General features: G+C 36.8%; 3 protein-coding genes and 1 long non-coding RNA gene across 5 annotated transcripts; 3 read left to right on the forward strand and 1 right to left on the reverse strand.

Annotated features, from left to right (window-relative positions):
- Positions 1-42,992: 42,992 nt before the first annotated feature.
- On the forward strand, positions 42,993-128,208 carry LOC129260686 (uncharacterized). The gene is made up of 14 exons (XM_064114295.1): positions 42,993-43,677; positions 104,244-104,336; positions 114,083-114,199; positions 115,042-115,161; positions 116,358-116,492; positions 117,632-117,769; positions 118,627-118,794; positions 119,192-119,845; positions 120,269-120,400; positions 120,951-121,070; positions 121,652-121,831; positions 123,824-124,010; positions 124,933-125,177; positions 125,616-128,208. Exons 1-14 carry the CDS (start codon positions 43,224-43,226, stop codon positions 125,930-125,932), a joined length of 3,060 nt encoding a protein of 1,019 aa, XP_063970365.1. The 5' UTR covers positions 42,993-43,223; the 3' UTR covers positions 125,933-128,208.
- Positions 128,209-131,578: 3,370 nt separating this feature from the next.
- On the forward strand, positions 131,579-147,117 carry LOC129260685 (uncharacterized). The gene is made up of 12 exons (XM_054898638.2): positions 131,579-132,249; positions 132,640-132,771; positions 133,338-133,457; positions 133,879-134,058; positions 135,234-135,420; positions 136,108-136,352; positions 136,999-137,514; positions 138,030-138,161; positions 140,109-140,228; positions 145,558-145,737; positions 146,419-146,605; positions 146,841-147,117. Exons 1-12 carry the CDS (start codon positions 131,880-131,882, stop codon positions 147,115-147,117), a joined length of 2,646 nt encoding a protein of 881 aa, XP_054754613.2. The 5' UTR covers positions 131,579-131,879.
- Positions 147,118-155,367: 8,250 nt separating this feature from the next.
- LOC135157700 (uncharacterized) lies at positions 155,368-157,605 on the forward strand. Its single transcript, XR_010296668.1, has 2 exons — positions 155,368-156,659; positions 157,216-157,605. It is a non-coding gene; the product is annotated as an uncharacterized LOC135157700 (long non-coding RNA).
- Positions 157,606-165,496: 7,891 nt separating this feature from the next.
- Positions 165,497-173,548, reverse strand: LOC129260684 (carbohydrate sulfotransferase 14-like). 2 transcript variants are annotated; one of them, XM_064114507.1, is made up of 2 exons: positions 172,525-173,548; positions 165,497-170,747 (listed from the first exon to the last, which is right to left on the reverse strand). In XM_064114507.1, exons 1-2 carry the CDS (start codon positions 172,549-172,551, stop codon positions 169,917-169,919), a joined length of 858 nt encoding a protein of 285 aa, XP_063970577.1. In that variant the 5' UTR covers positions 172,552-173,548; the 3' UTR covers positions 165,497-169,916. The 2 variants fall into 2 exon arrangements, with proteins under 2 accessions (XP_063970577.1, XP_063970576.1); XM_064114506.1 differs by having other exon boundaries at positions 173,265-173,406.
- Positions 173,549-215,425: the final 41,877 nt, after the last annotated feature.

The raw sequence follows: 215,425 nt of genomic DNA on the forward strand, positions 1-215,425 counted from the left end.
AAACCATGTTGGTGTTTTAGCTGCCAACTGTGATTGGAAACCAGACAAACTCAAACTATATAATATATTTTTTGTACTTTTATCATGATTCAATTAAATTCCTTAAAAAAAAATCATGCAAAAGGATTTGTTTTATTATATTTAAACCATGCAGACAAATGAAAATCGTGCAGGCCTAAGTGTTTTTTTTTTTGGGAGGGGGAGTGGCCGATATTCGAAATTGAAAACATTCAGATCACTTTGAAACTTGAAATATTCATTTGCGACATCTAAAGTGGTGTTTGAGATCTCAGAGCAAATACATGCTTATTTGACTCTGTAAAGAGTGCATAATTACCAGGCCCGACACAAAAAATAACATTGATTAGATTCGTCTGCGACAATTTCTTTTTCTTTCCTAGGATATGCAAAGTATACCTTGAGAACGAATCGCTCCTGGGAACTAGTTTGGTCTCCCAAGGCATAGGCCTAACACATTAGGTCCATGCCTAAAACCTTTGGAAAGATAATAGAAAAGCGTTCGATTTTTACGTCTTTCTTTCTTGTCTCCATCTGCCTGTCTCCTCAATAATGACAGTCAGCTTTAGCCATGTGTTCAGCCACTCAACAAGCCCTGCTTTTTAGTGGATCCCTACAATTACTCAACTTGTATTTTATTGAAAAATAGAGTGATAAAGGTAGCCTTGCAAATTGTTTTATCGAGAATGTTATACATTTTGTTCTATTTCCATTGTATATATTGTTATTGGTTAATATGGTTATCACGTTATTTAGTGTTTACCATAAACATTTATTTACTTTTCTATTGCTTGTAATGTATATTCATTTGTATTTATTTGTATGGTAATCATTATATATCTGTGTAATTATTTCTTATGTTGTATCATTGAGTTGAGAAATGAAATAAACTTGAACTGAACTGTGTTTTACGAGACGATTCCAATAACACATAAAAACACAATGAGACCGAGGATCATATTGTTTTATGTTAGTATTAGGTCACTGTGTAATTTTTGCTTTGTATATCACTTAAAGGGATTGTTTCACTTTGTGAGCAATTGAAAAAATTATCATATTGCTTTTTGAAAATGGTATGAACATTTGACTAACAGCTCAAAAATACCCATGTGAAAGTTTGGGATCATAACATGTTCGGGAAGTGTTTTTAAAAACTGAAAATCTGAGGCAATGTTTGAAGAGAAAAATGCACTTCTCGACGGTTGATTCATGATTCTGTTTCCAATTTAAATCGATATTATATAGCGCCACCTTGTGATGTATGCAAGAAAGTAGGCGGAGCTTACCACGGGGAATTTCGCTTCTTGCGTGATCTGTGGGCGAAGTTAGTTTGTTTTGGGTTTTTTCTGTGTCTCCGCTCGGTGTGTGCGATAAGCGATCGATGCATGTGCGTTGCTTATTGCCTGTGTGAAAGGGTGTAGCTGTGTGTGTCACTTGTGCATAACATTGGGGGAATATCATAGGTCCATGATCATACTGTCAAACTGTGTCGAACTCGTGAATGTCCATTCCGTCTGTGGTCTGTACATTTGAATATGCTACATGTATGCCTCATAATGAACTTTGTAGACTTACAGACCATGGGATTTTGATGAATTTATATTTTGGCAACGTAAATTAGTAGCAAATAAAACGACAACAACAGAAAAGAACGCGACAAACCGGGGCTACAAATACAATCTCGGATCTACAGTGTAGAGTAATAGTAGTTTTTTTTGTGGATCATGGGGGCCGGGGATGGAGCGTGATTTTCCAGAAGCTATATTGTGCCCCCCCCAAAAAAAAAATTCCCTCTGTTCTTTTCTTTAGTTTACCTTTGCATGCACTACAAGATATATCCTTGTGGTTGTTGATAATTCTCTTTTACCTGGTCACGATATAGCAAACGTCCGTCGACTGATTCGAGAAGAGAATGCAATATAGCTCCATGTAATGCAATATCATGGAGCTGTAATATGTATCCGAACTCCACTCTGGTCATGTTACGTCCACGTAGTCACAGGCCTTCGTGTGTCATGTACATGTTTACATACACGGGGCATAGCTGGGTAGGAACTCGGAATAAAGGCAGTGACCTCTCCTTCTCCCCCCCCCCCCCCTGGCATGGAAACATCCACCATCGTGGTTTTTTTTTTGTGTGTGTGTGTGTGTTTTTACGTTCTCCACGAGCTCCCCCAACAAAGATATTCCCATCCCGGATTTCCCATCGATCCCATCAAAATCTTCGGTAGGCCTATCTTCACGTAAGATGCTTATGAGAAACTCCCGGGGAGAAACTATATGATCAACATGATCAACGTATTGCCCCCCCCCCCTCCGATCGATCGGGGCCTATCCGTTTTGGACTTTATTTTGGAACGTGGTAGATAGGGTAGTTGCAAACCCAAAACATCTCAACTCCTAGACCCCGGACTATAATGACTATTAGACCTACAAATTATTATCCATAAACTTTGTTGGTTTTTTATTTTTTTTATTTGATTGGTTTTTTTGTAAGGGGTAGGAATCGTATTTAATTTTATCCATGATTGGGGTCAATAATTCTTTCAGTTTCTCCGCCATATAATCCGCTCATGACATCTTTCAAATCATATCACTTTTCTTTTACATTTTCCATTTCTTTCGGCCGCTCTTTTCTTTTCTTCTGCATGCTTCCCCTCTCTCGATCCTCCTTCCGTAAATTCTTTACAGTAAAAAAGAAGTCTGATTTTTTTTACACATCCCTGATTATTATATGAACCTTACGTGAAAATTGTGTTTTGTGTTCTTTTCTAGCTCGTTTACCTGAAAACCTGTAAATTGGTTATTGATTTTCTTCATACAATTTATATGAAACCTCAGCGTATATGAAGCATCCTTTACCTTCGATCTGGTATTGTTTATATTGGTTGGTTATATTCACGATTAAAAAAATGCATAAATATAAACAAAATAACATTACATAATCAAATAATAAAAAAAAAACAATATAACAGTAATGAAGCTTACAATGCATGTAATACAGAATCGTAGGGATAGACCCGTTTCAGATTGGCTATTGATAGCCAACCTGTTCTTCCCCGGGGTCCCTAAAAATAAATAAATTAAATTAGCATTACCATATGAAAATTTCTAATAAATACGAGTATAACAAATCAATATAAAACAAATGTAAAATAATATATCCTCATGATATCATTCATTTGGGGAAAATAATGAAAAATGAAATAGTGTAATTAGTCACACGTTATCAATCACGAAAGTTCCCTTTTCTGCTCGATCCAATCACTGAAACATTCAAATTCCATGGAACAATTAGTCATACATCATCACCACAACTATCACATAACAATACACTTAAATTCGTGTATTTTAAAACAAATTCTTGTGAATGAGCATAATTGTATTTCCGTCGATATTGAAAGGCCGTCTCTAACAGGGTATGACCCCCCCCCCCTTCCCATGTCGGGGTAAGGGGGAGAGGGGGAAAATAGAAGTGAGGATGGGGAAGAAGAGAAAGAAGAAAGTTGAAGAAGGAAAGAAAAAAAATGAAAAGAAAAGAGGCTGTCGGACTGACGCCTACCGGAAAAATGATATAACTGTTGGGTCACGAAGGAATGTTCCATTACTCCGTGTATATATATGCTATACCGACAGTGATTAGAATATACTGTCACACAGGGCGGTTCTAATTAATTGCTTCATGTTCCGAGAGAGATTTGAATGTATATAGGTTTTAGGTCTAAATCGCCTTACAATCAAGCCCATTCTTTTTTACGTACAGTGATTAAAATTGCCCGGCCATATGTCCCAGTCGCCAAAATTGTTAGCTCGCGCTTCGCGCTCGCATCATTCAGACTGTTCCATTATCATCTTCACAAGTTTCTTACGTGTTGGGCAGCGCTTTTAAGATATTCACTTTTATGTCAGTAAATTTAGTTCGCGCTACAAACAGCTTGTCCTTTATTGTTTTACAACGTCCAGTCATGATCAATTATATATAAAAAAAATATATATTGTTGAGCATGATATACCCTTCGTATTCATTATTACAAGAAGTGCAAAAGGAATGTCTAGTTTTTATGTCTACATGTAAAAAATAGCTTATTGTGCTTCGCGCTTGCAATTATTGTTTACTGAGGTACATATAATTTGATATTTACATTAAAAAAACCTGCTTAGAATGTCCAGTTGTCGGGCCATAATAATATTCAGCTCGCCCTATTCGCTCACATTGTTTAATTTAATGTCCACCATGTCCACAGTGGCGTATCTAGATCAAACGAGGCCCGCGGGCAAGTGCTAAAATCGCACCCCTTTCAAAATATAGGTCTATTGTGTATATACTCTGCACTCGACCAGTCAAAATAAAACATAATATTCTAGTTCGGGGTTTTTTTATCATGAAAATGATGCGTATCTAACGAAAACAACGTATGCGAGCGCTAAGCACGTGCCTATCATTTTCAGTATTAAGATCTTAAAAAGGAATATTCTAAGCACTTTTTGTAATAATTAACATGATGCATATCCAGACAATGAACGCATTCGCGAAGCGCGAGCCGAAAATTATTGATATTGAGACCTACAATCGGGACATATCGATGCTTGTCTAATTAAGCATTTCATGCAAGCACGAGGGGCGAGCTGAAAAATTAATATTGAGGGGAAATCTTAATAATAATGATGATAATGATAATAATTATAATAATAATAATGACAATAATAATAATAATATTGGTGGCTTCTTATATAGCGCACGCGTCCACCTTTCGGTGCTCACGGCGCTTGTAGAAAAATAAACACAACACCCAACAACAATAGAAAACGAAAAAGAATTTGAATTCTCCTGAATGTTAATGGGAGATCAAAATTTAGTTTTCACTGGGACTTGAATGTTTCTGTTGATGAAAATTTGGCGTAATTGGATAGGCAATCGATTCCATAGCTTTGGTCCTATAACAGAGAATGCATCCCCCCATTTGTGTTTGGTTCTGGGTGTCTGGAGCAATAGAGCATCAGAATGATGAGCGGAGACTGCGTGAAGGCTGATATTTTGAGATAGAGCTGCGGAGATATGTGGGGGAAGAGAGAATAAATTGAATAATAGTAAAATAATTTTGAAGGAGATTCTTTTATCAACAGGCAGCCAATGTAAGGACTGGAGGATTGGCGAGATGGAGTCATACTTTTTAGTGTATGTTAGGAGACGGGCAGCAGAGTTTTGTAGACGTTGAAGTTTTGTCCAATCTTTTTGTGGGAGGTTAAAGAACAATGAGTTTGAAAAATCTAATCGGGAGGAAATCAAAGCATGGATAATTTTAGGGGCTTTTTGTAGGAATTCATGAAAAGGATACGTATCTCATCGGGGTAGGCCCTAATGTGAGCGCGAAGCGCGAGATGATATTTTGTATATCCTCACCTAAAAATGTCTAATGGAGAGTTTTTATCTCCCTCATCAAAATCAGAGCGTGGTGAGAAGCTTTCACAAACCAGAAAATTATATTTCTGAACTGTTTGCAAGAATTAATGAAAAGAAAGGTATAAAAATAATGCAAACTCGTAGCTATAGATGAAAAGTTATGACATTTGAGTTTGAAAAACTATTTTTTTTTATAAGGAGTGTTTGTTGGAATTCATGGAGAGAATATAAGTATATCACTAATTAAAAGTTGCACGAATATTCATCCCTGGGTAAAGACATGCAATATTATTTTTTTACGTTGAAAAGTGCATTAATGGTACAGAGAACGGGGGTATTACCGTCAGCGGTATTCTTTTTTCAGCGTCTTAATTCCTTTGCTTTTTCTATTCATTTTTTCCCTTTCTTTCTTTGCATCTATCTCCCGTTTTTGCACCACTGAAAGTAGCACCCGGGGCACGTGCCTCCATTGCCGCCCCGGCTAGATACGCCATGTAATAAAGTCCACTTTTCATGTCGGAAGAAATATCAGCTTGCGCTCCGCGCTCTAATCGATTGTTGAGTTATATATATATATATATATATATAGCCATTCTGTTCATGGTTCCATTGCTTTTTATGTCTTGTTTTAGGTCTAAATCTAGGGGGAAAATCACCTCGCGTCTAATTCTCTAATATGACGTTTCTTCTTTAAATAAAAAACGGACTTGAACTTTCCAGTTTTTAGATCTGAATTAAAAAAAATAATAATCAGATCGCGCTTCGCGCTCGCATTAATTGTTTGATTACATACTCATCCTGGTTATGATTTCAAAACGTGGTTAACATGTTCAGTTCTCAATAATACTCATATTGTACATGACAGAAAAAGTGCTTAGATTGTCCGAGTTTCGGGCGGAAAATTAGAATTTCTGTTCGCGCTTCATGCACGCTCGCATCATAAAGTTATGCTTATATATCCATCCAATTTATGGTTGAAAATGTGATTCGAATATACACTTTTAGTCCCAGATATTGAAAATGTACAACTCGCTCTCGCATTTTATTGATCGGTGAGATTTGTATTACATGTACATTCATGAGTCACTGCAAAACGAATACTTTTGTAGGTGAGTATATTAAAAATTACTTCTGTGTTTCGCGCTCGCACGAATCTTTTCGTTAGATACGCATCTTCTTCATGATTACAATAACTGCCCAGAATATTCAATTCTCAGTTCTAAATAAAAATATACAATAAATTTAGCTTGCATGTGATATATTTAGACCTCATGAGATAAGGTAAGATAAGACTGTATTAGAACTTCGATCTTTAGTTAGGTCAAGCCCTCTAATATATAAATGAATAAATAAATAAATAATAACGTGAATAATGCCCCCCCCCCCAAAAAAAAAAAAAAAAAAAAAAATGATTTTGGCGGCCTATCGGGAAAGTGTGAATGATAATTCCCACCCCTACCTTTAACTGATGAAAGCCTGTACTGCCCTGGGTATGGTGGAAGAAAATGTGACTGAGGAGAGTGTTGAACACTTCCAAGACTCATGGTCGTATAGCTGACGTCGGTACACGTTACCGATATACATTTGTAGAATCAAGGGCTATACCGACAAACATTTTGAACATTTACGATGGAGTGTAGCTCGTGAGCAAAAAATAAAATAATATAATCACTTTTGAAAATGAACACCACTTCTCCCCCCCCCCCCCCTCTCCCTTGCATAGTTGTGGAAGTTCGTAGTGTTTTTCGTTTGCGCGGGGGAGGGGCTCAAATAAAGGATTATAGGTATTTTCGTTTTGATCACACGAATCAAGCAGTGATAATAATACATGGGCACCTTGAGCACCTAACAAGATGGACACGTGTGCTATATAAATATTATATTATTTTATTACTATTATTATCATTACTTAGAACTTATACGCTACTCGCCCCTTCCACTTCCCTCGTCTCCATTTTTTTTTTGAGGGGGCCGCAGGTATATAGGCATAATCTATAGCGTTCCCGCTCCCCCTTTCAATAATTTTATTTTTTTTTCATCGTCCATTCTGGAGATATATGATTTCATCTCTCCGATCCGCCTCGTCAGTGTGTAAATGCGCCAGCGTGAAGGGAGGGGGTCGCTTGCAACCAACCTCCAACCTTGGACAACACAAGAAATAGGAGAAAAAATAAAGGACATTTTAATATTAGAAACGAAAATGTCTGCTATGTTCTTGTTTGTCTTTTCCCCTGTTTATATTCCATAATGATGTAATGATTTTCATTTCAAGATTTCAAAATCACATGTTCAGACCCCCCCATTCCTCCATGTCCAGGGTTGCACTTTGTGAATAAGAGAATTCAACCTGGTCACACGTCGTTTTCAGATCCTTTCATTTTACTTCTCTCTCCCAATTTTCTTTCTTTAGTCATGTTCGTTGTGTTGTAGAACAATAGAGTGGACACTTTGACGTCGAAATAAGGTTACCAGACTAACGAAGGGAATGGGAAAGGTAGCGATAAATGGAAGCGAGGGGAAGGGGCACGCCCTCCTAAATTTTAGATAAGTGGGGTAGTTACCCCCTTAAAAGGAAGAGGGAAAGAAAGAAAGAAAGAAAAAAGAAAAGAAAGGAAAAATGTGAAAATAAAAATAAGAAAAAGATGAATATCACATGTTTACTAAAACCAATAATACCAAAATAGCAGTTTTGACAAAGGAAAATACTTAAAATTTAAAGCAAAATAATCATACAATCAAAAATAAAAAGTTTGTTTTCCGCACCAAAATGAAGGTGTTTGGATCAAACCTGTACATCACCCCCATATAAATCTTGGAGGTGATTTAGCACCCCCGCTTACAAAGGCCATGTGCATCGGTGTTTCCACAGATCCAAAACAAACTTCTCGAATTTATAGACATTTCCTAGAATTTTTAGTTTGATTTTAACAAAAATTGTACAAAAATGTAGCCAGCCGAAACTTTCAGCAAACAATTTTTAAAATATAACATGAATGTTGACAGTTGCTATGTTTAATTATTGTTTACTTGTAATAAGGCTTTGGATTTCCCGAAATTTCCTGCATGGATTTGTTTCATTCGGAACCTTTCCTGGAAAAGGTAAAATTTCCCGAAATTTCGGGAGGAGTGGAAACACTGATGTGCATCACGGGAATATCTATATATAACCCTTCATAATGCAATGTTATAAGGGGTTATAAGTAATATCACGAACATGCTATTGAAATAAAAATGTAGGATTTTAATATAAAATCGAAAAACTTTTCAAATTCAACTCTTTGCGTTTACTCGCATTTCTCTATTTTATTACTAAACTTTATATGCCCTGTCGCCGAACCCTGCATGTGTCTTTCCACATTTTTTAAAATCGGATTAAAGTGACATTTTTAGATTGGTGACTTCATTTTTTTGTACAAAATACCATCTGGACGTCTCAGGATTCTGGAGTTTCTTGGGGCTTTGCTATCTATGCCTAGAGAAAGCGGAAATAGAGAGGAACGATAAGAAAGGATATAAGAAGAAGAAAAGTGAATGAAATAAGAAAAGAGGAACGATTTGAAAACAGAAAAAGTAGAAATCATTATACAAAAAAAATCAATCGCGAATATACTTTTTAAAAAATCAGCTTGCGTTTTACATGCGCTCTTATCATTATTCAGGAAAATATGCAGCAATATTCCAAAACAGTTTATACAATGTTTCGTATTAAGATCTTAATTTCAACAAATATCAGCTCGCTTGGCGTATAAACTTTATACTTACCATAAGACCGTATTTGATTAGAATGACCCGATTCAGCTCTTCATGTCAAAATATTAATAATTTTCAACTCGTTCTTCGTGCTCCGCGCTCGCACCATTCTGTTGTATAATCAATGCAATTTAATAAGTTTGAATCTCGGGTTTTCAGTTATTTTTTTCCAAGCAATGTGCTTATAATGACAATCCTCGATCCTGCTAATTGTTAATATCATAATATGTTGGGTGTGGATCATTTGGTGTGTGTGGGTTGAATCATATTTTTAATAAGTACACTCTATTATTCATGCCAAAATTTTAAACGATATTATGTTTCTTTTGTTATGAAAATGCTAATACGCATTTACGAGAACAATAAATCAAATCGAATTGTTTAAGATGAACATACCCTGCGTGATTACCAAAAGTGAGTAGAATGACCCGTTTAAGATGTTCATGTTCATAAAAAAGTTCGCGCTCCTATATTTATTTTCAAGGCGAAATATAAAAATAAACATTACCTTGCGCGCTTCGCGCTCGCATCATTAATTTAGGCCATAGTAGGTCCATGATTGTAAGAATAAAGCTACGATGTACTTAAAAATTCAGACTTTAGTTGAATGATAATAATTAAGCATTTATCAGCCGATGTGGAAGAAATGTGGATGGAAATATTTCTTACCCCCCCCCCCCCCCGAAGTACGTAAAAATATACATTCTGGCACTGGTGGCGGAAGATCATGCTTCAACACCGCCGGAACACCGCCAATCCAGAATCTAATATTTTTATGCTTTCGCCGCCGGCCACAGAATAATGCAATTATTTTTATGTCCTTTTTATCCCCAGCATATACCTTTATATTTTATATATTTTATGCTGCACCAAATCTTTTTATATAATTATTATAAAAATGTTCGTTATACATTGGTTGTTGGGCTGTGCAGTTATGTGTTGGAGGGGGGGGGCAGCTTTACGTTGTGCAGGGGTGGATCCAGGTTTTACTAAAGGGAGGAGGCACAATTCATGAGAAAATTTTGAAAAGAAAAAAAAAAGAAAAAAAAAAGGTTTTCATCTAAAAATTTACAATCTAAAGGTATTTCGCCAAAAATTTGTCAAGCAAAAGAAGAAGAAGAAAGGACCTCGCGTTCAAAGGAAGGGAGTGCATATTTGAGTAAAATATGGCAGATTTACTACACAAGTTTTGATTACTGCTCTCAAAAAGGTGCTCGGCCCATTAGAGAAACAGTCTTGAATAAATGAAATGTTATAATCATGTGACTGCACAATTAAAAATGAATGACCTGTATTATGTTCATTTTTCGAGCGATATGGGAAGAGTCTTACGTAATACCAAGTAATTTGCATACCCACATAAACAACGAAACGTTCACGCATGGGATAAAGCCATCCTTCCCTCAGCTATATTAGCCATGGTCCATGCCTCAGCTCACGACACACGCAGAGCTCGAGAGACCACATGTTCTTATTCTATTCTCAAGTACATGTATGATGTTCTGGATCGCACATATTTTATTCTGGTGCTACACTTTCGCTTTATCTTCATGTAATATTAAAGTACATCGCCCCAAATTTGCCACGTTACTACCATCCCGGCGAGGAGTCAGTAAGTCTGCATTTTTCTTATCTTAGATGGTCTGTACATATCTTTCGTTGCGCTATCAGAATCTGTTTTTCTTCTTTCATACTACTTTCTCTGCTTCGACTAGAACCGTCAAGGCACTATAGAAAAGAGCCAGCAGAGAACATGCGCTGCATGTAATGTTTACAATTCTCAGCTCAGTGCATGCCGGCCGGAGCGGCCTTGCCCCCATTCACTGTTGGTTGATTGACAGTTCTCGCTTGCGTGTCCGTTACGATCTCAACGCAGAGGGAGGCATACAATTTTATTTTCAAATCGGGATGTCACAGTAATTTGGGAAATCGTCTAGTAGACGAGTTCTAATATAATCACATTTTCCTACCTACTAACAACTTTTCATTCAAAATAAAGATGATTTCTAGGGTTTCTTAGAACAAGTACATAAACTCATAAACATAATTCATCTTAATTTGAGAATTTTTTAAATCAGCTTCTCACAATGTTAAACGATCCCTTTAATGCCATTATTTTCGTAATTATTTATTATATGTTATATATTGTTCTTTGTATACCAACAGCCGGAATATGATTTTTATGCCAATGTAATTTCTTTTTATTTTGAGCATGACAATAAATTTTGAATATCTGAATCTGAGACTCCGCGGAAGCATGGCGGTTAAGTTGCGGCTGCGTTGCGGCGACGATGCGGTGCCTGCGGGGTTGATCTTGCTGTGACCTCAAGGACATGACGTCACCTGGGAGAGCGCATGGGCGCGCAGGACTCCCAAATTACTTGGCATTGATCTGCATCAGCTGATCAATGGAAACAGTCACAACGAAACTGACTCCAAACCAGAACTTAATAGATTCGGTTGGTTTTGGAGTGGTTTATTCGGTGTGTGTGAATGTCTCATCAATCTGAAAAAATAAAGAAATAAAAACAAAACAATCAATTTAGATCACTATCACTAAACCATCAACAGCCCGCAAAATGATGACTTGCTGAGTGAATTCCTGCTTAACTATATCAATTTCATATCAGAGGCAATATTTGGTCTCCTGCACTATATACCACTCACATCAAAATATTGTTTACTACATTGTCAATTGGAAGTACATTCAAGTAATTGATGGGGTTCAGGTGCAACGACCGAACACACGCAAGTTCTTTTCTCCTTTACCCCACAAAATATTCCAACCTCATATTACTAGATTTCCTTCATCTCTCGCCCATGCAATCTCTTTGTGATTCGAACAATCACTAAGGATTCTCAATTGGCTAGGTATTGGTTGGACCTTGTTGGTTTCCCCCTTTAAAAACCGCATTTAAATTTTGAAAACGTTTTCAGAAAATGTTGTTCCAATGTTAGCACCCTACGTGTTGGGCCATGAACATGTCTTTCGACAAATTAATTATGATTCAGTAAAGTGTTTGAGGACAAGTAAAATGCGGTTTTTCGATCGACGCTTGATGTGCGATGCGACGGGGGGAACGGCCGAGCCAGGAAACGATCGAAAGCAGAAGTACCTCTTATCTGAAAGTTTGCTGAAGATGCATCTCTTTTGTAGAGGATGTATTCATGATGTATCATCAGCATACTCAATAAACCGTTTTATTGACGATTTGGGAAATTAAGACGGGAAAGGAATTAGTTTAATATCGTAGGGAAGACATCAGTCTGATATTCAATTAACTCTTTCTTGTTCCACTGTTTGATAATTTCCATGTGTTTCTAACAACCTAACGCAAGACAGACCGTGGGTAGGCGAAGTTGGGAGGAGGGGCTATCACCCCGTAAAAAAAAAAAAACATTTGTATTTTTTATGAAATCTTTGTGCATCTTCGGCATGTTAATATTCATTCAATTCAATTTGATAACTGGTCGATAAGATTTTTTTACACGCTTAATTCATACAAAATAATCAGTTATTCATTACCTGCGTTTTTTTCTCGGCTTCCTCGCGGCGCTCGTTCGCACATCTTTCAAAATAGTGCACCATATAAAAAACAAACCTTGTCAAATCTATTGTCTCATGGCTGGCATCACCGCAGAGAGATGACAACGAAAGATAGGTGAATGCATGGGTGGTCGCGGTACTGTGGTAGGCAAATTGCATCACTTCGTTAGAAACTTCTTTATGATCACGACCATGATATCATTTTGTCTTTATCTCTGTGAATATTAAGAACTCAATAATGAAGGCGATGATTACCTTACGAGGATTGCAATTCAGTTGGCGTATCTCATTCCCTTAAACGCGGACATGTATTTATAAAATCATTAAATGCTCCACATATCACTACCGTTCCAACTTTATTTACCCCGGTCATTCTCATTATTCTACTTGTACAGATGCCCCTGCGCGAAGATGAAATTGAAATCATGTCGAACATGTCGAATGTAATGACAAAACCTCGGGCAATGTTTGATTCCGTTGCAATACCTTGGCCTCAAGGGACCAATTTATCTCTGAAACCCTTTCATTTTTAAGGACTATTATCAAGGAGGTCAAGTTCAATTGACTCCCAAAGTACCTATAGAACATCAAACATCTGACTGAGCAGATGTTTTCAAGATTCGAGACATTTTTTATTCCATTTCAATTTATATTTATTACAGTAAATCTGAGTAGAGTCTATATAGAATCACGCAAGATTTGTATGCAAATGAGATGTTCCACGAACAGCAAATACATGAACATGCAGCTTTTAATACATGATTAATAAAATTATTAAGGGGAATCGTCAACTTATTGTCTGTTTTTGTAATGTGGAAAAAGTAATTCCTTTAAATAATCATTAAACTTATCTTAATGTTGATTCCCTTGGATTTTATGGAAATAACCCGGCTATGGTCCTGTGGGAGATCTGCCTGGCATTGTCTGGAACTGCCTTCTTCCTTGAGTATGATCGTCTATCTGTAATTTACTGCCACCTCCCACAGTCTTGGAACAATAACGTTATGTCATTAAGAATACAAACCCGCCAAAATGCACAAAAATTAGTATGGTCAGGATCCCGACGGAAGAATTGAGATATGTGTATATCTTTATTTTTTAAATTTAATTATTATTTTTTACAAAATCGGGATGGGCTGTTCGTAGCTTTCTAATATGTAAATTTCGTTCTCATTATCATTAGGTAGGAATATTCACTCAACTATCTTGGTCCCGGGGGGGGGGGGTACTCCTGTGCAGAAATTAAGCCCCCCCCCCTTCACGCCTTGCCAGCAGTTCCCAATTATAACATATTTGTCATTGACCGATCCGTTTCCCCCATTCCTAAGCCCCTTATTTCAGGCGTCAGTTCTTGAAAAAAAAAACCTCGTTTCATGTTAAATTCCAGTTCCCAGGTATCCCCATTTGCAGAGGAATATCTCGTTCTTATGCATTGACCTGGAAAGCATGGGGTCCTGGGGTGCTTGAAGCGCCCCCAAATGCTGCGTGTATTATAATTCGCCATAGGCAGCCCCCAGGTATACAGGAAAAAAAATGAAAAATTGAAAAATGACCTTCCTGTTGAAGTGAACCCTCTTCTTTTTTTAATATCTATTTTTCAGTTTGTTTGCTTTTCAATTTTCTTGGGGATGATTTGACTTCGACTTCTCGGGACCAATTTTACTTACTTTTTGTAGTGAAAACACCTATTTTTTTGTCATTTACATCAGCAGCCTCACTTAAAGGGGAATCCAACCCAAATAAAAACTTGTTTTTATAAGAAAGAGAAAAATCAGACAAGTTGATAGGTGAAAGTTTGAACGATATTGGACAAACAACAAGAAAGTTATGAATTTTTAAAAGTTGTAAATATTGATAATCACTATACCCATGGAGACTTCAAATTGGTCGCATATGGGATGTCATAGTGATGTAAGGCAAGGACTACTCTTCCATGTACTCCAATACATATTATTGCTAAAATGTCATTTTTTCAAAAGGTTTTATTTCAAGTTATATTTTTCTTACATGAGGACATAAAACAATATACTACCTGGATTATATTTAGATTACTGCCCCAGGGGAATGGGTACTTAGGAGAAAACCACAAATCCCTGATAATAAAGTACATGGCCTATGGGAAAGTTGTCCTTGCCCCTTGTCATAATTTACTTACCCAGTTGCCAATTTGAAATCTACATACTATTAGTGATCTCAATTTTAAAGCAGCTATAACTTTCTTATTGCTTCTCCGATTTCTTTCAAACTTTCACCATTCTGTTTAAATTATTTTTCTCCTTCCCAACACAATATTTTATGGCCAAGGCTGGATTCCCCTTTAAGAAAATCGTTCCAAGGGCCCTGTTCTTATGCCCCTCATTTCATAGTTCATAGTATGGTTTCCAAATTTGGGGGCAGAACACCCCTACGCTTTCCAAAATCTGAGTGTATCTCTCTCACATACCATGTCTCGCTCTGTTCTACTTACATCATGCCAAATCAGGGGCAGCACTGGGATACAATGATTGGGCAAAGACTCGTACTTCAGGCTAAGGGCCTTGTACTTGCAGGTTCTTCCCCTTCCTTTCTAACCAGTAAGTTTAGTTAAGGGTGGCTCAAAAGGAATTTAGCAAGGTCGTCATGATGACCCGGTTTCAAACTTCGTGCATGTGATCTGAGAACCAGTTTTACTCTTCTTTTACCCCTTTTTCATTTAACCATTTTTGGGGGTCATTAATAACCATTTTGGTATAAAAGAGGAAAGTTTTGGTGTCATATTTTTGAACATTTGGATCAGCCCCTGTGATGCATTTCATGAAACAAAGCAATGGTTTACAGGATGGGGGGAGCTTAGGGGCGCTTGCCCCCCACAAAAAAAGATCACGACCAACAAAAAAGGAAAAATGGAAAGAGAGAAGTGTGAAATATGTTATATTCTGCATATTCTGTCACAAAATTTGATTTTTTAAATTAAGAATGTCGAAATTTTTGCTCGCACGCTCGCATTTTTAAAATAATATTTTACCAATGCGCCGTATCTGACCCCCACAATTTTCGGCCCATTACGCAAACTGAAACAAATAGTTGGTGATTTCGTTGATAACGGTTTTAAACTACTGAAATCCTTGCATCTGATTGGCTCAGAACAAGTTAGTCAATGAAAAACATTGAAAAGATGCTTCATGAATCACTCCCTTGGTGTCTTGTATCCATGTCTTTTTCAGGTGGAAAGAAACTCACTTTTCTCACTAAAGCATTTTAGGACGGCGGAAAGGAGAGTGAAATTTGTTTCTATTTTTTGATCTGAGAATTAGCAGGCAATTGACCGTGCTGTCCGGTAAGATATTATATTTCCCGCCTTTCAGCACGCTCATCATGCATTTGGTTTTCCGCTGTTGGGCGCATATACAGAGGTCGACCTTTTTATATAATTTTTTTTCATTGCGAATTATTGCCAGCATATAGCGTATAATAGGTTCAGCATGAATTATTTCTCGATATATATATTATGGTTGAAATTGTGGTTGAAAAAGTTTCCGTAAAAAAAACCCCGGAGAGATACGAGGCCCGGAATATACACGCCAGATCTACCGATATTGGAGGGGTGGGTTGCTGACACCTCGAAACTAGAAACGATTTATTTATGTTTGAAAATTCAATTTCTTCAACTACATCAAAATTCTTCTAATTTCATATAATATCTGGAAATCTGACCTCATTAAATAAATGTATAAAATAAGTAAAAGATTGATTGTAATGAATATTCATTGGGCAAATATCTTTCCATCAAAATATGATGATGATCATGATGAAAATAGATTACAATAGTTTAAGAAAACGTCCCACTTTTGTGAATTCTTTGTGGAAAACAGATCCCCATATCCCACTCCTTCCTGGTGTCGGGGTACGTAAATGAGCTGAAGGACCCCCCCCCCCCCTGTTGAAAAAAATATGATTCGATGATTACATTCTATATAAACCCAAATATACCAATATTAAATCAACATTAAACCTTAATAAACTATGAAATGGGTCAAATATTAATATAATAGGTGATATGTGTTCTCGAAATAAGTGGTCCGATTGGCTAGTTATCGCTATCACTGGTGCGATAATTTTGTCGATCTTGGAAATATATTAGGGAATACTAGTGGATCATTGCGAAAATGACATTACAAGCTCTAAAGTATGGCATAACAAGGTACATGATTATATACCATCTAGAATAGTGAAAAGAAGGAATAAAACAAATTTACCATCTCCCTATTCTCGATCTATCCTATTCCAATGAATGTACATGTATATGAACTTTGCATTATTTCATTATTTTTTTATTTCAACAGTTGATAGCTCCATTCTTTAACCAGCCTCTTTTTTATGGGGGGGGGGGGATTTACCCAGATGTATATTAAAGGTAGTAAATATTATTCTATAATTGTTGTTAATTATTGTTGGTTTTTCGTTTCCATAGTTTCTGTTGGATTGATACTAGCTGTATCATTGACATGTTATGTGGATAATTTGCTTTTTTTTTTAAAGATTCACAGCTGTCTGTCCCGTCAACCATTCCTACTCTCTCTTTAATGTCAGCAGAATAAAGTATTCGATATACATGTATCGGTAAGTCATAAAGAAGGATAGTGCGCGAAATAATGCCATTAGTTGCGTCACATGATGCATTCCTCCCGAGAATAAACAGGTATTCCTGTTTGAGAAGTGACGAGTTTCACTATACCTGCATGCTATGCCCGAACTTTCATGATTTCATACTTTCCCAACATATTGGAGTGCAGTTAGAAATGCCCTTGTCTATGACTGTGACGGGGTAAATGACAACCAATGTGAGAATAATAATAATGATAATAATGCGCATTTATATGGCGCCATCTATCTAGAAATATTATATTCCGAGGCGCACGTGAACAGAAAAGAATCAGCGAGTTTGGGTGAGTGTCAAATTGCCAAGAACTAATACTGGTCTTTAGTTCTATCAAGAAAGCTAAACATAGAGACTCTTGCATAATTTTTTTTAATCTACTGGCCTATTAACCTTTTAAGTAGTTAACAATTGTAAGAATGAAATAAAATACAAGAGAAATACATTAAGACAACTTTTAAAGATATTAATTCGATTTGATTTTTGTATTATGTTTTATTTATTTTACTGTTGATGCCAAGATTTTCCATTACACTGATATCAACCAGAAATATGTGGACATAGGATGACGGTGAGCAATACATATTTACTTAGATACAATCACAAACAACCAGAGTATATCATCATTCACCATGTTCACAAGGTCATTAGAAATTATAGAAATGGTGAAGAAAACCGCCGTTATATGCACAAGCATTAATGACGGGTTTGAGGGGGGGTCAAATATTGCGTATAGGGAAAAACATCGCGAGTAAGCGAGGCGAGCGTACGAAAATTGTGTTACTTTTTAAGATAAAATTAAAATTTTGTGATATATTTTGACAATTTTGATATTCAAATAGATATCAGATTTTACCTTGTTTCTTTCTTCTTTTATTTCATTTTTTTTTTCATGGTTTTGGAACATTTGGGTCTCCAAGCCTTCGCCCATCTATACTCCAGTGATTATGCAGGTTCATTTATATATTTTTTAATTGATCGAGACTACATTTTTTCCGATAATGTTTTACCAAGGACATGACGTGGGCTTCAAGTTTTTACCTCCTTCCCCTGACCGTGTTGAACTCCGCACTGTTTAGCCCCAAGACGCGGAAGACATCTCAAAATGATTTCTTCCAAATCCGATCTTAATCTGCCGACGTGACCATAATTCACACCCGCCAATAAGAAGGAAAATGAAAATACGCCGTTTGGATACACACCACAGCGACAATGCATCGAGGTGAATTTCCCTGGAGGTACAACATTCACTTCTTTAAATAAACACCATCAGATTAAGTATATTTGACGCACCTGTATAATCTGTTGTGCTTTCTATTCATGGAATATGACTAATGATCTTTTAAAGGTGAAAAGCAGGAGGAAAAAAAATCCCCTCAATAAAAAAGACGAAAAATAATAAGAGCACATGACATGAATACAATTGACATGTTTGGTTTCAAAATATTTTCAAATTCGTGATATCGTTTCTAAAACGAACGAAATATTTCTTTGAAAGATATTGTTTGTGTTTTAGATTATTGTGTGTGTGCGGTTGTATGGGTGGGTGTGTGGTGGTGTGCGTGTGTAGGGGTGAGGGTGTGTGGGGTGTGTATGTTAGGATATATGAGTGTGTTTAAGATTGTGAGGGTGGGAGACACAGAGGAAGAGTGGGAGGGGGTACAATACAGTGTAAAATAACGTTAGTTTAAGATCATCAATTATAGTTTTTTATTAAGTAGCCCTGAAGATCATTTCGTGATTGACACTCCTTAAATTAGTAAAACCATAAAATTCCCGATTTCTTTAAATAATAAAAAAATGAAGCAAAGTTTGACCTCCTTCCTTCGCACGCCTCGTGATGCTTTCACCCTTCTTGCAGATGAGTCACAAAAACCCCAAAATATCTTCAATATTTCCATGGAGGTTTGAAATATTTCCTCTTCTTAAATACCCCTGTTGCCCCTGGAGACCGATAGTTTAATTTAGTGAGGTTGGCGTAAATTGGTTTCTCCATCAATATACATTTGATGAATTAGGGCTTTTTTGACCGAATATTTGATGTGAAATGAAATAAGGACCCGTGTCAATCCGCACAACCTGCAGTATATATTTTTTTCAATTTCCATCTTTTAAAGAGAATATCAAATAAACACAATAATTGGTATTCTAATCTGGTTTATTAATATTTTCTTTGAAATTCCATGCTGGTAGACATATGTTCATGTCTTGAACTTAATTTTGACTGTCAGAGATGAAGAGGAAGATAGAGAAAGAAAGAGGGAGAGATAGAGAGCGAGATGGAGAAACATCACGAAGAAGGTGCAATATTTTAGCTGTTAAGATATCGCCATGTTCATGATTTTTCGCTGTTCGCAGGTACACGGATTTTTTTCGGGGGGGGGGGGGGTTATGTACAATATTTTAGAAAATGTATTTATTTATTATCTATTTATTTATTATGCCTTTTAAAATTAATATTGAAAAATTTGGTAACAGTTTGATAACATTTGTGCACTTGAGGTGTATTTTTAATGATACAGGAGGATTCCTTGACCAGGGCAGGCTGACCCTCCCCTCTATGTACACCCCTTTTTTAAAATATAAAAATCGTTTTAAATCATTAGTCATAGCTACACTGTAAAAAATGAAGTGCTAATTTAGCACTTTCGGTGCTTGTAGAGTGACTGCACTACAAGTGCTGATTTTCTAGTTCAAATTTAAACTAGAAAATCAGCACTCGTAGTGCAGTTACTATACAAGCACTGTAAGTGCTAAATTAGCACTTCATTTTTTACAGTGTACATGTATAACAAAAAAAGGTCACATCGGTGTACCTACGGAAATATATATATATATATATATATATATATATATATATATGTATAACAGGTCATCAATATCTCGAAAGTGTCAGTTGCTTGACAAATTAGTCTGTCGTCTGTTACCTGAATATTTTGGTTTAGAAAATGTGATTCACGTAAGTTGAAGGACATTTGTGATTCTGGGGAAATACTTGTTTCATTTTCATGTTAACAGGAGAGTACGAAAAAGAGTAGTCATGCAAGACATTCCATATCTGTTTGGAAATAGACTCCGTATAGATGAAATTATGAGAGGGGTGACATAGAAAGAAGGGCGATAGAGAGAGAGAGAGAGAGAGAGAGAAAGGGAGGGAGGGAGAGGGGAGTCAAGCCAGATGGCAGGTAAACTAAGGCATTTTTTTTACATTAAAATATTGAGCGTCATCAATCATGCACTATTTCCCCGATTTGTCATCTATTATCAATTTGACAACAGCCCAATGAACTATTCCATAACTTTGAATAAAATTACAAGGTCAGAACTAAATATTTGTCCTTTAATAACTTAACTCGGTTAGCCGTGCTACCCCTAAAAGTTTCGGTACATATACGATAGTAGATTATTGCGATGACATGAGAGGTCATACGCTTAAACAGGAATATTCAAGCTCTGATGCTGAAATTTGAATAATTTCTTGAAGTATTTAATACTACACAATAATGCCCCCTTTGTTTTGTTTAAAATGGCAGTACCATGTTGTCGAAAAAAATATCAATTTTAATTTTTAAATCAAGGCACAACGATTTATTTAAGGTATGCATACGTACGTGATAAGATCAAAGTGATATTAAAAGCATCATAAACAACAGAGTCTCTCATATCTTGATTTTTAATATACATGTATATATTTTAAACATCCGGTTAGCAATTCAATCAAAGCAGAGTAACCAAATTTCGGTGAGGGTGCCAAGACTGCGCCAGTGGGCATTAAATTTCTTAGTAAGATATAACTCTTGTTTTCGTGTAAGTTATGTGAAATTCAATATTAATTTGCCCTCGAGAATTGACCAATGGCCAGAGAGTTCAGAGGTTTTATTGCCCTACGTCACAATGACGTAATTGTTGACTTGACCGTGGTTCTGGCCGAAGTATGGAGGTCAGAGTTGACGATCTTGACCGTTCGTCTCGAAGTACTGCTCTATTTCCTTCGCTTGGCTGAAGTTGTTGATTAGCGCTGACCGCTTTCATTAATACAATGCATATTTGAAATAATGATTGATGTCCGCAGGATAAAGTATGATGCTGCCGTGACGTATTACCCCTTAAAACTTTTATATCGTTATGAATTTTCTTCGATTGTTCAAAAAGTCAAATGGACAGAAGAGAAAAGAAAGAAAGCAAGTATGGGAAACTCGCGAAACCCAGCGCTATTTCTTTTGACATAAAATTATGTCATTATTCATAAATAAGAGTGAAACAAGGTTGATGATTCTACAAGAAGATGAAAGAGCGGAGATTGATTGCAGAAAATCGGATATAGAGAGAGGACAGAAGGAGAGAGAAGGGGAGGGGTGGGATAAAGAAATAGATATAAACAGAGGATACCCGTTGATATGGTAATATATTAAAAAAAAGATTTATTTTGAGGAAAAACGAAAGTGCGTAATTCTCGAATTAAACCACTGTACTTTTCCTTTGGGGATGTTTGTGAGGGTTAATGAGTTCTTATTTTACATTTTTGTCTCTCTTTTCTAACTTAAATTTCAGATGATGAGGTTATGACTAACCTTAATTAACCTTGCGTGTGAACAGTTCAGACTATGCATTCGTGCTGCATGCAGATGAATTCCAATATAATAAAGAACTTCTAGGTTCATATTTGGAAAATTAAGTCATATTTAAGTCTTTAAATAGCCATTGCCCCTTAGTAATGTCAGCATAACATCCATTGACATTGGGCTGCTCCGATGTGTGTCATTTTCAATATCTTAAAGCATCGAGGATGATATCTTTGGTCAGTAGCAGATCAAAGGGTGGGGGGAGGGAACATTAATCCAAGGGGAAATGTGAAATAATTGAAAACTAAAATGTCAAATGCCAGTAAAAAAAAAAAAAGGGGGGGGGGGCAATTAGACGGACACATTTACATTGTTTACCTTCAAAGGATGCTTTGTAATCAAATTAAAGATTATATTGACTTGTCATAATTTAAAATATATATATATATCATGAACAAATCCATCGTATCGTATCCATGAGTTCCTCGGAATAGAACTGTATTCCCCCAGTCATGGATAGGGTAAAATATGGTATTTTAATGGAACAGTGTGTAATTTACTTAGTGATCAAATTGGTTATTTGATTTGCAAATTATCCATGACTTACAAATGACATTTAATGTACATGATGTAGGCACAGGGAATATATAATTCATCTTACAGTAGGCCTCCTTAAACCCACAGTAAACACTCTCGATCAAGGGGTAATTAAAATTATAATGACTATTATAACCAAACTTGTAAATCTTTCAGATATGTGATGCCTGTTTTTTGTCTAAAGGCATGATTATCATAGCACTGTATTATTAAGTGCATATCTTCGTCTGGATCTCAAACCCTTGTTGTTGAACTCATAAACGTTGATTCTGCGGCTAGCCATTCGTTAACCTCGATCAAGAAAATTATTTACATCATCTCTTTTCTCCTGTCATATTTTGTTGAAGCCAAATGGCCTTTTCTTCCCATCAGTGCTTCGTTGTAACGTCTTTTTGACTCTAAGTGCAGAGATTTATTATCCGCAAGATGCTCAACCCCGACGGTGTATCTGCCTTATTGCTAGGTGACAAGGATAATGGTCACACCATTAAGTGAAGGATCCTTAGGTGCACGTCATGCTATCGGAAATATCCAACATTGCAGCTGTCCATACGAAGCGATGAGTGTATAGATAAATATGAACTTGACTGAAAGACAATCGTCACTGATTATAAGCATTACCATGTAAGACTTCAGAATCAAGAAAGTAGATGCAAAGTTATATGGAAAAAAGAATAATACATATTATAGAAAATATGATGAAAATATTTGATCTATTCATAAGCAGTTCGTATTCGAGGGAAATTCACCACGTTCACAAGGAAGTTGGATGCGAAAGATAGTAAAATGGACGAGTATCCGATTGAATCTGTCTCATAATCATGCACTGGAATCTGAAATCCATCTCCAACAAAATAATCTTGGATCACGTTGACCAGAAACCGGGTCTGTTAGTGCATCATTCCGTCCTGGGTCAAAGTGATCCATAATTAAGTCTGATATGACTACTTGTGGGTCAGTGTGACCCTTCCGGTGGACTATTTGACCATTAATAGTCTGGGTCATTTGTTTTTAATCCCAAGCAGAGTGTGGCACTAACGAACCCGGTTTGGGGTCGACTACAGTAAACCGGATTTATGTGTGGGCCTGACATATACATGTGCATAGGGTTTATCAAGATGTCGACCGAAGCCCTTGAAATGTAATTCTTGACTTGAAGAAAGCCATATATAAACCCAGAGCTTCCATGAAAGGATAATGTTGAAGCAACACCCTACGAATGGCTTGCAGAAAAGTGAAGACACAATACATGCGTCCAGGATTCGAAAACGTCATGACTATTATATCCAATGACGCTTAACATTCCCTTGTATCGTCTTTCCGCTTCTCATTTCCTTTGACGAATACTTGATCCCTGAATACATACTGGCCATTAACTATAATACTACAACTTCATTAACCTTTGCTACGATACTCCATAACAAAAACAGGTCCATCAATCCGAGATTTCAACCAAGAAATCCCTTATTTTTAATCCAGGTCATTCTCTAATTAAATTTCCAAAACGCCGCAGAAGAGACATGGGTAAATGATGTTTTTCTGTGTTCTTAGTTACGACCTAGCTCGGAAAGAAGGGGGAGAGTTACAACTTCTGGTAATTAATAAATGGGGGTAGGATGAGAAGGAGGAAAGGGGTTGACAGAGAGGAGAGCGGCAGACAATATTGTTCATATAACGTTTGCCCATTCCACTCTTTCCTGTACCAGTTGTTTCCGGTGGATAAATGGCGCGATGAGAGAAAGAATGAAAAAGGGAATGGAGGGGTGACGGGGTCATAGTCTGATTATCAAAATCATAGTGATAATATCTGATGTTCTATAATAAAAACAATCTTTTTTAATGTTTTACATCAACGTGAAGAGGGCGAAAATGATAGACAATATAGACTGATCCCGTGTCATAACTGTTAACTGCCCTTAGAAAAACGGGTGAGGGGAGGGGGGGGGGGGTAAAGAGAGAAGAGACTTTAGTGGTGGGTAACAATGCCTCAGTTTCTAGGAGACCTAAAATATCTCTATTTGCAACTCCATACAAGAAAATGATATCATTTTACATTTTCAAGTACAGAAACCCCAGATATTAATGATGTTGGATTGTGATAACGAAAACCAACTGACTTAGAAAAAAAAATGAAACAGGATGATCATGGATGATTAATTGGAATATTAAAATGCTCCACAGAGAGTGGAGAAAGGGCATACATTATGTATGGACAAAACCAGTGTATCCGATGACCGCCGAAATGATAATTTGTAAAATCGCAGAGACGTCGCGTCGTTCCAACGTATTAAGCGCTATAAAGTGGCATACAGTGATCATAATTATTATTTTTTAATCAAATGCAATAGAAAGTAGAAAAAATATAGGTATGAGATGAAAAGAAATAACAAATTTTCTGACAGATAAAAGAAAAAGGATGTAGTCATCAAACGAATCTCCTAGCATACCAAAACTTGTTACAAAGATATTGCCTGACTATCTTAAATTATGTCCACGCTGGATGTTTCGTTACATCGTGGAAGTGGTAAATACTTGATATCATAACCTCCCCCGCCATTACCAAGTATGACCATGATAACGTTGCCAAAAAGTTATAAAACATAAGTTTGAAGTGCAACCTTATTGATTTAGCTGTCTGACTCCATTACTGGGAAGATCAGGTGTATTCGATTGGTAAACTGATTCTCTTCTGCCAGAAAATACAGTCAGAGAAACGAATAGTTGTACAAGGTTTACCAATATTTGAAGTCGACTTTGATCCGCATTTTCCACCAACATCTCCCGATGTCTGTCTGCCCATCTTCGCCTGTTGTCTACCTGGTTGTGTATTAACCGCTATATGTTCTTGTCTGTCTGTCTGTCTGTATGTCTCTTTTGTTGTTTTGGCCATCTACAGTGATACGACCCCACACCCCCTGTCCGCAACGATGCAACTTTGGAAGATCTGATGGGTCAGAGTTTGATCGCGGTTTTCATGTTTTTCATGAGATTGTATTAAGCTGATTTCATCTTTTTAGGGTTTACCATCTTTCTATTTCCACGGAAATCCTTCTCTTAACATGAATCGTAATGACGGGTCAGTCACAAAGAACTTATGTTCCATGGATTACAACACAGATCTATCGAAGATGACAACAAATGAAAAAAAAATTATGTAGGTTTGTGTTCATATATGACATGTATGAGGTTTGGAATATTTTAACCCTTTGCCTGCTTGATTAATTCATGGATATAATTTTCTTTGGGTTTAGATTTTTTTTTAGATTACATCATTGTCACTAACGTTTATTCTATCAAAATACTATAGACTTTTATTGACTTCTTTATTATGAAAATGATTAAATTAAAGGGGAAAACTGATTATTTCGATTTTTTTTCAATTTAATTGTACGGATGAGCAAGATTGCAACATTATCTTGTCAAAGTGGGATATATTATGATTCCGGTGTAGGGACAATGTCATGCCATGGTTAAGCATCGTTTTCTGGAAGTGAATGAATTAAACCCTTTACGAACACCACTTCTACTAACAATAGCAGTCGCAGATCAAAGATATTGTGACATCAATATTTATGTGTTCGCACATGTCATTTTGATGATTTACAACAAATAATCATTTTTCCTTGACGCTGACATTTTTATACACATATTTTAAGCAATTTTAACAGGTGATTGTTTCCCTGGTTTTTTTTTTTCTAAGAATATCGGTGATAATAGATTTCTAAATCTAGGGCGTACTCCTTTTCGAATAAACAGATATTTTCTTGCTAAGGCGTTAGATCACCTTAATCATGGTAATAGAATTTGCCATTTTGTGTATAATTTCTTCAAAGTCATGCCGATTTCTTAAAATGACCACAGACCTTTGTTGACGTTTATAGTGCCCTGTGGAATTCTGAAGGCCTTAGGGACATGCGGTATTTTGTGTGCTTTAGAATACCAATGTCATTCATTACAGTTAATAGTTTCGCACAGCTTTTTACCATATTAACCAAACACAAATATTATTCTTGAGGTATACTGTATTCTGCATTTTCTAATGACATTGTTAAAACGCTTTATAATTTTTTTTTATATTTGAATAATTTTTCCTTATCATTTATAACTATTACCGCCTGCGGTATTCAGTATTTAGACACCTTCAACACAATAGGGTTACCGTTTTCTAGATTCGAACGCGCGAACTAATTAATTTCATGAACTCTTCAATCATGTTTAAAGGTCAAGTCTACCCCAGGAAAATGTTGATTTGAGTTAATTGAGAAAAATCAAACTAGCATAACGCTGAAAATTTCATCAAAATCGGATATGAAATAAGAAAGTTATGACATTTTAAAATTTCACTTATTTTTCACAAAACAGTGATATGCTCAACTCAGTGACATGCAAATGAGACAGTCGATGATGTCACTCACTCACTATTTATTTTGTTTTTTATTGTTTGAATTATACAATATTTCATTTTTTACAGATTTGACAATAATGACCAACTTGACTGAACCATATACTATCGAACAATGCTAATTCCACATGTTCAAAGGGAATTAATTGTTGTCTTACTTGACATTGAGAAGAAAATCAGAATATTTCACATTTCATATAATAAAATACAAAATAAATAGTGAGTGGATGACATCATCAGTCTCCTCATTTGCATACCGACCAGGATGTGCAAATAACTGTTTTGTGAAATAAAGCGAAACTTTGAAATGTCATAATTTTCTTGTTTTACATCTGATTTTGATGAAATTTTCAGCGTTATGCTTGTTAGATTTTTCTCTTTTTATTCAAATCAACTCTTTGTTGGACTGGACTTGTCCTTTAACAAATTGCAAGGTCAAATCATGATTGTTTTACTCTACTAACTGACACAGTTGTACTTCTACAACCTATATAAGTAACTATTAATATTCGCGCGTATATTGCACTGCGGTTAAAACGACCTTAATACTAATATTGAACTTCGTACCCTTTGCATATTTTCACAAACTAGTGTAAAACGTCTGGTAACCCCTCTGAGAAAAGCATGCCCATTGGTGTTGAACCTTTTACACTAATTTCTTTACGTCTCTACCCATCCTGAAAATTACTTTTCACAACAAACCCTCACAGATCGTCTATACCTCTGGCATCGTTTTCATTATCAATGGGGGGGGGGGAATAAATGGATATAAAGACGAATAATGATACAGTCATACCAACGAAACCGACTCCAAAACGATCGATGGTATGCCATTGATAATGACGTTATATATTTGATCGGTCTGGAGTCGGTTGTGAAAGTGTGACTGCGTCATGTATGGTGTGCAAGATTGTTGCTTCTTCAGAGGTGGCGGTCGTTGTTTGGGCCGTGTTTGTTTGTGGTTGACAATGGTTTGGGGGCTTTGTCTGACCCGACACACTCCGAGGTACCTGGGATATATGCCTCCCGTATCGCAAATGAAGGGGCGTCAAGGAATTGTTTTAATTTTAGATGCAATAAATCTGAAAACAGACGGGACAGAAAACTGTTGTTTTTTTGTGGGCAAGTTGAACTATTCCCATTTGTGATAGTACTCTTGAGAATTTGGCTGAATTACTTTATCTCTAGAACGTGTAAAAACCACTGATACTTCCAGGAATGGCCAATAAACCATTCAAACACCACTGTTCTTTAATCACTGTTTTTCTCCATGCTATAATGATGATAATAATGATGATTACTGTCAGTATCATTATTATTATTATTATTACTTTTATCATTATCATCATCAATAGTTTTATTATTTTTATCATTTATAATCACTATTAGCATTATAACTATTAATGATAATAATAATAATATTATCATTATTACTATTATTATACAAAATATAAAAATATGAAAATATTATCCAATATATTACGAAGGCCACGAAGGCTGTAAGTATATCCCTTTTCTATGGTATACTTTTGCATATATTGTCTAATAAAAAATGATGAGCACGTATCTGCATTATTTACATCGAAAGCCCGTCGGTATCATGAAGTTTTCACAGCCAATGCCTTGATTGGCTGATTGTCTTATGACGTAGTAACTCTTGTACTCTCGACTCGTCGTCAATCGCACGGCCGCGACGCACGCACAAACTTTTGTAGTTATCATCTCGTGCTCCATAAGTTCTCCCAGCGTCGTCTGGAGTTCGATAAGAGTGAACACCGTCTCTCAGATGTGTGAGTACATGCATCTATTTTCATCACCGCTTCGAAATTATTATCATTGGCTGGACATTGGACATTCACATCCTACAAATGCTTGCACAAGATACCGGGAATAGATATTGTTTTTGAATAAACATTGTTGGCCTTGACTCAGAATAGACTCCAAACTCCAAGGCTAAGAAAATGTTTGTATTTATTCATGCCGTGTTTCATTCAGCATGTGCGTAGTTTTGTTGGAATAATTTTCTGCTTCGATCAATACTCCCCTGGATTCTAATATTTTGTGTAAAAAATCATGAAGTGAACCAGCTCATATTGTGGACATATTATTGGAATATTCATTTAGCGCTCCTGATATATTTTGTTTTTGAGGAAGATTCTAATCATATGTATGTTGATACTTCGGCACCCTCTAATGGTCGTCTGTACAAATACCACTGTCAGTTAATTTCAGAGACGAAATATCTTAATTTCTTCGAGACACCTCGATAAAAAAATCTTAACGATGCCTCGCCGAGACGTTGAAATCGGTGACCAACATTAGAACCAACATTCTACTCACTTACAGCATTGTATCTGCTGCAGTTGCTCGCATTATTATTTCGAATCAGGATTTGGATAGAACATCATAGAATAAGTCCATTTACTGGATGAAGTAAGGATCATCACCTTGTGTGCCAAGTTACGAAATATTGCCTAAAGTTATCCGACATACCAGTCAGTGAAGTTCGGTTTCCCTGATATTTTTGATCTATTTTGTGCAGGAGATATTTTGACTCAAAATGGAATTATCAATTTTCCTGCGGACATTGTGTAATATTTGCTGGATAGCTTTTGTGGCTGGAAGGTAAGCATCGCCTTGGTGACCGTCCCTTCATTAATACCACCACTACTTCAATTTTAGTTCTACTGTAGTTCAGTTCGGTGCTTCCTCTCTTTTTTTAATAAGTACACACCTAGTTACCAAGAATGCGTATAGCATTTTCATTTATTTGAATACAGGATAAAAGAGCATCGATACCGATTAAATGCCTTGCTCACGAGCGTAGGCGCCGAGGCCAAGGACCGAACCCCGGACTTTCCATGTACAGTCAGGCGCCTTAGACCACTCGGCCACTGCACCTCCTTCGTTCAACGCCACTCGATTACAATTAAAAGACACCCCAAAAAGGTGGTCACGATGGTGTTTGGTTTCATGTGTATTACAGTTTATTACAATCAGAATGTATCTGATTGTTATTGGAATGGACCCCGTTACTTGAAAGTTCTTAAACTCGAACTTTCTGTATTGGGGGTAATAATAATAAAATGATGATAATAATAATAATAATGAAACGTTTTTGTATAGCGCAAAATACATAAGCAAAGTTGCATGTCTCTAAGCGCTTTTTACAGAAGGAGTGGAGATGGAGGGGAGATCACTGGGTTCTTACATTAATTGTTTACAAAATGGTGAATAAATTTGTTTTCAAGCTATTTCTAAACTTTTCGTATGGTTGTATATTTCTAAGATATTCTGGCAGATTATTTCATAAAATAGCAGCTGCATGTGAAAATGATCTTTCCCCATATGACTTTGTCACAGTATGTGGGACCTGTACTAATGACTTTTTCCTTGAACGTAGCATTCTGCCAGGTTTATATGGTGTTAATGGGGTACTCATCAAACGATTTTTATGATCTTCCATGTGAATTGAAATAATATACAATAGTAAACACCTGAGTCATTTTAACCACGTCTGCATGTAAAAGTTAACTATGCACCTTCGGAGCACGGTTTAGACAAACGCAAGGTTTACAGGCTAAGGATATAATAATATCGTGGTAGACAAACCTACTCCTCGGCCTCGTGAAAAGACACCACTGTGTTAAATAGACGTGCACTTACCCATGTTTTCTACTCAAGGTGGTTATCAAACAACTCTGCCCGATATTGCAGCATGAATACCTTTTATATAGCTAATAATCTACTATTAATAACCAAATATGCAATAGGAAAAATAACGAATTTTCAGTTAGGTTATTCATGATTGAGGGAGGAAGATACATCAATGAACTGGCCGGACCATCTCTCGACACTTCTCGTGTAAATGAATGTTGACTTGGTCTTTTGTGTAACAATAGCGATGAACATTTCAGTTGACTCAGGATTGATTAAATACCATCCTTATTTGCTATGCGTCAATTGACCTTGAAGGTTTTCTGATAAGATGACAAAATAAATGACAATTTTATTAATTAGTGACGCATCACTGCTGTCAATGCTTTATGAATTATCCCAGGGAGTAGGCAAAAGTTAGCTGCGTTGGTGAAAAACCTGGCCATGTACGTGGGAAGACATTTGGAATACCGTCTCAAATTACACCGTTGTTGCAAAATTGTTTTAAAAATGTATCCTTTCATTTCCATTTCGAGTGTTGATGATGCTCGATTGTCATAGGTTTTTGTCATTATAACTTACGCTACCTTACTCTTCACTCTTAACCCTATATCACACCTCTTCATCTTCTTGTCCTCCGCCAATTTCGATCCCTTCCTTTCCTCCTTCATCAATTTCATCCATTCTCTTCCACTTCTCCTCTCAAATAACAAACGCCCTCTTTGTTCGTCTTTTTATCTCCCCACTCTCCAACACCATTTTCCTTTGCTCACGTATCAGCAGTCTCAAAAGTTGGTGGGGGGGGGGGGGGGGGCAGAAAAAGGGTACATCCCAACATAGGGTCGAAGGGGGGGTAGGGTTTATTGGCTATCTTAATTTGAAGGATTTTTTTCAGACATGATGAAAACTAGGAATGAAATTTTGTTCTAGGATGTGCTCGGGTAAGGGTGTCTTATTTTTCTTTCTTCCATTTTCTCTATCTTACTTTCTTAATATCTTTCTTTCCGGAAAAGAAACGGTAGGAAATGATTATGTAATATTCATTGTGGTGGTTTGACATGTCCAAAACTGTAAATATTGATGTCTTTTGGAAAAACGAATAAATATTATTTTAAAACAAAGAAAATGCCGTGCTGCCCCCTGTAAACTGCCAAATGTACAGACACTGATGTACTGTATACACTGTTGCCAATGTTACATATTAATTTGCATTCGAAGATTTGATTGAATGTCTCGGTGAGGCATTTTATGTTTCAATTATCTCTTTTAGTTTGCTGTTTGTTAAACACCCTGGCGCCACCTCATTATCTAAAACTTAATTGTCGATTATAGCTCCATCGTCTCCAGGCAAGAAAATTGTGGTAAAGATGTAGAATTTCTACATATTTCGGGTATTATCTTTGCACCCCGAATCTATGTTAAACTCGATTCCCAATTAACGTAGTTTACTTTACCCCAATAAACTAAGATTATAATCTATACACTGATTTAGTATCAGTATAACATCATTTGATCCATTAATCTCCGACGACCGATCCACCAGTAGTGTAATAAAGACTATTAAAAAAATATGACCAATACCAAAATTAATAAGGGCAGGCATGGCGTATGCGGCATTATTTTTACACAGTTACAATAGAGCGAAGCGAGCAAACGAAGTGGTGATATTTTTAATACAAAAATCGAATTTTGGAATAGATTTTGGCATGTCTTAATATATATATATATATACATGTATATCATATTTCAACTCTTTTTCTTTTCTTTTTCTTCTCCTTTTGTCTTGATCGAAAAACTTTTGAGGCCTTGGCCCCCAAGATCCGCCCCCATCTACATGTATACGTCAGTGAAATTCACTGACATAATATAGGCCAACAGACAGGACCAACGGAGTAATTAAAGAACCACAGGTATTGTAGTTTAAGCATGGGGCAATAAACATGGAGTAGGTGTATCTGTATAAGGCTAAAAATGATTTCCTGCCACCTCTAATAAAACTTAATTTATTTCGTTCTTTTGACGAATATTACTAGACATGCTAGATTCATTTCTTGGCTTTGAGCCGACCAATCTTTACCTCGGTGAATTCCTGTCTTCCTCTCCGAGATGGCCTCTACATTTCTCAAATCACGCGATGATACGCCTTATGGTCGGCGATAATGAGAATTTGTGATACAACTGATATCATGTACACGCAGAAGCAGTATATACTGAAACCAAAAAACACTTAAAATTGTATATATTTGATAAGAAATCGGAACTAGGGATCAGCTAGCTCATTGCATGAATATGAGATGGATACAACTGTTTACCAAAATAAAGCGAACATATTAAATTGGATATACGATTTGATGAATTATCAGTTTTTCATTTTAGTAATATTACTCTTTTTAAATAAACTTATATAAACACATTATTTTCATTCTGATGTTCCCATTCAACACAATCGTGTAAACAGTGATTTGAAAACAAATAGGTGATTGCACCAATAAATTAACGAAGAAACAACTATACGCATTGTTATACTGTACACTTAGCAGAGTTCGGGAAACACGATCAGTTTCTAAGAAATATTAATAGCATCAACATGATCAAATGGAATGAGATTTGTTTAGTCTACAGGAAATTGCTAGATGGAGCTTTGTGAAGAAAAATCCCTGCTCCGCATATTCATGATACATGTCAAATACCGTCGTGTGTGCCCTAAAATCATGAAAATGTACTCGGGATCAAAAGGTCCACCTCGTCAAATATAACCATACCCGTTTTCATGGTCTTTGCCAGGGATTTCCATGTTTTTTTCTGTGTTTATATAATCTAGACTGGATAAAACAATCCTTAGATCGTTCGTGATTGATGTGAGCTCGCCGATATCCACGTCCATACCGTTGCTATGTGCATTCCCTTATTCTACCTCCCCCTTCATACTGACGTTATCTTTAAAAAAAAATTATTTGTACAAGTCCTAATTGATATGATTGTTCCATTTTCTTAATTGACTGACATTTCGCATGGACGAATTTAATCTACCAAACATTTGCATTTGCCTTACCCATCCAACCTCCCATTTATCAAATTTTTGGTTTCTTGTGGCAGCTTTCATCATTTTGTGCACTCAGGGATATGCTTGATACGGTTGTCCTAAATCCTGCCTTCACTTTCTATTCTCCCTACATTTTTATTTGGGCTAATAAAAAGTTTAAACCTGAGCCAACGAAGTACGAAATTATGATTTATATATATGCCCATCGTTTTGCGTTGCAGTGCTGTAATAAACAAATACTTTTAAAATGTGTACTCTGCATGTAATTTAGGTTTTGATTTTATCTAACGGACACGATATAAACATGTCCAAGGTCAGGAAATATGCAGGATTTATCAAAGCCTTTTTCTGACGACCTTGGTTTCTTTGATATACTAGTATATATATTTTTCAATATTTTAAAGATATGTAAGCTTGAATAAAGGTAACTGTAAACAAAATGTTTCCCCAAACTTACAATATTAAAACTTTAAATTCGATGTCTGTTGGCTTGCGAGGTGATCTTCAAAATTGTTAACAACTACCAGCTGAAACACAGGAGGAGGATTCAATGTGAATCATGAAGTGATTTTAAACCATTCTGCATGATGCTTTCCCTTTAGAATGCTTCCTCATGAAAAAAGGGGAAATACTTCTGAATTGTCGTTTTGGCTTTTATCTCATGAAAGATCACATAACTTGGTACCTATAATATTCTACATTCAACAAACTCCTGCTAATCCTCCTCAACATCACATCAATTGATTGAGCTGTCACCCATACTGATACAGATCAACATTCACACCAAAATGAGAACCCGTGAGATGGCGATCCCAGATAGCATTGATTGTAATATAATTTTCTGATTTGATTCAAACCACACGATCTATCTCGATCCGTCAGGTTCGAACCAATCTTTTTATCAAATTGTTGATTGATGAATTTCCATGCTGGGTGATGCTGCCCGAAGGCTCTTCGCTCCGCCAAAGTTGTTCAGGTTCTACTTCCCTAACTCGTCCATAGAATAGTGTCAGGAGTGTCCTGTGATTATAATACCCATTGAAAATTATCATGGCACTTAGGCGTTTCAAAGTGGGATATATTCCCGGCATGTGTAGCTTTATAATCATTAAAAAATGCACTTTGGCAGGATAATATTTTAAGAATTTCTTTAATTTTGGAGAGTATTTGCGAACTTTGCTCGAGATATAACTTTTTTTTTTCATCGGGTCGTCTCAAGGGTTTGTTGTTGTTGAATATTTACAAATATTGAGTCGTGCGTTCAAGACCCTGTCCCCTAGTCCCATTTTATCTCTCCGTTGGGCCTACAGAAAAATGAATGACGAATGTACGTCTGTACTTTCTACTTCGAATGTCCTCTCGTCATTCGCGAATCAATGGCGCACACCCTGTGATACTGAGTGATGCAGAAGGATTGAGCCTTGCGTTTAATTACAAATGACCCCAATTCTCAGGCATATTTACCCATATTCAAGTTTGGTGGACAACATAATGGATTGCGCATATCACGGCGTTAGTTACATGATGCGTCAAATATCTGACGAATAACGGCAATAGCGACGTGATGCGTCAAATATCTGACGAGTAACGACGTTAATGACATGTTGCGTCAAATATCTGACGAATAACGGCGTTAGTGACATGTTGCGTCAAATATATGACGAATTGCGTGTCAATGACCTGATGCGTCACATATCTGTCGACGAATAACGGTGTCAGTGACATGATACGTTAAATGTATTTGACGCGTGCAATTGTTGTCACCTATAATAATGCCTGTATCATCTTGTCAGAGTAGTGCAGATAAATGATTTGCTCAAGGTGCCATGGCCGTGGATCGGAACCCAGACGGCCATGTGCCTAGTCAAGGGCCTAATACCATTCGGTTACGACACCCTCACCTCTTACAGAATACGGAATGATAATCATGATTATCATGACATCAACTCCCTGTTTTCAGAAAGAATTGCAGAGTGATCCATTGCGTCTTTGATTGACGCAGATAACCACCCGTCACGTAGCTTACAAACACCATACGGCTTGTGTGTCATTCATCAGGCACTTCCTTATCTGGTGAACGAGAAAAAAAAAACGTTGACGACGGCGACAGGTGTTTGTCGACGCGTCACCTCCCCAGGTCGAAACGTTTCGTCCATATCGAGAGGGATATGACGTCATAGTCAACACTGCGTTTGCGTACTTGGGTGGACGGTGAAAATCGGGGTGATTGCGTTCTCACGTACGGTGGTGCCTGGGAGTCGACAAAGGCGGTACGTAAACAAAATGACGTCATACCTCGGTGACGCTGGTGTCAGCGAGCAAATCGAACAGTCCACACATCTCTTGGATGCCTCGGCGGTTGATGAAGAGTACCCGGATGGTGTTCTCGGACGATTGTCAGCATGGCGCCAAGACCATGTCCTTTGAAGACATTCTTCTACCCATGGTTCTCCTTGAAATGAGGGATGTGAGGGTGTTACGTCCACTCTTACTCACATTCCTCACTTTGAAAGAACGTGGACAGCTGCACAATTTTGGGGTGGATGCATTCTGCAGTCATGACTTTCAGATTATTGGCTACTCGACCATTATATAAGCAAAAGAAAATCATTTTCAATGAAAATCACTTTCAATATTATTTTACCCAATCATAATATTTATTTCTGTTTTTGTTTTGAAACAACCCGGTTCAACTTCTAAACACATCATTTGGCATTCGATTGATATTGGCAGGAATGATTTGAGTTTGTTTTACTTTAATCCTCGGAGGAGTGTTTTGAGATGATATCACCTATTTCAGTATATTGTTTCAAAGAGGATTTATCTTCAAACCCTTCTCTCTCGTGGATTTATTTTTTTAACAGTAGGCCTACACATTAAACTTGTGTGCTTCTCGCGAAGTATCCATACTGGAAATAACCAAGTGTCCCACAGTGTGTTCACAGTGTGGAAAACGGTAAAGAAATATCTTCAAACTGTTAAATTTGAGCATTTCAGGAGTAGATCACAATTTTACATAATCCACAGTCACGACTATCTGAACACACTGCTGTGCAGTGGGGACAGTCACAATCGCGTCTTCTCAATGTGTGAACACCCAAAGTGATTGGTGTCCGCCGTGTGAAATTGTCATTACACTGCTTAATGCGACTGTTTATACAGTGTCAGTGTGCATCACGTATTCCTTATTGACCCCAGTCGGAACTCACTGTGGAGTGGACACAGTTATAATCGTCTTCACGTAGTCCACACGTGTAACACCACTGTGGACACTCACATGGATTAGATGCGTCAACCGTGTGAAATTGTCATTACACTGTTAAACTGTGTCAGCGTGCATCAAGCATCCATTATATACCCCAATGTGAACACACTGTGGAAGCTTCCCGTAGTCCACTTTGTGTGACGCCACTGCATGTGGACACCCACACGGTGCAGATGCGTCAACCGTGTGAAATTATCATTACACTATTCAATAGGACTATTTCAACAGTGTCATTGACGCACTTGAATCACGTCTTCATATCGACCAATATGTAAACACACTGTGGAGTGGACAACGTCATAATCACGACTTCACAGAGTCCAATGTGTGACGCCACAGTGATTCACTGTGTGAATACCCACATGGTCAATTGTGGGGAATTTATCATTGTACTGTTCAATGTGACCATTCGAACAGTGTCAGCGCGAATCGCGTCTTCCACTATGTGAACACCTTGTAACGCTTTTTTTTACTAGCATAATGATTACCCACTGAATGACGACAACATGGAGATACCAGCACGGATCCATGACCACACCGACCCCGCTTGCAAGTTGTACTTATCAAACCGACACCATTCATTGAGTACTTCCCCAAATCATCAATCTTTATTATGTGGCCATTACTCCGGCCCGAATAGCCCTTCCGGTGCAATGGTAACTCCTGTCACTTTTCGTCATCTTTATTATCCGGTTATCTACCGTCACAAAACGTTATACCATGGAGCTATTAAGAGCTATATGGTTATACTGTCAACCCGCCCTACATAGCGTGTCTACTCTGATCTGTTGTCAAACAATGTTCGGAGAATACCGATTGAAAGATTGATCACCTGCTTTGGCATGGTTTATCGCTTCCCAAGTTTGTGTGCACAGTAAAAACGCTGTTTATTTTTGTTAATAACGCTGTGTATTATACATTAGGAGTTTAAACAGTTTAAACAAGTATATAAAATCTTAAACAATAAATTTTAATTTTTAATACTTAATTCCCAATGAATTGAGCATGATTGTTTAAACTGCTTTAACAGCGTTGTTTAAAATTAAACACGTTTTACTGTGCGTCTTTAAATCGTGGAGTCTATCTGAAATCGATTATTATCAATATCAGCATATTGCCGACATATTAAAGAAAAAAAAACTATAGTTGTGGGAAAGACGAAAAAAGTTATCATTAACAATTGAATTTGTTTCATGATATTTTGAAATTTGGAAGAACATCATGAATAGTTAGTTATCCATTGCAAGCATCTGGTTCATAAATGGACCATAATAGTGCTGTTACACCAAGTCAGTATTAGACGAAATGGGTCAGCCTAACAAGAAATTAGACAAGACGGTAAATGGGCTACTGTATGATGGCATTATGACCAAATGTTAAGTAGACGAACTGGTTGTGGACGAACCGGGATTAATCCCCCCGACCATGTAGAATGGCGCCATTCGAAAGTAGACCAAGTGGGTGTGGACCAAGTGGTAATTTATTCACCTTGCTTGATTTTGATTTTGGAAGCTAGCCATTACATGCTACCATGTTAACATTCCAACCTCTTTACGACCTCCTGGCCAGACAGAAATGCATTTCGCGATAAATGGTATCGATCTGTGTTTGTTTACAGAGCCAACATAAAACGTGTCAACTTATTTCAAATCTCAGTCATTCTTTGGAGCCGCAGGCATAGAATTATGCGGTTAAACCTGCACGTCGACGACACACAGTCCCACGCACCCAAACAGGTGGGAGTAATTACAGGCAGGTATCACGGTCAAGTTCATAGACTAATGTTTGCGGAAAGATCGGGCTTTGTGGTGTGTCATACATCTGAGCTTGTAGGTGGATATCCGTTGGATAACGTTCGATGGTTCTTTTCCTTCTTATCATTTCCATTTAATGGCATTCGCTAGACGACTGACGGTAGCAACGCAAACATGATTATTAGAATTTAAGATAAAAGAAAAAATACATATATCACCATGCTTGAATATTTACTCAAACCTGTGATTAAGCGTTATGAAAACATCATGAAAAATGAGTTTCCCTTTCCAGGGCGAACGAAATGAGAGTTCTGTGAACCAGAGGCGTCGATCCTGGGGGAGGGAGGGCGATCGCCCCACCAATTAAAATATTGGGCGGGGGGGCAAACATATCGTTTTGCCCCCAAATAATGTGCAAAAATAAAATAAGATTGTAATGTTACACAGAAATCAGCAAGCGAGGTTGAGATACACAACTAATTCTTTATTTAAAATCGTGCTCAAAATATCCGCTTTTCAGATTGGAATATAAAAATATTCAGCTCGCGCTTCGTGCTCGCATCATTTCTGTAGCAAAAACCCATACTTTTAAATAGGTGAATACAATGTCCCGTTTTCAGTTCTAAACCTCAAAAGAACTCCCGCTTCAATTTGCAATAATGATTTATTGGATATATATCTTGTTCTTTATTAAAAGTGACTAAATACTTAGAGGTTTGGAGACAGAAAACAATAAAATTTATGAAAAATGGACCTAACCCCTTTTGACAAATGAGTTCTTCAGAAGAGTTAAGTTGCAAAGTTTAGTTTCCACTCCAAGAAAATCATTTTTTTTTATTTTCCCATATTGCACTATTAATATGCGAAACTGAATTTTCATGATACCCTACCATGAGAACATACAATTGGGTATAAAAGAAATTTACCTGTCTTCATATTTTTAAAGATATTCTTTTCCAAAAAAATTATGTGTGAACCTAACCCCTTTTGCAACTAAACTGAAATGGACCTAACCCCTTTTGAAAATAAAGTGATTTTTCTTTGCCATTTTAGTTCACTTTTTAATAGGAATTTCATTTTTTATTTAGTATCATCTTATAGAGCTACTAAAAAAACATACATTGAGACATAAAAATCAAATTTGATGAAAAATGGACCTAACCCCTTTTGCAAGTGAGCTCTTCATATATATATATATATATATATATATATATATATATATATATATATATATATATATGTATATTTATTTATATAATATAGGCATGTGTGTGAGGGTGATTGTGTGTGTGTGTGTGGGGCAGTTTGTTTGTTTTGTGTGATCGAGCGCCTTTGGAAGGTTGATTCATGACTTTGCCCCCCCCCCCCCATCTGAAAAATGGATCGGCGCCCCTGCTGTGAACTACTAGATTATTTTGGTATTTCACCCTTTTGTTCAATACTATTGAATGATGAACGAGGTAATATTCAAAATGCATGTTAATCGCTGCACAAATTGAAGGCAATGCCTCTCAATGAAATTATCCATTATGAAGAAAAAGTGAGAGAGTTTGAGATGGCTTGCACAAAAGTGCAAGAGCATGTAAAGTGGAAGAGCAAGTAAGCAATGGGATAATACCCCAATTCTATCAAGGTTTTCTTTCAGATAGGATCAGAAATCGAGATGACCTTCCATTACTTCGTATAGGTTCATTATAATACAGACAAGGATTGTTAGTGACATTATATAAGCATAGGAACATTGTGTAATCATAGCTAAAAAGACTCGATCCATCATATATCAGTGTAGATTATGCCAGGTAAACTGCCCTACCCTAATAAGGATATACATGTATTTGGGTACATTTTGTTCAGAAATTAAGCAAAGGCCATCCTGGATTAAACATTCATAATACGGTTGGGTAGTTGATGACTTAATAATGATCACTTTCACCACTTTATTCTTGTATTACATCCGATTTTGAATTTTGTAATGTTATGCTCGTGATTGATTTGAATATTAATCTTTAAATCAACTTATTGTTAAGGAACATTAGACATTTCAACAAACAAGGGTGGGTGAGTGAGCATGATGGTCATGATGGTGGAAGGGTCTTGGCATACCATATCTAACCCACTCTCTATTTCCAATCCTCCTTTTCCTCGTCCTCATTCATCCCCTCCCCATCGGTCTACCTCTTTCTAATACTTTCTCTATTGTGTCCGTTGTCCAGCTCCCCCGCTCCCCCCGGCCCTCCCTCCCTCCCTCCCTCCCTCCCTCCCTCCCTCCCTCCCTCCCTCCCTCCCTCCCTCCCTCCCTCCCTCCCTCCCTCCCTCCCTCCCTCCCTCCCTCCCTCCCTCCCTCCCTCCCTCCCTCCCTCCCTCAATTTCAGACTCTGATCTGAATGATGTCACCTTTCTTGTTATTTCTCTCGAAATCTCACACATTCGTGCCAAACACCTGCAAAGTATCGGCATAGAATATACAGAGGAATGAACATTGTTCTTTTTACATGTGTAGAAAGCTACCTTACTTCATGTACTTTGTGGTAAATGAATGGCAGTAATCAGAATTACAATGTTGATAAAGGCCTTGAATTGAAATGTTGAAAAATTCCAACAAATTATTTGGCTCAATGATCCTTTGAGGGAAAAAATAACATCGTATAAAAAAGGGCATTTTCGACAATCATGATAGTTCTCCATAGACGCATGCTATGAAGTTCACATTTTATCAGGTTTGTGCCAAAACCTATCAGAGAGTTCTCCAGAAAATGAGGCCAACGATACATTTTATTTCAAAAGGAAAATCAGATCAACAAACAACCATCATGAAAAATTTTGCTTAACAAAATTGCAAAATGGGCTTTCTGTCTGTCATAATCTTACGATCAGTGTTATTTTTCTATTCTGACAATTCCAAGGATTCACTAAATTATTATTACGTGGTTACGAAAATATGTACACCAAAGAAGAGATGGAAAAAAAAACTACTGATTAAATGAGTACCTGTGCTTTTTCATATTCTTGAGTCTAATATGTGTGAAATGTAGACCTAACTTTAGAATCGATAATATTTTATTAATTATTTGTCCTTTTAAATTTCATATCCATTTCCAAGGTCTGACAGTCCTGGAATTATTCAGAAATGTCTGTGCTTAACCACGTTTATCATGGAATCTATCATTCTGATGCATTGAGTAAAAACTGCATAATATAGATCCCACAACTTATCCCAGCACCCCCCCCCCCCCCGTGTCGTGTTCTTTTCAAACTCAACGTGATAGAATGATGATCATGGGCTAATCTTGACCAGACTGACCAGGTCAAGATATCCTGTTAGTCTGTCAGTGGTATTCTGTCTGTCCAGTTTTAGCCAGAATAATAGAATAGAAACCGATTTTGAGGGGCAGCATTTGGTTGAATAAAATCAATGACTGGCCAAGCTGTACGGAAAGTGACAGGAAGGGACGGGGAGTGAGAGAGACTGGGGAATCGCACAAAATTGGAAAGAGCAAGCAAAGTTTCAACCGGCGTCGTAGATCTGAAACTCAAAATAAAATGGATGGTTCGCCTGTGGCCGACATTCTATTTATAAATCTTGATAGCTTTAATGAATGAAGTCCCAATTATCCCATATTCAGAGAAGAATCTTTTCATTCTGTGCAAGTTTTAGGTAAGAAGGGGTGTGGCTAAGTGAATTCTGTGTGGGATGGAGACGGGAGTGTTTGGGTTGCACATTTTAAAACTTACCCAGAATGAAATTAAACTCTGTTTTTAGATTGAGGTTGGAAGGGCCCTTTGGGAAGCTTTTTAATTTTCTGCCATAAGTTTTTTTCATGTTGTCTACTTACGCCATGCTAAGCTTTTTAGATTAAAAGAACTAGCATGATGTCTGAAAAATATCCAACATCTGCTAAAGGAAACCTTTTAGTTTAGTTTGTTTCAAGACTTCCTCATCTGCCTCTGTAGCATATATGCCAAAACCATCGTTATGACAAACCACTGACAAAATGAACATTATGAACAACATGTCTTTGGCTGTCAACAACGAGGCAAATAATAACATAATAATGAAACAAGTGGGTAAAGTCATACAGTGCTAGAAGTGGATGGGTGTTAATGATGCAGAGATATTATTAATAATACCATGGACCTATTACCTATACCACCGACTGTCTTTTCAAAGATTTCCCTTCCGCCAGGAGAAAGAAAATATTTGAAAAAAGTGTTTATTTATCTGAGTTTATACAACCATTTATATTATTTTGCAATGGGATTTTTGGCTACTTGAAATTATCATCCAAACAAACGTACACATCATGTGCATTTTTTGTGTATCATTTCAATCATTTAATTTTATCGATTTCTTAACAGGGGAACTAAAATATACGTGCCATTGGACAACAAGATAGGACAAGGTACAGACGGAACAGTTCAAAGAGTACAGCCCGGTGGCTCCTTAAGACCTCCTTCAATCGCCCCTGGGTCTAGGACGCACTATTTTCCAACGGGACAGAGACCTATTGTTGGACAACAACGGCCAAGAGTGGTACCAAGGCCTGTGGTCCGAAGACCTGTATTAACAAGACCCCAGGTCACTACGCATAGGATGCCAACAAACCCTGTAAGGACTAGACCTAGTGCAAGTATTCCAAGTAGAACACAAACACAAGTGCATGTTCCTGGACGGGGCACGATTCACTCGAGGACGCCCGCCGGGACTTCACCCATCGGGAGGTTTCCTTCTAGGACACAAGCAAACGCACGACCGACGATTCCCCGGAGGACACCGGTTCAAACCCCAGTCAGGACTCCTTCAAGAACACCTTCCAGAGAGCCATCCAGGAACCCTTACATCTCTAGGACACAGTTGTATAGTCAGTCAAGGACCCACACTACCCAGCAAGTATTGACCTCAAGACACCTCCACGTGCAGCATGGAGCCCTTCCAAAAACCCGCACCAATGGAGTTTGCAGGTACCATGGATATTATCCCATCGCTTGTTGCACAGGTTGGAAAAGAGTAGTGAACCCTAGTAAACCTTGGACCTATTCCTGCAAACGTAAGTACAAGCTCTGCCATTATTCTCCTTTTTTAATATATATTCTAATACGGTGTCGTTCTTTGTAAATCTTATAAGTAATCTAACAGTAATGATTGTCTTGTCATCTTTCGTCAAGTTCACCCGTAGGTGCAACGGGAGAAACGCGCCGCGTACGCAGCGTCTTCGCATGGACCTACTAGTCATGCTAGAAGGTCCATGGTCTTCGTTGCCCGCTTTCTGTTGCATCTGTCACCACTTTGCATCTCATCCGAGTTTATTTTGTAAGGCTCTGCCCCCTTTTAGCTGGCCGATTCTCCACTGATTGACCTCCCAGACCCAGTGTCTAAATACGGTCTCAGGAATGAACTTGACACAATTATCCTGTCTTTGATTATATAGGTCTTATACGTTCACGCCCCTCTTAATCTTATGCGTTTCCCGGGTGGCAAGGGAAAGCTGTATGTGATATCCCAGTCTTGCTCTTCAAGACATCTTCCTTTTCAGGCATGATAAGTATATGTGGATTCAGGGGGCGGGTGACCAACATATGCAGCAAATCCATTTGAATATTTTTTGTTAGATTTTATTTCCATGAATGCAATGATAGCAATCATGGTAATGGCACAGACCGGCGGTACATTGACAAAAGATCAATGATCAATACAAAATATAAGTACGATCTAACAGGAGATAAAGAGAATACAGCCCCTGCCCCACAAAAAAAAATAAAGAAATAAAATAAAAAAGGGAGAGGGATGAAGAACACCGGTAATTGCATGTGGGTTTTCAAAGGAAAAAACATTTCTGCTTAGTGACTCTTTCTTTTGCTGGTGATAAAAAGATACAATTAAAATTCAGACTTAAACATTACATATTGGAAACTATGATGCCCGAAAAAAATGTACAATGAAAGTCAAAGAGCTCGGACATTAATTATTTTGAGAGATGCATTGCAGATAACCAAACTGTGAGAACAGTTGAGATATTACCGAACTTTTTTAAGTGGTGATGTTGTGGGGTGTCAGGGAATCCCTCCTCAAACAACTTTAAGATGACCAGATAACCAAACTGTAAGAACAGTTTGGATATTACCGAACCTTTTTAAGTGGTGAGGTTGTGGGGTGTCAGGGAATCCCTCCTCAAACAACTTTACTGTCAAGCATCTTCTATGATTGATTTGGGATAGATGACTCTACCGATGACAAGATGAATGCCTGTGTCATTGATATACCGCCGTCATTGGTTAGTAATTAGGAAACATCTCTTTAAAACAGCTCTGTCATTTTATTGAATACTTGACGATGGCGAAACTTTAATAAGGCAATCCTTATGAACTGACATTGAGCCAGAGATGACAAAATAATGCAGTAGGACATTAAATATGTGCTGTGCGATTCGTTCGTTGGTCGGTGGGTTTTTTTTCTTCCATTATAGTTAAGTAGTTTTTAAAATGTACCAACAACAATTATCTTTCTCAGGATTTATTTGGAAGACTAAAAAAAGGTTGAAATTGATTATTTGAGATCAGCCTTTAGTAGAATACATTCAATTCATTATACAAAATTGAATTGATATTAGTTTGCATTAATCTATTAATTTTTTTTAATTCATTCCCTTATTTACTTATTAATTTATTCATTATAATCAATTCATTTCGTCATTCATTGATTTTGTTTATTTATTCATTTATATATTTATCATTAAAATATTGTGTATTGTTCAGTTATTTCATGGAATGGACTTAAACGTGTTAAACAGATTATTTGCATGGACAGTATTGAATAGCATATCACCGATCGATGTTGGTCATATGAACGTTCAAGGATAGATTTACGATCACAGTGGGATTACATATCAATTGATTAGTGTTTCATCTATTCATAGACCAACCTGAATAAATTGGAAGTGGAATCCAGGTCACAGTATCGGTCACCATAATTAACTTTGTTGGGGTATGGTTTAAATACAATTATAAGAGAGTGAGGGAGATCGAAGAGAAAGAGAGAGAGTTGGGGGGGGGGGTGGGCAATTGGGGGTGTAGGCCTGCAGGGATTGGGTGACATACATTATCATGGGTTTAGTTTTTCAGTTTTTCAACATGTTCAATAAAGATTCTCGTCTCCAGAATTCGCCTCGGACTTCGTTCAATACCTTAATAAACGATTATTCGGGGGAGGAGGGATGGGGTCGTTCTGCTAAGCATACAATAAATTAAGAAACCAGGATTACAGATTCTATAATGTTTCAGACAAAGACCTTTTTAGTTTTGTAAGGTCTCACGAAAAAGGTAATGTTTTGGGTAACATTAATATGATACGGACGAATTAGAGGAGCCAAAGATGTCATATTTTTTGGAATGTGATTTGTTCAAATTGTATGACATCCAGGGAGAGAACAATAGAGAAGAAACAATGCACATTACGAAAACTTGAATTCAACCCAACGGATAAATTGCGTGATAAATACAATAACCTAATGTCATTGTTTCATCAAATCATTTCATTCCTACCAACATCAATAAATCATTTTTATTACATTCATTCAAAAAGGTACGTAAGTTTTTCATTTCATTTCAGCTTAAATGGTATATGTTGTTTCAATTGCTGTATAAAATATTCGGATTATACTTTCACCGGGATTACTGATTGCGAATTAGAAAAAAAAATAGAACCAAATATTAAAGAAAAGTGCCGAAAAGAGAGGGAAAAAGCAATATGCGGATAAACTGGTGAGACGTGAATTGAAAATGGATAAGAGAGAGAGAAAAAGATTTGTATAAAGCAAGGGACAGCTAGTACAATACAACAGAAGCAACCAAAAGGAGACCCAAACATTTTTTTAAAGGAAACGAACAATACATGAGTAGCACCAGCTGCAACAAATACGGACACCATCACATAAAATAAAAAAGTGAGTCAATTTGTCCGTATAAATGAAACACTTTGGCTCAAAATGTGTCACTTTACCCAGGGAACTCCCCGCTTTAACTCATTATTTGGACCAAGTGTTTCACTGTTCAGACAAGTGATTCATTTTTTTTTAGTGACGCCGAGGAGTGAAATAGCGAAAACATGGAAGAAACATGATTGAATGTTTTCTTGTCGTATACCCTTTTGTTGAGGTTTGTAAAGAGAGGGCAAATAGATTACCACGCTAGACAGTGACCACCATTGAACACACATGATCTCGAAAGAAATTTAAATCGGAGTGTAACAAGAGTGTTACAAGCTATGAATGGACGAGTGTGCTAAGTGATCAATTTGTAAACCTTCATGTGTCCTTGGTGCTATTCTTCACCATTACATTTAGGTTCAACAGCCTTTACTTGAAGATTGTATAATAGTGAAAAATAGATTTCAGGAGGGCAAGTAAACAGGTCGGTAAACATCTCCCCCAGTTAGACTGTGGGTTCAAATCTAACCAATGATGGTGATGTACTGTATAATAAAGTTACTCCTCAGATAATTTGGTTCAAAATCGTCCTCGGATCCCTTGCTATAGCTGGGTCCATGTTCTGTGTCATTAAGACCCTATTGAAATATTTGAAGACGTTGAAGACTCAAAAGGAGACGAATCTATAAGGTTAGACCATGAACGTTCTTCTCAATTTCCCATATCAGATGACTAAGCCCCAGCTACACTTCTATTTACTTGCCATTTTCCTGTGCGTTTTTATGAGCTTGTTTATCAAATTATACTGGCCCATGATTATCAATTTATTTCGGATTTGATCAATTGACTGTAATATAAAAACAATGATCTATCCATTGTGGCTTTTCTATTTTGAGTGTTTTCAAAAAGGATCTCTTCCTTGCCCGTTCCATTGGAAGGGAGGTTGGTTTTCAGATTTTAATTCGTTATTTCTGAAGATTCATCCATTGTTTCCGTAATGGCGGATGAGTAACAATCATACTTCTTGATCTGGGTAGGAAACATCTGATAAATAATCATTGTGCTTGGCAGACAATCTGGTCAAATACCGACGCCATGTTGGACCCAATTGGTCACCGTGGGAGGATGTGGCTGGAAGAGAGCGAAAGCCGTAAGACTGATTCGAAGATGGAAATAGAAAGTTGTAACCGGAAGTAAAGAAGACGATTGATCAATGGCGATTGATGTAAGGATGTAAAATTTCAACGTTTATTTAGATAGAGAATGTGGGTGGAGAGACGGGTAGCAGGATAAAGGAAGATGAATGAATGAAGAACGATGAAGGGGCGCGGCCAGGAATAAAGGATGTAGTACTATGTCGTTTCTTAAACAAAATTTTGATCTTGAGCAAAATGATGCAAAATGAAGATAAATCTCATAAATCTCATGAACACTTAAGAAATCTTATTTGCACAATTGATTAATCTGTGTGGATAGATCATGTCATTCTGTCTATGCCCCAGTCTGTGACATTCTGTCGGTGTTTTATGCTATCCGCTCTCTTTTCTATCATTGGTAATTTTTATCGGCGCTCTATTCTATCCGAGCTACAGTACATTCTATCCAAGGTCTACTCTGTCCTTAGATAAACCGATTTCAATAGAACTTTTATTTTACAGGTTTTAAGTCGTACATGTAAGTTGAGAACACTTTAAGGTTCACTCAAAGTTAGCCATTTTATCAGTACAAAATTTGAAACATCAGGTTTGTCCCGATAGGATCAATTTAACCATACTTTCTTCTGATGTTCGTGTAAACAAATCATGTTTCAGACCCGACCTGTTTTACCCTTGGGACTGACCAAAATGGGGGGGGGGGGGGGTGGGGGTTCAAAGTGGACGCTCACCATACTCATGACTTCAAATCCTACATGTATTTAAGGTCTAAATTTCAGAAAACATAACCGCCATATCCATATTTCTGAGTTGACTAATGCACACCACATGAACGTAAATGTCAAGACCAGAACGAAGGCAAATCCCTGAAGTACTCTCTGAGGCATGCGAAGACATAGCTAGGCTTTAGTTTATTTGTGTATCTTTCGATATAGACTTAACGAAAAGTTTTGGTTCCGACAGACGTTCTTGGCTGGCGGCATAGGCTCTGCTGAGTGAAGGATTCCTAAAGTAAAAAGAGCGCGGATTTTTTTTTCCATTCCGGTATTCAATTTTTTTTCTGAAGATATCACCTTCTTCATTTATTGTACTTTTTTTAATGGAGACACCGATTTTTTTAATGTTGGGACAGGTAGTGGCGTATCTAGGGGGCGATGGGCCACGTATTCCAGGGGGGCATAAATATAATTTAAAAAAAAATCAATACCTGTCATGACTAAGATGAACAATCAAGTGAATAAAATGACTTCAGAAAAAAGGAGGTGTGGGGTTTCAGCCCTCAGAGTTGTGGAAGGGGCGCAAGTTCAATGCTGCCTGGGTGCCGTTTTTTCAAGATATACGCCACAGGAGCAGAGGTGTGCTGGAATACCGTAACGCTGGGTCAAGGGTTCATATATGTGCTTCATTTTTTTCTCTTTCGGGGATCTGGAAACAGCACTGACTAAATTTGACGGGTCATAAATAACAATATATATATATATATATATGTATATGGTGTAATCGATCCAGCTGCTAATAAATGATTTACGATGATCCTTTTAATAGCGCAATCAGATAGTATCCCCTTTCCTATTTTCCCTTTTTCTGACAATATTCTAAGCAATCAAATGATCAAGGTTGAAACCTAAAACTGTGGGACTTCGCATAAAAGGTAAAAGGATTGGGGTTCGGTTAACATTAGATATTATAAAAACGAAAAAAATGTCGCTGCGATACAGCTAAAATCTATTCATTTCAGTTTGTTAATTAAAAATCACCCCTCGCAACTTATGTGCAATATTGACTTCAACTATTAACTTTTCTGAAGTGCTCAAAGTGTAGAATGAAGTTGACACTGCTTTCTTTTCATTCATATGTTATTTCATATCTAGAATGAATTGCACTCTTGACAACCTCATCCGTCTGCTAGTGTCTGACCTGGGTGCCGTGTAACAGGACAATAGTGTAAAATTAATCCAATTATTCAACCTAATTTTTAATAAATAACCCCCTTTTCAATCATTCGTTCTCCATTTTGATTTGATTATTTGTCAACAACTGTCCTTGACCCTTAAGCCATTGTCATGATTTTTCACGAATTTATGTTTCCCCGAGAGTCAAGATTTGTTTTTGATAAAAACGAGGGTGACGAGATTACGCGTCAAGGGAAGGCCTTTACTTTTTATGAGCCTTGTTAAAATCTATGGCAACGATGGTAAAGGATAATACTTCTACTTATTATTTGCGATAGGTTCCTAAAAGACTTCCCTAAAAGACTTCCCGGTAGTATAAGTTTCAATGTTTTATATGAACGGAAGATACGTTTAACCCTATGGTTTACGCAAGACGAATTTGTTTCCCCAGCAGGTGTCGGGATTTTTAACATTCTTTGCAGGTGGAGGAAAAACACCTGAAACATATAATTATGTTTAATCGGATGAAGATTACTGATTGTGTTTGGATATTTACCCTTTGAAATACAATGTATGTTCTATTTGTAATATCTGCAACACGATATAGGCAGACTGTGGCTAGTGGCACATCGAGGAGAGACGCCAACCAGGGCAAGCCCTGATATAGTTTCCTCGGGTTTCCCTTGCCCGTTTTAAAAACTTAAACAACTCAAGTGGTATTTAGTTTTACTGACTCCCTTAAAGTTTTCAAATTTACCCGTCCCTTTAATTTATCGTTCTGTGCAGATGGGCAAAACCAACTCAGAATGTCTCTTATTGTCGGACATGTTCTGGAAGATCAATAGGTAAAGTGGGCTAGGTAAATAAAGAGAGTACATTTGCGGGTCGACGAGAATACTAAGCCTATGCTGAAACTGATGCATGAAACCCTATCTACAATTCTCTCACTGCTAGTGCTTGGGTCTATTCATCAGAACTAGAGAAAAAACAATTTCACACCTTTTTTTCTTTTTTTTTAAATCCGCTACTATGCATGCACCGGGAAGTTTTCCCTTTTCTTGAGGAGATGTATATAGGGCACACATGCGTAATTCAGATTCCCGTTCAATCACGTGTTAAATCACAGCTCATCGAAAACCATAGGAAAATAATCCGTCTATGGATTCGTTTTTATCCACACCATCTTCAGTACAAAAAAGATAGATGCCTCAAGAGACTACTTTCTCAGCTTGAAAAATAATTATCAGGCATGAAACAAGACTTAACATAAATCATTTTATTCTACGCAGGGTTTTAGAGCGAGAAAAAAAAATTGGTTGATAAAGACTAATGATTAAAACAACATTAAAAATGCATCCTTAAGCTCGAATACAGTTTTGTTCTGTCGTTTTTTAGTTTGATATACGAGCGTTTTGCACTCTAATAATATAGGATTTGTATCCACCTTGCTAGGTGCTCAAGGCGCTCCTATATTACCCCGGCTATAAGCTGGTCTACCGATTCCGGGGCGCACAGCTTTTTTGAGGAATTACTTCCTGCCGGTACCCATTCACCTCACCTGGGTTGAGTGCAGCACAATGTGGGTAAATTTCTTGCTGAAGGAAAACTTTGCACCATCAATTACAAGTTTAGCCCATTGCCTTTATAATGATCTCAGTTGTTCATTAAGTCGTCCGTAACATTACACAAATACTGAAACAAATTCTGAAACAGCAGTGTCTATTCCAATTGGAACACCCTCTCAATATATGTTATTTCTTCAGATTGCATTATTCATGACAATGAGAAAAAAAGCTTAGAATGCTCAAAATGCTACACCGAGGACGTTTTATTGCGTTTTATTTCATTTTAATTTTCTTTGGCACTGGGGAGTCTGACAGAGTTACCTCTGCAAACTATTCATGGTCAATACGGCATCATAGTTCTATACCTATTCAATGGTCCTTGAATGTGCGACATGATATATAATTTTTCTCATTTAGAAATACATTATTCTATGTTGATTCTGGTTTGCCTATAGTATATGTGCTAAAGTGTAACTTTATTTATTTGCTGATAAATATCATAGCCAACCAATTTTTGATACGTTTCGCTGCAGTCATGAGATGGCAGATTGAAGTTGGTTTGATCATGGACCTAGGAATATGTATTCGTTTGAATGCAGTTTGGCTGCACAAGTAAAGCCTTACATGCCTCGACCTAGGTGTGGGAGGAGGGGGGGGGGGGGGGGTCTTTCCCTAGACCCATCGTTTTTCTGTCTGTTTTTGCTTGTCAAAATATTTCATACGGGAAAATTTTCCCCGTGGCGGGCAAGATTGGAAAGTATTGGAAATGCTATCGTAGGGGCGCCAATTTTATTAAATGAAAGGTTTTTTTTATTCCAAATTCATTCAGGACATGCAGGAAGAAGTGTGCAATCGAACGTTGTTACTTTTTTTCAGGGAGAGGGAGGGGGTCGTAGGCACCTCGTACCCCCTTTCAGATAGTTTGTCCTCGACGAGTTGCACAAAACTCTGAATTCGAGAGCTACTCGTGTGCGTGTCTCCGAACAGATGCGTGGGTGAAATTCTACACGCCAAAAAGCGCACCTGTCCGACCATCGAAATTACCCGTGGAAAATCAAACTTTTAGTAGTTCAATGGCACTTCCCATACCCTCTCCATCATCCCAAGGTTCAAAGGTGACAACTATTGGCAAATATGACAGACCATTGAAAGAATATAAACCATGGGAGTGATTCCAGCCGGGAGCCAAATAGTAAATGGCATTTTATTTTGCTGCTCGTGTCGCTTTCAAGAGGAACAAGATTCTTCGGAGAATCAAGAAAGGAAATGGATCTACTCCGAGAGGGAACCGAAGATAGCGTGACCCATGAATATTATATTGCCAGTCAAAATATTTCCTTTTCAAAACTACTTTTATTAGACTTGGCTTTGGATATCATTTCACGGTTGACCATAACTTGTCTTCTCGTATGATATACCCCCTCTATGAATAAATATCTCCCCCATGGGCAACCAAATCAAAATAATTCACAAGCATTGCTTTCGAAATTGAGGGATCTATTGATGTATAGTCATCACCTGTAGAAGTAGAGGTGGTGGGGTAGTAATAGTTGTAATTGTAATGGTAGTAGTAGTAGTATAGTAGTAGTAGTAGTAGAAGTAGTAGTAGTAGTAGTAGTAGTAGTAGTAGTAGTAGTAGTAGTAGAAGTAGTAGTAGTAGTAGTAGTAGTAGTAGTAGTAGTAGTAGTAGTAGTAGTTGTTGTAGTCGTAGTAGTAGTAGTTGTAGTCGTAGAAGTAGTAGTAGTAGTAGTAGTAGTAGTAGTAGTAGTAGTAGTAGTAGTAGTAGTAGTAGGAGTAGTAAGAGTAGTAGTAGTAGTAGTAGTAGTAGTAGTAGTAGTAGTAGTAGTAGTAGTAGTAGTAGTAGGAGTAGTAAGAGTAGTAGTAGTAGTAGTAGTAGTAGTAGTAGTAGTAGTAGTAGTAGTAGTAGTAGTAGTAGTAGTAGTAGTAGTCGTCGTCGTCGTCGTCGTCGTATAGAATAAGCAGAAGAAGAAGAAGAAGAAGAGGAGGAGGAAGAAGAAGAAGAAGAAGAAGAGGAACAAGAAGAAGAAGAAGAAGGAGGAGAAGAAGAAGAAGAAGAAGCAGCAGCAGAAGAAAAACAAGAAGAAGTAGCACCAGTAACAGCAGCAACAGCATAAGCAGTTGTAGTAGTTGTTGTTGTTGCTGTATTATAAATATAAACATAGTAGAAGTAGAAGTAGTGTTTTAGAGTCTATCTGTCAACATGTGGGCACTACAGTGAACTTTAACTTTAAATAAGACCATCTACATTATCCGCACATGTATCTCAAAATGAGAGATACACATCGAAGAAAACCAGTCGTATATAAACATGTGACATGATCTTTAAAGTGTTTATGCGTGTTCCCATTCCAAAGGTATTTGGTTAACTTAAGGAGGACTTAAACCCAAGTGCAAAACAAGAACTGATACGAAACACGTTCAAATGGCAGAGTCCGTATTTGGCGTGATACGGGTGCGTAAACATAAATCCTGAGATGAAAAAACAAAAACAAATCTAATACACCATAGCTCTATAGGTATGACTAAATGATATAAATAATGAAGTGTTTTACTATTAAAATAAAATGAATGCAATTGACTCTCCTCTCTTTCACTCTCGCTCTTTTGGGGTTGGTACTCGAATTCAAGGGGTCCACACCCTCCCCCCCCCCCCGTTTGGATCCGCCCCTGTGATCATAAAACCACCCAGAATGACATATACACATCGATTATGCTGACTGAGAGTACATGCCAATATTCAGGAGAAGGAACCCAATATTCGATAGTTTATTTCAAGATCAAAAGTTCATCAACTTGCTTCATCGAATTTCTTGTATTTTTCTTTGATACTAAAACGAAGTTAGAACTCCGTCTGGTTTTGTATGTCTTGAAAACATAATGCTTTCGCATACCCCCACGTAGTACTAACGACAATTAATAGTTTCTAACCCCACATTACTTCCAAGGTGATATCATCTTGATAAACTACCACCTTTCACTTGATGGTATCGAAACTGAGAGAATGAATTACGAGTTTATTTGATCGACCCCTGTCACGACTTTGTATCAGTTTAATTTTAGACCTTCAATTTCTGAATAATTTTTATCACACAAAATCGAGTTTTATTACAAATTGAAATATAATGTGAATTGAAGCGATGACTCATCATTTTCATAAGTGAAGAGTACATTTTCCTGCTTTTTTGTATAACAATTTGCAAACCTTTATCCGACACCCAAACTTCGCAGTATGAGGCTATAAGGTGAGAGAGAACCCACCTCGGCACCTCTCCGTGTACAAACAGCACAGCCACACTAATGAAACGGACTACATCGAGTCGATGTGACTGGGCATCACATTATTATTATTATTATTTTTAAAACTACACACCTAGTAACCAATAATGCCTAAAGCATTTCCATTTATTTGAATGCAGGATAAAAGCATAGGTGTCGTGGCCGATGATCGAACCTCGGACTTTCCATGTATAGCCAGGCGCCTTAAACCACTCGGCCACGGCACCTCTGCTGCAGTCATATCAATGAAAGCGACACCAAACGGACCTATGGTTTGTAATAACGTACGTTTTTTTTTCCGTCTGGAGTCAGTTTGGTCCCATGACATTTGCTCCGGTGACAATTGCTCCGATGGAAAATCTGCACGTCAAGGCAAACCTAAGACCTAACATCCCGAACTATACGAACCCTATTCCTTATATTTACATTATTCTGAATCAAAAATGTATATTACAATCCTAGCTCTAACCCTACGCCATCTGAGATAATAAGACCGGAGCAATTGTCGTCGGAGCAAATGACGTGTCGCCGTCGGGGTTTCGCCCGTGTGACAGTAAAATCACCATTCACCATTGCACTTCCAAGGTGGGTTTGAAACACCATGATTTCCCCCCTGCAAGGTGCATTTAAGGGCACATGAGAGTAATTCAACCGCGCGCAAAGCATGTCGGACAGGCGTAAGTAAAGATCACATGACTTTATTGATTAAAATAATTCATTAAAAATGGACAAAATGTTTGTATATCAAAATATAAATGATAGAAACAATGTCATGTTCATACTCTTTCATAATTAAGGCCTTTGGGGAGGCTAGACTGCATTTTTGTATTTCATTTTAATTATTATTACCCACAATGCAGTTCGGGTTTTTCTTGCGATGAACTGGCCGAAATTATGGTTAGTCTTATTTCAGGCCACTTAACTTTTGATTGAGCCGGGCAAGTACCCGATTAACATATCAGGTCTTAATGTACAGTTAATTGTGACTAATGTCAGAGAATTAAAGCAAAATCTATCGAGGGATTGATTTTTGATGATTTTTTGATGAGCTATGATTTAACACGTGAGTCAATGGGGGTCTGTAATACTCATGTGTGCCCTGTACCGCGACTACACTTCTACACAGTCGTTGCTAAGGCTGAGCGTCGTCTGCTAGAAATCAGTGATGGAATGCTTTAAACAGTTTTATACTATGAAATAGGTTATGTTTGACAACAGTTGATCGGTATATAACTCGGCATTTAGTGCATTTATCGCTTACTATGATGAAATGACGCTTTCAAATGCATATTCAATGCTTATTATCATTTATCATGCAGAAATGCGGGTTTCTACTGTCAACAGGAGATCAGATCTGGTTGGTTTGAGAGTGTGAAATGAAATAAGTAGGATTTAAAAATGATGAATAACTACTAATTATCATCAAGGATTCCCAATTTTAGTGTTTAGAGCACGCCGAGAAAGAAAGATGAACAAAACATTAAAATTCATAAACTTGTCTCAGTCAGATGTGGATTGCGCACTTGAATACTATTCACTTCGTTGAAAGCTACGCGAGGGGGGGGGGGGGGAGCTGAGTCGGGGTACATACCTCATCCTCCTGTCTTGTAAGCAGGGCGGGGTTGATGGTATATATCTATAGCACCCCCCCCCCTCCAGCTTGTGAATTATAATGAGGAAGAGAGGCGATATACGCACAAGAATTGCTTACACTCTTTGTTTGTTATCCATTTTCTTTTATTTACTTTGTTTATTTTTATGCGAATAAAAAAGGTAATAAATCACTTCGAACAAAATTAAACATGCTAACAAGAAGTTTTAACTCCACACAATATATATTTTAGCCCATTGATGGACATCAAACAAGTATAACTTGTAGCTGCAATACCATAGCCTATAGGAAGCGCACAAATTATATGAATGGAACACTGTATTTTTACATTAAAATGAGGGGCGTCTAATGAGACGTTTTCTTTTCTTTTAACGCGTTTAGTCAGATTTGGTATTGAATGCAAGGTATCAATCTATTCAGGAGAACCCACTCTTTCTTTTGAGACCAAAATATTCAACTTTTCTTTGTTCGACCCTCAGTATAGGGCACATGAGAGTAATTCAACCGCGCGCAAAGCATGTCGGACAGGCGTAAGTAAAGATCACATGACTTTATTGATTAAAATAATTCATTAAAAATGGACAAAATGTTTGTATATCAAAATATAAATGATATAAACAATGTCATGTTCATACTCTTTCATAATTAAGGCCTTTGGGGAGGCTAGACTGCATTTTTGTATTTCATTTTAATTATTATTACCCACAATGCAGTTCGGGTTTTTCTTGCGATGAACTGGCCGAAATTATGGTTAGTCTTATTTCAGGCCACTTAACTTTTGATTGAGCCGGGCAAGTACCCGATTAACATATCAGGTCTTAATGTACAGTTAATTGTGACTAATGTCAGAGAATTAAAGCAAAATCTATCGAGGGATTGATTTTTGATGATTTTTTGATGAGCTATGATTTAACACGTGAGTCAATGGGGGTCTGTAATACTCATGTGTGCCCTTAACAGGTGAATTTGGAGGACCGCACCAGAAAAACGGATGTGACGTGTTATATTCCTGCAGCGTTGCATTCCTCACTCTTACACAATAGAGTAGCGCCGTCTTGAACTTGACCCCCCCTTCAGCATAGAGTCAATATAGGCCTACGTCGTGAATTGAAGTGAAGTATCAAAAGCAAAAGGGCCAAGTTCAGGACACAGGATATATAGTGGCCTTTAATTTAACCCCATATGATAATTTTCATATCTGATAATGTTGCAAGTAAATAAGAATGTCTTCAAACGTTCGATTTTATATTAATTATATGATTATATGAATCCATGTTCATGTTTGTAAATTGGGGGGGGGGGGTTACGGTGTCAATCAACTATTGTTTACCTATGAGGGCCATCCTGACTATCTGAGATATGCGTCTTAGGTCTCCTACCTCGGACCTCAATTTATTGATTTGATAGTCAAGCCGGTCATTAAAGGGGAATCCAACCCAAATAAAAACTTGTTTTTAAAAGGAAAAGAAAAATCAGACAAGTTGATAGGTGAACAATATTGGACAAACAACAAGAAAGTTATGAATTTTTAAAAGTTGTAAATATTGGTAATCACTATACCCATGGAGACTTCAAATTGGCCGCATATGGGATGTCATAGTGATGTAAGGCAAGGACTACTCTTCCATGTACTCCAATACATATTATGGCTAAAATTTCATTTTTTTCCAAAAGTTTTATTTTGAATTATATTTTTCTTTCATGAGGACATAAAACAATATACTACCTGGGTTATATTTAGATTACTGCCCCAGGGGAATGGGTACTTAGGAGAAAACCACAAATCCCTGATAATAAAGTACATGGCCTATGGGAAAGTTGTCCTTGCCCCTTGTCATAATTTACTTACCCAATTGCCAATTTGAAATCTACATAGTATTAGTGATCTCAATTTTATAACAGCTATAATTTTCTTATTGCTTGTCCGATCTCTTTCTAACTTTCATCATTCTCTTTAATTTATTTTTATCCTTCCCAACACAACATTGTATGGCCAGGGCTGGATTCCCCTTTAAGGTATTTTGATCCATTATAGAGCACAATTATCGTCGGAACCCTTAAGTCAATTCGAATTCTATACCGCGTCTTAGCACAACATTCTTTCGTGAGAATTGAATATATGTTATTGTATACAGCACAATGACAAAAAATATATATGTGTATAAAAAAAGGGCCACTTCTCCCCAAAACCCAACAAACCTAAAGAAAAAAAAATAGACTGTGTAACTCTCGAATGTCAGAAGAATCATTTAGGGTCTGTGTTTTGCACGCGTAAGATTTAAATTTCGCCTTGGTATTCTTTGATAAGGGCTAACCTCTAATTTTTGGTCTTAATGGATACATTGTGAATAAAACAGTATTCCTAATCAATATTTATATACCATTCTTGTGGTCATATCCCATACAGAAGTATTTTATTTAACATTCCGATTATTGAATATGTTTAGGTAAAATCTATTGGACCTTATATGAAGAGCATCCTTTGTTAAACTGTCCAAACAAAATATGGAGAGGTTGTGCAAATATGAGTAACGTTCGTCAAATAATTGAGTTTAACAAATTAAATAAATAGAATATTATTTGTTAGTGATACTTTCTGTGTCGATACTCTTTTTTTCTCGAAAATATGCCAATTCATTAGTCAGGTCAAGAACACATTTACTATGTAATACCCAGGTCAATGAACAAGGTTAACTCAAGGTCAGTGAAAGACAAAAAGTTATTAATCTTTTTTTCGTAAGAGATGCTCTTTGTCCACTGTAAAAACTGTGGTGTTAAAACTGACACCAATTGGTGTTAATAGAGGACCACACCCTGAGGTGTTAAAATAACGCCCTAGAGATTGAACATAACACCAAAGAGTGTGAATGTAACAACCATAGGTGTTGTAATAACACATATAGGTGTAAAACTAACACCACCAATTTAAAACCGGTGTAAAATAACTGGTGTGGTCCTCTATGTGCACCGGTTAACACCACAGTTTTTGCTGTGTCGGAATACAAAAAAGTAATATAAAATTTCATTTGAAACATATCTATACTGACAGGAGTGAAAGGAAAGTACAAACCAAATTGATTTTAATTTGAAACTTGGACAAGCTGTCACCAACGTCCTGCATCTGCATCATGGGCCAGTTACCTCAAAAGCAAGAACTGTCAAGTCACTTCGGCCGAATTATACCCCCTTCCGTCCAGTACGCTCCCTCATAACCTCTGCCTCCACCCATCTTGTATGCTATTCTATAATAAATGAACCACCCACTTATCTCTTGGAACAGTTCTCCTACTAGTTGAGTCCCTAAAGGTTGGTCTGTGCCGTGCCATCTGGTCCATGGCGACCAATACACTCAATCTTCGGCCGTCTTTCGTTCGAGGTCTCGCTATTAAACGTTGAACTTCAAAGAATGAATTTTTGGGATTTATATTTGTTAGCTCTATTGACATAAAACCATCGGTGCTGTCTGCAGCTGACATATGAAACAAGACTTCCTTGAAACGTCATCAGTATGTGTGTTTGAAACCAAACCCGCATTTCCCGAATGGAATAAAAATTAAACTATTTTCCGATATTTTGATAAATAGAGCGAGTCCAAGTACGATTTAAAGCCCACGTAACATTTGATACTGTTAAAAACAACAATTTATGTTATGATCAGCCCAGCTACAAGTCAGTCACGTTGTTTTTACCCCATGACAATAAATTCATGTTTTTAATCCACATACTAGGAATGCTGCTGTCTCATTGGGCAAAAGTGAGTAACGTGATCAAATGTAAATTTTTACCTATCACAGAATGTCTACGTTTGGCATCTCTCTCTCGTTTATAGATCTTTAATACCAGTTTCAAATTAAATGCCATCACTTTCTGGAGCATGCTCAAAGTCAAGTGTGTTGCAATGCGTTTACTAACTTTGATAAACATATTAAAAGTGCGTTGCACTGTTTACTATTTTAGAATTCAATACTGTGCACTTTAAATACGTATAGATTACAACAAATTAAAAGCATGCGATTGAGAAAATGTAGAAATGAAGTAAAATAAAAGAATAACAAAATAATTACATTCATTTTTATGAATGTCGACCTTTGACCTCGAAGGAATTATTTGGCGAATCTGAACATGCTAATCGTCTTATTACTAGCACATTAATATCATAATTATGTCTGCATGTACGACTTTAGAATTTCCTTTGAAGTATTCAGGAACCTCGGCCATGTCATGTAATCAATTCTCAGATAAGTATCAAGTTATGTGAATATTCCACTGGGCAAGATTAGGGCTTATCATGTGTATCGTCATCGCAATTATACATGATCCTACTCCCCGCCCAATGTTTATCAATCAACATTCTATATCCTTCACATCGTACACTCTGAATAATCAAGAATATCAACTTCGTTGGAGCACATAAAGAAGATAATTGTATGTTTGGAGCTATTTTAACGATAGAGGCTCTTCCGCCCGAAGATGAGGCTTCGCGTAATCCCCTGTGTTATCCTCCAAACGCGCTGATCTCCAGTGCGTTTTGCATTGACAAGGAATATATGTTTAGACGAGAGCGTCTAATGTGGACTATTCTGTTAAATTATAAACATGGAGATAGTGCATGTGTCTTCTTTTTTCAAAAGCGGTATTCGAATCTTCGAGGTTGGCATTGATGTAAGTTTTTAGGAGCAATTGAATAGACCACACACCGATTCTTGTAAATAATAGGGGAAAGATAGATACAGAAATAAAATATGTGTCCTTTTTTCACTCATTGGAAACTAAACATTAAACATACTTACATAGTTTATATTAGGCCTATATGTGGCAAATTAATTATGTCCATAGTGTTCATGTACCCCCAATGATTCATATACCTCATACTCTTGTGTAATTCATAATAATGATAATATTTGGATTAATATAGCGCTTTTTCTAGAGGATACAGTGCGCTGTTAAAGGCATAAGACAATTTAAGGATTATAGTTATACCATGTATACAGGTGTTTTTAAAGATTTGTTAAGAGGTCAAGAGAAGAGATGTTTCGGAGAGATGGAGGAGGTTTGTTCCATCGACCGGGAGAGGGGGCAAGAGATTAAAAATAATTGAAACCAGTCTGTTTACTGGATTTGGACTGGCAGAGCATGAAACAACCTTTTTTATGCTGTGAATATGGATCAATAAACTCTGAATCTGACTCTTACACTTAATACGAATTCTGAAACAAATCGATTTTTTTTAATGCTGGGTGAGACAAATTACGAACTCGCCCCTCTCCTTTTTAACATGTTCCAATGCCTTCCAACATGTCAAAAGCAGGTGTGGTACTAACATCTATGTACTTTTAAGGATTTCAAACAATCCTCCCTTGTTGTCGGTTGTATACCAAACAGAAAAGAAGCAATTCATGTAGCATGCTAACAGCAGATTCCTTATTGTCATTGATTCCTAATGCCGCCAGCGGGGATAATGCTGGCTAGATACGGAGACAATTCTTTATTTCGTCAGACAAATTCATTATTATTATTATGTTAATTGTTCAACTTGATAATTGGTGTAGTCCTATTCATTATAAGTTTTTTTTTCAGTGTCAGCTTCAATTTTCGTTTTGCCCAAAATGCATGGAAATTTTGCTTGGTCGCACTTGATAGAAATAAACAATACATACATGTATAGGATACCATTACAAATAGTTAATTACCAAAAACACACTTCCAGCAATAAAGTGCACTGCTCAGTCATTATAGTTAGAATTAATTCCATTTATCTAAGGCTATTTAAAGAAAACAAAATGAATGTTTATAAGAAGAAAATTAATGAATTGAAATTCTTATTGTGAAATAATCCAATTGCAATTAATTGTTGCGTTGATGAATATAAAACAGTCTAAATTTAACTTCATCAACGAAAATTAGTTGATCCCATCGATGCCCTTTCAATGTTTCGCTCTATTTCTATCCTCACACGCCTTCTTTTGGCTTGAAAATTTCTTGCTCTCAGCCTTTCTTCAACCCACCTTAAGCTCACTACAGACAACTTAAAAGTGCGGACACCATTCCAAACCAAACTTACTGACTGAGCAGTCTTGCAAAGTGTTTGGCGTCATGCCGCCATCATAACAAGATAATAAGATCACCTATACGGTGAACATTATATCACATTCTTCAACAATAATGTATAGACATGAATAATAGGAAGGCGAGATCTGTAAAGTGATGACAAGATGAACGCACCTGACACAGACATTTTCAACGGGGGGGGGGGGGGGCAAAGCGATGGACCGAACAAACCGTAACACGGCTAGGCCTACATTGTAGACACTATATTTTAAAGGGCGCGAGGTAGCGTAGCGAGCGAGCAGGGAAGTTATATATTTTTACGAGTTAACCGGAAGGGTTTGGAGGGTTTCTACATGTATAAGCATGGGTATAATAGGGTATAGACATGATATAATAGGGCATTGCAAGTGAGATACGTTTGTATGTTTTCACAAGTGAAACATGCTTTTTCTTGCCTGCCATCAATGAAGTTGGGGGTGGCCCTATGTGTTCATGGTCTAATGGTGCTGTTGCGAAGTATGCTTGCTCCCAACATGCTCCGAACAGCGTCTGTTCAGTCAATTTTGCAACTGCCATCAGCTTATCATTGTGTTCTTGACTTTCGGTGTCTTTTGGCGCATAAATTTTATTAGTATAAACCTGTCAAAAGATATTGTGTCGTAAACTAACAAACCAACCAACCAAACCAAAAGCCACAAAGGGACGAACACAATATTTACACAATTGGACAATATTTTATTGTAATACCTGCAATTTATTAATGATTCTTCCTTCCAAAGCACCCCAACAAAATATATATCAAGCAAGCTTTATGGTCAGATCGTTATTAGTTGTAATCGTATCAAAACGACAACTGTATGGCACTACCAGCATATAGGTATAGCAAAAGGAGGTCACCCAAAATCGCCCTTTCTTCAACGCAAATATTTACTCTTGTGCCCCAAATGGTTCACTGCAATGTTATTTCAAGGACTTACTTTTTTGTCCCTTAACCCGCAGAACTGACCAAAATAAAAATGTTAAATTATCTTTTGCAATTCTTCGGCATGGGTAGCAACCCCTAACGGCCATGGGTAAATTTGAAAATGCCCACATTTTACATTGTCAATAGCTCAAAATATGTGTAGTCTTAAGTAAGCGGCGACACCAATCATGCGCTCATGTGTATTCATATCACGCCAACGAATGATGTCTGAAAGAGTTTATCTAAGATATAAAAATATGTGGTACATACAACTTACAATTATCATGTCTCAATGTCTCATTAAGAATTCGATATTGTTTCGATAACAACGCTTGCCAAAACCATGAAAACGTAACACCTGAATAAAAAAAAAGAGAATAAGGTTCAATCTTTGTGTATTTGTTTAATTCAAATTACTGAATCTATCAAGTAGTGTTTAAAGGCATTTTATGGTGGACATAGATTTAAAAAAAAAACACTTAAATTCATTTTTCAAAAGAGAAAACAGTCAATGAATATTTGACGGTACTTCACTCTTGTTGTATAAAAAAAAAACAATAGTCCAATATATTTCTTATACTTAAATCTTAACATCAAAGACGCTAAAACATGATTTAGGACCCATTATCATAAATCAAAGATACATCGAAGCAGAGATTGCTATGATTGATATTATTTTGGTTCAATACGTACACGTACATCGCCTATTTACATTACAAACAGTGAACCAATATGTTTTTAAGCCTTCGAATAATATCTTTCGAATAAAAGCAACGACAACTTAGATTCTTACCAACCATTGCAAACAATAATCAGATTTTTTTTTTTTTTTTTTTTAAACAAGTGCACACCAAGTTACCAACAATGCATATAGCATTTCTATTTATTTGAAAGCAGGATAAAAGAGCATTGTACATTAAATGCCTTGCTCACGGGCATAGGTGCCGCGGCCGGGGATCGAACCCCGGACTTTCTATGTATAACCAGGCGCCTTAGACCACTCGGCCATGCACGGCACCATGAAATGCAGTCTATACACAACAAAAAAAGTAAGTCCCCCCTTGAACAAACATCAATAATTTCCGAACCAATGCGAGTTTTTGATATATTTTTACATTAGCGTGTAGGTAATTTTATAAGCTACCTTCTGAGTAAATGTTATGAACGTATTTTACGTCATGCTTCAGTGAGCACCGTCGGAAGGCAAAAATGTCACTTTTCAAAAGTCACAAGCCAAATATCATGACTTTGATTCCATTTGATATGAACTGATTCCACATTCTCATCATGAAAAATAGTCAGAAGGCTTGTAAAGGTACTTTCTAAAAGACGATACAACTTTTTTGGCTAAATTTCACGGTTGAATAATCACAAGTCCAAATTTGCTATAATTGGATATTTTACACATTTTTTATCAATAAAAATGATCGAATATGATGAAGATTATTTTGGGGAAGAGTATCTTCAACAATATGCATCGTTTCACGGTTCAATGAACATTTATTGAAAACAAAAAATACGATTTTCAAATATCATAGGCAAGTATTGTGTCATTTTGGTAACTGAAACTGATCTTTTATCAATTTTTTCGTTATGTTCATGAGCAATTAACATGCTTCAATGATTCAAAGGCGTTTAATTAAACATTCACGCTTGAATGAACATGTGGAATGTGATTAGCTCTTTTTTACGTTATTGGAAAAAATGCAATTTGTAACTATGGATATCTGTCACAAACCTCCTTGCATGGTTCATTTGATTTGATTTTTATGAAAATCCCGATGCTTAATGCATCAGTGAGCACACAATATTCGAAAATTATGCAAATGGGAAGAAAGTTCAAGGCCTTGGCCCCACTCTGTGCCGTATCGAATTGTTATTTCGGTGTGCGCACCTTTTGGATAGTGTCACCCTGAAGCCATGTGCGAAGTGTCATGAAATAACTGTTGGCAGAAGTAACAAAAACCGTCCATGAAACAAACCCTTATTTCATATTTGTTAAAATTTTTACTTCCTCTCTCATAGACTTGTGTACATTATGGGTGCATATGTTTAAGAATAAGTAACCCCTTATTAAATATGGTTGAACTTTTTTTCAAGGCTGTCTTTAGCAATGTCATTTGGCAGTAATGTTTATCAACCTATGGGCAGAATTCTGTGCAAAAATGAAATCGATTTGTTTATTCATGGACGAGTGAGCACGCATCAAAGTGGGAAAATGGGTATTTTCAATGTCACAGACTCATTTTAAGAGGTAATAAGTTCAATATTGGGGGCAAATTGGGTTTCAAATGTGACTTTAATTGCTGTTGTTTTTATCAACCATCATTTCTATCACCACACACTTTCCGAACTTTTAACATTTTCATGGTTGAGCGAGCACATTCGAAAACTTAGGAATGAATACTCTTTATACTGCATAAATGTATTCTTTTCCTAACAATTTCTCATGATCAGTCTAATTCATGGACAAATCAGGGGGGGGGGGTATCCAGAATTTATAAATGGGGGAGGGGCCTATAATCGGGGTAGCCACCAACATTTTCAAATTTTAATAAGACCTAACAAGTTGTAGAGGATACTACCAAAAACCCCTATGATGATACGTCACAATACAGGGGCCGCGGAACGGTTTTCAAAGTGTGGGGGAGGGGCTGAGCAAAAAGCGTGGGGGGGGGGCTGACCATGCAAAAAATCACAATCGTATGGTCAATTTTACATTTTTGTACATGCTTTTGGAAAAAAAAGTGGGGGGCCCCAGCCCCCCCCCCCCGCTTCTGCGGCCCCTGAAATATTATGCTCACTCAACCATGAACATACGATATCAAAATTGTGTGTTGAGTGGCTAAATGATGGATAGTAATACAGCATTAACACCATAAAATTCACCTAAAAACAACTTTTGCCCAACTTTGTATTTGCACAATCTGGAAAACGACTCTTGTGACTTTCAAAAATGGTCATTTTTAATTCAATCTTTAATTATTCATGCATGACTCAACCGATCAATCTCATTTTTCCTCAGGAGTTGCTTAATGAGTGTAGAAAACTACCTACGAAATATCATATCTCAAAATAATTCCGTTCAAAAGTTACAGCAATTTGATTTAGGGGGGACTTACTCTTTTTGTTGTGTATATAATCGATTGTAAAGGGTGTATATCGTAACACTTTTAGAAGGTGACGACGAAACAGTCTGTCAACAAAATGTGTTTTTTTTTGCAAGAAACATTACACCGACTAGAGACCTTCTTGCATTAGCCCGAGCATAATTACCATAAAGAGAGTGGGATGGAGAAGAACTTGGAATCTCCGAAGTACTGTTAACCTTTGGTATCCATCATTCTTACGAGGAAACAAAGGGAGCGAGGGGGAACGGAGTGGGTCTTTATGAAACCCTCGGCGGACATTAAACTTTACCAAAGTGACTTCTTGAGGCAACCGTCACACCGTTAAATCCGACTCCAGTCCGATCAAAGTTATTAAGTTACTATCAATGACATACCATCGGTCGGTTTGCAGTCATAATCGTTGATATGACAGTGACATTATCGAGGGACTTGTTAGGCCCTGGGAATGAAGAGGGGAGAGGGAGAAATGAGTAGTAAACATTATCGGGGGTGTCGTGAACATTGTTATAGATGTTTTGCATCGGCCGTTAGCATCATGATTAAAGTTGACATGTTCTGTTTTAGGGCTTCTCATAATCGAGAGGACCTGTGAGAAATGTATCCACAGATTCCATGAAATTGGCACGATGAAATTTATACTGCACTGAACTAACTCAGTGAATACATATGCTGTCAAGTCATTATCATGGTTTTAAGTGCTGTGACGAGCTTGAAAACTTGGACCACTGCAAAGAACCATTATCTAAGAAAATGATGAGAACAGTTGCGGTAATCGAAATAATTCATTTCCACATAAGTCTTCTTGAAACAAGTCAATAATAATGACGTGAAAAAGGTCACCTCTTAATCTTTCTTATCGTGTTTGAGGGGACTGACTCTGATTAGAGCACGTTTGCGAATGGAGATAGGGGAAGCAAAATGGGTAAAAATTAGGCAAAATGGATTAGAACCGTTTGCCAAAAATGTAGAGACGCGCAATATTATTTAAGTGAGAAAAATTATTGAGGGGGGGGTGTAGGTTTAGGGGGTACGGGGGTACAGAGGTAACGGGCTGGGATCGTTGCGACGCGTCGGCGCGGCAATATAATGTTAGCAGTTATTTGCGTCGAGTCGAGGATATGTTACAAGTGCCACATGATGAAGTGCCATTAATATTCAGTAGACATCGGGCTGTTTGGAATGCTCTCATACTATTGAATTAGCTTGTTTTCAAGTTGGTTTACTCAAGTTGTGTATGTATAATATACTCCACTTCAAATAAAACATTCTGGAAAGTAAAGGTCATTACACTTAAGTCAACATAAATTCCGCTCTACGAGTCCTTGACTTATTTGTTCTATGTTGCCGGCTTGCATTGCGTTGAGCAAACTAATCGTTTAATAATGTGAATTCTTTTCTTCCCGTCTCTTAGATTGGACTGTGCTAAATTGCATGGTCCCCTAGTTAGTTATTGCCCCCCCCCCCCCCACTTAAATAGATTCTCGCCGAAATACCATGCTCTGACACAGAACTGCTTGCAACAAAAATCAATTTATTTTTCATGGTCTAAATTAAATTATATTTTCTTATGTTTATAGATTTCCATAATTCATTCTGATCATAAGCTGATGTGTGATTCAGAATCTCACCCTGACCTCTTTTGAATTGGGTGGGGTGTGCGGTCATTCACTCTTCACCCTTCCCAATTCTCATCCCGTCTGCTATTAAAAGCAACACCTACACACTTATTCGCATAAGATTCCTGCACGCAAATATGAACATGAATTCTGCAAGATCTTTAAGTGGAAAAGGGAGGAAATTTCTTAAAAATCATCATCCCCATGCGATAACATCTCGGCTGACTTACATGGATTACCGGCGGTGTCTTCCTTGGAGTTTTCTACCCCGACAGTTTCCGGTGGTGTTCCTGTCTGTGAACGGAAACCCCCTTACCAGTGTAAATGACCCGATATGAGAGGGGGACTACATTTTCAACATGGTTTCACGCAATTAACTTCCAATTGCTGTGTTTGTTAAGATAAGTCAGAAGCAGGATTTTATGATGGTTTTGGATAAGCTAGGGCTACGGGTACTTGACAATTTTACTGGAGGGGGGATGTGCGTGTGTGTTTGTGTGGTAGGATGGGCGGGTGCGTGTTTATGGTGGTGTACTTGTGGGTGTGGTCGGATGTGTGTGTGTGCGTTTGCTCCTGTGGCATCGTTAGTTACATCCTATTGCATATAGCCATCAAAATTTCCCTTGAGATAATTATAGACCTGCTATAATTTTTCAAATGAAAATTAGTGCATTTTTTTATCAACAAGGTGTCATATTAACGAAGTTTTAATTAAATCATCATTTGCATTATATGGAGTTCAAGATGTAAAACACATAGTTCGGTTTATTATTATACAAATGAAGCGGGCGAAAGCAACCGCCATGACTTGAATGTGGTAAAAATGTAACAGCACCCATAGATATGAGGGATTAAGCGGATGGTAACGTCAAAATGAAAGGTATCGTCACAATCAGACGACGTGACAATCGTTGCTTATAACTGCAGTAACTTTACAAGTATGGTAGTATTGCTGCAAGTTAAACATAATATAGATTATACTCTAAAAAAAAGTTCACTCAATATTTGGTAAAATGGGAACATGCATGTTTGTTGAGTAAAAAGATACCAAATATTTTGTAAATTTCACGCCTTGAAATTTACCTTTCAATCATGCATTTTGCCCAACATCGAGGGAAAAATGTACACAACAAACATGCATGTTCTCTTTCTACCCAATATTGGGTAAATTTTTACTCTCTGTTTTTATAGTGTAATTTTGCAATCTTAATTACCATTAGATGTCAATATTAATCCATAATTCAAAATTGATATGGAGCTTTAAAAATATTTACTGCATATGTACCATTAACACTCATTTCCTAAACTACATACCCCTACCATGAATGAAAGTAGTGGCACAAATGCTTAACATTGTGACCAGTGTGTACTCTGACACTTTGAGGGTTTCCCCCAAAGTAATATTAATGTAAGAGTCATCCTCATTCGACTGCTAGTCACTTGAAAGTCTTTAATCAAATAGATAGGCACTTTACCCGAAGAGTCTCATGCTATTGACAGACCTTCCAGACTTGAGAAAACTGGTTTGCTTCTCCTCCAAGGTAAGAAGATACACTTTGAAACGGTTTCTCATTTATTAGCTTATTTGTTAGTTTACTCTTAAAGGTCAAGTCCACCCCAGGAAAATGCTGACTTGAATAAATACAGAAAAATCAAACTAGCATAGTGCTGAAAATTTCATCAAAATCGGATGTAAAATAAGAAAGTTATGACATTTTAAAGTTTCGCTTATTTTTCACAAAACAGTAATATGCACAACTATAGGTGACTCAGTCGATGATGTCCACCACTCACTATTTCTTTTGTTTTTTATTGTTTGAATTATACAATATTTCATTTTTTATAGATTTGATAATAAAGACCAACTTGACTGAACCATATAGTATTAAACAATGCTAATTCCACATGTTCAGGGAGGAATTAATCGTTGTATCACTTAACAATGAGGAGCAAATTAGAATATTTAATTTAATAAAATACAAAAGAAATAGTGAGTGGATGACATCATAGTCTCCTCATTTGCATACCAGCCAGGATGTGCATATAACTGTTTTGTGAAATTAAGCGAAACTTTAAAATGTCATAACTTTCTTGTTTTACATCCGATTTTGATGAAATTTTCAGACTTATGCTTGTTGGGTTTTTCTCTTTTTATTCAAATAAACTTTTTGTTGGGGTCGACTTGTCTTTTAAAGAGTGTCCCCATCACACCCGAAATCCTTTCTCCCATCCGCCTTATTTAGAACTGGCTACCTAGATCATGTGATTGCACGTAAAATGATGAACATTGACCAGACATATTGGCTCAGTGGTTGAACGCCCTCCTCATGAACCGGAGGTCGTGGGTTCAATCCCCGACAGAGTCAAACTACGTATGAACGACCTAAAAAAAACGGACCTCCTGTCTTCTTGTCAGGCCTCCGACTTGAGAAAGGAGAAGCATGGTTATAATATCATTACGCATGGCCCACTGGAAGCTGTTGTACTATCATGATTATCTTACTACAATTACTAGTTAACCTGGAGAGGCGGATGGGGTCAGATTGCCCCATGACAAAATATTAAGCTGTAATAAAAAAAAAGACAGTGGCCTTTGACCCATTTAAAAAAATCATTTACCACTCTTGACCAGGGTTTTCCAGGTATATGCCAATTCAAAATCGGATCTTCATGATCTCCGAATGCATTTCAGCATTCTCTTGGGTCATGATCTCTCTTTTATTCTCTCAGTCCTCTGTTCCAACCCTTCCTTTTTGCACTCGAAAATTAGTTCTTTTGGTGATTTCCCCTTGGTCTAATCTAGCTGCCAATAAGGACCAAATGGCCATTCATCATTTCAAGAAATAAACTCCCACCGGATACCCATGTACCTCACCTGGGTAGAAAGAGAAAAATATAGATAAATGTCTCGATAAGGTGTTGCGGCAAATTAATCCACGCGATCTATAGTCCGGAGACACATCCTTGACCATACCGCCTCTTCATGAATACTATGTTCTGTCATCCTAATATAATACTACCGTGTATCATAATATTTCATGAAATCTTATCATGATCCCGATGATTGACATGTCCATGAATTCTTCCGAAGTGTTATCGAGTGGAAAAGTTTCCGGACTGTGAATGACAGGGCACATGATCCGAATCCCACGACGGTGCCTATATCCTCTGGCATTGATCTCTGTTATTTCCACTGCTCATCCCAAGTAAGATAAAACTATACATGACTGTATATCTTACGATGTAGTGCTTCTTTCTTAGCCGTTATGCCAAGAGCACCGGGCATGCCGGGAGTATCCCTCTTTCTATGATAAATTGCCGACTGGTCTGCATCCACTTCGTCTACTTTCCTTTGGTCTAATTGCCATTCAGCCCATTTACCATTTTCAAGTCGGGCTATACCCATTTCGTCTTATATACACTTTATCTAACACCACTGAGTCTAATGGTTTGGTGAATATTGTTTTTTATTAAAGTTTCACTTGACAAATAAAAAAAAGTATTAGAGATGATAAATCGAGTTAGATTTGGATATATGACCAGGTTTATAGTGTAAACCACATTTGCAGTACATCGAATGGGTTCTACTTCTAATAAATATTCATAAAGTGAAGTATGTTATTATTTATTTTGCAACGTTTAAAGATCAAAGTTGATGTATGAGGATTAAGTTCCTTGTATCACCATCAAGTCAGTCATTGTAGGATCAGGATAAAGGTGTCATGATTGATTATCTGTGCCAGTCTTGATCCATCTAATTCACCCTAACCCCCATTTTTGCTGATCATCGTTATTGGCTGTTCATATATGAAGAGTTCCTCCGGTAATGATCATAATTGCTCATAACTGTATCACGGTTACTTACACCAATGAAGCGAAACCGAACGGAAGTCAGTCTTGAACGAGGTAGGTGTCTAAGTAAGGTCGGTCCTTCATTGAACCCTTCAAAATTATTTTCTGTGTCAAATTATGAATTTTGGACAGTATCGTCTTAAGACATCAACATCGAAGATTTCAGACATCTTGGTTTCATCGGACGAATATAAAGAATTTTTGTGTACCTTTTTGTGTATTAAATTGCTGACAAAATATAAGAGAATCAAGGGATCAACGATCATCATGATCGATATCTTTTGATTTGAATTATGTGTCCAGTAAAGTATTACTTCTCTGGTCCATGTTAGAATGCGAAAATTTAAGATGGATGATTATGTCAGGGTTACTGATAGAAATGTTTACACATAAGATTAACATCTTGCTTTAGATCAATACCAAACCTTTCTCTTGTAATGAAGGGACATTCACGCAAATCAGCCGATACCCTTATTTTGACATCTCATCTATTTTTGTGTGTGAAATAGGCTTATATGATATGCATTTGCAGCAGCATGGTTAGAATCAGTGCGACGGCAATATCTTCATAATCTTGAAGATTTATAAGATCAATGTACATTGATTGTATAGTATCCTCCATTTTGTTTAGTTATTTCTATAGAGATTGCGTTGACTCGTCAGTATTGACAACCCTCTTCGCGCACCCCTCTTTGGAGAAACGGAAATTTAGATGGACCAGTGGAACTCAGGCGTTTTGGACATTTACCAAATGTCTTTCTTGATATTTGACATGAGATGAATATTCGCTCTTTTGAGATAGCATGTAGACAATGGAACGTTGCAAAAAAATAAATGAATAAGAAAAGAAAAGAAAGGCGAAACAAGGAAATTTATTTTCACAAGTTCATTTTTCTCATTCACGTTGATGCTTTCATTTCGGAAAATCATTTTTTGTCATATTTATGTTGTTCGCACCTTTGCCAGATATTCTGTGCACTTCCTTCATAATTTCTGGATGAACAAGTGCTTTATATTATTTCAAAATATCCTTTAAAAAAATTACGTTTTTGCATGGCCATTTTCTCATCAATTTCTGAAAGTAGTGAGAAATGTTCATTTTTATTCTTAAATAAAGCAGTTGGCTCTTAATTAAACCAATCACCAAATTTCTCTCTTTTTTAAAATATTGTACTTAATTTGTTTCACCTTGTTATGTATGACCTGTATGATGCTGAATGTTAAAGAGCAGAAAACTTTCATCTCATGAAAAATGAAACCAACGTACAGCCTAACAAATATCATCAAATGTCTTTTTTTTAAATTATAGGTTTACTATAGAAGAATATGAAGAAATTTGATACAATTTAGCAACTACACTCACAACACCCCTAACGAAAGCTGTATTACTTTTATTTCGTAAAGATCACTATCATAGAAGATCTCCTGAAATATTCCATATTTTAGAATGACTCACCTGCTTTTAGTGCTGTAAATCCCTCGTTCATCGAATGTTCAGGAATATTGAAACTCTATTTTTACGCTTCTTCCTCTTTGCTCCCAATCCCAGAAACAGTTTTTGAGTTTGATTTGGATATAATAATTACAACTGAATCCACTGGAGAATCGCGTGCTATGATCTCAAACGGATCCACGGATTGCCAGGTAGAATCCCCAAAATACCTTCTAAAACATTAAAAGCATTCCCAATGTAGTATAGTTCAAATACCTTGAATTAAAGAGTGACACATTGCTGCATCAACGTAAAGGAAAAGGAAATATTAATGTTGTTAGAAAAAGGTTGCTTGTCAGATTTGAAAAAGAAATATCTAAATGGGAGTCATTCACATCTGGATTTTTTTCTATTAATAATTAGGGATTTAAGCCCCGAAGTTTTCAAATTGACCTATATTCCAGGTCAACGTGACCTCCATACATGTCATAAGATTTCACTGCCACGGTAAACAGAAATTGTCTACACAAACTATGTGATAATGATCTAAATTGGCCCTATGTTCAGAGAACTTCCCGATATAAAATGAAAGTTTCTGTAAACATAGTAGAGGTTCCCCCGAAACCACTATAGTTCCTTGTAGAATAAAGTTTTAACGAATCTTCCTAAAGCACTATTACGTGAAATTAAGCAAAACTTTAAAATGTCATAACTTTCTTATTTTACATCCGATTTTAATGAAATTTTCAGTGTTGTGCTTGTTTGCTTTTTCTCTTTTTATTCAAGTCATCTTTTTGTTAGGGTGGACTTGTCCTTTAACGATTCCAAGAACAGGAAATCATCACTGTTTCAAAGTTGAAACCTTAACGTATACTTTCAGAAACCTTCGATTAAGAAGGTTAATGTTTTACAGCAACCCTGTGAGTAAGATGCAAACGTGTCATGAACGGATCCCATTATTAACAGGTGATAATGTTCGTTTATTTTTTTAATAACCAAGCACATAATAAACTTTTCCCTGAATTTCAACTTGAAATTGTGACACGGCATATACATGTACAATATAACATGTATTTTTCCTCCATGGCAGAGATGGCGCTAAGGAGAAGTGGAGTTGGGGAGGCTGGGGCGGGGGTGACCGCCATCTATGATTTTTCAAGTGGTGAAAAAATATTTAATTATTATTATATTTTTTATCATTATTGATATCATTAGTATTATTAGCAGCAGCAGCTGTAGTAGTAGTAGTAGTAGTAGTAGTAGTAGTAGTAGTAGTAGTAGTAGTAGTAGTAGCAGTAGTAGTAGAGAAGAAGTAGTAGTAGTAGTATTGTATGAATTGTTTATAAACATGATAAAAGTGACGTGATGGACCATTAATGCGCTACATCTTTGAACTATAAAAAGTACGATTAGGAGATAGTCCTTGAATGTGAATATATGAGTGATCTACGACTAATGTTTCTCCATATTGGAACCGAGAATTGATTTTGAATGTGTTTAATATACAAGTATATCATTTCGAAAAATGCGTTATGAATTAAGGCAGTAGGAAATGAAATGATAATTGCTCTAGAATCACTTCCATGTCACGATACTGTCTGTTATCAATTTCTTGCACATTGGCATGCCGATCTCAAATATCATTTTGATAATATTTTCATAAGCTGATCGAGAGGAAAGGAAGGAAACATGTTTGATGACTGTAAATCGTTGTGACAATGGAAGAACAAATTTGGATGTGAATCTTGTTAGTTACTTTCTGCAATGTTCTGGTCCAAATTATATTTCGCATGAAGAAGAAATGCACGGAAATTCCGACTGACAATATATTTTTCTTTCAGGTGTATATTAGATGGAACAGGGATGGAAGAACAAAATCGTACCCTTGAGACCTTATGCTCTCTAATGCTTCGCGCTCGCATCAATTGTTTAGTTATATAAAACCTAGCTATCCTGTTCACGATCACAAAAGTGCTTAGAATTTCCATTCTTTTGGTAAAAGTATTTAATATACACAACAAAAAAGTAAGTCCCCCCTAAATCAAATTGCTGTAACTATCGAACGGAATTATTTTGAGATATGATATTTCGTAGGTGGTTTTCTACACTCATTAAGCAACTCCTGGAGGAAAATGAGATTGATCAGTTGAGTTATGCATGAGTAATTAAATATTGAATTAAAAATGACCATTTTTGAAAGTCACAAGAGTCGTTTTTCAGATTGTGCAAATACAATTTTTTTTTAAGGTAAATTTTATGGTGTTATGTTGTTTTACTATCCATCATTTAGCCACTCCACACACAATTTTGATATCGTATGTTCATGGTTGAGTGTGCACAATGTATTGCAGGGGCCGCGGAAGCGGGGGGGGGGGGGGGGAGCTGGGGGCTTCAGCCCCCCAATTTTTTCCGAAAGCATGTACCAAAATGTAAAAATGACCATACGATTATGATTTTTTTGCATGGTCAGCCCCCCCCCCCCACTTTTGGCTCAGTCCCACTCCCCCCGATTTGAAAACCGTTCCGCGGTCCCTGTATTGTGACGTATCATCATAGGGGTTTATGGTAGTATCCTCTACAAATTGTTAGATCATGTTGAAATTTGAAAATATTGGTGGCTCCCCCGATTATAGGCCCCTCCCCCATTTTAGAATTCTGAATCCACCACTGATTTGTCCATAAATTAAACTGCTCATGAGAAATTGTTAGGAAAATAATACATTTATGCAGTATAAAGAGTATTCATTCCTAAGTTTTCGAATGTGCTCGCTCAAACATGAAAATGTTTAAAGTTCGGAAAGTGTGTGGTAATAGAAATGATGGATGATAAAACAACAGCAATTAAAGTCACATTTGAAACCGAATTTGCCCCCAATATTCACTTTATTACCCTTTAAAATGAGTCTGTGACATTGAAAATACCAATTTTCCCCATTTGATGCGTGCTCACTCATCCGTAAATAAACAAATCGATTTCATTTTTGCACAGAATTCTGCCCATAGGTTGATAAACATTACTGCTAAGTTACATTGCTAAAGACAGCCTTGAAAAAAAGTTCCAGCATATTGAATTAGGGGTTACCTATTCTTAAACGTATGCTCCCATAATGTACACAAGTCTATGAGAGAGGAAGTCAAAATTTTAACAAATATGAAATGAGGGTTTGTTTCATGGACGGTTTTTGTTATTTCTGCCAACAGTTATTTCATGAAACTTCGCACATGGCTTCAGAGTAACACTATCCAAAAGGCGCGCACACCAAAATAACCATTCGATACGGCACAGAGTGGGGCCAAGGCCTTGAACTTTCTTCTCATTTGCATAATTTTCTAATATTGTGTGCTCACTGATGCATTAAACATCGGGATTATCATAAAAATCAAATCAAATGAACTATGCAAGGAGGTTTGTGACAGATATCCATAGTTACAAATTGCATGTTTTCCAATAACGTAAAAAAGAGCTAATCACATTCCACATGTTCATTCAAGCTTGAATGTTTATTTAAACGCCTTTGAATCATTGAAGCATGATAATTGGTCATGAACATAACGAAAAAGTTGAGAAAAGATCATTTTCAGTTACAAAAATGAAACAATACTTGCCTATCATATTTGAAAATCGTATTTTTTGTTTTCAATAAATGTTCATTGAACCGTGAAACGATGAATATTGCTGTAGATACTCTTCCCAAAAATAACTGTCATCATATTCTATCATTTTTATTGATAGAAATGTGTAAAAAATCCAATTATAGCAAATTTGGACTTGTGTTTATTCAACCGTAAAATTAAGCCAAAAAAGTTGCATCGTCTTTTAGACAGTACCTTTTACAAGCCTTCTGACTATTTTTCATGATGAGAATGTGAATTTAGCTCCAATAAAATGGAATCAAAGTCATGATATTTGGCTTGTGACTTTTGAAAAGTGACATTTTTGCCTCCTGACGGTGCTCAATGAAGCATGACGTAAAATACGTCCATAACATTTACTCAGAGGGTAGCTTATAAAATTACCTACACGCTCATGTAAAAATATATGAAAAACTCACATTGGTTCGGAAATTATTGATATTTGTTTAAGGGGGGACTTACTTTTTTTGTTGTGTATATTTTCAGCTTGCGCTTTTTGCTCGCATTATTTGATTTCTGAAATATGTAACGTCTTCATGTCTAACTGCAAGCAGTCCTTAAACGGTCACTTTTCGATCAGATCAAAACGAATATTAAAAATTTCTGCTCGCGCTTCGCGCTTGCAGTAATTTGTTAGTTGCATACACATCTGTGCAATATCACAAACGTTGCCCAGAATTTTAGGACAAAATACATAAAATAAAATGGGGGGGGGGGGGGTGATAGCTCGCGCTTCGCGCTCGCACTATTTAAATAAGGCTTATGAGATTTAATTTTGTTGATTTATAAGAATAAAGCTAAGAAGTGACTATTTCAGAAGTGACTTCAAAGAAACAAACAAAAATCAACTTCGAGCAGTCGATCGGGAAAAGATGGCTGAAAAATTTCCGCCGCGCCCCCCCCCTATTGGCGAAGGCTGGTCAGGATCCGCCCCTGCCCATATACGTTCTACATAATGCCTGTTGATCTCACGCATAGCTGATCTTTGAACTTGCCATCTCTGCCTTGGTTGGTCCACGATATGCGTAGGCCAGTTGCCGGCCCAATATACAGAGCTTTGTATTCATTCAATGTCACGGCTGATGTTGTAGATCAAATCTCAGGTGTGAAGAGGCCTTCCCCATGTAGGTGGATGTTACCCTGGGAATGAGTTATCTCTAGCTAGGAGGATGGGAGGAAAACATTGAATGTCATCATGTCAGAACTGATATCCTCGTATCATAACACACCGTGGCCGACGTCCGAAGCGCATTAAACCCCAACCACGAATATACGCTTTATACGTCCGTCCGGCAGCCCCGGGCGCTTCTTTATTGCTCTTTTTAATATGGTACATAGACATATGATGGGGAAAAACTTGCTTCCTATGGCTTTAGTAAATAGAAGAATAAGATAAAGTTAGATATACCCTTTAGTTTCACGACCGTCAAGAACCAGTTTCCACCTTTGTCGAAAATGCTATAGTCTCAGGCATCGCATGTACACCCTCCTCTATCTAAGGTGGTTTTCTTTTGTTAACATATTTCTTTTCGTAAGGCAGCTCGTAAATTTACTCTTGATTTGATGAACAACTCGATCATTGTATAACTATTGACTTCATTAATTTAAAAATGTCTGCTCCGAAACATAAATTCCCCGCAATTTACTTAGGATTATGGAAACATGCAAAGTGAGAAAAATCAAACCTTATTATAAGTACATGTACTTCACATTGAAGAGAGTCGTAACTTTATTATGATATTATTTAGTATTTTTGTTTCCAAAGGCATTGCGATATATTATAGACAAGTGAGGGAAAATTCATAATCACTGTCATAATTTGGCTCATTTTTAGTATTTGTCTTTTTATCGATTTCACGAAGATCTTTTATTATAAAAAAAAAAAAAAACAATTCTCTATAGGGCTTGCTCTAGATAATATAATTCAGGAATTCTCTCTGCGTCATTGGAATTCTAAGCACCGATTACTACTCCTGTTGGTCGAAATATAACAAGATACATCGCTGTCATTATGCATTTCAGGATAAATCTTACAGGGACCTAACAGGTTCGGCTAACGGATTTATCAAAATAGATACAATAACTTTGGAGAATTCTCGACGATATTTGTCAGGCTTTGTTTATTCAAGTATTTGACATGGCGCGTAAAACTGAGAAGGGAATAAATAAAACGGCCACCCATCTCCAAAAAGAAAACCTGGAATATTTCAACGCCGGCTTTCAGGTTGATACTGATGCTGTTCGTAAATTATGAATGTTTGCCTTGAAAAGTAGTTCGAGTTCAACTCCAAAGTCAAAGGTGACGACATTATTTTCTTTTGTCAGTTTGTGTGTACCTATGAAGGTTCCGAATGTTTCATATCGAAGATTATTGAGTTTATCATTCAGCTCGACTGCTAAAGATAGACAGATATGGCGGGCATAAACATAAAAAAGGTACTTTTATATAGTAATGTGACCCAAGATACGTTCACTATTTCCTTATTTCGAAATGTCTTTGCGGTAATGCAATTCAACCATCCCCCCCCCAAAAAAAAAAGTAGGTCTACATTCTGTTCCAGACCTCTTTTATGATATCAATAAATCGATACTTCATCATCTACCAAACAATTTGTCTAAACAGTAAACTTCCATTAATGCATATTGGAGCTATGTAATATATATCTAAAGGGTGCCATCTTTGATTTTTCGTCGCGGGCAACATCGGCAACACCAAAAATGACTGGACTCTTAGTAATTTTGCTGTTTTTCGTACCGAGGTGGAACTTGACCTTCGTATTGCTACTGCAACGCCATGAACTGCTCTGTCCTCTCAAATTTAAGGTTGCAAAACCAAAACTATGCGATCCTTCCTTAGGAGCCCCGTAGAAGAAATGTGAAGGTCTTCTTCGAATCAACCTTTAGGATGAGCAGTTGTCAAAGAACATCACCTTCCACGCGGCGCCCTTGCCGCAAGTTGGTTGAGCAACATCGCATTCCCTCCGATTTGATCAATTAATCTCCCGTCGTTCACATTAACCCTATCATGTTACCAGTAAAGAAACGACCATAGGTTATCAATTTTCAGCCCTTCGTGACATACCTTGGGTGGGGGCGACCCCTACCTTTTCACTTCGGTCCCACATAGAGAGAAACGCGTTGGGTAGGTGATGCGGGCATGGTGTTCTGGGGGGCACTGGGGATTGGTAGAGTGCGGGATGCTGGTTAGGTCGCGTGTCAAATCATAAGGTATCCATTAAGGTACTTAGTGGGATGCGGTGCTATGTCAGTAGTCATTTAGAAATTACCTTTCATTAATTAAGGGTCTTCTAAATTTTACCCTCCTTTGATAAGAACCTTATGTTTTCGTAATCTGTAAAATTGTTGGCATCCTATTAAAAAATAACTGCAATGCATACTTACAAAGTATGCATCCGATACTATCAAAGCAAAATTTTACTTTTTTGCATATTAATAAAAAACAGCAAATGTATTAATGTTTTACACGTTTTCCTTCTCCATTACGAACATGACTAATGTGTTTGGCATGTTTCTGATTTTATAAATGAATTTCATCAATTCGATGACAAAAACAATTCAAAAGGATCCAAGACAACAGTTCATGGACTGACATAAAATAACTTAACCCCCCCCCCCAAAAAAAAAGCGATGTATTTGCTTAGCTTGAACTTAATAATACTGCGCGTGCAAGGATTCTCCTTTCACAAATGTACTCACTATAATGGTCTCCCCGAAGTCCCTGTTTCGGAAGTTACCAATAAATACCCCTAAATATAACAAAAGGAGAGGAGGATAAGAATGAAATTGAATCGGAATGGGTGAAAGATGAGTAACATTTTACAATGGACACGGTACATCAAAATCTTGTTTGGATATTGGAGGATGCAGCCGCTCGCCAAGAACAAAGCCAGAAATTCACCGAAGTGTGGGGTTAATTTGGTTTCTGGCCATGCTGGCTGGACGTTTGAAAATGTTGCAGCGGAAAGAGGATGAGAGTGGAAAAAGCGAGGGATCATGGGGGGGGGGGGGGGGGTGGTTGGAGTGAACCACTTAAATTTCTATTTTATCTAATTCAATGCAATCCAAAAATTTTATACATATATTTCCTTTTCTTTTCTAGTTTTACCATGTTTTGTCTTAATTTCCTTGCGTAACTTTTATGTAATTTCATATAAAATCAATAAAGTAATCGCTTAATCAAAGGCTAAACATACGAATTTGACGTGGTAAGAAAACGAACGATTTGCAAAGAAATGTGTTTATAGCGGTTCGGAAAAACGTACGGAGCCATCTATGTTATTTATGATGAGACGCATTTCTTAGGGGGGGGGGGTCTACAACTCTTTATTTTCCGTTTTCTATGGTTTTCTTTGGAGTACACGTATGTTACTTCATCATGTTCACCCAGACACATTTGTGTAGGGATTAAGATGTCATAACCATGTTCTTGTACCTACAAACCTATGGGTCACCTAGACCATATGTTTCGAGTTTCTTACTTCTCTCCCGTGTCCCTACACATGGTATTCATTCTGCGATATGATATTGGATATATTTTGATTTTTATATTTGACAATTACAGTTTTTAACCGTCGTGGTTAAAATGGGGACAAGCCTCACGAAGCCATAGGCCCCGCAGCAGGCCTTTTGGGCAGGTGATATTGATATACTGCAATCACAAACTATATTGAGTTATGGATGTCTTCCAAATTGTTAATATCTGATATATTTTAATAAGGCTGTGCATCGTCTTCTACCGCTTAATATACCATAACGAATAGGTATAAACGCATTGTTTAAATATTAGAAATCTGATCAGTCTCATCACACATTAACTTTTCTTTTTTGTTGTTGATTTCCCAATGTCTTTTCTTCAATTCTAATACATCACAATCTTTATCATCTATTCGTATGTGAATCGCGTCGCCAATTACAGAGCTGTCAAATAGAACTAACGTTCAGTAATTAGTAATGGAAAAGAGAAGAATAGTCTGATGGTTTCATGCAGAATAATGATTTCTGAAGTTTCAGTTTTATACGTTGCCCTGTGGTGTTTCTTTAAAAATACTGAAATGTTCTTGATCAGGTTGGCAGCTCTACATTTATCGAGTATTGATAAGCTGGAAGGGGTTTAAATAACTTCGTCCCCAGACTAAAAAGTTGAACAACCTCCATGTTATAACATGGGCGTTACATTTTATGCACCGAACCGTATATAAGCAGTCGTCAAACTCAGTCAATAACTTCATCATCGTCTTAATCATGTTAAGAGTTTAGCTCCAAATTTTGATACACTGGATAGCTTGTTACAGGTGAGTACGGGAGAAGGAGGGCCCATTTCATCAACAAGTCGAAAGTCATCGGTTAAAGATTAGCAGAGAGCATAGCCGTTGCATGCATGCAAGCGTCAATGATTTTCAGTAAGTCTTTTCATGAATGTTTTTCGCCGTCTGATCGTGATAAGAATCAATTCAATTCGAGGGAGTTCGATACATGATCAGACATTGACATCGACTGAATGCAAGAAGGGCTTTACTCCACCTGATGCCATTCAATGGCACTATATCATGGTTTTGCAGGCAAGAGCAGAGAGGCTATAGGGAGATGTTACCTTTTTTTACATCTGCAAAAGAGGTTCAACTATAAGGGCCGGTGAATATCACTGTAAAAAATGAAGTGCTAATTTAGCACTTCATTTAGCATTGCTTGTATAGTGACTGCACTGCGAGTGCTGATTTTTTAGTTTAAATTTGAATTAGAAAATCAGCATTCGTAGTGCAGTCACTATGCAAGCACTGTAAGTAACAGCAAAATAAAAGGAATGAAGGAAATTTCAAATCTGACAAGCAGTAAAAATGCCACCAGTGTAAAATATATGGCAGGTGAGTGCACTGTAAAAAATGAAGTGCTAATTTAGCACTTACAGTGCTTGTGTAGTGACTGCACTACGAGTGCTGATTTTCTAGTTCAAGTTTAAACTAGAAAGTCAGCACTCGTAGTGCAGTCACTATACAAGCACTGTAAGTGCTAAATTGAGCGCTTCATTTTTACAGTGTCATTTAAGCGAAAATCTCTGGCGTCAAATTATTATTATTATTATTATTATTATCTCTTTTTTTTGGTGGGGGGAGCAAATTGCGCACATTCATCCCGGGCACTGTTTATCCTAGAAACGCCATTGGAACTTTGGACCCACTTCTAATTAAAATGTTTACAGATATTGTGACATGCTTGATGATACGTTTTTACATTGGTTGTTTTGTCACGTTTTTTGCCAAATATTTGTTCATGTATCATCTAGAAATATGATTGCTGACAACCCCCCCCCCCAAAAAAAAAATAAGAGTAAACGAAAAAGAAAGAAAGAGAGAACCTTACATCGTAAAATTTCTTTCACGATGTCCTAGCGTTCATGAACTAAAAATGGTCTGACTTCAATAGATTACTTATTAACCATGTTAACCTACGTCATACCATTTAGGGTCCATGGTCATACGGACTTGAACATGAACACAGCTGCGACATGATGACAGTGTCCCCTAAACCAGCCGGTACTTCCACTTTTTAATCAAATTCAGTCATTCTGCTTCTGAAATAGAAGGCATCCATTAGATGTTCACGGATATCGGATAAGCCGTGATATGCATCCCTTTCAGAGATGTCCAGACGGATAACGCTCTTTGTGACCTGAATGTAGCCCTTCTTCGGGGAAAGTTTCATGATATTGTTTTTGCTCGCGAATGTTGTGCGTCCTTATCACATGGAAACCACACCCATGCCACACCCGTATCTGCCTGAAGATAAAAGAATGGAGTTGCAGTAAACACTGATTTCAAGAGAAACCAAGGTTACTCCTCACTATATAATCGTAGATCCAGTCCCCCCCCCCCCCCCGCCCACCCCCGGGAGGGAAATTATGACATCTAAACTGATAAACACTACTGAATATCATCAAGACAGATAGGCTCGAATTTTATGCTTATTTTGTTAATTTCTCAGCAATTACACAATTTGTTTGAGAATCGGTCGGCACATACATGTATATATTTCTTTTATTTACACATACAGACACTTCCATGGTAATAAGATTATAATCTGTACGGACTCATTTTTAAATCGTTACTTATCTTTAAATGGCATTTTGTATCTTTGAAGTCCAATAACTGAATTAGATATTGTTCTAAGAGATTATTAAGAGTTGTATGGTATTTCAGTATGGAAATCGTCTGATATGAAATTAACACAGGGGTTATTAAATATTCTCATGGACATAATTTCTCACAGCAATTTGTGAATGACAATGTAACCAAGTCTGTTTAATTAAATATTTGATTAGTTATAGACTTGCCGTTTTCTAGCATTCATAAAATCACAATGATGACAAGAAGTCTATATATCGTGTATATACTTCTGTTGTTCTGCATGATATAGACATTCTGCTTTTCACAATTCCCAGGTTTATTCTTGTTTCTTTGATGATTTCATAGATATTTTAGAAGAAATAAAAAGTATCCCATTTCCTTTAAGAATTGAAAACCTTGTTTTCTAGCAGAAAGGAACTTCACCTTTAAACTTGTGAACAACAAACCGGTACAACGAAGACAGCGGGAAGTGACTCCCGTAATACAGTTGTATCATCACCATTTTTATATGCGTGAAATATGAATTCAATTAGGTTTTAGGACCGCCCGAGACGGTGCATGGGAATTTGCCGCGCAGTATGCGTGTAACTGTTGATTGAAACGTATAACGTCCAAGTCGTATCGTCAGTGGTGGAATATTGTTATCATTACCCCGTACTTCTGTGATAAGAGAACGGGAGAAAAGTAATTTTATGATGGCGGTGGGGGTTATTGGGGGGGGGGGGGGGGCAGCAAGGTATGATGGTGTAGTGGACATATCAAGGGTTATATAGGTTCGAATCCCAGCCACATAAGTTCGAATCCCAACCACAGCATCGAGATTACCTAGATTTGGTAGAATAAGTTAAAATATTATCGAGGAACAAGTGTTAATATTTTTCCCACATTCAACCCTGTAAACCAAAGGCAATGTATGAATTTCTACAGATAAAGCCGATGGAATGTTGACATCTTTCCAGAGGAAAGTACTTTTCAATTTTCGGACCCCAAGTGAGGCAATGTTTTCATATAAATATCTACCCATCTCTGTTCATCCGTAAGGTGAGGGCACTTTCCTCTATCGAGGGCAAATCTATGTCAATTCTAACCATGTGCCGAATGTATAGTGTTTTCATCATCTACACGGATAGGTGTTCCAGGAATAATTGGACAGCCTCCCCGCCAACCCACGTGTCAAGCAGAGGACAATATCCACCTGACAGTTTTATAAATTAAAATATATCCAAACCATGATTATAGATAGGAAGGACGAAAAGTACATTGACGTTTAAATCTATGCGAGGAATATCTAGGTGATAAGTATATATCATTAGGCTACCTGGGTCAAATACGAGTCTTTAATATCACGGACTGGTCAAACACAGTAGAATAATGAGCCTGACAATTTGAGGGACACATCATGGTGCATGGGGCTAAATTTCAAGAAAGTCACGAGTGAACGAAGCGAAAAAGCGAAACATTTTGGGCCTTTTAAAGTAAAACAAATATAATTTTGTGAAAGTTTTAGACATAATTGTGTTAAACATGAATGCATCTTCCCCTTTCACATTTCCTTTTCCATTTTTGGTCGTTATTATTTGGTTTTCAGTGGCCCAAAGGCCCTAAATCCGACAGTCGTCGGACATTTTTTATCATTTCAGGTGATGCCTTGCATTGGTTCTCCTTAAGGCCTACCCGTTTCATATCATGATATTGTATCACTAAAATTAGGTGATATTTACCAAGGGTCAAGGGTAGCCAATCAATATAATTTTTGCTTTCCTTCCTCAGTCAGTATCATCCGAAGTCAGGTATCTATTTTACCTGTTCAGAGAGGGACAATATCAAAGCCGTGCCAAGAGACATGCAGCACTTGCATGGGTGTTGTTTCATAGAGATGTTCCTAAGTCACTTAACAGTGACTGGTGAAATTTTATTGAATGTTAAATAATCTCATATTTTACTCGCATCAATTGTACGTTTCAAAAAGCTTTTGGTATTAAAGTTAAGAAGGTCATTACCGCTGACCGGTGACCCTTTCTTACAAGTGCTATAATATTCCTAAGTAGTTGGCTATAAGCACCTAAGAACATGTTTCAGTCGCGCGTAAACTTGTGCATAACTTAACGCACAGTTATGAAACACTCACCAGATAAAGTTGAAGTCTTATCTTTGTGGATTAATATTTTTTAAGAGTTTAAGCTAAAATATACGATGCGCTTTATTTCAAAATCTCACGAGGGCAATGTAAAAATGTCTCCCATTGCATGTATTTTAAAACAGGGAAAATGGGATATTTCACTGAGAACAAGAAAGGATTCAGCAGACTTGGTCAATATAGGGTCAAGTAGTGCGTAAATTATGAACGGCCCTCAGTCTGAGCCGGGTTTCAGACCCTGCTTCCTTTACATGAAGTGTTAAATCTAACAGGACCCCGAAGACACCAACAATAAGTAACATTCGAAACTTCAGCAGGAATCTGTATGCTCGAGGACACTGAGATTGTAAAAAAAAGGAAAAAACGCGAAATATAAAGATGCCGAGGCATCATCGTTGATAACATTGATAAAATAGTGGGCCAAACTTGAATGGATCGGAATAAAACAACGTGATGTTGGCAATATTCAGATATTAGACGTATCCGAAACGCAACATGATGTCAGTCGGTACGCTGCCTCTGAAAATTAACATATTTTTCACCAAGAAAATCGGTGAAGTCAAGGGCGTATGTGAAGTGCATACTCATTCTAGGATATTTACAGATGTGTTTAAAGAAGTCCCTCAGTAGATTATAAACCTGATAAAGGACACCAAGCTCACTTTTGGCATGGATTCCTGATAAATCTTGGCCAAGCTCCAGATCATTCTCTCTTGATGGACCGAATAATAACAAGGTGACTCATGCTGGGCGAGATGGCCTCCGATCCGTGGACCCAATCAAACAGAATTATATGGAAATATCATTCAGAGAACAATGTAATGTAATCACTCCTCATCAGTAGCTATTGTACAACGCCTACTTAGCTTGTTGTACGCGAGCAAATGGGAGGCTGAATGTCAAACATTCGTACCGGTACCGTTGCACAAAAGACGTACCATCCAAAATGTACCGTCCAAAATGTACCGTTGCACGGCTTAGGAGGTGACGTCACAATACGATTCAATTCATTGCGCTCAGTAAAAATGCAGGTGCATTACGCGTATAGCCTGCTGGCTAAATGCGCAATGCTGCCCGAGGTGTTCGCTTGTGGGATTTTGCTTTTCGCTTTCCATATTTTTGCTCCCTTTTCATAGATTACTGCAGGAAAAACTCTTTGTTTTTACATATTTTCGCTAACTTCCGAGGCGTTGTACAACACAAATAGCGAATATTCTTATTCGTGCAATGGTGCGAGATTTCGCATTCGGTGAAAGAAAGAAACACTCTATTCAACTCGGCTAACGCCTCGTTGAATAGAGCATCTTTCTTTCACCTCATGCGAAATCTCGCACCATCGCACTCATGCCTATTCGCTATTTGTATACTAAGATGTCAAAAGCTTCACATCGATTTTATGGATGAACAGTATTATCTGGTCTTTCATCACATTCTTATTCTATCCTTGGATCACTATTGTACAACGCCTACTTAGCTTGTTGTACGCGAGCAAATGGGAGGCTGAATGCAAACATTCGTACCGTTGCACAAAAGACGTACCATCCAAAATGTACCGTCCAAAATGTACCGTTGCACGGCTTTAGGAGGTGACGTCACAATACGATTCAATTCATTGCGCTCAGTAAAAATGCAGGTGCAATACGCGTATAGCCTGCTGGCTAAATGCGCAATGCTGCCCGAGGTGTTCGCTTGTGGGATTTTGCTTTTCGCTTTCCATATTTTTTCGGTGAAAGAAAGAAACACTCTATTCAACTCGGCTAACGCCTCGTTGAATAGAGCATCTTTCTTTCACCTCATGCGAAATCTCGCACCATCGCACTCATGCCTATTCGCTATTTGTATACTGTCGTATCGCTCTCTTATTCTCGTCGCAACCAAGACGCGTAGTTATCGTAAGCTTTCGTTGCACTGATATTTCAATCTTGCATTCATTTTTTCGGGGGGGGGGGGGTCTCAACTATCCACCATACAAGCTCATAGAATAAGCTCGAATAGAAATCACACAGACTGTGCATAGACTGTTTAAATCAATAATAATACGTGTAAACCAGTAAAAGTGTCAAATGCCGTTTCTCAGTTATATCATTTTTCCTGTATTTTTGTTTAATTCCATCGATTTATTTATTCACTCACTTGTTCAATTATTGTATTAAAATACTTTGTTACCTTATTATTTATTTATTATAAATTAATTATTTTTTACTTCAATATTTGTTTTTGTTTAGCGTGATTTTGCATGACATTTCTGCTCCGAATAAACTATACTAAACATTACAGCTCAGTCCGACTCAAAATGTCTGATGGGCTTGGCGATAAAAGATTCTTACATGTGAGGTGTCATATTATTTGGATTTATCGTGATTGACGGTTACCCTGATAAGCATTGATTTCACACATATTTTGAGATTTGCATAATAGTAGTTTTCATTATCAATGTAAAATCCGTACAGCCCTAGGTGTATCAAAATATCATAGAAACCATTGAAAGAAATGCATTGTTCCCTATGAAGGGTAACAAGCAATCCGTTAGGTTTGTATCAGCCATTGCAAACACAAAATGTGATTATTACTTCTTTTTTCAACAAAAAGTACAATGCGGTTTTCAGTCAAATAATCGAAAGTACATTTCAGTGATTATACAACATTAGTATGAAATTCGAGTGTTGTACTTTTACAATTGTATTATAAAAAAAACATTAAAAATCAACAACAACATTGGTGCAGTGTATTTAGACAGGGCAAGAATATATATTAAAGGTAACGTTATATTTTTCAGTTAAAGAACAGGGGCCCATTTCATAAAGGTTCAGCGTCAAGTCCCAAAACAGCGTCAAATTTTCACCTGCAGCGTCAAATTTAATATTTGACGCTGCAGCGCATTTCATAAAAAGTTGACGCTCCAGTAGGAGCGTCAACTTTTTACTGGAGCGTCAAGTATGGTTACTGGAGCGTCAAACATGGTTAAATATTTGACGCTGGTCATGGGGGAGCGTCAAGTTGACACTGTAAAGGGTTTTTCATTGTTAAGAATGGCGTACGTTGTGCTCATGCATGCCCAAATCCAAAGGGCTCTTACAAGAAACGGATATTTAGAGCAATGTCTGTGATAATAATGCTAATAAAGAATATATTAAGACTTAGTAGTAAAAATGCCGTTTCTTTTTTTTGTCCTACCTACCCCCCAAAAAAATTGTTTAAAATTTCCTCTGAAACAGCAAATTGTTCAGTTTATCCCAGGGCAGGCCAAGGAAAAAAAAAAGAAGAGAGGTTATAGACAGACTTTAAAAAAAAGGCAAATGGAGAGGATTTTTTTCTTGTGGGAAAAAATAGAGGAAGGTAGATCTATTATGTGGAAGTGTTTAAGGCCTAAATAAAAAAAAAAAGGCCTAGGCCATAAAAAGAATGATACATTGCTTTCTTTTTTTCTGTTTATGATTTTCTCCAAAAAAGAGTCGTGGCCATTGTTGAATCCATTTACTGGATGGTTATTCGCCGTTGAAACCGATAACTTCAAAATCATTTCAAATATGAACAAAAATAATCTTTTAAGGTCATTTTCGATGTTTCGTGCATAATTAGAGCCTACAAATTTACTTGCTTCAGGGTAATTTTTAACAGCACTGCACCAGTGGCCTAAGCTAGCTGCGCCTGCCTTGTTGTTGATACAACCTTGCATTACCGACACAAATAGTCAAGTGTGGGACTGGGATTAAAAATGTACGGTAGAACATTTGTTGAAGGTGAACTTTCGGAATTTCGACCGGCGATAATGAAACATTTTCACTTTTTTCAAAATATTTTTTTCCCTGGCATAGGGCTGAAATACATAAATTCTCTGATAACATACACAATGGAGAAATAAATCTCTGAAAAAATAATATTTTCTTCTTACTCTCTTCCACGATCGGGATTATTGCAAGCCATCACCCTGCTTCAACGGCTAGTCTTATGCTGCAGGCCCTGTTTACAGCTCCAAAATAATAATTTCGCCCCCGAAAAAATTAACAAGCAAAAAAAAAAAGATTATTCATTTTCTATTTTTTTTTCTTCAAATTTTGCTTCTCAAATGCACGGGTCGGCTGTGCCTCCCCCGATCCGCCAGTGCTTTCTACCTAAACTTGTGACTTGAATTGAAAAAAAAGCTAGAGAGAAAGGGGATTTCCTCCAAATCAGCCTCGTACAAGACTATTCAAATAATTCGCTGGAAATTCAAGCTGACTTTCCAGCGAATGTGCTTTTATGAAATGCAAAGTTGCTAGCATAGCAAGTAAAAGCTGCTATTCTACCAGAGTTGCTATCATAGCAACTTGCTATGATAGCAACTCTTTATGAAATAGGCCCCAGGGGTATCCAACTCTCATTTTGATACTCTTGTTTCTTTTTCTTTTTTCTCTCTATTTTCCCCTTCCCTTTTCTTTGTTTGCTTTTACAACTTGAAAAATCTTAGGGGCGGCCGCCCCTGCCCGATATAGCACCACCCTACCGGCAATCCCTATTACAGCTCACCAGGTCTGTTTGACTTTACAGGGTTAACATAGTCCGAGGTGAAATGCGAGGTCATTGCTCTGAAACGGTTAGGAAACAGAAATATCAAAGACATATCTAATTTCATAACTAGATTTTCTTTTTCTCAATTATCTGGTTCATCAGAAATGCAAAACCAGAAATCGCCCGAAGATTTGTCTTATCTTTAGTACACTGTATACCATGTATACCGCAACTTCACTGTTTAAATTTAGCTGTATACATGTACTTATCATGCATTAGATAGGGTTCAAGAAAAGGGAATTAGTAATTAAAACAAACGTATCCATGAATCAATATGAAGAAAAAAGAGAGAAGAGAGGAGAAGAGAAGAGAAGAAAAGAAAAGAAAGGAGAAGAGAAGAGAGAAGAGAGAGAGAGAGAGAGAGAGAGAGAGAACGAGGGGCCAGGGGTAACCCCCCCCCCCCAAAGGATGTGTAATCGTCATTTCAAACTTTCAGAAATAAAGTTTGAGAGAAAGAGGGGGAGAACGAGACAGACGGAGAAAAACAGAAAAAGAAATAAATAAATACAGACAAACAGACAAAAGGACAACGAGAGACGGGAGGGGGTTGAAACAGAAAGATGTTATATTTTGTGATTTTTAAGGTTTGTGATAATTCTTTTACACCTCACCCAGCTGCCCAGTTCCATTTCAATTTATGAGTATATGTTCTTGAAAATCTATTGTAGCAGATCATAGCGGCAACCATTATGTCATTAGCAGTCTGAAATGTGTAGAAACTAACCAATACTCTATATAAAAACAAATCCGTCTCATCTTCAAAATCAAAAGAAGGATGGAGTGGATTCAAATTTAAATCGGAATATATTTAGATTGGAACAAGGTCGAAAACTTAAACGAAGTCAAATCGTCTTTGGACTTCTCACTGCTTGATATCAACTACAATTCATTGAAATACTACGGATTTCCAATAAAATAAGCTTGGGTGGTGCTGTCTGGAGAACTCCAATAGTCAGGAATTCTTTATTTTCTTATCCATGATGTAGACGATGACGTCACAGAGAGAGAGGTTTGATGTCGTTCCCCTGGGAAATAAGTGATACCACTGCATTCCTGCATTTGCCTGATATCTGATATTCATGACGTGTTTATTTATGTATCTTGTCATTTTCAAAGTGCTTATGTCTGAGTATTTTATTGGATTAGTATGTGTTTGTCAGCAAGTCTACAAATTTAATCTATATATCACGGAAGCTGATGTCATAGTATTGGTATTCATCGGAATTTTTAATCCCTAATTCTACCTGTGTCTGTAAATTTTGGCAAATTATTTGCTTCATGAGTCTTGTTTTTACCATTTTTTGTCAGACACAACGCCGCGCCGAAGGTAACATGGCATGAAATTGTGATATCACCAAGTTAGACTTTCTGAAACACTGTTAAAGATTTTCCATGCCTACCGTCACGACAAATTGTACAAGTTCGTTTGACAACCAACAGCCATGACTTGTATAGAAATAACCTAATGTCATGAATGTTGTGTAACTCTTGGTCATATCCTATAATGAATTAATCGATTAATCAAGTTTTACTTATTGTTTTGTAGAGAGTACACTCTAACAATGTTTAGTAAAAAGTTATCCAATGTTGGGTAAAAGGGAACTTGCATGGTTGTTTGTAACAAATCGGTGTTTCATGGGTTATTGTTTTACTCAACATTGTGTGGAATTTACACTGCATTAAATATTGCTTCACCTCAAGAAGATGCATGTTCCTTTTTATTAATAAAAAGTGAAACAAATGAAATATCGTGCATGTTTCCAGGTAGAGTTGTTTTTAATTTTTTATTTTATGGGACTAAAATATATCTCTAAAATATATTTCTTCATATTATGTTTGAATTGGAAATGAAACAAAATAATTTATTTGAATTAAATTGAATATCGATCTCTTAACCCTCCAAATCAACAAACTGATCATGCTTCTTAAGTTAAAGAGGTCACATGAAATATAACATATTTGACAGTTTTAGGTTACTGTATGGAAGGAATTATATAAGGTATTTTCACATTGAAATGTGCCGTTATGTTTTCATTCAACGTTACTTTGTATCTGATGGTTCCACTTTGGTTAAAAGTCATCTTTTGAATCTATTCATCTTATACACTGCAAAAACTCCGGTGTTGATTTAACACCAGTCCGATTTTGTCAACACCAGAGAAGTATTGAACCAAAACCAGTTTGGAATCGCACCCATGCTGTATTAATACTAATTGGTATTGTATAAACACCAACCTGGTGTTAGACCAAAACCAAACTGGTGTTGTTTAACACATCTCTGGTGTGGACATATATAGTTTCCAGGCTGGTGTTAAATCAACACCGGAGTTTTTGCAGTGCAGTTCCTCTCAGTATAAACGAAAATCCAGGGGTATGCGAGTTAAAATGATAACAACAACAACAAACAAAACAGAGACAAGTCTCAAAATATGGGCTTCTGATGAAAGTCAAATAGCGATAATTTTCTAAAGAGCTGTGTTTTATTGCAACCATTTCTGCATAACACCACAGAATTTTCGTTAAAAATGAGGGAAACTATTCATTACGATGACTAGATTTAAAATATAGGTAATTTGGTAAATATAGAGGAATTTAGAAAAAGACATTCTAAGAATATAAATGAAACTCAAATGAGACCCGAGTAAGACATAGGGAAAAATTGAATGATATTTACAGAACAGGTGTGCGTAATGTGCAAATAAGCCTAAATCATAGCCACTTAACTTGATTTAAAAAATATTCAAAAGTGCTGAAAAGCATAAGAGATTGTCATTTGGTCAAGACACTTTTACGTTCGTCATATACCTTTTTCAAATCGACCTTCCATCCTCACCGGGCTCACTTTAGAATGACTTCAAGATTTTGACATAGGTGTTAACAAAATAAATATGTTATCCGGCTTTGATTTCCCAAAGCACGCTTCTATAATAATCCCCTCCCATCACTTCCCCTTCTCATAATGTGCAACATGTTGACGATTTTAATACTTACAAGTAATCCTCAGTAGACATTGTAGAATAATTTGACATTTCGCCTTTCACCATAAGCAAGACCCCCACCCCCTCCCCCTTCCATTCCCTTCCGAAAAAAAACTAGAAGTTTATTCTGAACTTTCAACCAGATGCTTTGTAAAACACCTCCCAGCAGAACCACATAACTTTCAGATGTCCTCAGCATGCTCAGTGGAGCGTTGTGGCCCAGTTGATTAGTATCTTGACTTTGGAGCAGAGGGTCACGAGTTCGAACCCTAGCCGTGGTGTAATTTCCTTCAGCAAGAAATTGATCCCCATTGTCGACTCAACCCACACCACCTCGACCCATGTTGGGTCAATGGGTACTGGGCTGGAATGTGTTTGTTTTTAATGCTTGTTCGCTGTAAACGGGCTTGCCGGGACAAAACCCGGGGTAGTAATACCCAAGTCCTTTGGAAGCGCATATATATCCTGAATGGTTTATCACAAACCCTATACAAAAACTGAATATACTTCTGTTACATCAATTATCTTCATGTATGGGCATACAGGCCTAAATTGATATGCCCTATAGCTATACCAGAAGTGATTACCATTATTATGATTACTTCAAATGTTTATTAATCTTTATTCAAACTTGGAAGTCGTTACTAGCATGTATTCATCATTCTTGTTCACCCACCTGACATAGCATATGTGCCATGTTACACAGGTGGCGCACAAAAAAGTGCATTCGGGTGTGTGACGTCACAACGTGAACATCGCCTCCCAATTCCCTGCACCGGCCAATAATTCATAATTCATAAACAAACTTGCGTGCATAATCGCTACGGTCCAAAATGACGCTGCAAAAAGCGGTCACAGCTGCCTTTCAGATCTCCGCCTGTCCACGATTAAATTTCGGGCCATCGTGTAATGGCAATTTGTACGCTGCTCACTATAGATTTAATTTATTAGATCAAATCGACCCTCTAAGTCACATGCTGACAAGGTTTGCCTTAAAATCTACTTTAAATCAACTTGTAGAGTTATGACATAAAATGACATCTTCGTCAATTTGTAATGTAAACAACCGTGATCTCGAGAGAGGAAAGACAAATTCTGCTAAGTCATTTTTAGACGCAAATGCACATCATCAGTGTATATGGGCTTTTGCATCAAACGGGTATTTCTGTCGTATCTAGACTAGTCATACGACATGTACGAGTATAATTATAACTCCGTTTGACTTGAGGTCAAATGATGGTTTGAATAATGTAGGGTCCATAGTTTTGATGAAGGGTAGTTTTGAAGGTCAGGTTTGATGGGCAAGTCAGAAGATAATTTGGGACCACCCATCATTAAACCAGGGAAGGTTAATTTGGTATTTAAAAAAGAGTATAAGTTATTTAAAATATGATTTCAGATTGACATGAGCATGATGAGTGTTTCCTCCAAATGAAATCACAAAGGCCAGAGCTCATGTGAAAATAGAGGTTTTTCAAGCATGATTGAATGAATTAGAAGAAAAACATGATACTCTGATATTTGTTCGGGGTTGTAAAAATAAGGAACAAATGCAGATGTGATATTTCCGAAGACTCGATGACTTTGGTGTTATGATAGTAGAACCGTTTCACATCATTCACATTGTGACAATGTTGATGTGATGTCTAGTTGAGGGGGTGATAATTATACTCCAATATGAATGGGTAATCTATTTATCTGTCATTGTGTTGTGATATCAAAATGAATCATTATATTCAGGTCGCACCTCAAAAATTCTTGATAATCATTCACTGGCATACGGATGAGGAAGGAGGGTGGGTCTTCTGTACACCCTCCCCTCAATAAAAAGTTCAACAACAAAGAAAAAACGGAAATAATAGAGCTTAAAGGAAGGGTGAATTTATTATATTATTTGTTGCATACTATCGCAAAAACTATCAAATATCGTATTTTAATTTTTGAAAGACCAAAGATTTTAGCTCGCTCGCGACTTTTTAGAAAGTTTCCCCACATATGCCATGTTGTACCCCTCAATTATTTTGGCTCAATATGCCACCGTCATCAACGATAGGCAAAAGAAAGAAAAAAAATACCATGTCACTTGAGCCATGTTGCCTACAAAGATGGGTCCGGGTGAGGGGGGGGGGGGCTAACTGCGATTTCGAATTATGTTCGCACTAGATCACGATCACCACATTCATGCTATGACCTCTCACCATGCCTGCATTTCTTACATTTACAATCTTTTTCACGTTTCATCATCTTCGTCTCCAATATGAACTTTGACTGCAAACGAGATTATAGATTTCGATCTTAAATATTTTGAGCGTAGATTGATGGCCCGACCATCTGAGGGTATAGTTCTTCTCCTATAGGGAGCGCATCATGAAGATTTTTGTCGATGATTTTCACCGATGGATGTTATAAGCTACTGGAAGTATACGCATTTGATTGGCTGAGAACGAATAAGTTAGTAAAAACCAATCACAAAACTCTTTCATGAAAGTTTCACCTGGTTTCTAGGTCCCTCGAAAATGATTCTGATCTAATGCCATATTGATTTGCGTTCGTTAAAAGCAACATGACTTCGGCATGTTTTTTTTTATTATACCTCAATAGAAAGGCAACAAAAATGTGAGGATCCGAAAAGAATTACAAAAAAACAATTCTAAAAGATATTTTTGGGGGAAATCGTAGCATTATTCTTCATGCCTGTGGTCCAATGAATTTTCGCCCATTGTTGCATTAAGGCAAAATTTCGCTCTCCACTCTTATAATGATTGGTGGAATATTCTGTTGGTTAATATTTGTCAAACCATAAAAATAAAATGGTATAACTCAAGGTGATAAGTTACTGACATCAATTTTTAAAATATTGTCTCATTAGATGGTAAGTGATTCAAGCGGTCCAGGGAGGGGTGAATATTATTGTAAAATAGACTAACAAGCCCATGGGGAGAAAGAAAGAATGTGTTATTCGGGAGTCTGAAAGGAAGAGCGTAGAGAAGGTTCATTAATACATTGTTTAATACACCAAATTTAGTCCTATTGCTACCTCAAAATATTCCATGAATTCATGGCTTCTTGATGTAGCTCCGAGGATATCAAAGGCCAAGTCCACCTCACAAAAATGTTGATTCAAAACCAGTAGAGAAAAATCAGACAAGCATAGTGCTGAAATGTGAAAATCGGATGTAAAATAAGAATGTCATGACATTTTAAAGTTTCGCTTATTTTTCACAAAATAGTTATATGCACAATTTAGTCACATGCAAATGAGAGAATCGATGATGTCCCTCGCTCACTATTTCTTTTGTTTTTTATTGTTTGAATTATACAATATTTCAATTTTACAGATTTGACAGTAAGGATCAACTTGACTGAACCATCATGGTAATTCCACATGTTCAGGGAAAAATAAAACTTTGTTTCACAGGACAATGAGGAGAAAATAAGAATATTGCATATAATGAAATAGCGAGTGGGTGATGTTATCAGTTCCCTCATTTGCGTTCCAACTGGGATGTGCATATAACTATTTTGTGAAATTATATAAGCAAAACTTTAAAATGTCATAACTTTCTTATTTTGATGAAATTTTCAGTGTTATGCTTGTTGTATTTTTTTCATTCAAATCATTTTTTGCTGGGGTGTACTAGTCCTTTAAACAAAGCATTTATGGAGAGGGACCCCTCCCCCGTCTTGCTGTATCTATTGCTCCCCTTCATCCTCTCTCTCACTACAGGTTGTCAGCAAAGCGCTGCTTCCCCTAATTACCGTCATTACCTGCATCTGCAATCGATGTAAACCTAATCGAAAGGCGAGCGAAAACGATTACTTCGGCTGCAGAAACTGTTCATATTTTTGGTTCCCCCTGAACATGCTGAAGTATTTTAATGTGAATTATTGATGTGTTACATGTTTTTTTTCCTAAATACCAATTTCATCTTAGATATTGAACTGTGATCATTAGAAGTTTATGAGCAGTGATATTATTTTAACGATGACCCACCGCCATTTAGATTGGAATTTAAAATCTGAAAATTTGTTTACATTGTACAAGCTCCAATTTTATCAAAGTGAGCCCTTGCATCGTTTTTTTTTTTGTGGGGGGGTGGGGGTAGCCCTGAAATGTTCATATATGTGAGTGGACCTAACTTCACTTTTATCCTTAATATTGGACCATAAATCAATGCAACATGCCCTGAGGGGGACAATTTCACAGGTAGACGCCGTGCCTTAAGTGATTTTTAGACTTATCCCAATCATGGGTTAATATATTACATGTTTGTAAACCTAAATTCATCGCAGATTTGGTTCAGTTAACTGAATTTGCACAATTATCATTTATGCTGCTCACTAAAGGGTAGCTAACAAAATGAATGTATATGTTGCATACATTCTTATCGGCGGCTTCACCATGTAATATATCGCATTATGGTACCTCATTGTCTATCTAAATCAATGATCCTTTTCAGTTCGAAATAATGTCTCTGAAATTGACCGAACATCACTATTTAGTTGCATGTGAGTCAAATTATGTGAGGATGTCGTCAAATGGGGCCAAAACTCTGATTAAATCATGAAAAAGTATCAACTCCACTTCCACATTACAGCATGTGTCTGCATTCTCACCTACGCATTCCCAATGGAAAAGACATCTTTTAGCAGACGACATTATTTAGATCCCTGGACGATTATAGAGTATCGTCCGTTATCGCTGGCTATAGTATCGGCATGGTACACCAAGTGGAGTGGCGGCACCTATGCCCGTGAGAAAGGCATTTAATCAACAATGCTCCTTTATCCTGCTTTCAAATAAATGGAAATGCTATATGCATTATTGGTAACTAGGTGTGCACTTGTTAAAAAAATGTAAACGAAAATTACAAAGTGAACCTTGAAATTATAATTTTCTTAGTTTGTTTTGTTTAAGAAATTAAAAAAAATTAAGAAATCCATATTATTCGAAATAGAAATCTGAAAGATAAATACTCCGAGTATTTTTATTGCCCAGTAATTAATTGATTGTGGGCCTGGCAGCTACTGTACAGCGCAAGGTCAACATTGTTCTATTGCGTGTCTCATTCCACTCTGATTTTCATTGCGTTTTAGCACACCTTAAACAAATGTAGTTATCAATATATAATAACGTATAAATAAACGTATAGGGGCCGAAATAAAACGTAACAAAACTGATAAATTGACAAATCCAAAAATCCCTGTATCATTAATATATTTCCAAAGATGTATTCTGATATTAGTACAATGACTGTAAAGTCTCTCCGTTGATTTGTTCATTATCCACGAAAATGGGAAAGAATTGTCATTTTTAGTACATCATGCAGAAATGATGAGTGATATTCTTCTCACATTATAGACAACGGATTTGAGCTAAATTACGTTTGGTGTCGAACTATTTCCTTACACGTGGTTGCAAGATACCCTGTTCATAGTCATTTCCGATACTTCAAAGTTAGGTCACTTTAAGTTCACCTATATCGCTATCATTAAATTGAAAGTTTTAATCAAGTTCCGACTGAAGGGTCATTGGTCAGAAGTTCTTTCTAAGTTAACAAAATAAACCAAAACAAAACTAAAAAAACAACGAAAGCCTGTGTCTCAATATTACCAGTAGAAGATTACATAAAAGGAATTATTTCATCGATTTAGTCCGTACTTGTTTAAAATCTATTTAAAAAATGTATTTTGTTCATCGGAAAACGGCCTCCCATAAAATTAGGAGTGACGCTCCTCTCGTGCATCTGCAAGTATAGAAATAGGCCTAAGAGAAAACGTGTGTCAGAGGTTAACATACCCTAAATCTTGCTCAAGGAATAAGAAGGGCTCAGTTTACCAGAAAACAATTTCTTTGATTTGATCTAATTTCCCAGAGGCATGCTGTAGTTTTTTGGACTGTCATTTCACATTTGATTCGATAAATGCCAGCTAGACATAATGCCAGAGGATATCGAGAGAAAAATGTTTTACAAAGTTCTTTGTATGGCTTCATAACCGTTATTGCCTTGGATATCAAACAACCTCATCCATGAGTTATTCAAACCATTGGCCTACTATGTTAAAACATACAGAGGAACACTCTTAAAAATGTTGGGCAACGTACTGTCCACATAACTATAGGTTAAAAATTTATCAAAGTCTGGGTAGTTTTTAAACCAATAATGTGTGCTTTGGGTGAAAACTACATATAGTATTGGTTGAAAACTACCCAGAGTTGGATAAATTTTGTTATCCAATTGTTGTGTGGACAGTATGTTGCCCAACATTTTAAGAGTGTGTTGTGAACGAGTGAATAAGTATCCGGACTATGAACCACAATAACTGGGGTTCGAATCCCACCGCAGCAATCGTGTCATTTGGTAAAGCGTTTATCTACATTTTCCACTCTTCACCCAGGTGCAATAAACTGGTAGGAAGAAATTTTTCGAATGTTAGAGCGCTCGATCAGGATCAGTCGTGCTACACTGTTAAAAATACTATCTGAATCGCACAGTAGTTGTTTAAACAGTTTAAACAAGTGTTTAAGATCTTAAACAACCGTGCTTAAATTACTGATAATTAATATTTGAATTTAAACTTTGTTGTTTAAGATTTTAAACACTTGTTTAAAATGTTTAACAACTACTGTGCGATTCACATAGTAAACAGCGTTGTTTGAATTTTTATTTTTAACAGTGTAAAGCCGGGTTAATAATAACATTATCATGTTATACTGGATCCGCTGGGAGAAGTTTTCGGAACCGATGTGGCTACCTTGGGTAAAGTGTGACATTATCATTATTGAAACCGATCCAAATTCCACACCCAGAATCCAATACTTTGACCATAGCCACTTTGCGTTGAATCGAAGTAATAACTTTATTTGCCATAATAAGTAAGAAATTATCTGGCGCCAAATGCAGTGTGCAGCTGTTGAACATAATGTATATATGCGTTTGTACTATGTTTCTAAAACCTTAACACACAATCAAAGACAATGAATTTCCTCAATCATTTTGGAAAATACTGAAAGATAGAGATGGAGAAGGGGAACCTCTGATACTGTGACTCAAGATTTCTTATCTTGGTTGAAATCGAGGCATCAAACACCCACACTTTGGAAAACTGGCCAAGATCCATGACCGTTCCTGAGGAACGACTATGGCGGGCATGCGATGCCATGAACATCCATCCACTAAAGACAACGAAACAAACTAACATAACCTGGGATAAAAATCGCCACTTTTTAAGGGATGCTTTTAGATAAAAATCAAACCACAGTTAAAGTGAATAGCAATCTCTTTGGAGGAATAAAAGTGAATTTTAGAACAAAATGGTGCCAAATTAATAATGATTTTGTTTTGTTTTGTTTTATATTAATTGTAATTTTGTATATTTTGATATCGAAGTTATCTTCTGCTGACGGATCAACATATGGGTATCAAGACATTTTCTTTGACGACGTCATCGCGTCACTAAATCCAACTCCCTGGTATTATGGTGCGGTGCGCCTGCCATACGGATAGGACGTGCCTCTCACTTTGTCTGCAGTATGTCTTCATACATCAGTTTCACTTGCTTTTCATATCAAGGTCGTTATCAGGATCATCACTTCCTAAAGATGGCTTCCCCTGTCAAATATCATGGACATGACATTAATTCGGTCAAACCCTGAAGAGAAGTATTAGGACAAACCATATCCATGTATATTTAGAAGAACTTTAGGGGGTTTAATTTCGGGTTATCGCAGTTGAACTCGCTTTATCACTATGAAATCTAGATCTTAATTGCATGCCGAAAATGCCGGTACTTCTAAGGATGTCCAAAAAGTTTGCTGTGAGGCCACCACTTGTTGCTCCAGATATCTTCAAATCGAGGCCGCGGTATAATGGTCCCGGCTTGCAAAGGCACAGAACTTTGTATTGTTGCAAAGGCGTCGATCGTTTATGACGAGTCTATTGAAGGTATTAAAGGTATTGTTTAACTTTGTGAGCAGCCGATTTAAAAAATTATCAAACCAAGATGAAACATGTGTACAAGTGCATGTATTAGAACTAATAAACCCTGAAAACAACCATTATTGAGAATGAAAAGCTAAAACTACAAGGCAAACCCCGATTTTGTAAATAGGCGTCTTATAGACGCCTAAATAGTACACATAAGTGTATGGGATGAAATTAAGATGGTGTTTTCGGTCACTTTATATTTCAATTTTTGAAGCACTAAATAATTATTTTCGAACGCAATTTTTTCTGGGCTTCATTTTTGTAACATATCACAGACACAGGTGACAAGTGTGACCTTCTAGCTCAGATTTTTAAAAAGTCAAACCAATGTTAACCAATCACTTTAAGTTGGTGGTGCCGTGGTAGAGCGGTCTGAGGTGCCTGACTACAGATGAAAGGTCCGGGGTTCAATTTCGGCCACGGCACCATGAAATACGCATTTGTATGCACTTCTCTTTTATCATGATATTACATGTATACATATTCAATGAATTAACAAGATATAGGCATTACCACCGTATGCACGTGTTTAATATTATTTTGGTTGAGAATCTGTGGTAGAACTTATTGGATCTACTAGTAATTAAGGAGGCCTTTCATTCATCAAGCTCCTCCGTCAAATTATTTTTTTCGGTTTTCCATCTGGGGCCCATGATGTCCGAAAAGTGGTTCATTTCCCCTACAAACTTTTCTTCCCAGTATCAGAATCGGGTCTATTTGGTCAAACAATACACGTCTTTAATATTTATAAACTTAAATCGTAAAGAAGTTGACAACATTTCGAACAACTGGTCAGCGTGGTGCAATGAGATAATCCTCGCGCTTATAATGGCAATGTTGCAGTTCAAATCCCAGGCAAGAAATTGATATGAAGAACGTTTCATATGGGGGGGGGGGGGTAAAAATTGAGACGAGACTTTGAACAAACTACAAGTCAAAGTCTTGTTAACAGACTCCAAATAAGCTTATCCGTGGTACAGAAAAATAAAACGAAAAGTCAAAGGGCAAAATCTCGTCTGGGAAGATGGAGTGTGAACGTACCACCATCCTGGATGCATGCAGGAAAATGAAGGGGAAGAGGTTACGAGTTTGTAGGTCAGCCAGGAAACCCCTTGAAGGATGAAGGGCATCATTATCCATTTCACAATTGACAATATGACATCCTACATAGTGTGAAGAGGACCTCGTACCCCTACCATTGTCTGATACCCAATTTCCAACTTTTATTCGAATCTTGTATCGCCTTTTTAAGGAATTCCGCCGTCTTTATTTGCTGGTCGCGATGTTGCCAATGTTAATGATGTTGTAAAGAGCATTTCAATAAGCAAATAGTCACTGATTTTCACTGACATATTAGCTCTGAGCCAATGAGATGCAAGGATTTCGGTAGCTTATAACAATGGTCGTGAAAACCTGACTTGCTTCTATAAGCATGATAAGCATGATAAGTTCTCCCTTCGAGAAGGCCTATATCCGTGACTTTAATCAAAGATGATTCCAAACCGTTTACTTTCCATTCACAGCTGTTTTCCTTCGCTGTCCGTACGACCACCCAACCTTAACATGGTTAAGAGGGTCTAGTACAATACAGCGAAAAATACATTTCACTAGAAAATAATCTTGAATAGCGCATTTAATTTACCCCACGTACACGGACTCAAAGAATTGATTAAGAAAAAACAAGGCAGAAACTGTTGTATTGTCCAATAAATGTTGGACCTTCAAAGCTCAGATCATGTCCTGGAATTACATTTCATGATTACTCTAAAAATATAATTTGATAATATTCATGCTTATTAAAAGAATGAATAGTGACATAATACCATTATTAGTTACCCCTGTTAATAGCTTGATCGTGGAAGAAAAAAGTTACTCCTCCGTTGTTTGGAGCTGGATATAATTATTTGCATGAATTGGTAATGAAAATAATCGTTTTCAACCCATTGACCAACCACAACATAATTATGTTTTTCGTTCAAAAATGAAGTACTGACATAAATAACTTCTGTCGCTTTGGAAGTGAACTGTCTCAAGTACATTATGTCAGGAAAGATTTCATTTCAAAATGCAATCTTCACTTGTAACAATTTTTTTAATTGATCGCATTGTCATAAAAAACTACAACTTTTGTTATTGTTTGTACAGCACTGTTTTTGTTCAAATACCAATGTGATTCGGTGGTGACATTAGTCTATCTTCTGTTTGATTCTTGATTGCGTGAGTTTGATTCAATAAAAAAAAACAAAAAAAAACACAAAAAATCCGTCACATTATTATGAATTGAGATCCTAATACTCTATTCATATATCAAGTATTATCATGATTATTCAAATTAAATTCGAATTCTGTTTTAGCTCTTCAGATTTCAGACCAATGTAAGGTATTTGAATTTAACACATATCCACCTTGTTGGGATTTTTCTAATAGCGTTTTCAATATTCTAACTGTCGGTATACTTTTACTTTACCTTGATCGAGTGCAAACGATGCTGAGTGATATTTTGTTGAAGGAAATTAACGCCGTTGTCATGGTTACTGGGATTCTAACCCACGACCCCATGATTGCAGTACAATCGTCAGAGAACTACTAGATCACCGCGCTTCCACAAACTTTCTTCACATATTCATATAATTAAGACAACTTGCATATTTTGTTGTCATGATGATTAATAATTGTCGTTTCATTTTTATCATTTTCATGCAGCCCTCTGCAGGCAAACTTGTAAGCATGGTACGTGTGTCTCACCCGGAAAGTGCCAATGTGATGCGGGATACAGAGGCGAACATTGTGATAAAGGTAAGATCATGAAATCTTGATATTAACAAAAATAAAACTGGAAAGAGGGAGAAAATGTAGAATTATGCTAGACAAGGAGAAGGACTAGAATAATTGGTTAATGTATTATGACTATTGCTATTCTTAATAGATGGGCGTTCAACGAGAATAAACAAGACGGTGGTCCGTATAAGTTTTGGTATTACAAGAAGAAGTATTATAGTAGTAGTAGTAGTAGTAGTAGCAGTAGCAGTAGCAGTAGTAGTAGTAGTAGTAGTAGTGGTAGTAGTAGTAGTAATAGTAGTAGTAGTAGTAGTAGTAGTAGTAGTAGTAGTAGTAGTAGTAGTAGTAGTGAAAGTAGTAGTAGCAGTAGTAGTAGTAGTAGTAGTAGTAGTAGTAGTAGTAGTAGTAGTAGTAGTAGTAGTAGTAGTAGTAGTAGCAGATGATAAAAGCTGCAGTAGTAGCAGCATTGTGGCTAATAAGAAATAATATTATTGAATGAAAATCTTACGAAAACATATACTAAATAAAGTTATACGAATTCATGTTATAAGAGCAAACCACAATAATGACAATAGTTAAGTCGGACAGACATTGTTTCGACTATCGAAAACAATCTTTCAACGGCTAAGATCGGTGGGGAAGAAAAAAACAATATTACTGACGCTGTTTCCGTCACATTCGATCCAAGAAAAAAAACACACGCATGATTGACAACCATAAGACTTAAGAAAAAGAAAGTCAGATTATTTCCTGCATCTCAGTGTAGAAAAGAATAGTATTTGAAGAAAGAAAAGTCCGTTATGCCAATGTGTCGTCAGAGTGCCATACCACCACGTACGAAACGACAAATGTTTACCCAGTCTGACGAGAAACGTCAAACTGTTTTGGGATAAGAATGATTCTCTGGATAGCATCATCGAAACTTGCGCTCTAGTCACACTAATCCTATTGGACAACAAGCCGACCGATTGTACGCCATTCGAACAAACGTACTGGCTTTGGATCGGCTGTAGTCAATATCGTTTGTGTGACCTGACGTTCTCTTTTAGTTTTAGCACTATGCGTCAGTCACAATACCATATCGCCTTTGAGACCGATGAAATATATTACGTTATATTCAATGACATGTGATCGGTCTGTTAGGAGTCATTTTTGGGGGTGTGACTGCAGCAATACTGATGGAGATTGAGGAGCGTAAATCACTGAGAGAGGAGAGACGAGAAAATATGGAACGCTGTCTGCTCAGGGAATCGTAAACGTGTAATATGACAAATATGAAATGACAAAGATGACCTGTTAGTTAGCGGGAATATCAGGTCAAATTCATTCCGAACATTCTTCTATCTTAATAGTATAACTTCCTTGTCTCGTCTTGCGAATTTTTCGATGTATGCTATGGGTCGCCCTATCAAAATGATATACTTTGAAATCGTGGGCGTATTTAAACCGCAAACAAAAAATATTATTTATATGTTGCATTCCATAATAATGAGTACCAAAGATAATTTGAAACCCATAGACCAAGTAAAAGAGGAATAACTTGAATAATAGTAAAACACATGCATATTGAATGGACTCAGTAATTAAATGTTTTTGCTGAAAAATATTTTATCAAGTGTGTATAACTTCACGATTTATTGTTATTGATAAAAATATTGGCAATTTCTCATTGGCGTCTAATTCTATTCTTGTCTACGTCACTACAAAATTGCCATACAAAATGGTATACATGTAATCGTCAATGATAATCCATTTGTCAAATTATGCGTCAAATTTGTGTACTGTCTGTCTCACTTTATTGTTGGGTTCTCAAAAGAGAAATTACCTTTTGATCTGCTTTATGCACTCTCTCTTATTTAGGCCTTTGAGATGAAAAAGCATCTTAACCCCACGAACAAAATTAATAATTTCATACACAAAGTACAAGTATTGTGGGAAATCGGGATTTCGGTAGATCTAACATGTATTTATCATCGAATTTGAATGTATTTCCCCTCGAGGCTTGTCACGTCTCATAAAGCATGAGTTCAATTCGTCATGGATTCCTGAATATGGTCGGCAATAGGATAATCGAACCATGGTGGATTCTCATCTCGAGGCACAGCCAAACCATGTTCATGTTATTTCGATTTACAATTCCCTGTTCAAGTTCAAGTTCATATTTTATTTCCAAGTTGACATAAAATGACGAATGAGATTCCACCTTTTGTTAGACAGAAATATCATAAATAGGAATTCTACTTTATTCTGAGGTACATGTGTTGTCAAAAACATTTTTGATGATTGATAGTCTTTGTTAGCAACACGATGTCACCCATCCTGATGGATTTAATAGTTAGTCGAACTGCAGCATGTGGTGTTACTCCGTTCTGTCGACAACCAGTTCATCAAATTTCCATTTGGTCTAACTTCTCCTTGGTCCCACTCCAACCACGGGCCTGTAACAAAAAACTTAGCAATGATCGTAGAACATTTTTCTTCGATTGATTCCATTGACTTCAATGTACAATCAATCGTAAAAATCAAGCGTACGACCAATCGCTAACATTTGTGTTACGGGACCCATGCAGTTCGTCTAATATCCAGCTTCGCCAACAACTATAAGCGGAGTTGTAAGTGGACCAAACTCGCATTAGATCAAGTGGCCATTAGACTTTCTAGCAACCAGTGCGCGATCGACCAAAAAAAAAAAATGGACCAGAATGTTTTAAAATAGGCCTAACAAAAATTACGATAATTGTAGATGGTGTGGATACATCCATAGGGTGGTATTATCGAACACCAAATTACAATGTTGTGAATAAACTTTTCGTTCTTTCTGGGAAATCACGTTGCTCCCCCGCCCCCCCCCCTCTCTCTCTATACATCTCGCTCGTAGCAAACATTGTTTTTCAGGTAAAATGTGTGTTTATGCGAAACCTATCAAAATGTGTGTTGAAAGTAAAAACAAAAATCACCTCTTCGGAATCCGGCAGTCATACGTCGAGTACCTTTGCGTTGATAATGGTAGATGAGCGTCATTAAAGTCTGTTTGCAAGCGTTTACACTCTTCTTACGCAGATTCAGGGTCCTGCGCCGATTGAAACATATTTTTTTAATCGGATGAACAGGTGCCGAGCCATCTTTTCAAGCGTTTACCTTTTTATTATGCCGACTGTCTCTGAATTTAAATAGTGTGAACATGTCATAAATAAACGCCAATAGGAAACTTCCCTTCTTAAGTCAGTGAAAGATGAGTGTCATGTGATCATTGGATAGATAAGATTCAGAGATTATCCATTGCTCCTATCAAAACGATGTGAATAGAGCTTCCCATCTGGATCAATACGTGATGGAATTCCCTGTTTTCTCTCTCCCTCTTTTTTTTCTTTCTTTCTTTCTTTCTTTTTTTTTCTCTTTTTCTACCTCTGCTCCCCTTCCCCATAATATCTCTCTCTGTCTCCCTTTATCTGTATGTACTCTCTCTTCCTCTCTCTCCCCCCCCCCCTCCCCAACCTCTCCGTCTACCTCTCCCCCACCTCTCCCCCTCTAGCCTCCCCTCTCTCTTTCTTTCTCTCTCCCTGTCTCCCTTTCTGTATTTTCCACCTATCTTAAGTTTTATTTCTAGTTTTATTTTTCTTTGTTCCCCGTCCTTGCAATGTGTAAACCATTTTTGTTGTTGTTTCAGGCATTACAAGTTCAGAGAGTATATTCTTCTAAATCCAAAATCTCACTTTTGGTGTGATCCCATGAACACATGACTGTTGGTGTCAATCACTCACGTGATTGTGAAAATTGGATTTTTAAAATTTGCTTTCATTGATAGACTTATTATCGTCACCCTTCCTCTTGGTTTAAAAGCAACATGTGATGAGTATTATGCATCCATAGTTTATTCATTATGCCAAGAAAAAAATGTTTAACGGTATATTTTTTTCAATCAAAATGTAACTATGAATATTTATGTCAGAGATTATACTACCTAAATAAGTTCAAATGAACAATGCGTCTCGAAATCCTTTGCTTTTCTATTACGTTACTCTATCATGCCAAGGACATGGTGATATTTCGTTATTGTATTTCTTTCTTGTGTGTTGAGTGTGACCATTTTGGGAAAGTGATATAATACACAAAATAAAAGGTATCATACCAGGACTGCATAATTTATATTGCTATGGATAATTTAGTGTACCAAGCTATCAAGTTCATGCGCCAGTGATTCAGCAAGATACTTTACTCGCGATAACCGTAATGATGTTGGTGCGCTAATAACTGACGTGGGTCGTCACCGTCCCGAATAAATGTTAAAAGCTACTAATATACTTGCATCTAACTGGCGGCCCGCCATGAAAGGCTTACATTTTTTACAGTCACCGTCAACTTCTGACGCAACATTACGTCAATGGGTAATTTGAAGATGTCTATAAATAATAATAATATAGGGTATTTATATTGCGCACATATCCACATTGTAAGGTGCTCATGGCGCTCCTATATTACCCGGCTAAGCTAGGCGTTCATAGCGCACACAGCTTTTTAAGGGATTACTTCCTACCGGTACCCATTCACCTCACCTGGGTTGAGTGCAGCACATTGTGGATCAGTTTCTTGCCGAAGGAAATTACGCCATGGCTGGGATTCGAACCCACGACCCTCTGTTTCAAAGTCCGAAGATTAATCCACTGGGCCACAACGCTCCATAATGAGCATAATAGCATTCGGGATCGTCACCATCTGACCGTAGACTCGGATCTAGGGCAAATTGAGACATTTTGTTATCATTTTTTCCTTTTTGTTGGGGGGGGGGGGTCGTCACCATCTGACCGAAGATTCGGATCTGGGCCAATCTGATACCTTTTTCTTAGTTTTTTGTCTTCTTGTAATAAGGAAGAGGAAATGAGGAGCGACCATTCAAGCTGGGAGTAGATTATCATATCCTTCTCCAAAAGTGATGCCTCTCAAGGGTTGGAGAGAATCAACGAAAGAGACGTGCAGAGAGGGGGAGAGACAGAGACAGACTTAGCATAGGGAGGGAGAGGGGGAGAGAGAAAGATAAAGAGGAAGATGGATGAGAGGGAGAAGGAGATATAGAAGGATGGTAGGGTGAAGGAGGTATCAAGTACAGCAAATAGTATTTGAATATATTAAAAAAAATATTTGAATTTCATTTCAATAATAAACTAGTAGTCTTCAACATTCTGGCATTGACTAATGGTTTCTGCAATCATTTTTTAACAGGGTCTTGCAAAATAATACTACGTGCGATGAAAAATATCCGTTTTATTATTTTGTGATCTTTTCAAGATTTACTTTTTCCTTCGACAGGCCTGTTCTACCGACGCAATAATGCTGCGATTTTCATTTTAAAAAAATGATAAACAATTAAAGATGTCTTCTTACTTGTCTCGTCGATACGAAAAGGTTTGATTAACTAAAAATAATGTTTAAAAAATGAATAATGAAAAGGTGTGTAATAAGGACACTCTGACGTAATATCTATACCCTAAATTTATCTTGTAAAATTTGAATTAATGTTTTCGGTATGGTCCACGCAGAATTCAAAAGATGGGAAACGATTACGCCTTCCGAGCAGCGCAGTCACCGTAGGAAGATATTCGATATCGCGACTCGGCCATTTCAACCATGATAGCCAGTCACAACTACTAAACCGACTCCAGACCGATCAAAGCTAGTATGTTATTTCCAATGAAATATCATCGGTCGGTTTGGGGTCAGTTCTGTTGATATGACTGTCCTAGAACTCTCATCTAGTACAGAGACGTCCTTTTCAATCATGATGATTTCTTGGGCGGGTCCGTTCTTCTTTTCTAAAAGAGAAAGAATTGAGACAAAATCTGATCCTTGTTTGAAGGCCTTCCGAGGACGTCTGGATGTCATATCGGTGATGCTGGCTTTCCGCCGTCAAGAAATGGGCAGTGATTATCACAGTGAAAACGGAATAGGCGTAAAATGTGTGAGAGGTCAGAGAAAAAAAAACATTCACAAAGTATAGACATATTCTATGGACAAAGTAATGTCACTTATTTAGTTTGGGGCATTTCAGAAAAAAACATAAACAAATACATTTGATTTACTGTATTTAGACGGGAAAAAATATTTGAAGAAACCTTGTGTAATAAAAAACTAATTGTACACTGTATAAACAATGTACATATTGCATAAATGCAACTATCATAGCATATCAAAGAAGCATGGGTGTTTTGCTTTGTTTTTCAAACTGGATTTTCTAAAGAGGGAAATTGTCCAGGGGTTGTGTTCCCTTTCCCTTTTCATTTCGTAATCTCGTCACTCCTCGTTCCCTCATTCTATACTTCCATCACGTTACAGCTTAAGCCATCACGTATTGCGCCCCCTCTCTGATAAAAAAGCTTGATCAATTTTTATTCAAAGGATTCAAAATATGGGAAGAATGGCATCCTCGACCCGGATTCTATTATGAATGACCTAAATGTAAATATAATCTTTGAATATATAACTGAAAATAGTTGGAATGAGGTGGAACGGGGGGGGGGGGGGGGCACCACCGCACACCGATGTGACAGTTCTTTCGCATTAATTAACATGATAACATTCTATTTTTTTCAGTGTTCAATAAGTCATATAAACTTTTCAATTCGAATATGATCGAAGCTTTTTCAATTAGGGGCATCGTGGTTTTATGATTACGACTCTCATCTTTCGATCTTAGGGACGTGGGTTCGATTCCCAACCATCATGACCATGGCGTGTTTTCCTTCAGCAAGAAATTTACTCACATGTTGCTGTACTCAACCCAGGTGAGGTAAATGGGTACCCGGTTGGGAGAAATTCCTCGAATGCTGGAGCGCCTACATGTATTATGGCGGCTCGGCTACAGCCGGGGTAATAATATTATGATACCAAATGTTTAGCGCAGTAGAGTACATTAATATAGAAGCTGCGCTATATAAATGGTCCATCTTTAATCTATATTTATATTATTCCAAAACGTTAAAACAGGCCTCTGTCATCACCACACTACCGTTGCTGACCTTTCTTTAGTTTTCAGGTCCCATCTCCCCGTCTGTTGTGTGGTGTGACTCATTTAAGAGTTCAAACATTCGTGCTTTTCGGTCGATATGGTAGGTGACAATGTAACAATATCTTCCGCCAAGCATGCCTAGGACACTCGCTGACATTTTCTTTAGATCTTAGTCGTGTCTAGTCTTCCCAACAACTATCAACACGCCTCGGACTAACAAGAATATCTTGTCTGATAATACCCTGGGAACCAGACAATCAGAATAACAGAAAATGAAGGTACCAAGAGCGTCTATTTTGTCTAATATTTTGTGAAAGTTCACCTAATGCCATTTTAGATTGAAAAAAAAATAATCAGAAAGATGTTACTAGACTTCCTCGAGTTTTTTTTAGATCAAGTTGATTAATGTTAGTTGTAAGAAGTGTCATAAAATACATATTATTCATCAGTTGGGAAAAAGTTTGAAAATGATACTACAACGTTCCAAATACTCGCAACCTAGTTGGTCACAATATCTTTGCACATTCTTTTTATAGATGTCACTAGTTGGCGCTCTTTCAGAAGATTGTAATTTTCGAGCATGTACCACGTACTGGAGAGAGTTAAATGCGAGAAGCATACAGGTGAAATTATAACACACCTCACATGGAAGCAGCTTGCGTGTGACGTCACAAATCAAAACTTTAGCATTGAAACTCTTTTATAAATAATTCACCAAACCGTCTCTGATATGGGTATTTATCTATTTTTTCTGTTTAGAAATGAAAAAAAAAATAATATAATGTTCGGGTAGACTTTTCCCTGGATTCCTCAGGAATAGCAATACGGGATAGGGAAGTGCTCCCACGGAATTTTGAAGCCTCTTTTATCAGTTATTCAAAATCTTTTGCCTGGTCATACATTATATTTCCAAAAACAAAAACAGAGCAAGTGAAACTTTTTCCTCAATGTCTTTCTCTTTTTGTTTATTAGGGGGGGGGGGGGGTTGGCTCAAAAATAGATTAATTGCCATCGATCGTCATTTCCACCTACAGACCTATGTTATTCCAAAAACAAAACAATATAAATTGATTTATGTCTTTTTTTTTAAAGAAAAGGCTTCATCTTTCAGCCATTTTCCCAAAACACTTGACAATGACATATTACACATAAGAATAAGGGAAATCTCAAGAAACCATTAATAGATAACCAATCTTTTGTTTGGTATGTTACGAAAAATAAGATAAACATAACGTTTATCATCATAAAACGAGTTTATCGATGTCAGTGGGCGAACTCAACCCTGACATTGAAGTTTTGGCAAGAAATCTATTCTTCCTTCCTCAAATCAACATATGTAAACAGACCCTCAGTGAAATAATTTCACGTAGACGGTAGATAGCTACGAATATATTGCCAATCTCATCTAGAATGACAGGCATCCCTTTATTCGTGATTTTAAAGAAATGAATTGAGACGGAAGGGGGTGATAGGATAGTAAGGGGATAAACAGGCGTTATAATTCATCAATAATGCAGAGAGAGAGAGAGGGGGAGGGTGGTTGGGCGTGTCTGGGTGAAGTGGAAAAGCGGTATGTCGTGGAGGGGTGCGACAATGATTTGCGCTGGGTGTCGGCGAATAAAACAACATTAAACGAACAAAGCAATTTTGTGAAAGCTTTCATCTTTGACATGGGATTTTCTTTCTTTTGTAGTTGCTTTAAACATGCCCTATTTGGTGCGTCTGACTTGCCCCATGTATATTCCTACAAGTTTGATCTATTCATTGTATACGATTACTAATAATCAACAACTTCCAATCTATGGTTTTAGAAAATGGTAACGGAGTATTCTTTTGCACTTGCAAAGGTGCCCAGAAGTAATTGTGATTCTTTTATGCTTTGCTGTTTGTTCCTTTGAAATGTAACGCTCGTCAATCTATTATTGATGCCTTTCCTAGTTTTGGCAGGTTTGACGTGGGTGAATAATCATTTTCAAGGGTCTTTATCCGCGGTTTGGTCATGGAGTAAGAATGTGACATTCCTCGTTTATTACATTTACTTTACTAGCAAGGAATTCATGTTCATAAAAGTAGAATGCCATCGTAACCCCGATGAAAATATGACAATGTTTCACGAGAAATGCTTTGTAAATATTTGTCAGTCGTAAAGTAGGCCTACGGTTTCAAGCAAATTAACTAAAATATGAAATCGTATAACGCTTATTCAGCTTATTTTTACCAAAATAACGGTTCAAGAGATGTTATTGTCCAAACAAAGATATTAATTGCACGAAGCTCAGCGATATAATGAATAACAATTTCGTATCAAATTCTTATTAAATACGGAAAATTAAGACAGTAGGCCTACTGGATGTCTCTGAAATATTGGCAAGTCAGATGATGAATAAAAACAAATCTAATAAAAAAAAACAGTGGTTGGGGCGGCGAAATATAACATTTTTAAAATATGAATTGAAAACTGGCCAAATGTGTTTATACTTATCATAAGTACATCTAACAATTTTATATGTGGAGTTGAAAATCTATCTTTCTGTTTAGCAATGTTTAATACGCACGGTAGGTCACGGCCCCGCTTTCTACCGACGTATAGCGTCGCCGGCTTCCAGATCACTCCGCACTGATTAGAGTGCAAATGGTAAGCTGTTTACATTGTTTTCTTTTTTTATTGATGTAATTTTTTTATCAATCATGATGATGAATTTCGATTATCACCATGTGAACCGTTTCCCCTTTTTTCTATCTGTATTTTCATGTTCACTTCCAGATATAAACGAGTGTGCTCGCCGACCTTGTCAGCATCGGTGTATGAATATCCCCGGGAGTTACCGCTGCTACTGCGAGGCAGGCAATACCTTACTCGCTGACAATAGAACATGTATAGGTATGTTTTATATTTATCATTAATACGTAATTATAATATTATATTCACATGATATTTTGTGATGTGATTTGAAAAATGAAATCATGTTAATGCAATCAGATTTTAAATCTTAATAAACGAATCCCCTCCCCGCAAAAATAATGATAATTAGTGAAATGATAATCGGTTTGATTCAAATACACTCGTATTATATAGACCAACAGAGTAATTGTTTCGCCTGTGGCAGATTTTTTTTTCAAACAATTATTATCATCCATGTTCCTATGTGGGAAATTGAAGTGTTATGCTGATTAATACGTCATTCATTTAAAACCTCTTGAATGAAAAGTTATAAGAATATAAATAAAATAATTTGACAGAAAATTGATTAATGAACAATAACCATGATAACAGGAATGTTCGATTTGATTATTTCTTGATGTGCAGTCGAATTGAAGATATCATGAATAAGACATATACTGTTTCTCGCCTTATCGCTCTTCATATTTAATAGTGCAATCATATATATTAATGAGTGAATAAAATGAGCGCGCATAACTTATGGGGCAATATTTCCATTTCAAAATGTAAACATTGTCAAAAATAGTGAACGGTTTAAAATCAAATCTACCGTGATAGATTTTGATATTGTTCAGAGAACGATTTCATCCTTTCCGTTTTCTTTCTTTCTTTTATCCCCCCTTGGGGGACGTTGTTGCTGTTGGAGGATCAAATTCTCCCCCAACCCTTCCCCCATCTGTAGGTTAGTGTTCATTGTTCTGACTCGGTGTTTAGGTGTTTATATTCGAACATTGCTTATTATTTTTTTGTCATGTATTTTCTTCTATATTTCTTCGTCATAGCTGATCATTCATGCAGTGCAAGTAGATGTGTATATGGCTGCCAGCGGTATGATAACTACAAAACAAGGTGTCTATGTCCCGCTGGAATGCGAGTTGCAGCCGATGGTTACAACTGCGAAGGTGAGTTTTTAAGAGAAATTTGGGGAGTATTTTATGGAGCGTTTTGTTAATGATTTAGGCTGACTAATTTGTTCTGAGCTAATCAGATACAAGGATATTAGTAATTTTTTGTCGGTGAAAAATGTACATAATTCACTATTTGTTTCATAAAATGCCACAGGATGACCTAAAAAATTATTGATAAAAAATCATTACTATTTATCATGCAATATGATAAGAAGGTTCGTATAGATTTCAATTCGAATTAGGCAATATGAATTTCAAAAGGAAGATAATATGGTATATGCAATTGTCATTTCCTAACTGTTTAGTACGTTAAAGTCATCTTCCATGGGTAGGGGCGATTTGATGATCTACGATTGAAATTTCCATTTTTAAATCATTATATTTCTTGTACTTTCATATCCTGAGTCCCATTATTCAACATATATTTACTATTGTTTTTCTTGGTTATTTGTATATTTCCAGACTAATATTTTGAAAGAAAAAAATCAAAGAAATCATAAAGACCTACTCTATAACTGAATTGATCTGGAATAGAGCATCTCTTATCTATAAGAAGCAATTCACAAAATGTTGTTCATGACTATAATCATTTCAACAACAACAACAACTACTACTACTACTACTACTACTACTACTACTACTACTACTACTACTACTACTACTACTACTACTACTACTACTACCACTACTACTACAACTACTACTACTATACTACTACTACTACTACTGCTACTTTTACTACTACTACTACTTCTACTTCTACTACTACTACTACTACTACTACTATACTACTACTACTACTACTACTACTACTACTACTACTACTACTACTACTACTACTACTACTACTACTACTACTACTACTACTTCTACTACTGATAATGATGATGATGATGATGATGATGATAATATAATAACAATACCACACATGCTGCTACACTACTAGATCAACTGCATATGAATTGAAGAAAATATACGTTATGTTTGTGCGAATATCACCACGTAGATAGAAAATACCAGGGACCCGTAACACAAAGCTTAGCAATCAATCGTTGAACATATTTGTTTTACTATTGATCGCATTTACTACAATGTACAGTTAATCGTAAAAGTCAAACTTACAATTAATCACTAACCTTTGTGAAACGGGTCCCAAGTCAAACGAAATAACCGCTTCCATGTTCTTACAGATATCAACGAATGCGCAGAGGGCCTCGTGTCTTGCGGGAGACAGAGACGATGCAAGAACACATACGGGGATTTTATGTGTATATGTCACCATGGCTACCGGTTCAACTATGTCAATGGAAAGTTAACATGTGTCGGTAAGTACATCTTTGCTACATAGATGCATAGGTTCGAGGTTCGAGCCCTGGTCACGTCTTTCTGATGGTGACGTTAGACGTAGATGCATACGTAAAAAAAACATTTTTTAATGCACGTCTGCAAAACCTCAATCATACACCTCTTATGCAAAAAAAATGAAACAAAAAATCATTGTAGCTTCATTCGAATTGTTAATTTGGCTATTGTTTTTATTATGTGCATAATTGGCAGGATAATCAATATCTTTATGGATCTCACTTACCCCGATGATACAGTCACATCCAATGAAACCGACTCCAAACCGACCGATGATATGCCACTGAGAATAATGGAATAGATCTGATCGGTCTTGAGTTCAGTTTCACTGATCTGGGCTCCGTAACACAAAGGTTAGCGATAAATCGTACACTTGATTTCTACGATTGATTGTACATTGTAGTAAATGCAATCAATCGTAGAAAAATGCTGTACGATCATTGCTAAGCTTTGTGTTACGGGCTCCTGATTGTAACATAATGTATTCATAAAACAGTGTCCTTCAAATGTATGCAAAGTGTAAAGAAAAAAATGTCTTACCCGGTGCGAAATTGAAGTAAATTTATTTATTCCAATAAGTAAACCTAAAATTATAGAATGCTTGTTCGAAGGAGCCATTGTCAAACGTTACTAAGCAAGACTTTTTAATTCGCCCTGCGGTAAAATCTTTATATTTTTACAATAAACAATATACGAAGCAGGATATATTGTACAACGCCTACTTAGCTTGTTTACGCAAACAAAAGGTTGGCTGAATGTGCAACAATTGAACATTCGCGTACCGTTCAAAATGTGCAGTTCAGTTGCACGGCTTAAAATGTGACGTCACAACACGATTCAATTCATTGTACTCAGTATATAATGGTCTCACTTTTAAAGATTAGAACGTAAAGCTACAGTCCTACCAAACGAAACCGATTGCAGACCAACTGACTATATTATTGGTAACGGTTTTTTTTAAGCTTTTAGTCCATATGGACTCGGTTTCGCCTGTGAGATTGGAGTTATTGATAGTCCATTTTTGCGATATTTTACAAGACTGTAAGACAAGTACTTGATTTATCTGATTTCATGTTCATTTGTATACTTGTTTCTTTCACAGCTGAAGATATTTGTAATACTGGGGATCACGACTGTCACCGGCACGCTACCTGTTCCCTGACCAACTCGGAAGATGGTGGCTACAAATGTAACTGTAACGTAGGTTTCATCGGTGATGGCAAGAACTGCATCCGACTACGTAAGTTTCCGAGAATCATTATGACGTCACCGATATGTCATCTTGCTCATCTATCTTAGCACCGCCCCTTGTGTGTGAAGTTAGGAAAAAATATTTTAAGATATGGGTGAATTGTCTTCAAAATGAATGTCCATTTTCAGCACGGTAGCGCAGGAGTGCAATCACAATTTTGTCTGAATACAGTACATGTTGCTATGTCGAAAAAGCATCAAGCAACTTTTCTTTTTCATGGAAGTCCACAGTAGATTCGTAGAAAATGTATTTGTTGCGAGGTCGAGTGAATAATGTTCCAACTTCGTATGTACTGAGGGATGGTACGATTCCTGAATGAAAATACGCCCATGTGCCCTCTCTCTCTTTTTTTTGGTTGTGACGATATTCATTGTGACGTAATGTCGTCACCCCATCTGTAGGTCACGTTTGCCTTGATGTTATACCTCAATATTAATTTCACGAAAGAAGCAAGTATTTATAAAGGTGTGTGTTGAGTTTCAACTTTTTCTGCTCTTGAGTTATTTTGTTATCATCAAGTGAATTTAGGACATCACTAGTCACTCCAAAACACAACACATATCAGCATCGCAAATGTTCTTTAAACGGTATGTCCTTGTTTATAATACTTTTGTGCAAACACATACGTGATGTTACAACCTTGAACGATACGAATAGTCTGTCATTCTATTTCTTTTATAATAGCAATGCATATTTCGGACAAACTGATCATGTTCTTTTTTAATATAGAAAATGATGAATTGCTACCCGTATATGCCTATAACTATATGCATCTCATTCGTCAATGATGCTACTTTTTCAACAAGCCACTACGGTATATGTGTGTTTTTCTTAAATATTTGCAGATCCGCACACATGTGAGAATAGACCTTGTTTCGAAGGGGTGGAATGTACTGATCTAAACATTCTTGCCAGCACACAGCTCATGGTTTTCCCAGAGAGTGGTGTTATCTTTAAGTATGAATGCGGCCGGTGCCCACCAACTCATTTCGGCGATGGCAAGTCATGTACACGTAAGTCCGTCGTTAAATGTTATAGTCGCGCTAATGTAGAAAAGGAATTTGTATTCAAGAGTTACTATGCAATAGGAAATGCCCATATACTTTAATAAACGAAGTAAAAGAGTGAATGTTACATTCGTAGGAATTTAAGCATGCATACTCTACCTTCAAAATGCGATTTTTTTTTTGGGTATAGTTCCATTTTCTTGGGCAATCATTGTTTGACGCAGTTACTATTTCTTGGATTCATTTTGTTTAATGCTCATGTTTTGTATTGATTTTAATCTTTTCTTTCTCCTTAAAAAGAGATTTGATTGTCTCTACTGATACTTTCATTATTCGAACATGATGTTGGTCATTGGAATTTCTGAAAGCGTTGTTCATTGTCGTTGTATTATTTTCACAACAGCATATCCAACATCACCACCACCTACCACAACAATAGCAACAACAACTCTACCTCCAACAACGACAGTTGCAACTACCCCTGAGCCAACTACTACACCGGAACCAACAACGACACCTGAACCAACAACAACTCCGGAACCAACAACAACTCCGGCACCTACTACAACGCCAGAGCCTACAACAACTCCAGAGCCAACTACAACATCACAGCCAACTACAACACCAGAACATACAACAACATCAGAACCTACAACAACACCAGAGCCTACAACCACACCAGAGCCTACGACAACACCGGAACCAACCACAACATCGGAGCCAACCACAACACCAGAACCAACCACAACACCTGAGCCTACCACAACGCCGCAACCCACCACAACCATACCCACAACACCTCCTACCACTCCATTCCCTACTGGTCTTACCGTACTAACCATGGACGGTTCGGCACAACAGGCTCTGCTACCAGACGTCCAGGTTCGGATTATCAGACCTACCATCGAAGACTGGCCCGTGACGACGGCGAACTCATCGACCACCGAAGATGGTCTCGTCTGGATGGAGATTCCCGAAGAGGAGCCCATCATCGTGGTCGCTTCCAAGAAAGGATACATGGAGACGTCTTCGACATATCGGTTTCAGCCAGGAGAAAGTAAGTTATAAGATCATGCTTTTAATATACTGCTGCAGCAACATAGTATGAACTGATATTATTCCTGAGTTGTAAACAACAAAGAATCTTGAGGCAGGAAGAATTAAACGACATAAATCTAATTAGTTACACTTCTAAAAATGAAAAGGTTTAAATGTTTGTAAGAAATTATTATTGTTCTGTTTCCTTTAGATAACAACATTCGTAATTTCATTTGGCTAATGACCGGGTTAAATAGTGAGACGTCACACGAGAAGAAATGTATCATATCTAAATCAAAGAAAAGAATGAAACAAAATATTTGAGTAGTTGACAATATTATTCTGCAGCTCATGTGCAGAATCACAAACTACCACCATTAAGAATATCATTATGTTTATGTAGTTTTACTCTGGTGAACTGTTGGGTATGGTTTTGTTTCAGAAAATGTTTTGCCGATGCACGTTCACAAACATCCACTGAGGAAGGAGTTTGTATGGATGTCTGGCATGGACCGCCTGGTAGAGTTCAGACCTAACAATGATGGCATACCGTACAGTGTAGAGATACCGGCAGGTAAGAGGGTATTTTTCAATAAGCGTCTTTTCAGACATTTTCAGTCACAGACAGCGGTTATAAGCCTCTGAAATGATTGCGTGTGATTGGATGAGAGCAAAGTTGTTGGTGAAAAAAACTGGCAATTCACTTTGTGAAACAATGGTCTGACCAGTAACTTATCTTACTGACTTGTACTTATAAGAGAAGAGTCGAGTGTTGTGATGTTGGTGGTTATTTTTTGTATATTTTTTTTATTTGATCTTATCTTATTAATTTATTAATTACTCTATAAATCACTTAATTCAACTGTCCTCATACAGCTACATCTCTATCATGATTATTCCTACATAGTTGCAAATGATTCTCATTAATTTCACCTCCAAGTCCATAGAAAATATTCTGAATTCATTTCTCTACAAAATTGAAATCAGTAATAAAGTACTCTTGAATGACCATGATTTAATTTGTCTAACATTCAAAGTAATTGGATTAACAGATTTTGATGTTCAATATTAACACTAAAATTACACTGACCCTTTCCAACTGCCACATTCATTCCAAATTTCAGGTAGTTTGGATATCCCGGAGGAAAGCATCTTTGAGGTGAAATTTTCCGGTGTGAACACAAGCAATCCATTGGAACTGAAGGAGGTACCTGAACTTATTGGGGCGGTGGAATCTTCAGATGGTAGGTGTACATTTGTGTAACAATTATAATACGTGACATTTGTGACGACTCGTGACATTGATAAGAGGCGATACGTGACGATTTTTTTTACATTTGTGACGCTTCGTAACATTGAGGATACGCTTGATATGTGACGATTTGTTTACAATTGTGACGATTCCTATCATTGATGATGAGGGAAGAAACGTGACGATTTGATACAATTATAACGGTTTGTAAAAATGATGATACGTGATACTACATGACGTGACTGTTGTTCCACAGATCCGCCGTTACACCGGCATCATAATTGCTACGTTAGTTTCATGTACTTTACCTGATTTCTGGCAAAGTCCTTTTTAGAACGTTTGATTCATATACATATATATTGTAAAGATGATATAGGCAAACCAATTTGCAATGCCACATGCATGTTATTGCTTGTATGAGAAGTGAAGAAGAGGCCATATGACTAAAACATCTTGAGAGAAAGAGGTTGAATTATCGCACTGTTCAGTACTTTATGCTAATAAATCTACAATATTTTTTCTGGATATCTGGAGAATTAAAGTCTTACCTCCGATTTTTCATGATTAATACAGGAATCAAACTGACCGGCTTAGAAGCCTTTTCGATGGCTGAGGTCACCGTGGTTAACACGGAGACTAATGATCTAGTCGACGTCATGCTCCCATTCGAAGCCGAGTTCCCTCTCAATAGAAAACCGCGTGGTGCTCGTCATGGAACCCGAATCCCCGCATGGTACTTTGATAAGGCAACAGGTAAGAACTTGAAAAATAATGTCGGTATCAATTAAAATAGACCCGCATAACCACAAGCAAGCGGACAGAATCAAATCCAAGTGTTTCATTTTCCAATCCAATCCAATCCAAAGGTCATTTAAAGGACAAGTCCACCCCAACCATTAGTTGATTTGAATAAATAGAGAAAAATCCAACAAGCATAACACTGAAAATTTCAACAAAATCGGATATAAAATAAGAAAGTTATGAGATTTTAATGTTTTGCTTAAAGGAGAATGAAACCCTTGAAACCACCCGAATCCATATCAAAGAGAAAAATCAAAGAAACTTATTGTTGATAGTTTGAGGAAGATTGAATGAATAATAAGAAAGTTATGAGCATTTGAATATTGAGATCACTAATGCCATGTAGATCCTCCCATTGGCAATGTGACCAAGATCTGTGATGTCACACACGTACAACTCCCTCATTACTTTAGTACTTATTTCACTTATATTCTCACTTTTATAGAGTCTATCACAAGGTGTGGTGTTCTCTTTATGAGAGGACAAGTACAGAGGTTTCACAACATTATATCATTGATGAATCGTTTGTCATATGATTAGAATGAGCAAAAAGAGATGTTTTGGGGTATATTTTCAGTGTCAAAAAGGGGAGAGTTGTTCATCTGTGACATCATAGATCTTGGTCGCATTGCCAATGAGAGGATCTCCATAGCATTAGTGATCTTGACATTCAAATGCTCATAGCTCTTCTATTGCTAGTCCAATTTTACTCAAACTTTTGGTGATCTTATTCTTTGATTTTTCTGCTTTCACAAAAGCTAACTTGCTCCAAGAGTTTCATTCTCCTTTAATTTCACAAAACAGTTACCGTATATGCACATCCTGGTCAGTATGCAAATGAGGTGAATGATGACGTCATCCACTCACTATTTCTTTTGTATTTCATTATATGAAATATGTAATATTCTTATTTTCACCTCATTGTCAAGTGAAACATAGATTAATTCCTCCGTGAACATGTCGAATTAGCATTTTTTAATAATATATGGTTCAGTCAAGTTGGTCCTTATTGTCAAATCTGTAAAAAATGAAAAATTGTATAATTCAAACAATAAAAAACAAAAGACATAGTGAGTGATGGACATCATCGACAGTCTCATTTGCATGCCACTGAGATGTGCATATAACTGTTTTGTGAAAAATAAGCGAAAGTTTAAAATGTCATAACTTTCTTATTTTACATCCGATTTTGATGAAATTTTTAGCCTTTTTCTCGTTGGATTTTTCTCTATTTATTCAAATCATCATTTTTCTGGAGTGGACTTGACCTTTAATATAGCGCCTTTTCCTTTCTGTTACAAAGCGCTGCGCACACACTACTCCATGTTTGGGCCACTAAAACAACAATAACCCACCTCAGTATGGTCAGCTTAGTCCATGCAATTCATTTTTCGTAAATAAGCATTTTCATAACAAGTACCTTCGTCTAACTTCCGATGTGCGATGTGCATAACGACATGTATAGGTTTCCTAGTTCCAATGAAAGGTTGTTATCATGGTAATGATCTCAAATGGTCACTTCTCGAACAGTTCGTGAAGTTTGTGATAGTGGAGAAATTGGGTGTCGGATGAACCAAAGATAGATAATCTTAAAGAAATTCTAAGAATATTCAAGAGGGTGGTTGATTCCCAATTTACATATTATTATCAGAAAATCTTCCATTTTAATGCAAAGAAAATCTCAAACAATATATTATTGTTTAACTTATACGTGTACAAATACAGAAAAAAATGTTTGCCAACCCGATTTGTACTTATTTTTTTATTTAATAGAATAAAATGATTTTAATTTTAATTTAATTTACATAATACAAATGATGATTCTCTCTAAAAAAAAAAACCAACCCAACAATATCTAATACGAAATAATGGCATTAACTATGTACTAAAATCATCACATAAGTATTGAATATACTTCCATAATCTGTTTTTTGTTTCCTCCAGGTATTTGGAGAAAGAGTGGGGTTGGTAAAGTGAAACGAAATCAACATGGAGAGCTTGTCTGGAGCTTCCAGGCAAGGCATTTTACATGGTGGAGCGCCATGGAACCCTGGCCGGAGACGTCATGTATAATCATCCGTACATGTTACGACAAGAAATGTAAACGGGTCGCAAGTTATGTTCCTGTCGAGTAAGTCAGCTCCCCAGTCATATTATAAATAGCGATAGCTCAGTAGGAGGCGCGATAGCTCAGTCGGTAGAGTAGAGCGGGGGATTCGTATTCTGATGATCCGGGTTCGATTCCCACTTGGTGCGCTAGTGCCCTTTGGTAAGGCATTAATCCTCTTCTCATATTAATAGCAACCATCTGTGTTATGAATAAAGCGACCCTTGTCTTTCGTTATGAATAAAGACCACCTTCTCTGGACCTACTATTCTGACAGAGTAATTGATCCATTTCCCTGTTGTGAATAGCGACCCTCTTCGGTGATTATGACCTGCTACCCTCATCGTTGATTAAAACTTTATCCCCTTTTGTATTGATATTGATCCTTATGAATTTGCAATCCTTATGAATATTATAAACAGCGGTCACTATGTCTAGTAGGTGGTACCTGCCTTGCTTCTTAGCTGGTGTGATTGTTTAAATAATCAGTCGATGTTAGAGGTCATAATCTGCAGGAAGGAAAGGGTATTTCACAAAAATGTTGCCTAACATATCAACGACTTTATGAGCAAGAGGAATATAAAACACTAATGAGCGAACCGAATTGTTCCTAGGTTGCTAAATTGACAGTATTTCATTCAATTGTGGTAAAGATCATGCTCTGTACTTAAACTTACAATACGGAAGGTTTTGTGGATTGGAAATTCTGCTAATGTGAACCCTTTCTGTGACCCCCATACTCTTTTGAAAATCTTTTGTCAAAATAAAATAACAAATTCGAATTTCATCACGTTTTCGTTTACCTCCCTGAACCAACAACCTCCAGATTAGCCAAAAAACTGAAAACTTGAACCTTACTGGTGAACGATTAAAAAAAAAAAATTGTGATCCACTTTGAAGATATATTTCAAGGTTTCAAGAATCGGTACTACTTTTTTCCCGGCAGGGTGAACGGTATTGACTTCGCTTATTCCTCCTCAAGCGTAACCAGCGCAGAAGGACGGACGTGTGCCCAGTTCAAGATGGGCGGCCAGGTCAGGGTATCTTCGCCCTGTTCTAAGAAGCCAAAGTTTAGGACAGGTACCCCTGGTGGGCCATCTTACTGCCCAGCCGAGTATGATTCTCAGGTCCTCAGACCGGCTGACGGAACAGTGACACAGGAATGCGAAGAGGTCACCATTGTAGTCAGAAGTGAGTTATAGCTCTAATGATTTCACGTCCGTAGAAATTCCTTGAATCTAGCCTGGCGTTTCTTCAAGCTCTTCGTAACCTACATGTATGGATGACTTTACCGCAACTTGTGACCCTTTCTTATGATAAATGATTATCCTTATGAAGATGACCTAGCACGTACCCAAGGCAACTTTACAAACAGCTTTATAACACCCAACTGGCATTCTAAACTTGTATCACACTTTTATATTAAGATTTGTTATTTATATCATGGGAAACTTAAGTTGGACATCTTTGAATATCTTATGTAAGCGCCTATGAGTTTGAATAATACATGGGTTTCGCTTTGAGCTACGTATTTCTTGCCTTTCTCTGATTGCAATAAACAATACTCATTAGATTTTTTAATGGGATATTATCAATTCTGACTCTCACTCCTTCTGTCCTCTCAAACAGATGTAAGATTGACACACTGCAACGAGCCAGAGATCCCTCGCCATGCAAAGACGTATTCCTCAGACTACAGGATCGGTGGTACCGTATCCTTCGAGTGCACCAATGGCTACAATCTTATTGGCGAATCGCAGAGGGCGTGCTTACCTTGCGGTAAATGGAGCGGTAGAAACCCGGTCTGCAGACGGTTCAGTCCGGAGTATACTTACGAAGTCCTAAGCACCAACTATGACCCTTCGCGGGGTGTCGCAAGTAGCGTTTTTATTCGGAACAGAGGAAGTAGCAGTAGCAGTATTTATTATTCAAAACCGTCGGTGTGATCCGAGTTTCCATAATTGTCTGACTCTTGAGCGATTTTACTGTTTGTTTATCTTGTCTTATTTATTTCAAAGTACATCTATTTTGCAAGATACATCGGAATCAACAACTATGGGTTGAATCGAACTTCCACAGAAAATGTGACAGGGCTTTAAGACTGCTCACTCAATGAGAAACTGGATGTTCAGATATTGGGGACACACGTGACCCAGCTAAAGAGGAATTGCTGCCCATGACGTATACCATTTTGAAAACGTGTATCGCATCGTTTTATATATATTTTTGTCATTGATATCAATGGTGGGCTTCGTTTTACTTGAAGTGATACCGTGAACATCAACAGTTGAACATGATAAAGAACCTAGTAATTCACAAGAAATGTGTCCAGCTATCTGATGATACAACAATGGACAGCACGAACGAAATGATGCGCACTTGTCATTAAAAAATATATCATTGCAACTTTTGTTTTTCAGTCTGACATATCTACTATATTACCTCTGACAAAACGTTATCACATGTTTATGTGAAGTATTGTGTTTCTTGATGGATGACGTTTTGTGCGTGACTTACATGGTGCTCATTTTATACTGCATTGCGAAGTATTACTATTGTTACATGTGTATTATTTAAAAATACAAACATTATTGTTTTAATATAATAATTGTCATCATACGCTAATTACGCTATTATAAACGTGAAAGTTATAAGTCTTTATGTCCCATACGAGGAAACTATATATAAAATGATTCTATTAAGGAATCCCTTTTTGAAATAAAAAATCATAATTCACTGTTTATGAAATGGTTCTGTCTCTTTATGATCCTTTTAGAGCAACTTTATTCAAATCCATTTCAGCCACCTCTTGTTCTTTGAAGAATATGTGACGGTTAAACTGAAGTGGGGCAAATATGAGTTCTAATTAGAGTTGTGTATAAGTGCATAATAAGTAATGTAGGTATGTAGTTCGAATTGTAGGTCAATTCATATTACAAACAAGATTGATATAGTCAACCCCCACTTGTGCCCCTTTACAACTGCGGCACCCCCTTTACTACTGTGGCGGTTTCTGGCTACGTCGTTGAAGTTGATTTAAAAAATCCATGGCACGATGCTTCAACTTATTTTTATAAAAAAAAAAATTGGGGGGGAACTTTGGAAACATAACGTGCATGCTACGTCCCAACCGCGTCATTGCGAAGTTCACATTACGTTGGCGATGTTCTCGCTAAGTTTATTGTGCGCCCAGAGGCAGTGACGTCAACACGATTCCTGCTACGCGCACCCTACGTCAGAGCAGATTGCGACTCGTTGTATCTACGTCTATTTGGACATAACGACAATGGAATATGCGTGGTAGCCGCGCAGTGACAGCGCATTAGACACGAGCCGCGTTGTTGTTAAGTTCATTCCGTGTCCGCTATGTCAATGCTACGTTGATGGAGCTGTTAGTATAACCTAAGAATGTTCTTACTGTGCCATGCTAACACCGTTTAGATGGCTCTCCCTGGACGGCTTCAAAGTAACGTAGCGAAAAATGTGTCTTCAGAGATCACACAGACTTATCGCTACGCTCTCTGTCATGTCTGTAGGCTTTATAAGTTCCCACTGCGCCATGGTTATCGCAGCGAGAACTACATAGACGGAGCCTTGTCTTAATGGGGGTATTAAACGAACACATGACTAGAGTATGGGATAACCTGCAGTGACCGACTGAGCAAATATTTTGAGGGGGCATAGCATAGCATTCGGGACAAAAACTTTAAAAAGTTTCGAGCGAAAAGTTTGTCAAATTTCAGATGAAAATATGATGTTATCAATTCTGGGATGGATTTGAGAAAAAAAATATTATATTCAATTGTCTTTAATTCTCTTCGTGATTGGTCTTTCTTCCTGGATGAATCAAAACATAAACCAGTTTACTAACCCCCCTCGAATAAATTTTTTTATGCGATCATGTTCATTATAATGTCATGAGTAAACTTATGCTAAACCTTGTCAACGCTGCCCATATTATTGTTATCATGGCTGAAGCTATATACGTCTCTTATAAATCATATCAATTTAATCGGCGAATTTCCATCATGTTCGGGGTATTAATATATGGTATCTAAAAATGTTACTTTTGAATTTGTAAATATTGAATGGCAAATATGGTGTTAACTGTATATGTATATTTTGCCTGTTTGTCGAGTTTAAGCTCTGATTCATGATTTTTTTTTAGGAAAGTGTGATGAAAATGATGAATGAAATTAAATTGTCTGATATTATATAAAAAGATGTTTATAATGAATGTTATGTTATGTATTGTGTGACACTTGTGAATAAGAGTACTCGTATTATGCATGCGATAAAAGAATAATGAATATATTACCTGCTTCAAATGTAGACATCGTGTGCGTGGCTGCATTGAAGATAATTTTTATTGTAGTCAATATTTCATCTTGCAATTTGAATTTTACAGTGTATAAGAAGATAAGTTAGACCTTATAAATACTACTGATTTATTATATATTTGTAGACGTGGTAGTCAGATCTTTTCATTTATCAGTTTTATGAAATCATATTTGGAAGGTTGCATCTGATTACAATAACGAAAATGATTATTCTTCATTATTACATTGATCTATTGTAAAGTTAAAACTGAAATGTGACACAAAAATATAAATTTGCGATTCTTTCATTTTACATTTCTTTTTCACTACAATATAACATTTCAGTTGAATCATTGGAATTGTTAAGACAGACCCCCCACACAAAAAAATGATTTGAATAAGAGAAGAAATATCCAACAAGCATAACACTGAACATTTTATCAAAATCGGATGTAAAATATGAAAGTTTCGACATTTCAAAGTTTTGCTTAATCTCACAAAGGTTGTTCGCATCCTGGTCGGTATGCAAATGAGCAGACTGATGACGTCATCCTCTTACCATTTCTGTTATATTTTATTACATGAAATATGAACAAAATCAGATTTTCTCCTAATTGTCATGTGAAACAAAATTGTATTCTTCCCTGAACAAGTGGAATTACCATTTTTTAACAGTTTATGATCAATTCAAGTTGGTCCTTATGATCAAATCTGTTAAATTGATATATTGTATAATTCAAACAATAAAAATAAAATAAATAGTGAGTGGGGGCATCATCGACTTCCTTATTAGCACATCACTAAGTTGTGCATACAACTGTTTTGTGGGAAATAAGCAGACTTACAAATGTCATATCTTTCTTATTTTTCATCCCATTTTGATGAAAATTTTAGCTTAATTAATGCTTGTTTGATTTTCTCTATCGATTTAAATCAACAATTTTCGGGGTGGACTTGACCTTTGATATGGCGATGATTTGATTCTGAAGCATTCGACTTTAAGTAAATAGTTATATTCAAGGCCCGTAGCCAGGGTTTTCAATTAGTGGGTTCTGTCCCTCAAGTATATTATACAAATGAAAAGGAAATATAGATTAGTAGCCCTATTAAGATTTTTACCCATCGGTCACGATGTGATGTTAGTATTTTTTTTATAAACGATAACCCAAGTTACTGAGGCAGGGTTCAATAGAAATAGTAGCGATTAATATGGTCACCATTGAATGTCAGATGAATAGAGCTTCGTTGAATTACTTTTAGTGCGTAACGTAATATAAATAAATCTTACATTTTAAATTTAGTTTTTTTAATCAATGGATGTATATGTCATGTCGAAATTGTACTTCTATATAGATACAAATGTCGAGAAATTAAGAAGATTTTCAGTATTTAAGTTTATCTTTACCTTACTGAATGCAAATAATTGAATACATCGGACTTGCCTCTCTCTATATATTTGCAATACTTTATTGTGAAATATATACTTGTCATCACATTTTTGAACGTAATAGCATTTTCTATTTGTTTTTGCATAACTTGGTTCTTATGTACATCTTTATCATTATCGGCATAATTTTATTGGACTGTAGGTGAATTATGACGATGTCATTTAACCTGTTGAATCTATGCAAATGTCTTTTCAAGTGTTTTTTTTTTCGAATAAATATTTTCGTGAAGATATAAAATAAATAAAAGGCGTATTTCGTCCTTTATTTCAAGAAGATCAAAATCGAGAGAGGGAAGATAAAGTAGACTTGATTATGTGAATGTATGTTTTGTATGTAATTACTGTTGCATCTTTAGATTAAAGGGGTACTCAGGGCTGACATAATAATTATATCTGAATGAATAATGTAAAAATCACGAAGCAACACCCTGACAATAAACGAAATTAATAAATTGTAAAGTTTACCAATATTTTGTGATACAAAGTTGTATGCACGTCGTCATGAATATGCAATAGGTGTCCAAAAGAATAAGTGGGGATATGACATCATCAGGTTGCTCATCTAATATTCAGAAGACATGCAGAGAACTGTTTCATCGAAATGATGCAATTTTAAGATGACATATCTTTGTTATTCTTGCTCGATTTTGATGAAATTTTCGGTGTTTTGTTAGTCTGATTCAAGTCCATCTGTTCAAATCATATTACTTTCAGCCTGGAGTACCCCTTTGAGTGTTAATCGAAAAAGAAAATAATTTTCACATGGGTACCCTTGGAGCTTGGATAATAACATCATGCATTAACAGTGAACTCTGCGGCTAGCTAACGCTAGATTTGTTTTAGGGGCGGTGGTCGCAGCGCTTTGGACCTTATCTGAAAAGCGAAGTACAGTATCAGTAAAAAAAAAAGTAAGTAAGTAAGCTTTACTAGTACCACATATATCAGTTCAGCACACCGCGATAGGGTGTTAAGATAGTTGATCACGATTGTAAGACAATGTTTAAAAGGGATTTTAATTCTATATTTTTTTAACTGTAAGAGAAACACTAAAATACATGTAAAAAATGCGATCAAATGAATAGTAATTATTTTTCAAGACATGATATCTCTTGATTCAAAACAAAACTCCATTAGCTCAGAAATGAACACATTCCAAATTCCACATGCTCTTCGTTATTAATGGGTTGGTTATTTATAATGTATAATTGTATAAAGAAATGTGATGAACGGTTTACCTCCATAATATTAGATAGCCAGCTATAATAGATAAAAGGGGATCCATCTCAAATGAAAAGTTTTGTCATTAGAAAAAGAAAGATAATACAAAAAAATAGATAGGTGAAAGCTTGAACAAAATCGAACAAGCACTGAGAAAGTTATATAAAGTTGTAATCATATTTATGTGGATTTGAAATTGATTTGGTTGATAATTACACGTGTCGTCTTAGAATTAATTAAAAAAACAATAATGATAATTTTTTTTTTTGTCAAATGTTTACTCATTAAGATTTTGTTACGAAGACAAAGGCCTACACCTCTGATCACCGCCCAAGGGCATGAAGGGAGAATGGTTTGAAAGGAGACACCCACAAAGTCCTAATAATAATGACGAAGTGGATCAGAAGTCCATTGGTCATGTGACCAAGTTTCCAACTTGGGATTTTCTTATATAGAGTTATCTTCACCCTTTCTTATTTCTGGTCCGATTTCTTTCTAATTTTCACAATCACGTCTAGTTTCTTAATTTTCTCCTTTAACTCAAAGTATTTTGTTGGCAGGATTGGGTCCCCTTTTAATTCATCGTTATTTATTTTCAAAACAGCCTATCCAACATCAGCAAAACCCACCTCTGCTTCGACAACAACTTCTCTGCATTCTACGATACCGACGTCGACCACGAAATCATCTAACGAATATGAACTGACTACAGAGACAATTCTAGGCGTTGGATCAACTTCATACTCAAGAACTCCATCTGGGTCGTCAAAGTCTTCTAATGGAATTGCAACAAGCGAAATCACGGCAGTGTTATCTTCAACATCAACATCTCCAGGTACTTATCCAACATCTGAAGGTCATTCAAAGACACCATCACCAAAATGGTCTTATTTGTCGATCATAAGTGATATGGTCCAAGGGGCTCTACCGCCTGACGTCAAGGTTCGCAATGCCCGCCAAGTTTCACAAGAGTGGCCTTTGACGACGATGAACTCGTTGCCTGCTCAGGCTCCGATGGCAACGATTTCTACCACTCCACCGCCTGGTCTCACGGTCTTGACCAAGGATGGTGACGCATATGAAACCCCATTGGCTGACGTCGACATTCGAGTGATAAGGTTGACCATACGAGATGGGTCCGTGGCAATCGCCAACTCATCGACCGACGCGAATGGTACCCTGTGGTTTGACATTCACGCAGCCGAGCATTTCATCATAGTCGCATCCAAGAAAGGATACTTGGATACGTCATCAACCTATCGTTACAAACACGGGGAGAGTGAGTACAAATTTATTTAAAACGTATCATTTTACGAAGTGTTTGATGCGTTTGAAAAAATAATTATCAAAACTTTATTCGTCGCTGTTAATGAAATATAATTATGACATTACAGATGAACTGAGACATTTATTGAAATCACTAGCTATAATCTAATTTCAAATGAATGAAGATTCTATTAATATGAGAAACAGAAAGTATTCAATTGGTTCAATTACATTTCATTCAGTTTTGTTCACGAATCAGCAAGCAACATGTTCATGTCTACAAAATAATTTCAAGACATTATCAACCGTTTACTCGTTAGTGAACGGGGACCAACGCTGCTTGCAGAGCCACTTAAAAGATATAAAATATGATTGATCACAATTTTTTGTTGGTGTGTTACAGGGAATGTCCATACCATTTCGATGCAGAAGCATTCCATGAGGAAGGAGTTTACTTGGACGTCAGGGCTTGATCGTCTTGTGGAGTTCAGACCAAGATTCAAAGGCGTTCCATACAGTTTTGAGATCCCAGCAGGTAATTGCGCCATCGTGGCTCGGTAGACATTGCAGGTTACATACTATTTGTACGTTACGATATTACTTATCATCGGGCATGGTGGCTCAGTGGTAGAGCACCCGTTCATGAACTGGAGGACATGGGTTCGCTCTCGATCAAGTCATACGAAAGACTTAAAAAATGATCATTCTGCCTGTTTTTTTTTCTCAGACGTTCAATGTATTTGAGCGGAGAAAGGTAATGATAACATGTTACAGTTAACAAGAACAGTTAGTATGATGTTATTGATTTAGAATAACAATCGAGAGTTGAGTATTACTGATAAAAAGACGACACTTTGTCATGAATTAATCTTACTCTACAAGATATTTGAATATCTTTTGTAAAAAATAGAGATTGTAGATCGCGAATGGTCGTGCAGGGTGTGCTTACCTGATTGTTGAGTGATCCGATGAGGAGTAAACTTAGGCGATCAGTATCATTCTGCAAGGAAATGAGAATGCAACAGATTTCGAGTTAACATTAACAGATTCGTTAATCATTTTTTTGTCATTGTTGCCATTTTGTCATTTGTATACTGTTAGGCAGTCTTGATGCGCCAGAGCAGACCAATATTGTTTTAAAGTTCCATGATGTCAACACGAATGACCCGGTTGAGATGAGAAAGGCCCCTGAGCTCATCGCAGCAGTTGACACACCGGAAGGTATACCTTTGACCCACTGGTAATCATCCAGAAGGGGGGGGGTGACTTTTAATATTCTCAATTATGAAGCCATTGCATTTTATTTCCAACATTACAAATTTCATGTAATTTACTGTAATATCTTGCAAATTTACCTTTTCACTCATCAAAATCATTTAAAAAAAAGAATAATTGTCTAAATAAAAATAATCAATTTTATCGGGGATTCTCTCCGTTAGTTCGCTGGAATACCACCCCTCCCAGAAAAAAAAGTAACTAAATAACGCGCTTAATTATAACGTCAACTTCCTATAGAGTTCTGATCATTTTTACTCATGTAAACTAAGTTAAAGCTAATTTGATCTTGTAGTTTTGTTGGTCTTGTCACAATATTGGATATTTGTAGTGACCAGTTGATATTGCTCCTTAATTAAACCCACAGGAACCACTTTGATAAGCCTCGCAATCTTTGCTATGGCTGACCTAACGATCGTCAATATGGACACAGACGAACCGGTCGATCTCATGTTGCCTGTTGAGGCCGAGTTCCCTCTCAGTCGGAAACCTAGGGGTACTCGCCAGGGAAGTCGCATTTCGGCCTGGTGCTTTGATAAAACCACAGGTAAGGATGAGTTTATTTTCATTAGAGCAGAAGTAATCAGTGGAAGGATGAGATTTATCATAATTACACTGCAAAATATCTGGTGTTGATTTAACACCAGCCCTATATATATGTCTACACCAGAGAAGTGTTAAACAACACCAGTTTCGTTTTGGTCTAACACCAGATAGGTGTTTATACAACACCAATTAATATCAAAACAACATTGGTTTGATTCCAAACTGGTGTTGTTTCAATACTTCTCTGGTGTGGACATATATAGATTCCGGGCTGGTGTTAAATCAACACCGGAGTTTTTGCAGTGTACCTGACTGAATCTGACATGAATAGGCCTACTATTCAAGTCATGAAATTTACTTTTGTGACAAAGAAAAAAAATCAATTTATTTTTTTCAATTTCCAATTGCCATAAATGATGCTCATATCATGAATTTAACTACCACTTTCCCATTCTAGAAACAGATTCATCACTGTAGCATTATAGGGTCAGAACAAGGTGAACGCCGGGGCTGAAATCTGGCGATGGGATGTGAATCTATCTTGGGCTATTATCTAGAAGGAAGATTTTTTCATTAAATATGAGAAAACGAGAAGCTAGCTTACAGACTAATAATGTAATTGTAATTATTTCTACTCTTCTTAATCTAAAAAAACAAAATAATCAATTAAAGAGGATGTCAGGTTAAAAAGAAACTGGGCGATATGTCGTGCGCCTGTAAAATACATAAACAATTAAAGTTTCGAATTGATGCAGAGTTTTGAGGTTCGAGCACTCGTTGCGTCTTTACGATTGTGACGTCAAAGTTAACGTCCGATGCAAAAACTCATTCAATCACAACCAATTAATTCAGCTGTGTATCGAGGAGTTCGAGGTCCCGTCTTACAGACAATTACGATTGATCCGATCAATCACAACTATGGAAAGCCTGCAACCCCAACATCTAAAATACATGTTTGTTCAAAATATTTTCTGGATATGATGTACATGTGTATTCATAAACCATCATTGTCTTGAAAATTAAGATTGCTCCTTTTGTTTAAAAAGGGACATTGTGAAAAAATTTTGTAGGACAGAAATATGAAGTGATGGATTTCCATAAAGATGTGGTCGATCGGATCAATCATAATTGTTTGTGAGAGAGGATCTCGATCTGCATCATTTGCACATTTCACAGGTGTCTGGAGGAAAGGAGGCGTCGGTAAAGTGAGGCTTGATCGATTTCAAGAACCGATGTGGAGCTTTGAAGCAAGACATTTCACCTGGTGGAGTGCCATGCAACCTTGGGCAGGGACCTCCTGCGTCATTGTCAAGACCTGCTTCGACAAGAAGTGCCAACGTGTCGCCAGCTTCATCCCCGTCGAGTAGGAAAAGTTTCCATTAATGATTCTGTTTGATAAGATTGTTGAAATATTTAGAAGAATATTAAGCTGTTTCATTTATTCTTTTTTTGTTTTTTTCCTAGTGTGACACCAACTTTCCGCGTGTCCATGAGTCTGTCCCGCCATGCGCATGTAGTATTGGAAAGGAAATTTCCATTTATTAATAGTAGCTTCCATCCTTTCCAAGAAATATGTTATTTCAATGCTTAACAAATATGTTGTAAGTATGGTGCCAAAATGATTATCAAATGTTAAAACAGATTTTGATCTGCTTTGTTTATATTTTAATTTGTTCTTCGATATAGTATATATTTCATGAAGTTCGGTTGATGCCACCTTAGCTGGTCCCTTTAAGAAAACTTTTCTGAAATCAGAAAAATTATAATGATAAGTATTTGGAAAAGAAAGTATGTTGTGTTGTTGCTTTTTTGTAGTTTTTTTTTTTTTGGATAACAAATACGTAATAATATGTAAACGCCAAAGCATTATTAGGTTTCGTCAAACAAGTTTTGTTGTTGTATCGGGTGAGCATACATGGCAGAAATTACATTCATATATCTTTGCTGTCAACGAAGAAAACATCTCGTCTCGACCTAGTCACTGCTACCTCCATGTGACGAGGAAATGGCATGGCGCAATTTCACCATTCCTCCTTTCTTCTCCATACAGATTTGATGGCGTCGACTTCTCCTATTCATCCTCGGCCGTGTCGAGCGGGGAGGGACGAGCTTGCGCCCAGTTCAAAATGGGTGGCAACGTCATGGTTTCGTCACCCTTCTCAGGTGATCCCAAGCTCGTAGAAGGCAATCCCATAAGTGGTTATTCGTGCCCGCCCGAGTACGATACCTTGGTGCTCAGTCCGCCGGGTCAGGCCCAGACGGGACGATGTGAAGAGGTCGTCGTAGTGGTAAGAGGTAAAACTAACGAATATTGGAATAAAAGTTATAAAATCGTACGATGAAACCTTATGTTCGTATATAGTGGTAAGATGTAAAACTAACGAATATCGGAATAAAAGTTATAACATCATGCGATGAAACCTTATGTTCGTAGTGGTAAGATGTAAAACTAATGAATATCCGAATAAAAGTTATAACATCGTGCGATATAAGCTTATTTTCAAACACTAATAGGACATTTAACAAAGATGTGTGATTGTTTTATATTAATTTTATTTTAATTATTGGATTAGGACGAACTTCATATGATTTGTTTACTTTTTTCTACTTTTTTTTTGGGGGGGGGGGTTGTTTTTTAGGGTTTCGTTTTTCTCAAATAATCATAACCATGTGCCCACCTCTGGTGTAAAATAAAGCTTTTGATAACATGTGAACGAAAAGCCTATGTACCTTGTTAAAGCAATTTGATCTTCCACTTAGCATGTTTTGTTTTTTTTTTGCGTAATTTTGGTATAAACGTGATAAAAAAAAGGACTATTGGGTCAGAAGGTAATCCAAGAATAATGATAAATATAGAAAAATTGGTAAAACCCAAACAAAATTATCGAAACCATTTACACCATTGAAGAAATATTCAATCACAAAACATAAACAATTTTAGATCCATCAGAAACAACGGAACCACCTCGAAGGACAGTGCCGAGGACTACCGCAGAGCCAGAGATGACCACAACAACAGAACCGGCAACAACCATCCCGATGACCACCCCCACGACTCTTCCACCGACTCCCCCTCCTAGTGGTCTTCAGGTGCTTGCCATGGACAGTTCGGCCCAACAGGCTCTGCTTTCTGATGTCCAGATCCGGATTATCAGACCAACAATCAGGATTTTAACTGCGAAAACAACTGCGATGTCGCCGATGACCACTTCCCCCATGACGAACTCGTCGATTACCACTTCTGATGTGATGACGAATTCATCGATGACAACTTTATCGACCGTGAATTCGTCATTGACGAACTCATCAACTGTGAATGACTCGTTGATCACGGCTTCGACCACCGCAGATGGCATTGCATTGCTGGATGTTCCCGAAGACGAGCCCGTGATCGTCGTTGCAACCAAGGAGGGTTATATATCGACATCATTCACCTACTCTTTCCAACCAGGAGTGAGTAAGTATAATGCAATAATATTGGAATTTTGGCGGGAAAAGTCCTTTCTCTTTTCCTTTGTAAAACTTTTCTCGCAAAATTTTAAGACCTTGGTCAAGGAACAGAAAATTAAATAAGGTGAGTATTTCGTAAAAAGATATAAGCGATTTTCACAGACTAAATTCCTTTGAGATGCAATGATTCCGTTAGCTTAGAAGAATAATCGGGGAAATTATTATGTTTTATGAAAATTCTCAGATTTTTTTTTTTTTTTGGGGGGGGGGGGGCTGGGATTGTCAATTATGTGGGAGTGATGGCAAAAATACGAAGATTTACGACAGATACCGTCGACCACTTTAAAATGAACGTGAAAGTTTTATAAGATTTTACGAATAGATTGAAATGTTAATAACAAATAGTAATATGAGCCAATACCAAAGGTATGGTATGGTAGTGCAGAATCAAAAACAAATAAACTTTCGAGTGTGATTATGTTCTTGAAAAAAGTGTGATATGTTGAATGTATTTTCTTTCAGAAAACGTCCTACCAATCTCGATACAAAAGCACCCGTTTACCGAGCAGTTTGTCTGGATGGCTGACGAAGATCAACGTGTAGAATTTACAACTCCCGATCACCAAATTCCTTACGGGCTTGAATTTCCAGCTGGTAAGAATAATATCAGTACGATGTGTCTGATTGATATGAGTTATATTGCTGATTGAGCAATATGATCTGCTAAAGGTTCAAGGAGATTATTCATTCAATATCTTGTCATCGTCACAATCAACTAATCATTATAGTTATTTCTTTCATCGTCAGCACCATCATCATCATCATCACCATCATCATCATCATCATCATCCTCATCATCCTCATCACCATCATCATCATTATTATCATCATCATTATCATCATCATCACCATCATCACAATCATCATCATCATCATCATCATCCTCATCATCATCATCATTATTATAATCATCATTCTCGCTGGCGTCAGTATCATCGTAATCGCCATTGAAAAGATCATGAATATGATGTTCATCCCCATCATCATCACCATTTATACCACCATTATCAACACCCTTATTATCATTATTATCGTCGTAGTCATCATCACCACTAGCAACAGCAGTATCACCATCCTTTATCATCTTCATCTTCATCTTCATCATCATCATCATCATCATCATCATCTGATCCTACTCTACTTAAATGGGGGGGGGGTGCCGCAAGGTTCGATTATCGGGCCTGTACTCTTTACATGCTACACGACACCGTTGGAAGATCTTATTCATTCCTATGGTTTCACGTCTATGATATATGCTGATGACACACAATTATATATCTCATTTAAGTCTGGACAAGCTTTCCGAATGTTGCAGAAACTGGAAGATTGTCTTGGTGCCATTCGTTCCTGGATAACTGTGAACTATCTACTCCTTAACGATAACAAGATGGAAGTCCTGCATATCTCCTCCCATCGTAGACATACCCCTGAGCTACCTCCAATTCAAATTGCAAATGTTCATATACATCCCTCTGAAACGGTTACTAACTTAGGTGTTTTGTTTGATAAAAACTTTTCAATGCGTCCCCATGTCAACAGCATATGTCGTAAAGCATCCTTCGCCCTAAGAAAAATTGGTAAAATTCGAAAATATCTCTCTAAGTCATCTACTGAAGTCCTCATTCATGCATTTATCAGTTCACTTCTTGACAGTTGCAATAGCCTGCTCCATGGAAATCCAGAAAAGGATATTTCTAAGCTGCAGAGAATTCAAAACTCTGCAGTCCGTCTAGTTTCCCTCACTAAAAAACATGACCATGTAACACCTACTCTTAAACAATTGCACTGGCTCCCCATTAAATTTCGTATACAATTCGAAATTCTACTCCTAACATTCAAATCTCTCCATGGACATGCTCCAAAATATCTCTCCGAATTAACCCAGGCATATACTCCCAGTAGGTCCCTTCGTTATGCAATTCAAAATTTCCTAACAGTCAAAAAAGCAAAAACTAAACTTTTTGGTGATAGGTCCTTTTCAAGCTCTGCCCCACGTCTTTGGAACACTCTTCCAGCTTCCCTCCGTTGTATCCCAAATATCACTTCGTTTCAATCAAACTTAAAGACGTACCTCATGAAGAAAGCATATTCAACATAGTCCCATTTACAGTGTCCTTAATATTTATTTATTTATTATATTTTTTTTTGTTATATGATTTATAATTTCACTTTTGTTTGTATATTTCGTATGTTCTACATTGTAAAGCGCTTTGATATGATTTCAAGAAAAGCGCTATATAAGACTAAGTTATTATTATTATCATCATCATCATCATCATCATCATCATCACCATCATCAGCATCATTATCATCATCATCATCATCACCATCATCAGCATCATTATCATCATCATCATCATCACCATCATCAGCAGCACCACCATCAGCCCAATACCATCACCACCATCATCATTAACAACACAACAACAAAAACAATAACGACGATAGCCGTGTCTACTTGTTGTGTTGTAATTATGAAAGATGGACTGGAAACGGTGAGATCCGTGAAATAACTAGGCCTATTCTTTATCAATTTTGCAGGGAGTCTAAACATCACGGATGGGAGCGCTGTTGATGTCCTATTCTTCGGTGTACACACCACGACTCCAGCCGAATTGAAAGAAGTACCCGAGTTGATTGGCTCAGTCGAATCATCCGAAGGTGGGTAGTGTAAATATGATACAGTCACAACCGGCAAACCGACTCCGGACCGATCAAATCTATTACATTATTACTCATGACATACCATCGGTCGGTTTGGAGTCAGTTTCTTTGGTTTGATTTGATTTGATTTGAATTTATTTACCAATATAAAAACAATACATATAAAATTACAACAAAATATAATACATGATAAAAATAACATTGGATGGATCGCCCTACTCAGCTGAGCCATTACAGCACAACTGTTCTGCCGAGGGGTCCAGATATATTAAATAAACATGAAATTCATATTACAAAAATAAATTCATTAACAAATTTGTGTAACATAAAGGCAATATCAGCTAAAGGGAAAAAGAACAGCGACCCCACCCCATCCCACCCTACAGTAAAAATCGAGTACCTAACCCCTCCCACCACCCACCCAAAAGTGCCCAAAGTTATATGTTTGAACTTTGGTTTAAAGGGAAATAGTTTTCAGGATTTGGTCATTAAGTGTCCTATTGAATGTATTATAATTGGGAGATAATTTTATAGAAGGAGGTAAAGAATTAAATTGCGAGGCCCCACGGTATGAAAACATTCGACGACACGATTCAGTACGTGGCTTTGGTAAAGATAAGTTTCCACTTGAGCGTAAGGAATAGTTGTAATAAATAGTATTAAAATAATCTTTTAAGTAAGGGGCACTGAGATCATGAATTATTTTGAAAACCATGGAGTTTATATGTTTTTGTCGACGACATTCCAAAGATTCCCAATTTAATATTTGGTGAATATTACAGTTCGATATATGTTTGAATGGACTTATCCCAAGTATTATTCTTCCAGCTCTGTTTTGCAACTTTTGCAATTGTGTAACACATTTTTTGTTACTAGAATCGTACACTACATCAGCATAGTCAAAAATAGGAAGAATAATTGATTGGTAGATACATTTCAAGCTATCCTTATTAAAACTGTGTCGAAGACGGCCCAAAAAACTTACGAGTTTGCTTACCTTTTCAGTCAAGTATTCAATATGTTTGTCCCATTTTAACTGCTGATCAATAACCACTCCAAGATATTTAGCACTTTCTTTCGATTGAATTAACTTTCCCTGTATACTTATTTGAAGTGGGGAACACTTATTTAACATAGTGCGGGATCCAATCAACAAACATTCTGTTTTATCAAAGTTTAAACTCAACTTATTAGAACACATCCATTTATAAATATGGTTTAACTGTGTGTTCAGTATATCTTCGATATTTCTTACATTTTTATGGGAAAAATAAAGGACAGTATCATCTGCGTAAAGATGGATAGTACATCGATCGACATTTTCTATGATGTCGTTAATATATATAGTAAAGAGCAGTGGCCCTAAGCTTGAGCCCTGAGGCACACCGTATTGTATATCTATTAAGTCAGAGACAGTAGAATTTATACAAGTACATATTTTACGGTTGTTCATATAACTTTTAAACCATGTAAGACTAGACTCTGACACTCCAAGAGATTTGAGTTTATCAAACAGAATATAATGGTTAACGGTGTCAAAGGCCTTACGGAGGTCTATGAAAACCACTCCAGTGTATAAACCATTGTCAAGAGCGTGAAGCCATTCATCAGTGACTCTTATAAGAGAAGTGGTGGTTGAGTGCTTTTCTCTGAAGCCAGATTGATGTGAAGAAAGTAAATTGTTCACTTTTAAGTGATTAGCAAGTTGAATTTGAACAAGTTTTTCAATTATTTTGGAAGCCGATGAAAGAATCGCAATTGGCCGATAGTTAGAGGGATCTGTTTTTTCACCTGATTTATAAATCGGCACAACTTTGGCCTGTTTCCAACGTGAGGGCATTATCCCACTTGATAATGAATTATTTATAATATGAGTCAGAGACGGTAATATTACTGGAGCGGACAATTTTAAGATATACATAGGAATTCCATCCGTGCCGATGGATTTCTTATTTTTCATACTAAATAATACTTTAAGAACTTCATTTTCAGAGACTGGCTTGAGAGAAAATGATTCAAAGTTTATGTTTCCATGAGCACAAGAAGGAGGAACATGAGGTATACTAGCTGCTAATTCTTCACCTGTCTTTGCAAAATGGTTATTAAAATTTTCAGCCTTTAATTTGTCTTGAGATGTTTCAGAACATTCTGTCAGCATAGATTTGTTTTTAGGCATAACAGATTTAGTAACATCCCATACATCAGAGGATGAGTTCGCAGAAGATAGTTTATCAGAGTAATATTTACGTTTACACTTTCTCACTTTAGACGTAATCATATTTCGAAGTTTTTTGTAACGGGTCCGTAATTGATCATATGATTTTTCTTTTGAATTCATTAAAGATACATTCTTTTCTTCAAGTATATCGAATTTCAATTTGTACATCTTGTTCTTCAATTTATCTCTATCTTTGATCAAATTACTTATCTCAGAACACATCCAAGGAGAGTGTCTAGACTTAACACGTTTGTGACAGATAGGCAAGTGATTATTCATAATATCTAAAATCAATTCCTCCCAGATTTTAACTTTGTCATCTATTTCGTTGGCATCGTATACTCTGTGCCAGGGTTGAGATTTTAAGTGATCAATGAACAAACTAGAGTTAAAGTCTTTGGTTCTTCTGTAGCTTATTGTTCGTGGAATATATCTTTTGACATGTAAATTCCAGATCAAAAAGCAGAGGGAATGATCACTGATCCCAGTATGTATTATACCATATGATTTAACATTTTCCATTGAATTTGATAGCATATGATCTATCAAACTAAGGGAATCACCGGATATTCTCGTACATATAGTTGTATTAATCTGTTTTAATGAGAAGAGATTATGAATTTGATTAAGTCGTTGTGTAGTGTTAGTTAACGGTGATCTTTTGATATCACAATTTAAGTCCCCTGTGATAATAATATTGAGATGAAAACTATCGAGAAATGTAAGCAATTCCTCATAGTAATCAAAAATACCAATTGTACTGTTTGGAGGACGATACCAAGACATAAAAATAAACGGTCTGGCATGGTTGCTATCTACCAAGATTGGAAGTGCTTCGATGTTATTCAAACAATGGTGTTTCAGGATTTTGAAGCTTAAATCATTCCTGATATACAATAAAACACCACCTCCATTACGATTTCTGTCTTTACGAACTATACGATAACCGTTAATATGTATTTCATTATCATGCACTGATGCATCCAACCATGATTCATTTATGGAAAATATATGTACTTCATTTTTATTCAGTAACAAATTAATTTCATCTATGTTTCTAAGTAGGCTCCTAACATTCAAGTGTAAACATTTTAGACCCTTTTGCTGTAATTTTGCAAACTGTAAATCAGCATTAAGTTCCAAGTTACGGTTATCAATCAATGGTACCTGACATGTAATGTCATCGTTGATTTCTCTATTTTCATTGTTTTCAGATATATATTGAGGCAAGTATAAAAATAAACATTTTGGGCATTCCCAGTTTAAGAATTCATACAAAGGATTATCATAGTCCTTCTTATTGATACCCACACAACCAATGTGTACCCATTCATGACATTTTGTACATTTTATCCCTTTTTGATTTGTTTTAACAGGTTTACAACAACTTACACAAGAAAAACCCATATTACAAGAAAACAAACATTTACAAACGCATAAAAATAATAATATAAACAATAATTGAAATACAAGAATACAGGAAATTTGGAACGCACCATTATAGCATATCGTTTAGAAATAGCATATTGGGTAATCAGTCTAGTCTGCAGTCCATGCTAGACCTCAATAAAAAGTTAAGCAAAGAAAGTTGGCAAAGTTACTTTAAGTCATTTTCACATGTGATTAACCGTTTGATTTGTCTGCCTCCACTCGTCGGGAAGAGGCCAAGTATTCTGCCATCTGAAGACCATGCGGTAACTGTCTTTTCACATTGTTTTGCTTTTGACAGTAGGCTAGCATTTGACTTTGTGAGATCTTCTTCTATCCCCATGCGAGTTCCTTTTAATTCACGCCGCTTAGACAAAATCAGTCTCCGCGTACGATACGACACGAATTTAGCAATGATGACGTCAGGTTTTGCTTCGTTAGTTTGTTTCGGAACATTTCGTTTGTTGCTTCTGGTTGAATGAGCAGGGGGTTTCCCAGAATCCATAGGCTTTGAAGGCAGGCGAGGCGAGCGTTCAATGTCCTCTTTCTTCAAGGTCACTTTCAATCTTTCTCTAGCAAGTTCACAAATGAGATCATCCGTATCCTTTCCCTCTTTGTCTGCGACACCATAAAAACGTAAGCAATTGCGTCGCGAATATTGTTCTTGGTTGTTGGCTGATCTCTGGACCCTGTCCAGCGATGATTGTTGACTTTCAATCAACTTTCTCAGATTGGCTATTTCATTCTCCTTGTCATTGATGCGACATTCAAGGTCAAGAATTTTCCCTTCATTAACATCCACTCTTTTGAGAAGTACGTTAATCTCTTCGTGAAGAGCTTCACGCACGGTTTGCCGAATTGAGTGACTGTGTCTGGTGCTTAGACTCTCAGGTTGACATTTGCGTTGGTTGAACCCAAAGCATGATATCGTTATCTATGACTAGGACGAACAATAAAGGTGGAGATGCCGTAGCCGAGTGGTCTAAGGCGGCTGACTAGATAAGTGAAAGTCCGGGGTTCGATTTTCGGCCAAGGCACCTATACCCGTAACTAAGGCATTAAATGAACAATGTGCAATCCATGTTATACGCATTCTTGTGTGCGCTTGTTTTATTATTATTATTATTTGTCTTTTTAAAAGGTGAAATCACTATGTCAAAAAATAATAGGTATTTATTGGTCAAAACACTGAAACAAAAACGTCCAAACTAAGAAGAAAAACCCCCTTAAATGTATCATGCACTAATTATGCATGTTATTATATCAATGCATGAGTTTTTTATTTTGTCTTAATGCCCTAAGAAAGCCAATTTCCGTAAAAAACTATAGCAGCCAATTCGAATTGGTCTATACCGCACTTGGATTAATGTAATAACGACAACAAATCAACTAATCAACTAGCCAATCAGAATCAAGGTTTCCATGGTGGTTGCAATTATGGCAAAGTTACAACAGTTGCAAGTCCTTTATGAAACGGGCTCCCGGTTTGATAAGACAGGCCAGTCATCTAATAGAAAAATTACTGTCAGTAGCAGGCTAGTAAAGGATTCTGTGGTCCATAATTGATTTCATTTTTTGGTTGGGACATCCCGTGTCATAGCAACCATGATTATGGTGGATATTGATGAATTAATTCATAATATTTCCTCAGATAATGATTCTAATTTTCTCGTTGTTAAGGAACTAAATTGATTGGATTAGAGGCCCTTACGATGGCCGAAGTGACAATGGTAAACTCCGAAACCAACGATCTCGTCGACATCGTACTGCCTTTTGAGGTCGAGTTCCCTCTGGATCGGAAGCCTCGCGGAGTGCGTCATGGATCTCATATTCCAGCTTGGTATTTCGATAAAACGACAGGTAATCATGGTGACAAGTAACATATAGACCAATCGGTTTTGTTCTGATGGTAATTACGAACGGGGGGGGGGGGGGGGGCTTTAAGTATGCCTAACAAAAATATAATCTTATCCCTGGAATATCAACGCGCCTGGCCCGTTGCATCACCCATTGGATGTGCTTATGTTCTTCTTTAGAATAGACTCGCCCCCCCCAAAAAAAAAAAAAAAAAAAAAAAAAAAAAATCTGGTAAGTTGCAGGGCTCTAAAGTCGGTTTCTTTTATATTTTGCAAACATTAATGCATTTCAGAATTCGAAGAACTCTACAAATCTTATAAAGAAAATTAATCATGTATGAGTTAAACCAAACCGCGATCTCTTCCATGTCTTGGCAACTTGCGCAATTTCCTTTGTCTCGTAAGCAATGTGAAAAATCAGATGGATCGCTCCTTCCATTGTTCAACACATTTTGAATCCGACTAATGGCAGTCACACCACGATTATGACTGCAAACCGATCGATAGTTTGTCATTGGGTAATAACCGCAAAAGCTTTGATCGGTCTGGAGTCGGCTATCTTTGATGTGACTGTATCGTAACAGACTCCACTAATACTTCGTGCGAATAAAAACGCACACCAAGTGGTGTCTGACTCTGTTGAAATATACATTTTATTTTATTTAATATTTCGCTTATTTTACAGGAACGTGGAAAGAAGATGGCATCGGCAAGGTGAAACGGAACAAGGCGGGAGAGTTGTTCTGGAGTTTTCAAGCCAGTCATTTCACATGGTGGAGTGCCATGCAGCCCTGGCCAGAAACGTCGTGTATTATCATCAAGTCGTGCTATGAAAAGAACTGCAAGCGAGCCGCCAGTTTCGTCCCTGTCGAGTAAGATAAGAATTAAATTCATAGTACCATTTCCAAACTTTATTTATCTTGTTAATGACTCATGATTTATTACAGAATAATCGAATGTATGGTCGGTTTTTTTATTGGGTGGTGGTGGTTGTGAAGTTGTGATGACGCTGTTTATGATGATGATGATGATGATAATGAAAGTGATGATAATGGTCATTGTGGCAATGATGATCATTTATAAAGTATTATTGTCTTTCGTCCAAAGGGTGCATGGTGTCGATTTTTCCTTCGTCTCAACCAGCGTGACCAGCAAGGAGGGGCAAACCTGCACCCATTTTAAGATGGGCGGCCAGGTCAGGGTGTCATCACCTTGCTCCAAGAAACCCAAGTTCAGGACTGGTGAGCTCGGAGGTACAACGTACTGTCCGGAAAACACCCAGGTACTGAGACCACAAGACAAGACCGAGACGGGTCAATGTGAACAGGTGGTCATCGTGGTCAAAGGTAAGTGTCCAGACTGGATATTCCGTCTATGCCGGTAGGGTGAAGTCTCTGGTCATGCTGATCAATAGCGCGTTTTTCGCAATCGCGAAACTGCTCTTTTGATTCACCGAATTTCGACAAAGACCTCTTTGTCACGAAGGGTTTTTGACAATTGGCTTTCTGTGTTGTAGAATCCGTTCCCGTTGCGATTGCAAAAACTCTCCAATATGTTTTGAACGCCATCAGTTGCACGGCTCTTTCTTACACCTTTTCTGAATGTCTGCATGTTGTTGTAGTGGTGGTATCAACTAAACTGAACGGATCATTCATTTTTTGTTAATTCGGATAAGGGAAACGCAGTTTTTGCCGATAAAAATAGTTTTTTATAAGAAATATTTAGTCATTCGAAAAAATTTGCTTATCGCCTGAGGTCTAAGTTTAGCGTAGATGAAAAGAGTTTTCGAAAAATTATATTTATCCCCGAAAAAATAAGTTTATCACCAACAAAATTGCGCAGCCAGGCCGATATAAAGTTTATCGTTAAAACATAATTTTTCAACTTGAAAAGCTAGTTAGGTTTATATTAGTAAAAAATTTGTTCTACACCTCTCCCAATTTTGATTTATGGGGCGTTGCAAGAAAGTTACGTTGCAATTGATTGCAAATCGACTGCAACTTTGCAGCCGATTCCGATCGACTGCAACTAGCAATCAATCGCCAATTTGCGTTGCAAGAAAAAGGCTTGCGATTGAACGCAAGTTGCAGCTGATCTGCAGACGATTTGCAGCTGTAAACAGGGTCTGCAGCCACTAGCGTACCTACGGGGGGGGGGGGCAGAGGGGGCAGTCTGCCCCCCTGACGAGCTACAACCCATGCAAAGGACGTATCCCTGCCCCCTGACAAGCTTGAAGACCTTTATTGCCCCCCTGACGAGCTTGAAATTTTTTTTTTTGCTTGTCAAATTTTTTTCTGGTACAAAATCCTTCATTTGTGATTGAAAACCTTTTTTTTTTTTTTTTTTTTTTTTTTTTGCTTGTCACATTTTTTGGCGGACGGTTTTGCCCCCCCCCCCCCCTGTGAAAAATCCCAGGTACGCCACTGTCTGCAGCACAAGACTAGCCGAAAAAGCAAAATAATGGCTTGCAACAATCCTGTTTGTGGAAGAGAGTAAGTAGAAAATATTCATTTTTCAGACAATTCTTTCTCCATTATGTATGTTTTTAGAGGATTTATATATTTTAGACCTATGCCAGGGAAAAAATTATTTTGAAAAAAGTGAAAATAAATCTTTATCGCCGGTCGAAATTTCACCTTCAACAAATTTTCTACCGTACAATTTCAATCCCAGTCCCACACTTGACTTTTTGTGTCGGTAATGCACGGTTGTATCAACAACACGGCAGGTCATTGCCGGTCATGCCGGTGCACTCCTAGTACCAATGAGGTCCAAACATTAGCATGTATGGACCTCATAGGCGACAATGCGTTAAAAACAGGTTAGAACTTCTAACCGTACTGTTTCCTGCACCCAAGTATGATATTACTCCCAAAATATGAGTTTTGTCCTCGTTTGTTTATCATTTATTAAAAGATTGCCCATTAAATATATTCCTATTCCTAATTTGAATTTAATAAAATAAAGGGAAACTTACATTTGAGTCATTTTCGATCTTTTTTTGGCAGTCAGTCCGGTCACCGTCGAGTGCGATCAAAGCGGTATGAAGCTGATTTTCAGATCACGTGATACGTGTGGTCATCACCTGATCAATCGACTATCCTTTTTAAAGACCGCAACAATTATAAATTTTATTATAAAATATATATAGAATAAATTATTGCATAATATTATGTATTTTTCTACAATTAAAAAATATTTTATGATATAAATTTAATATTTGACGTAAAAATCGCTATTGAACAAAATATTTATTAAAAAATAAAAAATCAAACAAAATAAAAAAGCCTTGGACACAGTGCAAAAAACCTAACGATTTGGCCGCGTTGTTAACAACTATCGTAAGGGGCGCTTTATTTATAAATAAAAAAGAATATGCAGCTGTCTATGGCGACGTGGTTTGTCGCGAGATTTGAGACAAATCCGTGGGAATTCTTGAGAAAATACATCAAAAGAACCGGTGAGTACCGATTAAACATTATTAAAGTTGTAAATAGATTATACATACCTTGTAGATTTAGTTTTTAAGGTGATATTAGTGCTTAGTTCTAAGCTAGGGAGGCCCAAACGCGCGTGAGCGGAGTCCCACTTTATTAACACGGGTAAGTATTGCGGTGTCGCCTAGAGTGATGCCGGTGCAGTGCTGTTAAAAATCACCCAGAAGCAAGTAAATGTGTAGGCTCTAATTATGTATGAAACATCGAAAATGACCTTTAAAGATTATTTTTGTTCCTATTTGAAAAGATTTTTTAAGTTATATCGGTTTCAACCACTCTAGGCGACACCCCAATACTTACCCGTGTTAATAAACTGGGACTCCACTCACGCACATTTGGGCCGCCCTAGCTTGGAACTAAGCATCAATATCAATTTAAAATATGTATCTACAAGTTATGTATAACCTATTTACTACTTTGATAATGTTTAATCGGTACTCACCAGTTCTTTTGATGTATTTTCTCAAGAATTCCCACGGATTTGTCCCAAATCTTGCGACAAACCACGTCGCGGTAGACAGCTGTACATTCTTTTTTATTTATAAATAGAGCGCCCCTTACGATAGTTGTTAAGAACGCGGCCAAATTGTTAGGTTTTTTGCACTGTGTCCAAGGCGTTTTTATTTTGTTTGATTTTTTATTTTTTAATAAATATTTTGCTAAATAGCGATTTTTACGTCAAATATTAAATTCATATCACAAAATATTTTTAATTGTAGAAATATATATAATATCATGCAATTATTTATTCTATATATATTTTATAATAAAATTTATAATTGTTGCGGTCTTTAAAAAAGGATAGTCGATCGATCAGGTGATGACTACTCGTATCACGTGATCTGAAAATCAGCTTCGTACCGCTTTGATCGCACTCGACGGGACCGGACTGACTGCCAAGAAAAGATCGAAAAAGGACTCAAATGTAAGTTTCCCTTTATTTTATAACATTTAAAATATGAGTAGGTTTATAGTTAATGGGTAATTTTTTAATAAATGCTAAACAAATGAGGACAAAGCTTGCATTTTTCGAGTAATAATCACTAATATCATAAAAATACTTGGGTGCAGGACTTCTAACCTGTTTTTAACGCATTGTCGCCTATGAGGTCCATACATGTTAATGTTTGGACCTCATTGGTACTAGGAGTGGTTTCAACGGTTGAATAGCCATCCAGTAAATAGAAATTAGACTTCCATTACAGTCTAGACATTTTCACAAAAAAAGATTCCTCTCCATTTGTCTCTCTTTTTTTAAGAGTCTGTCTAACGTTACCTCGAGCAAAGTTCGTGCAGGCCCTACTCCACTTCACTACCGCTACACTACGCTCCACCTACCCGAAATTTCGAGACTGAACTCTATCTGATATTCCGAGTGACAAAGCAAAGGTGGGATTTTATGGGGGGGGGGGAATATAAAATTCATGCAACATCACGATCTTTAAAAACAATTAGGCCTAACTAATATTCTTACTTACACCAAGTTTCACTTTTCCATGCTTCTATCAGTCTCAAAATGGGTGATTTAGAGCTAACATGAAGTTCCTCACACAAATAAATAATTCACTGCCGTATCGCGCGTGCATGCAATGTTTTGAAATCGGCAGCGAATTATTTATACGTGTGAGGAACTTCATGTTGGCTCTAAATCACCCATTTTTAGACTGATAGAAGCGTGGAAAAGAAGTGAAACTTGGTGTAAAGTAAGTGATCATGGTGATAGCGGTGGTACATCGATGGGGTCGTATGATTATGATTATTGGGACAAATGGAATGATGTATAGGGTCCTATATATATTTAAGAAAAAATCAAACTTTCAGCTATTGAAACGATATATTTTTGTTAAAGAAGAATAGATAGCTCAGTAGTGATCAGGATAATGAATTTACTGAGCATAGACAGAGGAGATTGTATCAAGACTATATGTCATTAATGTATTGAAACAGATAATGCTGCATTTAGTGTGATGCATAATTATTATCCTTGAAATGTCTCATGATTAAACATAGGGTTGAATATTTTTCAAGCTTTAGCAGAAAATGATATTCTTGTGGTCATTACTGTCATTATTATTCAATCGCAAAGTGAATTATCCGTCACTGTTCCAATTCTTTGCAAAAAAAAAATCTTAGTAAATGAAATCGGTGGTAGCATTATTCTGTCAAGGCAGACCGTTGAAACCTGATTGGGGCGCGAAATAATTCACTGTGAAAATGCTTTGATATTGATCTCATAAAACAATAGCTGATAATAAACCACTGTCAGACCAACAGACGTTGTGGTTTCCAAAGAATTGATCCAAAGCCAACATACCCAAAATTGAATAATTCTAGGAGTCAGTTATATGTCGACGTATCAAACAATATCTTGAGTGTAATGAATTTTGAATGGGGCAGAAAGCGAATTTCATCCCCTTTTATGAAATATTCATAGTACGAGGGTATAATTCATTACACGTTACTGAGTATCATCCCAAAGCGGAATACACGGTTACAGCCTTACATAACGAAGCAAAACTACACGCGACATAAAACGGATATTAATAAATAAATCATATTTACAACCTTTCATTACTATTCTAATGTCCGTAAAGTATTGTTTATTGGATTTTGAAGGTCCCTCTAATAAACGCAAACTGTGTGCCCCTAAGGCCTACTATCATCAGGGCCGTAGCCAGAAGCATTTTGTTGGGGGGGTGTACCAGCTAAATTTGCCAACTAAATTTGGCGAGACAGCGCCAACGTGAGCACAGGGGGAGTCTGATGGGGGATGTGCCCCCTCCTACAATAATCAATTGCTAAAAGATTTTGAATTTTTAGAATTGAATTAGTGGCATTTGGTGAATACTTTAAGGTAAATTATACAAAGATATTTGCACTTTAAAAATAAACATTTTTGATCAAAAGAGAAAGGCTAGTGTGCCGTAGTTGCTAACTTGCAGTATATAATGATATACCCTATGCATTAATAATATCAAAATCAAAGATTTGTTAATTTCTAATTGACCTTCTGTGCAAGATGTCTCAACTAAAATTTCAAGAATGCTACTGCTAACAGTGGCGTACCGTGGGTCACGGCATTGGGGAGGGGGCACAAGCAAAAATTTAGAGTCATTAAGTGGGCGCGCGAAGCGCGCTCAATTGCCAGGTATACTGACCTGATAGAGACATTTTAAGGACTGTGCCATTAAACGGATATGTATCTTAGTGATCAAATAATGCGAGCGCGAAGCGCGAGCTGAAAATGTTTGGTATTCAGTCCTAAAAAGGGACATTATAAGCAAAGTTTTGTAATCATGATACGTATCTGTCTTCAAAACAAACAATGCGAGCGCGAAGCGCGAGCTGAAATTTTTTGTATAACTTAACCCTAAAAAGGGACATTTTCAGGACTATCTTTTGGAATTTATGAAGTGCGTACGTATCTCATCATAGTCATCTAATGCGAGCGCCAAGCGCTTGCTGATTTTGTTAGAATTACACTGGCACATGAAGCACTTTTTGTGGTCATTGTAATCATGAACATGATACGTATTTTACTAATGAAATATTGCGGGCGAGAAGCGCGAGCTGACAATTTTTGAAATTCAGACCTGAAGAGGGGCATTCTATGGCTTGTTTGTAGGAATTTACTATTTCACTAATTAAGTAATGCGAGCGCGAAGCGCGAGCTGAAAATTTGTTATAATTAGATCAGAAAAAGGGACATTTTAAGGACTGTCTTTAGGAATTCGTGCACTGCAGAAACGCCGGTGATTTAACACCAGCCCGGTATCTATATCGGTCCACACCAATGCGAACGTAAGCACAGACTGGAAATGTATTATTAAGGCCTTAAATCACTTTAAGTATATAGTCATGAAAAAAGCATATGTCACTACATAAAACAATGATAACTTGAAGTGCGAGGAGATAGTTTGGTGCATAATCTTTATGGACTTAAACTACAACAGGACTATATATCTCATTAGTCAGACAATGCGAGCACCAGGAATGATGCAACCCCAACCTGCCCCCACTCCCACCCATCCCCATCCTAAGCACCTTCTGACACCATTAAAAAAAAAAAAGTTTAGTAAAAATAACTTAGAAAATTTTGGTGTTTTTTGCCAACTGCAAACTTGTAGACAAGTCTACAAGTTGTAGACTTGTCTTCATGAATTTGCCAACTGCAGAGTTACCATTTTTTAAGTCTTGTGTTCTGTTCTTTTCAGATCTGAAACGGGGCAGTACTTGCACATCACTTTGCTGACTGGTAGAGCGTATAGTGTTCTGCCACTTTAATAGGCCCACTTTATAATTTGCCAACTATTCTTTGGCTTTGATTATTCAACTTAAACCTTGGAAATTCATCCCACCCAATATTTATGTACCTAGTCTTGCCTTTGATTTTACAAAACTAATGTGTTTGTTAAATCGTCAATAATTGTGGTATAATTTGCAAACTAACAAGCTTGTTCATATTGGGGGAGGATCGGGGGCTTACTTTGTGTGTTATTATAGCTCCATCTGTTATGTACTTAGTATTTTGCTGACTAGTAGGGCTCTAAGCCTGGCTACATGGACTTGGATTTGCCAATTGGTTGTCTTTACTCTAAAAGTCGTAACCTTCTTCGAAGTTAGTACCCCTATTTTTCTTTCCTTTTCTTTCTTTCTTTCTTTCTTTCTTTCTTTCTTTCTTTCTTTCTTTCTTTCTTTCTTTCTTTCTTTCTTTCTTTCTTTCTTTCTTTCTTTCTTTCTTTCTTTCTTTCTTTCTTTCTTTCTTTCTTTCTTTCTTTCTTTCTTTCTTTCTTTCTTTCTTTTTTTCTTTCTTTCTTTCTTTCTTTCTCTCTCTCCCCCTCTCTCTCTCTCTTTCTTTCTTTTTCTCCCCTATCCTCAATTTTGCCAACTGGTACATGATTTTGCCGACTGCCACGAATGTTGGGGGGGTGTCACACCCCCCCATACCCCCCCTCTAGCTACGGCCCTGACTATCATAATTTATTTTCACTGGTGCTTTCTAAACGCATATAGGTGCGTTTTTGTCTAAATTGATACTAATAATAAAATCCTTGGCTGGTGATAAAGGTCCAATGGCTCTATTTCATCTAATTTCTGACAAGGTTAAATATATCCAGATTGAAGTGATGTCTAGATTTAGTCGCTAATCCCCAGGCACGCCACGATTATATTCAATGTTACACAATATAAACCTAAAGTGCATTGACTAATTTTCGAACATTACCCCATTGTCTATACGATGTCCTCTTGTTAGCGCGATATAAAAGTGATTTTTAAACTAATTTCTGATTTTAGGAAGGGTGTTAGCCGCTTATTTGATACCGTTGGCCCATAACATATCGTTAGTGAGATAGTTGCAAATTCAATTGTTTTTAAAGGTCGTGATGTTGCATGAATTTTATATTTTCCCCCATAAAATCCCACCTTTGTCACTCGGAATATCAGATAGAGTTCACGGTCTCGAAGTTCGGGTAGGTGGAGCGTAGTGAAGTGGAGTGGAGCCTGCACGAACTTCACTCGAGGTAGTCTACCGTTAACCTCCCTTTTTATGACTTTCCTTGGCCTGGCCTGGGATAAAGTGAAAATTTTGCTGTTTCGACTTTTGTCTTTGGAGGATAAAAAAAAAATTATTTATTATTATTTTTTTTTTATTTGGGGGGGGGGGGGGTTCTCCAGACTCCGTATATCTCGTCAGACAAGAAAAAGAAACAAAGGTATAGGGGGTCTACATGTATTGGGCTACTTTTCAGAATCTATTGTCCACATCTGCCACATTCTTGGGGAAGTTTTGACATAGGATGTTGCCTGCCCAGGGCTCTTGCCCAGGGCTCTTTTTAAATTTCTTACAGGCAGATTGCACAAGAGGTTCTTTGCAAGGACAGTATTTGTGTCGTTCATTTGTAATGATGTGCCGTATGAGTCACATTTCTAATATCCATCTCATATAAATATAAAAAGATATACATGTAAATACATTTATTTTTTAGATTCAATATGTAGATCTACTATGCCGGGGGGAGGTACCGTACTTAGATTTGGTTTGGACAAAGGTGTGCGGCTGTAAGTTCGAAACCCATACCCATATTTACAGGTCATTTTGGCTAAAAAGGTACCCATTATTAGGGATTCATTACAGGGGCGGATCCAGGATTTCCAAAAGGGGGGGGGGGGCACATTTTCGCCTGGAAAAACTTGACAAGCAAAAAAAAAAAGGTTATCGCCCAAAATGTAAGGTCATTTTGTATTTGCACCTAAGACATTGGAGTAGAATATGGACCCATATTTAAGGACATTATCTAAAAATTGGGCCATGCTTAGGGATTTTCCAGCATAAAACCATACGCCATGTTTAGGGATTTCTTCAAAAAAGGCGACCCATTCCTGCGGCATATCCCCATATGCCTTATCTCGTGAGTACCCCCCCCCCCTACCCCCTGGGCTACTATGTAGCTGACTCTTGATTTTTATGCAAGCACATGAGGTGCTATATAGATGACAGATTTTTTTTCACTTTAAATTGTTAAATGGATGATTACAATGCTTTTCCAGGTGCTTTCAGTTAAAGGGTGTCTCGTATGATGCATCATTATTAATATTGAATGCATAATCATGATTTTTTTTTTACATCCTTTTACATCAAGCACAATACTCGGGGGGGGGGGGCATATGGCATATGGTCCCCCTTGACATTTTTCAGAATAAATCTGCCACTCAAAATTGTATTCCTGCACCGCTGACTGACGTTTTACTTTCAAGTCTCACACAACTTTTGATACTAAATTTGCCATTCCCAGGTACAGGGTCAGGAAATTTTGCAACATTATGTTTGTTTAAGTACATGTCAGACAAAAACATGATTACATGTAAAAAGTCAATATTCATAACTGGGTAATTTTTTTTTATTGACAATAGTAATTTAATGTCACTGATGAACTTTGTCTTGAAAATAACAATAAAAAAAAAATTTAAGAAGTTAAGAAAAAATATTTAAAAAAAAACATGAATTGAAAGGAATTTATTTTGATACCAGATTTGTTAAAGTAAAGAAGTTAGGATTGCTCTAGAAAGGAATATGTACACCAAAGTTTGGCATTCTATTACGAGCTTTTTTAGTAAATTAAAGCAAAAGGTATGATTTCATAATTTTTTTAATTGCGCCGCCCATGGCTGAGGAACCATATAGTGCCCCTCCCCAGGCCAGAAGTGACTTTAATCAAAACACCCTTGGACTACTATAATGATTAACACACTGGCAACTGAGCTTGTATATTAATTTTATGAATATGTTTTATCTCTTTGCTTTTTGCTTTTAATTGCTTACTACAGTTATGAAAAAGAAGTCTGGAACCTCAGAACCACCATAACTGTGTCTGCTACAATGTGTGTTCTTGCAACCAGCTGATTGATTCATTTTATCAACTCTTGAATGGTAGGTTACATGTAAACTGTATTATTATTAATAATTCACCATGATCGTAATGCGGATGGGGGTGAAATCTGTACACATTGACCCAAGGATAATGCAAAATGAAAAAGGCTAACACAAATCTCTATCTTGACTGGACTTCTCAGCAATGAAGACATCCCATTGATGGGGGAAGGGGAGGGGGTGGTTGTGCTCATCCAAGGTGTACTGTATGAAAGTGTGTATTTTGCTTTCATTGATTTAATATATTGCATATTTTAATTTCCATGATTCTTTTATTTGGGGAAAAACAATCAGTTCACACTTTTTTAGATTACATCATGGCAAATTGCCAATTACTATGGTCTAAGGAGTAAGCCACTATCCCTCTATCATATCATCATTTGGGTGCAAACAAGGCCCTTACCAGCAGACATAGGGGCATTTCTGCACCGATGGGTGCACAAAAATGTTTTGCTAAGGGCGTTCTTGCACTGAAAGGACAAAATTTGAACTAACCCAAGCTATGTATAGTTATGGGTTTGCATTATTTCCCATATTATTATTTTTTTATGAACAGGTTGATTATCAGAACTGAATTCAGAGCTGCTCCTGTCTGTAGTAACATCATTATAAGAGTGGACTTCAGAATGAGGGCGTTGCTTATTTAAAAACTTCACTCCATGGAGCTCTCCAAATTTATCTCAAATTAAACTGCTTCTGGAAACCAGATTTGTTCCTACAAGCAGAGACGATTGTGGCTTTCCTGACTGGACTTCTATGGATTCTTCATGCCAACCTTATGGACTGTGGTCTTCTGCATGAGACACATCAATTTCAAACAAGACATTCTGTGGTGAAACACTTGATGAAGATGATATGAAATTTTTATTTCATATAACTGAATCTCAGAAGTAATTCCTCGAGAGCAAGAAACATTGAAAAATGAAAATAAAAGGTCCATCAATAATGAATGTCTTGAGCAGTGTTCTTTTTTGTGCACAGATCAATGGATCTTTTCAAGTCCAAGCAGGGATGTAGTCAATGCTGACCTCGAGGCAACATTTTGCTGGCCTTGGTCCGAGTCACTGTACAGAATCTATGGGAAGTTCTCTCAAGCTGCCTCATGACTCGGAAGAATCAGCCTCGACCTCATCCCTGTATGCAAGTGTGATATATATCTACGATGCAATCTCATGATTAAAGAGAGAGAAACAAGAGAGCTTCAGATTTTGAAGTGTAGCAATCTCCTGAAATGTATGTTTTATTTGAAAATCAAACTAAAATAACTTAATTGGGCATGTTATTCATTATGATATGTATGAATGAAAGCATTTAAGCAATTTGGTGCTCTTGCAAATCATATTCTGAGTTGTATTTACTGCAAACGCTCAGAAATATTGATGAGCATTTGCCAGTGCATGAAGTGTTTTTAATAAAGAGTGGCTTTTGTGCCTATGGAGAGTTATTATTTCTTCAACATTTCTTCATACAAATAATTTCAGAAATCACAATTTGAATATTCCATGACCTCTGATAACAAGAGCAGAATATTTTTGGTTATTGACACACTTTAAAATGATATTAGGAGAGAATGTACTGAAATTGTGTGAAATGGCATAATTGCTGAAGAGGCCTATAAAGATTGAAAATAACATTATTTCAAGTTTTTCTTGAAAAAAACCCGTGGAAAATTGAAAATGGCATAATTTACACAAGTTTTCAAAACAAAATACAAAAAAAAAAAAATTTGCAGAATTTTTAGTACACAAGCCTATGGACAATCAATTGAACGTAAATCGAACGCAAATTTTGCGCATCCTCCAAAATCTTACATAAGTTACGTTCGATTTGCAATCAATTGCAAAGCTTGCGCTTGATCTACGTTCAATTGATCAAACGCAACTTCTTCTTGCAACAGGATTGAACGTAACTTGCGTTCAATTGCAGATTTGCGTTTAATCGGAGGACTTACGCTCAATTTTGGGAGTTGCGTTCGATTTGCGTTCAATCGCAAGTTTCTTGCAACACCCCATTAGACAGATATCACGACATAACATTCCGTATACACGCATCCTTCGCGCCTTGAGCGAGCACATCAAAGTTTTATATTTTTTTATGATGATATATACATGTATAATATGTATATATATATAAATATATATATATATATATATATATATATATATATATATATATATATATATATATATATGATAAGTTTACTTCTACCAATCGCTGTTGAGTTGTGAATATTAAACATAATGAGATGAGGCGAGGCCAACTCAACAGATATACATATATATATATATATATATATATATATATATATATATATATATATATATATATATATATATATACATATATATATATACATATATATATATATACATATATATATATATATATATATATATATATATACATATATATATATTTTTTTTTTTTTGGGGGGGTCAATTTATTAATCGTACCTAATAACCCACACCCCCTCCCCCTTTGTGGTTGCTGACTTCTTTAAATAGCCATTGTATTCGTAGTTATCTGTTTAAGATTTTCATGTTCATGTTCTGTATGATCCTTAAATTTACTTTGATTTCATCGGACGTGAGAGACTGTGCTCAGTTTTCTTTATTACTCTGTTTATGATTTCCTGCACTTTTATGTTTAACAGATGGATGGTCGCTGAGCTGCAGCGAGCCAGACAAGCACACAAAGGCTAACTCTACACGATTCGAGGTGGGCAGCACTACATTCTTCCAGTGCACTGGCGGATACAGTCTCATAGGGCAACCGCAGAGGGCGTGCTTGCCATGTGGAAAATGGAGCGGACCAGACCCGATCTGCACATAATAAACATAATGAGCATAATGAAGAAAAGACTGGTACATGACAAGAATCTACTGATCATATACACAGTATAGGTCCCTAGAACCTTGGACAATATTCTGATATAGATCAACATTCTAATAAAAGTTAAGCTCATGAAAGCTTAGCAAATCGCCAACTACCGACAGCTGACTTTAAACGAAGTAAGACTTCTGTTCCATTTTGTGTTTATTGATAATCAGTGACTTTGTTTTAAATAGATAATGAGTAAGGATTTGTATTCGCAAATATGCATGAATTTTCTTTATTTTCTTTGTAAAGAACATTGTAAAGTATTAAGTTATATAATCAAGTATACACAAGTCCAATCATGCCAATAGAGGGTCGCAAGACGATAAATACCGTCAGTAGTAGGCATATATTTTGTATTTTCTGTTTCTGCATATTTTTTTTTTCAAAACTAATTATTATAATACATTTTACTATCGACTAAATGACCACAGTGCGTTTGTACTGTAGAAATTCAAATATATTGAATTTCATGCTTAACTTATGTAAAACCTTAAATTTTTCATGGATTGTTAAGGCCTCTCCCAGCGATTCCAATGATAAACTATACATCGGATGAATAAATAATGATTCGGAATATAAATGAATAATAATAGCAAAATATCAACACAGATATACATGATTTGTTTTCACATTCCCCTCGGCGTGCTCGGTGTTTATGTTGTATGTTAAGAAGTGCTGTAACACATTTTACCGTTGATGAAAAACAAAACCTTGGGTTTAACACCGAGCCTGCGTACGGTATTGTAGACTGGGGCATACCGAGTACGCCAAAATTGTCAGCGTACTCAGGGGAAATTTATTGTTGTTCCGCGCACGATCGTCGAAAAGGATTTAAACTGTTTTAATGTTTCTATTTTACTCTCTATACTCAGCTGCTTCTTTTTAATAAAATTGAAAATTAAACAAGAGAATGTAATTAGACGTTCTTGGAAAGAGTTGTCCATTTCATTTCAGTTGAACGATTTGCTGTCTTGCTGGGAGAACTTGGATATGTTGAAAGAGAAGGCGTATACTTTCATTGTCATGGTAATGCTATGTTGACGCTGAATCCACGAAGTGGCACAACATCCCAAAATCACATGAAAAGTCAATTTTAAGTATATTTCAGTTTTAGCATTCTCTGTCAGACTCTATGGTCTATCATTTCACCGAAATTTGGAACCCAATTCGCTCTAATTAATGAAATAATTAGAGTGAAAAAAACGACACGAGCCTCAAATCCTTAGTAAAATAATCCACGAAATGGTACGCAGGGGCGCGCCGTTTATACGCACGCTGAAGTAATATTTTCCACAAAACAACACTTGTCATGCTTGTGTTTGAATTACCGATTATGTCAAGATTTGATGTGCAATAACTTTTTAACATGGAAGGCAGGAATAGATACCTGGCTCTTGGTCTGTGCATTCTTCATTCTGTTAAACTTCACAATCATATAGCAATGGGCAGTTAAAAATGTAAAAAACCTTTATTCGCGTTTATCTCGAAAAGTGATTTCGCGCATCAACGGTCGCGTGTGCCACTTCGTGAATTCGGCGACGAGCACAGAATGAATGAAAAGAATAAAATATTGCACTTAAAATTCGTGAATATTGAACCCTGCCAAATGGAAAAAAATAATACTGCGATTTAAAAACGATGCATTGATTGAGTTAATCTTTTCGAGTGAAGATAAAAAAACATTTTTTAAATCTTGTTGTTGTTTGTTCGTTTTCATACATAATTTTATCCAAATCTGCCTTCTTACCTTCTAAATTGGGTTGTGATCGCTTGTATCTCGCGTGTATGGGAGGGGGGGGGGGGGCATGTTGTCCCCCTCGTGTCATTTCAGGGTGTATAATGACACGAATCGTAGTCTAGTCCTGAGCCTCTTTCACATAAATCTTTTTTCGCCGACTACTAGTATATGAACACACAGTCCTGGCTCGGGATTACTAATTATGTGTCACGCGCGTAAAGCATTCCCATAGACTTGTGTGTTAAAATGGCACTTTTGAAAAATTCATAAAAAATAAACGTGAAATTAGAGGGTCGAATGTTTACTACCATTGGATAGACTATATGTCTAACATTCCATATCTGACCAGGGAAGTGTATCGTAGCCAACTCATTTTAAAAATGAATCGCCATTTATGAAGATAACTATGATGGGATCAACTTTATCAACTGAAACAGTAAAATAGCCCTAATTCTTCCGCCAGTCAAAAAATTGGTTCCAAAGTCATTTTATATCTTCCCAATTTGGGCAAAGGAAGTTCAGTAGTTACCATTTCTATAATCAGTGTTAGATTTTCAATCATATTCATACACTTTTGTCAATCAGCAATATCAAATTAAAAAAATTCGAATGGGTTGGGTCGAACGAATATCTTTAGCCCTCCTGTTGTAATTTAGGCTCATGGAACCATTACCGGCTTTCGGGTGTATCGTCCTCACTCGGCTACGTGCGTATAGTAGTCGAATAATGAACTCGGTAAACTGGTCCTGAACGAGGCTGCAGCGCAGGCAAATGATGTTGCTTCCTAGCAGAAAACCTGTGGATAAGGAAGTTAGCTTTTCGGAGACGATTCCAAATACGGCCAAAATTATGTAGGAATATGAATTTAGCAAGTAAAGTGTGTATCAATATCAGGTCTGAAAGACAAATATGTTTTTTATAAGGGACATCTATAGGCTAAATTGCTTCGGTGTTTTATCCGCATCATTAGTAATTGATAAGTACTCAAACGCAAAAGGAACAATTGGGACGGTGAGAGGGGTGGAGTGAGAGAGATAGAGAGAGAGAGAGAGAGGGGAGGGGGGGGGGGGGTGGTTGGAGAAAACATTTCGTGAAACTAATTGTGTCATTACTTTAACCAGAAATTTTCAGAACAAAAACTGATAAAGAGACTGGAAGACAAGTTCATCACACAAAATACCTTCACTATTTTGATAAAAACTGTAGCAATTGTAGCTGAAAACACAATTTTACTTTTTTCTTCATTAAAATCAATGCTCTAGGTACATGTTAAAAACTCACATCTATTCCTAAAGAGGAAATGGGAAAGAAAAAAGATAATATCGAATTGTTGAAGAAAATCTTGAAATTATTACACATTTATTTTTAATTTGAATTCTCAAATATAATTATTTTAGACTTAAATTACCATAGCCGTAGGCGGCGATTTTGCTATGTTTTTTTTTTTTTTTTTGGGGGGGGGGGGTTGATTTTGTTGATCAAGAGGAGCCTGACAGATAAGCTAGGTTTTTAATGTTCGCTTTTTTGAAAACCAAATTACAATTTTTGGCTATTTACAGAGCGGAATCTTCCCTAAAAACTGATTGTTGGTTTTGGGATGACCCGCTACAATAGCTTTTTTAACGTTCAACTTGGTAAAAAAAAAAGTTCAGATTGGTTGTACTACATGCCTATGATTGATTATAATAACGGTACGATCAAATTGTCACTGCTGTGTTATATTCAGTTCACTTTCAAAAGCAACTTTGAAATAAACACTAATTAAAGGTCAAGTCCACCCCAGAAAATGCTGACTTGAATAAATAGAGAAAAATCAAACTAGCATAGTGCTGAAAATTTCATCAAAATCGGATGTAAAATAAGAAAGTTATGACATTTTAAAGTTTTGCTCATTTTTCACAAAACAGTGATATGCACAACTAGGTGACTCAGTCGATGATGTCCATCACTCACTTTATCTTTTGTTTTTATTGTTTGAATAGTATACAATATTTCATTTTTTACAGATTTGACAATAAGGACCAACTTGACTGAAACATATAATTTTATTAAATAATGCTAATTCCACATATTCAGGGAGGAATTAATCGTTGTTTCACTTGACAATGAGGTGAAAATTATAATATTTCATATAATAAAATACAAAAGAAATAGTGAGTGGATGACGTCATCAGTCTCCTCATCTGCATACCGACCAGGATGTACATATAACTGTTTTGTAGAATTAAGCGAAACTTTGAAATGTCATATTAGCTTTCTTATTTTACATCCGATTTTGATGAAATTTTCAGTGTTATGCTTGTTGGATTTTTTTCTTTTTATTCAAATCAACTTTTGTTGGGGTGGACTTGTCCTTTAACAATATGCCCCCAGTTAAATGGGGACTCCTGGCTAAAAATGATATAATTTGAACATATTAATAAAACCAGATAGACAAAACACTGAAAATTTGATCAAAATCGGACCAGGAATAACAAAGGAATGGCATTTTAAAGATTTGCGTTATTCCAGGGAAACAGTTCTGGGCATGTCTTCATGAATATTCAATGAGCAAACTGATGATGTCATAATCCCCACTTGTTCTTTTGTATTTTATTATATGAAGTTTGGTTTATTCAAAAATTTTCCTTCAAGAAGTGCATTAGATATTCATTGCTGCAACTTATTTCATTAAAAGGGAGACATATTACTCATAATTGTATGAAATAATGAAACAATTATGATTTCATGTAATAGCATAAGACAAATGAAAAGTGGAGATGCAGCATTATCAGCTCATCTAATGAATATTCATGACGATGTGCATGTAACTATTTTCACAATATATTGCTAACCTTTAAAATTCAATAACTTCATTATTTCTTATCAGATTTGGATGAAATTTTCAGCATTTTGCTCTGTGAATTTTACTCATTTATCTAGATATAAATATTTTCAACCCGAGGCATCCCTTTAATAAAAAGGGACATAGGGGTAACAACAGGAACAGAGGCGTGCTTTCATTCTGTGCATACTTGATTAAGATGTTTGGAAACATGAAATTGTTAAGTCGCACAACTCACTGTGTAGGATATTCTGGCGCTAATCACAATTCTAACATTTTTGTAGTGAGATATTAAGGTATAGAAATTCTGTCTAAATCAATCGGATCCGCAAAATGGGCAACATTGTTCATGTTGCTTGGATGGATGGATTATATGAACTATGTTACATTCTTTTGTGGGTGGCATCATAAAAACATGACGTTGCGTTTTGAACATCAATTGTAAACCAGTCATACCTTTTTTGTTTGTCCGATTTCTTTCAAACCGTCTTTCACCATTCTTTTTATGACCACCATTATAATCTCTAACATATTGTATGACCGAGGTCGGTATCAATTCAAAATGGGTTGTTTTGTGTATTATCGTTACATATTGAATCAAATCTACAAAATCAAGGTAGAACTACCATTACTTGGTTTGTTCGTTATTCGCAATTTGTAGAAATCCAATTTAGTGAGGATAAATAATAAAAATACTTCATACAAACTGATTTACGAACTGATGAATTGTTTGAATCAGTCAAAATTTGGGCCCCGTCAAGAGTTACGATTGATCCGATCAATCGTAACTGTATGGAAATCCATCGGTGTCATATTTTTTTCTATAGGAATTTTGCACAGTATCCTTTGTAAACAAAGAGAAGCATAGATAATTTTCAAAAAAACAATGAATGCATAAATATACATCACAGTTAGAAAATATTTTGAACAACCATGCTGAGTAATACATGTTGACGTTGCTAGCCGTCCATAGTTGCGATTGATCGGATCAATCGTAACTCTTTGTAAGGCAGGGCCCAGATGTGAAAATAAGAAAGTTATGATTTTTTTATTTCGCTTCATTTCACAAAACGGTCACATGCACATCCTGGTCGCTATAAAGATGAGGAACCGATGACGTCAGTCAATAACTTTTTTCGTATTTATTGTGAGAAAAATGATATTTTCATATCTTCCTCATTATAAAGACACACACATATTTCTCCCTGAATAGAATTGCCAATGTATGATATGATGAAGAATCTCCTAATTGCCAAACGGGCGAAAAATAAAATAAATAATTCGAGGAATGAAATAAAGAATAGAGTGAGTGACTGCATACCACAGAGTTGTGCATATTATTGTTTTATGAAAAGTGAATAAAACGATCAAGTATTACTAAAGAAACAATCAAGCAATTTTTATTTCGTAAAAATATTTATTAGTTCAAATATGTTTTTAGACTTTTGAATAATTATATCAAGTCTAAGTTTCACAGAATGAAGAATGAGAACACAATGACCATCAGCTTGAAAGGCATTTGTCACAGTGGAATACAGAAAGTCTATGTTGTCATAATACCTCAGTCAAATTTCTCCTACCATGCCTACGGCGGCCGTGAGGCGAGTCGAAAACAGCCCTTTTATTCAAGTTTATTCTAACCACCTATATATGTAGCTGGTACAAAAATGTTAAAACGGCTTTTTCGACTCGCTGTACAGCCGCCGTAGGCGAAATGTGACTGAGGTATTAGCCTACTGCTTTATTTCTGTCATGATTCTTCACTCTTTGCGAGTGATTTTTAACCTAAATTGCCTCGAATGGCTTCATAATTGGCCTATACATTTATACCTACGGATCGTAGCTGTACCAGATTCAAGTGGACGTTAGATAAATGCAAATTCTCAAACCAGTGAAGACCACGAAATAACCAACAAATGTATATTTATTGTCATGTGATCCACTTTCTAACTGCAAAGATCCAAATATGTAAAGGTCAAGTCCATCCAAACAAAAAGGGGATTTGAATACACAAAATAAATGAGAAGAATCAAACAAGCTTAACGATGATAATTTCTTAAAAATTGAACTTAAACTCGGAAAGTGATTACAAATTTTAAGTTCTGCTAATTAACGAATAATAATTATTTGAACAAAACGTTTTTATGCAAATAAAAGAATCGGCGATTTCACACATTTATTTGATAGTTTATTTTATGAACTATACAATATGCCATTTTTTGCATTTTAGGAATTGTTAAGATACGTTAGTAGATGACGTCATATCAGTTCACTCATTTGCATACAAACCGGAATGTGGACAATAACGTAACAATATTTTCAGACATATTATGTATTTCCCATCCAGTTTTGATGAATTTATAAGCATTATGTTCATTTGATTTTCCTCTTTTCATTCAAAACCAACTTTTATGTTGGGGCGGACGTTTCCTTTAAAACGGGACTAGTTCATCTTGCTTTTCAACCAAATTTTCTGTAGGCAATATCTAATTGCAACCTGGAGTCTTGGACTATCATTATGTCACGTGACATGTAGAGTAGAGGATTGGTGTCTATTTCATATTAACCACAATACTCATAAAGTTATGAACGTCTTTACCACTATGAACTGCCGAAATATTATTTTAAAAAATAAGAGCTGTTCTGAAAATCAATTTCCATTGATATCATTAATTTCTTTATTGTCCTGCCTGCATAAAAACCCTTTTGACATAAGGATATACTCCCCTTTATCACATCCATTAGGCTTGCCATATTCCAGTCGATTGTAAAATCATTCGTAACTTTACGAGCTGTTTTGTGAAACAGCCCCAGAAATTTAGTATAATAGCATATGAATGTATATATGAATATATTCATCTACAGGTGTAGTCCAGTCTGGCCGGTGTAAAAGCCAATATACCGTGTGTTAAAAAAACACCTTGACACCTCACAAATCCCAATTTAAGGAAAAATATGCCATGAATGCATAATTATTGCATTGCTGGAAAGAGTTTCATCTCCCAAATAATTTGATACCATATTCATGATGTATTTCCTCACGCTTGGATGATCAGTAGGTATTCTTTGCGGTGATGTAATTGTGACTTGTGACAAAGTAAGGCATGACTGCAATGAATGAATCTAGATGCCAGTGATGTCATAATCGTATATACATGAGTTATAAACATATTTGCTGATCCATTTTCAATGAAATTAACTTGAGAATTGATACTAAAATGTGTTTATTGAACAATTATAATGCCACCGTGTTACGTCATTGACATCTGGATTCATTCATTGCAATCATGTCTTACTTTGGCACAAATCAAAATTTTCATCCCTGCAACGAATACCTCTTGGTCATCCAAGCGTTGACACATAACACATAAATATGGTAAGTAAAACATCACAATTTAACTTTTACGAAATGTACGAATTCAAATTTAAGGGGGTAAAATACTTTGAAATGAACCCAAAATATTGTAATTAAATATGTACATATATGTGTTTTCTTCTAGCCCATTTCGAAACACAATCTTACATACTGTATTAAGTATTTATTTAAAAGCAAGCCATAACTTTATATCTTCTGTTTTCGTTAAATGGTAATAGGCCTATACACCAGGCATTGAGAAAAGGTTTATACACATTATTCTGATTGTGCATCTTGCCTATTGCTGTCGTCACAAAACCATGATTTTATGAACTAGACTGTCTCTGTGAATACATCAATCATGCCAAGACCTATTTGTATTAACTACATTATTTAGCATCATTTCGATTCATGTTTTAATCATTTTCATTTACATAATTTTCATACACAATAATTATTGACACCACTGAATCTAAATTGGTAAATTTATTAGAATATATAGCATTAATCAAACATTAATAAACATCCAAATGAGTACTGCAATGCTTGAACGAATAACACATTTACTAACAACAGTAACCATTGGAAATACTCGCTGGTAATATGCCTGATAAAATTGCTTCGATGACCACCAAATAACGTATAACATGTAAACCTCACCCCAAAACGGCGACCCATTATAACCCAATACGACGTTTGGCGCAATCATTCTGAAAAGCGTTTCCGCCAATTCCGCCATTTTTTGTTTCATATCTGGATTTTTTTTTTGCAAATACGCCATAGCAAGTTATCTTATGTAACGTGACATTTTGCAAGACAGTGTCATGCCAATATGACCCGTTTGTGTACATTGTAAAAATATTCAATGTAAGTTGGCTATTGAGATTTATCGACAAGGGCTAATCCGAGGGACACAGCTAGGGGGCACGTGTCCAACGTTTTTGGGCAATGTTTTTGCTCTTTTGAATTCAAATAGGCAAAGTTTTTTTCGGAGCGAGGACGACTTAGGGAAAGTTTGTTTGTCAATTTTTTTTAAGTCGTGGTGCAAACCCGGCTCTTTCTGAGAACCAATGGTATCGGTTTTTGTTTGTTTCTTTGTTTTGTTTGTTTTTTTGCTTGCAAAATAATTCTGAAAAAATCAAATGACACTTCAAGTACCACTCTCCCCCTTTTTTACATATCCTGGACCCGTCCCTACCATTAAATTGAGATTAACTAACAGTTTCAAATTTCACCAGAATACGTACGACATACACCTTTACCATATTGCTAATTTAGAGGTATACCATCCAAACTGTGATAATAGAAACTTAAACACACACATGAACAAAAATCATGATATCTTACGAAAATTTATATCATTGCTTTCGTTGATTTGGAATGATCACGAAATTATGTAGCGGTGATATCCGAAATCAAAATTTATACATGTATACCGGCCTGCATTTCACAAAATGAAGGCTCTATAAGTATAAGTCAATTTTAGATTCAACTAAAGCTATCTTGTTTAAACTACGTCTGTATGCTCTGAACATTCCCAATCGAAGGATAATAAACATCATAAGAAACAAATTTCAGTTACAATTATTTGGCCGAAATAATACACTGCGAACATCCCCAACCACTAATGACTCATCCTTTTTGAAAAGTCGATTATCTTTGACCAATAAGTTTGTATCTGATTTTGGTTGTCTTGCATCGACGCGTCGCGACGGTGCGTCTTCTTGCAATCCGATATGTCATGGGCACATTACCCAAATGCATTAGGACAGCGAGGATCAAATGCTCCATAAGAAAACAGTGATGGGCAGCTTGATCCATTAGCGTCTTGGTAAGAAACCGCATACTTGAAACTACCCTTCAAAGTCAAGATATCAACGGGTTTGTTGCCCGGGGCGACGCGTCATCAGTATGGATGAGAATCCCAAGTTAGGGAATGTTCCTCGACATCTCTGGAGTAACACTCGACCCAAAGTCAGTCTCCAGACAATTGACAGTGGTGTCCCTCACAGCCGCTAGTCCTTTCTTCACCCAGTACAATAGCTGCTGTTCATACAGGGCAATCATGATGTCTTTCTGTATCCAGGGTCAAACATCAAGGGAATAGGGGCGTGTGCATACCAATCATATTTCCGGGAGAACTGGGGAACGTCCGATATTTTTCCTGGTCAGGCTGACATGTGTATTGATTAAGAGTTCTCTGATGATACATGCGTGGTGATGACTAGGCCTATTCATAAACTTGAGAGTTGATAAATTCTTTGAGGTCATGGTGATTAGGCCAAGTGCGACAGAGTTGCGATCGTGGAGTTATATCTTTGGTTTAATTGTAGCTGACCACATTAATATTCAAATAGTATATCACAAATTCCAATCGTAAGCGACGCATTCACCAAAATGAATGCTCAAAGATTAAAAGACACACAATAAATATAAATTCATATTTCTTGAGGGTGACAATCATAAACCCTTCGGCCTTGTTACGTCAGAAACTGGTGGTGGATAGCCAAATAGTATGTAGTCCCGCGCATACTTATCTACGACCTGTTTCATGTAGGTGGGGTGAACATTGTTCAACTGTTGTTTCTTCTTATCATCTGTCGTGGGTTTGTACCAGCTTTGTCTCGCTGGGAAATACGCGTCACTGCTCCCACGAACCTTGTTGATAACCAAGGTGGCATCTTCGGACAACTGCTCGAAGGATCCTATGAAGTCGTATTTCATGGCGCATGGCTGGCAAAGCTCGTGCATAGGTCTCCAGTGGGGATCCATCCTACGGTAGTCACTGTCCACCAGGAACCGCAAGAACTCCTCGAAAGTTATCATCGACTGATCAGACCCCTCAATCAGCGTACCGGGTTTCCTGTACTTCTTAATGATCTGCGGGCCGTACTTAGAGTTGTACGACCCTATGTTCTCACCAAACTTATTACGGTATGCCGATAACAGCCTTTCAGTGGGGTCCCGGACAAACATAAACTTGTAGTAATTCTTCAGTCGATACCGTACTTCCTCTTCACTGAAGTCACGTAGAAAGACCAAGTCTTTTTTATGGTCCATCTTCATCGGTGTCTCCAAGTCAGGCACCTTGTTGTTCATGTATTTTATGACACGCTTCCAGTTAGAGCAAGCTACTTTCGGTACGAAGCAATATATAAATTTGTGAGCATCATCTACAAGGACCTGGGCGTCCAGAGTTCTCCTTTGCTCACTGTTTAAGAGTGAGATGTCATTGAGTTCCTCTACCGCACATAAAGACTTGACCGTTGTATTCCTGACGTTTCGAGTGACCTGGAAAAAAGATACAAATGTAAAGAATAAAATTTAATGGTTATGTGAAAAAAAAAGCAAAACTAGTTCCCTTTCTGCGGGCTAAATATCTCACAACGATAGAACGACCAGTTCATGCATAGACATATAGGTTATATGTGTCATTAACAAGGCGGATTGACCAACGCAGGATAAAAAGAATATAATTAAAAGAAACAAATCATATAAACCGAAATATAGAATAATCATATTAAACGAAGATATAAATATTTGTTCTTATTTAAAGAAACATTGAACTGGTCGCAATTACAGTGGAAATTCAAATCGAAACTCCAAAAACAACAATCAGATAAGCCAACATTTTTGGAATATAGGATCCCCTCAATGATACAAAGAATCATGACGATGTTCATCTTCATTTATCTTCTTTATCGTGATAACAAACAGATATATAAAGAGCTAACCTTCAATGAAATAAACAGATAACCCCGAAAGACATTAATCTTGTCGGGAAGTTTTCTTCCTTTTCATATTCTTGTCACATCGACCACTTTAGATGAGTAAAATTGCATTTCTGGGCTTCCAAAAGTTTACCAACGGGTCAAATCGATGACCCTTCCTGTTCAAAATCACTTCACAGTTATCACTTCTTACAGTCTTAGGAGTGCATTTGGAAATGCATTTTGAAGAGCTTTTAAAAGAGTGCTTTATAGGTTCGGAAGTTACATGACAGAGATCCGGGAATTAGAGAGTGTCATGATATTAAAGGTCTGAATGAACTTTAAGACGCATGGCAGTAATGGGCCACAGGCCCAAAGAACAATCTAAAAAAAAAAAAAAAAAAAAAAAAAGACATCCTTCTGGTGTTAAAAATAAATTAAACCCCTAGTCAATGGCCGCAGCGCTGTTTAGACTGGGGAAATTTTTATTGGGCTAAAATTGTAATTCGTAGTATGTTTTTCTGCCAGAATCCAATGATTCTTGCCTAGCATGGAATGTAACATGGACGCCATTCCCAAGGCCTAGTCAAATTGCATATGTGAGACATGCACCAAACATGAAATACCATGTGATAAATGATGTTGTCAATAAGAGTAAATGTCTAGCAGTCACCCATCTCTTTATCATTTTTTGAAGCCCCGACCAACAATGCTACGAAACAATTTTAACTTAAAATATTTGCCAAACCGTTCCCCAGATAAAGTCTTAGAAATTGTTCAACAGTATAAAGCTCGCTATTTTGGTTTCTATTATTCGCAAAAATTCAACTACACGTATCTCCACTTTTAGATCGTGCAGCATATAAAAATATTTTATTTTGCGTCTGAATGACACTTTGTTTAACAATAAAGAACACATGGACGAATAGTTCACATGTATCATATTATTCGTCTTATGATACGAAGATTAGTTGTTTTGTCTGGGACTCTGGGAGCTGTGTGAGAAACTTTAGAAGTGATCCTTCATCACGATCCTCCCCCCTGACAAGACATTGAATAGGCTACAATCCAAATAACTATTCTTCTGTAAACAGAATCACAGTAAGCTCACATTCAATTATGATAGCATGGAGCTACTATTAACAGATGATACCTCTCATTTACCTTGTTACAATTTTGACTTTATTAGTGCTTGGTATTTCAATTTGATTGGAATGCCAATGCACATTCTTTCCGTTAAGGACATTATCAACCCTGAATCCAAACTGAAGAACAAATAAGTTGAAAATGACATATTACACAAATATGAAGAAAGAAAAAAGTTATATAATTATAGTATCTTTGGAAAAAAAAATCACCTTTCGAGCGTTTGTCTTCAGTCCCATAAAGAGCCAACGGACTTCTGTGTGCAAATGACTAGACTACGAAGAATTAGGAAAACTATAGATTCACAATTACCAAAAAACCTTTTTATTCCGTGGCCTTCATCATGTGTACTTTGTATGGGGCGTATTACGTAGCATGCGTCAGGTGACCCGACTTTTTTTTTTGGGGGGGGGGGTTGTGTTTTTTCCTCCTTGGTTTCTTTGGAAACATAATCAGGGCAAAGGCTGTACGTCTGATTGCAAGAGTTCATGATTGAGAACGAAGAGCGGATAAACAGTTTGTTTAGTGTAAAGGCCTACGTTACATGTTAGGTTAGGTTATAAGTAGCTTTGATTTAAACATTCTGATTTTTAATTGAGTTATCGCCGGAGCTTGTGTCACGAAATCCGCATCTTCATGAAGAAAAGGAACGCTCCCATCATCATTGCCGATAACGTGGAAGACTGGATGAACCATCCATGCCGACAAGTTTAACATCCTCCGCATCAGGGATGCCCCCATTCCTCCCAAGACAACTGCTGCTTGGAATTTTGACGACAACAGCCATTAGTAAACTGATATATGGTCCAAGAGGTCAAAGCGTGATGCATCTCATCTCGTCTTATGCCAGCTGTATCTTATGTAGTGATGGATATTCCAATAGCCATTCGATATGTAAGGCTCGTCTCTCATTCCTGTCCCAGAGGAAATAAAATGTTTCTGATTAACCCACCGTTATCCCAAGAAGGTAATAGACCATGCTCATCCTAGTCCAAACATGTAGGTCCATCTTTAACGAAACTGATATGCCTTTTGATCGGCATAATTCGAATAGAGATCGGACATTCTCCGAAAATGCTCCAGACAATGGACGAAGCGAGGACAATTGTCCATGTCTAGACCCATACTAGACCATACCCCCACTGGGCGGGGTAAGTAACCCACAAAGTGGGTGCTATAACTGATGCCTACTGACGTCCCTGAACCTGCATTTCAAAAGGAAAACGATCGATGTCTGCTTCATTATTTTCTCTGTTTACACTTTCGTCTAGTACAATCATGGACTGGTACAATGACACCAATATGAGCATGGCCGATTAAATCGGATCTTTCATTCATCTTTCTATTGTATCCTAATTTGTAAGTAGTCTCTAAATGAGACTTTACAGTGTTAAAATGCTAAAACTCTGAGCGGGAAGTTTTTGGTAAATCCTCTAAAAGTAGCCGTCAATGTACAGTCTGCTAGACCTACACGAAGGCCTATGTTCTAAATTGATGTAGTACAATATGGCCTATATTGCTTTACATGACTAAATTGGTAAATTATGCGCTCAATTTTCACAATAGGTTATTTTGAAAGAAAATGATTAAGAGAGGGGGCTAGACATCTTACAAATACCCGACTGAATATTTAACACCCCACGGCATGGGAATCAGCACAGAGAATTATACTTTGTTCATGGGGGGCATCTATTGCCCCTCAGCACAAAAGATAATCCTCAGCTCTGACGTCCATGTCCCACTCCTCTTAACAAATGCCCCACCCATCCGCCCTTGAACTTGGGTCAGTAGCAGCCATCTTGCGAGCAGGTTTTCACAAACAGATGTTCCAGAAATCAAAACCGTTTAATGACCCGGCTCATGTGTTCTCATCAATCATGAATGAAAACTTAAATACATTTTTTTAAAACCTATTTCATCTCTGACTACCTCTCCAGCTGCGAAGCCTCGGCAAAATATATTGGTCACGCCGCCCGAAAATGAAATTGACCTGAGAACTATTCTCCGAAAGCTGTTCAATCGTCAACACCATTAACACGTGGCATATGACGGCCGTAAAATTCAGTCTAGTTCAAGAAGAGTAGAGTGCCTCAACACTATGTGTTAGAAAAGTTAATAGTGGGTAAAACTCTAGGGAACTTACAACTTTGTTGGGTAAGATCTCGTTCGCATGTTATAGGGTCAAAAGTGTGTTTTATGGGTAAATTTCAACGCCACATTTCTTTAAAATTTACACAGCTTTTGGTTTCATTTCACCCAACAAACATGCATGTTCCCTTTACATTTTACCCAATATTGGGGATTTTTTTTTTCAGAGTGCATTGCACGATAACCATGCAGACAGACCTATTGAACTCATTATGCTGTGTTACATTATTTTGTTTTCCCAGTTTAACAACTGTATCAGACCATGGACCTATATTACAAAGTCTATATATGATCACACCCCTGTAGCCGACACGACGAACTAATATTATGTCGGAGTGATTAACTCCTATTGTTTGGGGTGATGATGTCACCCATTATATACCAGCTTCGCTAAGAATTTGGTCTCAATTAATTTATTGATTATTTGAACGAGGAGTTAACCGCAAAGGGTGGGTGGGGGCACCCATTCAAATGGTTTTGTTAGCAGCAGTATTAATGGTGTCATGTAGCCTATGACGTAACTTTAATCGCATAAAATGATATTCATTAATGATGAGGAGATATCTGCAATGATCTCTAGATCAATTAAAATCAAGGTAAATAAACAAAGATGCAGCTAAAAAAAACTTTTCGAAAAGCTGCTCATCCGAGCCAGCATTACCAGCAAGAAAGACAAGTATTAAGGTAGTAGTGTAGGCCTACATGTATTTTGTGCTGCGATCCGCATACCCCCCCCCCCTCCCTCCATTCAAATTACGCACAGCAGCCTATTATAGACCCCCCCCCCTCCCTACACCTCAATACTGAAACGATAAAACATTTCAAGAAACAGCTGCACGATTTTTTTTTTTTTTTTTTTGGGGGGGGGGGGGTAGAACAGTTACATGACATAGTCAGTTGCTGTTCAAAGGCTTTGGAAATTTGAAAAATCAAAACTTTCGCAAGATAACCAGTCAGCAGGGAGATGTCAGATGTGTCCTCCTGCGATTCAAATTACGTGTCCTACTTGATTCCATTTATGATTTACACATGCATTCCCTAACGTCTGCAGACCGACGGAAAAATGGTTCAAGTCAGGGCACATTTGGTGGGATGGGGGGGGGGGGTGTACAAACATCGAACGGTGGCCGAGTGACCCTATCCGATTCGGTAGTTGAAAATGGAACAACGTTAGAGCAAACAGAACATAGAATAACATACATGACCTTTTTTTTGGGAATGGCGATATGAAAACGGGGGTGTTAAGAAAGAAGGTGCGGAGGAATAAGTTCGCAAGCCCCCCCCCCCCCCCAAAAAAAAAAAAACTTCGGGCAAACTCCCTCAATACTTTTAATTATTATACCATTAGAGCGTCAACCAGTATTATACATGATTTAACTACGATATTTCTGATTATTTCCAAGTCTTAAAATTTGAAAATATTTGTACTTTGCAACCTTTATTTTATTTAGGGGTGGGGGTCCTGCACTGCAGACTCTCACTCCTCCCACCCGTGATAATTATCATCCTTTTGATAGGCTGTTTTATTTAATTATATTTAATGTGATTTGAGCCTAGTATAATTTACATATTTAAAATTCGTGCAAAGAAACTTTCAAAAGAAGACAAAAAAAAGGCAAACATATAATTTTACTTATGCTATAAGAGGTACATTTATCCTGTTTATTGATTTGAACATGTATCAAATATATTTTAGGGCTCAACATGAAAATTGTTAACCATAATTTTTCTGTATTCCGTATCTATATATATTTGATTTGTGACTTTGTGTCTCACTGTAATTGTCCATCTGTATAAGTGTTTGTTCGTAAAATTGAGAATGATCCAATATGTGTAGATTTTGATCAACAAATTTTGAAACTTGAAACCTTCAAAAGATGGCCCCTATACATAAGAAATCATGGAGGTACTCCCCCCCCCTTACAAACCACGGGGTCACTGGTCTTTGTCAAATCTAACGAGGCTCTAAAAAGATATTTATCGGGTCACGATCCAGGCAGTATCAAAACACGGTCTTAAATCCTTGACATTTGTGTCAAAACAATTATAAAATATATATTTTCATAGATTTAAGGGTGACATATCTCCCAGCGGGGTCTTCAACTGGTTATATCGAATTCGTTCTCCAAAGACATCAATTCCGTATAGATGGTGGCCTGAGGCCATGGACCCCCCCCCCCAAAAAAAAAAAAAAAAAAAAAAAAAAAAATCTACGACCAAAGAAGAAAAGGATAAAAGAAAGAAAGTGTGGAATATAATCATGATAGAATATTACGCCAAAATTTCTCACAAAATCGGATTTGTATTTTAAAACGGTCGAACTTTTCTCTCGATCGTTTCGCCATGTTCATGTTGGATCGCCTCAATTTTCGGCTCAGTTCTTCGAGTTTACTGGGATGTTATGTTTAATTTTTTTTCTTCTTCATTTCTTCACTACACATTTTTCTTTAAATCATGTAATCAAATTACCTTGATTTGAATGTCATTTCCCACGTACCGTCGCAGCAATACCATAGTCAATAAGTATACATAATATATTTTTTTTTTCATTTACTTAATTTTCGTTTGTTTGGTTTCTTGAAGTCCACACTTTTGACATCTGAGAGAAAATCATATAAGAATTAACTCAAATAACTACAATTTCAATACCAGCACAAGTTTTGAAGATCGTCAATAAAGAAATTTAGGGGGTAGCCCCCGTATTTACTTGTCTGGAAACGAGTCAAACATGTCTGTTTTTATTTGGCATGTTTAATTCTGTTATAATCTTTTAAGTCATTCACCGTTTAAAAATTGGTACCAAATACCAATAATTGTTTTTTCCCACGAGATGAGAGTAAATATCATTGCAATGAATGTGTATAGCATATGACAGAAGTGTTATTTATTAAGAGGCAAAACTATTCTATTTAATTTTACTTCTTTTAACCTAATAACATCTATAAACATATGAATTTATTAAATCCTGCAAAATCACAAAATATAAAGAAGAGAACAACAGAGGGGGAAACCGAAGCGGCTGAATTCACACTGTTTAAAATATTGAAGAAAAAAAGATGATGAAGAAAATGCATGCACTCGTATGCAAATGAGAAATTTTATTAGTTTGGCCAAGGGTTTGGAGAATAATGCCAAAGTTATGTAATGCATTCTTTTGTACTGGTACTCTTTTCTACGTTGTGTATTTGCTCTCACATTTTGAGCAAAAAAAGAGGGTAGCTTAGCGCAAAAGATGAAAAGAACAATAAAGAGGACATTCCAAGACACGGGTAAAAGCGTAAATAAGTAGCCCCTGACGAACCTTTGTGTTTGAAGGGGCATGCTATAAGCATTCTACCTCCATGCTGTAAGCTAAGTATATAGTGTTTAAAGCGTTAAGACCAGTATTTGGCATGTCAATGGCTAACACAACACAAAACCACGTCAAACTTGAGAGGGATCAAGCAATCTTCGGATGGGGGGTAAAGAAAAGAAAGTTTTGGGGAAGGGGTAAACATACACACCCATTTCAAGGCAGATGAGAACACTTTTGAGATCTCATCACACAAACAATGGCCACTAATAAATATGCCGAAGACTTCAAACCAAAAAAAACAAGCTACTTTGACAAGATGAAAAGGTGGTATTAGTCGTGAGTAGGGACAACATTTGTTCGTTAAAGAAAACAAATAGAACAAATTACATTTGCATGCGTCTATGTTCTTGTAAATCCATTACGAACATGTATAAAGTTGAGAAAATTTTAAGGTGACCCTTGGCCAGGCATTCCGAACATTAGATATTTCAAAAATAAGATTGGTGACGTCATTGTGACACGAGCCACTTCATTAACTTTCTACGTTGAACCAATAAGGGCAGACTTTTTTTGGTTGCGTACGAGACCGGGGTAGCGGCGAAGGGTCAAAGTCTATCCGACTTTTTATCGGCCAGACGTAGTAACGTGTAGTTTGAGCAAGATTTTCTGAAATAAATACTATTTCATTTCGCTTTCACGTGCATGAGATCAGAATTATGTCCATCGAAATCATGGCATGGGGTTTACAAACCCTTTATTTCTTTTGAGCAACTTTTCACCAAATTAAATGTGCAGGATATGTTTGCATCGAAATTAATTCGTAAAAATTACCCACGCCGTAATCTGCGAATTATTAGCACAATAATTTGGCTGAATTTCAATCCATGTTACTTAATTAGCCTGATTTTCGTCATGCTATAATTGTTGCACGAATTAAGAATTTGTCGGAAAATACATTGAATTTGATACTATAGTCTTTTGGCCCTACCTTTTGATGTGACAAGAGAAGAGGAAATCCTCAAAACTTCTTCCTCGTAAGTTCCATTTTTTCTTTCCATCGCCGTCCTCCTCCTCCACCCCATCATCACAAAAAATATTAATCAAGCCTATGCCTGGCAAACACCCTACCCTCTCCAACATCATTCCCAATCTACCGACTCCCATCGAGTCTGTCCGCTTCGCAATGGCACAACCATAGGCCCTACTTAGTACAACGCCTTCCACGTGGAACCGCTTAAAGCATGTTTAGAACAGATGGTAAAACTTTCCAACATGGCTTTCAACTTGATGGAGGGGAGGTTTGTTTGTCAATGGTGTCCTTCGCAACCAATTTGGAACTATAGCCTCTTCCCCAAATATGAAAGCGAGAAAGTGTTGGCCTGTCATTTGCAATCAACCTGTACCATACCTTAAATCTGCAGCATAAATGCTGAATCTTTCAAGCCAGCTGGTACTGGACAAGGTACCCGTAATAATTTCACAAGGATCTTACAGAACTTGTCAAGAAAAGAGCCAAAGTGAGAGGAAAAGGCACTAAATGCAATTATTATAAAGAATTCGATCAGTGTTTCTTGATAAAAAAATAATAGAACGCTAATTAATATCAATCATAAAAGCGACACGTCCGCGCTCAAAGCGATCATACTCCGATGCTTATACGATAAGAGCGAGACAGCGCACCGCATCATTCAGCTTGGAAAATATTATGTAGCAACGTGCATTAATGATTACTATGAGTAAAAATACTTCAAGTATATACTTGGTCTCTGTTTGCTATTTGCTTCATGAATATCAATGAGAAAATAACATCTTGACTGTCTTGCATTGAAATTGAGGTTTTAAAATACATGTAGTTCGCCTACTTGCTTTCAATACGCGTAACACGGGTCTTTAAAAATCATCATTCGCCTTCATTCTCATAAGAGAAAAATCCTGAAACTTGCCGTGAAAAAACTACTTAAGTTTTGTGACGTCATTCTTCCAAAGCTTACACTCACACCCAATGTCCCAAAACATTTAAATATACGTCATATCGCCTATATGAACATGTAAACAAAAGAGTTTGTGCACTGGCTCACACGGAACCATTCTTGCAAATAATTCGAGAAAGAACTCATTTTTGCATGGTTACAGCACAAACGTTAGACAAACTGTTAGCTTTTGGGACCACGAAACTTTCTTTGTATGGGATAACTTTGAGAGAGTACTGAAACCCAGAGAGTCTGCTTCTCTCGTCATCATTCCTGAAATTCGCAAGTTTAATATATATACTTGTTTCAATTACTCGGCAAGTGTTTCATATCGAAAAAACATTTCTTTTTTTAATGACAGACTGTGGTTGGATTCAAGGAAAATTTGAAGAAAGAACAAACAAAAATAATTCCATTATTTATGAGAAAGGTTGAAGAGAGTGATTATTCTTTTATAGTTTTATATTTATATCTTAATACGTAGAGTAGAATTCACTGAGCAAAATGCCGAAAATTTCATCAAAATCGGATAACAAATAAAAAGGTTATTGATGTTTAAAGTTTAGCAATATTTTGTGAAAACAGTCGTCATGAATATTCATTAGGTGGGCTGATGATGTCACATCCCCACTTTCCGTTTTATTAAATGTTATTACATAAAATCATATTTTTTTTCATTATTTCATACTTGTGTGAATAATATATCTCCCTTATAATGAAATAAGTTACAGCAATAAATATCTAATGCACTAAATCAGTTGTCAATCCAATTTTTCTAGTTCTTGGAGGAAAAAAATTGAATAAACCTAATTTCATATAATAAAATACAAAAGAACAAGTGGGGATGTGACATCAGCCCACCTAATGAATATTCATGATGACTGTTTTCATAAAATATTGCTAAACTTTAAAATTCAATAACTATGTTATATGTTATCCGATTTTGATGAAATTTTCACACTTTTGCTCAGTGAATTCTACTCTATTCATTAAATTATAAATACTTTCAGCCCGGACCATCCCTTTAAAGAAAGAGGAGATATGGAAGAAACGAAATTGAAAGAATTGGAAAATAGACAATCTTTAACGTCACTATATAAAATGCTCTATCGCGCTTCGCGCTCGCAATTTTTATTCAGGCTTTATAAGATACCTTATAGCTTTTTTGTAAAAATAAACCTAAAATGTACTTAAAAATAACCCATGCCCCTCCAACAAAACAAAACTTTTTGCTCTTCAAGCAGGCGATCAGAGAAGTGTGGATGCCCCCCCCCCCCTCCCCTCCTATTGGCAAAGCTAGATCCGTCCCTGTATCTCTTCATGATATAAGTCTCCGTCTTTTAATGGGGCGGATAGCCCCCCCCCCCCCTCGTGTAAAATGACCAAAAAGTATATGGTTAGGAGAATAGAGACAGTTAAAAGTATTGCCATTTAGCTCACTTCAGTTCTGCACTTTTCCCACACAGTTCCTTATCCAACCAAGGGCCTTTTCACACATGAATCTTGAATCATCATTGTAATGATGATTGCAATTCGTCTTTAGAATCATCGGACCTTTCACACGGAAAATTCGTAGCGTAATTTGAGTGAAACTTAACAGGAATTCACCTCCTCCGGAGAATTTGAATTCGTGATTGTGATTAGCATTCGTGATTCTAGTTTGGTTTCACACGTGCTAAAAATTCGTCATAAGTCTTATTTTTCACTGGAATCATCATTCGAATTACGATTTTTTTTTTACTGTGTGAAAAGACGGTGTCTCAGAAGTTTTATTGCTATAATTGATTTCTAGTATTCTCCTCTAAAATACTCCCCCCAAAAGTCATGAAATAGGCGTACATGTAGCATGGGATATATTCATCAGCAATCGTAGTTCCACCGAAAGTTCCATCCCCCCATATATATTTTTTTTTTCTTTGCCAACATATGTTTGCACGTACATGTACATGTATGCAGATTTATTGTTAGTCAAAATGAAGTCCTATTTACTTGTACGGGAACACAATAAAACCAGTTGAGCATGATACATATTGCAAGTCAACCATCACTATGATTCTGAATTGCAGCAATTGACGTGCATTGGGGTTATCGTCGGCGAAAATAACCATATTTGGTGTAACGTGAATTGATAGAAAGCGACAAAAACACAACGAAATTCATTCTCGCCCATCCATTTTTTTAGCAAACATTTGCATGGTAAACTCAAGGAGTGGAAGATCAAATACGTGCAGGGCCAATTTGAAGAGCCTGTCACCAAAACCAGTGATATATATATAAGTGAATAGCGTTGTTTGGTATACATGTATATTTTAAATCAGTTTAAAATAGTCAAATGAAAAGAATAAAATGTACGGGCCCCTGTGACTTGGTGGGTTATTTTTTCCAGATAATATATCGTTCCCTGTTCAGTTCCAACGCCTTTTTCATACATTTATACAGTGCGAGTAAAAAAAAACTAGACACCTCACAAATCCCATCTTTAAGAACGCATAATTATTATGTATGACTAGAAAGAGTACCTCCTCCCAAATAATTTGATATTATATTTATGTGGTATGTCTTCACGCTTGGACGACCAGGAGGTATTCTTTGCAGTGATGTAAATTCTGACTTGCACCAAAGCAAGGCATGACTGCAATGAAGGAATCTAGACGCCAATGCCAATGATGTCAGAAATCCTTCATGAGTTGGTAAACATACTTGCTAAGCCATTGTCAATGAAATTAATCTAAAAATAGATACTAAGGTGTGTTTATGGAACAATCATAATGTAAATTACTGAAAAACGGTGTTTTGAAAAGGGATTTTAATGCAACCTTTGTAGGATTATGACATCATTGACATCTGGATTCATTCATTGCAGCCATGACTTACTCTGGCGCATATCAAAATTTACATCACTACAAAGAATACATCCTGGTCATCCAAGAGTGAAAATATACCACATAAATATGGTATCAAATTATTTGGGAGAAAATACTATTTCCAGCCATATATAATAATCATGCGTGCATGGGATATATTTTCCTTAAACCCCAGAAAATTGTTGATTTGAACCAATAGAGAAAAGTCAAACGTCAATAACGCTGAAAATTTCATCAAAATCGGATGTGAAATAAGAAAGTTATAACATGTTAATGTTTCGCTTATTTTTCACAAACGGTTAAATACACAACTAGTGATATGCAAAGGAGAGAGTCGATGACGTCCCTCATTATTCATTTGTTTTTATTGTTTGAATAATGAAATATTTCAATTTTTACAGATTTGACGATAAGTACCTACTTGACTAAACCATAAACTGTTAGAATACATGTAATGATATTCCACATGTTCAGGGAGGAATAAAATGTTCCACACGACATTGAGAAAATTAGAATTTTTCGTATTTCATATAATAAAATAAAAATTAAATTGTGAGTGGGGCGTCATCAGTCGGCTCATTTGCATCCCGACCAGGATGTGCATATAACTGTTTTGTGAAATTAAGCAAAACTTTTAAATGTCATAACTTTGTTATTTTACATCCGATTTTGATGAAATTTTCAGTGTTGGATTTTTCACCTTTTATTCAAGTCAACGTTTTGTCGGGGTGGACTTGTCCTTTAAATTGGGGATTTGTGATCTGTACTCACACGGTATAAAACAAATGATAGGGGGATTGTGTGTCTATTTATAGTATACATGTACTTATTTTCTTTTTATAATTGATGTGAACTTTATCACAATTCTAGTAGTATCATCAAAGCACACTCAACGTAATGGATAGTTTTGCCTGGACAACCTTGTTAAAAAAATTCAAAATACCACAATCACTTGTCCAAGAATTTGGAGTGTATCATTTCAATGTGGAGGACCTAAAGTATAAAAGTCTTTTAAGACCTTTCAGGGGACATAAGAAGATGGGCCAGGTTACCTCTTTTTGATCCATCCTACAGGCTGAGTTTAGTTGCCCTGTGGTGTCCAGATCGACATTATACCCTCGTCCATAGAGAGATGGCCTGGTACATCCCTTCATACCATTAGGTAGCTTGACTCTAGCCGGTGACGATTCTGCTCGTCTATCATCGGTCCTCCGAACCGGTCCTCTGCGTTCATCAGGTATAGCCTCTACTACAGGAGCCCTTGGAGGTAACCGAGGTTCTTCCCTCTCTCTGTACCTTTCCCTTTCCCTCTCCCTTTCCGCATCCCTATTCCTTTCCATCTCTCTGTAGCGTTCTTCCTGCCTTCTCTCGGTGTCCCGTCTATCAATTGCCTCCTTTGCTTCCCTCTCCCTTATCTTGTTTTCTCGTTTCCTCTCTTCATCCCGTCTCCTCATCTCCTCCTTCTTCCTGGCCGCTTCGGCAGGATCGTACTCCACCAGGACCATCGGCTCGTCGGCCTCGTCCATCACCCCCTCGTCGTGCTCGCTCGATCCCGCCCGCAGGCCGACGTCAATGAATGTCGACGAATGGCGCGATCTTTCCAACGTCGGTAGCGCAATGATGAGCATGCAGAATGTAATGGCGAAGCAGAGGCAGAAGACATGAGCCACTGTCCGACTCACTCTGATGGTGTAGTACCTCTTTACCATGGTACATGACGGTCCTGGTATCTGCTTCATGAGGAAAAGTTGCAGTTCTTTCTGCTGAAGTTATCAACAACTGCAAGTTTAATAGTGTTCCAATAGTTCTAAAAGAATGAACAACACTCGTATTTTCCACCAGAAGAGACGAGTTATATATCTCTTTCCCGACGATATATTCACTATTTTTATACCACAGGCGTACACAACTTTTTAGCTGAGGGAAACATATTAGTCTATAGTCTAATTCCGAATCGTCGTAGAAAGCCCCTCTCACTGACACCTATTGATGAGTAGTGAAGCGTGGTTTGTTTGATGTGGTCTATTGTGTCTTGGGCTGGGCCCTATCCTATTGGTTCTTTTTCCAGATAATCCAGTCTCATCATTGTTCGACGATCGTAAAGCGAGGAGAGGGCGTTCGCCTGCAAAACTTTTCTTTGAAGAGAGGGTCTCAAGGACCACAAGTGTACGATGCCAGGGTAAAAAATGAATACGACGACACGAGAAAACCGACGACAAATATAAAAGCACCAGAGAGTTATTTGCAGATAACAGGATTACCTTTTTGACTTGTAATGTAAACTTCGAAAAGATGACGAGTCATGGAAACCACCACCGACTTTAACATGAACTAAACTGAACTGAAAGTTTTACCAGTATCGAATATTCAGAAGGGGACAGAACGAGTTTGCAGCATTTTAAAACGCAATGTTTTTTTTTTGCTGGTGGGACTACAAGTTGTTGATCTGAAATCGAAAGTGGGTACCCGCAAATCAGAAATGCTTGGAAAGCTGCACAGGCAAGGATCATTCAATCGGCTGGTATCATAAAAACCCACCATGCATTTAACCATAGATGTCTCAAGTAGCCATATAAAAAATTATTTTTACAGATTAACCTTTGAAAACACAGGGTGCCATTATTGGTATCTTATTTTTCTTCTCCCTCATAATCATTGTTCTTTGTATTTTTCTCCGAATAAATTATAATAACAATATTAATAATGATATAATAATAATGATGATAATAAAAGTAATAATAATTTTAATAACAACAACAATATCAGTCTGTATTCATTGCAGGTAGCAGGTATCAGTATATACGCAATGTTTCTTGGGCGAGTATTCCTACTAGCTTTCATTGTCCTGGGTGTAGAATTTTGTTCAAGTACGTAAACAATCGACAGGTTTTAAAGACGTCGATATGGAAGTGCAGCGGCCGACCGGTCTAAGGCGCTTGAACAAACACGTGAAAGTCCGGTGTTCGATCCTCGGCCACGGCACCTATGCCTGAGACCAAGGCAGTCAGGTCTTTTTAAAGGACAAGTCCACCTAAACAAAAAGTTTTTTTGAAAAAAAGGAGAAAATCCAACAAGCAAAACACTGAAAATTTCATCAAAATTGGATGTAAAATAAGAAAGTTATGTCTTTTTAAAGTTTCGCTTAATTTCACAAAACATTTATATGCACATCCTGGTCGGGGGATGCAAATTGGCAGACTTATGACGTCACCCACTCACTATTTCTTTTGTATTTTATTATATGAAATATGAAATATTCTAATTTTCTAATCCTTGTCAAGTGAAAAAAAAGTTTTATTTCTCACTGAAAATGTGGAATTATCATTATTTTAACAGTTTATGGTTAAGTTAAGTTGGTCCTTATTGTCAAATCTGTAAAAATTGAAATATTGTATTATTCAAACAATAAAAAACAAAAGAAATAGTGAGTGATGGACATCATCGACTTTCTGATTTGCATATCGCTGAGTTGTGCATTGAACTGTTTTGTGAAAAATAAGCGAAACTTAAAAATGTCATAACTTTCTTATTTTACATCCGATTTTGATGAAGTTTTCAGCGTGATTTATGTTTGATTTTTCTCTATTTGTTCAAATCAACTTTTTTCTGGGGTGGACTTGACCTTTAACGCAGTGCTCTTTTATCCTTAGCTCGTTCCATCCACATGTAGACATTGATCCGCAAGGATCCGCCACTGGCGTCGATTTAATGTAATAATTGGAAATGCTGCTAGTACTATACGCATTCTTGCTTGCTATGCGTGCACTTCATGATATGATATGTAAGTTGCTTAGAGTAAAACATATTTTCGACCAAAATTATTTTAAAACGAATAGGCCCATCGGTAGATAATAAACAATGTACACAAGTTGTTCCAAGCAATATGCATTCATTCATTTTTTTTATTTCTACAACTCTTTCCAAAAACAAATTCACAAATAAAGTAAAATAAACAGAGTATTTTTATTAATGACATCTATGGAGGAAATTTTTGAAAAAAGCGTCTCTATTTACAAAAAAAATATTATAAAGTAGTATTTTCTATAACATATCCATTTAAATTGTTGCAGGGATAGCCATTATACTTGCTTGACACAACCCTATAATACTAATAGAGCCTAGCGGTTTAGTAACCAATATACAGGGATGAACATTCGCATTGTTTATATATACATTGCTCCCTCTGTAAATACCTTTACCGGGGCACTGAGTAGCAGGCGAGCAGTGGTGAGAAGGACGGATGATATAAAAACGAGCATAAACCAAGTAGGTCCATGCATGCATAAACCAATCAATTCAATCTTCACAGATGACGCGTGGTTCATTCTCTTAAAGGGGAGGTTCATCCTTACAACAAGTTTATTATGAAGATAGCAGCAAAAACTATTACCGAAGATTTGAGAAATATCCATCAAAGAATAAGAAAGTTATTAGAATTTCAATTATTTGATTTGTGACGTCATATGCCAGCAGCTATTCGCCATATCGTATGGTAAAAAAAATAAATGAAATGTCGTTTTCTCCAAAAATTAAGGATTTTATTGTACCTTCAGAGTAGCAATATCATTTTACACCCGTTTCTAAAAGGAAATAAAATTAAGTAATCACGAATCAATAAAAAATGGAATTAATGCATTTTACATTCATAACATAATGCGGCAGGTGCTCGTTTACGATGTCTCAACATTCTAATAACTGTCTTTATCTATAATGGATTTTCCCCAATTCATAACATAATGCGGCAGGTGCTCGTTTACGACGTCTCAAAATTCTAATAACTGTCTTTATCTATAATGGATTTTCCCCAAACCTTCACTAATGTTTTTTTTTTCTTTTGTTAATTTTCACAACAATCTCTTCTTCAGGGTGAACTTCCCCTTTAATATTCTGCAACTCGCAGGTACACGCACTGCAAGAGTGATCATTCGGGCAATTAATAAAAAGCTTCAATTCACTAATGGCTTATGAATTATAAATAATATGAACACGATGAAAGAGAAAACAATTGCCTTGTTTTTCATCTAGTTGCAAACCGCGATCAGTCACGCATGACAAAATAAATTGGGTACGATATTAAATGCAAATTTCAGACGTACACCATCGGAAATCTTTTCCATGCCTACCATGTACACTGACCGCCATACTAAGTGCTAAGTGATGCAGGAAAAAACGAACATAACACTGACGATTCCATCAAATCAAATGTAAAATAAGTAAATATTGGCATTCTAGATTTTTGCTAGTTTAAAAAAATGACTCTTTTGACTGAGTGACGTCATCGGTTCCGTCATTTGCATACCGACCGGCATGACTATGAAGAGTTTTGTGAAATTAAGTGAATCTTTAAATTACCATAACTTTCTTACTTTACATCAGACTTTGACAAATTATTTTCTCATTTATTTTACAGTTTTTTTTAGTTAAATCAGTAAAAGGAGAAACATTGATACATTTATGAAATTTTGCTAAAAATAATACTTGCTTGGATTTGTACACATATTCACGTTTCAGAGCAATTTTGGGTCTGCATGCACTTAAAGAATAGTGCGTAATTTCGGAACTGTGTACCCGAGGTCTAAAATTTTGAAAAGTTGAAAGTTAATAAGTCAGCAAGCGACGCGGTCAAACAATTTTGCGCGGCGGATTTATCGGGAAAAATGTCAAGGGGGGCTGAATCTGAATCTCCCCCCTCCAGTCTAATTAGGATTAAACCCCACAACATAATATTCTAATCTAAGCATTTTTGTGTGTGTGTAATGGTGACAGAGATGCCTACACGAAGTTTTGATTAGCAGACCTGATGTTTCATTGTTCAGACCCCAAAACCGGACATTTTGCTATCATAAATAGGACCCGTATCTTACTACGAAAACATGCAAGTACAAAGTGCGAGCCACATGCATGACATGTATATACTGGACCGAAAAGGAAAGCTTTCGACACTGTTTGACAACATTCTTGCCAGCCAATGGCTGGATTACAAATGTAAGGTAAAAAGATTCATATATAAATTGGACAGAACAGTATACAAAATATACAAAATACAACACATATATAATTATGAAATATAATCAAGGAGCTCCGTAGTAGCTCCATGATATGATTAATCAATATGCACAAAAAAAGGGCGAACTCCATTAAACCTTGCAAAGATGGCAAGAAAATAAGAAATATTTGATTGGCGGTACGGTATGAGGTTGATTAAGCAGTTTGAAAAACAAAGATATTAAACTGACAGAAATAAGAGCGACAAAGAAGAACAAAAGCGTAACCACGGTCACAGTTGTTGGTAATTGGATTAATTGCGTATGAGAATAATTTTTACGTTCAATCCAATTCACCGCCATCTTGCCGAGACCGGTGACACACTGACACAAATATCTCGGGGGAGGCACATTCATGTTGGAGGATGACACATTGTCGGAAGATCTTCTGTTTTGATTTTAGCAAAATAGAAACCACAGAATCTTTGCATAAAGAAACATAATACGACAACGATTCCATGCAGCATATACTGTTGATCGCCTGGAGAAACCGTAACCTAGATAAAAACATTGAGATCAATTTCGGGAAATGTGAAGATTTATCTTTCCTTTCCTTGTCATTATCTCTTGTCTCGGAGGATGAGGAGTGTCTTCGTGCCCTTATTTCCCCTTAGCTTCCTAAGCAAAGTCAGAAATGTCCATTTACCACGTTTACAGGGGGTACAATTTCTAGTCCTGACTTTGATATCCTGCACCAGGTCCAGTGTCCCCGTTGCAAAAAGAGCTGCCATCAACGTAACTCCAATAATCAATCGGAATTTGATTTTCAACATATCAAATGCGTATTAGGTACTTGCGCAGTTGCGCTTAATATTTATGAGTTGCGTTTGACATATGTTATCTCCCTCCGCACGGGACTCTCTGGTAATCAATTTTCAAATAAAAAGGCAAAAGGCACTAACCTATATCAGCTCGATCGATAAATCAGGAAAATTTTTCGTTAAAATCGTCCTACTCTTGTCATGTGAAGACGCAAATTTTGCGTAAGATTTTTTTTGTGATGTATTCAGAACTACGGATGCGCGCCGTTGCTGCACAATAACCTATTTATTATAATTCATTAAAACGGAATTGAAAGGTTTTTCCCGAAATTCAAATGAGCCCATTTGTAGGCTGTAGTTACCAATAATTTGACCAAGATGCCTGGCGGTCTAGGAACTTCTAATAATAATCAAAATATTCCGTTCTTATTATATAGACGGATAATACACAGTCTCTATATGCGTGCTTCTTAAAAGGGTGTTTTACACAGATTTGAATCTGTCTAAGTTTGTTATTGTTGTGATATCAATAACATCAAAATTGTGGAAAAACCTATCTCATGATTCATTGTTCCACAATTTTGATGCCATTTTCCCCGAAGCATTATCACCAAAATTTAAACTGAAAAACATTAAACGAAACATTGAATATATCCATATTGCATTGTGTTAGTACAACCCCTCTCGTGTACACTGTATCGTATAGGCCTACTAATTTTGGTGGAATGGGGGGGGGGGGGGCGCCCGGGAGGGGGGGGGGCGAGCCAAAGTTTCTTCCTGACTACACTCTGGCTCCAGTCCGTGAATTTGCGAATTATCATCTGTGATTTTTTTTTTTATGCGAATCAGACATAATTGCATCCTCTGATTTGTGTTCATCAAAACAAAACAAAAACACTCGCATTCAATGCTATTTACCATGTTTACATAGACAAGCTCAGAAAGAGAACATTATTGTAGTGTTATTGCTTAGTTTATCTCATCGCAAGATTCTGCTTCCTGGGATTCACGCCTTCTACCGTACACCTAATCACATACGTTTGTAGTATAATGGACTTCGAATGAATTTACATTAAAAAACAATATAAATTGGGGAAAATTAGTTTTACTTGAATGAAAACTAATGTCAGTTGGAAGAAAGTACCTTTTTGGCAGAATCAAATTGCTATACATACCTCAACCTCAGAGGCACTGAGTCTTCTGTAGGGGTATAATCTAGGTCGGGCAGGTAGTAGGGATGTCTTGTTGTGGTTCGGGAATAGATCGTTGCCTGTCGCCACACTAGACGGATGCCGGTTGGAGAAATACGCACGATACCCGCTTTGTGACGTCATAGAGATTCGTCTGCTCAAGAGTTTTCTCCTCAAAACGGTTACATCTGAGCCGTTCAAATCTAAAACGTAAACGGCGAAGATACATAACACTGATCCCGCCAAGAGGGCGAGGAAGTACGAGAAGTAACTACGAGACATTTTTGGTAGGATGAAAACTTCTCCGTCAAAACCTTGGGGTTGAAAATGAGTGATCGATGTTGATGTGAGATGACTATTATTAGTTGATGGAACGATTCCGATATCACACCATCATCCTTCAATATTGCACGTCCACAGGCCTTAGCAAAAAAAAACCAAAATCCAGAAATAAGCGCCAAGTCTATTTCCAGGATGAACAGGCTGGTGGAAGATCACCAAAGTCCCTTATCCATGTTATCGCTAACAGGGAACAGTTAAGCGGTCAAGGCAAAACGTGCTCATCAGTTCTACATCGTCAAAAACATTCCGATTTTTATTTCATCGGTGAAGTACGGTCATGACGACATCTTTATTCCATTCGGGTAAGGACAGACGAGACATCTTGGCTTACAGAACTGTGTCAACACATCATCAGTTTTAAGGTGAGCTGCAAGGTCATAGAGTATCTTCGTGAAGTGATCCTTACAAGGCCAGGATGCGAGGAAAGAATGATTCGCACTCACCAGAGACAGCATCGGTCACATTCGTGTGTGACATTAAGAGACAAAAAGACAGAGAAATTGGACTCGATGGGAGTCTCGTCGCGGAGGAGCTCACCAAGTAAATCATTAGACAATATCGCATTCATTCATACACAATGTAGGTTGCGAACGGCAAGATGAACGAGTATTGTTACGCTGTATTTCCTTGATCCATCAAATCGACGCATGGATAATGCATACAGTATTGATTGAGATATATCCGTGTGAATCGGATGCAAGAAGAATACACGGTCATATAATATGCGGGCAAATGAAAGAAGATCAAAAACAGTATTACTAACCCCAAGAATGCCTCTCTCCCCTGTCACTGCTAGTACTCTACTATAGTACTGGACCCGGTGTAGTTGAACACTTTCCTAAAACATGTCGGCCTATGAAATATTTCACAATCAATAAATCAATATTTCATAAGTTCATTGCCATGGTGATGGTGAAAAAAAAAATATCGATCCAAAATACGACGATCCGTAAGCACATTCAGTTAGACAATTCTATGTCCTTGTCAATTGTGTAACAATATAATTCCAAAGGCATGAACTTTAAAGCGGGATCGGCTTAGGGTCCATAGATGGAACAATATTCACATCTCGCGTTCATATTCACCATTGTACAGTACCAGTTTGATTACCCAACACGCGTGAATGAAAAAAGGGTTGTCGATTAGGTTATTAAATCAATCAAATTAATCCGTGAAAATGAACATTACTAGTTTATCCAATAGCAGATCCCTTTTCCAACAAATCAAATTGCATAAATCAGGAACTGTTGTATACCACGCAAACGTATAAGTAGGGCTATACCAACGAATCAGGAAAAAAAACACGCGTGTTCTTTAATGTTCAACGCTGTAAACAAACGTTTTGTATTCAAATAAACTGGCCTATGAAACCACCACGAAGTATAAACGCAGACATCCGTTATTTTCCCCACAGTGTGAAACATACTTTAGAAGAAGAAAAAATACATCAACGGAGAGAGCTAGAGCCACTTTGTTATTTCCTTATGGTCTTCGTTTCCTTCCTCCTTAGTATCAGCATACAGTTCATGTTGTACATCTCACCAAGAGAAAGAGCCACACTCTCCAAAGTAGAAGAGAGCTTAAAAGATGTAAATAAAAGAGATCAGGAAATACGAAGACACGAGGCAGTACCTTGGCCTAATCATGAATGTTGAAGAGTCGGATACGTTTGCGATTAGTCAGCGAAGTCTGACTCCAGATGTAGAAGATGAAAAGAGAAATGCTCGGCTGGTGGAACGGTTATGGTCGCCAGCTGTGAGCGCCACGAGAAGTAGAGTGGCCCCTCTCCAGGAATCGAACGCCGACATCCACTCGAGTTTTTTACGAGAGAAACAGATGGATGCAGGAGTGAGACCGGGTTCGATGTGCGGTAGTGGTGGCAGTGCTGATGGACGAGAGTTTGGTAATTCAGGAAGCTGTTCGCAGTCTCCGAATCGCACTTCATACTCTGGTTAGTCTCAGGCGCACAGACTCATTATAACGCCGAAATTAATTTACTGTGACGTGGCTGGTTTACCGTAGTCCTATATCAGGTTCGAGGTAAATGAGTTTAAAAAAAGTTTGACGAAAAGCAGTATAAAATAACTCATAAATATTTTACAGGTAGTTCTATTTATTTGGCGATTCACGCTGTTATATTTTCAGGGGAAGAATGGAAGCTGCGTCCAATTATTTTTCAAGTAGTTCAAAAGGGAGGGAGGAGAGGAGAGAATGAGAGAGAGGGGTGAAAGTGGAAGAAAGAAGGGTATAAACAGGAGAGGTATGGGTCATGCAACACGTATTAAATCTTTATAATTCAAGAGAGAGATTTAAAACAAAATAGCATCACCTTTAGGTTGCCCCCCCCCCCCTACTGACGCCAGCACTGTTTATTGTTTTATATAAGAACATCAAGTTATAGGGTAACTGGACAAGTATACGATTTTGACGGGAATAAAAACTACAGTATTCATGAGCAACACGATTCAATGAGAGATCCCTTCACAAAGTTTTCCAAACTTAGTCTGATTTCCAAGAATAGATGCTCATCGGAAACTGGGATGCTTCCCCCTCGGAGCAAGGGAAACCAGACGAAGTGGGCGTGGCCAGAGGGACAATGCCCATAAAAGAGTGTTAGCTAGAATAGCCTGTGGCTGAGAAAGCAAGGTCAAAGCCGAAAGGCTGTATAACACTCTCCAATGAAACAAATCAAGGTCGTGTTACCAAAGCTGTGAATACATATCGCCAACAAGTCTGAAAGTAATCGAGCTCGCTTAGGAGGTGGGGCAATTAAGTGCAATTGCGATAAATAAAATACGGAGTTTTGTTCTGGTGTGAATGGTCTAAACTTGAGAATGTCAGTGAATTCGATTTTCATATATCACTAGCGTGTATGGATCAAAGGCCGCAGTATGGGGGGGGGGGGGGGGGTGGTCTGAAATTTTGTTCAATAAACTGTAAAAAAAAACGTAAAAATAACCTTCTGATAGTGCGTGTTTGCATGATCAGCCCCCCCCCCCCCCGTCATCTCAAAACCGTTCCGCGGCGGTCCCTGTTGACATTTTGGAATAAATGGGGCACAGCTCCTATTCAACGTGTATGTTCGTTTAGCCTCGATATAGGCCTATTGTTTCAGCAGCAGGAGCACTGCAGATTATTGTCATCCTAAGGGGGGGGGGGGGGCTTATGACTCACAGACAATCAGTTAATGATTAGACACGTTTATTATAGGTGTATGTAAAAACACCCTTTTCAAATGTAGCGCGGTATTGTTCACAATCTAATCCATGTACAATCTTTTGTTTAGGTTTTCACACCTGGGTTTTAATCCACTGAATATGGATGGAGATCGGAATTGTAAAGGGTGGCAAGTTTAAAGATGGACGTGATGTTGATGATGACGGCGACGATGATTATGATGATGATGGTGATGATGATAGTGATGATGATGGTGGTGGTGGTGATGGTGAAAAGGACGATCATACCGACGACGGATTCAAGAGATGATGATAAAGTTGGCATTTGGGATGAAGGGGCATGCAGGAGAATGAAGGAGCGCTGATGCATGTACCGGATGATACATAAAGGTTATTTACAAGAGGTTGGTTAACATCTCAGAAAGTCCACTGTGGTCTAACTGCCGTTTGGTTTAGGTCTAATAGGCCTGCCCACTAAGTCTAATTCTCATTTAGCCTAATGCCAATTTGGTCTACGTACCAATGTTGTGGGCCTATATATATATATATATATATATATATATATATATATATAATATACAGTCTTAACCGGAAATGGTTAAAACTGGCGTTTAGACCAAATGCTGAAGACGAACTGCTAGAGTAAGATCAGGAAGATTGAGATAAGACCAGACGTCAGGCAGAGGAAGTGGGTTGATAACTGGGCCTAGTGTCTTTTTTTTGCAAGGCAATCAAATATTAGATTTGGGAATGGTAATATTAACATTATCGCTACTGTATATACAGGGCCCACGAGAAGTGATAACCCTTTATAATTGATCACTCAGTTTATCGTTATTTTGCGTGTTACTTTGAACTTCCTTGGCCTTGAAAACCACTAAGAGTGACTTTGGGGCACGTACCCCACCCCCCAAAAAAAAGCCCCTCCCATTATGCCCTGCCCCCATACAGATCTTCTTCTTTTTTTCTTTACGTTCTGAAGCGCATATAAATAATGCGCTACATACTAGCTTCACAAACAGTATTCATATTATGTACACCATAGTATTTGGTACTCCAGTTAGCAATGTTTTCGTAAATTCGAGCATATTATCATCATCAGTCATCACCCCAAAATAATTGATTAAGTACTTCATCAATCGATAAAATGAGACATTTTCAGATCATCCCTTATTCCCTTCCAAATGTCCAAACCTACCATCATAAATACGACACTCGGGCTTTGGTAAATCGGCCTACGTACTATAATATAAGCCTACTTATCAGGGCCAACGAAGAAAACCAACATGAAAAGAAAAACATATCCCTGTCCCTTTAAAAATGATGACAATACGGAGTGTCTTGAATAAACATTTGGTGTCCTTATGGAATAGATAAACAACAGACGGTCGTGTTTATTCGCAGTCACACTACAACCGACTCAAAAGCAATCAATGGTATGCCATGCGGAATAACACAATAACTTTGATCGGTTTGGAGTCGGTTTCGTTGGTGTGACTGTCGCCTACTTGTCAGAAGTCATAGCACTGTAGTGTTCACGCATCACTCAGGTATCACCTGCATTGCGATAGAAGTCATATACACACAATATCAAATAAACACAAATTCATAACTTCACGACAATCAACCTATTGTTTACGATAGTGTATCACTTTGAACGGCGCTCTGAAATATTTTGATCTTTCACGTGTTTTCTTTTCTTTTAAATAAACAAAACAGTGTTTTGAATAATTTCTACGAATTTTTAACGAGCACACCTTCCGTCAGAAATTTCCCATACCCTTAAAACATGCATAAATTTCTTGGAAACGTTAAAACAGCCATTTCCAGGGTCCTTCATTAAAAAAAGGTAAACTAAATAATTCCCTCGAATTTTAATATTTCGGCTGGATTATAACTTTTAAAGCTCGATATGATAATAGTTGCATTTCGTACTCGATCAATATAATGTTCTAAATCTGAGTGCATAAAATAAATAAGAGTAAAGACTTTTCATATCCTGTGATATGTTGTTCTACTACTTTTTAATAAATTAATTATTACTATAGTATATATAACAACATACTAATTTAGGGTTTATATGTGTCTATTTATTATAGTTCAACGCACAAAATTTTATGACTATCAAATAATATAAAGAGAATTTACCCTTACTCTTGATATTGGAGCGAGGATTATTGCCAACGCCAGGGGCGGATCCAGGATTTTTCGAAGGGGGGGGGGCACATTTCCCAGAGGAAAAAAATTGATAAGCAAAAAAAAAAGAAAAACAGAGGGGTTTTACCAAAAATTAAGGGTATTTCGTCCACGAAATAAATTGACAAGCAAAACAAAAAAGTCTTCACTTTCAAAATGGGGCACACTTCTGTTTTAACGTCATTTTACATGAAAGATTTTAATTGTGCCTCTCAAGGGGGGGGGGCACGGGCCCCTCCCCCCTGGATCCGCCAGTTGCCCACGTTTACATTAATACGCTGTTGTTCGACTTGAAGGTAAAAAAATAGTAGTTGCGGCTAACAATTATTTCTTGAGAAAGTCTTTAAAATCAATGATAATTGCCACCATATTATAGATCTATTGAAATAAACTTATCTTTGTGAAATCATGCAATTAAAGCAGAAAACCGCTACTTTTGATGATCACTGATTCAAAAAAGGCATATGTATAAATGGGACAATGTATTAATATTGTTTGGAATATACCCGGCATATAATAGAATTCTGTGCTTATTTTGCTCATTTCTCAGCAATTACACTTTTTATTTCCAGAGTCATTTGCCACATTTTATATTTATACATACAAACACTTGGGTGGTCATTTTCTTTGATCCTGTTCGAACCCATTTTGAGATCGTTACCACAACTGGTATTTATCTTTAAAACACGGGTAAACCGGGAATTATTGACCAGCGTCGCCTTGTTGGCTCTAACTGGATCTGAAATAATTATACTAACTTATTACAAGGAGAATAGTATAACTCATTTCAGCAGTTTCGGTGTGATACTGTTTTGCATTATCACTCATTACAGCAGTTTCGGTGTGATAATGTTTTGCATTAAAGGCCAGGTCCACCCCAGAAAAATGTTGATTTTAATAAATAAAGAAAAATCAAACTAGCATAATGCTGAAAATTTCATCAAAATTGGATGTAAAATAAGAAAGTTATGACATTGTAAAGTTTCGCTTATTTTTCATAGATATGACAACTCAGTGACATGCAAATGAGACAGTCAATGATATCCATCACTCACTTTTTTTGTTTTTTTTATTGTTCGAATTATACAATAATTCTTTTTTTAAAAGATTTTACGATAAGTACCAACTTGACTGAACCACATAGTATTAGAAATGCTAATTGCACATGTACGGGGAGGAGTTAATCATTGTTTCACTTGACAACAAGGAGAAAATTAGAATATTTCATATAATAAAATACAAAAGAAATAGTGAGTGGATGATGTCATCAGTCTCCTCATTTGCAAACCGACCAGGATTTGCATTTAACTGTTTTGTGAAATTAAGCGAATCTTTAAAATGTCATAGCTTTCTTATTTTACATGTTTTACATCCGATTTTGATGAAATTTTCAATGTTCTGCACGTTGGATTTTTCTCTTTTTATTCAAATCAACTTTTTGTTGGGGTGGACTTGTCCTTTAAAGATAAGCTTTTGTCACAGCAAGCACGTTAATAATTCCGCTAATTTGCATTAAACATAGTTTACACAATCCTTGTCTAGCAGTTTACCGTTTTGCTATTGGTACTATAGCTGTTATTAAAGTGACGTTACAATACAATACTAAATTTTAGACCGAGACTTGAAGAAGTCTCAATACCAATATTTGTCTTCATGCTACAGATTAGCTATCCCCTTGTCCCTCACTCCTCCTTTTTTTTAATCATTATAGTCAAGATCCAAGAATATGTTTGTATTGTATCTGTTCCTGCTTCACTCTCCCTTTCCTTCCTTCTCCATCATTAAATGCTTTGTCCTTCTCTCCTTGCTATAGTCTCCTGCATCCCTGTATCCCTCCTCTAGTATATTTGTTGACATACACAATACACACAGGATCGTCGCCACGAGGCAGCACCCCTCTTTTTTCAAGTGATGACCAAAGAAAATGAAATATAGAGAAAAGGAAAAATGTGGGAACTGAAGAAAGAAAGAAGAGTACAGAATTATGAGGCTTTGACCGTGCACCGCTGTATAACGACCCTGTAGTTAGTAGTTTGCGGAGAAATATGGTCGTCTTGCCTCCTGGTCGACCATTATTCTTGTGCCGCCCTCACTAACATATAACTTTTCCAGACATTGTGTGAGCATAGAAATGGGAAATGTTGCCCACAATCTAAATCTAACCATGTGCAGTTCTGTGAATCACATAATCATATCCGGTTCAACGTCAGGGCAAATCATCTTTCACATAGCTCGTCTGAAGTAAAATATTTTTAATCATTTTTTTTTTAGGAACCAGATTGGTGACGTACAGACGCTGCGACGCGATGTGGTGGAAAGTTAATTTCAATGCCACCTGTTTAACTAAGCATTAGGCCTACTGTAATTCAGTAACATTTATTATTAATTTAATTGAATATTATTATTTAAAGGGGAAGTTCACCCTGAAGAAAAGTTTGTTGTAAAAAATAGCAGAAAAATAATAATAAAAAATAATGGTGAAGGTTTGAGGAAAATCCATTTAAGATTACGAAAGTTAATTAAAATTTAAAGTTTTGGATGTGTGACGTCATAAACGAGCAGTACTCCATGTTATTCAATATAAATACATAAATTTTTACTATTCATTGGTTCTTGATGACTTATTTTTGTTTTCTTTTTAGAAACGGGTGTGAAATAATTTGTCTATTGATATATTGAAGGCGCAGTTAAAAACATTTTCAATTTTCTGAGAAGATGACATTTCATTTAAGTTAATGTATTACCATATACAACATGTAGGAAAGCTGCTCGCAAATGAAGTCACAAATCTAATAATAAAAATTCTAATAACTTTTTGTATTCTTTGATGGATTTCTCTAAAAAAATTCGGCAATATTTTAAAACTATTTTTCTGCTATTTTTACAATAAAATTTTTGTCAGGGTGAACTTCCCCTTTAATAAATATCACCAGTATGTTCATAATTATTACCTACATCCAAAATTATGTCCATGCTTCATTCATCATGTAATTCAAACAATTTTTCAACCACAACTGTCCGATATTCTTGGAGTAAAATATTCACGTTTTATTGAACACTTTCTTATTTTCGTCTATGTATGAACATATTTAGGCCTAAACAAATGCTCGATCTCCCTTGTAAAAAAAATATAATAATTTCATCAATGATTATCTTACACATTAATTTCAGTTTCAGTTTGGTTTATTTTCATTTCAACTCAAGTCAATTTAACAGTAAAAGAAATCATTACAAAGATATAAATGAATAATTATACAAGTATATACAGTATGACAATATGACATAGATGAATAAATATTTACAATAGACACTAATCATTAATCGATTTCATTTCTTCTTGGAGGAAATAATTATATCAATACGTACACTCTAAATGAAAAAGAGCGAATTTGGTTATTAATCCTCTCATACAGAGTGAGAAAAAGGACCAGTCATTTTGGAGTGAGATTTACATTTTATACGAGTGCATTATAGCTCCTTCGGCAGTGTACATTATATATACATTTGAAGAGCTCACTTGCAAAAGGGATTAGGTCCATTTTTCATCAAATTTTATTTTTATGTCTCGATGTATAGATTTTTAGTAGCTCTATAAGAAAAGAAAAATCACTTTTTTAATCAAAAGAGATTGGATTCATTTCAGTTTACTTGCAGTCTACAATGATAAATTTTTAAAAAAATATACAGATAAAAATTGAAGACTGGTAGATTTCTTTTATACCCAATTTTATGTTCACATGATAGGGTAGTAATATCATGACAATTTAGTTTCTCATAAGAATATTGCATTAAGTGAGAATAAAATACGTGTTTTTCTCGGAATGGTCCAAAGTGGACCTAACCCCTTTTGCAATAAACTCTTCATTTATAGATAATTTCTCTCCCAAAAGAGGTAAATCCACTTTCAAAACATGTAAATCCCACTTCAAAACGACTGGTCCTCGTCTCACTCTGAGAGGAGTATGATTAGAGACCAGATTAGAACTGTTAAATTTAGAGTGTATATGATTTTCATACAAAAAGAATCAATAGGGAGATGACTTCATCGGCTTGCGCATTCATTGCATATACCCGAAGACATACGTAGAGCTGTTTCACCGAATTAATGCAATTTTTTAAAGAATATCTAGGTACCGTATCAACATGCGTGATAATTAAACCATGCAGAGAAAGTTAAACTTTCCTAATTAATCAGTTGAACCTGTCGCGCTGTTTAATTATTGCAACAAGCAAAGGACATTTATGAAGGTCATATGCGCTCCAGATGGAATAATAAGCTGGTGGAGGTGTAACAATATCCCTATAAAATATGAATTCGGTGACAAGGCAAGACCTTTACCTCAGGTGTATTAATAGCAATAAAAATAATTTCTAGGATTTGTATAAACGCACTGTCCAATTTAATAAGATGCTCAAAGCGAATGAGAAAAAGGGCAAATTTGAGGTGTATTCGTTATTCCTTATAAAATCTCACTCTGCACGAAAAAAAAATGAAATTCTTTCTGAAAAAGAAGAAAATTGGATGCGGAAGACATGGAATTATGGAGAATATTATTTGATTGGGAGTGTATATCGGATAAGATTAGGCCTATACTTACGCTTCGTGGAAAACATTATGATTTGATGATAAGTTGGCTATTCACTAACTGGTTCGATTAACATAATACATGTAATAATTTATTTATCAGTTGCCCTGGTTAGTCTATATCATGATTTTTTCGTGTTTGTTTTGTTTTATCTTTCTTGAAGACCTCTTATTTTTTTCTTCATTACGTAGGCCTACTATATATTGCATGGAAGTTACTTCTTTCCAGCCTTTTCATTATTTTGTCAATTTCTCTGGAATAGATTTACGGTGCATTGCTACAAAGCTGTGCTTTCAGAGTCCTTTATACTCCAGTATATTGTAACGAATATGAATGTCATAATGATTTGGAAATAAATGTTGAATATAGAATCTTGTCTCGAATGAAAGCAGATTACTATCGCCTAGATGGTATGTAGATGGCGCTCTCCAAAATCTGAGGGTTGGTCCATTGAGCTTCTCCTCAACAATTTATTGTTGAGCAAAACAATTTAGCGAGAGTGTGAACCCAATTTATTAACTCTCTAAGAATGGGTTAAAAAGATCAATTTTGTCATAAGCAATTGACTAGGAAAGCAGAAAAAGTGAAGCTGACACTTTCCAACGTTCATACGCCGTGCGTTAAAGTCTTATGCAACTTTATTTGGCTGAAAGGAAAAAGAATGAGTTTCAAGGACTATAATATATTTTAACCTGTTTCCAAACTGAGAAAGAGGGTCCATCAACGTTTATCTCTAAACTTCATTGTCATTATTTACCCTGTATTTATTTACAGAATTGAAAATGACGCACTATTAAAAAGGAAAGAAAATGTAAACGCAAAACAATATCGACGCAATCATTCACGGACTCAAATGGTGTAGAATGGCATCGGCTCACTTGACAAAGGATTCCAAGAATAGAATATCCAAAGGAAGCAGTTGCTTAGTCGACGGAAACAAGTGAACTTAAACGAATTGAAAGGTGAATATTTGACACAAAGAGGTTTTAATTCATTTTCACGTCAGTCGGTAGCATAATGAGCTATAATTTTTGTGAGGGCCAGGCATGACGAATGGGGCAATATTCCCCCAACGCTGCCAGCGAGCGAAAATATTAACCCTTTAAATGTAAAACCAAATGTTGTGATAGGTTTTGGCATATTATTACTATCAAGAAAAATAAAGCATATTTCAAAATTTTCCATTCAAACTGTCTTTCTTGTAACATGAAATAAAAATCACAAAATTCGGTCAATCAATATAACGGATGAAGGAAATCACTCCATTGGGCAATCGTTCCAATCTGTACAGGCTAGTCTAACCATGCAGACCCTGATGAGGAAGATCAGAAGAGAAATCCGATTCTCTTTGTATTATTATTTATATCATTTTCAATCATGTAAAAATTGCAATCTTTGCAAGGCATAAGCAATGGTTTGTGAATAATTAGCTATAAAACGATAAAAAGATTAAAGTACGTGTAGAAAGATAAAAAGAAAAGGGGACAAAATACACTGGGGGCGCTGATCTCGATTCCAATGCATACAAATTTGAGTTGTATTATTTTTAATATCATTATTAATGGGGAAAATCATACAATATAAGATGAGAATATGGTAACATGATGAAAACTAATTTTGTTTTTGTTGGTTCAACCATCAAATATTGTTCTAACCACGTATCAATTGTCATCTGTCGGACAATTGGCTGCTATTACTCAAGCATTCATTTTGCTTATATAGTTTGCCACTGCATTTGTTTTTCACTACTTTGTCTTATCCTTAAATTGTATTCATGTCTAAATTTTGTTATGACACTGTTATAAATTTGTCACATTACAATGTACTTTAATGTCATACTACGATTATGTTTATGTATTGTAAATTTATTTTGACTTTACAATTGATGCAGAAACTCCTGCAAAAAAAAATCAGCATGTCATTTTTTTCTACATGTATTTCGATTGATGATAGTTCGTCTAATTACTTTGGTTTACACCCTTTCGCCTTCCCGTTCTTCCTCGTTTGTCAATTTTAATAAATGAAATAAATAAAATTCATGCTCATCGCATATGTTTTCAACGCAAAACCGTCGCGTCCTAGCCACACAGGTCGGTTCAGATTTACATTCAGTCTTTTTTTGTTGGTTTGATTTTGTGAAAGGGTTCTTAAAGGACAAGTCCACCCCAACAAAAAGTTGATTTGAATAAAAAGAGAAAAATCCAACAAGCATAACACTGAAAATGTCATCAAAATCGGATGTACAATAAGAAAGTTATGACATCTTAAAGTTTCGCTTAATTTCACAAAACAGTTATATGCACATCCTGGCTGGTATGCAAATGAGGAGACTATGACATCATCCAATCACTATTTCTTTTGTATTTTATTATATGGAATATTAAATATTCTAATTTTCTCCTCATTGTCAAGTGATACAACGATCAATTCCTCCCTGAACATGTGGAATTAGCATTGTTTTAATACTATATGGTTCAGTCAAGTTGGTCCTTATTGTAAAATCTGTAAAAAATGAAATATTGTATAATTCAAACAATAAAAAACAAAAGATAAAGTGAGTGATGGACATCATCGACCGACTCATCTGTATGTCACTGAGTTGTGCATATATCACCGTTTTATGAAAAACAAGGGAAACTTTAAAATGCCATAGCTTTCTTATTTTACATCCGAGTTTGATGAAATTTTCAGCGTTCTGCTAGTTTGATTTTACTCTATTTATTCAAATTCTGGGATGGACTTGTTAAATTCAAACTTCTTTCGTCTGTGTTTCCCTGTCTCTGGGTAAGGTAATGGCAATACTAAAATCAAATGTAAATCTGGGAGGATGTATCTCATTTGCAATCTGCGTTATGATACGGAAAGTAGGCACACCGCGGCGCGAGGCTAGTTTCCTAAGCAAACCCTTCACTCGAGTTAAGGGTCTGAATGTGCAGCCTATAGTGCCGTGTGTACTGAAGGCCCTCTTGCTTTGAAACAGCAAATTATATATATATATATATATATATATATATATATATATATATATATATATATATGTGCTAGTCTTCGCATGCAGACACAATTGTTGATCAAAGTTTCAACCAGGCTCTATGCCTGCGGACCGGACCTCACCCACTGACCACCACCATGTCACACCGGCTTGTGACGAAAATTGTTAAGTTTCGTTTCGAGATATTATCGGCCCAAGGAGAGAGGTGATATCTCCTTGGTCTGCCCTTAATGTGTCACACTTCTATTGAACATTTTTTTTATAATTGTTTACAAGAATGTGTCTGTCTGCGGTTTCACTTTCGAGGATGTAGCATATTAATCTAAGGGTGGGGATGGGAGGCGCTCCCCCCCCCCCCCCACCAAAAAAATACCACGTTCCTCCAGATACAGACAGTAAGCAAAAAATATGGGATTATTTAAAAAAGGTGACAGAATTAGTGTATCAGTTCGATCAATTTATTTCGTAAAACTTGATGTATTTGTCCCATTCGAAGGAAAGAGATTGATAAGCTCACTTTGTTTGTAATGGCTGATGAAAAACAGAACTGTTTCGTAGATTTCATTTTTATTTTTGCCAAGTGATAATGACTTTTCTGTGTATTTCCTAGGGGTCTAATGAGCATCTACCTCCAATTATGTAAGACCCATTCCTGGATGTGTTTCAATGACAGAGGTCCGTCTAATCATGGAGGTACCTCCATGGTGTAATTAATTAAAAAGTACATGTAAATGGGGAGCGAACTCATCAACACTGTATGTTGTCTCCCATTGACTGTGCATGTGTTATAACTTGCTAGTCTTAGGAATGTATAACATTTTCAGATAACTACCTGTAATAAACATGATAAAGAAAAGTGAATTAGCTTATAATTTCATTTATTATTATCAGTTTATTTGGCACTTTCAGAAATCAAAAACAAGACAGCATGTACAATGCAAGAATAAAAATAGTACAAAAAATACAAATATTTGTAGACCCTTGCTCAACCAAACAGCTATAGCCTGGGTAGGGAATAGGTCATTTGGATGTCACTGAATTTTGCATATCACTCTTTTGTGAAATATAAGCGAAACTTTAAAATGTCATAACTTTCTTTTTTCACGTCCGATTTTGATGAAACTTTGTTTTTCACTGAGTGTTATGCTTGTATTATTTTTCCCTTTTTATTCAAATCAACTTTTCGTTGGAGTGGACTTGTCCTTTAATGGCTATGGCCCACAGGCCTTGCCATTCCCTCTCATTTGTGTAAAAACACTAAAATCATGGAGTAGCTACAAGCTGAGATGTATTGAGGGAGAAGGTACCTGTTAAGCTACTTGGTAAAATAATTACTGAGTAATGAATGTATTGGGTAGTAAATCAGTATGTTATCATTCAAGTGGACCTATAAGAATACATTGCTCAGAATGTTGCATTATGGGTAATGGACCTGGTCAGATATGAGTAGCTGAGGTGCAAGGCTGTTTGTTTGCTTGTCCTTTAAGTGCCATGATCTTGAGCTACCGACCTAAGATCCAACCATTATATTCCTACATTTCGTCAAGGTGATATTCACATTTGAATCCAACTAATTGTGCTGGTTCTATAACACGTCATAATAAGCAACTATATATTCTTACAATAACAACCAATGAGTCAATGCATGCTTGTTCATTAGAACTTTTTAACATCCATTTTTGGGGCCTCCCCTTCATCAAGGGTATGTTCTCTAACCCTGAGGGAGGGGGAGGCCCCCGAAACAAAGCATTGAATAATCTAATTATATACTAATCACTGTTTCTTATGACAAGTGGACTTGTCATCCCCCTCCCCTACTCTTTCTCAATCAATCGATCGATCAAACCAACCATAAAGGTGATTTACTAAGCACATGGGCTCTTTTCAGCTTTTTAACATATTCATTTATTTTCTTTCTAATACTAACCTCTCGTGTCTAATGCAGCTTTAAATTATTTTTAACCCCCCCCCCATTCCATTATATACATGTCGTCTATATTTACTGCTGCTGCTCGGGGTATCGGGGAAATTTGTACTCTGTTCATTCGTATTACTATATCCCTGCACTTAAAGGACAAGTCCACCCCAACAAAAGCTAATTTGAATAGAAAGAGAAAAATCAAACAAGCATAACACTGGAAATTTCATCAAAATCGGATGTAAAATAAGAAAGTTATAAGATTTTAAAGTTTCGCTTAATTTCTCAAAACAGTTATATGCACATCCTGTTCAGTATGCAAATGAGGGGACAGACGACATCAGCCACTTACTATATCTTTTGTATTTTATAATATGAAATATGAAATATTATGATTTTCTCGTCGTCATGTGAAACAAAGGTTCACCTGGACACTTAGAATTCCATTATTTTATCATTCTGTGGTTCAACCAAGGGGGTCCTAATTGTCAAAATTCGTAAAAATTGAAATATGGTATAATTAAAACAATAAAAACAAAAGAAATAGTGAGTGAGTGACATCATCGACTCTCTCATTTGCATATCACTTAGTTGAGTATAGAGCTTTTTTGTGTAAAAACAAGCGAAACTTTAAACATTCTTATTTTACATCCGATTTTGATGAGGTGTTCAGCGTTATTCATGTTTGATTTGTTCTCTTTGTATTTAAATCAACTTTTATAAAGGTGAACTTGACCATTAATTTTTTAATGACTGCAGTACAAATAGTAATTTTTGTGCAGGCCTATATTTATTTGCTTTTATTTTCTACCTTTTGAAATATTTCTTTGTTGTCAGTTTGTCACCATGAATCAATATAATTTGTAAATATTGTAATCCGTGCTGATTTGATTTGATTCGGTAAAGAAGGCTGCAGAAATCATAGTTTTCCACAAGGAAGAAGAATGGTCAAATGTTGTTACAAGAGCTTCAAATGCTCCATGATGTGTGATAATTATAGCAAAATGAAGCAAACGAAAATATGGATCAACTTTCTCAGTAGATGTTTACAAAGGAAACAAGGGAATATGTTAAAATAGTCTATAAATAATGTACAGTATATAATATGCGACTGTAATAGACTAACATTTATTTGGTTAAATATCAAATGAGGACATAAATGTTTATTGAGAATATTAAAAAAAAACAATCAAACAAACAAAAAGCGTTTTCACACATCCTTGTAAACTTGTTGAAACAATAATTTACACAAAAGCTTACTTCCTTGGAGCAATATAGATCTAAAGTCATCATTCAGATAAAACTCCCAATAAGGGAATTTGGTATGTTGGCATTATGAAGTACATCATCACTCCCCCCCCCCCCCCCCCCTGCCTCCAGCACCACGTTGATCGACAAACAGGAAAAGACAAAAAGAAGATTAAAAAAAAACGTGTTGTGGGAAAAAATATTTCATTTATGCAAATAATAACATACAAATGACCTTCCACTTGCAGTGTCGCATTGTACCTTTATAGTGTTTGTTCGAATTGCTTAGCTTTACCATGAGGAAAAAGATTCTCCACGGTTTTACTGGACAAAGTTAATGTCCTTGTACAGTCGTTCACTCACTCGCCCATGTACAATATTCCCTTCTCGTTAGTTGTGTATCATGTCGGTATACTTAATTTCACCGGTAAAAGAATTGTAAAAAGAATATTATTTTGTACCATTATGCCATATTCTTGCTAACTATATGTTCAATAAATTTGTGAGAAATCTCAAGTATGTCCCTTTAAAGTTCAAACACCTATTTACTTAAACGGAATTCCCCTGTCCACCACGTCAGCATGTCTGGGCTAAAGTGGTAACGAGGAAGTTATCATCATTAGCTACTAACCAGATTTTCCCCCTTTTGAACCTTGGAGGAGCAATTCTGGTTCAGGGAATCGTTTGGACGTTACTATTATTGGACATGTCGGAATAATAATTCACGCTTCCTACCCCCCCCCCATATTTTGCACTCATACACATGTCCCCCCTATCTCTCTCTTTCTCTTCATCCTAATTTTTCTAACTCTCTTCAGCTTACCCCCCCCCCCCTTTCAAGGATAGTTTTCGCTCCACTGCGCACGATGAATTCAAGAACATAGGAAATGTATTGTCAAATGCCCTTCATGACAAAGAGCAACCAAGAAGACTTTGTCGAAAATTGGATAATCAAAACAGCAGTTTCGGTCTGGACAGACGACATATTTGCAATTTTTCGCCAGCACCAAAACTTAGGACGAATTCACAAATTTTCAACAAAGACCTCCCAGCTGTTCTTTGTTATTTGACGGGCATTTTCAATACATTTATTGTATTCTTGAATCCGTCTCTCGTTTCAGAGCTGACGAAAAATTGCAAAAAAAAGTTGTTGTCCAGAATCAAGGGTTAAACTGGTGGTTTGACATACCGATTTTCGACAAAGACTTCTTTCTCATTCTTTTTATCATGAAAGGCATTTGACAATACATTTTCTATGTTCTTAAATCATCCGTCGTGTGTCACTGAGCGAAAACTCCTCTTATCATCTTGGAGATACCACCACAGATGTCCATGGCATTATAATGGACTTATATTATGACTAGCTAATGAAGCTAACTCAGTCACACTGGACGGAGCTGACACCGATCAAATGTTATTTTGAATGGCATATCCTCGATCATTCTGGAGTCAGTTTATTAATGTGACTGTATTACTGTGTGCGACTGGCGAACGGTAAACTGCCGATTCGTCTATTGCCAACTCGTCCACTCATCCCATGGTCTACCTTCATTTAGATTTTATTCAAATGCCATTCCGTCCATCAACATTTCATCTTACATCGATTTGGTCCCATAATCACTTCGTATAATCACCAGTTCGTCTTTGACCATTTCGTCTTATAACCAGTTGGTTTAATATCCGCTTTCTTTTCATTCATTTCGCCCAATTATTAGTCCAATTAGACCAAATGGTATATCATACTAAATGGCTATTGGACCAACTGGTTATTAGACGAAATGCCAAACTCAATGTTTTTAGAATTGAGACGTATATTGGGAAACAGGGGATGTCAGTATTATTTGGCTGAAAGAGTGAAAAAGGACCGCATTCATTTTAAGAATCGGAAATCGGACTAATGAACCATTTTGAATTATATAGGCCTATATTAGGCCTATCGGTCAAGTTATCTGTATTACTTCCCACAATTGCCAAATCATAATAATGTTTTTACGATCTTACCGGTTTTATTACGTGAATCTATTTTTTTTTCATTAATATGAAACTATTGTAAACCCAAACATTTCAGGCATTCTTATAATCATGAATTATTGACCTTAAAGGACCTTAAAAATTTGACCTCAACCATTACGGGTATAATTGTTGGTGGCTGATTAATTGATGAAGTAATGAATGAAAGCTGATGAGAAAATTACCCGATTCGCTGTTTCGATGAGCAGATGATATTATAATTATGCAACATCCAAAGAGTTTCACGACCATGACTCTACGTGTTGTCAGGGTTATGAATGATTTCACAGATTACTTTTCCATTCATGCAAGACAAACATGGACACGATCTGACGATGGAGGTTTTTACCTCCACGTTGCGTCTCCATGGCTCGTTGGCACTGGACTTACCTCTACTTTAATACGTCTCATCCTAGCCGACATGTGACCCCCTTCGGTCAAGGAATCAACTTCAAAGTTCAAATCTGTCCCTGGAGATAAAAACATTGTTGTTATCAGCATACAGGTCAACGTGAGTAGACACAACGCGCTCAGGAACATCCCCCTAGATCGTGTGTTTCGGAATAGTACTGCACCGCTTCCGACGAGCAGACGGCAGGCTGAGTATTCAGTTCCCGCCATAACTCTGCGGCATATATGCCTGATATGTTCCCATGCATCTCCCCCTGTTCTTTGTGTTCCCACACTTCTTTCTCCTTCCATTGTTCCTTTTAAAACTTTCTTTGGGTTCGGCTGCAGAAGGTCCAGCGCGCTAGAAAAGTTTTGTTCCGTGCCCAGGCTCGTAATTGTTTTATCATGATCAAGATCGAGCAATCGTTTATGGGAGTCCGTTCCATTGTCATCATCTCGACACTCGCGTTCTTTCTCCATTTCAATCTCGAAGTTTCACTCCCTTTGCGGTTGGCAGTACACTTTCTGCTAACAGAAACAAAAATATATCAACGCTATATCCAAGGTAATGACATTACTGGTTTCATAAGTAATCCATGGGATCCTATTTAGAAGAGTATAACTCCGCAGTGCAGTGTTGACATTCAGAACAACACAGCATGCTACTACACCGAGTAGTGTCATTGCCCACGTATAACGGTTCCTGTCTGAGTTCTCTGAGTCACTTGTTTTCCTTCAAGAACTTTCACTCGTATTTCAGTTCATGATTCCAAACTTGTCTTCAAGGTTCGTCGTTTGGAAGTTGAGAGAAGTCAACGACGCGTTCGTCTCAGCTTTATCACGTCAAAATGAAAGGGATACACGTAAGGACAGAGGGCGAATTGCAGAATAAAAATACGATAACTTTCTTTACTCTACTCTAAAGTCAGGATTTCTAGACTACGGTCTGACAATGCCCGTGACCCCGGCCGGCGGACGCAACACGCTGACTTAGCGCAAATCACAGCTCAGGACATTATGCTGCAGTTCCCTGTTACTATACCTCTCAAGCGTTCCATCAGAACAACTTTTTAACTAGGTTTCCTTGACATATGCTCCGTCTACAATAATTGCTCCGATTGAAAATCTGCACGTAAAGCCAAACATAAAACCTTACCTCCTAAACTAAATAAACCCAATCCTTATCTTAACAGGGCCTATTATTCTGATCCTAAAACGCAATTACTATCCTAACTCTAACATATATGCTCTCTGAGAAATTAAAGGGATGGTCCGGGCTGAAAATATTTATATCTTAATACATAGAGTAGAATTCACTGAGCAAAATGCCGAAAATTTCATCAAAATCGGATAACAAATAATAAGGTTATTGATGTTTAAAGTTTAGCAATATTTTGTGAAAACAGTCGTCATGAATATTCATTAGGTGGGCTGATGATGTCACATCCCACTTTCCGTTTTCTTATGTTATTACATAAAATCAAAAAAATTTTCATTATTTCACACTTTTGTGAATAATATGTCTCCCTTATAATGAAATAAGTTGCAGCAATAAATATCTCGTGCACTAAATCAGTTGTCGATCCAATTTTTCTAGTTCTTGGAGGAAAAAATTTGAATAAACCTAATTTCATATAATAAAATACAAAAGAACAAGTGTGGATGTGATATAATCAGCCCACCTAATGAATATTCATGACGACTGTTTTCACAAAATATTGCTAAACTTTCAAATTCAATAACTTTGTTATTTGTTACCCGATTTTGATGAATTTTTCGGCATTTTGCTCAGTGAATTCTATTCTATTTATTAAGCTATAAATACTTTCAGCCCGGACCATCCCTTTAAAACCGGAGCAAATGTCACAATGTCGGGTCACCCTAACGAGAATATCGATAGAGGTTGATTCATACTGTATGAGAACTTGAAAATTAGTTTAACCCAATTTACGAACACGGCTTCGGGGAGGGGGGCAAACCCCCTAAATTTTCCTAAGCATGAAATTTTTGTATAACTTTTTATCCCTCCAAAGGCCTTTTATTGAGTGAAATAGTTTTCCAAAATATACACAAGCAAATATTATTATACAATAAATTAATTCAAACAATAATACTATTTCACATTTCTCTGTAGTAAATAAAGAATGAGGTGACATCCATTTACAATTAGATTTGTTAAACCCGATATAGAACTAATATATCTTACAGGAAGAAAAAGTCGGAAAGGAAACAGTATATCGGAGGAGGTCCTTATTTTTCGGGGACGAAAGACCCAAGAGTTTCTTTGATGAGCTTTTTTCTTTCTTTTTTTTTTGCTTGTCGAAGTTTTCAGCCAAGGAAGATAAGATATCGAACCCCCTAATACATCACTCTGGCTATTAAACTGAATAAGATTTGCGAGTTGTCAAAGAGGATGATTTTGCTAATTGTTCGTTAGCATGCAGATGTGTCGTTACTTATTCTCGATCCGCCGATAACCTTATACATGTAATAGTAAATCTACGTTTTGTGGTCTGACCTCACATTTACGTTTTACTCCTGTTCTTTGTATATTCTCTGACACCCCCCCCCCCCGATTCTTATATTCTGAGACAAGATTTCAGAAAAAAAGGGCTTTACTTGTTTTAGGGATGATAATAAAAATAATTATAATATCTATGAAAATTTAAGATAGAAAGTCAAAAGGGGCCTAAGCTTTCGATCCTAGCAGAATCTTCGTCGGAGGCAAAATGAGGCTTAAATTTAAGATAATGATAACATAACAAAAATGATTTGTCGCCAACATCACAAACGCATGCATATCTCAATTACATATAAAGCTCAATATGTGCAAGTACAATAAGAAGGAAAAAGAAAAACAGAAAAGAATGAATTCATTTGTTCGATATGTGACAATGCAGTTTTCTCTTTGCCTGTTGTTGAGTTTAGCCAGAAAGATGGCGCTGTTTACTTAGAAGGAAAAAATGATTGAACAGGGTGCCGAACTTGTCGAGGTTTCACGGGCATAAAACATTTCCCATGCTAGACTCGAGTGTAAAGTGGCACTTTTAAAAACTCATATAAACAATGGGATAAATTTCGGATGTCGAATGTTGTGTGGATAGGATGTATATCTGACAATCCATATCTGATCAGAAAGGGGCCCTTCGACCGGGTCAATTTAAAAATAAATCGGCATATGAAGATATATCAAATTCATCACCTGGAACAGCAAGGTAGTCCTAATCCTTCCGCCAGTCGAATAAAGTTCCAAAGTTGGCGATTTTTCTCCCAATTTTTGAGACTTTGAGTCAAAAACTAAAAACACACATTTACTATGGTTCAAAAGTAACGAATTTTAGTTTACCCAAGTCAATGTCCATTATACATCTTTTAGAATTACACAGGGCTTGTGTTGCACTAGTTCATGCTAGTTTGATTGAATAAAAATTAAAAGAAAATCTAAATGTCATCTGCATATAAACATGATTATTGATAGTGAACAGAGTGATACATACATACATAATAAACAAGGAATAATTGGGTTACAATAAAGTTGAAAAAGTTAAAATTAACCAAGTATTCAATATCTTAGTACAATGATTGGAAGTAAGGTTTCTGCGAAAAAAAGGGGTGGAATTTAAATCAAAAGCAGTGCTTGTATTTCTTAGGTCCTAAAAATACGAATAGTATAATGATAATTTGATTGATTTTTCATGAAATAAAATACAGAATTAGCCCAACACTACTTTATGTAATTCATGTGATTTTGTTTTATTTCCAGATTCCTAAAGACTTAGCACTTCGCATCATTATATTACAATCAAACTGGATAATAACTGTAAACTTTTTCTTTTATTTTCTTGTTTTCTTTTATTTTATGAGAAAAGCCAAATATGCAATTTATGATATTCCAAAACGTGTTTTCAGTGTGACATTGGTAAAACTGCAAAGTTGTACCTATTTTTCCAATAGTTTAAGCCGGTTCAAATCATTTCGTTTTCGAACAGTGCCTTCGAGGCTGTTAACATTTTTTATGAGGTTGGCATTGACGTTACAAACAGTCGAGCGTCCTCTTGTGTTTGTTTGTATTTTATTCTAATAACCTGTTTTACGGCCTGTAATCCTTGAATGACTAGATTACTATTATATAGGCATGGTAGGGTAGGTTCCGAAAAAAAAGAAGCAGAGGTTCGAGCCCTGGTCACGTCTTTCAAATGCTGAGGTTAAAGGTCGACCCAAGGTGTGGTTTTACGGTGGTTTTGGTAGCTTTATAGCCCCGCCGCCTAAAAACAAATGCTCAGTTCCCCCCCCCCAAAAAAAAATGTGACCACAAGGGGAAAAAAATCTACATGTAGGTAATGCATGCGTGTATAGGCCTACGTGTATATAATTCAGTATCCCATTTATGTCGACAAGTGCTCTAAAATAAAATATATTACCATTTACATTTAAAAATCTCGTTGAATCGCAACGCGCTCCCTCGCAAAATAATAATAATATATAAATTAACAGTACGTTAATGCTATATTAAAGTGCAAGTACAGCAAGTCCTTTATTTCCCTTGCAACACAGTGGGCTGCTGTGGAAACGAACGCCAAGTTGGCTATGATTCAGGGTCGGTAATACATAAGGAGCTACAAACATTTTTTTGTCAATATATCCTCTTCCTCCCAAACCGTGAAAATCAAATTTTAGTGACGTAAAATAAAGTATATAAAACGTTAATAGAATCAAATACCTGTTATTGACCGGGAATGGAATGAAATTTAAAAAAAAAATTAAATGAATAAACAGACAAATCAACAACTTTCCGACCAATTCATGGACCCTCTAAATACGCCCTCATATATACTTCCTGTCATGATATCATCACGAATGCGAATCTGGTGTGTCTCATTACTACGTATAATTTGTGAGCAATAATTTCCGTTTTAACTCTCTACCAGACTTGGAAATTGACTTCCGATTCACTTGAATAGCTTGGTTATACGAAAATACACATGGATATACATTTTGAACTCGCTCCAATTTTTTTATACAATTACAAGAGGTGTTAATGACATAATTCCGGCTGTTATTTTAAGTCTTAGCTGGATTAACGAAGGGGATGGACTTTGGTATCTCTCTTACTGTTGGAGCTCATAATTATTGCAGGTGTAAAATATAAACTGTGTGACGTCAATCAATAAGTTAAGTATAGTATCGAGCCACAGGAGCACATTCAATCGTAGTATTTTTTTTCAGTGGAAAATTGAATCATGAATACGGTATTTATTGCACAGGCCGTATTTACTCGGCATTTGACATCAACCGCTTTTACGATGGAACATCATTTTTATGAACTGTAATGTATTACACGTTCATATTACTCATATTTGACGTCATTCATGAAGTATGCAGGGCCTATAAGTAGGTCCGATTACCATTATAGGCTATAGCGAGGGTTACATTTTTTTTTTGGGGGGGGGTACCTACATAGCTCTATAATTTGATGATTGGCACATCATAATTTGACATTTTGTATGTAGACAAATCAATAAATTCTGAACACGATTTTTAAAGAAATTACCGGATTTTTGCATAAATAAGAAACTGACAATGCCAATGAAAATGACAATGTTGAAATTATGATAAAGCACATTTCTTTCGAAAATTCATCCCTTTTGATATCCAGTTGGATATTGCTTGCACGGGATATTAATGACGATAAAAAGGGAGAGGGGTCAAGAGGCCTGTTATTTTTTCATTACTGGCAATAATCACCATCATAATCATCTCAATTTGGCAATTGATTCAAATCGAAAGTAGTTATCTCCCCGCGATTGAATATAATTATGACGGTATTAATTAAAAAAGGGAATAATCATTTTTATATACGGTCATTTGCAATATTGAAACGCTTACGATTATCATAGTCCGATATAACGATGTATGTCAGTATGCCAGGGCACTGGGAGCTGTTTTTAAGGGTTGTCTTGTTCGGAAGCAAAAAAAAAACTTA

The sequence above is a fragment of the Lytechinus pictus genome, unplaced genomic scaffold, assembly GCF_037042905.1.
Source record: "Lytechinus pictus isolate F3 Inbred unplaced genomic scaffold, Lp3.0 scaffold_19, whole genome shotgun sequence".
Classification (NCBI taxonomy): Eukaryota; Metazoa; Echinodermata; class Echinoidea; order Temnopleuroida; family Toxopneustidae; genus Lytechinus; species Lytechinus pictus.

What these genes read in the sequence shown, in the direction of transcription:
- LOC129260686 (XM_064114295.1), top strand. Translation starts at nt 43,224, where the DNA reads ATGCCAACAAACCCTGTAAGGACTAGACCTAGTGCAAGTATTCCAAGT. An exon ending in AGGCGAACATTGTGATAAAG is followed by an intron (nt 104,337 to 114,082) that starts GTAAGATCATGA and finishes GTTCACTTCCAG; the next exon opens with ATATAAACGAGTGTGCTCGC. An exon ending in CAAGAACTGCATCCGACTAC is followed by an intron (nt 117,770 to 118,626) that starts GTAAGTTTCCGA and finishes AAATATTTGCAG; the next exon opens with ATCCGCACACATGTGAGAAT.
- LOC129260685 (XM_054898638.2), top strand. Translation starts at nt 131,880, where the DNA reads ATGGTCCAAGGGGCTCTACCGCCTGACGTCAAGGTTCGCAATGCCCGC. An exon ending in GGTCGTCGTAGTGGTAAGAG is followed by an intron (nt 136,353 to 136,998) that starts GTAAAACTAACG and finishes AAACAATTTTAG; the next exon opens with ATCCATCAGAAACAACGGAA. An exon ending in CTCAGTCGAATCATCCGAAG is followed by an intron (nt 140,229 to 145,557) that starts GTGGGTAGTGTA and finishes CTCGTTGTTAAG; the next exon opens with GAACTAAATTGATTGGATTA.
- LOC129260684 (XM_064114506.1), bottom strand. Translation starts at nt 173,321, where the DNA reads ATGGACCTACATGTTTGGACTAGGATGAGCATGGTCTATTACCTTCTT. An exon ending in ATTACCTTCTTGGGATAACG is followed by an intron (nt 170,748 to 173,264) that starts GTGGGTTAATCA and finishes TCTTTTTTCCAG; the next exon opens with GTCACTCGAAACGTCAGGAA.